The sequence below is a fragment of the Podarcis cretensis genome (genome assembly GCF_951804945.1).
Source record: "Podarcis cretensis genome assembly, chromosome: 14".
Classification (NCBI taxonomy): Eukaryota; Metazoa; Chordata; class Lepidosauria; order Squamata; family Lacertidae; genus Podarcis; species Podarcis cretensis.
Genome location: NC_137183.1, coordinates 41,313,337 through 41,515,632, shown reverse-complemented (window position 1 = coordinate 41,515,632; position 202,296 = coordinate 41,313,337). Strand labels below are relative to the sequence as shown.

At 44.9% G+C, this 202,296-nt stretch overlaps 1 protein-coding gene and 1 long non-coding RNA gene across 3 annotated transcripts; one reads left to right on the top strand and one right to left on the bottom strand.

The window, feature by feature from the left end:
• Positions 1-15,156: 15,156 nt before the first annotated feature.
• XYLT1 (xylosyltransferase 1) lies at positions 15,157-181,274 on the bottom strand. Its single transcript, XM_079952376.1, has 12 exons — positions 180,853-181,274; positions 128,728-128,766; positions 81,736-82,267; positions 62,578-62,750; positions 59,458-59,660; positions 46,090-46,170; positions 39,189-39,405; positions 33,680-33,856; positions 31,334-31,596; positions 30,238-30,433; positions 25,008-25,341; positions 15,157-20,534 (listed from the first exon to the last, which is right to left on the bottom strand). The coding sequence occupies exons 1-12, from the start codon at positions 181,168-181,170 to the stop codon at positions 20,212-20,214; spliced, it is 2,856 nt and encodes a 951-aa protein (XP_079808502.1). The 5' UTR covers positions 181,171-181,274; the 3' UTR covers positions 15,157-20,211.
• A 5,685-nt stretch (positions 181,275-186,959) lies between these two features.
• Positions 186,960-201,987, top strand: LOC307202477. Of its 2 annotated transcripts, XR_013832896.1 has the most exons (4): positions 186,960-187,063; positions 190,499-192,007; positions 199,756-199,831; positions 201,401-201,987. It is a non-coding gene; the product is annotated as an uncharacterized lncRNA (long non-coding RNA). The 2 variants fall into 2 exon arrangements; XR_013832897.1 differs by lacking the exon at positions 186,960-187,063 and having other exon boundaries at positions 190,292-192,007.
• The last annotated feature ends 309 nt before the right edge of the window (positions 201,988-202,296 follow it).

Below are 202,296 nucleotides of genomic sequence, written 5' to 3'. Positions count from 1 at the left end.
TGTTTCCCAAGTTTAAAGCGATGCCCTTGCTTTTAGGTCAGGAGTGGGGAACCTCAGGCCTGGGGTCTGAATGCGCCTCCAGCCCTTCTGTCTGGTCCCTGAAATACATCCCTGGCCACCCCACTCCCTCATCCTGTTTTGCAGTGCTGTTGCCTGAATGGGATGTGTCCTTCAGATATCCAACCATCATCCCCAGCCAGCAACATCTGGAAGGCCAGAGGCTCCTCATCCTTGGATTACAACTTGGAATAGGTCCATTTGCACTGGTAGGCCCAAGCCAGAGGTTTAGGGTCAGAAGCATTAAGGTGGTTCTCCCCCACAGGACGCCGAGCTGAAGGGGTGCAAATGGAGAAGATCCATAATTTTGGTCTCTCACGGCGCCATATTACGAAAGATTACCAATGTCCTCCCTTGATAGCGTATATATAAATGTGTGTATGACATACCCTCCAACCGCGCCGAAAATACTGAGATCGTCATGAAAATCCTTAAGCCATCACGGTATATCATTCGTAGCGGCCCATGGCACTTCAAATGTATTCACATCTCTTCCCGCCCCGCTCTAAAAACTTTGTTATTCTTTATAATTCAGTAATCCTGGCTAAAAATAATTGCTAAGGTGACTCACAAAGGCTTATGAAACACACACCAAACAGCAGAGACCATACATTGATCTATTGTAACATTTCAAAACCCACAGCTCACTTTATTAGAGCTAAATGAAGTTCCCGCAAATTGTTCAGCAAGTTGTTTTTCCTTGATTTACATACCACCCTTCCTCCAAGGAGCTCAAGATGGCATACATAGTTTCCCCTTACCTTATTTTTCTCCTCCGAGAAAATATTTGTACCGAGTGGAGATTTGAACCCTGGTCTCCCAGCTCCTAGTGCAGCACTCTAACACTGGCTCTGCAAGCCGGACAGGAAGAAAAACTGAATATATTTTTTAAAAAAACTTTTAAAAGAATCGATGCCTTTTCCTGCTCTAGACTAATTTTATTGGGTTTGTGTTTGTATTTGATACTGTCCTGATTTGCAGCCGAGGGCAGAGAAAATCTGTTAGCTATTTGTTCTGTCCAGTTTATGGATTTTCTTATTAGCTCTCAAAACATATGATTGATTTCTTGGTTAGTCTGAACGCGACGGCTATAGGATTAATAACGTAAGCGTTTACACAGCAATCCAAAGCGGAGAAATCTGCTGGTGGGGGGGAGGGCAGATAGGCTGGCAAAACTGGGAGGAGTAGGAGCTTCTAAAAGGGCAGAACTTTGGAGGAGGAAGTTGATAGGTAGAGCTGATTGTAAGGAAGGAGGCAGGCAGGTGGAAGATGACCAAGGGCAGACAGGCTAGGGTTGGGGGTCAGAACCCTATTTGTCCCAATAGACCAGCATCCACTGGAGCCCCATGCTCACCTAGATAATAATAATAATAATTTATTATTTGTACCCCACCCGACTGGCTGGGTTTCCCCAGCCACTCTGGGCAGCTTCCAACAAAGACCAAAAATACACTAAAATGTCACACATTAAAAACTTCCCTGAACAGGGCTGCCTTCAGATGTCTTCTGAGTGTCAGGTAGTTGTTTATCTCTTTGACATCTGATGCGAGGGCGTTCCACAGGGCGGGTGCCACTACCGAGAAGGCCCTCTGCCTGGTTCCCTGTAGCTTTGCTTCTTGCAAAGAGGGAACCTCCAGAAGGCCCTCGGCGCTGGTCCTAAGCGTCCGGGCAGAACGATGGGGGTGGAGATGCTCCTTCAGGTATACTGGGCCGAGACTCTGAAGATGGTAGGCCCTCCTTCATTGGAGGTTTTAAAGCAGAGGTTGGATGGCCATCTGCTAGGGATTCTTTAGCTGCAATTCCTGCATTGCAGGGGGCTGGACTGGATGTCCTCTGGAGGTCCCTTCCAACTCTACGGTTCTGTGATTCTGTTACTATTTATCACCTTGCATTCTATGAGCAGCTCGGCTCATTCCCCACTGGAATGCCGGCTTCTCTCACACAGCCAGCTTCCGTGTCCCAGGTTTCAGCTGACAAACTTCCAAGCGTCTCGTTCCCAGACTTTTTCAAGTAATCGGAATGTCTCGAACTGTGTATAACACATTTCAGCTTTCTATCTGCCGAGGCACTTAACAATCTGATAATCCCATGAGCACGTCAGAATAAAAGGAAGCCCGTTCTTCATGCGCTGCCTAATTAACTTACGGAATTCCTTGGTGTGGGCCACTAGCTTAGATGGGTTTAAAAAAGGATTAGACAAATTCGCAGAGGATAAGCCTATCAATGACTATTAGCCGTGACAGCTAAAAATGGAAGATTGATGTGCAGCAGTGGCGCGCTTCTGTTTATCATATTTTAAGGGCAAAGGAGAGGGAATCTCTCTCCTAGCAATAGCTCAGGTTGGCGATGGGAGGGCTGTAGTGAGTGGAACTTTGATGTAATCCAGGAAGACTTCTAAGCTTGAGGGCCACGTTCCATTTTGAGTGACCTTCCAGGGGCCACATGCCAATGGTGGCGGAGCCAGGTAAAAAGTGGGTGGAACAAAACACACACTTTTATTTTATACCGCCTCTCCTGGTATGCCCCACGGAGAGCCTCAAGGTCCATAAATAGCAACACCCTAGTGGTCCTGGGCCCTAAGGAAGTCAGATTAGCCTCATGAGACCAGGGCCCTGCAGGATCTGATTTCTTTCCACAGGGCCTGTAAGACAGAGTTGTTCCACCTGGCCTTTGGCTTGGAGCCAATTTGATTCCCTCCTCCTCTTTCTTTTTTCTTTTTCTTTTCTCCTCCTGTGATGAGGCTGCATTTTAATATTTTAATGTTTCAATATTTTAATTGTTGTATTTAAATCTTGTTTTTAAGTTGTATTCATTCAACTTGTTTTTATTATTGCTTGTTAGCCGCCCTGAGCCTGGCCTAGGCTGGGGAGGGCGGGGTATAAATAAAAATTATTATTCTTATTATTGTTATTATTATTTTATTTATTTACCTTTGTGTGCTCTTTCTCCCACCCACCCCACGTGATCCACATACTCCTTCCCACCCGATTGGTACACTGTTCCCCTGCTCAATCTTCGTGCCCCAGCCAACCCCTCCTGCTTTACCTGTGCCGGCACTTTCTCTGCCTCCACCCCAGCTAGTCCTCAGCCTTTCTGTAGCCTACTTAGCCTCGCTGCTGCCACCGGAAGCTCTGTGCCCACTTCCAGGAATATGGTGGCGGCAGAGGTCAGCCACGGTGGCGGTGAAACCTATGGTGGAGGCTGCTGATCTGGCCGCCCCAGAGGACATGGAGGCGACGGAATCAGGACACCAGTCTTCAAACAGAACCTGGGGCGGCTTCCATGAATTCGTGGAGCGCCACTTAATTTGTGGCATTTGAGGGGGTGTGTGAGGAGGGCTCACAGAAGGTGCCTCAGAGCAGGCTTGTTGTTTGGACGCTTCCCAGCTGAATGTGATTCATTGCTTGCTGTGCTGACTTTATCATGCGTATACAATCGCTGTGGTGCAGGCAGTTCTTTGCCACTTCTTTAAGTATAAGTGTCTTTAATGCACTTCTCTAATTGCATTAGGACTTTTCAGAAGCCATTACATGAGTTAGGGCTAAATAGGCTCCCTTCCCACCCACCCCAAGGAGAATTAGTGTCAGATGAGAACTTACTAATGGGAAAGAGGCAGCCATTGATGTGCTAATTAATTCAGTGTTAAGTGCTCCTGCAAGGGACCTGGCTGAGTGCTGAGGATGAGGGGGCTGAGGAGACACGTTCAGCAAAGGAGATTGACTCTCTGTGTAATATATGTGTGTGTGTACAAAGAATGATGCACTGGGAATCTTGGGCTGGGTTTCTAATAGCAATGTTTGGCTGATTAGGAAGTTCCAGCTTCCTTCCTTTTTTTTTTTTTTTTTTGCAAAAAAAAAGTGTGGGAAACAATTACGTTGGCTATAACTGGTGGTTGAAACTCTCAGCTGTGTTAAAGGCCTACTAGCTGGCAATGGGTGCCAGTTCATCTCCAGACTCCGTTCCTCATGTGATGCAGATAAACTATCCAGTTAAACTAAAGCAAGCATTCAAATCAGAGAATTGTAGAAATGGTACCCACCATGTACAGAAGCATAGTAAATCAATCTGCACCCCTCAGAGATTACTCAGGAGTAACACCCCGCTCCGTCCCATTGGAGTTTGAGGTACAGGAGAAATGCATGTGTGCTGTTCCTTGTGAACGGGGGGGGGGGGGGGGGGAAGAAGAGGGAAGCCTGAACCATAAAACTTGCCTTTCTTAGAAATACCTCTTGTTGCTCTCCTTTGTTGGGTTAAATGCTTCGACAAAGCTATTGTGGGAATGTTCAGGGTGGCGTGAGAGGATATTTTGTTTATTAATATCCTTCCTAACTTGAGCTAGCAAGTTCCTTTACTTAGCAGAGTTCATTCCCCTTTACACAGTAGAAACCTAGTTGCAAACTCGTGAGTTTCTTTTTCTTTTTTTTTAAAAAAAAGATATTTATTAGAATTTCCAATTTAATACAAAAACCAACAAAAAACAAAAATGCACAAAAAATAACAAAAATGCAAAAACACACAGTTAAAAAACAAAACAAATATAATTTCCATTACTTATTTCCATTACCTTGCTTCCCAGACCTCCTCTCACCTCCCCCTTTTGTATTCCAGTTCAAATTCTTAACTCAACAAATCCTTATTGTAGCTTATTCTAACTTATTTTAACTTATTGCTCAACCTTTGCATTACAGCTAGTAACCACTTAATTTCTGTCCAACATCATTCTAACATTCATTAATTTTACAATATTTCTGCAAATAATCTTTAAATTTCTTCCAATCCTCTTCCGCCGACTCTTTTCCCTGGTCTCGGATTCTGCCGGTCATTTCTGCCAGTCCCATATAGTCGATCATCTTCATCTGCCATTCTTCCAGAGTGGGTAGGTCTTGTGTCTTCCAATATTTTGCAATCAATATTCTTGCTGCTGTTGTTGCATACATAAAAAAAGTTCTATCCTTCTTTGGCACCAATTGGCCAACCATGCCCAGGAGGAAGGCCTCTGGTTTCTTCAAGAAGGTATATTTAAATACCTTTTTCATTTTGTTATATATCATTTCCCAGAAAGCCTTAATCCTTGGGCATGTCCACCAAAGGTGAAAGAATGTACCTTCAGTTTCTTTACATTTCCAACATTTATTATCGGGCAAATGATAAATTTTTGCAAGCTTGACTGGGGTCATGTACCACCTATACATCATTTTCATAATATTCTCTCTTAAGGCATTACATGCCGTAAATTTCAAACCGGTGGTCCATAACTGTTCCCAGTCAGCAAACATAATATTATGTCCAACATCCTGTGCCCATTTAATCATGACAGATTTTACCGTTTCATCCTGCGTGTTCCATTTCAGCAGCAAGTTATACATCTTTGACAAAATCTTGGTTTTGGGTTCTAACAATTCTGTTTCTAATTTCGATTTTTCCACCTGGAATCCAATTTTCTTGTCTAGTTTATAAGCCTCCATTATCTGATGATAATGAAGCCAGTCTCGCATTTTATCTTTTAATTTTTCAATGCTCTGCAGTTTCCATTTGTCTCCCTCTTGCTCCAAAATTTCCCAGCATTTTGGCCATTTGGACTCCATATTCGTGTGAGTTTCTTAAGACAATACGCAATTCCATCTGGCTTGTCCAGATTGAAATTGTTCTAATATTTTCCTGGTAAGACCCCTTGAATCCCTCCTAAATGAATAAAGACACCACCATTCATAAGCAATAAAAAGAAAGTTTACTCACGATCAGGCAGAGCATGGTGTGATCCCTGAAGGGAGGCTTTAGGCTTAAAGATACAAACAAATAAAAACAGGTTTACCCCATAAGGAAGATGACCTGAGGGACTGCTTGGCTGGCAGCCAGCAGTTCATTCCAGGAAGTTCGCAGGACGAAAATAAGATGGAAAAGGAGAAAGAGTGGCAGCCTGCCTTGGCCTTTTACCAGGTCTGGAAAGGTCACGCCTACCTACCAGTCACATGTAAGGAAGGATGCTCCAGGCCAGGAGGAACAGGAAGTTTTGACTGGCTGGACCAAACATTCCCTTCCATGTCCACTCTAGCAAAAGAAGGAATGTTGTATTTGACTGCTCCCAGTAATTACATCCCACAGCTATCTTTCAGTCTTTATTGATCCGCATTTCAAGGGGCAATTCAGAAGTGATTTCCCCGCTGCTGAGCTATTGTGAGTCTAGTGACTATCAGAAAGAAGAATATAAGCTGGATTAAGGGGGCTTTCTCAGGAGATCAGGGCTAGAGAAGTGTCTGGATTTAGCTGTTGACCTGCGATGGTGGAGATGGCATTGGACACTTCGAACCAGAACTTATGAACAACGCTACATGGCCACCAGGCATGCGAAAGGGAGCCAACATCCCTCATCATCCTTAACGAACAACAGTTCCCAGAATTCCATGGGGGAAGTCATGGCTGTGAAATATATGGTGTGGACAGGACCGTCGAGTTCTTGCATGTGGTGACAACCCTGGGCCAATTTGTGTGAACTTCTTCCCCCTCAGCCAAAACAAACTAAAACAAAGGGCTAAGTTAGAGAATCTTACAGGGCCTGTGGGACGATGCAGCCCACGGAGGAGCGGCGTGGAGAATATCACCATGGCAACCGGAATCGACAACGCTTCCATTTTAGTATTTTGAAGGAGAATAATAATTGCAGAGCTGGGCCCCCAAGAGATTCCCACCCCTCCACCCCCCTCACATTCCCTAGGTACACAGCAGCCATACCAGCCCTGGCTCCAGACACAAAGAGCAGAACTGGATTAGGAAGCCTAAGAATGTTATGTATGAAAAATGTGCCATAAAGGTGATATTCAGAAGAGAGGGAGGGAAAAACCCTCACACTGAGCCACGAATACATACGCTGGGGAGTTTGCCGGCAGGCCAAATATAGCTGCATCTTCCTTGAAGAATACTTGCTTTGAGCAATAAACCAGGGGGTGGGGAACCTCAGGCCAAAAGCTCCTTCGGACTCTCTCCTGACTGCATCCCATTCTCACCTGTCCCACATCACACCTGCAATGTGTTTGCCTGCCTGGAATTTGTCCTTGAACTCTGACCGTGAGTCTTGCTTGCCTGGGTGTGGGAGAGAAAGCTGTGCTCTCTCCTCTGTGTGTGGAGTCTACGGTACAAAAGACAAGATTTACAACTTGTCGTCCTGCCCACTTTTGCTTCCGGCCACCTCCACTGCTAGCTTGTGGCCCTCGGGAGGTTGCCCCGAAGGACATGCTGCCCTTGGTCTACAAAAGGCTCCCCTCACCTGCAGTAAAAAAGCTGGTTCAGTGCTGGCTCTCTCCATGGTTTATGGAGGCTGCTCTTTATGTAGAGGAAGACAAAGATGCTGCCCCCCCCCCCAAATGTGAAGCAGGATAATGAGCTCATCGTTTCCATTTGATGCTGAAACCTGAATATTAGAAAACTGGGACATTTTTTAGGTACTTTCCCTGTATGCTTTTGAGACAGAAAACTCTTTTTAAAAAAGGCATTGTAAATGCTAGGTTGCAGGAGGGTGGTTTTTCTTTAAAATTATAATTTTGTTGATTTTATTTATTTGTGGGGAGGGGGCAGGAAACATACTTGCAAACAGAGAAGGAGCAGAAAACAAGTGAAGATCTCATTTGCCTAAGGGTGCAGCAGTGAATTAAATTCAAATGCCTGGCATGGTCCTTCCTTCCTAGGAGTTGCATTAACTATGCCCACTAATGTATAAAATGTCAGTTCTTGCCACAAGGAAGAGAGGGAAGATGCTTTTGTGGTCATTGTGTGCAGGAAACGGTCCCTTCCCCCAACCTCTTCAAGAACAAGCACACGCAAGCGGTGGACATTTGACGTGAAGGTTGCAGCTGTTTTGAAAGGATGCGAAGCAGCTCTAGAGCTAGTGTGGCCAACGTAGCGCCCTCCGAATCTTGCAGGACTAGAAATCCCATCCTCCTTTACCATTGAAGCTGAACGATTAGCAGGTTCAGAGCAGACAAAGGAAAGTACTTTGCAGCACATAGTTAAACTATGGAACTCATTTCCACAGGAGGCAGTGAAGACCGCCCCCCCACCTTGTATGAAGCCTCACAGCACAACTGATAAAGTGGAGTGGTGTGTGGACAGTCCAGTATGAATCCACCACCAATATTATTCCATCAATGACATTCTGCAGAATATACCTGGAGAGGCACTGGGCAATACCTCAACAGTCAAATCTCAAATAGCTTTCCATGTTCTATTCAAGAGGACCAATTTATTGCAAGGCCATCATATATGCAATAAAGCTCTTTTATTTTAGATGAAACTAGTGGCGGAGAGGTAATCTGACAACGAGGTGGAATGGGAAGGATGAAGGCATGCACACAGGGTGTGCCAGAGGTGCCCAGGCACCCCTAATGATGTTGTTAAATGGGGATTGTGGCAAAGGAGAGGGGAGAGTAGCTACCTCAGCTGCCACAACCTGTGGAGAGGCAGCGGTGGGGTAGCGACAAAGCTGGAAGGGATGAAGGAGGGAAGCAGACCGAGAGTGATGCAGGCAGAAGAAAAGGCTGGGATGGAGCTGCAGCTTCTGCCTGTTGTGGTGTTGTTGATTGGCTCCCTTCCCTCTTCTTCCCTTACTGTTGCCGCTGGAACCAATCCCCGCACAACACCAGTTCCAGAGGCAGTCGCAGGCAGAAGCTGCAGATTCATCCCAGCCTTTTTCTTCTGCCTGCATCTGTCCCTGTCTCATGTCTCGTGTCTCTGCTCTGCTCACCACTTTTTATGGAGAGAGATCTGTAGGGATGAGAGGCATCTTTTGTGGCATGCAGGCAAGGAGGAGGAGAAGGGGCCCCCCTGTCCTTCAGGTCCACCTTGCCTCTGGTTAGCTTGGCACAGGTCTTTTTCTCTGTGGGAACAAAATCTCTTTGGGCTTCTTTTCTGCTCTTACGGTTGTTAACCCCTTTCTTCTTCACACTTCCCTTGCCTTTATTTGTCTGTCTTGTCATTCCCCCATCTTCCTTCTTTCTTCATTGACACGGAAAGAAATGAATCTGAGCGTGCACCCTCCTGACATGTGCTGCACAAGCCTATGACCTCCAGCATTCTCTAGCTCCTTGACGTAGTGGCTGCTTCCCTTCGTAAGTAATTGTTTACCTACCTAGTGCCATGTGGATTCCTTCAGTACCTTCCAAATACTTGGCAGGCTCGGAGTCTTTTCTTCCCCCTGGAAAGATCCTGCTGAAACCACTTGCTGGCACTCATGACTAAAACATAACCTCTACCTTGCTGTTGGAACTCTGCGCAAGTAATGCCGGCAGATGAGATGGTTCCTCTGGAGGCCACCCTGTCAGGCCCTTAATAAGTTTATTCATCAGTCAAACGGAGAAGCAGCCAGTCTGGCCTGATCTTCCCCTGGAAAGTTCCTCCTGAGTAATACAGGGAGCTCCTGTCATCCAGCTAGTCATGCCCAGCGCATTGATTTTGTGCGCTTCTCAGAGAAGCTCAGCTGTTGTCAATAGGAGGTAATTATTATCCAAACAGCAAGGCCTCACGGGCTGCATCAACCATATTGCAACTGTAAAAACCATGTTCTTCGACCTCCAGCTGCACCGACTTGGTGCCAAGGCAGGCAGTCTGACAGCTCTGGTTTGCTGTGATCAGACAACAGGAACTTGCACTGGTGGTGGAGGGAAGCTTTACTGCATATAGGAAGCATACAACTAGCTGTTTGGTAGCTGTCAACTACCTGAGTTCAGCTTAGTCTGGTCTGATTTATATTAGGAAAGACAACAATCTGCTTACACGCAAAGGGAGCAGACCTTAGAAGAGGGGTGGGGAATGTTTTCAGCCTTAAGGGCCACATTTCCTTCAGGGCAACATTCCAGGGGGCACAGGCCAGGGATGTGCTTCTCGATTCTCCATCTAAACTAGCAAGGTCTGAGGATCCCCACCCACGACTTGTGTTATATCACTTTAAGAGTCATGGCTCCCCCCCTAAAAAACAAAAAAATACTGGGAAGTGTAGTTTAAGGGTGATGAGGGTTGTTAGGAGACCCTATTTCCTCAGAGAGATACAGTGCCCAAAATTCCCTGGGAAGGGGAACTGATTATTAAAGCACACTGGAAATGGTAGTTCTATGGGGGAAGCCTAGGACTTGCTGATTAGAAGGTTGTCGGTTCAAATCCCCACGACGGGGTGAGCTTCCGTTGCTCAGTCCCTGCTCCTGCCTACCTAGCAGTTCAAAAGCACGTCAAAGTTCAAGTAGATAAATAGGTACCGCTCTGGTGGGAAGGTAAACGGCGTTTCCGTGCTTCTGGTTCGCCAGAAGCGGCTTAGTCATGCTGGCCGCATGACCTGGAAGCTGTACGCCGGCTCCCTCGGCCAATAAAGCGAGATGAGCGCTGCAACCCCAGAGTCAGTCATGACTGGACCTAATGGTCAGGGGTCCCTTTACCCTTTACCTTTAACAACTTCAGAAAGGGTGGGCTGCACAGTCAAGTTCCCCATTTTGTGGTGACCTCTCTACCTGCTGCACACCTGATGTCACATATGACACCAGCTGTGTGGCGGATGGGTGTGGTTTTGGGGAGAGTGGCCTCCTGAGTCAAATTGGGACCAGTGTTGTGCTAAATTTGGTCAATGGGCTGGAAGTTCCTCACCTCTCTTCTAAGTAGGCATGGATAGGGTTGTGTTTTTTCTTAATTCTGATGCTAAACAAACTGAGAAGTTTGGAATTTGAATGACTTCTGAACAAGAGTTTCAAAGAATTTGGTTGTGGATTTAAAAAACATATACCAACTAAGAGAGAAACCTCTTTTTACAGCCGCTGTGGGACATGAAATGACTTCTGGACCGCAAAAGCAACCCATTGATCATATCTGTTCTGCTCTGCTCTGTAGGGCCAACGTAGCATGCCATCTTTGCAGAGAAAATATTGGCATTACACAACAAGCTGTGGTTGTATGCTAACGGGCAATGGTTCATTCAGTTTCTTAGCAACAAACCACTTTAGTAAGCAGAAAACAAAAAGCTTTAAGTGTTTCATTTTCCTCTTTAAGGGTGGGTTTACAGTGTCTTTACTTTTCACAAGTCATAAATTGTGCCCATCAGTCGGTTGCTGTTTGCACCGCAGCAAATTAACAAATCCACATGGCAAGAGAAGCTTTGGTGGCATCCAAGAACAGCTACTTAGCCAAAAGTTTTAGCTATTTCTGCTTTCCATTTGTGACATTTCTCATCACAAATGGGAACTTTCATGAAAGAAGAACATGGGGATGGGTGGAGGTGTGGTTGTAGACTGAAAAAGTTCCCGTCAGTGCTGTCAGTGTGGGACTTGCCAGGGAGTAGTCCAGGGCCCCACAGAATGAGCAAAGGGGTAGACTGACTCACCATATTCTGAAGAAAGCGATGCGAAAACATATCGCTATGGCTTCCCCCAAAGAATTTCAGGTGCTGAAATTAGTTAAGGGTGCTGAGCTACAGGAGACCCCTATTCTTCTCCCAAAAATACAATTCCCAGAGTGGTTTAACAATTCATCCCTCTTCATAGGAAACTCTGGGAGTTGTTGCTCTGTGAGGGTAATAGGGGTGCAAACTGTATTAGGAGTGGGATTATACCTGCCCTGACACAACCATGAGCGCCAATTATCATGAATACACAATAAATGGAAAGCTAGAAGGGTCCATAGTGGGGGTCATGGGGGGGGGAGAGAGAGATGCCAGCTTCCACTTGGATCTAGAACATCTGACCCGAACCCCAACAGCACCAACAGAAAGCATTGTTACACTTCTTAGCAAAAGTAAAATATCACTACAGGGGAGTTTGGAGGGATCTTATGCTCCGTGTCACATGTTCCAATATTCCCACAAAGCATTCTGTGCTGGGTTGCCAGAAATATAGGAATTTCTCAGAGCTCAAGCTTTTCCACAATTGCAAGGCCACGTTTTCCCCCTTACATTTGATATTCTTTTTTTCCTGCAGTGGCTGCCATTTCAGATGAGGTACGAAGCTCCATTTCCCATGCTTTTGCCCATTTCTCCCACCCACATTCCTGGCCACTGTCTCCCCAATATACTGCGGTTTGGCAGGGACGGGAAATCCAACCCAGCTGCCTGTCATATTAGATCACAGCTGGGGAGCCCTTTTTGCAGCCTAAGGGCCACATTCCCTTCTGGGCAATCTTCCAGGGGCCATATGCCAGTGATGGGTGGGGCCAGAGGTAAAAGTGGGCAGGGCAATGAATGCATTTATTTTTTTTAAACGTATGTACAGTAGGCTAGTTTCTGCACATGTTCACCAACTGGAGACATTAGAGTTCAAGGACACATTCCAGCCTGGAAAAAATACTTGGGGATGAGATGCAGGGTCAGTGGTGGGTGTCACTTGAAGGGGTGTTTGGCCTGGGTCCTGAGGGCCACATTTGGGCCTTGCACCAGAGGTTCCTCATCGCTCTTTTGGCGGCATCCTCCTAAAAATTCACATTCCTTTAGGAAATGCCCTCCCTCTGCTTCCAGGCTTCCTGACCAGTGCTGATGCAATCTCCTTAGTAAAAAGCTAAAATCATCCTCTCTGGATTAGACAGGGATGTGGTGAGCACAGCATGGGGCAAAGCAAGGAACAGGCTCCCCTGCTGTGCCTAGAGCAGAGTTGCATTTTCTTCTGCCACTTGGAAGAGGAGGAGGAGGAGCTCAATGAAACACCTTTTGGGGGGCAGGCATTTGGGAGCATAATCCCCCCCTTCTCTGCTGGCCAAGGCTGGGTTATACACTGCTCCTTCCAGAAGAACAGCCCAAAGCAAGGCTGGGAAACCTGTAGCCCTCCTGATGATGTTAGGCTGTACTGCATGTCCACAGAACCACAGAATTGTAGAGTTGGGACATCTAGTCCAGCAATGCAGGAATCACAGCCGAAGAATCCTTAATGTCCTGTGCTCCATATGGTCTTGGGGAGGTTATATGTAATCCTGTTTTCATTCTGTTTACACCTCTAAAAGTTTTGGGGCAGACATGCTGCTTTGTTGGCCAATCAGTGCATGTCCTGAAACTACTTGGTGGAATCCTGTCACTTATACAACCAATGTCTGGGCTTTTTTTGGTTTCATTTTATTGAACTATAATGCCGGGGTGCCCCTCCAGACAGCAATAATGTGGTAATGGTGGGGAAAAATCACAGAAAAACTAACAGAACAATGTGCGGAAGGTCCAGTATAAACCCATCACTTATGCACTATTATTGCATTAATGATATGTGACAGAATGAACACCAGCAGTCTTGAGGGGTCCCAAGTCACACTATACAAGATGTTCCCACCAGGCCATTTTGTGAAAAACAGGAACCAGGTTGGGCAACTGGTTGTCTCATGGACACTGAGGCAAAGAAGTTAGAAAGCTTATATATTTTTTGTTTTAAATCAAATGAAGCGGTTGAGTGGCAAAAAATGGTGTCCCCAATCCCTGAAAATTCATTGCTTTCCCCCATTTCATTCCCCTGTTCTCCTCCACCTCCTGAAGTTCACTGGAAAAGTTTCCTGTGGAAACTTCCAACCCAGCTAGATTGCAAATGAATTGGTACATTTTAATTGCATTATATTTTTAAAGATATAACCTGCCCTGGGTGAAGGGCAGTTACCGAATACAAAATGATGATGGTGATCACAACCACAACTCCACTAACCGGGTCTGTTGCGGGCTGAACCCCAGGACTCGTGATCCTGCAAATGTTTTGTTGTCAAACGCTTCCTTGTTTGTATTGATCAGCTGCACTGGACTGAATCTTTGGTCAGTGAACCTCCCTGAATGGACTATTGTCTCTACAGTTCTATGATTCTGTTAATTTCCTTTCTGAAATTGGCCAACAAAGCAGCATGTCTGGGACTTCTGGGTTAGCGCCATCAGCAATGGCAGAATTCCTCTGATCTAGAGGAACCCGCTCTGCAAAAATCGGGTCTTGCCACTGTGGCAAAGGTGGAGACCCTTTAAAAATCCCAGGCGGAGAAAGCCTGGGAACGTGGGATTCGGCTGACACCAGGAGTGCCCCCCCCTACCCGCAGGGAAACCCCTTTTTTGGGGCTTCGAAACGACGTGGGGTGAGAGGCGTGGTGTTTTGAATCGACCGCTATTTTTGTGGAGTGAAGCCACACAGCCGTTGCCGGAGAGCGCTGACTTTTTCTTGTGGACAATTGGATTTCAAACAACAACCCGTGAGTAGAACGGGAAATTAGGTTTTTAAAACAATTTAATTTGGCAAGGAACGGGGGAAGGTCTAAACAGGAAGTCCACCTCCCCCTTCTGTAAATAGACTGAAGCAAAGAGTTTGTTAACTAAGGTCTTGGAGAGCTCTACGTAAAGGATTAAAACTTCACTGATTGAAACTATTACCTACACTCCCTTTGGAAACAGGGGAAGCCTGCTGGAGAAGGTAAAATTTAGGAACTGAAGCGTCACGTCTCCAAACCCGGGAGAGGTCCGCGAGGAGCCCATCGACGGTGAATAGAAAGGTTTGACAGCTGTCAAATTTGACAGCTAGCTGTTAAGATACAAAGAAAGACTTTGTTTCCATTGTCCATTTTTGCGCTTCCTTGTTTGTATTGATCAGCTGCACTGGACTGAATCTTTGGTCAGTGAACCTCCCTGAATAGACTATTGTCTCTACAGTTCTATGATTCTGTTACTTTCCTTTCTTGTAACTTGAATCCATTGGTTCGGGTCCTACCCTCCAGTGCAACAGAAAACAAGCTTGCTCTATCTTCATGCAACAGCCCTTCAGATATTGGCTATCATATCACCTCTCAGCCTCCTCTTATCCAGACTAAGCATACCCAACTCCCTCAACCATTCCTCACAAGGCTTGGTGTCCAGACCCTTTATCTTCTTGGTCACCTTTCTCTGCACTCTGCACTGTCTTACCATCAACATGTTGCAAAAGGAAAACTGCCGATACTTGCAAAGCCTCCTTTCTTTCTGCAAAAATGGATAATGCTGATCTTTTCTGCAAAAGGATAATGTTGCCCCGTCCCCATCCTCCCCCAGGATCTTGCAGTTATAAACATGTCCTTTCGTGGACTTGTGCGCAGTGTGTAAAAAGTGACAGTTGTACAGCAGCAGCAGGAGGGTGGGGGGGAAAAAAGGCCACAGTCATCTCAAGGTGCTTTTGTTTTTTAATACGTTGACAATAGTCAAGAGAGAAAGAATATACAACAGCTAAAATTTCCACACACACACAGTTTTAAGGCCACATTGAAAAAAAGATGAAAGAACTTAAGGCTTCTCTAAAAGGGGCAACTCATAGGATGCCATGGCATGAACACTGAGTTGGAAACAGTCCAGATAACCTGATTTACCCATAGGGAAATCTCTCAACCAACAGCCTCCCAAGCTTTTTTAAAAAAGGAGCCAGTGCCCCACACTTTTTTGCTGCTGCCATCGCTGTTTGCTAATGGCAACCAACATAAAAAAAAACCCCTACAAAGCACGCTCCATTTCTTCGTCCGGCATATTTCCCCAGCAAATCTGAAGGTGCTGTTCTTTAACAAAGCAACGCCAACCACCTCCTTCCATCAAGGGTGATTCTAATCACAAACGGAACCAAAAGACAACTCATTTTTTTATATAATATACAAATACGGCACAATGAACTGTGCCGGGTAGAAGATCGCTCTGCTATCAGAGGCACCTGTACAGTATCTTGCTGTTTATTTGGCAAGTTCTAATACTTATAAGTTTTCTTTCTTTGTCTTTTTTATTTTAAATTACTAAAATAGAGAGAGAGAGAGAGAGAGAGAGAGAGAAAGAAAGAAAAGAATTTGCATAGATTGTACATTCAGCTATTTCCCCCCACTTTCCCCAAACCCTCTTTTCTTGTTTTCATTAGGTAAACACGTTTAAAAGTATTAGTGAGGTAGTACCTTTGGTAGCAAAAGAAGGTAACCAAGGCAGAAGCAACTGGGCAGGAAAGTGAGAGAATGAAAACAGGTGGTTTTGGGGAGGAAACTGCAAGGATGGAGGGCCCCCCCTGCAGGATGATGGGAATTGTAGTCCAGCAATATCTGGAGGGCCACAGTTCTCCCCACCATGCCTGATTAACAGCATCTGAACTTGTCAAGAAAAACATGACATAAACTGCTACCGTGATACTAAGCTGGAAAATACATACATATATATTTAATGCTTCGGAATGAAGTGCAAAGGCCACCTCTTGAAGCATCAGGAATCAGGCGAGGGGGAGAAGGAGGAGAGTAAAGAATATTTTGCATTACATAAGGACTCTTACAGCTGCCTAATGAAAGGAACATAGGAAGCTGCCTTATATTGAGTTAGATCACTGGTCCATCGAGCTCAGCATTGTCTACACTGACTGGCAGTCCAGGGTTTCAAAGAGGTTTCACTCCCAGCTTTACCCGAAGATGCCAAGGACTGAACCTGGGACCCTCTGCGTGCAAAGCAGAGGATCTACAGCTGAGCTAAGCCCTCCCTACGCTGCTCAGTGGTATCTTGGGGTTTTGTGCTCCCTGGAAGCTCTTGAACAACCACAAAGATTCCTTGCACGAGTTCAAATGTGTTACATTCCGCATGGAGGTGTTGTAGCACAAGAGCTGATGGGTAGGTGGAGTGAAAGTGGAGCGCCCAGAATGGTCTAAAGAATGTGGCTCAGATCCTGCACACGGTTACGTGCCCGTTGAGCCACAGATCTCATTCTTCTGCGAATGTGCAAAGAGTTGCATCCACAGGGTGCTGATTGGCTAAGAATGAGCGGGTGTTGCAGGCAAGCCGAACCTGGTGGACTCAGCAGTTACTTTCCCATCCATTCAGCCTACAGATGAAGCTTTTGGGAATCCCGGTGTAGGGCTTCATCTGTGGGCTAGAAGCTCCAGGCGGTGGATCTGTTTCCACAGTCCACATAACCAGGGAGTCCAGCTCAAGATGCGTCACAGTCTACTGGGAGCAACTGTGGGGATTGCTGCAAGCTGAGTGATCTGCACCATAGATTTAAGAAGATGCCTTGACCTGAGACACTCAAGGAGAGGGATGGACAGAATCCCAGCTTGGGCAGATTTGCATATGCATCGTTCGGCGCTCAGTGAGCACAACCTGAAGCAATGACCCTAGCATGGGAGATGCCTGCCAAACATCAAACGCCATTGGCTCACATCAACTCAGCACAGTCGTTTTCAAGGAAGACCACTTGGGTGCAGCTCAGAGAGTGATGAACACAGATGAATGAATAAGCCCCGCAAGGCTGGATGGAAATCTGGGTTTTCCTTGTTTCAGCATGAGAATGTTGGGCTCCTGGTCTTCTGCTAGGACTTGGGACAGTTCTCCAGGAGAAAAGGTCTTCTTACAGAAGCACCTAAGCCATGGACAGGGAAATCCATGGCCCTCCAGATGTTATTGGACTCAAACTCCCATCAGCCCTTGCCAGCAGGGACAATGGCAGAGATCATGGAAGCACCATGTGGACCTATAGAACTGTGGTTTTCTAGGATTCTGATAGACATGGATGGGTACACTGATATGAGCAGCTGCTACCTCTGACTGGACGATTTCTGACGGAATGGGTTCCATCCTCTTTCCCCTCTTTTATCAGCGATTGGAACATCTAGGTTTTCTTTTTTTGTAGTCAGAATTCTTATTCGAGTGGAAATCAAGAATGCAGGAAAAGGGAAGGGGGAGAAATGAGATGTCTTTTTGTTTTGTTTTGTTTTTCTTAAAAAAGGCCTTTTCTTAATAAAGGCAGCTTTCGTTAGTAAGATAAGATAATCTCCAAGCTGCATAAGCAGCACCTACTAATTAGTCATTGACTAAAAATACAAATAAATACCTAAAACCGCCCTCCTATGTAGCCTCCTTTGCTGCCAGCTCTAAACATTTAATGCTCTGCCTTCATGCCAGCACAGCTGACACTGCAATTTCAAAGTCCAAAGCGAACGGTAGTAGCTTTAAACCAAACAGGATGGTGAGAGGAAAAACATTAGCAAGCCACTGGAAACTCAGAAGTTTCTTTTTTTTTTACGGTCACCACTGCAGTTGTTTTAAAAGGGAATTTAACTGATTCTTGCGACATGCTTCTTCTGTCGTCAGGCTCTCCTAAGAGGTGAGCTTACAGAACAGTGCAAGTCTGTGCAGGTCTACTCAGAAGGAAGCCCCGCTAAACTAATTGGGATTGAGGCTGCTTCCAGGGTATCAGTTTGCTGACCATCCAACCTGATTTGTTTGCAAGGAGATGGCTGTTTGAATGGTCATTCGTTCTGCTTTGTTTGTGAGATAGGTTAGGTGATGTGGTCTTAAAAGCCAACACTTTCCAATGCAATTTGCCATCACTTTCCTTATCTCAAGGAAGTTCAGTCTGGGGTGGGATGGGGGAAGCTGGTTTGTCACACAGGACTCTCCCGATCAATTACAATTGCACAACTTGAACTTGCTAGTATGTGACTGAATCCCACAGCAAAACAGTGGCGGTTTGGAAGTGCCCTTATGCCCAGGTACACATGCACAGGATTGCACTGGAGTAGGCCTGAAAGTTTTACACAGGCGCAAAATGGGGGGGGGGGAGGAAGAAGAGAAAGAAACCTTTTAAGAGAAAATACATAACTGGCTATTTTTACACAAACACACCCACCTGTATATGTAGATTGCACAACTTATGCCAAAGAGCTTAGCTAGAAATTAATTGGACTAAAATGCCATTTGAATGTTAATAGAATCTATACTTTTTCCTCAGTGTTAGACTGCCTGGGGACCAGATGATATGCCACCAGCTCCCAAAAGTGGAAAAACAACTATGCTCAAGACCTGCGAAAATGTTACAGGTAAAACACATAAATGCACTCCAGGGGGCGCTGCTCTCCCTCCTATGGAAGAGCAGCTTTTAACACTAGCCCCAAAGAGTCATTTGTCCCAAACTGACCCACTGGGGTGATTGCCCCACCAGTCTCAGCCTTGATTCCCATAAGCCCATGTGCCTGTTTTCTTGCTGACAACCATTCTTGGGGGACACAGTGCTGTCATCTTCCTCCTCCTCCTTGCCCTCAGTAGAAATTTATCGGGGAGGAAGATGGGGACAAGACTAGAATGAGTTGCCTCTGCCTTGCACTGGCGCCACCTACTGCTGGTATTCCTGCTTTGCGCCCTACCCAGGATTCCCTCCTGCAACCTTCTAAAATCAGAATATTGGAAACTGCCTGAAACCAAGCCCAGGGCTGACTGCTCTGACAGGCAGCAGCTCTTGAGGGTCTGAGGCAGCTTCCTGTAACTTGAGGATTAAGCAAAGGCTGTTGGGGGGGGTGTAGTTGAACTCTTTCCCTCTTATAACTATATAATAATAATAATTTATTATTTATACCCCACCCATCTGGCTGGGTTTCCACAGCCACTCGGGGAGGCTCCCAACTGAATATTAAAAACACAATACATTAAACATTAAAAACTTCCCTAAACAGCTGCTATTCCCCTGCCTGAAACCACTTCTTAAAAATGCTGGGGTAGAGGAAGGGGTTTCTTTCCGTTGGGGCTGTATGCCAGTGTTTTGTAGTCTGCTATGACAAATATTGAACTCTTGTGAGTATCAGTGAGTTGTGTGTGTGTGTGTCTCAGACTGAAATAAATAAATAAATAAATACATAGTTACATACATAACAAAAGGGGGATGGGGAGCCCCACGTCCTTGCCAGTGAAAACACGGCTTGGCATAGTGATAATGTCAACACTTTTGCTAGGCTGCTGTGGGAATGCTTTGGAAAGTGATGGCATGGGGAGCGATGGCAATTTCAGCATCTGCAACCGGCTGCCATTTTGCTACTCATTTTCCATCTATTTATCAGCTGTGTGTGTGTGTGTGTGTGTGTGTGATAAAATAGCCAACACACCTCAGACTGAGGTTTTAAATAATCTGTAGTCTTGATACTGCTCCCGCGCTAAAAACTTAAGGCATGTTTTAAAAACTGGTTTCCTTCTCTCCACACCTTCCCGGAGCTTAAAATGACAGCCATTCGATGAAATTAGCTGTCGACCATCCGTACCACTTCCAAGAACTACGTGAAAACTAAATCGTACGTTTTCTTGAAGGATGCCTGGCAGTTAATCCACTTCGAAACCAGCCCAAGTTTAGGAGGGCAGGTGGATAATCCTCCCCCCCATGTCACAAGAGCAACCATGTTAAATTCCCTTTTAAAAGCCAGTGGAGGGATGTTTACCCTGTGCTACCTCAAACGACCGTCGGGTTTAACAGGCCCCAGCTCAGATTTTGGGTCTGGGCTGAGTGAACTCCAAGACGTCTGGCTACAGGCCTGCATGACTGGGCAGGAGGTGGGGCCTGTGCTGCAGATATCCACAGCTGACCACATGCCTCCCACCAGTTTGTCCACCCAGTTCTCCAGCTTGCTGCCCGTAAGGGCTGCATTCTTCTTTGCTTGGTCCACCTGCGCAGCGTCGATGGGGATATTCAGAACCGGGTTGAGGCCTTGGAAACTCTGCTCCATGTAGGCATTCTTTGGAGGTCCGCTGTGCAACCTCGTGGCTTCTTCTGTAAAAACAACAACAAACCAAAATTCAAAGTTGAGATGCTTCACGCCAATCTGACCTTCAGATCAAAACTACCATTAGCACGCTCTGCATAGGGCTGCCATTCAAAACCATTTGGTGGTTTAGTGTGACGGCACCGACCCTTTGGAACTCCCTGCCTCTTGATATCGGGGAGGCACCTTCACTGTGCTCTTTCTAGTGGATGCTAAAAACATTTTTGTTTAGACAAAGCTACCCAGATGTTTAGAAAGTTGACGTGAGTTTTTAATCTATTGCTACCTTAATTTTTTGAACGTCTTAAATTACTGTTGTTAACTTTTCTTGGTGATAATTTTACTGCTTTACATTTTTTTTGGTAAACTGCTTTGAGTTCCCTTTGACAAATCAAGCAGCGTATAAATTTTATGAAATAAATAAATAAATAATTGCATGTAAAAGTAACCCTAGACCACGCCTCCTAATGAAATACTGGCACAGTGTGTAGCAATACAAAAATGGGAACGCCTCCTTCATTAAAAGCAGGACAGTGGTTCCTCAGGTTAAGTACTTAATTCGTTCCGGAGGTCCTTTCTTAACCCGAAACTGTTCTTAACCTGAAGCGCCACTTTAGCTAATGCGGCCTCCTGCTGCCGCCGCGCCGCCGGAGCGCGATTTCTGTTCTCATCCTGAAGCAAAAGTTCTTAACCTGAGGTACTATTTCTGGGTTAGCGGAGTCTGTAACCTGAAGCGTATGTAACCTGAAGCGTATGTAACCCGAGGTACCACTGTACAGAGCAATCACTGGAATGGACATATCAAGTGCCTGCAGAATCAGGCCTATGGCTCATTGAGTCCAGCACCCTGTTCTCATAGTGGCCTGTGGGAAACCAACATGCAGGATTCAAGCATGAGAGCTCTCTTCCATCCTGTGGTTTCCGCAGTTGGGATTCTGAAGCCATCCAATTTGGTGCCCTCCCGTGGAAGCAAGTTCCATAGTTTAACTTTGCACTCTTTGAAGAAGTGCTTTCGTTTTATCTGCCTTGAACTTTCTAACATTCAGCTTCACTGAGTGTCTTACGGTGCTACTTGAAAGGTGCTTAAAACTGCCTGTAGGAAACTAGCTGGGATTTTTGCCTCAAAATTCACATATGGAAATTGGGATAGAGGTGGCTGGGGTTAATGGATTTCCCCACAGCCTAGACTTGATGCCAGGAAGGGACTCGTCCGAACTCTGCCAAAACATACATACCACCTCCAGGGCAAAATGCCTTCATTCAAGAAGGCCCTCTCAGACTTGGAGAACTATGCTGTGTGTTCCAGTGGGTCTGTGGGCCAGGAATGACATACTAGTGTCTACAATTCCTGCCACGTCGCCTGTGTAATTTGCAACTCGTGCCAATTATCTAAGCGCTTCCTTTTGTGCAAGGAAGCAATGGTTTGATCTTCTGTTGTAAATTGGCTAAGGCTCCGTCTCCCTGGCTTGGACACTCTTCGTGGTTCTCTGAGACTTAAGTTTTATATTTTGAGGTAAACCCCCTCCCTTGCAAGCCCCCGCCGGCCAACCCCGATTATTCAGTTATATTAAATATGCTGTTTCTGTCTGGCTTATTATGGCTTTGATCATATAATTCGCTTGCCAAGGCAGTTGAATTCTACCTGATTTATTCAGATGGCATGAGCTCTCACTGTAGGCACCTGCTGGATCACACCAAGGGCTTATCTAGTCCAGCATCCTGTTCTTGGCCAACCAGATGCCTGTGGGAAGCCCACAAGCTGGACGTGAGCACAGCTGAACTGTTCCCACTTGCGAATCCCAGCAACTGTCATTCGAAGGCAGGCTGCCTCTGACATGTGCCATGCCCACCATCACACTGCCCTCACTCTGAATAGGCATTCAGCCCCATTTTGACATGATCCTTGGGCGGGGTGGGGGGTGGGGAAATCACTGTGGCTGAAGAAGTTTACAAAAAATGAGCTACCCTCTCCCCATCCTTTAGTTCTGCCCTATTATTTATCCTTCATAAAAGGCAGGTCTCACTACACTGCTCTTTGAATCTAGAGGTGCGTAGTGATTTTCTGTGTGTGTGGCAGCCTTGGCATTGTTCACAAAATATCAGAAAAATGGCTCTTAGAGATGTCCTAATTTTTTTGTCAGTTTCACAGCATTTATCTGGCATTAGAAGTAAGTTTAAGTAATGCAAGTGGTGGCAAAGCCAAAAAATGCTGAAAAAAGGAAGAAAAAAGAAAGAAAAGAAAGCTAAGAGGCTTTATAACAATTTCCCACATGCAGCATAATGTTTCTGAACTGCAAGGTCTTGGAGAGGCACACTCAAAAGCTCAGACTGCGAATGCTCTTCTAAACTTCTGCTCTAATCTCAGTGTGCCTCTTGAAATCATGTACCCTTTTCCACGATATTCCAACTGTGCAGACTTCAGGCTCCCAAATGTGGCCCTTCAGACCTCTCTGTCTGGCTCTCGGGGCTCTCTCAAGGCCACATATCCTCTTGGGCCACATCTTGAACCACCCCTGCTTTGTCCCACTCCTTTTTTCTTCTTCCCTGGCTGTGAAATGTGTCCTGGAACCCTGATAATGCCTCTTGCTTGCTTGCCTGGTGATGCTTAGAGAGGATTGGTGGTGTTACGGTGCATAGAAACTATCATAATAAAATTATTTATATGCCACCCATCTAGCCAAGCCACTCTGGGCAGCTTCCAACAAATGAAAACAGAGTAAGATGTAACAAACGCTAAAAACTTCCCTACACAGGGCTGCAGAACAAAGGCAAAATATACACACATTGCTCTGCCTCCTTGTGCTTCTGGCCTCATCCATCACTAGCATGTAGCCTTGGGAAGATGGAAATGAAAATGGGGGTGGGGAAAAGAACGGAGCGTCCTGGAAGAGGGCACGACTGTCTGCTTGAACAGGAGCACTTGAAACTGCAACAGGTCCCCCTTCTATACCTGCATTTTAGGCAACAGCACTGCATTGGTTCCTTCGTGTAATCAGTACCTAAAGCCGCCCCCCCCCCTTGCACCATGAGTTGCACCAGTACAATAAATAATAGAAGGGCAATGTTTTTTCCAGTAATGAACTCCTTCCTCAAGTCAGTAGAATACTCCATAATCTCGGTGGTCATTATCAAAGCGCTTGACTCTAACAGGCTCTTCTGCTGAAATTAAGGAAAGTTAACAGTGCTTTCACTTTGTTTGGACTGCATCCTGTGTTGTACTAAGAAGCAGTCATGATGCATCAGATCAAAGGCTCATCTAGTCCAGCATCTTTTTGTCCTACGGTGGCCAACCAGATGCCTCTGGGATGCTGTAAGGAGTTGCAGGGGCTCATTCACCAGCACTTTGCCCTTTAAAGAGGCCCTGATCCCCTACCACCAAGCAGCAAACAAGGAATGGCTTCTGAGGAATCCTTGACTGGATTCCAGCGCTGTAAGGAGCTAGGCAGTGCCCTCCCATTCACCTGCCTGATGGGAGGGGAGGTGTACAGCTGCCTCAGCCAAAACAGAAAGGACAGGAAACCTCTGCCACATTCACACCACACATTTAAAGCAGTACAATACCACTTTAGATGGTCATGGCTCCCCCCCAAAAAAATTATGGGAACTGCAGAACGACGGTTCTCAGCATGGCTTAACTGTGAGGGGGATTGGGGCCTCCTAACAGCTCTCAGCACCATTAACAAATTAGCACTCCCAGGATTCTTTGCGGAACGTCTTGATTCTTTAAAGTGGTATCATACTGCTTTAAACGTATGGTGTGAATGTGACCCAGGAGGATGCAAACAGTTTCAGAGAAGCAGGACAGTGGAAACAGGCCGGAATAGTTAGGCCTGTGAAGCCACAGACCTGAAATAAATCCATCCTTACAGCAGCTCTGACAGGAGTCAGTGCCTTCTTTGACCCCTTAGGTGTGGGCCTATGGAAGATACGGAACATGCTTTTGTTGACATCTCTTCCCCCTCAAGGATGCAGCACAGAAACCAACAGGCAGAATGTGTTCATCGTCTGCTATTACTCTCCAGCTGCATGCTTACTTAAACATTTATATATGCAAAATGAAGTGTTAATTGCTGCTTATCAATTTTTTAGTATGTTGCAGTGATATTATATGTCTTATTATGCATTATTACCATATCACTGTATTTAGACTTTGTGAACTGCTTCGAGCAGAGATTTGCTTGAGGAAAATGTGGTTATGTAAATAAACTGACAATCACAAAACAACGACAATTCAGAGGCAATCCCCCCCACCTGATCCTGAAGGTAGCATGTATCCCTCATGGCTAGCAGCCGTAGATAAACTTTATGTTCCATTGTATTTCCTTAATTCCCTTTTAATGCAAGCTAAGTTGATGACCACTATCATGTTATGAGAAAAATAAGAAGAGGCTTTCTGGATCTGACCCAAGCCCCGTCTTAGTTAAGTACCTGCGGCCAAGCTGTAATTGCAAATAACGGTTTGGTTCGCAAAAAGGACTTACCTTGCCTGATGCTTTGCCTGTTAGAAAATGTCAGAGGAGAGACCAGGAATTTGGTTTCCGCTACAGGGACCCAGTGATGCAGGATCTTAACAGTCCAGATTCCTGGGCGGAGAGGCAAATTCAACGGCGGCTTGTAGTGCGTAAACTCTGCGCTGGATTCTATTAGGATATCGTATGTGGCGGCGATAGTGTTTGTGGGGTCTACCCAGATGACAGTAACAGTGACGTTGGGGCCTTTCCCCCACTTTTGCATGCCGATTGGTTCATCCATGGGCCCAATGAGTCCCCCAAAGTTCCGGAATATTCTCTCCTTAGCATCCCAGTCGGTTCCAATCTGAAGGGTAAACAGAAGCACTGCACATCAGGTAACACTGAAAGAAACAACCAACTGCTTTAAAAATCAACATATTCTGTTCTTTTTTGTAATTGCCGCGTTGGATGGCTGCTATAAGGTCCTGGGTCCTGAGTTGCTCTGCTGCTCTCCATCCCACTGTTGTTTTTTTTGGGGGGGGGGGAATTATCTTCTAAGGGAGAGATAAATGGAGCTAAATGATTGACGGAGGCAGCCAGTAGCCACCCTTCCTGTGAATGCAATCTCTGCCTCAATGCTAGGGACCAGAGATGGGGTTCTGTGGGGTTGCAGGGAGTCAAAGAACAATTACTATTCCTGCAGCAGGGTCCTCATCTCCAGCACCCTGGGGCCACCCAATCGGCATGAAGGGGGAGCTTTTGCACAACTGAGAAAAAGTGCTTTCACTTTCTGTGCTCACTGGAGCCAGACTAAAAGGAGGCGAGTCAGTCCCTGAGGTTCTGGCTCCTAGGGTCACTCTGGAACAGGCAAGTGGCAATAACATTGAGGAGGTGGAGCTCTTCTGTTCTGTAGCTCTAAAGCTAAGCATTTAGGAATACCGGAAACACAAGGTGTGTGAGTTTCAAGAGAATGGTGTGCAAGTTCTGTGACATACAAGGGAAACACAACTTGATTTCCCCTGAAATACTCAAAATGATTTTGTTGGCATCTGTCTGTCTCAAGAGACAATGGAGTGCACCTCTGGGGATGAAGCCAAACCGCTGCGTTAACAGCGCAGAAATGACCTCTCTGAGGAGCAAGCCAAGGCAGCGTGTATGGAGGCCCTGGGCTACGCAGACAACAAGACCCCCTTCTCATTCTTGCTCATGTGGTCCAAAGGAAAGCAGAGCAATACGTTTGGCACCAACCTGGCTGCAGGAGTTGCCGGAAGAAGGCGTACAAGGCACCATCCTATTTTCTTAGGGACTTTTAGGGTTTACTCCTTAGCCTGTTCTTCTCCCAAAGATATCCCACAAGGCAGTGGAAGTTTAGGATCAGAGTTTTGCTTCTCCTAGATGGGATGGGCTACCTTCTCAGGCAGAGAATCCCCATCCGCCCCAGTTATATGTGCACAGAAAATAGTAGATCTAGTAGAAAGCCAGCGCATCATTGCAATGCATCCCTAATTATTATTAATGCAAAATCATAGGATCATTATATAAATATAGAAAGCTGTATAGTCTCAGAAAGGGGTGTGGCTATGAGGGGGTCACAGCTGTGACTTATCATGAAGGGGACCTGCACTTCTACATTTGCCACGGCATTACTTCTGAGGACCCTTCATAATTCTTGTTGGAACTAAAGCACCGATGCTTGTAATATGTTACCTGCAGGTTTCCTGCTCAGCCTGACACCACCTGGAACAGCTTGAACTGATTTTTTTTTTAACGCCCAGTAGGTGGTGGCAGGAATGAAGGGAAGAATCACAGAACAACAAGTTTCTATATAGAACTACACTGATTTACAACCAACCACAAACATTGAACAGACTTTACATTTTCTTGGCTGTTCTCTCCCCATCACCCCAATGTTTCAGCTATGCCTGAGATAGCTGTAATCGTTTGCTACTATCCAAGGGGCAACAGGGACACAAGTAACTGCAATTAAATGTGGCATGCACCGGTTGCTGAAAGTATATGTAATCAGCGAAGTATGAACTCCCCAGGTCACACACACACAAGGAGGAAGAAGGTGGGAGAAGGTACAGAAGGCACAAATCCAAAGAGACGATGCCTTCACTGGTGACGAAAGCAGATTCTTGGGCCTTCAGATCAGACTCAGGTCTCTCTGCAAGCACCACTGAGCCACTGGTGGGTGATCCTTGCAGAGAGCAGCGTGTGGAGATTTGAAGCCCCGACTATCAGCTGATTGACACCTCCTGGACGAATGCGCAGATTGAGACCCAGTTACTCACTAGCTTTTTGCCTCCCCCATGCAGTTCACGTAAGTGCAGCCCTGCTGGATCAGGCCAGTGGTCCATCTAGTCCAGCATTTTGTTCTCATAGTGGTCCACAAGATGCCTATGGGAAGTCTACAAGCAAGACTTGAGCGCAACAGCACCCTGTCTTCCAGCAGGTGGCATTCAGAAGAATTACTGCCTCCAACTTGGTCTCTCTCCTGCTGAGATGCAAGAGTTAAGCATGGCCCATTGCATTCTTCACCTCAGCTGGTCAGGACTAGGACCTGTCCTATCAAGCATGCATTTCCTGAAATAAAGGTAGATTACTTACTTTTCTAAACTCAGTCCCAGTGTGAATGCAACAGGGATTCTGCATCAAGTTCACTTCTGCTAAGCGTTTAAACTCCCAAAGTCACCACTTTCTGTACTGCAGACAGGCTGATCACCACTGTGTCTCATTCATCCCCTTGTACTTCTGTGCCATCAGAGAATCCACTCACTTGCAGTTTTCCTCTGAAGAGGTTGGGGGAGGGGGAAAGGGTCTCCTTAACTCCCTACTCAGCTTTTGCATCACTTATTCCGGTCCCTGCTTGGGTTTGCACTTAAAATTTGCCCAAGATAAATTATGCCTTGATTACTAGCTTGTGTCTCATCGCTCACCACAAACGGGGACCATTAGGTCCACACAGAAGACACTAATTGCCTGCCGCCCAGTTCACTTTGTTCTCTGTGATGAATTGCAACTGCTAACGAGGCTAGAAACAAACTTTTTTTGAGTTCCGCCGATAAGGCTTAGTGCAGAAGTCCCTGAATGCCTAAATGAAATCCAAGTCCATCTTTCTCTTTCCCTTTGGACAGATGTCATCCTTCTCAAAAACCAAAAACCCAAAACACAAACACAAATGAAGAGGTGATACCTACGTCACATGGAATTAACCTCCTACTGGGAAACTGCCACCCTTTGGAAGTGGTTGGGCTCCAACTCCCAACAGCCACAGCCAACGCCAACATGGCTGACAATGAAGGGTCATGGGAGCTGTAGTCCAGCAACATCTGGAAGACCATAGGCTCCCCATCTGTGCCCCAGTGAACAAAATAGTGTTTATCTGGCTCACTACTGTCACTACCAGGGATGGGAAACCTTTTTGGCTTGGTAGGCAGGAACCTTCTTGATCCTCACCCCCGCAGACCAATTCTGACTGGTGGGTGAGACAATCACCTGCTTGGCCAATCACCTGACATCATGATGGCATCTGATGATTGACAGATGTGTTGCCCCAACCACTAGTTAAAGTGGCTGGGTGCTTTCCAACAGCCAGCTAGTTGTCAGGCACATGGGAGCTGCTTGCTGAGCACCGAGTATAGGGCTTGCAAAGCTGATTTCTGTAGGGTGATCAAGTTCCCATCAGCTGCAAGGCAGTGACTTCAACCCTGCTTTCTGTGGGAATCGATCATATGATTGACTGTTGCCAAGGACATCTATCGGCCTGGTCCAATTTTTAAGGCTCTGATGCTAATGGATGAGCATCAATTCTGACCCCTGAAAAATGAGTCCTGAGGCTGCTGATTCTTGGAGAAGGCAGGTGAGCAGGCAGCAATTGTAAGTAGGAGTTGCAGCAGCAGTAGGGCCAAATGGGGGCCCCTGGGAAAGCTGTAGGCCTTGGCGGATACTGAACAATGTTGACCATTGGTGCCAGCCCCCAATTTGAGTTCAACCAATGGGATTTTTAATAGGTTAGATTGACGCTTGTGACAATACTGCAAGCAAAACCTAGACATACTGTTTCAGCTGTTATCTTGCATGTGCGTTTCTCATTAACTTGCGAGATGCCCTCACACCAGCAAAACAACAGAAGAATTGCCAATCCCAAGAAATACAGTTGGTGCGATCATTTGTCAGGACATGAAAACGGCAATTCAGTCCACCGATATCTCAATAAACAGAACAAGACCGGCATCCATCTCCTTAATAGGACATTAATGTCGCCGATTTGCCACACATGCCATTAAAAATACTGAAGCCTACCTAAGCCTCTCTCAATTGCCAAAGAAAATGCAGAATTTATAGGCCAGGACATAATGACTACGAACAAAAATTTGTTCAATTAGCTGTGTGGGCTTTAATTAAAATTTGTGATTTAGCAAGAAAAAATGATGAAATAAATAGCTTTAGGCAGCTGTGCCATTTGCAAAGAATGTGTGGCTCAGGATGAGAGCGGTTTAGCACTTGACAGAGTCGGACTGAAATCAGGGAGACTAAAATCCAATTCAGCCATCGAAGTCATTGGATGACCTTGGGCCAGTCACTCTCCCAGACTACCTCACAGGGTTGTTGGAAGGATAAAATGTTGGGGGTGGGAGAGAACTATGCACGCAATCCTGAACACCTTGAAGGATGGGTGGGGATTAAATGGAATCACTAAAAATTTAAAGCAATTATTACAAGGAAACATCCTCTTGGCAGGTTAAGAAATTCCTTGGCAGGCTAAGAAAATACGATCTTACCTGTTGAACTGACGCTTACAATCATTGAATTATAGAGTTGCAAGGGATCCTAAGGCTTATCAAGTCCAACCCCCTGCAATGCAGGTTTTGTTTTTGCCCAAGGTGGAATTTGAACACACAACCCTGAGGTTTAGAATCTCGTGCTCTACCGACTGAGCTATCCACAGGGCAAATGGTTAAGCAACATCTCTCTTTGAATTTTCTGCACACCTGATAAGAATTTTCTGAGCAAGATTGGATTTTCTCAAGGTACAGCCTCAGAACAGTGAGAAAAGCTCTGGGACTCAGGGGAATGAATTGGTACACAACACAGTGCAGTCAAAATGGGGGTCAAATGAAAGTGTGGAGAAGTCCATATCTGGCAGATCTGGCCTCAGTTAGGAAGTAGGAGTCATGGTAGTTTCAGAACAAAGAAAAGGAAACCTTGTTCAGTTTAAAAGAGGAAGGGAAAAACAAAAGATAACAGCAATGCTTACCTCAGAGAACTGCAGCCTTCCAAAATCACTTGGTGGACTTGCAATTTTGAACACCTTTTTGGGCATCACCCATGTCTCTAAGGTCTCCAGCTTACTCGCAGCCAGATTGGTAGCATGGTGCTTGACAAGGAAACCCTGAAAATGATCAGCAAGGAAGTAGAGTTGGACGGAGAATGGGTGGCCCATTGGGTAGTACCTGGAAAACATAAATGCCAATGGAGAAGAGTCTGATTAGCTGTGGAACAACAGAGTTAGTGGTTTGGCAGTGGGTGAGGTTCTTACAGCTACAGTGATGTTGAGTTCATTGGAATGAAGATGTGCGACACTGCTTCTTAAACCTCTGTTTTTAAGCCCGGGTGGGGTGGGGGCTTGGCAAAGGGCACGGAGATGGGACCCTGGAGAGCAAGGACTCTTAATCCTCAGCAGTTAATTGAGAGCTATTGAGAGCTGCCATTTACTTTCACCACAACCCCTTGGGGCAATTCAGCATTTGCGGGTCCTGTGGGAAATTTAAATGGCAGCTCCCAGACTCACAAACTTTTAAAAATTGCACAGGCTGCCAGCTGGCTACTGGGCTAAGTTTAAGGTGTTGGTTGTGGTGTATAAACTCCTCTACAGTACAGCTTGGGACCAGGTTACCTAAAATATCCATCTTGCCCCTTATATACCCAATCACTGTGCTCTGCAGGACAGGGCCTCTGGCAGAGTCCACGCCTCATGATATACAAATCTGGCTTTTAATGCTATGGTACCTCCCTTCTGGAATTCCCTCCCATTAAATATTAGACAGGTGCTACCCTTGTTGTCTACATAAATAAAGCTGAAACGTGCAGTCGCAATCCATGAGTGAGTGAGAGTGAAAAGGGTATTATTGGAGAGAAAGAGAAATGGAGACTGGAGATTGGCAAGAGAGAAACAGGGAGAAGGGGACTCCCTGCTCATTTTTGACTCTGTCCTGTGCCCACCAGCTTAGCTTCTTGATCCCTGTTGGCTTGCAGCTGCTGACAGATTAGCCCAGAGGGAATGTAGACCTCAGCTGTGTGGAGAAGAAGAGGTACTTGCCACCTGCTGTAGACTGAAGGAACTCTGAACTTACCGGCAGCTGTTTTCACCATCAGTGTGGAAGGAGGTTTCTGCTCTCCTCAGGCCCAAGCGAGCAAATGAGTGGTACATGGTCAGCATGACGTCACTGATGCTATGGATCCCGTCTGGTTCGTCATAGACATTCTCCCAGTATGATCTCAGGCCTGGAGTGCCCGATGGATAGTTGCCATACAGGTAGTAATCCAGCTGGCCAATTATTTCTTGATTCACCACCGCTTCAAATTTGCGCGCAAAGAAGGTCGGTCTTGTGGTTTGCTGTGTCAATAAGAACAATTTTTTTACGTGGTTTCTGTGGATTTTTTTTTTGAAGAACACAAGGTTCCCACCTTACACGTCATGCTGATGCAAGATCGGATGTCAGAAAATTCCAGCAAAAACGGGACATAAAAAGTTCAGATGTAGAGAAACCGGGGTGGGGGTAGGGGTGGGAAGAAAAAGCCACTTGCAATGTGTCAGCACAGTCCTGGCAGGTTGGAAGAATGAGTATCAAAGAGATGAGACCCAGTAATTTAATTGTGAACTTTTGTGTATGGGTGATTTGCTGTTCGAGCGCAGGGGCTGCCAACCTTTTTGCGCCAATGAGCACATTCAGAATTTTGAGAAAGTGCTGCTAGCATCAGTCACAAAATGGCTGCCTTGAGCCTGGCATAACACAAATGGCTGCCATGGGTGGGTGGGTGGGTGCCATAACTTAAAATGGCTGCCATGGGGGCATGACATAAAAGCTTCAATGTAAGAGAGGCTGAGTCAGTGCAAACAGGAAATGAGCAGGGAAAGCAAATCGTCCCTTGTGTGTTTTTGAGGGGATATTTATTCAGACCTTTTGTGAACACCACAGGACGCACTGGTGGGTACACTGGTGTCTGTGGAAGCTATGTTATGTTAACAAGTGTTTGGGAAAGTGGATGCTGGTGATAGGGGGCTCTTACATTTTTCTATAACAGGCTGAACTGGGAGGCTGCTCACGGTTTATGTGTTTCTCCAACACCGCTCTGTTAGATTGTAAAAAGTCTTCTTTGTTTTCTGCACATTTTTTTAAATAAAGAGGGATAGAAAGTGTCAAGCTTGAAAGCGCCAAGATCAAAAGGTGCAACATGCCTTCTGAAAAGTCAACACCACCCGTCAAATTTGCTTTCGGAGTGGCTCCAATTATGTTTATTCTCTCCATTTGCAGCCAGAATGCCTGGAATGCATGAAGCATTCTCACCAGGAATACAGGTTTACTTTTGGGCAGGGGGTGGGAAATCAGTGTCCTCCAGAACTTGTTGGGCAACCCAGCTACCTGAGATGCTTAAAACTGAAAATGCCAGCAACTGAACCTGGGACCTTATTTGTGCAAGTGGGAGCCCTCCACCCCGTGTTTGGAATGAATTAGTTTGGTTTAATGTAGTTTACTGAATGAGTTCAAAAATATCTGAACTATGCCTGAACATATAGCTCCCATAATTGCTGAGAACAGAATGTGAACTAAATTCATTTTGGGGTGGGACTTTGACTGATTTCCAGTTCATCATCTCTTACATGTGTGGGGTTTTTTTTAAAGCTTCAGACACTTAGGGCCTTTAAGCTTCAAGATCATAATTTCTGAGGAAAAATAGAATCATAGAATGAAAAGATGAGCCAAAAAATAAATAAAATAGAATTGTAGAGTTGGAAGGGACCATGAGGGTCGGATCCAGTCCAACCCCCTTCAATGCAGGAATTTTTTGCCCAACGTGGGACTCAAACCCATGACTCATGCTCTGCTGACCGAGCTATAAGTAAACAATTCACATTTCACTGTGTGCATGCACTTTTGGATGTTTTTAGCCTTCTTAATTATATTTTATACTTCAGCACAGCAGCCAGTAACATTCTGCATGTTGGGTTTTTTTTTGGGGGGGGGGCTGAGGGTCATTTGGTTGAATTTGAATTGAACAGTGAACTGAACTAGCTTGTTATGTAAAGGGATGAAAGCGAACTTGCATTGGTTCCTTTCTGGACATGTTGAGCTTGAACTAGATTCTTTAAAAAAACTAACATTCAAAGCTCTAGATACACCATAGACTGAAACACCAGATGGAGCTTCTGTGGGAGGGAAGGGCAGCTGGTTCTAGATTCAACCCTTGGCATCATCTTTTAAAAAAGAAAGGAAAAAGGACCAGGCGGCAGTGACCAGAACTCATGGAGAGTTGCTGTCAAGTAGAGCAGACAGTATGGGATAGAGCAGAAGCTGTCAGCATGGTGTCCTCCGATTAATGATGGACTCCAACTCTCACACATGAGAACGTAAGAAAAGACCTGCTGGATCCAGCCTTACGACGGCGTGACTAACAAACCTGATAAAATACCAACTTACCTGAAATCGGTGGAAATCGGCCGGCTTGAAATCATTAGGGGAGCAGCCGCACCAGTCCACAATATTCTTGTACTGGCATTTGCAACCCAGCTTGCGGTTCCAGTTTGTGATGTGCAGGTTGTTGTCCACCATTGTGTTGCAATGAGGGCTGTTTTCCAGGACGGTGTGGAAGAAAGACTGTTGGGAGGTGGGGGAAACACAAAACTCAGTGATGTTGGTACATCAGAGTGAGAGGACACTATGGTCACATCCATCCTGTGCTTTCACGATACGGTTTCCACCAAAGAATCCTGAGAGCCGTAGTTTGTTAAGGGTGCCGACCTCACAGGGCTACCATTCCCAACACCCTTAACAAATTATAGTTAAAGTGGAGGTAAGGTAAAGGTAAAGGGACCCCTGACCGTTAGGTCCAGTTGTGGCCGACTCTGGGGTTGCGGCGCTTATCTCGCTTTATTGGCCGAGGGAGCCGGCGTACAACTTCCAGGTCATGTGGCCAGCATGACTAAGCCACTTCTGGCGAACCAGAGCAGCACACGGAAACGTCGTTTACCTTCCCACCAGAGCGGTACCTATTTATCTACTTGCACTTTGACGTGCTTTCAAACTGCTAGGTTGGCAGGAGCTGGGACCGAGCAACGGAAGCTCACCCCATCATGGGGATTCGAACCGCTGACCTTCTGTTTGGCAAGCCCTAGGCTCTGTGGTTTAACCCACAGCGCCACCCGCATCCCTCAAAGTGGGGATAGGAATGCTTAAATGTATGGAGTCAAGCACATTAATAGAGGGTTACAAGCATATGGGCTGAAGAGATCACATAGTGCGCTGCACTTGTTCTCAAACCATTTTTCTCTGTGGACCGCTGGTGTGTGTGTGTTATTACTATTTTATTTATTTGCAGCATTTATACCTCGCTCTTTTGCCAAAAAGACTCTCAAATGGTATACGAAAAGGGTATCAAGCAGTGCTGCATTTATGTATAAGCTAAACAAGCTATAGTTTAGGGCCCCACTCTCTTGGCCCCCCCCCCAAATAAAGACAAACAACAACACTGGATGTACATTTCCAAAATATAAGATAAGTTCAACAATTACTTTGATAAGATACATATTTTGCTATGTGCAAAGATACCTATTAGGTCCATAAATTACCATATGGCATATATTCAACACAAAAAAACCAGTGACAATTTGTTGTTGACAAAGGACAGCTGGACATATAAAGGGCCCCATTCAGTAGCTTAGAGCCTCATCAAACCTAAATCCAGCCCTGGTACCAAGATTATGAAGCTCCCTCCCCAAAATAAGTTATGCCGACCCCTTTTCTCTTGAATTTTAGGAAGACAGAGGAGATTTTATTAAGCTGCTGTGTCAATGCATTTTAAAATCGAATACATTGTTTTTTTTTTCTCTCTCTCTCTGGCTGCTGTTTTAATAAATTAATTGACGTGTTTGGTATTTTTGATTATTACAAGATCTCTCATTGTGTTTTTCTTTGGGTGTGTGTGTGTTTTGCTGTAGTGGGGAGGGGATTAACCTTGAGGAAAATTTCCCTATTAATTATTTAAAAATGACAATTCTAGAAGATAGCCTGGGACAGTCATTGCATTTTAGATTTCTGGAACAGGAAAGTGGTTTTATAACACCAACACTGAAAAACGCCACAGGAAGGAGCACCTGAAGGAGGAGGAGATCATATTTAATTCTGTTGTTTTGCATTTAAAGTTGCATCTCCAGTCAGGGTCCTTTCCCCCCTGAGATAAATTTCCCAATGTGGTGGTGGTGGTTTCAAGGTCAAAATCTCCCACCAATTAACGTGAGGAAATAGTAAAAGTAATAAAAGAAAAGACAACCACCCCAAACCAAGCCAATTCCTCTCTGTCTACTACCGCTGATTTATTTGGAAGTTGCAATGTGCCCATAGGTGAAAATGACCTCGCAGTGAAAGACCCAGTTTGCCCCTAAGGCAACAGAAGGGACACTCTGTCTCTTGCAATTATTTCCGAAGCTGCTAAGTCTATTTGCCAATTCAAGGCAGTGAGAAATTCCAATGGGTTTCTTCTTCTTCTAATTATACCACTGTAATTTCAGTGTTTACTTAAATCCCATAGTAATGGAGACTGACAGGCCCAGCACCATCACAAAGCACCCTCAGGCAGTTACTGGGGCCCCAGCATCTCTGAGGAGTTTTGCCCACATTCATAACTGGGGTGGGGGGCAGAGGATCTCTTTGGTATCCAGAAGACCCCACATTCAATCTCTGGAGTCTACAGTTAGGGTTGAGAAAAACCCCTGACTGAAGCCTTGGAGAGCCACGTTCACACTATACATTTAAAGCACTATGGCACCACTTTAACAGTTATGGCTTCGCCCAAGTAATTCTGGGACCTGGTTAGTTTTGTCAAGGGTGCTGAGAGTTGTTAGGATCACTCACAGAGTTCCCTGTGAGAAGAGACTTATTGCTATCATACTCTGGGAATTGTAGCTCTGCAGGGGAGGGGGAAGGGGTCTCCTAAAAAACTCTCAGCACCTTTAGCAAACTACAGCTCCCACAATTCTTTGGGACAAGCCACGAGTGTTTAAAGCGGTATCATTGTGGTTTAAATGTATGGAGTGAATGTGGCCTCAATATAAGGGTGGCTTCCTATCTTCCCACATCCAGGAAGGCTTTGTTTTTTGGGACAATGGCGAGGATTTTTCTTCTCCCGGACCTTATGCACCCCACCCCCCATTTTGAGCTACAACTCCCAATTTCCCTGACAGACTGTATGGCTGGGGCTGATGGGAGTTATAGTTCAACACTTCTGCACATCAGGTTGGACAAGGCCGGGCTAGGTTAACATGAGAGTGGGCTCCCTAGTTATTTATTTTTATTATAATTTTGAAGGAGTCGGATAAAAAACCTAGCCGAGGAAATCTTGTGGGTAGAAAAACTGAAACAGGATAAACATTGGGTGGTTAAAAAGCAAAAGGCCTTGACAGAACAGTGAGTTCTTTTGTAAAATATCAACTATAGGGTGATCTACAGACACACGGAATGGCATTAGTATGGTTGACCGCCTATCCCCCTGGACAAGCCCCTTGCCCCCTTTTAAAAAAATGTTAAATGACAGGCCAGTGAATATGGATTTTACGCTTGAATTGTCTAGTTAAACCCATTAAGGCATACATTGTCATTCAGGCAAAAAGCCGGGACTGAGGAGGGGAGGGGAAGAGAAACCTACCCAATTACCCACTGCCCTGTCCTTTTATACTAGCAGAGAAGGCCGTTGGAAAGATAAGCAGAATAAAAGGTTAACAGAGTTGAAAGGGAAGACGATACCTTTCGTTTCCCTTTAGGAGAAGCAGGATTAAAAGGAGAACATTTAATATATGTGTAAGCGAAAAGGAGAAAGGGGATCAGTCGTCTTCTGAATGCATTAAGGTCTAGTGGATAGAAGAAAGATGGATGTCACCTACACACTTAATATAACTTTTGGTAACCATTACTAATAAGAATGACAGAGGAAGAAAAAAAATCCAGTTAATGCAACACATAATTTATGGAATCCGCCGCCACAAGATGGTAGCATTGGACATGGGCTTTGTGACAATTTTGTCCGTCTAGTCCAGCATCTTGTTCTCATGGTAGTTACCCAGATGCCTGTGGGAAACCTGCAACCAGGACCCGAGCCCAAAGGCCCTCTCCCCTCCTGTGGCTTCCAATGACTGGCATTCAGAATAATTTCGGCATCTGACAATGAAAGCAGAGCACAGTCATCATGGCTAATAGCTGTGGATAGCCTTCTCCTCCACAAATTCATCTAAACTTCTTTTAAAGGTAAAGGAAAAGGGACCCCTGACCGTTTACCTTCCCGCCGAAGCAGTACCTATTTATCTACTTGCACTTTGACGTGCTTTCGAACTGCTAGGTTGGCAGGAGCAGGGACTGAGCAACGGGAGCTCACCCCGTCGCGGGGATTCGAACCACCGACCTTCTGATCAGCAAGTCCTAGGCTCTGTGGTTTAACCCACAGCGCCACCTGCATCCCTAAACCTCTTTTAAAGCCATCCAAATTGGCAGCCATCCTGCAGGAGGGAGTTCCATAGTTTAACAAGGTGCTGCATGGAGAAGTACTTTCTTTTCTTGGACTCTCCCAAAATTCAGCTTCAACGGACCTCCACAAGTTCTAGTGTTATGAAAGAGGGAGAAATACTTTCTTCTAGCCATTTCCTTCATGCCACGCATAATTCTGCAAACTGTATCATGTTGCTTCTTATTCACCCTTTCTCGTAACTGAAAACCCCATATGCCACAAGCTTTCTTAATCTCATAGAGTTTAGGCTACCGTTCCCTATCTTGTTGCCCTCTAGATGCTGTTGGACTCAGCCAGTGTAGCCAATGATTAATCATGGTGGGAGCTGTAGCCTGCAAATATCTGGAGGGCAACAGGTTTGGCTGACTTGGGCTGTTCATTATGATAGCTAAACTGAGTCTCCCTGTTCAGTTGCTGAATGCCAGCTGCTGTGGGACAAACATTGGCTTTAGGCTTATGAAGGCTTTTTTTCTAGAAAAAGAGGTGCTGGAACTTGTTGAACTTTTTTTAGGGGGGCCTGGGGGCCTCTGGTGGAACGCTAAAGGTTGGACTAGGTCATGGGTAGGCAAACTAAGGCCAGGGGGCCGGATCCAGCCCAACTACCTTCTAAATCCAGCCCACGGACGGTCCAGGAATCAGCATGTTTTTACATGAGTAGAATATGTCCTTTTATTTAAAATGCATCTCTGGGTTATTCATGGGGCACAGGAATTCGTTCATTTCCCCCCTTCAAAATATAGTCCGCCCCCCACAAGGTCTGAGGGACAGTGGACTGGCTCCCTGCTGAAAAAGTTTGCTGACCCCTGGACTAGGTGGACATTGGGTCTGATCAAACAGGGTGATTGTAACATACTTCTTCCTCATGGAACAAAAAGAGAGCTCTGCTTGATCAGAACAAAGGCCTGTCTAGTCCAGCATCCTTCCTCCACCCTCCCCATGGTGGCCAACCAGCTGCCTGTGAGAAGTCCAAAGCAGGACAAGAGGGCAACAGCATTACCCCATCATTTCTCACTAGGGACTTGCATTCAGGGGAATATCACCTCTGACCTTGGAAGGCAATAGACATGATGAGGAGCCACACTGATAGCCTTGTCCTCCATTAACTCAGGAGGAACAGCTGTCAAGAATTCTGCTCCCTCCACAATGTAACCAATCAGGTTCCATCACCTGAGGCAGCTTCCTCACCCTGCCTAATGATAGGACTGGCCTTGATTTTTAGAAAGGTAATGTATGTTAAAGTGGAGCAGCTTCAAAGCAACCAACCAACCAACCAACCAATCAATACACCAACCAACCAACCAACCAACCAACCAACCGATAACCAAAGGAAAAAGCCTTTCATAACATTGAACAGCTATAATTCAGGCATTCAGGAATTACCCCGGTGCTGTTTTTATTTTTCTGTGGTGGGGCAGGGCTCTCCGCAAGTTTGCTCACCTCAGCTGGGAGTAATGTGTAGGAATAGAACCTTTTCATCTTCGTCACCAGGTCATCGTTAGAAAAGGTGATATATTCCACAAACTTCCTGTTCAGCAGGAACCAGTCTGACCCGCCATCCACTGTTATTCCTTCCGGAATCTTCCGGTCACCAAGGCGCCACATGTGGGTATCACATTCCAGGAAAAGCCTGTCCAGCCCTTGTTTTCTAATAAACCTGGAGAGGAGGGAAAGGAAATGTTAAAAATACATGTAACGGGTAAGAAAGATAAGAGACTCTTGGAACATATGTGATTATAGCAGGAGGTAAAAGGGGGTGGGGGAAAGAGAGAAACAACTAAAGCAGGAGTAGAACACCCTCCACTGTGAAAAATGTCATGCAAATTGTCTGAGGGAGTAAAGATTCACCAGCAGCAGGTACAAGAAAACAGAGGATAGTAAATAAGGGACAGTTAGCTCCCTTCTCTGGCTATGTACACACCATACAATTAAAGCACGTGGCTTTGCCCAAAGAATCTTGGGAACTGTAGTTTCTTAAGGGTGCTGGGTGCTGTAGCTCGGTGAGGTGTAACTACAGTTCCCAACATTCTTTGGAGTGGGAAATGTGTTTTAAGTATATGGTGTGTACACTGTCTCTCTCTTAAACATTATACTAAACACCTTTGTGTACCTTCCTGGTCCCCACGAAACTCTGGTGCTTAAGCAGTTAGCATTCTTATCCTTGATTAGAGTTTATTTCAAAAAGCAACAGAGCCCAGAGAAAGAAAATGGGCTGTTTTCCAAATCTAATTAATGAAAAACAAAGCCCAGACATACGAGCCTCTCTGTGCGTTTACGGCGCTTAGAGGACAAAAGGGAAGATAAGAAGTTGAGAATTTTTTATTTCATTTTATTTCCATAGATGAGCTCCTAATTCCACATTCTATTATAAAAGGGATAATGGAAATGTCTTGCAATTTTAATGGGGTGTTCTAGAATCTCCAAATACAATATTTATGCAATTCTCTGCGAAATTAAATATGCATGCATGTGAAAGTTCAGTCATTTATTTCTATTATTTGGTGATGGTGGTGGGGACGCCTCTGAAAAAAACCATGTTTACTTTGAATATGCAATTTACATGGATTATTTTCAGGCCCTCAGAACTCTCCTCAACCCAGGCCACACTCCTCACAGGACCTATTATTATTTATTAAATTGTTATACCGCCCTATACCTGCAGGTCTCAGGGCAGTTTCAACATAAAATCACAATATAAAGACAGAAAATACATAATGAAAACAAAGACAACACAATACATTCCCCCCCCCTCCCCAACACATTTTAAAAGGACATCGGATGCCAGTCAGCCAAAGGCCTGGTTAAAGAGGGATGTTTTCACCTAGCGCCTAAAGCTGTATAATGAAGTCACACTCTAGAAAATTTTGCCTGCCTGGAATGTGTTCTTGAATTTGGATAATAATGCCTGTTGCTTGCCTGGCTGGCAGACAAAGGGGCTGAGAATGTGTAAAAACTAGCCTATGAAATTACATTAATTGCTCCACCCACTTTTACTTCTGGCCCTGCCCACCACTGGAATGTGGCCCCTGGAAGGTTAGTCAGAAGGGATTGTGGCCCTTAGCTTGGAAAAGGCTTTGCACCCCTGATTTTTTTAAAAAAAGTGTAAGAGAGTGTGTGTGCGCGTGTGTGTTTGTTTGTCCCTGCAGAAGCTTAGAGCTAAGATACTCTTCAGGGATTGTCCGGTTCCTAGTTCAAAGTGAGTAATATCACCCACGAGGCTAATTAATTGCTGATTGCAACTTGGCAACAACTGAAATGAAAACCTTAAATCCCACCTCTGATAAGTCCTTCCAGTGAATGGTAAGGAACAAAGAAAACTAAATCAGCGCTGTCCATTGGAGATTAAATATTCCTCTTCCAGCATTAATCATTCTAATGCTCTGCAATAAAATCTAAATGACTTCTTGAATTAAAAAGGTTGGCAGAGGGTTCGGTGTCCCCCCCCCCTGCCCCCGCTTTTCTTCCTAGCAATTAACAACCAACAGATTTGTTGGGAGTATTTACTAACAAACCATTTGTCATTGTTACTTTTTAACATATGGTTCGAATAGTCACATATTTCACCCAGCGGAGAGGCTGTATCTATGCCACAAAATGTATTTGTTTCCAATACTTTAATGGAAAAGTTTGTTGCTGTGAAGTACAAGAACATCAATGGGTTTCTTTAAAAGTAGCCAACAACAGGGGCAAATGAAGATTTTTTATCATACGCTGCTTCCCAAAAAACATCTACTAGATATTTTGGAAAGTAATTTGTCATATTTGCTGTGCTTTTAAATATCCCTTAAGATATTGTACCAAATTTTGCATGATGGTTCCTGAAATCAATGAGCAGGTTTTCATCGATGTTGGGATACAGCTGGAAGCCATTTTGAATCAAGGCGGTGGACTGAACCTTTTGCAACTGCACTGAGGGGTCTGTTTTCATATAATTCTGAAGCAATTATGTGTATGGGACTCCTGGGGTGGCCCCTGATGTTTTTTAGCTGTATGCAAAATGGTCCAATGTCCCCCGGCAGATCTGGGCCACATCCTGGTCCCACTACTGCAACTGCATCCTCGTCTGCAGTGGCATTCACACTGCTCCCATGCATTTGCCCCTAACCTTGCAGCCTGAGTTATATTACCCCAGTTTTTCAGCACACCTATTTATTTTAGCACCAATTTCAAAAAAATCAAAAAAATCTGTCCCTTAAATAGCATAGGATAGAAAGCCAAGTAAGGGCGCTTTGCCAAAAATGAGCAGTAAAGTTTTGTTTTGTTTTGTTTTATGGCAACCCAGGTGATAAAGTGGAGAAACAGAGCAGTCACTGTAAAACATACACATTTCTAAATGCCCCTGCTTTGCACTTAAAAAAATAAAAATAAAACAACAACAACAACATCCTGTGTGCTAATAATATTTTATTTTGCATACAGCTCCTGCAATTATTGCATTATGTTTCCCAGGTACAGTAAGAAGGAATTTAGTAGCCAATGTGTTTCAAGGAGTCCTTTGGCTAAAATAACCAATATGGGTGGCAGTATGAAATTTCAAACATGTAACTTGCCTCCCCCACCCCCGGCAAAAAGAACAGAGCTGCACCCAAAACTAGTGAGACCATTAATGCTACTAGGAGCAAAGAGGCTAAAATACTTGGGCCGCAGGGATAATAAATTCTGCTTTATGTGCAGTACTTAGTAGTGCTGGGTATTAAATGGGTGATTCATTGTTACAGAAATACACAAGCATTTACTGGATGTGCCATTCAGACCAGCATACTGATTAATTGCTCAGAAACACTCTGCTGATAACACTGAGTGCATCCTCCCTGCTGAGGAACTGCTTTGCAGCAATTGCTTGGGAGCAGAATTGAAATGCCCTGCTGCTGGTGCCATACAGCATTTCACACAGTGCGCTATTAACTCAACTTACTAAAGCACCACGACTGCCCATAATGGGTGTACTCTACCTGCGCTGTTGGGAGGCAGTGCGCTTCTGAAAACCAGTTGCTGCTGGGAAGGTGCTGGTTATACTTGGATCCTGCTTGTGAGACATCTGTTTTGGTCCCTGTGAGGACAGGGTGGTGGACCATCTGTGGTCTTCTCCAACAGAGCTCTTCTTGGGTTCTTAACTACCAATGCTCTTCTCTATGCTATAACTCAGGCTTCCTCAAACTCTTCCCTCCAGATGTTTTTGGCCTACAACTCCCATGATCCCTAGCTAGCAGGACCAGTGGTCAGGGATGATGGGAAGTGGAGTCTCAAAACATCTGGAGGGCTGAGTTTGAGGAAGTCTGCCATAACTCCTCCTACCCCATCCAATGGAGGCTGCCACTCCACTCCACCACAACAGTGCCCCTGAAACCATGCCACACCATTCTCTTCTGCAAGTGAACAGCAGCTTTGGGGGAGGGGGCTTCAACTTGTGGGAACATTCTCCCTTTGCCCAACCACTTTCTGCCCACAGATGGTTCCAGAACAGCTCTTCTGAACCGATGAGTTCTTGAAAGCCGACTTTTCTCGATCGCAACCCCTCAAGTTTGTTACTGCTTTCTTTGTAATTAATTTGAAGCACTTTCAGTTATTTTTTTTTTAAAGAGATAATTGATTCTGAATAATACATAAACTGATATGGCAGCCCTACCTATATATCACAGCACATCCTAAGATGCAATTAACTGTTTATGTATTCCAAAGGCAGAATCCCCATTAAAGACCCAGCCTATTATTCCCCAGAAGAGAGGCCAAGTGGCACATTAGCACAATTTAATATTAAATTAATGAGAAGATGAGCAGATTTAATTCATCCAAATTGCTCTTGTCCCAGCCGAGGTGAGCATCTTATGGCTTTGCGTGGAACAGTCATAATTCATGCTCTTATTTCTTCTTTTGACAGTGTTTGAGGAGCAATGATCACAAGAGTCAGAAGTGAATGGGAGGCATATTTCCATACCCCTTTCTTATTGCCTTTCTAATTTAACTCCATCGTTTGACAGGAATGCCAGCTAATGCAAAACCTGCCAGTCAAAATGAAGCAATGCGTTCCCAGTTCATTTCTGGGCCCAATTCAAGTTGCATTCACATATGTGTTCAAAGCCCTAAACAACTTAGGCTACATCTGCACCAGACATTTAAAGCAACATTTTTCACAGTTACAACTTCTCCCAAAGCATCATGGGAACTGTAGTTTGCTAAGGGTGCTGAGAGATGTTAGGAGACCCCTATTCCCCTTGCATAACTACAATTCCCAGAGTAGTCTAAGAAACAAATCCTCTTTTCTGGGGAACTGTACGTAGCTCTGTGAAAGGAAAAGGGGTCCCTCAACAACACCCTGAACTTATTACACTTCCCAGTGTTCTTTGCAGGAAGCCAAGACTGTTGGCTCCAGTCTATGACTGGTTGCTGGCTTGTTTCCAGGCCCAGTTCAAGGTGTGCTCACACGGCCCTAAGTGAGTTGATAGCCAAATGACCACCTCTGCTCCTACAAATTTTTCTGGGTGTTAAGATAGGCAGGGAGGGTCCCTCTTGGTAGTTCCACAACCATCAGATCAAGCAATGGATCTGCCATAGACATTACACCTGGGACCATGTGGTACGCTATGGGAAAAATCTCAGGAAATCAGGCGGTGTGGGCAGACTTCAAAGCCTGCTCCAACTTCCCACAGCCCAAACATATCTACCACAGACCGCCATGTAGGAAGGGTTCTGGGAGAGAGAGAGGGGTGCAAAAGTCACTAAACAGCTTCCCTCAGCTGGACTTTCCTCTGTTCGATCTCTGCACAACAGCATCTACCTACCAACTGCTCAGTGTGGAAAGGGTTTAGGTCACACCCACATCATAAACCTAAAGCACATGGCTTCCCTCAAAGAACCACGGGAAGTATAGTTTACCCCTTACAGAGCTACAGTTCCCAACACCCATAGGAAACTACAGTTCCCAGAATAACTTGGGTGAAATAATGTACTTCCAATATATGGTGTGGATATACCCTTTGACGAATTGTTTTGTTTTCATATAGTTACTGTGATAATATAGTGATTCTACTAAGAAGTCCAAATATTACTTGAAACCCTGGAAGGATTTGTACAATATCCTGAAACACAGAATAAACAACAACAATATATTTTTGGTGGCCCAGTGTCACTTGCAAAGGGATTGGCATGAGTCCATCCAAGTTCAGCACTATTGAGAATGATAAGTAACATTCTCTCCTTTAAAAACTATGACACCGTACTGTCCTAAGATATGGTTAAACTGTATTAGCAAGAGAGATAAAATACGTAAGCTGATCTCAGGAAACTCTTTGTAAAAAAAGAGAAACCAGATTAGAGTAGATAAACATATAATAAGCTTTTCATATTTTTGAGCAGATTGATACTCTGCAAGAAAATAAAATGACAACACTGTCACTTTGGTGACAAAAAGACAGATCTCTCCCCCCCCCCAGCTCACTTGATATATATGCATGAAGTGGTAAGCCTTCTCAAATCTGCCACTGTTTAACTGGAAGGTGCGAAATGGGCTTAATTTTGTGCCTGGCTTAGCTCTGGAATCTTATTTCAACTGCTTGTCGAAAATTGTAGAATAGGCGGATAATGAATGGTGCCCCTGAGCTGGGTCAGAGTGCATTTTTAATGTCATCTCTGAGCAACCACAGCCTGTTCTCACATGGAATGGGCAGATAACGTGGGTTTTGGGAAGATGACATCACCTCCCCACTGTCAGGAGCTACTGGGATCTGTGGGTGTCTGCCCTGCGTGAATTGCAAATGCCAGCTTCTCAGTGAAGGACCTTCAGGCCCTGGATGGACTCAGGCTGCCCCCTGGGACAGGAAACAATATAAGAGGACTTCCTGTCGCAGCAGAACCTTGTTTAAACAACAATGGCTCCCCGATCTGTTCCTGTATCTTTGTTTGTCCTTTGCTTCTGACTTACTCCTTGGTCCTAAATAATGGGTTGGTCTCTTGGTTTAAGGCCTCATCTCAAACTTCTACCCATGGCCCAGGCTTGACATCTAACTTTGCTCTTTTTAGGAATTAAGGCTGGGATAGACTGAGGTTAGTGGGGTAGTGCCCCATTCACTCTCATGAACCAGCCTCCACTGTGTGCACACAAATAATTTGAATGCCATCCTCAAACTCTGATCAAAGTGTTCTGTCATGAGAATGCTTGGCCCTGCACTACCCAATACACAGATCTGTACATCTTTCTTGGGAAAATTGCAGTTGAAAGTGCCGGTTTTATTGATCACACAAAGTGATCCAACTTTTACCTCGATTGCAAAAAAAGAAAAGAAATGAAAAGTATCACCACAAATTTTTATTATTATACTGAGAGGCACAGAAAAGGCCACATTACCTTGCATTGTCTCTTCCATGGGACTTCAAGAAGTTCATGTCTCGGTATCTGGAAAGGAAGGCAACGAGCTGGTCGTTTGTCCTGTGAAATGATTGGGACAAAAAATTAAAACAGAGACTAATAGTCATACACACTAGGAACTTTACCACTGAAATGCAAGTTCAGATTTGCAAGCAGATGTTGCCTAGGCACTGATATCATGTGAGACATATTCCAGGAGAGCCTCTTTGCCTCTTTCTCTTCTTGAAACAAAAATTCAGTGTATTTGTATTTCCTGTATCAAATCTGAGGGATCCTTCCTCATAAAAGAAGATAAAATGTTACATTACTGAAAGACATCGCTGACTAAATTGTAGTTTGAAAATTCAATAGCAATTTATGCAAACAGATTTTCACTTCATATTGAAGATGCTTCTCCATTCAGATTATCTATTATTTCGTATTTAAAATGTAGTTCAGTTAACCATACATTTTTTTTTAAAAAAACTGAATTACACCTGCCCACTCATTTCACCTAGCTCTGAACGGTCCTGACTCCAAAACTACAGCCTTGTGAAAAGCACAAGTACAAAACTGGCATCAAGTGTGAAGGGAGCACACCTGTAAAATTATTCACATCCTTTCAAAGTGCTTGGAAGCAGCAGCTGGGGAAAGGAGCAGCTCTAAGAAGGTTTTAAAATGAGCAGTCACTCGGGAAGAGTGTTGTGGTGCATTAAGACTGAAGGATTTATTATGGTATCTACAAAAGCTTATGCCAATAAACTTGCTAGTCTTTAAGGAGCTACCAAACACTTTTTGGGGAAGGGTTGCACTGTCGATCTGGAATTTAAAAACAAGAGAGAAAGGAATTTTTCGTGTGAAAAAGAAAAAGAAATAATGATATCTGGATCTGAGGAATGAATATAATGTTTGTTTATAGAAAGAAGCTTTGTTGGGTGTTATGTTGGATTGGGCAAAGTGAATATTGTTTTTATATAGCAGGCAGATGAAGAACTGGAAGTTCTTTACTTTCTGAATCTTATTCCTCTCTCTTTTAACCTCTTCTATTCTATTCTATTTTACTTATTTAATTGTTCTCTCTCCCTTTCTTTCTCCCCCCTTTTTGTGCTTTTATAGTATCTTTTATTTTAGTCTTGGTTTGGATTTTTTTTTAAAGGAAAAGATATTAAACTCTATATTTTTCCCCTATAAATCTTAATAACATTTATTTAAAAGGATAGATAGAGACAGAGAGACATGCTCTGGAGAACCCTGAAGTTTGCAGAAATACAAAAAAACTCTATCCCTTTTAAAAAGGCAACTCACCTCCCAACAACTCATTGAGGTTTGAGCATGCTCAGTAGTCACAGAATGTTGATGGTTAATTGGAAAAGAAACAATGGAAAACTTGCAAAGGAAGAAACAGAATGTTTTTCTTACAGCCTTTCTCAACCTGTGGGTCCCCAGATGTTGTTGAACTACAACTCCCATCACCCCTAGCTAGCAAGGCCAGAGCTCAGGGATGATGGGAGTTGTAGTCCAACAACAACTGGGGACCCGCAGGTTGAGAAGTCTAACAAGACTACAGCATTCTGGAAGGAGGGAATGGTTAGCTAGCTTGAAACTCTTCCAGGAAGCAGGGTTCCACTACCAATTAAGAGCATAAGAAGAGCCTAATGTGTCAGGCCAGTGGCTCATTTAGTTCAGCATCCTGTTCTTGAGGTCCAACCAGATGCCTCTGGGAAACCCACAAGCAGGACCTGAGTGCAGCAGAATTTCCAGCAACTGGTATTCAAGAAGCATTATTGCCCCATAACTTGTGGGATTTTGGGTTGCAGGTTCCACTTACACCCAGCTGGACATTAAAAAGGGAAAGAGGCACATTTGCAGCGGTTTATCCGCGAAAATGTGCTTTGAGTCACTCTATGCCTGTAGTCGGGAACACGGAACTTCTTTTTCAAATGCTGCGGCAATTCCTTTTGAATACGTTGCCTGTGGAGCAAAATGACTCGTACTCCAAGTTGCACAGGGAGCAAACCCAGCCAGGGAACTCTATCAACACAGTGATCCCCCTAAGTAGCCTGCATTTACAAACTCTCCAACCATCTCAAGGAACAGTTCATTATTGCCCTGATGAATAACGAACAAGTTAACCATTGACTAAGTCCAGACCAATTGGAGTATCTGTCTATCAATCAACCTAAATGGCTAGATTGCAGAAGCCTGAGACCTTCCTTTGATGCTCACTCAAGTGAGCTTTAAAAGTCTCCCGGGGTCAGAATCTGCATTTCAATTTAGCATTTGCAGGGGAAGAAACACACATTCTCTCTCCCTCTCTATCGTAAAGCCCTGCCGATTTTCACATTTGCTGCTTCACTGATTTGCCATCTTATGGGGGATGAATAGACATTTAGGGAATTTACTTAGCGATCTTTCCACATGAAAAGGCCTCAATGGCTGACATCTTAGGGTTCGTATCTAGGCAAACACCGGCGTGCTCGGATGATCTTTTCAGAGATTATCTTTACTTTCCTACTTTAAGTTTACTCCAAGAATGAATTTAACAAGTTAACAAGTGCAATAATCATTTTTTAAAAAGAAAATGCTACGCTCTCTTGTTTCTTGCGATCTTTTCATTGAGCTGTGTTTCAATGCCACAATCCTAAAACACAGCAGCTATGCAAAATTCTCAGCCGTTGCCTCTACTGCCAGCGTTCCCTTGATGAAGATCTAATTATATTTATTTATTATTGTTATCCGTTCAATGTATTAGTCGCTTGCTACGTAAAAGAGTCTTTAACTGTGACTTTTAAAAGTTTGTACCCAAGTTCTGCTCAAAGTAGACAAGCTCATTAATTTCTCTCCCCACCCATTTCACCCCCATATATATTTTTAAATAAATTTACAAACCCTTTTCCACAACCCACAGGCATAGCCAGATGTAAACAATAATATTAAAGGTTCATACAGGAACAGAGAGAAACTGAAAGTTTCATCAATATTTAGGAGAATGTTAATGTATTATGGAATGTGGCAAGTACAGTTTGTTCTGTAGAACCTTTGTTCATGGGCTGGACAAATGACCACCAGTCTGCAATAAAAGTCTCTTCAGTTCCATGATCTATAATGAAATGAAAAAGGTGTTTAAGTACACCTTCCTGAAGAAACCAGAAGCCTTTCTCCTGGGCATGGTCGGCCAATTGGTGCCAAAGAAGGACAGAACTTTTTTTTATGTATGCCACAACAGCAGCAAGAATACTTATTGCAAAATACTGGAAGACACAAGATCTACCCACTCTGGAAGAATGGCAGATGAAGGTGATGGACTATATGGGACTGGCAGAGATGACTGGCAGAATCCGAGACCAGAGAAAAGAGTTGGCGGAAGAAGACTGGAAGAAATTTAAAGACTATTTACAGAAATATTGTAAAATTAATGAATGTTAGAATGATGTTGGACAGAAATTAAGTGGTTTCCAGCTGTAATGCTTAAGAGAATATGAAAAAAAAGGTTTAGAAATAAGTAAAAATTAATGGTGAGGATTTGCTGAACTAACAATCTGAATTGGAATACAAAAAAGGGAGGTATGAGGAGGTCCGGAAAATAAGTTAAAAGAAAATAAGTAATGGAAATTCTACGTGTTTTTAATTGTTTTTATTTTTGTATTTTTTTTCTTTTTATTTTACATTGTACTATTTTTGAAAACTTTAATAAATATTTTATTAAAAAAAAAAGTCTCTTCAGTTCCCTCCCTTTACCCACAGAAATTTATTGCATCAGTTTTTCATTAAATGCTATGTCCCAAATTATGTTATACCATTCTTGTACATCTGTTTAGATGTACTTCTTTCCAGTTTCTAGCTATCCACTGAATATACCCAACAGGCTCATTAATGTCAACTGAAGTTTGTTATGTCCATGAATCTCAATGGGTATAGTTCTGAGTAGGACTAGCATTGAATACAACTCAGTGCTAATCCTACTCAGTCCAGAGCCATTGAAATGAATGAACATGGTCCTCTGGGCCAGTAATTGCGACAGGTCTAACCTGAGCAGGACTGAGTGGAATACAACCCATAAAGCGTAATACCAAAATATAAAAAGAACACTTACAACAACAAAAATCCCAAATCTATAGAATAGCCCCAGTGAAAAAAGCAGGAGAAGCTGGCTGCTCCTGGAATTTGGAAGTCCTTCCCTAGAGAAGCTAGACTAGCTCCCTCCTTGTTGGTCTTCTTCTGACAGGTGACTTCTTGTTCCAACAGGCTTTGGGGAATTGACTCTCAGAGCCTCCAAGTGTCCCTATTTTCCAGGGCCAATCCCAGCTTTACAGAAGCCATCCCAGTTCTGATTTGATCTCGGAATATCCCACTTTTCCTTAGGATGTCCTATGGCAACCCTAGTACATCCTAACTTTCCTCTGTAGGCACACTACCAAGTCCCCTGCCCCAAACCATTAGGTAGGTTAGGTTGAGAAACATTGAGGCTACTTCCACTGTCTTAATGCCAGTTTCTGGGAATCACGTGTAGGGAGAGTGCTGTTGTGCTCAGTCCTGCTTGCCGACTTCCCACTGGGGAATCTAGTTGTTTGCTATGAGAAGTCTTCTGGCCCAATACAGCAGAGCTCTTCTTACGTTCTCAGATTATCCTCTACCAGGGCCAGGGCCTTCTCAGTGATGGCTCCAACCTGGTGGAATGCTCTGTCCCATGAGACCAGGGCCCTGTAGGATTTAACTTCATTCTGCAGTGCCTATAAGGCAGAGCAATTCTGCCTGGCTTTCAATTTCACCTTAACCTGATCTTTTATTTCCCTTCCTTCCCTCCCCCTCCCCTTTTTATGAAGATTACCTGCTCTGGGATCCCACAGCTAATTCTCCCCTGGTCTCCTTGCTGGCTGGCCCAAATAGGACTAATTTAGCCAGCTAGTCCTGGTGATCATCTAATGTTTATTGGATGGATTTCCCCCCTAAATTGATTTTTGAATTCTGAATTTATTGTTATTCACGTTTTATACTGTATTTTATGCTGCTTTTTTTGTTGCATCAATTAAGTGTTTTAAATTTGTTGTTAGCCACCCTGAGCACAGTTTTCTGAACCAGGAAGGACGGGGTATAAATAAATAAAATATTATTATTTTATTATTATGCTATAAACAGCAGGTGGTGGTTCCCCCGTATGAGCAACTTGAGCACAGCAGCACTCTCTCTGTCTCCGACTACCAGCAGCTGCTATTCTGAGACATAATACCTTTGGCAGTGGAGGCAGAACATAGCCATTGTGGTCAGCAGCCATTGATATCGGGCTGCGCTTGCTCGTAAAAAGGTGTACCAGTCTTTTACTACTCCAAGGAACCCACTTTGAAAACCTTGGAGGCTCTTTTTCTAAACGTATCATTCCGCAGGTGGCCAAGTTTAAACTGAGAAAAGTTTTTGAAGACTACATTAAAAAACAAAGCAAAAACCAAACATCAGATTAGGTTACATGACAACCCAGGGAGGACTAGGAGAGAATGTGGCAAGGGTAAGAGAAGAAGATGAGTTTAAAATTAAAACTATTTCCTGGACTTCAGCCCAAAAAATGCTGTGATATGTAAATGCTCTATTGGAAAGAAAGGAAAACAGAGGCTCAGTCACCGATGAAAATCCTCTATTGGGGGTTTCTTCATCTAACTAGGGGTATTAGTTTTATTCAAGCTGAGAGTTCATAAAGACCTTCAATGTCTCATTATCCTTAGAAAGCAGAACTTCATTTGCTTGGAATGTTTTATGATTATATCCTAAGGAACCTTGAAATGTCTTTGGTTAATGAGGTGGGGGCAATCCCGCCTCCTAGTGCCAAGTAAGTATTTCTTAATAGGCCCGGAACCTTTTCTAAACTGAATATCGCTAATAATAATGGCTTAAAACGCAAGCTCATGCACACGCTTTTTTTACTTAGATGCTGAACTACAGCTCCCATCATCCCTGGCGGACACAGTCTGTCCCATGGAGATTGCTTCCATGGCCGGTTGACAGCAGCATCTAGATATATGGTGTCACCAATGCACCACAGTCCTGCTGGATCAAATCCAAAATCTTATATAAAGGCCAAAGTCCAGTTTCCCACAGTGGCTGTTGGCTTATCTTTGTGCTATGTGAAGGATGGCTTCCTTTTACCTGTCCAGAAACTTCCACCTTGCAGCTAATTTGGAGGACCCCAGTGAACATCAAGGACATTTATGGTGGCATTTTAATAGCAGCTCCTCCTCAATTCACCTCCAACCTTTGCAGGAGCAACTTGATCACTCTGAGCTCTCCAAGGTGCTGGACCCACCATAAACTGCTGCCTGGAGGGTACCATCTATGGATTGGGAACTGTTCCAATTCCCAATAGCTTAGTTAACTAAGACCCCATTTGCGCTACACATTTAAACCACCCTTAGACCGCTTTAAACAGTCATGACTTCCCCAAAAGAATTCTGGGAGCTGTGGTTTCTTAAGGGTACCAAGGAGACCCCTATTCCCCTCTTATAACTCCAGTTTCTAGAACAGTATAACGGTAAATCTATTCTCCCCGTGAAATCTGTACAGGGAATAGGAGTCTCCAAACAACTCTTAGCACCCTTAACACACTACAGCTCTCAGGATTCCTTGGGGGAAAGTCATGACTGCTTCAAGTGCTATGATACTGCTTTAAATGTATGGTGCGGGTGTGGCCAGGAGCTGGCTTCAGTTTTAAGCCCCTGCCCCTCAATCACCTGCAGAGTGTCATTTCCCTCTTGAAATCATTGGCTTCCACACTTCACTTATTGGTGGTGGTGGGCAGCATCACTTATGGGAGGTAGTTGCAAACTGCCTGTCATTTCAGTTGCCCTCCATGCCAACATCTCTTGGGTGACTAACAGGAAATGTGAAATGCTGGGCTGCTTCTGAGACCCTGCCACTGCTGCCAGAGAAGTCAGGCCTGTGATCAGAGGACTGGGCCTCATCTGTGTGCCCTCCTGGGGTGCTTGGACCCTGGATGCTGCTCTAGTGATGCCAACCCTGGTTTTGTTTTGTTTTTTAATGGATGACACAATGCCTCATTCCCCATACCCCAGCTTTTCATGAGTTTGAAGTGCAGTAAGAGGCAGCCCATCCTAATTTTGGGAGTGAATTTTGGCTGCAAGCCAGGATTTGCAACCCCAACATCTGTAGAACAAAGATAAGGATTTGGGAAACCCTCTCTTGGTGTGGTTTTGGGTTTTTTTAACCGGCATGGCAATCATATAGCAAAATATATTTCTCCTTGCTTTCACAGCAGGAAAGAAGCATCACCCTGGTGCAAAGCTGCAACGCAGGCAGATAAAATGGCATCAGAATCGTTTCTGTGTGTTCCTGCAAGAAGGAGGGGCTGGGATCTTCTGAGCGCACTCGGTTGGGAAAGTGATCATGGGGCTGGGCGAAGCGTTGGCTGGGTGGGGAGTGCTGATAGCGACAGCCCAAGATTTTGCTCTGGCTCTTCAGTGATGGAAAGGAAAATATGCGGTGTGTATTCTGGATAAACTCGAAGTCCCAGTGGCTATTCAAAGCTTATCAGGGTTTCACCAGAGTGTTTGGCATCTTTTTAAACAGGGCAGTGAAATCTTACGATGAATGAAAACACGCTGCTTTGTGGCTGGATGTACACATCATTCTGGCACGTGGTGCTTGCTAAGGGACTGTTTGCGGAAGGGTATTGTGTGTGGAAGTTTCACCCAGCGCTACCGGGAGATGCTGGGGATAGAATCTGGAACCTTTGGTATGGAAGGAAGATGCTCTGCCACTGAGCTACAGCCCTTCCCTGTGTGGCTGGTATGGATGAGGCATCCTGAAGGTCAGAAGCGCTGAATGAATGCTCAGAAATGAACACCACCTGTTCTGTCTGGATTGCGGTATTAATAAGCCATGGCCTGGCCAGCCTTTCCCAATTCCAAAATGAAATGGAAGAGCTGTGGACACAGGTGAGGCACCACCAATGGCCTGGCCTGCCTGTGAAAGGATTTTCATTTAATTCCCTCCCTCTCTCATATCAACATGGTGGGATGTGCTTTGCAATTCTTTGGACTAGCTTCCTAACCTCGATACTTCCCCCTTTCCTTCATTGCTTCCTCTTCATTTCACTGACGGGAAGAAAATGTTTGCTTTAACAACAAAGGCTGGGTTTTGCCTGGGTTTCCACAGATTGTTCAGTTGATACTTTTTTGGGTGGCAGTGGGTGGAGGGAAAAGTTTGCTTCAATGAGATTCATTCCTGTTCTTGTGGGCCTGCAGAGAAAGTGGGCCCCCTTTTAATGCAGAGAGTCCCAGGCAGGGATGGAAGGATCTGTCCATTTTGGTTCTCTCATTTTTCATTTTTTAAAAAATTATTATTATTTATTAAATATGTATACAGTCGTACCTTGGAAGACAAACAGAATCCGTCCCGGGAGTCCATTCGACTTCCAAAAATTTCGGAAACCAAAGCGCGGCTTCTGATTGGCTGCAGGAAGCTCCTGCAGCTAATTGGAAGCTGCGGAAGTCCCGTTGGATGTTTGGGTTCCAAAGAATGTCCACAAACTGGAACACTCACTTCTGGGTTTGCGGCGTTCGGGATTCAAAACGTCCAAGTACAAGGTGTTTGGGATCCAAGGTACGACTGTACTCCCCTAATCCTACAGGTCTCAGGGCAGTTCACAACATAAAGTCACAATATAAAAACACAAAATACATAACAAAAACAACCCAATATTCCCCCCCTCCCGAATCTTAAATTCAGCTGTCCACATTTTGCAGCCATTTATACTTTCTTTTCTTTTCTAAAGAATCCTCATGGAAGTTCATCAGCATTTTAGTGCAAATAAACACATTTTCAATATGCAGTTTTGACTAATGCACACATTTCTACAAGCAAGATGCATCCTGCAAGGGGGGGGGGCGGTTCTCAAGAAAAAACATGTACATGGATGGAGAAGTTGAGATTGGTGTAAGACTGCCCCAACAACCACAGTGGAGGCATTGGAAATGAATGGTTCTGTCTGATCTGAGTTGACAAGCATAGATGCCATGGTGAACTCCTGTTTGAGGTTGAGAAAAGCACTTTGAGCTGCAGGGGCCCAGTCGAAGATGGACTGACTTCACAACAAATCTGTCAATGAAATGAATATTGTGGCAAATTTGAGGATAAAGCACCAGTAATAATCTGTGAAGCCAGGTAAATGTTGGGCACCTTCACAAATCTTGGTGTGGACAGCCTGAACTTTTCGGGGATCAATTTTAATGACTTGGGGGTGGTAACAACCCCCCAAATTCAACTTGAGTCAGGCCAAAAGCACACTTCTCCAGCTTTGTGTAAAGTCTGTTTTCTCTGGGGTGTTGATGGACAAATGTACAGGCTGAACATGGAATTCTGGGGCATCAGAATAAACTAGGATGTCATCAAGTGAGAGAGTGTTAAATTAGTGTTGTCTAACTCATGCATGCCCAGTAAGCTTCGTGGATGAGTGGGGACTGAACCCAGATTGCCTCGTCCTAGGCTGATCCACCAACAGCTACCTGATGTTCCTTCTTTAAGGTGGTAGGTGAAAATCCATATATCAGCTTGCTAGGAGGTTAGTAAGGGGAGCAGACCAGTTAGAATAGAATTGTAGAGTGAGAAGGGACTCCAAGGGTAATCTAATCCAACTTCCTGCAATGGAGCCATCACAGCTAAACACTCCCTGACCGATGGCCATTCAACCTGTTTAAAAACCTCCAATGAAGGAAGAGTCCATCACCTTCCAAAGTACTCTATTCCACTGCTGAACAGCTCTTACCATCAGAAAGATCTTCCTAACGTTTAGTCGGAATCTCATTTCTTGTCATTTGAATTCACTTGTTTGGGTCCTACCCTCTGGAGCAGCAGAAAACAAGCTTGCTCCATCATCCAGATATCATTTCAGGTATTTGATGGCCATCATTTCACCTCTCAGTCTTCTCTTCTAGAGGCTAAATGTACCAAACTCTCTCAATTGTTCCTCATAAGGCTTGGTTTCCAGACCCTTGACCATCTTGGTCACCCTCCTTTGCACATGTTCCAGCTTGTCCATATCCTTCATAAACTGTGCTGCCCAGGACAAAGGACTCCAGGTGGGGTCTGACCAAGGCAGAATAGAGCAGATTCTCATTGGCTTTGTGCCTGCAGCCTAACTCAGTAAAGCACATTCAGTCACTGAATACTGCAAACAAGGAAGCACAGCATTTGAAATGTGCATCTCTAGCCAACTGGATTCATTTCCCATTGCCATTACATTTTTTATTTTATTTTATGACAGCTAGGTTAACTAGGGAACTTTCCCCGCAAGGCATCCAATCATTTCTGCATTTTATAAAATAACTTTTCTCCCCTTCAAGGTTTTGCAAAGCTAGTGTGAAAGCTGAACAGCAGCGCTTCAATGTAAATTACAGCTTTGCTTATCACATTTAGCAAACAACTTAAGTCAACAGAGTGGTGTCAGGCAATCTGTCCACTGTGGTTTCACTGAGACAATAAACACTCATCGTTTAGTCTTGCTTTTTTCTTGTTATCAGGAGGATTAGTCAATACAGCTATTAGACACAATGGTCTTAAATTCTGGACAGAAAGTTCTGAAAAGAAAAGTTTGAATCAATGTTTTTTGAGAGGCGGGTTATCAATGCCTCATCTGCCCTTTTTTTTTGGGGGGGGGAGGGTCAACATCATGCTTTTGTGGGGACTCTCCTTTGGCAGACATTTTAATTACTCCTGGTGTTCAGAGAAGAGTGCCTTTGTAGTCAAAATATGACTTATCCCTGCACAATGGCCAAATAATGTTGACTGATTGCTGGGGTGATGCAGGACATTTAGGCTGTGCAATTTAAAACAATTGCTCCACCCAGTTTTGGATCTGGCCCCACTCACCACTGGCAAGTGGCCCTTGAAGGGTAGCCTAGAAGAGAATGTGGCCCTCAGTCTGAAAAAGGTTCCCCATCTATTTTTTGAGCAACATGGTCTTCCTGAGCTTAGGTGTGCTCCTGCATCCTTTGTTATTCTGTGGTCTTGCCTCTGTGGACCATCAATCCTGACTCACTTGTCCTTTGGCTCTGGCTGCCAGCTTGCCCTACAGCTGTCGGTTCCCAACTAGGGTGAGTGAATCTGCCCATTTTGGTTTCCCATTGTTTCTCAGTCTTAAGTTCTTCACATTAGTTTGCTTTTGTAAAAAAAAAAAAAAAAAGCACCCCCCCAACTCTTAAAAATTCATCAGCATTTTAGCACGAACCTCTCCTAATATACACATTATTGCAAAACAACTTTCTCCCATGCAATTCATTTGTGTGTGTGTGTGTGTTATTTTCATTAATAGATGCATTTTTATGCACGCTTTACTCCAGCATATGCATTCTGGTAAACATTTATTTGGCACTGCAAAATTCAGAGAAGTGCAGATTGCGAAGGCTGGCTGTGTTTCTTTTCTCCTATTTGTTCCAGAAAGTGCAAATTCAGTTGGCTCACCTTTAAATGCAAACTGAATAGGATTTTCCCTCCACCCCTATTCCCAGCTCACCCCAGACTGCTGCCCACAGCCCAACCGTGACACTGTGAAAGAAGTGGCTTTTCTCGAAGCTGCCAGATTTAACGTCACCCGCCTCCCGCCTCCCCACCCTCCTCCCTTTGAGGGTAGGCAGGAACAGAAAGGACAAACCAACCTCCTTGATTCCGACCTTAGGGCACCTCTGGGTACAGTTTAAAAACAAACAAGAAGAACATTCCTTCTTACCGGGAAATTCACTACCCAGAACAGAGAGAAGCCTGTACTCTGGATAAGAGCTAAGAAGCAAATGCATCTTCTGACAGCACAAAACAACTCCCCTGACTTGCATATTATTTGGTTTGACCTTTCCTTAAAGACCAGCCATCAGCTTGTTTGCAGTTAAAGAGTCTATCAAGCCCATCTGGAGTACATAAAGGGGTTTTCTAAACAACCTCACCTAGCATTCTATTATTATTATTATTACTATTATTATTATTATTATTATTATTATGGATCTGCAATGCAGGGAGTTTGCAATTACAGCACCCCGTCAGTATCTGTTTAAATATCTTCATCAGAGAACATCACCCAACCTGCCAAGGCAGAATTGTTCCACTTTTGATTAGCTCTTATTTTTAGGAACATAGACCAATGCTCCATAAAGCTCGGTATTTTCTACATTGACTGGTAAGGGCTCTCCAGAGTATCAGAGAGGGAATCTCTCCTAGCCCTACTGGACCTGGGGCCCTTTGCATGCAAAACGGATGCAAAGCTATGGGTCCTTTATAAGACATTTTGGCTTTGTCCCAGGTAGTGACCTCAACTGCAGGACAGAATTCTAGAGTCAGGGGACATCCGGCCACATACTACCAGGCCTGTTCCAGAACCAGGTCAAGGAAAGTTTGGTCAAAGAAAGGTCAAGTGCTAGCAAGGTAATGTCCGACAAAGCAGAGGGTAAAGGCAAGGTCAAGCAAAGCGGAGGTCAAACTCCACCTTCCCCCACTAAACACACCCAGAGTGGTTCAATAGTTAATCCTTCTTCCCAGGGAGTTCTAGGAAACGTGAAGGGGAAACAGGGGGTCTTCAAACAACTCTCACCACCCTTAATGAACTATGGCTCCAAGAATTCTCTGGGGGAAGCCATAATAGTTTAAAGTGGCATCACACTGCTTTAAATGTATAGTGCAGATTTGGCCTTAGTGAGTGGAACATTGAGAGATCGTCTGCTGCAGGCTCTGAGGAAGGGGCTGGCAATCTTTTTGGGCACTAGGGAAGGCTTCTGGAAGCATCTCTGTGCCCACGGGTGCCAGGTTGGCAGCCCTTGTATAAGCAAGCTGGATGCTATTTCATGCACTTGGTGTTTTTGATGAATTGGCTCCTGGTTATACCATTTATTAATACCTGTCTGCACTGAAAAGTTACATCTTTTCTTATTCTAGTTTTCTATATTTCAGCACAAAAATATACAAATTCATTTTCATTTTAATGATCATTGCCCATTCTATAATGAATTTTAAATGTTACAATGTTGTTATTATCCAAATGATTTTAAAAGAAAATTGGATTGTCAAGTTATGTTTTGAAATGAGTTGCTATTAGTCTGCTTATTACTGTAATGATGCATTGAGATGTATTTTATTTGCTATCGTGTTGTAAGCCACTTTGGACATACCTGGGTAGAAAAGCATCATACATATTGAAATAACAATGCTGATACTTTAAGCTGGCCATGCCTGAACTACTGCCTTGCTTCTTGGAAGGTTGTTGAAACTATTTGGTTGTTGAAACACATCACTGGGTTAGAAGAACCCTAAGTCAGATCCAGCCAAGGCAATTCTTATAACAAGGAAACCATAACTAGTTCCAAAAGGAGTGAATCACTGTACCTGATTGGGTAGTCCGCAGCACTTAGGTTAATGAAGAAATCCCACTGCCAGTCCTTCATTTCCATTAAATCCTGCATACTCTGCAAGTAGGTCGTCAAAAGGCTCGCTCCTCCCCAGATCGTTGCCATGCGCCAAGAAGTAACTTTCACATTTGGATACTGGTTCGCAAACTGGAGCACTTGCCGGTACAGGTAATTGGAGCGCTTTAAGGCAACAGGGTGGGGTGGGGGAGCAAGAAGGAGGAGAAAATTTAATGAAAAGGCTTCTGACACATTTGCACATGCATAAACCATACAGCCATTTTCCCCATCATTATCTTCCTCCAATGTTCCTTAAGTGCAGATGGAACGGGAAGAGGCACCGAGAGAGGCACGGTGGAAATATTCTCCATTTCGTGTGGCAAAGCATTTACTGACTCATTGCAAAGAAAAAAACCTATAGAATGCCAGTTGTGCTTGCTTACAAGTTAAGTCCTCTTCCAAGGCAAGTGTGTATCGGGTTGTAGCCTGAGACAGACTTCATTTTGGGAAGCTCCATCTATTTACAGTATTCAGTTTTGCTTTTGTGAATGACGGGCATCCAAAGCAATTGTCAATTCATCCTAGAATGGGGGCACAGGGAATCCGGGGCCTTCCACATATTTTTGGGAGTCCAGCTCTCCATCACCCCTGACCAATGGTCCCCATTTGTATCTGGACGTTAGAAATATTGCTTCAGAACATGAGGAGAAATAGGGGAATTAAAGGTATTGGAGTGGGATGTAGAGTCTATAAATTAAGGGCATTTGCTGATGATGTGGCGTCAACATTGGAACAACCATTAGAGAATGTCCCCAAAGTGCTAGAAGAAATTAAAAGGTTTGGAGAAGTGGCAGGTTTTAAAATAAATTCAGACACAACCAAAATGTTGGTTAAAAACATGGATGAGCAGTTGAAAAAACGTTTCAGAAAGGTTGTCTGGTTTAAAAATAGATAAAAAAGTCAAATATTTGGGAATTCGGCTGACAGCAAGGAACCTCAACTTATCTGTAAACAATTATATTAAATTGGGGAAAGAGGTTAAGAAAGACTTGGAGACCTGGGGAAGGATGAAACTTCCCCTGCTAGGTAGAATTTCAGTTGTTAAAATGAATGTACTTATTAGGATGCTGATTTTATTCCAATCAATTCTGATGGTAAATAATGCAAGTTGCTTCAAAGAATGGACCCCCCCCCCCAAATTTATCTGGCAGGGGGGAAAGCCAAGAATTAAATATAAAATTTCAGTAGATACAAAAGGAAGTGGAGGCTTTGCCCTGCCAGACTTGCAATTGTACTATGAGGCAGCTTGTTTGTGTTGTAAGGTGATGTAAGGTGTCTATGACAAAAATGTCTCTCACCAAATGAACCGTGAAAAGGACGATGAAATGAAAGTGGAGAAAACAGATGCAGCATTCCCTGTTTGTAACACAAACCCCCCCCCCAATAAAAACTATTGTTAAAAATAAAAATGAAGGCACCAGGTGAGGCTCCCTGGGGAGAGCATTCCAAAGGTGGGGAGCCACCACAGAAGAGGCCTGTTCTTGTGTGGTCACCCTCCAGACCTCTCGTGGAGGAGGCACACAAGGAAGCATCCTAACTCAGTGGTAGAGCACCTGCTTTGCACACAGTAGTCCTAGGTTCAATCCTCAGCATCTCCCAAATATGGCAGGAAGAGTACCCTGCCTGAAATTCTGAAGAGCCACAGCCAATCAGTGCAGACAATATAGAGCTGGATGGACCACTGGGCTGACTCAGTAGAAGGCAGCTTCTTCTGTTTTTGGTAAACCATGGTTTGCTTCTCCTTGTGGCTCACTGTTATGTGAAAATGAGGACCCTGAATGTTACCTACAGGAGTTTGCTGAAAGGCAACTAATTAATAATAGTAGGAATAATAATAATAATAATAATAATAATAATAATAATAATAATTTGAAGTTCACACATTTCTTGGAATAGTTTCAATTAAACTGTTTTACAGAGAGAGAGAATTCTGAGTGGGAGTTTGTACAGAAAATAATATTCTAACGAAAGCAACAATTGCTGTGCAATTCCAGGCATGTCACCTCAGTCAGAAGTAAGCCCCACTGAGTTCAACCAGACTCTCTCTCAGGTAAAGGTAAAGGTAAAGGGACCCCTGACCATTAGGTCCAGTCGTGGCCGACTCTGGGGTTGCGGCGCTCATCTCGCTTTACTGGCCGAGGGAGCCGGCGTAAAGCTTCCGGGTCATGTAGCCAGCATGACTAAGCTGCTTCTGGTGAACCAAAGCAGCACACGGAAATGCCGTTTACCTTCCCGCAGGAGCGGTACCTATTTATCTACTTGCACTTTGATGTGTTTTCGAAGTGCTAGGTTGGGTGGAGCAGGGACCGAGCAACGGGAGCTCACCCTGTCGTGGGGATTCGAACCGCCGACTTCTGATCAGCAAGTCCTAGGCTTTGTGGTTTAACCCACAGCGCCACCCTCCCTCTCATTCAACTGGGAGCAAGCCCCAATGAACTCAGTGGGGCTTACTTCTGAGTAGATGTGCAAAGGATACACCATTAATATTTATTTCACCTTCTTCTCCAAGTCTTATCACAGACCAAATCCATTTGTTCATTGTACTCTAATGTGGAAGCATCAAGAAGAACACGCCCCCTTTTAATTCTCTTCCATCTGGTCTGGGGAGAACTGAAGCTCTTTTCAATTATCTGAGCCTTTGATGGCGGGGTGGTGGTGAACCTCCAGATGTTCCTGGACTCCAACTCCCATTTACCCCATCCAGCATGGTTGATGGTGAGGGTTGATGGGAGTTGTAGTCCGAGATGTGTAGGGCCTCAAATTCCCCATGCCTGCTGGAACGGCTCATCAGTTAGCATTGTACACATACTACAGGTAGAAATGGACCTGGGATACATAAAAAGGGATGGATGGACACAGGAGGAAGGGCTGAAGATACACATACATAAACCATGATGTATGGGGGAAACACACACCATAAGTGACATTAAAGATGGAGATTAAAGATGACGAAGGAAAAGGAGGGAGATGGGCAAAAGCAATGGAGAGGGGCAGATTGACAGGTGGCGAGACAGGCAATTTATAACCAGTGATATATTACCTTGTCAACATGAATGTAATAAAAATGGTCTTTATGGTAAATAGCCTTAAACATGCGCATCAGCTGCCGGGAAGCTCTGCCATGAACAACCAAGACAAATGCGATCCTGACTGGGTTTGCTGGCATGTATTCTACGGAGTCCTCATCCCACTGTACATTGTGGTTGGCTTTGCCTGTTTGGAAACAAAACAGAGTCAGGGCATCTGCAGAGTGCTGTACCAGGGCGGGTGGGCTGAGGGGACGAGTTCGGATCACATTTCAGCAGGCGGAGCTCCCCCCTCCCTTCCGGCTAAGCAATCATCAATGAGAGACATGGCCTTGGGAGGGAAGACTCTGGTCTCACTTTCCCCAGAGTAGCAGCACTGACTATTGGCTATGTTGGCAGGAGGGCTGGTTGCAAAGGGCCTTGTCATTGAATGCAGCTTGGGTCCAGGATATGTTGAGGACCATTTGATGTCTTCTATCCCTGCCTGAGGTCTTTGGGAGTCATTGTTTGTGGCACCCATTCTTTGGCCTTTATTCACCACACACTTATCATTGCAGGGTGTGTGGAATTCCCTCAAGGCTGAGATCAGAAACTCCCTCCCTGCTGAACTTCCCCATGCTTTGAACTTATTTCAGCAGGCATTTAAAGTAAGTTTCCCCCAGTCATTGCTACTGCTTTTGTGCTGTGGTGTCCCTCCTGCATCCTCTGTTGTGTTTGGCTTAGAAACTGTGGCATTCAGCATTACAGTCATACCTCGGGTTGAATGTGATTCAGGTTGAGCACTTTCGGGTTGCGATCCGTGGCAACCCGGAAGTAACGGAGTGTGTTACTTCCGGGTTTCGCCGCTTGCGCATGTGCAGACTCTCAAAATGACATCATTTGCATGCGTGGACGCAGCAAAACGCAACGTGCAGACGCACCGTCTGGAACGGATCCCATTCGCATCCCGAGGTACCACTGTATATACATTTATTAAAATAAGGAAAAACAGGAGCTGGAATCCAACAGCAGAGGCATCTGGCTGGAACGTGTGCAGACCAAGGGTCTGGAAAACAAGCCTTATGAGGAACGGTTGAGGGAGCGGGTATGTTCAGCCTGGATTGGAGGAGACTGTGAGGAGTCACAAGAGGCACATTTAAATATCTAAAGGTGTGTCACATGGAGGACAGAGCAAGCTTGCTTTCTTCTAATCTGGAGGGTGGGACTCGAATCGATGGATTCAAGTTACAAGAAAGGAGATTCTGATTATACATCAGGAAGAATTTTGAACACTGCTAGGAAGGATCTTACGTCCCCTGCTATTCCCTCTCATGCTGCCTTTAAATGGGAAGTAAGAAAATGGGGCGGGGGGAGGACTCCCATGAAGACCTTAGCTGAGGTCATGTAACAGAAATGTCACGGAATGTTCACAAGTATTCCAATCTCTGAGAGGAAGCTGTCAGTTACTGAATGCTTAGCAGGGCGGCCGTTATGGGCGAGCAAGATCCATTAGGCTAGCTGGCAAACTCCATGCAATACCTAACGGAATGTGAAGCTTTATGTTGCTAGCTGGCTAGGGAGCTGACGAGGTGTGTGCACATGGTTGGGCGAGTCTAAAATTAGGCTTAGAAAAGCAAAGATATCACTACTTCCCTCTCACAAATTCGCCACTCTCTCAGCTGTTGCAAACGGTTGCTGCTTTTGCACCAAAATCCCTAGAGCTTTCCTGATATGCACAGAATAAGGATTTGGGTCAATTTTTCTCCTCCTGTGTACCTCATTCTGCTGTCATCCATCTCAGGGGAGGAGTGATTTAAAGTGATCTGCAAAATAGTTGTGGCTCTGTATTTTTCAAGGACCTGGTAATCTCTTTTCAAATACATATATTCATTTCCTCTCTCTCTCCCCCACCCCCATTTAGCCTTGAATTTTTCAGAGGTGATCCTCAAACCAAATTATTCCAGCATTAGGGCTACCAAAATTGAGAGTGGAATTTTCTATGCACAGATGAAAACAACAGCAAGCCACAGCATTATAATTTTATTAGAGTGCCAGAAAAAGATGAATCAGACTTAAGCAGTAGCAAACATTTTCTGAGGACACACTGGAGAGTTTGGAAATCATTAGTTGATCCCCTATTTATTTATTTTTTTGAGGTGGGGAAATGATTCATTTTTAGAAAACAGACAAACTAGACAGGCAAGTAATAAATCTCTATTTATATAGCCTCAATTTCTTCAATTTATCATCCTTAGCAATCTGTTCCCAAGGGCAACACCAATAAAAACAAGAATGACAGAACTTAGTATTTCTGAATTAAGAAGGAAAAATAGTCTTACCCCACTCTGCCTTGCAAAAGAACTCAGAAGGATCTCAAAAGAGAGGAGGAAATCTCTTCATTTGGATTGGTTTTTGCCATGAACTTTGAGCTTTCACGCCTGCCAACCTAGCAGTTCGAAAGCACCTCCGGGTGCAAGTAGATAAATAGGGACCGCTTACCAGCGGGAAGATAAACGGCGTTTCCGTGTGCGGCTCTGGCTCTGGCTCTGGCCAGAGCAGCGATGTCACGCTGGCCACGTGACCCGGAAGTGTCTCCGGACAGCGCTGGCCCCTGGCCTCTTAAGTGAGATGGGCGCACAACCCCAGAGTCTGTCAAGACTGGCCCGTACGGGCAGCGGTACCTTTACCTTTACCTTTTTTGAGCTTTCACACAATGTAAAAGCTACTTCTGGAAATACTACGGAATGCAGTGCAAGTTTAATGCTCCATTTTCTGTGCTATCTGCAAATGAATTTTTTTTCTGGAAACAAATAACACAGAAATTTGCAAAACTTGTGTTATATTCCGTTCTATTTATGGAAGTGGATTTTAGGTCATGGGAAAGTTCATATTGTAATAAGGGAAACATCAAGAAAAGGGAATAAATTTCCATGTGAATGCAGCCTTGAACTGTATCTTTGTACAAAGTAAATGTATTAAGTAGGCACAATAAATATAAAATGTGTAAATAGATACAATATGTATGTACGTACAAACACACAGAGAGATTATTAATGAAAAAACAAACTATAAATGCAGGTAGGTAGCCGTGTTGGTCTGACGCAGTAGAAATAAAAAAATAAAAAAAATGTTCAGTAGCACCTTAGAGACCAACTAAGTTTGTTCTGGGTATAAGCTGTGAGTTGGAGTCCAACCACATCTGGAGATCCTCTGGTCCTCCAGATGTGGTTGGACTCCAACTCACATCACCCCTGACACATGCTGGCTGGGGCTAATGAAGCCCAACATCTGGAGAGGTACAGGTTTCTCTTCCTTGATGGGTTGGGTGTTTGTTTTTGGGAGTAACAGTTTTGTTAATGAGAAACCAATATCTTTTAAAGCAGGACATCAGAGACCCCTGTAATTTCTGTTCTTTCATATGAGGCATTTTATCTTAGGAAACGTTAGAAAATATTCATTGAATGGAGGAGGATGAACCATTCTCAGAAAGATGGTTTCCGAAAAGGGGTTTTATCATGCTACTAAAATATAATATACAGTGGCCAGTGTTAAGACCTTGTCTGGATATGGTGCTAAATGATGGTTTATGAAGCTCTCTTGTTTTAACAAACCATCGTTTATTGCCCAGTCCCACTTGTTTAGTGCTAGATCTGAATGAGTCCTAAAAATGAGTGATTCCATGTGACATTGAGCATGCCATTTGGAATCACGCTAGCATTTTAAAAAAGAAGTTGGAGCCAGTGAGAACTCCCCTTTCTAATAGTAGCATGGGGGGGGGAGAGTTCAACCTCCCCTCCCTGTGTACAATATTCCCAATGAGAATTATCATGGATTCTGTTTGTGGGCCTGATCCTTATCTTCCCCCATTCCCTGTTGGGCAAGGCTTCCCACCTCTCCATCACCTGATGTTTGCAATGACACCAGGTGACCCATTTGAAATTACCTCCGTAGGCAAAGCAGCAGTGATCAGCTGAAGTGAGAGTATGCGGCAAGTGGGAATAGCTTGGCAGAAACAAGTAGAAAACCACCAAGCCAAACAAACCAAAACGAAACTTGACTACATTACAAGAAGTGGCTGTTTGATCATAAACTTTCAGTGACCAAAATGCCACTGGAGTGGTCAAATCTGGCACCCAGATCCTATGATTTGGCTTCTGTGTGTTTACGGGCAACAATATTGCAACAATAACTAGGGATGGAGGAGAATGTTTGTGTGTGAAAGCACATCTACAATACCAGAGTCAAAATACAGCCATCCTTCAGAAGGCACACAAACCTCTGAAGTTTGCAATGCAGTTCACCAGCCAGGAAAGGGTACAAAATGTGCTCAATAAATGCATATTTTAGTGAAAATAACACACAAATATTTTTTTAGATTAGAGGAGATTGCTTTGTACACATAAAGTCATGTGTACATCAGGAGACAGTCACACTACAAAGCTGATGAATTTTCATGAGGCTTTTTCTTCTTTTAAATCACAAACTGATGTGGAAATGTGGAGAACTTTATGGTTGGGGGAAAAATAAGAAACGGAGAGAAACCAAAATTGAGGGGTTCTCCCACCCCTAGAGGCAGCATTTGCATGTCATCATGTCTGGGTGAGATTACGCTAGGAGAGTGTTCAATAGAGCTTATTCTTAGCATTTCATCTCCCAGCGCAGTGAGTCTTGGGATCAGCCTGAAAGTTTCCTGTAGTGAAGAAAAGCATGTTCCCGAATCTCTCACCCACCAACACCACTATGGGGGCCCCAACCTCTTCAAAAGATGCCTTCTTTTCTCAAGCAGTGAATGTCAGGTTAATTTCAGCTTGATGCTATACAAGGGAAGCAAATCAATTCCTTTTAATGGAACAAGAAAAAAAGATCGATATAAAATTGCATTTTTCTTTCTAAATTGTTTAAAGAACAGGCAGATAATAATAGAGCTAAAACAATTGGTTGTTGAGAATCAGCAGGATTGCAATTACTCTTAATAGTTTTTTATTTATTAATATTTAGAAGCTGAGGTGTACGTTTGGGGATGACATTTAAATGATCAATAACCCCCTATGCAGCATTTACTTGCGCCACATACAATGATAACAGCATGTGCTTGGTTGAGTAAGAAAAGATCTGTAGTCCCTATTAGCTCAGTCAGTAGAGCGTGAGACTCTGAATCTCAGGGCTGTGGGTTCAAGCCTGATGTGGGGCAAAAGATCTACTGGTTGGACATGCCTGGACTAGATGATCCTCGTGGCCCCTTCCAAATCTACAATTCTATGATTCCTGCCTTTGCTAAAGGCCTCAGTGGCCTTCCATAAACTGCTATGTACTATACTTTGGAATGTTTTCAACCAGTGTGGAGCAGTGGTTAGAGTGTCAGACTGGGTTCAAATCCTCACTCAGCCATGAAGCTCACTGGGTGACCTTGCGCCAGTCACTGCCTCTCAGCCTAACCTACCTCACAGGGTTGTTGAGGGAATTAAATGAGGAAGGGGAGAACCATGAATGCCACCTTGAGCTCCTTTGATATCTGTGCTGAAAGTTAAGACATCAAAATAGAAGTTGGTGAGTTTTGTGTTGCAATTAGGAGGCAAGCGGCTTAGCTATGTGCTGTCCCATAAAGTACAACCTAGCTGGTTCTGTCCATCTTCTTCCCTCTGGATTAGCAGAAATGCTGCAACAGGCCTGTGGAGTTTTTTTTAAGGACCCTGCTAGGGGGTGCTATAAACCCCTGTTGACACGCATGCCAAAATACCCCATAGCTGTCAATTTTTCCCTTTACTTGCGAGGAAACCTATTCGGAATAAGGGAATTTCTCTTTAAAAAAGGGCAAAGTTGACAGCTATGCATTACCCACACCTGCATGAATTAGGCAACAGGGTGTCAGAAGTGGGACCACATTCAGCACAACATCCTATCCTTTACATTCAAAGACTCCAGAAGGGAGTGCAGAAGGTCTCGGGTTCAATGCCTGACATCTGCAGGTAGGGCTGGGAATGTCCCCAGTCTGAAACCCTAAAGAGTTTCTGCCAGCCAGTGTGGACAACACTGAGCTAGATGGACCAAGGGTCTGACTTGGTCTAAAGGCAAGCTTCTTATGCTCTAACATATAATGCATACTAGAATGTTTCTGCCTACTGACACATTACGCAGCTGCATTGTGTACATCACTTATCGAAGATAAATGGGTAGCAGGCATAGCAGAACGCCGTTCCTTTTGCAGATCCACACACTATTTATTTAGATTGTGCCAATAAATGATCATTATAGCTGCATTACTGGAACCACAGGGTAGGGCTAAATTCTGCAACCCTTTGTTATTTTTAATAGCACTTATTCACACAATTAGCATAATTGATTTCAACAGTACAACACAGGCGACAAAACAGCTACTCAGCTTGAGCAACAACTGCAGAAGCCATCTTACCATTATCACACCCTCCTACTCACTTGCTTTCAATCACTGTTTTCACCTCTTGGGCTGAATCTTTTTCCAGACTAGCCGATATTCTGCCTCTGGGGGATTTCTAGATGATCTCTTCTGCCACTGCACTACCAGTACTTATGTCTTTTTTTATAATGTTGTGGTTTTCTTTTTCTTCCAGGATCCTTGCTCCCACCACCCTCAAAGCATGATTTTAAAGCATCTTCTAGAGTCATGGATAAGAGACAAGATAGCTGCTAAACAAAGCAGAATATCTGGAAAAGACAATATTCCTTATAAATATCACCTCTGCCTTTCCTTTGAAGTTTTCACAATGCTTTATAAAATCTACGTTTGCTACAAATTGCGATTGATGGGATTGTATTCAATGCTAGGCCCACTCAAGGTTGACCCATTATACTGATTGGAAACATCTAAAAGCATTAATTTCAATGGGACTACTTTTGAGGAGGACTAGCATTGGATATGATGCATGAAATGCTTTTCAACTTCCATTGGTTACAGTGATAAAGGGTAACACCAGCACTTTGAATTGGGCCTGGAAATGCAATTGGTCCAAATGTGGCAGCATCTGTTCAGCCTGTCTGGTTATGCACTTTGTGTGATTCTCTGCAGCAAAAAAGGGGAAACGGCAGAAATCCAGTCAACTGATGTGGAGGGTGATGTGGCTAGCCCAATTTGTGAAACTCTGATTTTCTTAATCAACACGATCTGGGGGGGCATGGAGAAAGTCTAAATCATGGGTAGGCAAACTAAGGCCCGGGGTCCGGATCCAGCCCAATTGCCTTCTAAATCCGGCCCATGGATGGTCCGGGAATCAGTGTGTTTTCACATGAGTAGAATTTGTGCTTTTATTTAAAATGCATCTCTGGGTTATTTGTGGGGCATAGGAATTCGTTCATATTTTTTCCTTCAAAATATACTCCGGCCCCCCTCAAGGTCTGAGGGACAGTGGACCGGCCCCCTGCTGAAAGGTTTGCTGACCCCTGGTCTAAATCAAAGGATAGCTAATGTAGTACCTTCCAGTTGTTTTGGACCCCAGTTCCCATCACTCCAGACAGGATGGCCAATGGTTCGGGATGATGACCCTCAGGGTCCCTTCCAACTCTACAATTCCATGATTCTATGGTCTCTAAACTAACCTCTTCAACCTGCATTTCACAGGTATAGGGAGTCTGATCAGCATCCCAGTCATTTTTGTTATTTGAATATTCTCCTGGCTACTATCCAGTCGTATGCAAACTGCATTCTATATGGAACCAGAATGCACCGGCAAAGTAGCTGTTTATGCATTTTAATTTTTTTTAAAAAAACCAAAACATCAGAACAAAATATAATTCTCTTCATTTAGGATTTCATACTCATAAGCAATTGCTGAAATCATTTTTGTGTTTTACAAATCAGCGCCTAATAACCAGGACGCTGGTACGCGACATGTACAAGCGAGATACAGCGATATGGAATCTAATTTACAAGGATAGCTATCTTGCCAGACCAATAATCTTAACAGCAAACTTGCTTTTTTGACATTTCTAATTATGAAGATGCTATCATCCCTCAGAGACAAATCACAATTATTTCCTTGCTTTGTTGGAGCATATGAGCCCGCTGTGTTTCCCCCCCCCCTCCATCGACTCATATGCATAAACAAATAGCACTTAAAAGTAACAGTACATTCATTACTGTGGAATTAGAATGAATTCCCTATTAAAAATACCTATCACATCACTTAACAGCTAATTAGTTCATCATAATCAACACGATCACAGTGAATAGTAAATGGTTATACAAGGATCATCTATTTGGTGGATGCAGAGAGGTGCTTTTTCGATGTACTGCCCGCCCTGCGAGGGCTCCTTGGCTACGAAAAGCTCCAGCTCTGCTGAGAATATGTCTATAAATGACGCAATATCTTGGGAAGGGCTGGTTATGCTGACTTTCCCCCCTTTTTTTAAAGAACTGATGCCCACCACCCCTTCCAGGAAGGGGTGGCTAGCACCCACTGGTACTCTTCCCAATAGGTCTTGCCCCGATGAGGCAATTGCGAGGACTGAAGATCCCCGCCTTCCCACTGCTCCTTAAGTCTCCTCCTCCCTTGCTTCCTTCCCCAGCAGCCTCACTGTCATTTGTCTTGTCTCTCTTTGTTCCGCCCTCTTCATACTTCTTCTGGGAGGAAAGCTGGTTGCAGTAAGAGGGGGAGACTCCTAGGCTTCTTCAGCAGCTTGCCTTATCTCTGCCTCTTGACCCACCTCAGCTTCTGCCTCTGCTTCTGGACTGCTCTCTGCCACAGCCCCGTCCTGCTCACTAAACCCTGTTGCCTCTTCAGCTTCCAACACCTCCTCCTCCTCCCAGTCTGCTCCCTCTTCTCTCTCTGACCGTTCATCGTTGTTCCACCACCAATCCTCTGGCTTGGATCTGAGTTCTCTTGGAGGTTCCCCAACTGGTGCCTCCCATCTCTCCTTGCATCCAGCCAGTCCATGACACAGAGCCACCACCTGACTGGTTATATAGAGAGGTCAGCAGTGGACCAGCCTCCATTAGGGGAAGAGGGAGGTATTTTTGACCTTCCAGATGCTTTTGGACTCCAATTCCCATCAGCCCCAGTTAGCACGGCCAATGGTCTGGGATGATGGGAGCTGTAGTCCAGCAACATCTGGAGGGCCACAGGTTCTGTATCTTTGCCCTACAGCTAATTATTTGGAGGCCTTCTTATAACAACCTATCCTGAGCTAAGGCCTCAATATCCCATAATTCTGATTTATTTTGATTTCTGTATCGTCTAGGGTGTTTTGCAATAGCTTGTAACACATTGTATACATAACAGCAACAATCATTAAAATAATTTGCCCACTTTAAATGGGTGGTGGTGGGGGAAACACCTGAATAACTCTATATAAGGCATCTCTCTGCCTATATATTATAGATTTATACCAGAAGCAGTTTAAGTTTATGGCCCCAGGGGGAATGGTAGCCTGTATAAGTTGTAATCACCTTTATCATTTTACTATTTCACATCTCTGCACAGGTGTTTCAAGCTGCAAAGCAATTTTCACTTTCTGTTGGCCATTTTGCTCAAATAAACGTTTTTATACCGCATGCTTCTTGCTAATTCCCTTACACTAAGGTAATATCGGCATTTACTGGATATTTTCCCTGCAGTAATAAGCAAGGCAAGATTTCTAAGGTAACCGCAATGCTGTTCATCTTTATTCCTTTTTAAAGTGTTGGTGGTGCACAATTGTTTTCGGTAAAGATCTCTAAATGAGTACTTTTGTTAGCACATATAATGGATAAGCATTGACAGGTATGAGTTCAGAGATGTACAAGGAGATCTAGGGACACTCTGGTTCTTTCTTCTGAGGTACTGATGCAAGCACTGAGCAAGGGCCACAGCTCGGTGGGAGAGAATCCGCTTTGTGAAGAGAAGGTCCCTGGTTTGATCCCCAGTTAGGGCTGGGAGGGACTGCTTTCTGTATCCCTATAGAGACACTGCCAGTCAGTGTAGACAAAGCCTCACTCCGTATAAGGCTTCCCATGCCCCAGTTGGATCGAGCTGTCTTTCCTAAACTCTGCACGGATTTCCTCGGCCTTCCAGATAGAAGGAACAAAACTATGCCAACCCTCGCAGGAATGGATGCTCAGGCAGCCTGATTCAAATCTCTTCTCCTCTGCTTTGATCTCACATAATCCATTTTTAGGTTCTAATCCTTCAAAGCGCAGGTAACTGCGGGCAGTTAACCACGGCCTCTAAAGCGTCACAGATGAAATAAATTAACCGAAAAGGCAACAATATTGATGTAATATAACAAACGCCATGGATGTCACCAAAAAAAGAAGTGAGAGAAAGGAGGAGGGGGGAGGATTTATCAAGGCAAAAGGCTCAAATTAGACTCAGGGAAATGATCTTTATTGATTCCATCTCTCATTTTGCTCTATTTTGGGCATATTAAAAGCCTGGTTGATCAATAACGTAACTTCCCCTCCTTCTCTTTAGGACAATGAAACATGGACAGAGCAGAATCTTCACTTTCTCGCAGGGGGCAGCAGATCCAAAGGCAAATAAGGCCAAGATAGGAAGCTGTTGTTTAGCGAGTTCAGAGCATTAGCAGCTTAAGATGAACCCTGCAGGATCAGGCCAAAGGCCCATCCAGCCCTGCATCCTATTCTCACAGTGGCCAACCAAAGGCCCCAGTTGGAATCCCCAAAGCAAGAGCTGAGGGCAAGACCACTCCCACCCACTTGTGATTCCACAAAACTAGCGTTCAAAGGTATACTGACCCCAACAGGAGAGGTGGAACACAGCGATTATGGCCAGTAACCATTGATAGCCCTATGCCCCATTAGTCCACCCAGTTACCAGTATTGTCTAGGATTGGAGAACTGGATCTGGATGTTGGGCTGGATGCAGAATAGGCCCACCCTCCTTAGGTCACCTTTGCTAGGTGGGTGGGGCTTCTCACCAGTCAATCACCTGGCACCAGGAGATTTGACTTCAAAGGAAGAATCGGGAGCTCACTCGAGGAGGGTTCAGGACTCTGGCTTTCTTAGATGAGAGCCTTAGAAAAGGTGGAAGGCAGGGACCTTCAGTCCTGGCAACTGCTCCACAGGAGCAAGACCTACTGGGAAGGGTTTCTGAGACCACTAGGCTGCATTGTATATTCATTTCCTTGAATAATTTTTTCGCTTCACTGACAACAGAGATCTGCATCCTTCCTCACTGACCTGTTTAGGACTCCAGCCCTGACACTCGTGAATAAACAAGTGTCGTTTCTCTCCCTAGCAAGACTGTCAATTGGCTTGGCTTTGCTTTCCACTGCTGAAAAGAACGGTCTCAGTGCAATTTTAATCCCCCCAAAATCTACTAAATTGCACCATCCTGCTTGGACTGTTTGCACCAACCACACTCTGTTGTTGTTGTTGCTGCTGCTGCTGCTGCTGTTGTGCTTATTAACAGCATTTCAGCTATTTTAACATTGATTAGAGGGTTTTTTTGTGGGTTTCTTTTTGCAGTTCCAAAAAACAACAGCAACGCAACCCACGATACACGCCGTGGATATCAATTGAAGGATACCGCAAATAAATTTGACATCAGAGTGGAGGGAGAAGAGTGGAAACGGGACCAATTTATTTCGGGTACATTGCTTGTCAGATGGAGAAATGAAACATAATTTATGGTGTGACATTTCCAGCAGCAAATAGATTCTAGCATAAGCAATTAACACTGGTTCTGTTTGGCAGGCTTTGGGAGATTACTCATAGGGGGTGCGTGTGTGTGCTGAGTTACAATAGCACACACATAACAAAATAGAGCCTTTCTGTCTTCACCACCTTACATCAAATCCCTGTAGCTAAAAGTTTATGATAAAAATATATTCCACGTATGTTAACCCTGTACTGACTCAGGACAAATGCCTGTTGCCAAGGTGGGGGTGTAACAATAGTCTGTTGCTAAGAAGGTGGGCAGGAACCAAAAGGTTTGCCCCAACTCCATGGAAAAATCCTCTCCCCAAGACATTCCCACTAACAGGGGGAAATTTTGGAGGAGCCTTTCCTTCTTAAAGAAGACAGAAACTTGCCTCATACCATATCAGACAATCTGTCCATCTGGCCAGTTCTCCAGGGACTAGGGGCGGGGGAGAAGTTCAATTCAGATTGCATTTAAAGGTAATTCTACCTAATCTGCAGTTCCCAAAACAATACAAGAAGCAAAACACAGCCATCTCTTCAAATTCACACTTCTCTCTGAATTTTGTAATGCCCCTCTTCCGCCAAGTAAAGGGTACGAAAACACATATGCCAGGGTACAGTGTCTGTAAAAATGCATCTATTCACAAATTAATTCTATTAAGGAAAATTGCTTTGCAAAAATTGAGTACATCAGACACAATGCCATTTTTTTTTGGCATTTAAGGAGAAATTCCCACTAAAACACTGATCAATTTTCATGAGGACTTAGAAAAAATGTTGCAAACTGATGTGGAAATGTGGGGAGCTGAACTTTAAGACTGGAAACATGAAGAAATAAGGGAGAAACCAAAACTGAGATCTACCCATCCATAGGGGCATCTCATACTTTCATATGCTCTGCCTAATTTGGCCCCACTGTAACTAACTTCTTTGACCACTCCTGCCCTAACCTTGGCAAGTGTCTCTAATATCTAAACACATCCCTGAAAGCCTTAAAAAAAGAAAGAAAGAAAAATAGCCTTTCAGGGACAGAGGATTCTTGATATCTCCAGGAGCTTACTGCGTTCCTGGAAATGCTCTAATAGTTAAGAAGTGTTTCCTAAAGTTTAAATGACTGGGAAACCATCAGGGTTGACATGTGCAATCTGGAGTACTTGGTGTAGCACTAAGCGAAAGTGGGGCTTAGCTATAGTGTGGGCATCTTCTGGAAAAGCCACCATGCTTGTTTCCATTTCTGTGAAATTCCGCTGCGGTAAGGCAAGAGGCACTTGGGAACAGATGGGAGACCGAAACTTGGGTCTTGCTTGCCTGGTTGCAGTTAACTCTAAAGCAGCTCCCAATCAACAGGATTAGATGATACAAAAAATGAAAAAGAGAAAGGGGCTGAATAATCCTCTAAACATCGCATAGTCGCTATATCTTTAATATGATCCCACTAATCCAATTAAGGCCCAAAGGAAACCACATCTCAAATGCCATGCTTCAATGTGATTTGCTCTGTATCTCCTAACCATTCATTAACAAGACATATTTTTAAACCAGGCTTTCCTGCCTTTCAAGCTGGTGCTTGTTGATCTGAAGTGAAGCAGGGGCCCCTCTCCCATCCTCGCCTTTCCCTTCCTTTCAAACAACCCAGTTCTTTCTGATTCTTCCCTGCTGAATATAGCTCTCTCCCAAGTTCACTTCTTTTCCTCTCCTTTCAAATTTGAGCAGAGGTTGGATGGCCAACTGTCAGGGACTCTTCAGTTGAGATTCTTACATTGCTGGGGTTTGGACTTGACGACTCTCAGGACCCTTTCCACTCAAAAATTCTATGATTCTAAGTGTGGGATGGAGGAAGATGAAAGAAAAGTGTGGAAAGTCAGTTTTTTGTGTGTGAACATTACTCCTACCCCATCCATTTTTGTGTTTGTGCAAAAACCGAACTTCAGCAAAAATCCAGCTTCCCTTTGTGCGTCCATTGCTTTTATTCATTAGGAAAGCACAGCAAGTAATCCTGCGCTAAAAAACAACCCACCCTTCTATTTTGGAAATAGCATTGCTCCAGGTAAGGAAAGTGTTCTTTTAAAAAATAATATATATATTTTTGGTGGGGGAGAATCTACCAGAACCCTAGAAGTATTTAGCAATACCATAATTACATTCCACCAGTATGCAAACCCAAAGGAACATACGGCCCTTTTACAGTGCAACTGTGAACCCGATGTGCGCTCCTTTTTAATTACACATGTGCCTGCTGAGGACATATGATTGAGTCTAGCAAAGCTAATTCACAACCAGCATGAGAGCAGGCATTAATATTAAATATTACACCCTGGTTGGTTCTCCGGACTATCAATTATCCCCAGAGATGGGGACAAAATGGAAATTGGCAGGAATCGATTCCTGTGCCAATGGGAAGCGATGCAGACACAAGCACAGCGCATCCTGGAAATAAAAAGGAAGTGGCCAGGCTCCTGTCTGCATTTGTTGTATGCTACACCCCCCCCAGTATGGCACCCATGGGTGCTATGACACCTGCAAATATTCAGGTTGGTGCCTCACAAGACCCCCTGTCCCTCTAATTTTTTAAAAATGGATTTAGGATGGGGCAGGTGCCTTTTTTTTATAGAGTACTGTCTCCTTTTTAATACCGTATTTTTCGCTCCATAGTACGCACCTTGTTTTAGAGGGGGAGAACAAGAAAAAAAAAATCTCCCCCTCTCTGTGCAGCGCCCCTTCAGCGAAGCAGCAGGAGAAACTGAGCCCCTTCCATTTCTCCTCCCGCTTCGCTGAAGTGGTGCTGCGCAGCTCTCCCTCTCTCACATTGCCTTCGCTTTCAGTGAAGGCAACCCGAAGCCTCTGGAGCACGGCGGGAGTTCCTGCTGTGCTCTGGAGGCTTCGGGTTCCTTTCGCTGAAGCCAAGAGAGCAGGACTTTCCTGGCTCCAGAGAAAGGAGAGGCGAAAGGAAAGGCTTCAGCGAAAGGAGCAGCCTTCCCGCTGCTCCCCGAGCTTGTGGGGCTAGCGGTGGGGGGAAGCCTGGCTTTCCCCCACCGCCAGCCCCAAAGAGCAGGTCGGGGCTGGTGGGGGAAGCCCGGATTCTCCCCGCAGCCCCAGGGACCACACATTCTCTCCATAAGACGCACAGACATTTCCCCTTAGATTTTAAGTGGAAAAAAGTGAGTCTTATGGAGCGAAAAATACGGTATATATGTTTAATTCGTTTTAAGGTCTGTGCAGATGTTTTGTCTGGTTTTTTTGGAGGGGGGGCGCTTTTAAGCGCTGCGGATTTTCCTTCTGTGAAATGGGTATTTTGTAGTCCTCACAACAGATTTCAAAATGTGTTGGGGACCCCAAAGTAGCAAAATGTTCCATGGGCAATGCTTTGCAAGGGCTTGGCTTCCTTGGAGAGGAGAGATCAAAGAATAACAGAATCATAGAATTGTAGAGTTGGAAAGGACTCCAAGAGCAGGAATCACAGCTAAAGAATCCCTCGCAGATGGCCACCCGATCTTGGTTTAGAACAGCGGTTCTCAACCTGTGGGTCCCCAGATGTTGTTGGACTACAACTCCTAACATCTCTGAGCTCTGGCCTTGCTAGCTAGGGGTGATGGGAGTTGTAGTTCAACAATATCTGGGGACCCACAGGTTGAGAAAGGCTGGTTTAGATACTTCCAACCAAGGAGAGTCCACTAGCACTACCAAGGAGCTCATTGCAGACTTAGAGCGATTACTTTCAAATATGCAGGCCGGGCATAGGCCAGGGGTAGGGAACTGCATCTCTCCAGATGTTATGGGACTGCAGCTCCTGTCATCCCTTAACATTGGCTATGCTGAATGGGACTGATGGGAGCTGGAGTCTAGCAAACTGGAGGGCAATAGATTTTGCACCTCCAGCAATGACAGAGGCTAATTGCTTAAGCACTCTTATCAAATCAGCAGACCCATTGCCCCACACCAGATCCCCAGAGAGAGTTGCCCCAAGATATTTTCAGCCTTCCAGGGACGCAGCTCATTTCTCTATCCCTATGTCTGTCTTCCAAATTTTAAGTGCAGCTTCTCTCATACACAGACTTCACACATCAACCCCAAACCTTTAGCTAGGAGGGGGTGACGTGGAGGAAGGTGTTCCACTTTCCCCAAATGGCTTTCCACATTCCAGGGAAGATATGGGACGGGTTAATCACCCTCTAACAATTAGTGCCCTTAAAGTGACATCCATTACTCATCTTGGCACAATTACCTGCAATTTTTCCAAACAAAGTATGTGGCTGGCACAAATTGGTCACTGACCACTAAGGGACATCAGACAGTCATTCTGGCCCATTAACTCCCTTTCATCCAAACTAAAGACTCATTCGCGGCAATCAGGTAAAAAGCAACATTATTCCAATGATAGTGACAATTCTGTCTCCCTCGCTCTTCACAACAAGGCTGTTGTTTACTGGGCACCATGGGTGCTGAGAGTCCTTAAAAGGTAAAGGTACCCCTGCCCGTACGGGCCAGTCTTGACAGACTCTGGGGTTGTGCGCCCATCTCACTTAAGAGGCCAGGGGCCAGCACTGTCCGGAGACACTTCCGGGTCACGTGGCCAGCGTGACATCGCTGCTCTGGCGAGCCAGAGCCGCACACGGAAATGCCGTTTACCTTCCCGCTGGTAAGCGGTCCCTATTTATCTACTTGCACCCGGAGGTGCTTTCGAACTGCTAGGTTGGCAGGCGCTGGGACCGAGCAGCGGGAGCGCACCCCGCCGCAGGGATTCGAACCGCCGACCTTTCGATCGGCAAGCCCTAGGCGCTGAGGCTTTAACCCACAGCGCCACCTGCTGAGAGTCCTTAGGGGTTTCCTATTCCCCACACACAGTTACGATTCTCAGAGTGGCTTAACAATCAAGCCCTCTCCACAGGGAACTCTGGGAATTGTAGTTCTGAGAGCAGAACAGAGGGTTTCCTAACAACTCAGCACTCTTAACAAACTACAGCTCCCAGAAGTCTTGTTTAAGTGGTATCATAGTTTGGGGAAGCTTTTAATGTTATCCTAGTTTCTGGAAGCTTTTAATGTTTGGTATTATTTCTGGAAGCTTTTAATGTTTGGTATTATTAGTATTAGTACAGTATTAGTATTAGTATTAGTAGTATCTTTGCTGGAAGCTACAGTAGTACCTCGGGTTACATACGCTTCAGGTTACATACGCTTTAGGTTACAGACTCTGCTAACCCAGAAATAGTACCTCAGGTTAAGAACTTTGCTTCAGATGAGAACAGAAATCATGCTCCGGTGGCAGTGGGAGGCCCCATTAGCTAAAGTGGTGCTTCAGGTTAAGAACAATTTCAGGTTAAGAATGGACCTCCGGAACGAATAAAGTATGTAACCAGAGGTACCACTGTAATAACAATAACAATAATAATAAGTGGTATCATAGTGTTTTAAATGTATGGTGTGTATGTGGCCTAGATCAAGTAGTCTCACCCCTGATTTTGCATCTGCCTTTCCTGGTATCTGTGAGTGCAGCATAAGCAACTGCAAGTGTCTCCAGAATTTGAAACCAAGATTGATGTCCCAGTGGGTGTCAAGGGGAGAGTTTGCAAATGCCAGGGATTGGGCAGCAAAACGCAGCCCTGCCCTGCCTTACCTTGTCCCTTATTTCCATGTTGTTCAAAATGGAAGTGAAGCAAGCTCAAAATGGGCTACGCACTTTTTTTTCTTTTCTGGGCAGCAGAAACATGTTATTAACCAACAAGCAGGCCTGTTGCACAGGGACCTTTAAATGACAGTCACATCCCTTTAGAGGTTATTAAGTATCACAATTGTGCATTTTCAAGATCCCAGCAATAACTGCTTTAGGATGGGTGTTCAAAATGCTGAACTAATGGTTGCTTGAAGCCTGAACTTCCAGCTATGTTGAAAGTGTATACTGAGTAACAGAATATGTTCTCCATTTGCATTTCATTCCATTTAATTGAAAAAATACAGAGCAATCTATTTTCCCCTTCTGCGTAATTAAAAGAAAATAGGCTTAAAAAACAACACCAAGCAATTTCAGGTATGCAAAACTTGAGGGAGCGTCATTGGTTTTACACCAGAAAGTAATTTGTATGTGAACTTCCAAGTTCCAGAAGACGCTGTTCTTTAATCAATCAGCTGCTTCAACAAGGAATTTAATACTGTAGTGTAAACGTTTCATAGCTCAGAATACAGATGTTGTGCCGAAAATTATGGAACTGCTGTTTTTTTAATTTAAAAAATAGACATTGTTTGGGATTTGATTGACAGTCTCTTCAGGGACAACAGAATGCAGGTGGGCATATGCACTGATCAAAACTCGCTCCAAAACTCTGTGTCTGAGGAGAAGGAACAGAAGGAGGAAATGCCATTTCACACAGTGTGTAGTTTGACATATGCCGTTTCCTTCCTCAGGATGAGGTAATGGCCACCAACCAATGGCAAATGAGAGATATTTATGGAGGTATTATAATGTATTTCTGTGCACTGCTCTGGTTCCCCAGAAGCGGCTTAGTCCTGGTGGCCACATGACCCGGAAGCTGTCTGAGGACAAATGCCGGCTCCCTCGGCCTATAGAGCGAGATGAGCGCGCAACCCCAGGGTCGTCCGCGACTGGAACTAATGGTTGGGGTACCTTTACCTTTATTAGAATGTAAGAACAGTTCAAGAAGATGCTGCATCAGGCCAATGACCCTTCTAGTCCAGCATCTTGTTTTCAAGGTGGCCAACCAGATGCCTGTGGGATGCCCAGAAGCAGGACCCCCAGTGCAGCAGCATTCTCACCTCCTGTGTTTTCAACAACTGGTACTCAGAAGCATTACTCCCTCTGAAGATGGCGGCAGAACACAGCCATCAGGGCTAGCAGCCGCCAGTAATCTTCACCTCCACCAATTTGTCTACCTGTTTTAAAGCCAACCAACATGGCAGCCTCCGGTGACAACAAGTCCCACAGTTTAACTATGCACTGTGTGAAGAAGTACCTTCTTTTGTCTGTCCTGAGGATAAGGCTGGCTGTGGCTGTTTGCTACCCACAGAGGCCCTGTGCTTCTGAAGACCAGTTGCTTGTTAGCCAGTGTCAGAAAAGGATGCTAGGCCTGATGGGCTGATATAGCAGAACTCTCCTCAACGTTTTTCTAGTCTAACCATCTGCCTATGTGTTTGATTTCTGTGAGTAGAGAGGATTGGTTGAAATGTGACTGAATCCAGCAGTTCTGCCCCCATATTACTAGCAAGCAAGATCGACAGTGTCCATCTTGAAGCAGGCAAGTAGAGCTGATGAAGAAGGCAGCCAAGCAGTAGAGTGAGCAGTGTGTTAGCGTGCACTATCATTAGCATTCAAAGCCCTAAATCGGGGGAGCCCCAAATACCACCTCCTTCCCTACAGACCCTCTCGGGGGCTAAGATCCGTGGAGGATGCCCTCTTGAAGCTCAGGTGGTGGCGGCTGGGGAGAGGGCATTCTCTGTGGCGGTCCCTAAGTCGCAAAACTCCCTCCCCACACTTGAAACTCGAGAGCACATTTTTAGGGCTCCCTGTATTATGTTACTTGAAAATCGGGAGTGGCAGCCACATCTCTCCTTTCCTCATGGGCCAACTTACCTTCCAGAGGGCAGAAACGAGTCACTTGCTCTGGCATCAGCTTCCCCTGCTTGTGCTGACAGTACATCTCAGCAATCTCCTGCCGACACTGCTTGGATTTGGCTCGGGAGAGCGCAGAGATGGCCTCCTTGCCCGAGATTTCGCATTTGGGCGGCTGCTCGTAGGCGAGTTCAGGAGAGCTGTTCCCATTCTTCTTCAGATGGTGCTGCCTGGCCTGGGACCTGTGGATATCTTTCAACTGGCTGCCATTGATGCTGGTCTTTGGGGCCGGGTGGCCGTACTGCAGCACCTCATTGGAGCTTTTCCCCAGGAGCGAGTTCTCTTTCACCTTCTCCTCCTGCTCCAGCTTCCTCCGCAAACGCTCCTTCTGCTTGCTCAGGGGCTTTTTCACCAGCTCCACCTGGTGCTTCTGCTTCTGCGTCCTGGGAGCAAAGTTGCTATTGTCTATATTTTCCAAGTCCTTGGGGACAGAGTTTTCGTTGTTGCTGTCCGTCCGCATTTTCTCCTTCGGCCGGTGGGAAAAGTAGCCGTCCTGCAGAAGCAAAGGGGGAAAACGATTATTGCTCTGATAATTCGGGATGGTCACCGGCCTGTGTGGATCTCCAAGGTGCCTGACACTGAATCAGACCGTTGGTCCATCGTTACATCTGCACCAGACCTTGAAAGCATATTCAATGCACATTTAAAGCACAATAGCTCCTTCCAAAGAATCATGGGAACATGAGTCATTGTTTGTGAAGGGTGCTGGGAAATGTAGCAATGTATTGAGGAACATCTGGAGGGCACCATGCTAGCCACCCTTGGAATATGGAACTGAATCATTTCTCTTCTGTCTCTTCCATTCTGTTTTTTTTTTAAATCTCTTTTAAAAAATTGATTTTCTTGAGCTATATAAACTCTTTAAAGTTCCTGTTGAAATATAAAGCTGCATGGAAGTTAGAACTGTGTAGAACACAGCAGGGAAGAGGATGAGGACCAAATTAGAATTAGTTAGCTCTGACAAGGTTATGGGTTACCCACTCTTGCCTTACTGGCACTGGAAGGCTGGCCCCTACCAACTTCTGCCTTCCTTCCTTACAACCAGTCAGGTGGTGGTTCTGCCTCCCATTAGCTCTGGCTCCCCCTACTGTTGGTCTCCCTGCCTTCTGCCCAATGGGCACTAGCTCCCACTGCTGTTTGGTCTTCCATTTGGAGAGATGGCTTCGATTCCATCCATTTTATGGTTCCGTTCCACTCTGCTGTTCGCTACATTATTTTAAAATGTGTTTTTGTTGCGATGCTTTATGACTAGGATGCTTTTTTTGTGTGGGTGAGGGGGGATTTTACATTGAGAGCTGCTTTAGCTCCCTTTGGGTCAAAATGCAGCCTAGAACGATTGATATAAATAATAAGTAAAACGAATTCCGCTCCGGGGCACGGAGCCATTCAGCACAGCCGAATTCAGAGGAAGCATTCTGCATGTTTGCCGCCCTACATTCAAACTCTTTGCTCTCGGTAGTTTTGGGTCATTATCGCTTTGAAAAGAAAACATAATTCAAGCAGAGCAAGACAAATGTAAAAAATGTAAAGCTTATTAACATTATACCCAGAACTTCTCTACTGAACTGTCACTCCCACTGCTGTGACAGACTAAGCATTATTCATTTGCATGATTTGTTGTCCTGTTTTCTTTATCCTCAAGCAATTGCTACAAATTGGGGTTACTTATGCTAATTGAACATGGCGGCTTCTTTCATTTTAATGAGATTATTGGGATGTTCTTGCCTTTTGTGGGGGCTGGGATCCCCCCCCAGCCCCCCACGGACGAGAACCACAGAATCTATTTGGTAATGATACAATTAATATTAATATTAGTCGCTGTGCATGCGCAGTTGTTCATATGTTTTGGAAAGGAAAGGCAGAAACACAGTAGTGTTTTATGATGCCTTGCCAATGTCCTCAGCCTGATTTCTTTTCGGTTATGACATGGGTTTGGTACAGATAACATATACAGAAATTATACGTATGTTGCTCAAAAAAACACACCTGCATGTATGAAAACAGAAGGGCAAAACTTGAATGATTTAGTGCAGGGGTAGCCAATAAGGCATCCTCTAGTTGTTGCTGGACTTCCACACCCATCGTCCTTGACCATGGGGGAAGATGGGAGTTGGGAGTCCAGTTGTATCTGGACAGCAGCCACATTGGCCAGTCTTGGTTTAGTGGGAACATTTCTAGACAAGTGGATAAAAATAGCTTCCAAGAAAGTAGGAAGAGCCCTGCTGGATTAGGCCACAGGCCCATCTAGTCCAGCATCATAGAATCATAGAGTTGGAAGAGACCACAAGGGCCATCGAGTCCAACCCCCTGCCAAGCAGGAAACACCATCAGAGCACTCCTGACATATGGTTGTCAAGCCTCTGCTTAAAGACCTCCAAAGAAGGTCTTTAAGATCCTAAGTCTCTGATAGCTCAGTTGGTTAGAGTGTGGCACTCATAATGCCAAGGTTGCAGGTTCAATTCCCATATGGGACAGCTGCATATTCTTTTGTTGCAGAGGATTGGAGTAGATGATCCTCCGGGTCCCTTCCAACTCTTATGATTCTATGATCCTGTTCTCACAGTGGCCAACCAGATGTCTCTTGGTAAGTCCGCAAGCAGAATCTGAGCGCAAGAGCACTCTCCCCTCCACTGGTTTCCGACAACTGACATTCAGAGGCTTACTTCCTCTGACAGTGGAGGTCAAAAAATAGCCATTTCAGCTAGTGGACATTGATAGCCTTATCCTCCAAAAAAGAACATCAGGTTTTCAGAAAATGTAACGGTTGGTGCAAGGTGGCGATTTTTATCGGAACCGCAGGATGCTCCCCAAGTTGTGATCTCAATGAAAATCCTCCCTTCCACTCTTGTGATCAGCCTTTGAAAAAAACACAACACTCTTATTGGTGCCTTTGTTCCTACTGGGACCATTCATTCCCTGCCTACCATATTTCATTTATTGATTTAGAAAATTTAGAGACGTGTGCATGATTTCCAAGCAGTACAAACAAAACCATAGATCAAACGTGGCTGAAACCCACAAACCAATTAAAAACCATCACCATTAACAATGAAGATAAAAACTAATAGAACTTAGGAGACTAGTCTACACGTGCCTTGGCTGTGCCCTGTTGAGCTCCAACCTGGCTGTTTCCCAGGCCAATAAAAAGTGGACTGAGAGCACTCCATGGTTAAGCCCTGTTGAAAGACTCTTATTAATTTCCCTCTCGGCTTCCAGCTCTCAAGAATCAGCATCTGCTCATCGCCTGCTATCAGTTGCTTTCTCTAAACTGTTCCCGGTTACTCCAAAAGCAGATGTTCCTAACACACTTCACTGAGCTGAGTGAAACCGCTCGATTTAAAAAGCACGAGTGAAAAAAATGGGAAACAAGGTGAACTTAAAAAAAAAATATTAAAAACAAAAAACAAAACCTGGAGATGTTTAAAAGCCTCTGCTCCTCTAAACAGATGTTTGCCTTATGCTGAAGGCCTGTTTCCCATGCCATTTGTGGGGCGGAAACGCTGCAAGCAGGTGGCTGATGTGTTAACATGGCTAAGCTGAGCCGTGAAGGTCAAGAGCTGGCATTTGGCCCAGTTCCATTTCTCAGCTCAACATTGCCCCCCTCCCCAAATCCCCCCCATAACCCTCTGCTCTCTATAAGTGCCCCAAGCTCCTTCAAGAAGAAGAGGGACAAAATTTGACAACATAAACAGGCTGAGACTTTTTCTTATCGTTACTGTTAGGGTCAACGTGCATTAGGCCTTGCAGGAGGGATGGGAAGCCTCATGCTTGGGGGGGGGCAAATACAGTGCTCAGGACTACCACCCCCCAGGCCACCCCCATCCTCAGACACTTCCTTGTCTTCCAGGCAACACGCGTCACTGGGTCTGTGGTGCAAGCGCTTTCGGAATACTATGTTCTGGTTGCCTCACCTCAAAAAAGCATATGGTAGAGTTGGAAGAGGTTCAGGTAAGCACAACCAGAATGATCAAGGGAATCAGGGCCAGATTTAGGTTTGATGAGGCCCTAAGCTACTGAAGGTAATGGGGCCCTTTATATGTCCAGCTGTCCTTTGTCAACAACAAATTGTCGCTGTTTTTTGTGTTGAATATATGTTATATGGTCATTTATGGACCTAATAGGTATCTAAAGCCATTTGCACATGTTGCCCTGCAACCCATCCATGCAGAATGTAGGCACCCTATATATAGAAATGAGCAAACCAGTGATATTTTAGGGAGCAGGCTAGCAGGCAGGGCCAATTGCTTACATCACAGGAGCCTACACAACACTAAACAATGTTGCTGTACGTAGGTTTTATTTTATTAGTTTTTTATCTTATATTTTAGAAATATACATCAAGGGTTTTTTCCTTTATTTTTTTGCCACCCCCAAGAGTGTGGGGCCCTAAGCTATAGCTTGTTTAGCTTATACAGTCATAACTCTTGTTACGTCTGCTTCATGTTACGTTCTTTCAGGATACGTCCCGCGGCGACCCGGAAGTACCGGAAAGGGTTACTTCCGGGTTTTGCTGCTCGCGCAGATGTGCTAAATGACGTCATGTGCAGAATTGGCAAATCGCAACCCACGCACGCACAGACGCGGGTTGCGTTCTGCTCATGTTGTGAACGGGGCTCCGGAACGGATCCCGTTCACAACCAGAGGTACCACTGTACGTAAATCCGGCACTGAAGGGGATGGAGTCTCTGCCTTATAGGGAAAGGTTGCAGTGTTTGGGACTTTTTAGTTTAGAGGAAAGGCAAGTCAAGGTGACAGAAGTTTTTAAAATTATGTGTGGCATGGAGAGAGTGGACAGAGTAAAGTTTTTCTCCTCCCTCCCTCTCCCCCTCTCTCATAATACTAGAAGAGTTTGGATTTGGATTTGATATCCCGCTTTATCACTACCCGAAGGAGTCTCAAAGCGGCTAACATTCTCCTTTCCCTTCCTCCCCCACAACAAACACTCTATGAGGTGAGTGGGGCTGAGAGACTTCAAAGAAGTGTGACTAGCCCAAGGTCACCCAGCAGCTGCATGTGGAGGAGCGGGGAATCGAACCCGGTTCACCAGATTACGAGTCCACTGCTCTTAACCACTACACCACATTGGCTCTCAATACTAGAACTTGTGGGCATCCAATGAAGCTGAATGCTGGAAGATTCAGGACAGTACTTCTTCATGTAGTGCAGAGTTGAACTATGAAACTCTCTCCCACAGGAGGCAGTAATGGCCACTAATGTGGGTGGCTTTAAAAGAGGACTGGATGAATCATGGGGGGAGAAGGCTATCAATGGCTACAGGCCAGGATGGCTCTGCTCTGTCTCCACAAGCAGAGGCAAGCAATGCTTGTCAATAACAGTTGCTGTAAATGACAAAGAGGAGAGCCAGTGTGGTGTAGTGGCTAAGAGCGGGAGACTCGTAATCTGGGGAACCGGGTTCGCGTCTCCGCTCCTCCACATGCAGCTGCTGGGTGACCTTGGGCCAGTCACACTTCTCTGAAGTCTCTCAGCCTCACTCACCTCACAGAGTGTTTGTTGTGGAGGAGGAAGGGAAAGGAAATCGTTAGCTGCTTTGAGACTCCTTTGGGTAGTGATAAAACAGGATATCAAATCCAAACTCCTCCTCTTCTTACACTCGGGTTCTGCTCGAGGGTTTCCCTGTGGCCACTGGTTGGCCACTGTGAGAATGGGATGCTGGACTAGAACAGCCAATGGCCTGATCCAGTGGGGTTCTTCTTGCTTATTTTGCACCCTCTTCCAAGTGTTTTTGACCAGCTGGTATATGTCCTGGCTCTCTGATAATGTCTCTGCCTTGCCTGGGTGGTAGATGATAGAGGCCAGGGATGAGGGGAGATGTAATTCAGCAACACCTGGAGTGCACAGAGCTCCCTGACCTTGTTATAGTGGAACCTAACACACACTTTTGGCTACAGTTTCAGTTGGGCTAAGCCGGTTGGCAAAAGACATAAGGAAAGCAAATGTACATCAAACCCTTGCAGCTTAAGCATACATTGGTTTCCTCCTCTGCCCTGCCCACATCTCTCCTAGGCAGTCCCTTTCAGTGTTGAACTGGTCACATTGGGAGCAGGGCCTTTTGTGCTGTGGCCCTGATATATGAACAGATCACCAGGAGAGGTTCCCCCACAATACTTACAACAATCAGTGAAAAATGCATATAAACTTATAGGCTTGTTGCCTAGCATGACCTTCCTGGCTCCCTTTTTAAAAGAAAGAAACTGTAATAGCCAATTGGTTTTAAATATTATTCTTTGTTATGTGGCAGATACCTTGAATTTCAGAAAGGTGGCGCAAGGCTTGAAACGGGAGACAGACTCTGAGATAAACAAAAGATAACAGATCCAGGTGATCTCACAATTGTTTTGGATAGCATGACGTTTTAAAAAACAACAACCCACAACCCAGCCAGATCCATTTCATATTCCACCTGTTCTCTCAACATCCAGCTCTTTTCATTAAGGGGAAAAAACAACAACAAACCTCTCTCAAAAAGCTGTTCCGCATTTGAGAGAGACGTTTACTCCATTTCAGTCATGATGAAGAAAAAATAATGAACTTTATTGGAAGAAATAGCTCATAAGCAATGAGCCTCCTTGGAAATCTAGCCAGTTGGACAGATCTGGGCAAGAGCAAAGCCAAAGACAGCAGATGGGAGAAAGAACAGATGTTAATGCAGTTTGCTCTTTCCATATGCTTTCCTCTTTTAATTTTTTTAAAAAAATTAAATTGCACTTTAACAATTGTTGGTTTCTGGAAATTCAGAGGCTTCAGACATTAACTGAGGATTGCAATCAGACTCTTGTGTTATTTCTTCTGCAGAGAAAAACTGTATTAATTATGGGGGGGGGGACATAAGACCAAGAACTGCAGGATCAAGCCAGTGGTCCAGACATAGCCCAGCATCCTGTTCTCAAGGTGGTCAACACATGGGAAGCCCAGAAGAAGGACCTGTAGATAATAGCACCCTACCTGCTTTTGATTCGCAGAAACTGGGTCCTACTGGATCAGGCAAAAGGGCTTTCTAGTCCAGCATTCTTCTCTCCCCTTAGCCAACCAGATGCCCAAGGGAAGCCCACAAGCAGAATCCGACCACAACGGTAACTCTCCCCACCTGCAGACATGTCAGCTGACCCTCAAAAGTTGAAAAAAAAACTGATGGACAGCAGAATGCTCCACATATTAGTGTATTTTTGGATATTAGTGTATTTTTGGTCTTTGTGGAAGCTGCCCAGAGTGGCTGGGGAAACCCAGCCAGATGGGCGGGGTACAAATAAATCATCATCATCATCATCATCATCATCATCATCATCATCACCACCACCATCATCATCTCACCAGTCCTGCTCAGGTGTGGATGAGAATGTGAGGCGAGAGGGGCAGAGAGACACAGGCTAGCCCTGTCCACAGTGCCCTTGTTCCTGCCAGCTGGGAATTCAGACCACTGTGCATTTCTGAACATTTTAAGTAGTTGTTTTCACCTGCTTTTTTTTACCTGATAATTTTATTGTTTTCTTTCTTTTTGAGGTTCTATTGCAACCAAGCAGTATGTAAATCTTGATAAATAAGTAATACTTTCTAACACATTGGAGTGTTATATACATATTTTTTATTTCCCTCTTGCAGTTTATGATTTCTAAGAAACAGTTAAGATTTATGTTTTAAAGCTTTTATTTTTACGAGATACGCATCTCTCTTTTTCTCTTGTCAGCTTATCCATCAACTATAATAGGCCATTATTTTCCTCAGTGTTCCAAAATAAGCAAAGGCAGCTTATAGCCTCTAAATGTATTACTAGTTATGTATGTACAATTACTTCCCAAATGAATATATTCAGCCCATTAATCCTATCCTATAGGGTCGTTTCCCTAGTTCCAATACATTAATTAACAGTACAATCCGATGCATGTCTACTTAGAAAGTAAGTTTGAGTTGCATGGATACTGGGAATTCCCAGGAAACTGGGAAAAGGATTGCAGCATTTCAGTGCAATCCCATGCATGCTTACTCAGAAGTAAATCTGACTTTGTTCAAAGGGACTTACTCCCAGGAAAGTGTGCACAGGAATGCAACCTTAGTCTGATTCACTGCAGCTAATCAGTTCTATTTCTAGTTCCAATAAACTCACTACATTTTATTTATTGTCCAATTCTGATTCAATATAAATCCATATGGCTCTTTTAATTCATTTCATTCCGAGCTCAATTTTAATTCAGTTTTCTAATAGCAATTGCAAGACTTCCAACACTTTTTAACATCCTGGTGTACAACCAATGTTAATTTCAATAAATTCAGTAAATCTAGTTCATTAAACCCAGCCAGTTCATTACATCTAATTCAACACAGATCGATAGAGCTCTTTTCAGTACATTTCATTCCAAAGTCAAAAATTGATTCAGTGTGCTAGGGGCATCCATTAAACTGCCTCACTCTTTGCAACTCTTAAAAGTTCAGTCTTCCTTTAGTCCAGCCTTCCCCAACCTGGTGCCCTCCAGGTATTTTGGATTGCAGCTTCTGTGAGACCCAGCCACATTGGCAAAGACAGGTGCAAATTCCCTCCCTTCTTGGCATCACCCATGTCTGAGCACATCAGTGGTCCCTTAAGCCCAGGACAGTTTTCCACAGTGGCCAACCATATGAATGCTTGCCTCCAATCAACTGGTATCCTAAGCTGCTTTGCCACTAACCCAACAGCAGGGCTGGAGAACTTGTGGCTCTCCTGATGCAGATGGACTCCAATTCCCATCAGCCCCCACCGACATAGCCAATGGTCAGGGTTGATGAGGGTTGTAGTCTAGCAAGTTCTGGAAGACAACAGGTTCCCCCATTACTGCCATGAACAGTGGTCCATACCGATCATGCCACTCATCCCACAAATGACGCTTCCAACAAAGCTGTCCAGGTGGGTTGAGCTACAATGCCTGGTCTGCATGGTGAAGAAACTGCATGGTTTCATCACATGCAAAATTATGGATGGATCTACTTAAGCCCCAGAGACTGATAAAGACAAGGACCTGCTCCTCTCGTACTCCATTAGTCTGCATCCTCTTCTCACAGTGACCAGCCAAGTGTCTAGGGGGAACCTTGAAGAAGGATCAGAGCACAAGAGCACTCCCCTCTGGCATTCAGAAGCATTGCTGCCTCCTGCCAGGGATGCAGACCATAGTCATTGTGCCTGGTAGCCACTGATAGCCTTATCCCCCATGAACTTGTTTCATCCTCTTTCAAAGCCATCCAAGTTAGTGTCCATCACTTGAGGGCCACAAGTTCCCAAGGTTCATTTAAAAACAGAACTTGAGATTCTTTCGTTCTTAATATGAGGAAGGCCCTTATGGGAACCCACAATCTCTGACACCCCCCCCACCCCAGATTTAGTCAAAACATGGTCCACCAGTAATTAGCGTGGAACTGGGGAGAACAGGGTTCAAATCGCCACTCAACCATGCAGCTCACCAGGTGACCTTGCGCCAGTCACTTCACTCTCAGCCTAACCTACCTCACAGGGTTTTTGTGGGGATTATATGAGGAGAGGGAGAACCATGTATGCTCACTGGAGAAAAAGGTGAGATACAAAGGCAATCCATAAAATAAAAAGAGTAACTAAGCAGGCTGTTACAGAAGAGACAGACCCCCTCTGATGCCTCTCTAATGCAAACATCCCCCTCAACGTCTTTTACAAACGAAACCATTTCCGCCCTTAACAAGCTAATGTGAGCAGCTGCATTTGTATCCGGTAGTTTCTCCAGACACATTTCCCGACTCCGCACCTCCTCGTGCAACTGCTTTCCACGGGCCTTTCTCTTCCAATCACAACTGTCAGGCAGCAATTTAGCCTTTATCTAAACTCAGCCCTGGGCTGTTCCCTGAGTTGGGATTGCCAGAGAGATCTATATTGCTGAATTCTTTTGAGGTTTCTCCTCGTGTCTCTTTTCATTAAGAGGCCTGTCCGGAGCCAGGCGCGTCAGCTCTGGTTTTAGAAGCAGCAGGCCTAAAAATAATTGTGTGACAGGTCTCAAGGAGAGCTTAATGTGAAAGCTAAATTTGCTGCTGAACGGGCATTCTGATTTGGAGGCGCCAGCAAAGAGGTTTATTAAACTGAAGGTCGTCAAGGGATGCATGTTTGCTTTTACTGCCTTCCAACCAAGCGTAGATGAGACCATCAGAGCTACTTGCTACTGCACTGCACTGCTTTGTTTTAAATGTTTCTGCGTCCCAATTTTAAGATATTGGACGGCATCCAAAGTCAGTCCTGTTCACCCATTGAAACGGATGGACACAACTGACTTGGATATATTCATTTCAATGGATCTACTTTGAGAAGTTGGTTGGGTGTAGTCCACTGGGTAGCAGAGCAATGTGCTGCTTTGTGCTGGACTGGAGGTGCTGGTTCCCCTCTGCCGACCTCGGTGGACTTCGCATGGGCTGGTGGTGGCCAGCAAAAAGCCCCAAAATGGGGCTTTCAAGGGGTGAGGTGAAGCTGGTTCAGGATCTCTTGGATCCCGTGCTGGCAACACAATCACTGCTGTAACAACTCCAGGCTGGCACAGGAACTGCCTGCCCTCTCCTTCTGCCCCAGCCATTGCTTGCAGCAGGGCTGCAGCTTTTGCGGTGATGGTGGCTCCATTGGCCATGGTGGGTGGAGAAGTCTGCACTGCAGCTTAAGTGGAGCATAGAATTGTAGCGTTGGAAGGGAACCCAAGGGTTATGCAACTCCCTGCAATGCAAGAATCATGCTTGGGGCTGCTTGATTTTGGCAGGAATTGCCTCTCACCACCATGGATATCCCAAGGGACTTGTGCTCAGGGGACAGCACTCTTGGGCACTTACTGAGGCCCCACACCACAAGATCACTGACCCATGTTGTTTCCTCCTGCACCTGTCCTCTCCATCTGAGCAAGCAGATTCCATTTGCCTTGGCACCCATTTCTGAGCAGTGGTGTTGGCTGGGGCCAGAGGGACAAGGGCAAGCGACTGGGCAGTGGCCGCAGCAATGAGTAGGAGATGGCACTATGGAGCCAACACCGTTCACAAGCCAAGCTACACAGCAGCAAGAAAATGGTCATAATTAGGCATCCTGCAATCCAGCGTCTCTCTCCTTGGCCAAGGACACCACCACGAGTAGCTCTGCACTCCCTCTTCCACCCAGGGCAAATGCTGCCACCTCTCCTGTCCCTGTAACTTACGAAGTGCTTTGGTTCAAAGGCCCCACCCTGTCAACAGAAGGGCAGGATGCACAAGGACATCTCAGATCAAGGGATAAGGCAATAACTGCGAAGCTTTTTAGCAGATCCCATATACTCCGATTATCCTCATTTGCCAGCAAGAAGTCCCTATTTTATTTTATTTTTTAAAATTGTCCTTGAACAATCATTGCCCCTATCCTTGCCTTAGAGGACTGCTTTGCTATATATGTTAATGTGAACTACCAGTGTCAATAAGGAAGATTCCACACCTCTTCTCCAGGGGAGGGGATGCAGCTCTGCAGCAGATCATGTACTTGGCAGGCAGAATTTCCAGCCCTCGCCTTCTCCAGTTGTAAAAAAAAAAAGTCATCACATAGAAAGCACCGGGACCGGGAAAAGTTTTTGCCTGAGACCTTGGGCGTTGCCAGCCAGAATGGACGATGCTGGGGTAGATGGACCACTGGTATGACTACACACAAGACAGTTGGAGATTTAGGCTCTATGAAAAGGATAGGAAATTAGGAAGGTGCCTTATGTACCATCAGACCATTGGTCCACCTTGCTGGCTATTGTCTACGCTGACTAGGAGTGGCTCTCCAGGTAGTGATTAAATGTGGGATACAGAGCACGTACTCTACCACTGAGCTATACCTCCTTCCCTAAACAGAGGGTGCTGTCTTGCACCAAGGCAGACGGTTGGATCATCTAGCCAGCTGTTGCTTGCCCTCTGCCTAGCCAGTGTGATCCCTCCAGATCTTTCAGGAGGTAGTGATGGCCACCAACTTGGATGTCTTCAAAAGATGACTGGACAGGTTCATGGAGGGTAAAGCTATCAACTAGCCACAGTGACTATGCTTTGCTTCCACGGCTGGAGGCAGCACTGCTTCTGAATGCCAGCTGCTAGAAACTGCAGGAAGGGAGAGCGCTGTTGAGTTCAAGACCGGCTTGCGGGCTTCCCATTGGGGCATTTGGGTGGCCACTGTGAGAATAGGATGCTGGACTGCATGAGCCATTGGCCTGATCCAGCAGGCTCTTCTGTTCTCACGTTCTTTTCATAGCACAACTCCCACCATCCCTGGTTGGGACTGATGGGGGCTGTAGGCCAGCAATTTCTCAGCTTGGTTTGCAAATGCTGGGGAATAATCCTGGGAGCTTCTGCATGCAGAGCATGTGCTTTGCTCCTGAACAGCGACCCTTCCCTGCCTTGAATAAGGTGACTTCAAGACAGCTCTTACTGCAGGGGGATGGAGCAGGAGAGGAGAGAGAATTTGGTGCCTCACTTAATATACTTCTGATTATTACTCATTTCTCCTCCCTCCCGCAGTCTCCTCTCCCTCCCCGTGTCCTTGTCTGGGTGCCATAGGCGAAAGAGGCTTTGCAAAGACGGCAACGGCAGAGAAATGTTTGCTCAAGAGCACGTTGGCTGGAATACCAATGTAACTAAGCAGCGATGCTTAACAATGTGTGCAGGGTGAGAGGAAGGGAGGAGGGTGTGCATGTGTGTGTGTGTAATAATGCTGTCATGGAAGAAATAAACAGCCAGGGATCAGCTTCTTTGGCAGCCCAGCACATTGCAATTCTGAGCATGGTAATCTCTGTGATCAGCACTTGTGATAATAAAGCTCTCTCACACACAGAGGGAAAACAAGCCATAGGATGCTATCCATTGATTTTGAAAAGAAAGAAAGAGAGGGAGAGAAAGAGGTCAGCCTTGCTTATTATTGTAGGCAGGTCTGAATTGGCTGGCCTTTATTATTTTGTATTAGCATCAAATCAGAATGTTTCTCAAACAGACTGGAACAAATCTGGCCATACCAGCGGTCCCTGATATAAACAAGGGTCGGAGAGGGAGGAAGATATCACAAGGTGAATATGGAAGCTCTAACCCTTAACTACAACCACCACAAACCTCAACAATCCCCTTCCCTTGGAATGGTCAACTTCTTAATGCTGAAAACCAACATTACAGCTGCTCAGTTGCCTAGATCCACCTGCATGCTCTAGGAAAAAAAATACATTTGCTATTCCTTCTTTAATGATTTGCTATCCAATTTTTATTGTTATTTTTAGTGCATACGGGTTGTATCCAAGCCTGGTCCTCTTCAGGTTAGACCCATCAAAGTCATTTAAAAGGCCTAACTTAGATTCATTAATCTCAATGCGTCTGTTTTGAGGAGGGCTAGCAACTCTGTGCATTTTTCAGCTACGAGCATTGATGTTGGTTCTTATGTTTGATGTACATGACCCTGGTTGTTCCTGCCACACGAGGAAGGGCCATTTATAAATAAATAAAACAAGGATAGTCAATATGGTGCGCTGTGGGACTCCAGCTCCCATCACCCTGACCATTGGCCCTGCTGGCTGACGGGGATGATGGGAGTTGGAATGCAACCAGTTTTGATGGCAGAAAGTGAGGAGGAATTAAAGAACCTTTTATTGAGGGTGAAAGAGGAGAGCGCAAAATATGGTCTGAAGCTCAACATCAAAAAAACGAAGATCATGGCCACTGGTCCCATCACCTCCTGGCAAATAGAAGGAGAAGAAATGGAGGCAGTGAGAGATTTTACTTTCTTGGGCTCCATGATCACTGCAGATGGTGACAGCAGCCACGAAATTAAGAGACGCCTGCTTCTTGGGAGGAAAGCAATGACAAACCTAGACAGCATCTTAAAAAGTAGAGACATCACCTTGCAAACAAAGGTCCGTATAGTAAAAGCTATGGTTTTCCCAGTAGTGATGTATGGAAGTGAAAGCTGGACCATAAAGAAGGTTGATCGCTGAAGAATTGATGCTTTTGAATTATGGTGCTGGAGGAGACTCTTGAGAGTCCCATGGACTGCAAGAAGAACAAACCAATCCATTCTTAAGGAAATCAGCCTTGAGTGCTCACTGGAAGGACAGATCGTGAAGCTGAGGCTCCAATACTTTGGCCACCTCATGAGAAGAGAAGACTCCCTGGAAAAGACCCTGATGTTGGGAAAGATGGAGGGCACAAGGAGAAGGGGACGACAGAGGATGAGATGGTTGGATAGTGTCTTTGAAGCTACAAACATGAGTCTGACCAAACTGCGGGAGGCAGTGGAAGACAGAAGTGCCTGGCGTGCTCTGGTCCATGGGGCCACGAAGAGTCGGACACGACTAAACAACAACAACAACACTCCTGCTGTAAAACCATCATGTTGATTTTAATGGGTTTCTGGCCCATTTGTAGCAAAAGTTGATGGAAAGATCCTTTTCATGAGCCCGCAGAAGCCCAATCAGCTGGCATGGCAAATCCACAAAACAATGTGGCTGGGTGGCTGGGGGGGGGGGGACATTCAGTAGAGTTTGTTAAGGAATCTTTACTCATCTCTGTAAATTTTGGACGTTCTTACATAATGAATGTGCCAATAAGGGTGAGGAAATTAATTCATGTGTGCTTGACTTTCTGCCCTGATGCAAAGGGTCAGGAAGCAAAATGATCTCACGGTAATTGTCTGCAAGCAATTGAAAGGGGAAAGAGCTTCACAATCAAACCTAGGAGGAAATAGAATATTAAATTTTTAAAAAATACTTTGGAAAAGTGTCTTCTTCCTCCCCCTGATCCTTCATCCTTAAATTTCTAACCAGAATGGTGACTTAAATATTCATTGTTCTAGTGTGACTGGCAGACAATCACATAAAACAAGATGGCACCCACAATGAACCTGGTGGCAACACATATTTGCATATCTGAGCAGCCCTTGCTCAATGGTCTTAGGAACACAGACAGCAGACCACTGGTCCATTGAGCTCAGTATTGTCTACCCTGGCCAGCAGCAACTCTCCAAGCATTTCTCTATTGCTTTGTCATAACGTTTCACACCAGCTGACTGTAAGAAAACCTCTCAAAGCGGTTTAGCAAAAAGGGCAGGGAGTCTTTCCCAGCCCTACGTGGAGAAGTCTGGGACCTTCTGCATGCCACTGAGCTACAGTGCTTCCTATCTTGACCACCTGGTAATTGGATTTGATATCCCTGACCGGAAAACATTGCACAAACATCAACAGAGCAGTCATCAGTCACCCATGGACTATTTTAATTGTTACCACCAAGTACCGGGGCTTTTAATTACAGCCTGCAGATTATGGGCAACACAGATGAAGTAAACAAAGCAAAGCTCCTGTATGGAAGCTTCCCATTCCATTGTATTTACATTTAGAGAAGAATTATGTCACACACACACACACACACACACACACACACACACACTGGAAAGCATAATCTTAATTGCCCCCTTCAGATACTGATCCAGGGACCAATTATACAAGATTTTTACCAGTAGGTGAAACAACTGTCACTTTTCATTACAAAGGCAGCCGAAACAAAAGGTCCATTGGGACAGCAGAAGCACACTAGATTAAATACATATTAACTGGTGGCCTCTGCTGTCACAACACTGTCTCTCTTAGACAGAGCTCCCTCCTCCTCAGCAAACTGAAGGATGGGGTGGTCTGTAGCTCTGTAATACAGCATCCACTTCGTCCCTGGTTCAACCTCTGGTATCTCCAGGTTAAGGCTATGGAAAAGCCTGGCCTGAAATCCTGGATAGCTGCTGATAGTTTGTCTGATTTGTTATAAGGCCATGCAGTTTGGAAACTGCAACAGGTGAGGGCTGGAGAAAGGCATTGATCCTACAGACTGATCATTGCATGCTGATTCATTTCCATGCTTAGTCAAACATGCTGGTTGTTAATCTTTAGACATCTCAGGACAAGGTTACCTCATGGATCACCTCCATCTATATAGATTTACCTGAGGCCTAAGAATGGACCCATTACTAGCAAAGGTCTGGTCTGTGGGTAGCAGGGACAGGCCTTTTCAGTGCTGGGACCACAGCTATGAAATGTTTTCCTCTAGAGAAGTACATCAAGCCTCCCCTCTTCCCATATGTTGATAAGCTCTGGATACTTCTTCTTTAATTCCAGAAGAGCTTTTATGATCAAACCTTCCTGGTTTTATGCTGGTTAATTGGATTACAACACACCCCCTCCCACACTTTATGATTTTTTTTACTGCTTTTGATGTTTGATCTCTCCTTCTAAATAGCAATGTCAGATGGGGAGTGCCAACAGATACATAATCAAAAGGGGACAGTGAGAAACAAGAGGGAGGTGTCAGCATGCTCAGGGGACCCCCCTAAGGTTTGCAGAAGTATAAAAAAAATATATTTTAACATTCCAAGGGGTGTTGGTAGAAACCTCCCTATGTCGCCTGATTATTCTTTTTGGGGGAGGTCACTTGAAACCTTGGCAACAACCCACTGCTTGAAATCTAGGAGGAATGTATACAAGGATACATGTATTATGGTGTGGAGGGGGGGGACTAGGTCATTCCACACTCTCTGTGTGTCAACAGATATTCAACTTGTTTTTTTGGTTTTTTTAAAAATGCTACCCTCTCTGTATTCTTGAATTTTTAATTCCAAGAACCACAGAAGGCTAATGAAACAACCCCCCCGACAACTTTAATTTGTTTTACACTGTTGCTGAGATGATCTCAAAAACATGATTTCACAATAACCTTATGGGCCGTACCCAAGAGACTCGGAATAAGAACACACACCAGATGCACTCATGGTGCTTAAGAGATTCAGTTGAGAAGTTGGAACTTGGTGACTTTCAACTGGGGCCTTGTCTCCTTTTTCAATCAATTTGTTTCCTGCATGCGTTAACTTCCAATGTCACTTAAATTTGTTGTTGTTATTACTGAAAGAGAAAGAATGACCTGACATATAAGGGAAAGCTATACTAAATGTGACCTCAAAGTGGTCCTAGCAGTGTGCAAGATTCCCACCCCACATTTACTCATTCCATTTAGTTGCACTATTAAAACTTTCAATGGCTGGTTCATTTGCTTTTCATTCATCTTCACAAGTGATTCCACACTAGTTCATTCATTCTGTTATCCACATTAGAGTCCCATTGCTTTCAAAGGGAGACCCAGACAGTCGTCTGGTGCCTTTAACTCCTACATTTTCCATCCAAACGGCATGAAACTGCTAAGCTTTCTACTCTTCCTTCAATGCACCGGACCTTTCCAAAGTTCAGGCACATTGGTTGAGAGTACGTCCCTGTTTTAGAGGCAATTAAATAAGCCAAAGATCCCATTGGCTTCCCATTGCTTTCAGTGCTTTGATACGGTGTAATACTGACAGGCATTTTAACTGATGTTTGATTTTACAGTTTAAACTGATTTTTATTTTCTCAGATTGTATCTTTATATACCACTTGAGATTTGTAGTTAAGTGATCTATCTATCTATCTATCTATCAATCTATCTATCTATCATCTATCTCAAACTACATTTCCCAGGATTCTTTGGAGGAAGCTGTGGCTGCTAAAGGGGGTTCATAGTGTATTGTGCAGATGTGCCCTAAGTCCAAACCAGGCTAGGGGAAGAGGGGCGCCTTTACAGTATACTCTCCTAAGCCCTTAGTTCTCTTGAGCCTGCCCACGCATCCCTTGTGTGCATGGATGACGCCATGTTGGCTAATTAGGATTCACACTCTGAGAATGAGTTGAGCATTGTATAGGGATTAGCAGAACAAAAAAAAAAAGTGCCTAAGATGTACACGCCAAGAGTAACAGGTGAACCACAGAGGTTCAGCGTAACTGAGAACACCAGGCTGCTCTGTGTGCTTGTCAAAAAACACAGATAAGCTGCAGTCACTGCACCTAAGCCCTCCTTTCCCCATTACAAAAGAGCGCAGCCATCAGCAATGAGTTAAGGCTAAGCTAATAGCTGGCTACAGGATGCAGATCAATGTAATCTGAAGCAGAAGCCTGAGCGGTTTTAGAACGCTGGTTAAGGCACACCTGAGAGAACACAACAAGATTTGGAACAGCAGGGCGTATATTATCTAGGCTTCAAAAGACGTGCGTGGAAAACGTTATCAGGTGTGTAATTAGGGTTGCCAGGTGGCAACCTGGATATTCACTGCATCCCTTTGAAGCTACTGGTGAAGGAGGAAACATTGTCACTGCCATGTTCCCTGCAGGTAGTTTCCTTTTGTTCATGCTCCCCACCCCCCATTTGCTGTAGTAAGCAGGGCTCCAGGTACATGGGTCTAGTTGGGGAGGGCACCCCCAATCAATAAAAATCAATAAAAAATACTTAACTGAGGTTCTGGCCCCCAACATAAATCCTGGCTAGCCCATGTCCAGGTGCACTGTAAGTATGTTTTAAGGCAAGAGGGGGGCTCTGGAGCCAAATGCAGCCCCACAGGCCTCTTCAGCTGCCCCTCATGACTCTCCTCAGGCCACCCCTCTGCTCATGAGTCACACCCTTTGTCACCAGCCCTGTTTGGCATTCTCATGGAGAGCTTTTGCTTGGTTGGCATGCGACCTTGAACAAATGCCTTTTGCTTGTCTGGATGGAGGACAGAGAAGACGCCATGTGAATTTGTGCAGAGCTTAGCTTCCTATGGTACGTGGGTGGCGCTGTGGGTTAAACCATAGAGCCTAGGACTTGCCGATCAGAAGGTTGGTGGTTCGAATCTCCGCGACGGGGTGAGCTCACGTTGCTCGGTCCCTGCTCCTGCCAACCTAGCAGTTCGAAAGCACGTCAACGTGCAAGTAGATAAATGGGTACCGCTCCGGCGGGAAGGTAAACGGCGTTTCCGTGCGCTGCTCTGGTTCTCCAGAAGCGGCTTAGTCATGCCGGCCACATGACCTGGAAGCTGTACGCCGGCTCCCTCGGCCAATAAAGCGAAATGAGCATCGCAACTCCAGAGTCAGTCACGACTGGACCTAATGGTCAGGGGTCCTTTACCTTTAGCCTCCTATACAAAAGGTGAAATTTTAAATTCATTGCCCCTCCCACTTTATGCCCCTGGCCCCACCCACCCACCCAGAAAGGAATGTGGGTCTCAGCTGAAAAAGGTCCCCCAACTCTGTTTTAAATCAAATAAGTGAAAATCTGCGGTGCATGGATGTGTGAAGCTCATTGGTGCCAATGGGGAGCTTCCTGTGAAACTCAAAGCAACTATGCAGAAGCAGTTGTTGTTAGGACCGTGGCAGGGAGAGGGAAAACTGGACTCTCCTTCCCTACAGTCTCAAAGCTGCTCAGGCTCCCTTATTAAAGCTATTTATTAGGCGTGTGCAGTGGGATCAAGATTCCGTTTGGATCCTACTTCAGGAACAGCCTGTCTCATCCCAGAGTGTCTCGTGCACTGCCCAGTTTGACTCCAGCTCCAGCTCAGAATCTGCTTCATGAAAAACAATCTCTGTTACTTCCCCATCACTACTATGGGGAGTCAAAAGCAGCTCAAACTTCCAGCCTCCCGTTTTACAGAAGTGGATGAAATTTGCAGGCATTGTAACCCCTACAGAGTGGCTCAAGGCTGCCAAATTACAGGCAGGAAAGTGCCTCTAAATTTTGATTTTTATATTTAAAGAGGAAATATGCACAACTTGAAAGGACTCACAGAGATCCCACTTCAGCTTGGACAAGCCCCTAAACACTCCAGGGCACATTGAAACAGCTTGCAACTCAGGGTTTGTACAAAGACTCCTACAAGACTCAAGTTTCCCACCTTTGCCTGATGATGGTCTTAAGATAAACACCTGGAACCCATTTAGTCTCAGCATGATGTAATGATTATTGGCTAGTGGTGATGGAGAGGCAGGATTTTTCCACTGATGGCACTTGGTATTTGGCAATGTACTCACTGCTGAAAGATGAGGGGCCACATCTGTATTGGTATCCTGCCAGCTTTTGAAGATTCCCTTATTTTATACAGGCCTTCCCTTGGTTCCCTTGACCTAAGTCTATTGCTTTACTTGCTGCGCTGTTCAAATGGCCATGTTTTATTGCAAATTTTAATTGTGGCTGCTTGTACGTTTAAGACTTGGTGGGTGCTTTTATACTTGTAAACTGCTTTAGAAGCCTATTTCGGGATAAGCAGTATATAAAACTAATCTGAAACGTGCATGCAAATTGCATTCGTATACCAAGGGTTGCATAGAATGCTTCTCCTACTCAAGAGTAGACCTATTGAAATTAATAAGCACGGCCAACTTAGGGCTGTTGATTTCAGCGAGTCTACTCTTGAGTAAAACTCAGCTGGAGACCATGCATACTGTCACATGTAGTTTGGCTCATATATCTATATGAAGACGTTGAGAGCCAAACTGGAAACCTTGCCAACGCAAAGCCTGAGCAAGTCTTCCGCCTGAGCTGCTATGAGTTCACTCCAGCTCTACGAGACAGAAGCATTTGCATCTCCTGAAAAGCAGCAAGCAGAGCAGAGGAAAGCGAGAGGTGGGGTGTGTGAGAGAATGGACATTTTAACTAAATAATCCTGAAGTGAAGGCAGCGGAATGCTGACGGCTCCCATTCCCCCTGATTATGTAGGTCAACTAATAGCCATCATAATGCTCTTCATTCAAGCACATGGTCATTAAATCATACTTTAGAGAATCCAAAAGAGCTTACAATGTATCCATATGGTCCACAGCTGGTTTTATCCAGCACTAAAGCAAATGGGTAGATTGGTTGAGGGAAGGGGGAGGGGGGAGAGGAGGCCAGAGGATGTTCTCTCAGCTGACAGGATTTAATTGAGGGAAGGGAACCTGCCAACCACCGCTCTTTTGAGAGCTCCTCTGGAGGAAAGTAGAATTTGCTCACGGACGAAAGCTCTGTCAGCAGCTCATCCTCATCACTGAAAATGTTGCGATTGCCATACACCACTGATTGGCTTCATTTGGACAAGAATTTTTTTGTTTTGTTTTGTTTTGTTTTAATTGTGAGAACAGGATGCTGGACGAGATGGGCTCCTGGCCAGATTCTTCAGGGCTCTTCTCTTCTAAATTGGTAATACTGTACCACCTTCAGCAACCATGGCTTCTCCCAGAGCATCCTGGGAACTGTTAAGGGCGCTAAGACTTCTTAGGAGACTGTGATTCCTTTTGCAAAAAAACCAAAAACCCTACAATTCCCAGAGTGGTTTAACAACCAGTCCCTCTTCCCAAGGAACTCTGGGAATTGTAGCTCTGTGAGGGGAACTGTGGGGATCTCTTAACAATTCTCAGCCCCCATAACAAACTATAGGTCCCTGGATTTGTGGAGAAGCCATAACTGTTTAAAGTAGTATAATAGTGCTTTAGCTGTATATAACAAACAGGGCTTAAGACTGCTTTAGGAATGAGGGGCCGCCATCTTGTCCTTTCCCTCATGCTGCCATCTTAATCTGGCCCTGGGTTGACTGTCTCAGTGAAAACTAGGCCAGCGTCCTCCTTTTCTTAAAGAGTGGCAGAGCTTTGCTTCCTCACAATGGAGGAAAACACAACATTTATAGACTGGAGGCTGAAAGAATCCCTTGTTCCGCAGCTGCAGATTCAATGAGGTTGTGTTGTAACAGCCGGTCTCTGAATAAACCCTGTGCAGAAGGGCGACTGGACTGCCCTTGTCGGAGGTCCAAAATACAATGTGGACAAAAAACAGATTTGTGAAATACTACAGTGCAGCTTTCAGTGCCGTGTGTGTGTGTGTGTGTGTGTGTGTGTGTGTGTGTGTGTGGTTTTCCTGGAAGAAGACAGAGCTCTTCTTTATGATCAACAGGAAGTATCTTCTCTTTTTTTTATACATACACTCGCTCAAAATTAACTAACTGCCAACCTCCAGTGCACAAACACAGCACTGTTGAAAGAACGGGGAACAAAAAGAAAAGCACACTTTCCCTCCTGCCTCCAGTAAAATTTTTAAAATAAAATTAAAATGAAGCGGTTATCTCAAAACTCATTGTGGTGAAACTGCAGAAAAATGATTATAGGGTAGGGGGAGTTTCTTGGGCGTAGGAACTGAGGATCATTCACTGTACCCAACACCTAGTCCCGAAACTCATGAGTCATCGCAAAAGGGTTTTCTGTTGCTCTGATGTTTATATCCATGTGCAAATTTAGCAGGAAGAGAGGGGTGAGGGAGAGCAAGGCCCTTTCATCAGTCTGTCTTGACCCCTCAACACAGCCGACTCCAGGTTTGAGAGGTCCCTTGTAAAAATGCACTTCTTGGGGTAGGAAGAGAAAACAGTGGGCTTATTTAATCATTCATTACTGAAGATTTATACACAGATTCGTGCATAGCCCTCCCTCTGATCTGCCCCATGGCTCCAATACCGGGGGAGACTGGTTGACTTGTCCTCTCAAGAGCAAGCAAGCACCTAAAGGAGCATCACTTATCTGATCATTGTGGTAGCTTGCAGTGGCTACTAAAATTTCTTGCGATACCCTACAGCAACACTATGTTTGCTCCAGAGGGTTGGTTCTGAGCCAATGTGTTCAAATGGAGATTCAAAAAGCATCCTGGGAACTGTAGTTTGTTAGGGGTTCTGAGAGTTGAAGCTCAGTGAGGGGAATTTTGTGTGTGTGTCATAACAACCTAAGCACCCTTAACAACCTGCATTTCCCAGGATTCTTTGGGGGAAGCCATGATGGCTAAAGTGGTACAATAGTGCTTTAAATAGATGGTGTGGATATAGCTTCAGACCCCAGCAGCCGTAAACACTCATTCTCTAGCTTCACCAAGAACGGGTGAAATAATGCGAGTAAGTGTCTCTTCCATTAATTTGCTTTGACATATCTGTATGTCATGGTTTCCATGTTAAGTGCCTGGGGAGGTTTTTAAATTTTATTTTTTTTAAAATAGAGAGAGAAATATATACAATGGTGACTGCAAAATATCTCACTCCTAACCAATTCCTGGAAAAAAATAAGTCATACTGTAGCTCTAATAAACTAAAACTTTCCTCAAACTATGTGAATTTATTAACTGACGGAGCCACTGTTCTCTGGAATCCCCACGGAATGAATATTGGAGACAATTAATATCCATGACGTTAGTAATGTAACGGTACTGCAGCAAAAGAACTCGAGAGAGAGAGGAGAAAAAATAACTTTTTTTTGGTTTGCTGAATCAATCTTTCTAGTTACAAACAGCCAAGACTGCCAATTATTGCTTATTACTTGTCCCCAGACATTTGATTAGGCTGCAAGAATTACTCTTAACATGAGAAATAACCTTTTTTGAGATTACCTCATGAACAGAAGCTTTCGTTGGCTCATCCCAGCAAGTTTCTGCTTGAGGGAAGCTAAGCTAGGGTGAACAACACTAATTAAAATGCCTCGGTGTAAAATTAGGGGTTTAAAATAAATATCAGAAACCCATGATATTAAAGAGGACTAAGAGGCTGATTTCTTCTACTACTTTTTAATAATGGAAGGCTGATAGATTTATAGGCAATTAACTAGCTGGCACCGAAAGTTGCTCATTGCTTCACATAGGAGTTACTGCTGCCTCCCTGAGTTCCTTCTTGAAGAAGGGTGGGAGATAAATTATTAATAATAAATTGAAATAACAGCAATAATATTGATGACAGAGATGAGGAACCTGCAGCCCTGTAGGTGCTGCTGGACTATGACTCCCAGAATCCCCGGCCAAGCTGGGAGTTGACCGCAGGAAAGAAACAGAGAGCAAAAATTACGTACTTTGGCACACCCTCCAAGTGTCCCTATTTTTCAGGGACAGTCCCAGATTTACAGAAGCCGTCCCGGTTTCTGATTTGATCCTGGAATGTCTCTCTTTTCCTTAGGACATCCCTATTTTCTTTGGAGAAATGCTGGAGAGTATGGAATAGGACCTGCTTATTTTCATTGGAGAAATGTTGGAGGGTATGGAGTTTTGCGACCCCTGAGCAAAGGAGATGAGTAACTATGCAACCTTTAGAAGACATCTGAAGGCAGCCGTGTATAGGGAAGTTTTTAAAATGTTTATGTTTTATCTATGTTGGAGGGCGCCCAGAGTGCTCAGGCAACCCAGTCAGACCGGCAGGGTATAAATAATAAAATTCTTATTATTATCATTATTGAATAGGACACCCCTATTTTCATCAGAAAAATGTTGGAGGGTCTGCTTAAGCCCATCTAATCCAGCATCCTATTCTCACAGTGGAAATCCTGGTGCCTGAGGGAAACGTGAAAGACAGACCCAAGCCCGTGAGCACTCTCCCCATTTGCGTTTTCAAGCAACTGGTTTTCAGAAGCATGTTGCCTCTGACTGAGGAGGCCAAGCATAGTCATTGTGGCTTGGAGCCATTGATAGCCTTCTCCTCCATGAATTTGTCCAATCCCCTTTTAAAGCCATCCAGATTGGTGGCCTTCTCTGTTTCCTGTGTGAGCAAGTTCCAAAGTTTAACGATGACTGAAGAAATACCGTATTTACTCAAATCTAATGCTCACCTTTTTTGGCCAAATTATGTTGCAAAAATTAAGGTGGGCATTAGATTTGATTGCATTCACCAGCAAATACTTTTTTTGGTTGGTTTCAAGGTTCTGAAATTTGAGGCGCACATTAGATTCGATGGCGCATTAGGATTGAGTAAACGGAACTTTATTTGTCCTGCATCTTCCAACTTTCAGTTTCTCTGGATGTCCAAGAGTTCTAGGGTTAAGACAGAGGGAGAAAAACTTTTTCTTTAGCTGCTTTCTCCACACCCTACAATGTCTTAGAAACCTCTATCATGTCACTTCTTTCTTGCCTTTTCTCTAAACTAAAAAGTCCCAAATGCTATAACCTTTCCTCACAGGGGAGTCGATCTGTCCCCTTGATCGTTTTGGTTCTTGACCAGTACAAAGTCACTTCCTATATTCCTCTACTAGTACTCCTTATGTTTTATAGGCCAGTTTTAAATATATCTGAGCAGCAAGGATGGCGTAAATGGATAGGTGATCCGATAATGGAAAGCAAATGAGTTCCTCGACAGAAGAAACACAAGATATAAATGCACATAAATAAACAAGACAGCTGGGGTTATGCCACCACCATCCCTCTCCCCTTCAGTATATTAGGATAAGGCAGCAGAATACCCAGATCTAAAGTGCATCTCCTTGCTTCATCAGAGCTCTGGATAATTGGTATGCCCAACAGTTCTCTCACCGGCAGCCAGTTTTGTAACAGGTGGCCTTTTCGATCCAAGCAATCTCAGAGTGCTTAGTTTAATCTGGGGATAGGCTTAATATTTCTGTATTTTGCAAGCAATATTATCTGGAAAGGTTAAGCCTGTCAATAAATGTATATTTTAAATACAGCTTATATTTTATCCCATATGTTATAGCTACTGGAGCGAGAGGGCCATTTCAGTGCTATTTCCAAAAAAGAAACAAGCATGGGATGTTACAAATATTACAAATGTTAAAAATACACAGTTTACAGTTTTACAAAGCAACAGCAGGCATTGCTACTTGTGGGAAACACAGTGGTATCTCGGGTTACAGATGCTTCAGGTTACAGACGCTTCAGATTACAGACTCCGCTAACCCAGAAATAGTACCTCGGGTTAAGAAATTTGCTTCAGGATGAGAACAGAAATCGCGCAGCGGCAGCGGGAGGCCCCATTAGCTAAAGTGGGACCTCAGGTTAAGAACAGTTTCAGGTTAAGAACAGACCTCCAGAACGAATTAAGTTCTTAACCCGAGATACCACTGTAAAAGTTTCTACCCTATATGAAAACAGCCAGTGGCTCCGGTTATGGATGACTCATGCATATGCAAAAATGCCACATATTATTACAGTATCAGACTTTATTGGTTGTTCCTCCTTCCCGTGGTTAGCTTCCTTTGAGCGTCTGCTTAACCAGCAAGGAAAACCATGCCTCTTTGATCCCTCTGGACTCCCTGCTGTCAGCATGAGGCATAACTGAACTGGGTTTGACCAGATTGTTGGACGTGGAAACCCAATTCCGTCTCTCCCTCCCTCCTGCCAGCTTTCCCCCTTTACAAATGGAGTCAGCCAAAACTGTTATGATAACCCCCAAAGCTGTACTGAGCACTGTAGAAAGAGGTTTTTGTGTGTGTGTGGCTACACACACACACACACACAGACACAAAGCACTGCTTCTCAGGAAATACAAAACATTCAACTGGTGTGTCCATGCCAGATTACTAATGCATGCACCTCCTACACACAATGCAGGAGTCCAGGCCATGGTTGGCACAAGGGAAGCAATGATTTGGCCCCAATGTTTGCAATTATCTCGTTAAAAAAGGGGGGGGGGAGGGTGGAATACAAAATTGTTCCTTTTTTTTAAAATAATATTTATTGAACATTTTCAGATATAACAGAAAAAAGAAATGAAATAAAACATCCATTTTGTAACCTTATATTCATTGACATCTTTCCAGGACTTCCCCACCCCACCCCCTCTTGTATTCCAATTCCTTCAAATAGATTCAACAAATTCTTACCCCAAATTTTAAACTTATTATAATTAACCCAATGTTAAAAGTATTTTTCCCTCCCCTAAAATCGACCCCGCTCCCTTCCACGAATTCCCCTCTTTAATATGCAGAATAGATTAAAATAAAAGAAAATAGAAAAAAGAATAAAATATAGTTTAACACCCTTTGGATTCCAAATTTCCCTCCCCCCTTTCCCGGTTGCGTTCCCCAATGTCCATCAATGCCTGTTGTCATCCTGAAGATCCCACATCTAGGCCAAAATCCTTCACAAGTCCACTTTGCCGTCTTTTTAATAGTCTTTGCCATCTTTTTGATCATCTTTAATTTCGAACGTCCAATCTTGGAAAAACTCTGTCTCAAAAAGGTCCATTTTTTCCATCCAGATCTCTATATTTAAGAGTAAAAACTCCAATTTTGTTTCTTTAAGCCTTTCAAATCTAGATGTCCCAAATGTTCCCACTTCCAGCTTTATCCAGTTCTTGTTGATCATGTTGTTCTTATTATTCTCTCTCCTCACTTTCCTCTAGTTTCTTTCCCTGCTCCACTGCAAAAATGTTCCAATTCCAAAAGCTTCTAAATCCCCTACAGAGGCTTTGTTATTCAGGAACAAAACTTTACGTCAAGTCCCTTCCATTCTTCAATAGATAAATCTATTGTCTCCTTTAGTGTAGAGACCTCTGTAGACAAAATAGTGTTCCATTTCTGCAGTTTCCCAGGAGATAAAAGGTCCAATTCAAATTCCATGCCAGCAATACTTGTAATGTCCCACGGCCCCTCTAGAGGGATTATAGTAGCTCAGTTTCCTTCCAGATCGCACCCAACAGTCAAAATAACTTGTTATTCCTTGTTTTAAACAATTTATATCTAATTTGTAACAAATGTAACCGGCAAAGTCCTCATAACAAAGTTCTCTTTTTATTCTTCAGCTTTGACAGTTACATTTTAGCTCACATTCTACTTTTCTCCTCCAGCCCACTTATAATTTTCCATCGTGAAATTAGTAACTTTATCAAACCAAGGTAGCACTCGATCTTAGTTGTTAAATCCTTGGCTTTAGATCCTCTACGACAGGGGGGAGACGGACTTCCTTTTTGCACCTCCCCCGCTCGCTCCGAATTTAAATTCCCCCCCCCTTTTTAAGTCCAGTTTCCAATTACTCACGGGTTGTTCTTTAATCCGAATTTTCAATGGAAGAAGTCAGCGCTCTCCGCCAAATGGCATGTGGCTTCGCTCGGCAGGGGAAGCGGAGGACTCATAGCACCACCCCCCCCGGCACCCGCTCCGTAGCCTTTAAAAAGGCTCCTTCGCGGGTCGTGGGGGCGCAAACGGTGCCCGCCGAGTCACCATGCCCATGGGTTTCAGCGCCCATGGTTTTTGAGGGTCCCCGCGATGCCGGCGCGGTAGAACCCAGCCCCTGCCGAGCAGGCTCCCTCCGGAGTTCGGAGGGAGTCCGCCATTCGGCGATGGCGCCAACCCGGAAGTCCGGAATACAAAATTGTTCCTAAGCCCCACAGCTGGAAATTGCAGGGGCTCTTTTGCCCAGCTGGCTCCTGAATGCCATTTCACATTAAAGGCACAGGAGAGGCATTCTGGGAAGGCAGAGGGTCACAGCCAGAAACTGGATTAGCGGACAGTGCAAAAAATATGCATAAGGTTGAAGAAACTGAGTACGTTTAGCCTGGTTAAGAGAAGACTGAGGTGGTGGTGGAGGTGGGAATGACAGCATTCAAATACCCAAAGGGCTGTCCCACTCAAGAGAGCAAATACGGTTAAGACAAGTCTAAAAGCATACAAAATAGACACTCATGGCAGAGTCCCATTTAGTCAGCTGGGAACGCCTGTCAAAACAAAAATGTATTCAGCTGCTTCCGGAAAGCTCAGATAGTGGGTGCCTTGTTGTATTTCAGCAGGAATGCTATTCCGCACAACAGGGGCAGCCCCACTGCTCGGGGTTACTGAGGAGTGGTCGTCTGAGATCTTTGGGACTTGAAGAAAGCCCCCTATACAGTGGTACCTCGAGTTACATACGCTTCAGGTTACATACGCTTCAGGTTACACACACTGCTAACCCAGAAATAGTGCTTCAGGTTAAGAACTTTGCTTCCAGAGTTAACCCTCAAGAATATTGATTTGTTTCAGAATAACTATGAGCCAGTGTGGAAGGGAATAAAGAAAGATCTAGAGGTGTGGGGTCGAATGAAGTTATCTTTATGGGGGAGAATTTCAACGATTAAGATGAGCGTGCTGCCAAAGATGTTTTTGTTTCAGACAATTCCAATAATCAAGGGGACAGTGATTTTTAAAGAATGGCAAAGAGCAATTTCAAGATATATCTGGCAGGGTAAGAAGCCTAGAATTCAGTTTAAGTTATTAACGGATGCGAAAGAAAGAGGAGGCTTCGCCCTGCCAGACTTGAAATTATATTATGAAGCTTCATGTCTCTGTTGGTTGAAGGAATGGATAAAGTTAAAAAATACTGATTTGCTAGATTTAGAAGGTTTCGATAATAGATTTGGCTGGCACGCATGTTTATGGTGTGAGAAGAAAAAAATCCATAAAGGTTTCGAAAACCACATCTTTAGAAGATCTCTCATAGAAATATGGGAGAGGTATAAAAGTATATTAGAACCAAGAATTCCACACTGGCTATCTCCATTAGAAGTTATGAGTCTTAAGAAAGTCAATATGAGGGGGAACTGGATTACATATAAAGAACTGATAGTAAAAGAAGGAGGAAAATGGAAAATGAAACCTTATGAGGAAGTGAAGGAGCACCTATATGATTGGTTGCATTATTATCAGGTTAATGAAATGTTTAAAAAGGATTTTAAAGAAAGAGGTTTTGATGAAAAGGAATCAAAATTTCAAAAGGAAATAATAAATAATGAGTACAAAATTTTATCTAAAATGTATAAAATGTTGCTGGAATGGTACACAAAAGATGAGGAAGTTAAATCGGTTATGATACACTGGGCCAGAGATTTGGGTCATAATATACAGTTCAATGACTGGATAAAATTATGGAATGAAAATATAAAATTTACGGCATCCACTGCGTTAAAGGAAAATGTTATGAAAATGGTTTATAGATGGTATATTACACCCATAAAATTGGCAAAAATGTATAAAACATGTAATAAGTGTTGGAAATGCAAAGAAAAAGAGGGAACATTTTCCCATATGTGGTGGGATTGTAAGAAGGTGAAGGGATTCTGGGAATTGATATATAATGAGTTGAAAAAGATGTTGAAATATACATTTGTTAAGAAACCAGAGGCCTTTCTTTTAGGAATAGTAGGAAATGAGATAAATAGAAAGGACTGTAAACTTTTCCAATACGCAGTAACTGCAGCGAGAATACTACTGGCCCAAAAATGGAAACAGGAACAACGACCGACGTTAGAAGAATGGAGAATGAAACTGATGGACTATGCAGAATTAGATAAACTAACGGGGAAGATCAGATATTTACATGACCAAAAGTTCATTGAAGATTGGGGAAAATTTTCAGATTATTTGAAATGTATATGTGATGAGCAAACAACGCTAGTGGGATTTCAAGAAGCTCTGTGAATGTTTGAGGAATATTGTGTTGAAGAAAAATAAGAGGGTGAAGGTATATAAAATGCAATATAAAAATTGGGAAATGTGTAATTAAAAAATTGAATAATGGATGATTGTTAGAGAGGCTGAAGGAAGTCCAAAAGAGAAAATATGTGATAAATTTAAATTGGATATTATAAATGTATATTGGAAAATTAATAAAAAATATTTATTAAAAAAAAGAGAACTTTTTTTTTTAATAAGAACAGAAATTGGGCTCCGGTGGCGTGGCGGCAGCAGGAGGCCCCATTTGCTAAAGGGGTGCTTCAGGTTAAGAACGGACCTCCGGAACGAATTAAGTACTTAACCCGAGGTACCACTGTACTTCCTTAATGGGCATAAGAGACAGAAAGGTGGGTTTCAGTTGGAAATTAGGAGAAACATCTCAATGATCAGCTCAGCAAAGGAAGCAATTACCTAGTGGTGTGGTGGGCTCTCCCTTGCAGGAGGTTTCAAACAGAGGCTGGACAGCCATCTGGCAGGGCTGTGCTAGCTCTGGATTTCCAGCACAGAGTAGGACATTGGACTAGATCACAGCCAGGGAACCTTTGGCAGTGCTCTTGGATGCTCAGGTAGCTGCTGTGCCCAGAAATGCCCTTTACACAACCTCAGCTGCAGAAACCAGGTCTAGCCACTGTTGATGTATGCCAGGGATGGAGGACCCCTGGAAAGCTTAGGCTTACTGTTGGCACCAATGACAACAAACCCATTGGGATCAGCTGTGCTACAGACTTCCCCACTGAGAACTACACTGATTTGCTGTAAGCACAAATAACCCTTTGCACTGCCAGTTTCAATTCAAGCCTGCATTACAAAGGACACTCCTCTGCAGGTGCTTGCAAAGGAAAACCTTTACGATGGGTCACCTGGAATTGCTGTGATGTCAAAGTGATTCACAGGTGGGAGTCGCTGCTCACCTGTCAAAATGGCCCACAGGGGTTGGAGGAGATCTGGCTCCGATAAGATTACTGCAATGCACCCTATGTGGGGCTGACCCCCACATAAAATAAGGCAGCACGGGCAATTTTTGGCAGGACTCTTAAAGCAGTTGTGCAGTGGGGATTCTCTGTTTAAGCCATGGCGAAGGCTGGGTTGTACTTCAGGGGAGCATCAACTGAACTGGAGTACAGCAAATGCAGAGTTGTATTTGTGGTCTGTGTCCCTTTTTTGTGGTAACTGCCCCACCACACATCTCTACAGAACAGGATTCACTGAGAGTGACCCAAAACATAATGTCAAATCACAGTTTCCCAGAATTTCTCAACCAACAGCCTCTGACAAGCCATGCTTTGTGAGCATCTGCTCAACAAGGCTCTGAAGCCATGGTTTGAAGTTTGTTTGCAATCCATATTTGGGGAAATCAGTGCCAGCACCCTCAACTGACAAACCCTGGTTTGAGACATTGCTCAACCAGGGGATTATTAATCTTGGGAGATTATGAAGAAAGACAGGGCGAAAGGTAAAGAGCAGAAACTATGGATTGTATGTCTATGTGGAACACTCAGCATGGTATGGAATCTACTGCTACTGCAAACCATGGTTTGACAATGCATTTGAACCAGCCCTTCTAATGAGGCGTGTAGGTGTCCCCTTCAGGCTGTTTAAATTGACAGAGAATCACAGAATTCACAGAAGCTGGAAGGGACTCTGAGGATCATCTAGTCCAACCCGCTGCAATGCGGGAACATTCAGTTGTCCCACGGGGGCATCAAACTTGCAACCTTGGCATTATCAGCACCATGCTCTAACCAACTGAGTTATTTGCAAGACCTGGCTGACATGGCTAGCAGTTCTCTCCTTTGTTACCAGAATGTTGTGCAAAGCCAGATTCTGTTGCTGCATTGGATTGGTGCTGAAAGCTTCTGTTGCTCCTACATGAATTTGGATGATGGTAAGGATGATTGGATTTGGGGCATCCAGTTGACATTTTCTGAGCATTTCTGTTGAAAGGGGGGCAGAATGTGGGGAATTAATGCAACATGCCAATAACTTTTCACAGTTGTGTGCTATCCCTTTTGCTGGGAGAACTGACCCACTGCTTTTGCATTAGCTTTTGAGCTTTATGTATTGTTTGATAAACGGCTTAACGTTCTCCCCTTTCTGCCCTGCACAAATATGAGTAATCGTGTGCATTGGACGAGACATGAAGGCATATATTTGGGAAAGCAATTTACAGCCTTTTTACATCAATATCTTTTATATTGCACCGTTGTTTATGCATGTTAAGCGTTGCTGCCGTCCCTGGGAATTCCAAGGTGAGCTAGGTTTGTAAATCTAGCCGTCCCGTTTTATGAGAGGATGTGTGCTCAAATGCTTTCAAGCAATGTTAAGAGCAGCACCTTGTGCCCCCCCCCACAAGCATGTAAATATTGGACATGCAACATTAATAATATCTATTTTAAACTCTGATCCCCCAAAATGCAGTACTGTATTGCGCTTGAAAGAATCATAGGATTGGAGGAAGTCTTACAGACCACCACACATTCAGATGTGGGGAATATTATATTAGTTTTCCCAATTATAATGCTAGTGCTTCTGACTCATTTTCTTATGTTCCATCCTCACTGCAGTAGCTGTCTATGGAACTGTGGCTTTTTGACCGATATACTGGAATGTCATACATGTCCTATAAACCAATGGACAGGGTGTGACACAACAGTCGGTGTCACTGGACAACAGCACTACTCCCCCATTTTTTCTGCTTCTGTTCCCCCCTGATTCTCCCAGGAAAACAGCAGGGAAGAATCGTATGCCAGTATAACACCCCAAATTCTGTCCCTCTGTTCCAGCAATTTTCTGGGTTAAGCAGCTGCAAATATTTTTTTTTTTTTTTTTTTTGGAGGAATCAAGTAACATGGAAATAAACTCCAACCATGCGCTATATTCCATTAGTTCTCCAGAAGTGGCTTTGATGTCATGTGGAAGTTCACATGCCATGCACAAATGGAGAAACTGAATAAACTGCCTTGTGAAGCAGTCCAAATCCAGCCTTCTGCTTACTTCATGAAATCCAGAACTAAAAATGCCCTTGTCCCCAGCCTCTACTTGAAGAACTCCTGCAAGTCATTGGTTCCATCACCTAACTGAAGGGGTGCCAACCTTTATGGACCAGTGGGAAGATTTCAAATTTTGAAGGAGTCCTGTGGATGCTAATCAGAAAGCAGCTGTGATGGGAGTGCGGCCTAACACAACATGGCTGCCATGGAGGGCATGTCTTCACTCAAAATTAGAGAGCAGCTTTCCCCATAATTGCATTTCCATATTAGAAAATGCTTAACCTGTGGAATTTGCCTGCCATGCAGCTGTTAAAGGCACAATAATTTTTAAGCCGGAACTCGATGGAACTCAGTCCCGGCACCTCTCAGGTGGGTGCCATTGCCATAATAAGAGAACAAGGGAGGTGTTCGTGGTGAATTCTGGCATCTCTTTCTCTAGAAAAATAGCACTGACAAGAACATGGTTTTTCTTCCAACACCAACCCATTGCCATCCTGTATCCACTAACCTGGGAGAAAGCCCCATTAAACACAGAGACTCATTTATGAGCAGACATGTACACCATTGTACTATAAATTAACTGTACAGTACGGTGAATTCTTAATGAGTGTCTGGCTTTCAACTGCTGTCTAAGCCTCTCTGCAAAGTTTTCAAATTTGCCTTTTGGGGGGGAATAGTATTCTCCATCCACCCTCACTTATCGCAAAGCAGCATTTGCAGGAAACAACTTCTAGGAACCACCTGATCTCAGTCGAAGCCAGCACAGGAAAGCTGCATCCTAAGTGCGAGGGGAAAAGGAAGGGCAACCAGAAAGAGGAAAAGTGCACAAAAGAAGAGGGGGAAAGAGCAGATCTTTGGGACACCAGGGATTCCTATTGTCTGGCATCCACTTTTTGGGGGGGGGGCTGGGAGGAGGAGAGGAACTACACACGCAGCTCATAAGAGGACTGAATAAACTTAATACCATCCACATGTAAAATTGGCACAGCCTGAATTGAGCCTGATCCATCCATCCCTAGCGGCACGTGCAGCCAAAAGGCTCATTCCCCTCTTGGCTTATTAAGCTGATTGTCCAGACACGGTCAGTAGCAGCGCCAACGATTTTGAGTGCTCCACGAGGCTCTATTGCTCGCAATACTAAGCGTTTGGCATTTAAAAGGGTGAGGGAGAGTCACAATCCATCTTCATAGCTTAGTCACCTAATTGGCTGCTGAGAGTTGGCTGTCTCCCTGCCTTTTCTTCTCCCTTTCTACTTTCCTGCTTATGAATTGTCCAAAAGGCCCTTTAAGTGAAATTGGATAGGCTGCAAAGTGTTGGTTTCATCTGTTTTTGCGTGTGCGTTTGTTTTGTTTGCAGTTTAATCAGTATGATCCAGATGCCCGTGCGAGGAAACTGGAGCTCGATTTTTAATTATCTCTACTTTGCCTGAGTTAGGAATTCCCGGTAGTGCTGTCTGCAAAAAAGATGCCAAAACCCGCATTGTTCTTTAATTAGTTGTTGTAATTGTTTCAGCCTAATCTCCGTGATTAGCAGCAGCATTAAATACAGCAGTAAGAATAGACCTGCTCTCTTTGTGCTGCCCTGGTAAGCACACGCCTTCTCCCTTCTGGTAAGGGACATAATATAAAATCAATTAGGATGCCAACCGGCCTTTGATTGGAAAAATGATTAAGACCAGCTACCATGAAGTGCAGATGGCTTTGTGGAGTTGCTTTATGGGCACCCCTCCATCACCGGGGTGGCTTTATAGCCTTGGGATTTGTGGGCTGGAACAAGAAGGAAGCATGCAGAGGTCTCTTATGATATTTCCTTCCTCCATACAGGTTGGAGCAAAAGGCAAAGGAAGCCCACCATTGTCGAAGGCAGTCCACTTGTGAATGTGAGTAGCTAGAAACCACAGGAGGGGAGAGGGCTGTTGCATTCAGGTCCTGCTTGTGGGCTTCCCAAAGGCATCTGGTTGGCCACCGTGAGAATGGGATGCTAGACTAGATGGGATACTGACCTGACACAAGAGACTCTTCTTAAGGTTGATGGGGAAGGGAGAGCTGGGTCACATCAATGGCCCAGCCCTTTGACTTCAGCACCACTGGAATAGGCAACTCCATGTGATCTGCAGCCCTGATTGCACAGAGGAGGCTGCACAAATACAATTCAGACCTTCACCAAAGGATGGACCTCCAGCCAGGCATGGAGCTGGTGGATCGGATGGAGTGGTGGATACAGTCATTTGTAAAAGACGACACTAACCGATGGCTAAATATTGCACTGTACGTATGTAAAAATCTATCAAACACCCCCATCTTCTTCTTAGTCCAATATCTGCAAGTGATGAAGCAGAAGCTTGCTTACAAGAGCTTCCATTATAATAAGCCAATTAGCTAAAGCCCTTGTTGACCTGAAGCATGTGTGTTGACCCCAGAACGCCCACACTGGTGCCATCTCGTTGGAAGCTGCCAATATCCCCTTCTGAAGCTTAGGGCAGAGGTGGGTAGGCATTAGGCTTGCAGGATCCACCTTGCTACTTACTAGAAACTGCAGATTAGGGATGGGTGGATCTGTCTATTTTCGTTTCTCATTTCCCCAAACTTAATTTCAGTTCTGCACACTTCCACATCAGCTTGTGATTTTTTTTAAAAAAGTTCTCATGTAAATTCATCAATATTGTCATAAGAATTTCTTCCAGAATATACAGTTGTATGCAATTTTGTCTAAAATACACATTTTAAAAATTTTTACACAGCGATTTCCCCAAATGTAACGTATTTCCAAGCTCAGGCGCCCTATATCTGCACTTTCTGGAAACAAGTGAAGATTGTTCACATTGTCTCCATATGCAGACAAAAATATATGGACAGCGGCATTAATGGAAAAGTTCACTAAACACCTGAAAGCCCTGAGGGGTAAACAAAATGCAGATGACTTTATAAAAACTTGGTATCCCTTCACTATTTTTCAACGGACAATTCTGCAGTGCGGCATCTTCAGCACACACACCTGCAGCTCTGGAAAAACATCTTCCATTAAAAACATCGCTCCGTTCCCGCGTCAGGGAGAGAGAGGGAGGGATTACAAGGAAATGCTATTGTAACTTGTTACGTGTATCTTCTTAGCTGTATAATTTCAAAAAAACGAAATAAAAATATTTATTAAAAAAGGACATTTTGTTCAAACAGGTTTTTATCAAGCTAGATAAATGGGACTTAGTCGAAAGGGTCTGCTTTGTATGGATTTAATATTATGTTAGATGTTTTTGTTGTTTAATCTCAAGACTTCATGATGAAGTTTAAACAGCCCTACAGTAATAAAATGAAAAGAAAAAGAAAAAGTATAAAACAACAACAGAAACAGAGTTCACAGCCCAAACTGCATCTTCTGCCGTTTTCTGACGAGTGAAATACAGACTTCATATGCAAACCTCTTGTCATTTTTCTATCAGTAGCTGCCCCTTTGACCATATCACAGGGACTCCTAGGGTTTGTCTTTAAATATCTGGTTCCACAAAGTAATGTTTATTCTAATTTCTGGGGGAAAAACCTGACTTATAAATTAAGAGTATCTCTGGATGCAGCTGAACCTATGGAGTTTGCCTCCATTTGTCAGCCATTTGTTACCTTTATGATAGGTCTATTACAGAGATGGAAAGTCCCAATGAAATACAGCTTTATTTTTGTATTCATAGCATTTATTTTGTTCTTTTTCTATATCGGGTCAGTTTTTGTTGTTAACATTCAATTCAGCATGTAGTCTCTTGAGAATGTACTTTATTTTATGAGGTAATGGCTGTTTTTGTGTTTTTTTAACCGCTTCTAATAATCTAAAGTGTAAATTGCCTCATGACTGTTGCTTGGAAGGCAATTAAGGAAACGACAATAATCGTCGTAACAAGAGCTTAACCCCACAGCTCCTTGGGTGGAAACGGCGACTTCCACCCTCTCCAGAGAAGATGCCAGTTCTGAGGCTTTGCCTCCAACACAACAACTCCAAGGCACATGTCCTTGTGAGGCTGCGACACAAGCAACTTGCCAAAGGTCACATTAAAAAGTCGCCATTCGAAGCAGGATTTAGACGGCACCCTGGCTCGCAAGTCGAAATAAGATGATAATGCTCCCAGTTTAATATCATTCTGACAGTTTTAAAAGGTCAAACTGTGAAGAATGCTGTATGTGCTCAAACTCTTTGATTGGGATAAATGATTTTTTTTTTATTTAAAAAAAATGTGGTGGGCGGCTGGGGGGTGGAGAGACTTCTGCCAGTCATCAGTTTGATGCCAAAAATAAAAGGTGGCGACCTCCATTTCTTCCAGCTCTCAAATGACATGTTTCTGGGTTTTCAAAGTCAGAAGAAAAAGGCAGCTTTGAAAGGTTACCATGAAGCCGATCTGGAGCTTACTGATAAAACTTAATTGATTTGTTGCTGCTTTATTATCAAGATTTGAGGTATCAGCTTTCTATAAAGTTATTTTCAGGTTGTACAGAAGTAGGGGCTATGTAACTTTGAAAGTTTACACGACCCACAGCTGTCCTATTAGGCTGCGTACAAACTATTCATTTGAAAAGCATGACTTCTGCCAAAGAATCCTGGGAACTGTGGTTAATCCCCCACAGAGCTATAACTCACAGTACCCTGAACAAACTACAATTCCCATGGTACTTTGGGGCAAGTCCTGCATGCAGCCTTCTTGAGCTTTGGCCATGGTTCAGATGTTTCCTTGGCTATAAAGATTTTGCGTGGACAGGAGGAGTCTCCCCAACCCCAGGCAACCCCCGAGTGGAATAATGACTCAAGACAACATGCTATGGGATTAAAATTGGCCACAACTTTATTAAGGCTCAGATTTAGGGAGAACTTGGCTCAGGCATTGGGTGTTTATCTTTCCCAGTCCCCAGCCAGGACTCTGGGAGACATCAGGGTTATCCAGAATGTGTGGGGATTGGGCTGGCTCTGGAGAACATATGTTCAAGCAGAGAGCCCGCCCCCCGTTTTGCCACCATCACAGGGGAGAGCAATGACAACCTCTTGGCGTATGGCCAATGCCTCCCCTCAAGACCCCTTTAACAGGGAACCCTGGGATCACTGCCACAAGGGGGGGGGTCACCGCTTTATGCCCCCCCTTTAGGAAGATAGTCTAAAGGATTCCGCCCAAGGCCTGAAACTGCCAAAGTTGTGACGTTTTGCTACGGGAAAGGCAAAACCTGCCAATGCAGGAAAATTCCTTTCCGACCCTTCAACAGCGACCATGATGTAGCAGCGCCCGCGTACCTGTGGAGAAGAGGCTAACCTAAACCATGGATGGGGAACTGTGGCCCTCCAGATGTTATAACTTTTGTCATCCCTGATCCACACAGCCCACCTGTGAGTCAACTGTTGTTGGGGTCTGCCTATGGCGCAAACTGATTCTGGTAGACTCCACCACCTGACTACTGGCAGAGGGTGCTGTGGCCCATCAGCCCCTGAACTGGATTTCTGACCCAAGATCCCTTAAGAGATTGGGAAGGGCATTCCTTCTCACTAATGTTGCATCCTAATGCCTCTTCTGCCAATAGAACGTTGTGAAGATTGCTATAACATACCCAGCGTGCACACTGATTGGCTCTTAAGTTCCCGCACAAATTCTCAGTCTCACATGCAAATGCAAAGCATTTCCTGCCATATGGGAGACTGAGACGCTGGCTGCTCTCTCCCTCCACTGCTGGGTGGCAAAGGCCAATCCCTGGGAACATGGAATTATAAACTGATTGATGTGGTTGACTTTACTGATTATTATACTGAATAATATTTCAAAAAATAATTTCTTTTACCGGATATCAGTGTCTTGATATTTATGTCTACTGTCTTATTATTATGAACAGTTTCAGTTTATTCCATTGTTCTGTGTATATTGTGGTGTAATTGTTTCACAGGCTGATGTGTTCATTGCTGTTACACGTTTGTCAGTTTTGATGAAAATTGCCTTGAGCATAATAATAAAAATGGAAAGGGAGAATATTTATGAAACTGACGTTAATAAGACTTCTGGAAGCATCAACAAGTTGGGAGTTAATACTATATCATTGTAAGATTTTCCAGTAAATCCAATTTATTAGTCTAATAGTACAAACTGCATGGTTAACTGCTGCCTTTCACTCATCCACCCACACCCCTTGCTGGCAACATATTCTAGATCAGCAATGGCCTGATAATCACTAACTCATCTGGAGAGTAGATAATGGAAGACCTAAAGGAAAGCCATCAACTGATTTGATTTTTTCTTGCATTTACTTTGAAGAACATGGGAAGCTGCCATATACATACAAAGCCAGACTACTGGTCTATCTACCTCCGTACAATCTATACCTGTGTTTCCCAAACTTGGGTCTCCAGGTTTTTTTGGATTACAACTCCCATCATCCCTAGCTAGCAGGACCAGTGGTCAGGGATGATGGGAACTATAGTCCAAAATCGGCTGGATACCCAAGTTTGGGAAATCCTGGTCTACACTGATTGACAGTGGCTCTGCAGGGTTACAGACAGAGATTTTCCCAGCCCTACCAGGAGATGCTGGGACTGAACCAGGGACCTTCTGCATGCAAGGCAGATGCACCACCACTGTGCAACAGCCCTTTGCCCCAAACATGGCCAACAGCAAACTAAAGCTGGTGGGCAACTAGCAATGTCCCATGATGCTCTTATCCTGAAATTGCTGCTCACAAGTATTGGACATATGGATTATAAGAGGAGTTATGAAATCAGATTTCTTTTTATCCACCCTTCCTTTCCAGTCCTTTAACACAGGGGCAGCCAGTGCCCTTCAAGTGCTGTTGGACTGTGACACCCATCATGGCATCACAGAATTGTAGAGTTGGAAGGGACCCAAACGGTCATCTTTGTGCAATGCCCTGCAATGCAGCCAAAACAGCTAAACAATCCCTGTCAGGTAGCCATCCAACCTCTGCTTAAAAACCTCCAAGGAAGGAGAGCCCACCACCTTCCAAGATAGTCCATTCCACTGTCAACAGCTCTTACCATCAGAAAGCTCTTCCTGATGTTTAGTCAGAATCACCTTTCTTGTGATTTGAATCCAGTGGTTTGGGTTCTACCCTCTGGAACAGCAGAAAACAAGCTTGCTCCATCTCCATGTGACAGCCCTTTAGGTATTTGAAGATGGCTTTCATATCACCTCTTGGTCTTCTCTTATCCAGGCTAAACATACCCAGCTCCCTCAACTGTTCCTGATAAGGTTTGGTTTCCAGACCCTTGATCATCTTGGTTGCCCTCATCTACACACATTCCAGCTTGTCAATATCCTTCTTAAAACTCTGGTGCCCAGAACTGGACTCAGGACTCCAAGTGATACTATTACTTCCCTTGATCTGGTACACAAAACCATTAGCTTTTTTTCACTGTTGCATCACTGTTGACTCATGTCAAACACTAAGACCCCTAGGTCCTTTTCACCTGAACTCCTGCCACACCAGGTGTCCCCCATCCTATATTTATGCATCGCAGCCGACCACTGCTGATGCTGCCTGGGGATGATGGGAGTTGGAGTCCAACAATATCTAGAAGGCATCATGTTTACTATTCCTGGCTTAGTACCACCATTATTCCTCAAACTTCTGCAGCCAGAGGTAATAGGGGTTTACAACCTTTCAAGAATCAGTTGCATTCAGAGCATGGACAATAGCCCTGGCTGAAAAGCTGACGTGCCAGATTCGTGAGACCAAAGGGAATTCTAACCCCCATCTTTGCTATAATGTGTGGCAAACATTTTTGGATTATATGCATCAAGAACATTGTGTTTATAACCTCCTGAGATCTCATGGCAATATACGGGGGGGGGGGACTGGAGTGAACTGTAAGAATTTGATACAATATTTTAAAGCAAAGTGGTTGATGTGTTGTGCAATATGGTGTTTTGTGTGTGATGTGGAAAATTAATAGATTTACATTAGATATTGCTACACGCACACAAACACACAAAAAATCAGCTGCATCGAACATTTCAAACCTGCTATGTGCTCTTCTTTTCAAAACATACACACATGGGAGTAAGTGCAATAGTTTAAGTCAGAACCTAATGCAGAGTTTGCTTGACAGCCATGGGATATTTCCTCCTCCGTACTTTCTGCTGCCAGCTTTGAACATGAGAAATATGGCTTCAGAAAAGAAGAAGAAAATGCAGCAAAAACCAAATATTTTTGCCTCCTATGATCAACTCTCTTGATGCTCAAACTCTGGCCCTTTCACAACATGCAAAACACGATCATTTGAGTTTTGTCTCCCCGGTAAGCCCTCCTTGATCTCAGTTCCTGCTTTTGAACTGCTTTGACTCGGTCTCAGCACCGCAAGGTACAAAGACGGCACACATGAAAAGCTGTTTCCCGGCCCCCGTAATAGATCTCAAATAAAAGAGACTAGCAAAACAGTTGGCTGAGAAGTCCCGGCTCTGAAACACACCCAGCAATTCCCCCATTTGCTCTTATCCATATGTAGAACCACACACTTAATCTCTATCTTAATTATTTAAGAACAGGTGTGCATGTGTGAGTGTATAAGCACAGTTTCTTCTGCCTGCTGGAAATATTTATGTCCTCCTGGAAAAAAAGTGTGTGTGTGGGGGGGGGACCACAGAGTCTTTGAAAGCCAGCTGGCATTCGCCTTGGCACTCACTTAGCAAGGAATTAATACGCATGAAGGCTGAACTACATTCGGGTTGGGGAAGGCAAATTAGAAGGGCAGATGCCAAAGACATTTTATACACGCTCTGTGGCTAAATGGAAAACCACAGGCCTCAGGCTTGGCAATTCCTGACTTTTAAAATGCTTGATGTCTACTGTAGTCAACTGTATGCATGCTCACATACATGCGCACACTACCTAGCTGTGTTCAGGGAGGAACTGAGGCAGGAAAGATTAACCAATCTCGGCGAGATTGGGTGCCATTTTGGCTCCCTTTCCCCAAACCACCACCATTAGCAATCATGTGACCAATTGGATAACTAGCATTTTTTACAGTTGCCACATGACTTTTGTTCCATGCTTCCAAGGAATCCAAGCTACAGTGTGGCAGCAGGACCTACTCTCTGGAATTCCCTGCCCATTGATCTCACTACACACATTTTTGCACACATTTATTGGGCTGGAGAACAGCATTGGAAAATGCAAATAAGATCCTGTTTTGAAGGATGCTTGCATTGTACTGTTCCAGAAAGTGTGAATTATTAGGCAGGTTCACTTTTACATTCAAATTAAATTAAATTTGTCCCCCATTCCTAAGAGGCATGCTGCTTTTAACCCCCCTTTTTTGTTTGTTTCTAAAGTAGGTTTACACTGCCTTGAATCATGTTCTCAGGGTGGTTTTAAAAAATGAATAAAATGATTAAAATACAACAATGCACACACTGCACCCACTGCTGACAAAATAAACTGAGGTCACAAAATCACAAAAGCAGCATCGGCAGAATCACTCAGCAGAACTGAAATCACATCTAAAAAGCTTTGGATAGGTCTTTGCCCGGTAGTAGTAGTAGTAGTAGTAGTAGTAGTAGTAGTAGTAATAATAATAATAATAATAATAATTATTATTTATTATTTATACCCCGCCCATCTGGCTGGGCCTCCCCAGCCACTCTGGGCGGCTTCCATAGAAACCAAAAATACAGTAAAATCACACGTTAAAAACTTCCCTGAACAGGGCTGCCTTAAGATGTCTTCTGAATGTCAGGTAGTTGTTTATCGCTTTGACATCTGATGGGAGGGCGTTCCACAGGGCGGGCGCCACTACCGAGAAGGCCCTCTGCCTGGTTCCCTGTAGCTTTGCTTCTCGCAATGAGGAAACCGCCAGAAGGCCCTCGGCGCTGGACCTCAGCGTCCGGGCAGAATGATGGGGGTGGAGACGCTCCTTCAGGTATACTGGACTGAGGTCGTTTAGGGCTTTAAAGGTCAGCACCAACACTTTGAACTGTGCTCGGAAATGTACTGGGAGCCAATGTAGGTCTTTCAAGACCGGTGTTATATGGTCTCGGCGGCCGCCCCCAGTCACCAGTCTAGCTGCCGCATTCTGGATTAGTTGTAGTTTCCGAGTCACCTTCAAAGGTAGCCCCACGTAGAGTGCATTGCAGTAGTCCAAGCGGGAGATAACCAGAGCATGCACCACTCTGGCGAGACAGTCCACAGGCAGATAGGGTCACAGCCTACGTACCAGATGGAGCTGGTAAACAGCTGCCCTGGACACAGATTTGACCTGTGTCTCCATGGACAGCTGTGAGTCCAAAATGACTCCCAGGCTGCGCACCTGGTCCTTCAGGGGCACAGTTACCCCATTCAGGACCAGGGAATCCTCCACACCTGCCCGCCTCCTGTCCCCCAAAAACAGTACTTCTGTCTTGTCAGGATTCAACCTCAATCTGTTAGCCGCCATCCATCCTCCAACCGCCTCCAGACACTCACACAGAACCTTCACCGCCTTCACTGGTTCTGATTTAAAAGAGAGGTAGAGCTGGGTATCATCCGCATACTGATGAACACCCAGCCCAAACCTCCTGATGATCTCTCCCAGCGGCTGCATGTAAATGTTGAAAAGCATGGGGGAGAGGACAGAACCCTGAGGCACCCCACAAGTGAGAGCCCAGGGGTCTGAACACTCATCCCCCCCCCACTTTCTGAACACGGCCCAGGAGGAAGGAGCAGAACCACTGTATGACAGTGCCCCCAGCTCCCAGCCCCTCAAGACAGTCCAGAAGGATGTTATGGTCGATGGTATCAAACGCCGCTGCGAGATCCAGCAGAACTAGGAAACAGCTCTCACCTTTGTCCCTAGCCCGCCGGAGATCATCAACCAGTGCGACCAAGGCAGTTTCAGTCCCATGATGAGGCCTGAATGCCGACTGGAAGGGATCCAAATGGTCCACTTCTTCCAGGCGTGCCTGGGTTGTTCGGCAACCGCTCGCTCAATCACCTTGCCCAAGAATGGAAGATTTGAGACTGGCGATAGTTGGCCATCGTGGCCGCATCTAAAGATGGTTTTTTAAGAAGCGGTTTAATAACCGCCTCTTTCAGTGGGTCTGGGAAGGCAACCTCATGGAGGGAAGCATTCACCACCCCACGAAGCCCATCGCCCAGTCCTTCCCGGCTAGCTTTTATAAGCCAGGATGGGCAAGGATCCAGGAGACAGGTGGTTGGTTTCACTCGTCCAAGCAGCCTGTCCACACCCTCGGAGGTAATAGATTGGAATTGATCCCACTCAACTTGACTAGACAGAACTCTAGCACTCTCCCGCCCTGGCCCTGCTCCCACGGTGGAGTCTACTTCTTCCCGAATCTGAGCGATTTTATCTGCAAAAAACTTTGCAAAATCATTGCAGGAGAACATGTGGCCCGTACTGGGCCCTGATGTCGCAGGTGGTTCCGCTAAATTGTGAACCACCTGAAAAAGTCTCCTGCTGCTGTTTTCTGCAGATGCAATAGAGGCGGTGAAGAAATTCTTCTTCGCCATCACTATCGCCACTTGGTAGGCTCGACGTTGAGCTCTAACCTGTGTCCGGTCAGATTCAGAATGAGTTGTCCGCCATCGGCGCTCTAGCCGTCTCAACGATTGTTTCATTGCCCTCAGATCCGTGGAAAACCACGGGGCTGTCCGGGCTCCATGCAATCGGAGAGGGTGCTTTGGAGCCAAACAGTCAATAGCCCTGGTTAGCTCCACATTCCAGCGGGCCACCAGGGAATCAGCTGAAAGGCCATCAACATGGGATAAAACATCCCCTACCACTCTCTGGAAACCATTTGGATCCATTAAGTGGCGGGGGCGGACCATCCGAATTGGTCCCACCTCCCTGCAGAGGGGATGGGTCGCAGAGAAGTCCAGTTGCACCAGGAAGTGATCTGACCATGGCACTTCTTTCGTTTCGCTTTTACTTAGTGTCAGATCACCAACATCCATAGAGGTAAACACCAGGTCCAAGGCATGTCCGCGGCTATGGGTTGGGCCAGACTTATTCAGGGAGAGCCCCATGGAGGCCATGCTTTCCACGAAGTCCCGAGCGGCCCCTTGTAAGGCCGTGTCGGCATGGATGTTAAAATCCCCTAGGACAACCAAGCTAGGTGTCTCCAGGAGAACATCCGCCACGACCTGAAGCAGCTCGGGCAAGGAATCCTTGGTGCAGCGGGGAGGTCGGTACACCAAAAGGAATCCTGTGCTGCCCCTATTGCCCAACTTCCAGAACATGCACTCAGAGAACTGGGTCTTCCCAATAGGACGCCTGGTGCAAACTAATGACTTCCTAAAAATCACTGCAACCCCCCCTCCCCGCCCACATGACCTGGGTTGCTGTGCGTAAGAGAAACCTGGTGGACAAGCAGCGGCAAGGACAGGCCCATCTGCTTCATCCAACCAAGTCTCTGTTACACATGCCAGGTCAAGTCCTCCATCCATGATCAAGTCATGGATGGCAGTGGTCTTATGAATCATTGACCTGGCATTGCACAGCAGCACCTTCAGGTCATGTGGGTATCCCTTGCTGATTCTAGTATCCATCCGGTCAGGACCAGACCCGGAGGCAGGAATAGTCCTCAGACAACGACCAAACTTGCCCCCTCTGTAATGACATGGTCTAGTCTTAGCGTAACTCCTCCTCCTACCCGTGATCACTGAGATTGGTTGTCCCAGTGCATCCCCCCCTGTGGAACATGCCCCAGCCATTTTGTGGGCTGGGGCCCACTCCCCGGCAGCTGGTTGTGTTCACTCAGTGATGAGGTAAAGTTGTGGTAGACACCACTCCCACCAGTACACTTTTTAAAAGCCATTCTATGCACAAGCTGCAAACATCCTCTTCCTTCTTCAACAGGTGGCTATGAAATAGCCACAGAAAACCACACAAGCCAAGTTCCTTTTAACAACCTCTAAAACCTACTGCCCATGGGCAAAAGGTGAAGCAGTTTAACAGCAGCTTCCTTGTGGATTGTGGAAATGCTAGAACTTAGCTAGCACTCAGCTTCCATGAACTACTGCTGTGACATCACAGCAGCTAAGCCAATGGCATAAGATCTGTCAATAAGAGTTAAAAGTTGTAGCCAACTCAGAGGAGATCTGCTGAAATTAAGTTTGTGAAGGCCACTAATTTCAATGGGTCTACTCTCAGTAGGACTAGCTTTGGATACCACCCTAAGAGATCAGGAGGCAAGGGCAGAAATACTTATTCTAGCTGCCAACGATATCAGACACACTTGAGGCAAACGGATTAAATCTGTGCCATCTCGCTGCATCCCTGTCACCAAGATAATTGTCCCCCCCCCACAATCAAAGAAATGAAGAAGGGAATTTAATGACACCATCACACAAAGGGCTGCAAATATATGACTCGGTCATTTATGGAAGCCTGATGAAATTGTTTTGTTGTTTATAGAGTTTGTATGGATGGTTTTATTGTTTCAGAGTTTGCTGAACTGATTTTATTATGCCTAGAGCTTGTGTGTCTGTCTTGTACTCTGTTCTCCCCACTCTTACCCACTTCAATGGCTTTATGGTGCAGAGTGGTCCAAAATTTTGTTTAATAAATAATAAATAAACTGAACTTGTCTCTCACTGAATATGTGAAACACTTCCCATCGTGGTGACCTTAAAAGCAATGTCTGACACACGATGCATTTTTTTACACTGAAGGTGAAAATCTGAAAAGAGACGCCATTGTCTTCCTTCCCAACGTGCCATCTGTCTGGGAGGATGAGCAAAGAAATAAAGAGACGATACAGAAAGTGCGGTACAAATAGGTTGCTTCACCTTCAAGGTGGGAATGACATCCTTAGAACTGACAAAATGTACACTTTTCAACAAGGCACAGTCGAGATGTAATGACAGGCGACATCCTGGCTTTGCTGGCTTTCAAAGGAAGGGCATGCCAGAACATCCCAGAATTTGAATAAAGACTTTAAGAAGAGGACATGATAATAAAGAACTAACCTGGGTTTCCAAGCCTTTGTAAGGATTGAGAGGCTGATCCTGCAAGAAGAACACAGAAGAATAAATGGATTATTTCAAAGAGGCCAATTGCAAGTAGACATACTTATTATTATTATTATTATTATTATTTATTAATATTCATAGTATGGGGGGGGGTTTAGTCCACAAACATTACATAAGCCAATACATTATTTTTCTGCTTTGTTTTTGACATTTCCCTTTCATTGAAATTCACTAAAATTAATTATCTAATTAACTGTGTAAGTTTCGGTTGCAGCAAATAGCAAGGGAAAAAAAAAAAAGATTTCATTGGAAGCCGAACTGTAGCAGAATAGAAACAGTGCTGATTGCCATGAATCCAGAACAGGATGGAAATCGCTGCCTCCTGACATTCCTGAGGATAAGCTGGAGCTCCTTCGGTCCCAGAACTGGGATCAAGAGTAGCTCTAAATCCCTGTCCTCTGGCTCAAGAGGAGGCTGAAAATGTTCTGGTGGTCGCCTCACTGCATAGCGTAAGGCAGTTTCCATTCAATGGTGTGATGCAGAAGGGGAGCAAATGCCTGCCCCACCCCTTAATGTCCTCAGACATAATTTCCAGCAGGACTGAAATGTTCAGCTCCAAGTTTTTATCTCAGTCAATGTATGTCAGAAATAATCCAAGAACAAAGGGTTGTATCCAATGCTAGTACAGTGGTACCTTGGGTTAAGTACTTAATTTGTTCCGGAGGTCTGTTCTTAACCTGAAACTGTTTTCTTAAACTGAAGCACCACTTTAGCTAATGGGGCCTCCTGCTGCCACCGTGCCACCGGAACACGATTTCTGTTCTCATCCTGAAGCAAAGTTCTTAACCCGAGGTACTATTTCTGGGTTAGCGGAGTCTGTAACCTGAAGCGTATGTAACCTGAAGTGTATGTAACCCGAGGTACCACTGTACTACTCTGCGTACTAGCCACTATGACCATGTGTTCCAGAACTCAAATTCTGGGAAGAAGATGGGAATTTAAGAACCCTGCCCCCTCCCCAAGCTCAATGAGATTTTTCTTTTTTTAAGGAAAATAGTTGTGTGGTTTGTTTGTTAAGTACACAAAAGAAACATGCACACTTCTGCAAAACATCTGTGCTTGATGGCTGCAGATATTCCTGCAGACTCGTTTTCTATCGCACCCCTGCTTAATTGGAAAGCTTAACGAAGTGAAACCAGGTCAATGATGCTCTCTCTTTCATCCATCACGCCTGTCGGAATTAGAAGGCTTCTGTTTACAGTTGGTTCCTGCTTGTCACTTCATGGGGGGTGGGGGCTCACCCCCACTCCCTCCGAGATGAAGAATTCTAACCATCTTGGTTATTGCAGCTACCTGCAAATCTACTCCTGAAGAGCCGCCGGCAAAATAGCAACAGGTAACTGTCATGCTCCTCTTCCTCTTTACGAACCTGATGAGGCATGGCTTTATAGCTGCACGATTCCATGCTAAAAGAAACATTAATAATTCTGGGAAGCAACTTTCGTATTCATCTAGTGAGGACAGGAAGCTGATCTATCTGGGTCCTCGGTATTGTCTATGCCTATTGGCAGAAATTTTCAGACAGGAGTCGTCCCCCCCAGCTATACAGTGGTACCTCGGGTTAAGTACTTAATTCGTTCCGGAGGTCCGTTCTTAACCTGAAACTGTTATTAACCTGAAGCACCACTTTAGCTAATGGGGCCTCCTGCTGCCGCTGCGCCGCCGGAGCACGATTTCTGTTCTCATCCTGAAGCAAAGTTCTTAACCTGAAGCACTATTTATCGGTTAACGGAGTCTGTAACCTGAAGCGTATGTAACCTGAAGCGTATGTAACTTGAGGTACCACTGTACTTCTTGGAGGTTGAACATGGGACATTCTGCATACAAAATCTGCATTCTACCACTGAGCTGTGTCCTGTCCTCCAATGACCAGTGGCTGCATTCGGTACTCGGGAAGTTGCATCATATCAAGTGAGACCACTGGGCCATCTAGCTGGGAGCTGCCTAAACTGACTGTCAGCTCTGCCATGACAAGGGTTGGACTACACGCCCCCAGCAGCCCATACCAGCTCTTTATGATTCTTTGATTGATGCGTCTTGCTTAGCAAAGCTACAGGGATGCAGTGACAAAGCTGAACAGGGGCATCTGCACTGCCAGGTAAGACCCAGAAGGTTAGCAGCTCAATGGCAGAACATCTGCTTTGCATGTAGAAGGTCCCAGGTTGAGTCTCTGGCATCTCCAGGTAGGGCTGGAAGACAACCTTGTCTGAATTCCTATTAAGTCCTTGCCAGTCAAGCTACATGGAACTGAGATAAACAGGTCTGACTCAGTCTGAGGCAGCTTCTGATGCCCTCTTCTAAGGTCACTTTCCTGGGCATTGAAAGAGTTTTAGGAAGAAGCCATATCAGTAGAGAGAAGGGTGGTCCTCTAGATAAGCTGGGTGGATGGAGAAGGGGAGCACTGAGCATCTTCCAAGCACTTCCATGCAGTGCTCTGGGAAGGCAAGAGGGTCCCCATCTCCAAGGCTGCTGGTTGAACGCCAGTTGAAGTCCCAACATAAATACGGCACTGGCCCTTACATGTTACAAGAAAAGCTACTTCAAAGAAATCACTCACATTTTGGTTACTGCCATTACCAGGACTAGTGTCGAAGCTGGCACTATTTGGTACCTGCAGAGGGCCCATTATTGTCCCTGGATGTCTTGCCACTCAACTCCTCCATCATCTCTTAGCATGTTCCTCTCTCCAGACAAATGTGAAGAGCAGGAGTGGGGAACCTCAGGCTCTCAAAACTCCCCTCAGGCCACACCTCCTCTCCCCAAACCACTTCCCTCACGAGTCCTCTCACACCCTCCTTGAGAGTTTTTACCTGGCGGGAATATGAATGTTGCTCTCTCTGGCGGGTGGTATGGACTGGGACCAGAGGGAAGGGGGGCAATAAAATGGGTAGTGAGGAGGAAATGGGCCCACTCAGGTAGGAGCTTCCAGTTTGGGCATCGTGCCCAAGGGTCCCCAAAACCTGGGTCCTGGCAATGGGCATTGTGACTACTGGCCAACCATTCCATTGTCTGGCAGATGGGTGGTTAAGCTGTCCAGAATGACTTTGTTCAGGCCCTGTTAACAGCTAAGGAAGGCAACATGAAAGGAAGAGCGGGGCAAGCTCCAGGTGCACCCAAACTGTATTCCAAAGAGACAGAAAACAATTATATACTTGGTTCCTGGCACCAAACTCACCTGTCAAAAGGAGGAATAATTAAACTATTCACTGCACTGGGTATCACCGTTACATTATTATGATAAAGTTGTCAGAAACTATTCATCGCTAATTTGATTTTGAACTCGGAGCCAAGGAAGACTTACGCTATAAGCTACACGGAACTCTGCATGGCCTCCAAAAGCAATCAAAAGCTCAACTCATGAAACAGAATTGCTGCTACTTTCTCAACACAGCCTGTCAATTAGAAAATTCTGGGCCCCTGTGAATGCTTTACGTTTCTTACCCAGCTTGTGGGCCTATTTATGGACCTGTCAATGGATTTTGACTAGGTTACCTGAAGAGCTGCCTGCATACATGGACAGCAGCTTGGGCCCCAATGCCCTCGAAGGGCCCGTGGGTGACACCTGCCCTGGACCCTTAAAAAAGGATAATGGGAGTTGTACTTCAACAACAGCTGGAGGGACAAAGGTTCCTCACACCTGATGCAGAGGTTTTTCCAGTAACATTTCCGGTTAGAAACAGATAACCTTCGCATCAAACACCAGCCCTGGACCACAGAGCTTAAGAGAATAGACCACAACGGCTTCTATTCTACAATTAAGGGTGCTATCCAATTAACAAAAGTGAAGATTTATACACACACACACACACAAAACAAAACAAAACAAAACAAACAAACAAACAAACAAACAAACAAACAGAATTTAAGCTGCTAAGAAGGAGGGAGAAAGAAAAGTCAAACATCATGGTGCTTGTAGACCATATTGTGTGGTCTCGCTCCCCAGGGTTCCACCATTACGACCTTGGCATGCAATAATGTTTCTTAAGTGTTAGCTTAACATGCTGTGAGATAATGGAATTCTAGGAGAGAGCAATGAAAATAGGTGGAAGCAAAGCTTGGGTTTGCTGCCAGAAAGTTTTGATGTCCCGGGGAGCCTTGGAGCCTGTCCAAAGCAGAACAGAGATGCAGAACTGCTGACTGAACAGAAGATATATGTGTGTGTGTGTGTGTGCATGCACAAATACCCTCGTGCATGTGCAAATACACAGAATAACTGAAAAGATTAAACTGAAACAAAAGCAAAAAACACACACCTCATATTTGAGACTCAGGTTCAAATCTCCATTCAGCCATGAAGTTCTTGGGCTGACCTTGGACCAGTTACCCTACCACACTTGGCAAAAGCAGTCAGCGGTGGGTCGGGATGAGATCTTGAAGACTGAAAAAAGAGCCCATGTGAAGTTGTCACCTGATATCATGGTGATGTCAGGTGGGCAACCCTGCCCACCTAAGAAAAATGGCTGGTGGAGGGTGGGACAGATCTTCACCAGGTTCAATCATGTTCCCCACCCCTGTTATACCTGCCTGGGGGCTCAGGCAGAGGTCTTTCCTTCCCAGAACCTGCCACTTAATTCTTTCAACTGGAGATACCATGGATTGAACCTGGAAATTTCTGCATCTGCTCTACTACTGAGCTTTGGGGGACTTTTTGATCACATAAAAGGTGAGTAAGAGAGGACACAATAAGAGTGTATGAAGATGGTAAGCGTGTGGATAAATGATAAAGAGCGTGGATAAAGTGGGCTGAGAAATATTATTCTCTCACACACACAGAACTAGAACTTGAGGCCATCCAACAAAGATGAAGAACAAACAACCAGAATAACCACACAGCCCACAGTTAAACTGAATGGAACCCAACTCCAACAAGATGGAGTGACAGCCACCAATTTGGATGGCTTTAAAGGGGGACCAGGCAAATTCATGGGGGGACAAGGCTATGTTCTCCTTCCACTGTTGCTGAGAATCACAAGTGGGTAGAGTGATGCTATGCTCAGGTGCTGTTTGTGGACTTTCCCTAGGCATCTAGTTCACCATGGTGAGAACAAGATGCTGGACTAGATGGGCCTTTGGCCTGATCCAGCAGAAGGGCTCTTCTTGTGTTATAAGCACAAGATTTGCAACAAGTCCCTGGGAAGACCGCCTCACCGCAACCACAAGATGTGTAGAGTATAGACTGCAGTTATTCAGAGGTTGAGAAACTACACACTGCACATTTCTTTAGATCAGACATTCCCAAACTTGGGTCTCCAGCAGTTGGACTACAACTCCCATCATCTCAAGCTAGTAGGACCAGCGGTCAGGGATGATGGGAATTGTAGTCCAAAACAGCTGGAGACCCAAGTTTGCCTCCTTCCTCCCAAATGAGACACCGGGTAAGGAAAAATACCCTTTTTCTCAGTAACCAAGGAATCTGAATAGAACCCTGCTCCCTCGCCTATTTGCTTCCTGCAGGAGGGCCAGGATGGGGGTTGGGAATGAAGCAGGATTTGCCAAATCCTCTGCAAAGAGGGTCTTACACAGAGACCCTCCTTTCATCCTCTCCTACCTCCCGGCACCCTCCCTCATGAATGGCAGCTGGGATATTGTTAGCAGGAGATGCAAGAGAGGGAGAAGAAGAATGAAAGAGCTCATTTACGTAAGCAGCCCCTTCCGCTCTCTGCTTCGGGGGTTAAACCCTGGGCAATGCCCGACTCACGTGAAGCCTTCCTATTTGCCAATCTGGCAACAGATGCCATGCCTGAATATCATATATATATGTGCACAAACTCTCTTTTTAAGCACACACACACACAAGCAAACAAACTCGCACAAACACACACACACTTCTCCAATACACAACACCCTGACAAGAATAGCTTCTTTCTCTCCTCAGCTGGACCTGCTCCTACACAATTGAGAGCTATTTTGTGGCTGGAGAACCTGCAAATAGCCTTGGCACCCAGCGCCACACTTCCTGTCTAATGGGCAAAGAGACACCGTGTGCCGTAAGCTGACGCGTCGCCGTTTGTGCGGCTGTCAAAGCGGAAGTTATCGCATCTCGTGGGCCAAATGAGAGAGGCTGGGGTTCGGCGTGACACCCTCTTGCTTCAACTGCCGCTAAGAAACGTCCTGTTTAATCAAAGCATGGGGTTTGGAGGGGGGAAGTGGGGGCTTATTCTCACAGGCAGGAAGGCCAAACTCAAAACGTTTCAAAGTACTGGGGCATCTTCCAGCACTATTGCAAAAGGAACAGCTGGTGGAAACGCACATTTGACAGGCACAATGGATGCCTTTCAAGAATGGGAAGCAATGGTGTGGGCTCTCTCTCCATCCCTTCTTCTTTTCCTTCCCTCAAAAACTTCCACTTCAACAGCTTTGTTTCCAGCAGCTTTGTTTCCAAGAGGTACTCTGTGTCAAAGACAGCCAAGCTCAGAAAAAAACAAACCTGTAGCCCAGGGCCTGTGAGACAGTCTGGGAGCAGCTGTCATAACTGCAACAGCAGGACATGTGAGAAAGCAAAGCCAAAGCTCCGGGGTGTGTCATGACACAAGGGGGCAATTCCTGGTTGAAGCCTAAGGACCCCTTCAGACAACCTGTTGATTGAACTTTCATCCAGATCTGCTTGCAAGAAGCTTTATGCAGAGGTTAGGCCACAGCCCCTTCTGTCCCTATTTTCCAGCGACAGTCCCGGATTTACAGAAGCCATCTCGGTTTCCCGTTTGATCCCGGAATCTCCCACTTTTCCTTAGGACGTCTCTGTTTTCATCAGAGAAATGTTGTAGGGTATGGAGTTATGCGAACCCTGAGCCAAGGTTGTTAACTATACAACTTTTAGAAGATATCTGAAGGCAGCCCTGTAGAGGACTTTTTTAAAAAATGTTTAATGTTTTGTTTTTATATATGTTGGAAGCTGCCCTGACTGGCTGGGACAACCCAGTTAGTAGTAGTAGTAGTAGTAGTAATAATAATAATAATAATAATAATAATAATAATAATAATAATAATATAATAATAATAATAATAATAATAATAATAATAATAATAATAATAATAATTTATTTATACCCCACCCATCTGGCTGAGTTTCCCCAGCCACTTTGGCGGCTCCCAATCGAGTGTTAAAACAATACAGCATTAAATATTAAAAACCTCACTAAACAGGGCTGCCTTCAGATGTCTTTTAAAAATAGGATAGCTGCCTATTTCCTTCACATCTGATGGGAGGGTGTTCCACAGGGTGGGCGCCACTACTGAGAAGGCCCTCTGTCTGGTTCCCTGTAACCTCACTTCTCGCAATAAGGGAACCACCAAAAGGTCCTCAGCGCTGGATCTCAGTGTCCAGGCTGAACAATGGAGGTGGAGACACTCCTTCAGGTATACTGGGCCAAGGCCGTTTAGGGCTTTAAAGGTCAGCACCAACACTTGGAATTGTGCTCGGAAACGTAATGGGAGCCAATGCAGATCTCTCAGGACCAGTGTTATATGGTCCTGGCGGCCACTCCCGTTAGATGAATGGGATGTATGTGATTGAATCCCTCCTGCAAAATGCTGGTAGTTTGGAGGCAACTCAGGACAATGTTTTACAGGGAGACATCAGGTGACAACCTCCTACATAGAAATATTAAAGAAAGGGAACTCTCAAAAGCAAGCCCCCCTCAGCCCCGATTTGAAATCTTATGAGTAGCTCTGAGGCACATAGGGCCCTGCTCACAGCTAGATGCTGACTGAAACCTGTGTTTCCACTTTAAGAGGCTGCCTTACACTGAGTAGGACTAATCTACGCCAGATCTTAAACTTTGCAATTGGGTTTCCACATCTGTATTTTTGAGAAGCCACATTAAGTGCGCCCTGTATATGCATTCTCTCCCTCCCCACCTCCGATCTCCTCATGATTTTAAAACTGCATTACAATTCATCCCATTTAAATATCTGGAGGGCAGAGAAATTACCAATCAGATCCTGAAATAATCATCTCATCAAATAAAATAAAGGTCAAACGTCCCATTGCCCAGATGATGTAAATCATTAATCTCTAGCAGCAGTTGGGGACTGCTTTATTTCCTTCAAAGAAAGGAAGATAATGAGCACTGAAGTCAATTGGAATTTCAGTGATAAAACATTAGCCCAACAATGTGGTTTCACTGAATGTGGTTTGTTGCATACATGCAAACAAAAGACGTGCTCATGTTTCCGTTGCTTGATTCCTGCTGGAGAGTCCTACGTTATATGGCTTACCCACCAAACGGCCACTCAGTGCAGCAGAAGGAAGGCAAATCTAGTCCTAGAAAAGGTTAGCTGATGTTTGGCAACAGCCAGGTTATCCCAATGATCAGCAGGACCTTCCGAAAACTCAAAAGACACACCAAGATGAGTCACAGAGCAGATTTTATGAGCAGTTAACATGGAATGTTGTTGTGCATAGATGTCCTTAAACTGGAGGTTATGCGGGAAAGGGCTATGGCTCAGTGAGGCAGCATCTGTTTTGTATGCAGAAGGTCCCAGGTTCGATCCCCAGCATCTCCAGTCAGGGCTGGGAACGTCCTCTGCCTGAAACTCTGGTGAGAGGCTGCCAGTCAGTGTAGACAATATGCAGCTAAGTGGACTGATAGTTTAACTTGGTACAAGGCAGCCTTGTATGTCCTCTAAATTTTGCCTGGCAACACCCTTGCACATCAATAAAGTTTATGGAAAGACCTAACTGATGTGGCTTATTACGAAAAGATTTGGACCATCAGCTAACGTAAACATCCTTTTGAAGAAGGTACAAATATCATGAGAATGTGTTAGCACAGGGCGGCCCTCGCATGCAGCCCTCGCAGCCTTTTTGGGTGGCCCTCAGCAACATTACACCCACCCACCCACCCACAGCCCCCATGCCTCTTTCCCATTTCCTGGCTTTGGGAAGGCAGCATGAGGGGTGTGTGTGTGAAATTTTGGCCTCGCTCCCCACTTCCGCGTCACAAGGCAGTGGGCAGCCTTCAGGTTCCATGTTGAAGTACTATTGCAGTCCACGTCACATGAGAAGTTGGGCAACCCCATCCATAAACAGTTTTCAACTAAAATCTGAAGGCTCGAGATCAAGCCCAACATTCAGAGGAAGACAAGCCAGCTTCCAGCCAAAAAACTGCTGCTGATAAACACCTCGGCATTTTAAAAGGGAATGCAAGAAATCTGAGGCATTCCATGTAATAATTAAAACATTATCCCGGGCCACCCACCACACTTGCTGGGGCTGATGGGAGTTGTAGTTCAGCAACTTCCAGAGGGCCAAAGGTTCCCCACTGCGGCATCTGGAACAAGTAAACTGGAGTCTATAGACACACACACACAAATGGGAAAACCTAGATGTTGTAGGAAAGAAAGAGCAAAAATGCCATTTTTATATTTCACAAGATGCTTCCTAGGGGCTCCAAGAGTACTCAAATCCATCAACAAATCCACGGAAAGCTATACTAACACTGTTCTATGAGACAATTCTCCCAGGTCCTCTTTGCTCCCTGCTTGCCCGAGATGGCGGCATCACACAGCTGTCCACTGGAGATATTTGAACCTGTCAGTTACACAACCCAGCTATGTTGTATAACATGTTACAGGGAGAGCGATCACCAGTGTTTTAATTTATTAACGAGCAGGTTTATCTTTCCTTTCAGGAGCTGACACACAATAGGGCTGCGGCGATACTCAGCTTGGCATTTGCAAAGCCATCTTTCCCCCGACAATGACACAAATGATACCGTTTAATAAAGAGAACTTGGAGAAGCCTGCAGAGAGGGAGAGGGAGCTGGGGTGATTTTCAGCTTGGGCAAATGGGGACGTGCCATCACTCACACGAAAGACACCAGAACCAGAGCCCGCCCCCCCACCCCATATAACAATCAATAAGATCACTCTCTAAGGTCTCCTTCAGGCATCCTTTCTAATGGGCATTCGTGGCTTAGGATGGTACTGGGGCAGTTATATGTGATCGTGCTTTTGATACTGTTTGCGCTGACAAAACTTTCAGGGCAGACATGCTGTTTTGTTTCCCATCAATCCATGTCCCCTAACTTCCTGCCGAAATGTTCCAGTTTGGGGTTTTCTTTTATACCTCTTGTTTTTGTTGCACCACAGTGCTAGAGTGGCCCCTCCAGACGACAATAATGCTGTAATGTTGAGGAATCACCCTAGAACTAACAAAGTGGAATGATGGATGGATGGTCCACCACTATGAATCCACCACTAATGCAATATTATCACATCAAAGACCACCAAGACAAGAACGCTAGACAGCAACCCATACCAGTATCTTTAGAGGGAATTTCTGGATGTACATTGGAGGTCATCTTTTTGTTCTCCAACAAATACATTTCACAGAAAATTAGTGGAGAATTCCATAGCTCTGACTGAACATCAGCTTGTCCACTCAGAAACAAAAGCTTGTTGCAAAATTACAGCCAGGGCTGGGAGAATCTGCCAATTTCAATTTCTCTGTTTCTCATTTCCCCAACCTTTAGTTCAGTTCTCCACATTTCCAAGTGTGCTTATTATTCCTTTTAAAAAAGGTTCGAATGAAAACACACAAGCATTTTAGTGCAAATTTCTCAAATTGTACACATTTTCATACACAATATCCCAACTATAATGCATTTTATGTGTTATTTCCCTTATATATGCATTTCAATGCACATTTGACCCTAGTAAATGCTCTTTTTCTACACGTTGCTTGGCTGGAGAACTGCATTGTGAAATACAGAGAACTTCAAAGAATGGCTGTACAGTGGTAGCTTGGTTTACGAATTTAATCCATTCCAGAAGACTGTTCTTAAACCAAGCGTTCTTAAACCAAGACGTGCTTTCCCATAGCAGCGGGGGACTCAGATTACAAATGGAACACACTCAACAGGAAGCGAAACATATTCTGCTTCCAAGGCAAAGTTCACAAATCAAAACACCTACTTCCGGGTTTGCAGCGTTCTTAATCCAAGTTGTTCATAAACTAAACTGTTCTTAAACCAAGGTACCACTGTATTTTGGTTTGCATATTGCTCTGGAAAGGGCAAAAAATGTGATTTCACCTTTAAATGTGAACTGAATCAAATTTCTGCCCCATCATTTTCAGTGGCTGAGTCACAGTTCATGTCAGAGGCTAAAGGGAACAAGAAAACAAAATGCCGTAGTGGTATAAAGGCTTCCCTTCCTGCAATACTTCCTCCAGAAAGAGAACTAACTCGAAGCCTGGTTGTTTCATTATCCTTTCCCCCAAGGGACTATTACAGAAGTACTACTTCTTGTTTTAAGCCTCCCACAGAGAAGGAGAGAGAGGGAGCTAACTCACAGCTGGGTTCTGCTCTCCGTTCACACTGGCCTAAATCCAAACCCTAACATGAGGCATGCTGGTTTGTAACACAGTGCAATCAGTTCAAACATTCAAGAGTGGGATTGTGTGTGTGTGTGTGTGTGTGCGCGCGCGCGTGAGAGAAAGAATTATTATATTTACAGGACAAGAAAAACAAAACACAAACTCACAAGTGTTGGTGCTGACTTTTAAAACCCTAAACGGCCCTGTATACTTCAAGGAGCGTCTCCAGCCCCATTGTTTAGCCTGGACTTGGAAGTCCAGCTCCGAGGACCTTCTGGCAGTCCCATCACTGTGAGAAGTGGAGTCACCCAGGCAGAGGGCTTTCTCGGTAGCGGCACCCACCCGGTGGAATGCCCTCCCATCAGATGTCAAGGACATAAGTAACTAAGCAACTTTTAGAATACATCTGAAGGCAGCCTTGTATAGGGAAGTTTTTTTAATGTTTCATGTTGTATTGTTGGAAGCCGCTCAGAATGGCTGGGGCAACCCAGTCAGATGGGCAGCATGCAGATTGTTGTTGTTGTTGTTGTTGTTGTTGTTGCAAGAATATGCAGCTACCCTTACAGGGATCAAACTTGCAACCTTAGCATTATCAGCACCACACTCTAACCAACTGACCTAATAATCCTCCTGCCTCTGACTGTGTAGACAGAGCATCTTATTTACAGTATGTTACCTCCACCAATCCATGCTAAAGGCTTCCTAAAATGTGCAATTGTTCTTCACCTACTTTGTTTTTGGGGGGTGGGGAAGTGGGGAGTCAACTAACAGCTGTGGTGTGTCTGTGTGGACTTGGTATTGGGACTGGCTTCTCTCCCACTTCCCAAGCTGATGTTCTCAGCAGAAGAGAAGCTGCTCTTTAGCCCTCAGGGCCAGAAAAGCCATTCTGGGGAAGGCTGTTTGTGTTGGGACTACGAAGCAAAAGGAAAGGGTTAAACACCAACACCACCGCAAGCAAATGTGTTTCGTTTTGGGTCTACTCTGAGTTGCTGGATACAACCCAAGAACCTTTCCCTTCATTAGTATAAACTTAGGTTGTTTGTGGAAAGACCAAACAAGGGCAACCCGTGTTGTTTACATCATTTGTAAGAGCACAATTCAGGAACATAGTGGATTCAACAACACTAAGCACTAAAAAAAAACTGGATACATGGCAATTCAAACACATCCTTTCCACAATATACAAAAAAGTCTGTTAATCTGCTGCAGCTTGGCTGGATGGTACATTATCTTCCCATTCTGCTTTAAAATTCCTGCCTGCAGGATGAAAACGCTGCCTCATGGAGATATGAATCTGCAATGTTATAGAAGGTCATCTTCAGATTCAGCTTCCCATAAAAGAGCGACACCGGGGGGTGGTATCCAGTTCAGGGTAGACCCACTGAAACGAATGGCTCTAACTTACTCATTTCCATTGAAAACATGTTCAATATATGCACATTACCTGTGATGTGTTACGGAGCAGAGAACAGGACCATGACCCAGAGAAACATCAACAGCTTATGAACAATACAACATGCAATGGAACGTGAAATGGAACGTGTTGATGTTAGGAACAGCATTAAAAGACAGAAAAACTAGTAACTGGATACCACCATGATCAAGTTACAGATGTAGTGGAAATGCCGCAAAGTTAAAATCAACATATGCAGGACATGTGGCAAGAGATGATTTTTATTGATTATAGTTTAGAAATTGTTAAGAGTGAATTTCTGTTTAATTATTATTTGCTGATATTTGATTTTATCATGTGCTGTTATATTCAAATGTATTATTGAATATTACTTTATTTAATATAAGTTGTTTAAAGTTATGTTTCTATTAGGATATTTTTGTATTGGATCAGTTTGTTACAAAGTGTGCGATCTTTGTTGTTGCTTGTTTCTTCAGCTTGTAAACTGCCTTAAGTATAGCAATATAGAGAGGCAGTACAGTATACAAATTAAAAGTGAAATGAAATGACTTAGGCTGGTGGAATAAAGCAGTGTTAGTATGAAGACCCTACAATTTTTAAAGACCAAGGGGATGACCACCTATGTGATGAGTGGACAATCTAAAACTAACCACAGGGTTAATGCGCATGCAGGAAACAAACAATAAGAGAACGATGGAGAGAACTTGAAGCGGCACCTATCCAGATATGAATGTGAGATTCTGTAGACGTAGTTTGTCAATTTCATTAATTGAATGGGTCCACTGACTAGGTGGACCCTTAGATCAACCTTAGATCCCACTTTTTGAACTTGGACTTTATATTCTGCCCTGACGTAACCTAAAACTGAGATGGTGAACAAGGTGGGGGACTCCAACTCCCACCTGCCCCAGTAAGTACAGCCAATGGTCAGGGATGATGAGTGTTGGGGTCCAAGGACATCCAGAGGGCCCCCCATCCCGCATCTAAAAGCTTTGACAGAAACCTACTGTCTCATATCTTAGCCACAGCAACTTCTAGCTGTGCTGTATGCCATAAGGTAATGAAGAGGAGCAGGTATGTCAGCAGAAAACATGCCAATTAATCATTAACTGGACACATTACAAGCTTCCTAATTACATAAAATAGACACGTGGACATTTATAATGTATTTTTCCTTTTCCTTTTTTTTTTGCAAGCCTTAACCTATTAATTGCAACGATTTTGGCTGAATCCATCACTGAGTACACTCCTTATCTCTTGCAGTCCTTAGGAAGGTCTAAAGGCCAAATAACGAGTTGATGTTAGATACGGCATCATGCCTTATAAGTGCAGGGCTGTTTTTGGTTTTTTAAAACACACACAACAGAAGTTGCCCATGTAGGGGGCTCTAATCCAGATCAGGACTGTATGTATATCCAGAAAGATCTCATCAGTGTGCCACCTCTGTGCTCTACTGTTTAACAATTCACAGGCAAGACCGGCTGCTCAGCAAGAAGCATTTTGTTACACCGGGACAAGACAGGTGGGCTGCTGCTGATTCAACGGCAGTCCTGATGGAGAACCTGCTTTGTTTGCAGAATATCCCTTGCATCTCCAAGTAGGTCTGGGCAAGATCCTTGCCTGAAACCTTGGAGAGACACTGCCTATCAGTGCAGGCCAGCCCTTGCCAACCCAAAGCCTTGCATAGGTTTTGGACTCTCAACTCCCATCAGCCCAGGCTAGGATGGCCAATAGGGATGATGGCTGTTGAGGTCCAAAACATACACCGGGTACTCAAGGACTCCAATGCCCATCAGCCTCAGTTGGTATACATGATGGGAGTTGTAGTCCAAAACATATGCAGGGGCACCTGCTCCTCATCCCTGATCTAGTTCATTAGACTGTCAGCATTGGGGGAGGAGGACAGTGAAGCTAATCTATTAATTGTAGCATTTCCATGTAACATAGGTAGGCATGGGACTTTGGCCAGAAATGTGTTAACAGTGCAAAAGCATCTTTGTAAGTGACATTACATTGTACATTGGATGTACAAAACCTTCTTAAGTAAAAACTCCTCTTGCAAAAACTCCAAACATCAAGAGAATATATATAGGCTTTTCTCACCAAATACTCTGCAACTGAAGGAATAACTTGTTTATAGATACGTCAAATCAGCTTTTCTTTCTGGTGAACTACTTGAGAATATAAAATATCATTCTCAGAGCAAATCAACACTGCTCAATCCTTCCTCAAGGGGGAAAAATTATTTTTAAGCCTATTAGCATAGCAAGTTCTCTTACTAGGGGTTTCTCAAGCTCATTTTTTTTTTAACTGCTTTGTATTAGACGGTGGGAGTCAACTCATAGTGGACTTGGGAGCAAATCCACATTAATTTTTTCATACCAGATATATCTAAACCCTTTTGGGCCAGTGGGCATGTTTGGAATTTTGAGAAAGCGCTGCAGGTGCCAGTCACAAAATGGCTGCTTTGGTTTTAGCGTAAAACAAAATGGCTGCTACATCTAAAAGAGGAGGAAATAGTAACAGGATACATTCTGGCCAGGCAAAAATGCTCGGGATGCGAAGCAGGGTCTCAGAGGGGTGCGGCCTAGAGAGAGTCTAAAGGGCCAGACAAAGAAGCCTGGAGGGCCACACTGGCCCTTGAGTCTGAGACTCCTGCCCTATGGACTCTTTACTTAAAAGGCAACTTTCTTATAAATTGCAAAAGCAACAGAAATATGACGCAATATATTGCTTCCTGCACATCTGTCCAGTTTCGTTTCTTGCACACTTCTGTTTGTATGTACCAAGTTGTAAAAAAAGCGCACACTCTTATGTAATTGGGGAATGGGAAAAGGGAAACTTCCAAGAACTCCCAAGATTTGAAAGAAAAGATCTGATCCAATTATGGGGGGTTCTGAAGCAGAAGAACAGGCCTTCCCTCAAAAGACTGCATTCCAAAATTTTCGTAACACAAACCAGCGGTGCTGCTGTAGAAATGAAGGAGAGTCGCACGATCAGATTGAGTATCCAATCAAAAGCCCACTTACCAGGCTTTTCAAGCACTATCATCCAATGTCCTCCAGAGCCTTACTTTTAAACATTCAATTTTCTTATTTACCACTTGAAAAAACATAAACTGCAGGGAGGTGTAGGCAAAGAGAACAATTCACGCAGGCCTCTGGAATGGTGGGGTGGTGATGACTGCTTCCGGACATGCATAATTTTAGTTGTGGGCCTTCCCTGGGAAGAGGCAGTGGCGGATTTATGTATAAGTTAAACAAGCTACATACAGCTTAGGGCCCCACTCTCTTGCCCTCCCCCAAAAGGAAAAAAAACCTGGATGTACATTTCCAAAACATAAGATAAAAAACAAATAAAATAAAACCTACATACAACAGCAGCGGCAAATGGCTTTAGATACCTATTAGGTCCATAAATTACCATATAGCACATATTCAGGGGACGCAGGTGGCGCTGTGGGTTAAAGCCTCAGCGCCTAGGACTTGCCAATTGAAAGGTCGGCGATTCGAATCCCTGCGGCGGGGTGCGCTCCCACTGCTCGGTCCCAGCGCCTGCCAACCTAGCAGTTCGAAAGCACCTCCGGGTGCAAGTAGTTAAATAGGGACCGCTTACCAGCGGGAAGGTAAACGGCGTTTCCGTGTGCGGCTCTGGCTCGCCAGAGCAGCAATGTCACGCTGGCCACGTGACCCGGAAGTGTCTCCGGACAGCGCTGGCCCCTGGCCTCTTAAGTGAGCTGGGCGCACAACCCCAGAGTCTGTCAAGACTGGCCCGTACGGGCAGGGGTACCTTTACCTTTACCTAGCACATATTCAACACAAAAAACAGAGACAATTTGTTGTTGACAAAGGACGGCTGGACATATAAAGGGCCCCATTACCTTCAGTAGCTTAGGGCCTCATCAAACCTAAATCCGGCCCTGGGAAGAGGGGTTGACTGTCAAACCACTGCAACTCAGTGAGAGAACTAGAGGTCGCAGCACCATTAACAAACTACAGCTCTCAGAATTCTTTGGGTGAAACCATGAGTGTTTCACGTGGCATCACAGTGCTTTTAACATATGAAGTGACTGTAGCTGCTGACTGCTTTTTGGTTCTTGCATGGATACAATAGGGGTAGAGACTTATGGAACCTCCTTTCTTCCTCCTTTCCCCGCTTCCTGTGGGCACATTACGTAGCTGAGGTTGCCACCGATTTTTTCCCATGAAAACCCCCAGCAGTATAGTCAAAACCCTTCCCGAGAAAGGAAATGACTTTATAAGCAGTCTACTACTGAACTGCTTCCTTCCATGCTGAGGGAACGCAGCATATTAAGACAGTTGCTTCTGAGGAAGTGCGGAGCAACTGTGATTCAGTCGCAGATGACCTTGGCTGACGTAGGAGGCTCCCTGCCACACAATCGGCTCCTTGTCAGGGGCAGACCACTCTGAAATGGCTGCTTTTCTCAAAAGACGGAAAGCGCATTGCATCTGGCTCCGTGGCTCTGTGAAGAACCACCGTTCTGTGTGCAATGGCAGGGCAGAGTGCCTGTCCAAACTTGACATGAAGCCAGTCTTTACACTTCTTATGAAAGAAGCCATTAATACACCAGCCAGACTTAGCAAACCTCTCTCAGGTGGCCTTCAAGGGAGGCCCAACGCAGACGGATTCTTCTAAGCCCTAAAGTTAACTCGTGGTGTCCAGGATGACATGGGAGTGCCGAGACCAAGGAAAAACAAATTAGGTGGCCAACCAAATGAAAGAGACCTAAAATACCCCTCCCTCCCTCTCTCTCTCTCTCTGTGTGTGTGCGCGCACACACACTGAACTAAGGTCCTTTCCTCATTGCCTGTTCCTTTGGAGGTGGTGATGCTCCCCAACTTGTATGGGTTTGAAAGAGGGTTAGACAAATTCACAGAGGATAAGGCTTCTTCCACAGTCAAAGGCAGTAATGCTTCTGAATACAGTTGACAGAAACCACTGAAGGGGAGAGTTTACTTAGAGTTATTAAAGGTAAAGGTACCCCTGACCATTAGGTTCAGTCGCGGACGACTCTGGAGTTGCGGCGCTCATCTCACTTTATTGGCCGAGGGAGCCGGCGTACAGCTTCCGGGTCATGTGGCCAGCATGACTAAGCCGCTTCTGGCGAACCAGAGCAGCGCACGGAAACGCCGTTTACCTTCCCGCCAGAGCTGTACCTAATTTATCTACTTGCACTTGACATGCTTTCGAACTGGTAAACGGCGTTTCCGTGCACTGCTCTGGTTTGCCAGAAGCGGCTTAGTCATGCTGGCCACATGACCCGGAAGCTGTACGCCGGCTCCCTCGGCCAATAAAGCGAGACGAGCGCTGCAACCCCAGAGTCAGTCACGACTGGACCTAATGGTCAGGGGTCCCTTTACCTTTTAACCTTAGCAAACTATAGTCCCCAAGATTCTTGGGCGAAAGCCATGATTATTTAAAGGCTTTAATGATATACTGTAGCTTTAAAGGTAGCCCCCCCAGGAGCCAACTCCTAGGGCCAAGGTCCCTTCAGCCTCCCCCCAATAATATATTCAAGGGGGCTGCCCCTCCCCAAAGTTAACGGTGTGTTCAAATGGTGTGTGTGTATTGTCTTGTGATTGATTATGTAGGGCGGGGCTTACCTGCCTCCCCCCAATATTTCAATATTTGGCACCCCTGAGCCCCCCTACTTACTGCTGAAAGGCAGTGAGTCAACACCCCCTTGCCATCACCCAAGATTATGGGGAAAGGGTGTGAATTCTAGACAACCTTTCCATCTAGGCAGCCTTTTTGAGGTTTTTTTAATACAAAAATTATTCACAACAGACCATCAAGGCAACAGACAGAGAAAGAAACGCCGCCCAATTTTGCTGAACGAATGTGCTGTTTACACCCAAGTGTAACTACAAAATGAAGAATGGTTTCTTTAACTCCCTTCCACCGCTGCCATTTCTTTCAGTCCTTGAATATGCACTCAGCACAGCGAAGACTAATGGAATCAGGCAGACTAGAGCTATGTTTATATTGGTTTTTAAACTGTATTCCTTGAGGGCAGAGCCGTGTGTCGTGTGTTTAGAAAAGGATGATAAATGCCCGCTTCCAAGATCATTACTGCATAAATAACTTGCATCAGCTCGGTTGTCTTTAAGTACAACTGTACAGCTCGCACTGGGCTGGTGGGGGAGAAGATGGAACTGACCAGAGATGTACAAAGGGCTCCACTTAAGGCTGGCTGCAGCAGCACTCCTAACCTGTGAATTAGCCAACGGAGAATCTGGCAAGCAAAGATTACATTAGTAAATCTTGCAGCGTAGAAGCCGTCTTAGCCTGTTGCAGCAGATACACCAAAAGAGAGAGACAGGGTTACAAGAAGCTTCGAGGATTAACAGATTCACTTCAGCATAAGCTTTCTTGGACCAGAATCCACTTCAACAGATTCTATCACCTCCCTTTGGAACATTTCAACAAAATAGATAGGCTTGCATCCAATGTAACACTAGGTAATCATCCTGTCTGCACAGGGATACGTGCTTGCAAAATGGGACTTTCCCCCTGTTCCTCCCTCTACCCAAAATCTGTTTTGTAGAGTAACCCCCAGATTTAGGGGGCATGTAGGGGGAAGAGAGGGGGAGAAAGACCCACTGCACAAGTATATACCTTGATGGGGTTCATTTCTAATTGTGGTTTGTAATTCAATCATTTATAATCATCATCATCATCATCATCATTCAGAAAATCATTATAATCTTGTAATTCCGCCAAATGTGTCTAAATACCTCTTGATCTTGGCTGCAACTCTAAGCTAAAAATGATAGGTAATTCGTGTGTGTGTTGCATGTGATTTGTGTGAATTCAAGTACCACACATCTTCTAGAAGTTTTCCTTTACCACAACATCAGTAAAGTCTTGTGACCATCACGATATGTAACGAACCAGTCTCTGTCAGTACTGAAACATGGGAACAGTATTTGAAACCTTTTTATCCCAACTACTGAAGTTTTAACTTCAGGGCTGCCATTTTGTATACCTGATATCATGTTCCATGCTTCTGATAATAGTTCCTTTGGAGACACTAAACTAGATAATAGCATTTGAAATTTTGTAAGTTGTCTAAGAGCATCCACTAATATTTGTAAAGGACCACCTTCTTAATTTCTCTTTTGTGTTGCCTTACATGTTACTCTGGGAGCTTTATGCATTGTTGTATGAAATACGTATTCACATTCTGTAATCCTTTTAATCATAATGGTTGGGACTGGTAGAGCAGGGCGATATGTATGCACTGACCACCATCAGAAGGATTTCTGGGAGCCTAATTAGTACAGCAATTGCCAAAGGTTTGCAAAAAATCATAAGCCTTAACTAAAATAAATAATAAAATAAAATAAAATAAAATAAAATAAAATAAAATAAAATAAAATAAAATAAAATAAAATAAAATAATGCATGCCAACCATCCCTTCCTTCTCAGACTGAATAGCTGCCAGGTAGTGGCACCTATTAAGAATTATGAATTCAGCTTGCCAGTCCTCTTGTAAAAGTACAATGTCAAAATGATTCAGAAAATCCAGAATTTGTTTAGAGGACCAACCTGCTATATTCCAGGAGCTGCACTGTCACACTGAAATTTCTGGTTAATATCCGGTGTGCAGTTTGATATATCATGTCCTTGGGGGGGGGGGGAATCCAACAGAAGGAATATGGATTGATGTGACTCTGTCCTGCATCTTTATTTTTAGGAACTAGAATCTGCCTTCTGAATCCATTTTTTATTAACAATTATCTATGCCTGCAGTCTTGAGCTCTAACATAACTCACCCCCTTTTTATTATGCGGCAGCATGGTAAATAATTCCCGCAAAAATTATTTCAGGAATTGTTTATCTTTCTTTGAAATGTGTCTTTTGAACAAACAGAATATCTGGGTTGTCATGAAATATAATTTTCTTTAAGCCTCATCTTTGAATTGGCCTATTCAGGCCATTCCATTCCCATTTATAGTTATAAATTAACTTTATATCTGTAATTCCTCCCTCAATTTTTAAAGGAACAGATCAGTGCAATACAATCGCAGAACAGTGCTTTATCATAAAAACTGCTTAAAAGTTCATTTTTTCCTTTTCTTGAATGTTATTGGGCAGAGATCAGTCAATGTAAACACCTCCCCGTTTTCTTCAACTTTAGGTTGCTCCTGGTTGTTTAGGTTGTTCTAACCCTTTTTCTTCTTCTCATAAACAGAATTAGTATGTCTCTAGGGCACTTGCCTTTCTGGGTACATATGTTGTTATTCCTAAATGCTGTATCACTAATGATGATGGTGGTAATAATAATAATAATAATAATAATAATAATAATTTATTATTTGTACCCTGCCCACCTGACAGGGTTGCCCCAGCCACTTTGAGCAGCTAGGCTTTCTACCTAGCATCTCCTATCTTACATTCAGCAAAGAGAAAGAGAGAATCTTTTATATAATGCCCCCGGAGGTTCTTGTTAAAGCCCCTGTGTCTAATATTCTGCTATCTGACTTTATTTTCTACTGCTTCAGTTGTGGCATATGCAAAGTCTAGTTCTCACTGGCTAAAGTCTTGCTCCAATAGTTTGAATGCCTTAGCTATGTCTGTTTCTTATTATTTTCATGCTCCATCAACCTTTGTTTTTAACAAGGTCAATCTATTTGCTAATCCACTTTCTGCATCATTCATAGTATTTATTATATTGGTTCTGAATGTTTTAATTTCTGTTTCAAAACTTTGGAACTAGCCAGAAGCAAATCTCTCAAAACTATTATCAGATTTGGTTTATCTGCATCTGCATTTTCCCGTTGTTGTTGTTGTTGTTGTTGTTGTTGTTGTTGTTGTTGTTGTTGTTTTTCTTGTTCTTGTTGTTGTCTGCCTTGTGGTCATTTTATTTTGGAGGGAAACATTTACTAAGTTCATGTTTTCCTTTCCACTCCTTCCTTCCTTCCATCCCATTGAAGCCCACCATTTCTCTCTTCTGAGACATCTCCTTTTAAAACCCTACTGGTTAGTTCTCAAATTGTCCAAACATGAGTAACCTCCTCCACAGAAAAAAGAGAAAATAGAAAAGAATCAATCAATCAATAGGTAGTTGATTAGTTTCCTAAAAGTAATCAAGTCGGTTAACCAATTGTCTGCAGGTATTCAAATCAAATCAACTGGACAACCCATTTCTGTACAATCCACTTCTGTGGCTCCCGTGGTACATACTGGTGGTGTGGCTTAAGGCTGCTGCTTTTTCTTCATAGGAGAGGCCCAGAAGGGTCCATGCTGGAGCAGTCCAGGCAGCAACGAAGGGTGATGGGCAAGTGGAGGGACGACAGGGCTGTTTTGTGGCCAACTAATAAAGGCATGAAATGCAGAAGAACAGCGCCATGGGACCTTCTGTCTGCAAGCCAGATGCTCTACCACTCACCTATGGCCCTTCTGCAAGGGCCCTCTAGATGTTATTGGACTTCAGCACCCATCAGCTGCACGGCCAAATGGTAAGGAATTATGGCATTGTAGTCCAGCAACATCTAAGAGGGTCAAACAAGGTCCCCATCCCTGGGCTATCTATTTATCGACCCACCTTACTGTGTTGTACTCTATATGAAGTTTCAGATTCAGTCTGGTAATTTAGAACAGGCATTTTATTAAGAAGCAAACGCGTATATAAGCACAACCACAATCAACTGAACTCGACCTTTGATAACTGGCAACAGTAACTGTACTGATTTGCTCTTAAGATTGCATTTATCTTAGAGATTTTATTTTGCGTTTCTCTTAGAGCATTTATCTTAGAGATAAGAGATAAAAGTGGCATATATCATCACACTACCCAGCCCCTCACCCAAAATACCCCTGACCTATAGATTTCAAAATATTGTAGGAAGTCTGGCCAAGGCTAATGCAAACAAACAAGGAGATCATATGTGTGCACAAATTGTGAAAACAATCATTCAAATGAAAACAGATCAGGAAAATCTAGAAGACAAGTGCGGTAATATTGGCTTACTGCCTTTCCCTACCACCTAGTTAATGTTAATGATCTCGTAAGCCCACTTTTGATCTTCGGAGCTTCATTTCTGTACATCTTATGCTGGAAATCCCAGGTCACTCAGAATCCCTGAATAGTCCTCCATTGATATATGAGACCTTGCTTCCCTCCAGGGTTATTTATGTCAAATCTCAAGCAACCCAATGCCCAGTTTTGGGGGAAGATTGCAACTCAGGAAAAGGAATGTCACAGCTGATAAATTTTTGATGCAATGGGCCAAAGCTCACTGCTTCCTTAATATGAATAGCAAAATGTAGCTTCTAAAGCAAAGAAGGACCATCCCCAGTGCCATGGGGCAGGTGCCTGGGGTAACAATCCAAATAATGAGCCGTGAGTTTCTCAAATGCAACAGTGCTGGATCATCACCTTTTGAAACAATACATATTAACATCCAAAGAGCCTCCCATCGTGGTGAGAACATTAAGTCCAACATCTGAATTGCACCACACAAGCCTGCAAAGGAGTGCAGAGAGGACTGTTGAAATACCAATATAATTTTTAGCTGTGACTGCATTCAGATGACCCTCCCAGCCATGGTTTGGAGAACTGGCTATGAACCCAATGCTTGTGTGCTCCCTCCTTCACCTCCCTTTGCCTTGTATGTGATGCTTCTTGGTTTAATCAAACCACGGGGTTTGCTCAGAAAACAGGCTTTTGACCCTAGTTCACAAGCGAACTGCAAGTCGACGGAAACAGAGAGCAGATCTGCACCACACACTTAACGTTAAATCCGGTGCACTTTTAAAGCACGAAGAATCCTGGAGGCATCACACAGGTTCTGGGAAATGGTTCCAAGCATATGGGATAGGCAGTGCGGAAGAGCAGAGGCATTAGAGGGAGATAGAGAGCTTCTGGGGGGAGGGCTAGCAGTGCCCAAGGAATGAAGATCTCAGCTAATGCTCAAAACCAGCTATTTAACGTTCCAGCATGTAGAGTCAGAACTGACACACACACACACACACACTTTTGGTCCCTTTTTTTTGTCCCTAGCTGCAGCTCCAAGCCCAGCACTGCAGACAGACACCATTTAATCGCCCTCTTCCCCCCATTGCGTGTTTCCTGGGAATGCCGCCCCAGCCTCAGCAGGCCCCCTCTGTGTTGCGGCTCTTGATTGATGTCATGCTAAGCTGCCTCCTGACCCTGATCTAGCACAGCATTTGGCAGGCACTGCCATAACTCAGGGATTGCAGCCTTTCGGCATCCAACAATGGCTGGCGGTTGGGGCTCATTCAGAGCCCATTAAGATGGTTTTCTTTGCTGCCGGCCCCCGGCCCATTCCCAAAGTCAATCGATGTGGCAGTGCTAAGCAGGGTGCCAACACAATGACGATCTCTGTCTGTCGCCTTCCTAGCCACTGGGGCAATGACCATGCTGGAGAAAGGGTGTGTATGTATGCGCGCGCCAATGGGAAAGAGTAAAGATTTATCCCATATAATAATGCTGCTCTCATTTTCCCCAAGCGCAGATCCTTCCTCCGGTCCAGCCACAATACCATTGTTGCTGTAGTAGCAGCAGCAGCATAACAACAAGCCCTCCTGCATTGCAGGGGCTGGACTAGATGACCCGTGAGTTCCCTTTCACTGTCTCTCAAGAGACAATGAGTTGTGTCTCCGGGGGTTGAAGTCAATCTGCTGCGTTAGCAGCACCTAAGTAACCTTCCACAGTGTACAAGATGGTGTATGGAGTTCCTGGGTTGCCCAGATGACAGGACTCTCCTCTCGGACTTCTCTGATGTGGTCCAAAGGAAAGCAGAAAAATATATTCAGCACCAGCTTGGCTGCAGAAGCTGCCGAAAGGAGGCGTACGTGGCGCCCTCCAACCATCTTAGGGACTCCAGATTTGTGTAGGGTTTACACCTGAGCCTTATCTTCTCCCGAAGATATCTCGCAAGACAGCGGAGGATTAGGATCAGAGTTTTCCTTCTCCTAGATGGGTTACCTTCCTTGGTTGTCCAGCCCCTTCTTCTACAGCATGTGCAGAATCTGCCTTCTTGATGGCTGGATCCACTATTGGTCTCATCCACTCAATTCACCGAAGCCTGTTTTCATTTGCTGGGGAAGTCCCAAATTCACTGAGGATTTGAGACCCACCAGTTACCCTCACCTGGTTTAGCCAGCCAGTTTAAGCTGTTTCCCGGGGTGTGGCTGCTGTCACATGCTGACAGCTTCTAGGAGCCACAGGAGCTCAGTGCAGGATGGGGGGAAAAGGTGGGCAAAATGCCCCAGAAGGAGAAGGACACGTCCCCCACCAGAGGTATTAAAAAGGTAAAGGTACCCCTGCCCATACGGGCCAGTCTTGACAGACTCTGGGGTTGTGCGCCCATCTCAGCGCCACCTGCGTCCCCCACCAGAGGTATTACCTCTTCCCTAACACGCCATACATATACCTAGCGATAATATTTATCACACGCCCTTCACTAGCAAGTCCCAGGGCAGGTTGCAACAATTTAAAATTCAGAATTGCACTTAAAACAAATTACACTCACAGGGTCAGGGTGGGTCCTGAAAACACACATCCCAGGTGTAAAGGTTAAGAGGTGCATGTTCATTATTCACCAAAAGAAGTATATTGAAGGTGGCAGATGTACCTCTGTGGAGAGGTAGTTCCACAACACAGGGCTTATCACAAAGAATGTACTCTATTTGTGTCATCAGGCCTGGGAACTTCCTATGTTCCACTCATACTTGGGAAGGGAGCTTAGCTTGATGGTAGGATGTATGCTTTGTCATACAGACAGTCCCAGGTTCACATGCCTGGCATCATCATCATTATTATTATTATTTCAATTTATATAATGCACTTTATCAGTGTGCAACATTAAAAACATATTTTACAGAGCATAAAAATAAAGACATAAAGCAAAGCATAGTAATAAAAATAATTATAATAACAGTCCCTCCTCCACACCTTTAACAGGCGAAAGATTACTTAATTGCCAAAGGCCTGGGTACAGAGGAATGTTTTTGCCTGGCGCTTAAAGACATGTAATGATAGTGCCAAGCGAGCCTCTCTGGGAAGAGCATTCCCCATAGGGAGCCACCACTGAAAAGGCCTCTCCTTGTGTTGCCACCCTGCGAACTTCTCAGGGAGTGGGGACAAAGAAAAGAGCCTTGGAGGACAAGCACAGGGTCCGGGTCAGTTCATATGGGGAGAGGCAGTCCTTCTGGTAGAAGAAGAAGAAGAAGAAGAAGAGTTTGGATTTGATTTCCCGCCTTTCACTCCCTTTTAAGGAGTCTCAAAGCGGCTAACATTCTCCTTTCCCTTCCTCCCCCACAACAAACACTCTGTGAGGTGAGTGAGGCTGAGAGACTTCAAAGAAGTGTGACTGGCCCAAGGTCACCCAGCAGCTGCATGTGGAGGAGCGGAGACACAAACCCAGTTCCCCAGATTACGAGACTACCGCTCTTAACCACTGCACCACACTGGCTCTTCATGACTTCTGGTATTGAAGTCCTGAGCCACACAAGTCTTCATAGGTAAACACCAGCCTATGAAGATATTTGGGCGCGGAAGCTATTTGGCATCCAGTTTTCCCAGTAGTGATGTATGGAAGTGAAAGCTGGACCATAAAGAAGGCTGATCACCGAAGAATTGATGCTTTTGAATTATGGTGCTGGAGGAGACTCTTGAGAGTCCCATGGACTGCAAGAAGATCAAACGTCTCCATTCTTAAGGAAATCAGCCCTGAGTGATCACTGGAAGGACAGATCGTGAAGCTGAGGCTCCAATACTTTGGCCACCTCATGAGAAGAGAAGACTCCCTGGACAAGACCCTGATGTTGGGAAAGATGGAGGGCACAAGGAGAAGGGGACGACAGAGGACGAGATGGTTGGACAGTGTTCTTGAAGCTACCAGCATGAGTTTGACCAAACTGCGGGAGGCAGTGGAAGACAGGAGTGCCTGGCGTGCTCTGGTCTATGGGGTCACGAAGAGTCGGACACGACTAAACAACTAAACAACAACAACAACAAGCAGTAGGGCCAGAATCGGTCTAAGCCAGGGGTGGAGAAACTTTTTCAGCCCAAGCGTTGCATTCCCTTCTGAACAACCCTATGAGTGTAATCTTGAGGACAGCCCACTGCCTGAAAGCAAAATTTACTTTTGCTGCTCTACCCACCAATGGCATGCAGTCCTCAGAAGGGGGGCCCCAAGGAAATGTGGCCCTTGGTCAAAAAGTGTTTCCCCGCCCCCCTCCTAATTTGCCATCAATCCTAACTGCTTTTTGTTGCCTGGGCGGATTTGTTTTAAGCAACAAAACACTTGCTGCGTGAGCTTTTTCAGCTTCCTCAGTTTCTGGGGGAAAAATGGAGTCATAAATATCTCAAAACTGCCGAAAGGTTAAGGAGTGGTAATAATCCGGCTTTGGCATCTGCCCATAAAGGAGATATTTAAGACAATGATTAAATGTTGGGCAATCCAAAATTCCAGGATGACCTCTTTGGCACCCGGACGGCAAGGCATTTAGAGAGAAGAGGCGGCTATCTAAATCTTCCAGTTTTACCCCAAAGGCTGCTCAGCTTGTCATGTTGGATTCCTTTTACTTTATCTCCATTCTTCCTTTCAAGGGGGTACTTTGAGCCAACAGGATTGGCAATATTTGCTCAAGTTATCCAAAAATAGTTTTAAGAAAAGCTTTTGAGGACACCACTGATTAACCTAAGAAGGGTTGAAAACTCAATTTTGGTGGTGACTGGGGGGGTGGAGGAGTCAACAGCGATAAGGAATCTATATTCCAATGTCTCAGAGGACTCTGGCTGGAGAGAGGATGCTGGAGCAAATTGCCCCCCTTGCCCTAATCCAGCAGGTCTGCTCCTACACCGAGTGTTAGATTTTGTTGTTTGTTCAATTCCATTTTTGCATTATGCTGGTTGTGACTAGGTGGAAGAGTGCATGCTTTGCATAGAATCACAGAACTGGAAGGGACCATGAGGGTCATCTAGTCCAATCCTGGAGAGATGCTATCCAGAGAGCCTGTATGGTGTAGTGGGTAGAGTTTTGCCCCTTCGCTATACCCACCCCCTGACCTAACTCTGAACTTTCAAAAGCTGCAGGGCACATAGAAGTTCAGCAACATCAAACCACAGTTTCGAATTCTGGTTTGCCAGCTGATTGCAAACCACAGTGAAGTTTCCCTTAGCAATGGCTCGAATCAGACGTCTGAGCTGAGATAGAGCATAGCAAACAGCAAAAAGGTTGATTCAGTGCTGTGAAGAAAAGAAGGCACCACTTTTCCCTTTTCTTAAGATAATAGAAGGAACAGCAGTTTGGCCACAATTTAAAGCAGCACCAGAGAATCTGGAACAGACAGTCAAAGATGATAGAAGCTGTAAAAACGTGCAGTAAAAGAAAGGATAAAAGAACAGAGTTTTCTCAGCCTTTAATACTGAGGAGTTTTTGGTGACCTTCCACCTTTTGAAAAACAGCCTCAAACAAGGAGAAGGACATCTGTAATCTCAACAGCAAAGGTAATCTAACACCACAAAGGATGACAAAGGGTGCTAAGTTCAAACTGCAACCTCTGATTAGCCGACCAGTTGCAGAATGGAACAAATTGCTTGTAGAATCAGCTTGAGAGATTCTAAAGAAAAGGATGGATATGGGCATACCTTCCATTAAAAATAATGTAAGGTATGGGAAATTAGTAAATTCTGACCTGGTTCTGCATAATGGCTTACAAGGAAGAAGCAGATAAAAATAACTCAAAAGTAGTGAAATAGCATTGGCACTGTTTAGATGTCACATCAAACCATATAAGAATGAGCTACTGCGAGCGGCTTGTCATGCCACACAAAACCCTTAATCTTAACTATGGTTTGTATGATTCATCTCAACTATGGTTTGTTTGGAGGGAAGGGAAGGCAACTTCAGACCATGGGCCAAGAAGCTGCCTGGTATCAACAAGCCACAGTGAAGGTTGGCAAGCATGGTCTGCAATCCAACATTTCGAGGGCTGACGGTTCCCCACCCCTTGTCTGAAGCAGTGAGCCTGTGTTATATTGCATAATGTTGTTTTCGCTTTTAAAAATGACAGCAGCAACACACACCCTTATGGAATGGCCAAGCAGTGAGTTGCTATCAAAATAGAAACTCAGCTGCTTGTAGCAATTCCAAAAGAGAGAAAAAAAATCACACAGCTAAGCATAAATATATGTATAGAGAGCTCAACGCACCTACAAGCCGCAATTAAGCTTCACCACAATCCATCACACTGCAAAATTCAATGCTAATTACCTTCCGCATGAGCATCTTTAGCAAGGCAATGTGTTGAGCCCCATAAAAACAATGTAATTTAGAAGGAGCTTAACGAAGTCAGCGGGGGGGGGGGGATACATAAAGGATGCTCAGGTGCATACAGATAAATAGAACAGTCCATCTTACAAAGTAAGCAATTTTCAGAAAAACAGCAATATCCGTTTAGAAAGTCACTGCGCTCCAGAAATCCCACCACCTGCTAGAGTGATATAAGTAGACTTAAGGGGGAGACTAAATATTAATAGAGGATGAGATGGCTGGACAATGTTCTCGAAGCTACCAACATGAGTTTGACCAAACTGCGGGAGGCAGTGGAAGACAGGAGCCTGGCGTGCTCTGGTCCATGGGGTCACGAAGAGTCGGACATGATTAAACGACTAAACAACAAAATATTAACATGGAGAAAGGCATCAGGGTTGTGCATACATCCAACATGTAGAGGGGACACTGCACAAACTCGCTTGTCTTGCTCTTAAAGTCTGTGCATTCAGAAGTGTTTGAGGGTGAGGGTCTTGTTGTTATTGGCAACAAGTGGGAGGGGGAGTTGTTTACATGCATATAATTGGTCACAGAGCAAGGTCATAGGGCTTCTATTACACCCTTCATGTGTTGGATGGGTATGAACTCCTAGCCGAAACACTATAGCTCTCATTACCAAGCCAGGGTTTGTTTCACTACAGTGTGGTTTGTTCAGAACCAGCCCCAGCCCAGCGGACTAACCATGGTTTGATTTCTGGCAGCAAACCACAACAGCCTCATTCACACATAGCACTGAGTCAAACCATGGTTTAGCAGCATTACACAAACACAATGGCTCCCAAGGAAGAGACTGCAACCACTTTGCTCCACTTCAACCAAGGTTCGGGCTTAGCACACTGATCTTCAGCTGGTGGTTTGGGAACCATTACTGTGTCATGGCTGGATCCAAGGTGGGTTGCAACCACCCATACAAATATATGGTAAAATATCAATAAATTGGTCTCCAAATGCATGTTTGGGTAAGGTGGATCCTGGGTGTGAAAAAGATGAACACTATTGGTTTAAGCACATTGTCCAAACCCTGGATCATGATGTCTCCTCTTCTTGAACCATGCTCTGCAACAAAAAAAAATCCTAAATAATCCAGGAGCAAAACATTCCTACATTCTTGGGAGCCAGCATGTTCACACTAAGTCATGGCCAGAGTGAAGCCACGTTTGTTGGTGGCTTACAAACATGGCTCATTTTTGACCACCTATGGGTTTAAGACATAAAATTTGGAACCAGTTTTAGCTGTAGCTTTGACTGGACTTTACAAAGCAGCCATACCAGACTCTACGAAGTGAACATGACTGTGTATAGGATTACAGCCTAAATGTGACCCACCAATATGGAAGGAGATCGCACTGAACTCAATGAGCTTCAATTCCAAGCAGACTCGTCTACGATCACCCTATTCACTGGGAGAGAAAGACCCAGCTGCATGTTGGAAATGGAATACACAGAAACATTTCAAGATCTGAATGAAACAAATTGTTTCCTTTTTCAGAGAGGGCAGCCCACAGAACAAAGCTTGTGTGATATCAGTGCGAGAAGGGGAGAAAATGCATCCCTTGAGCTGGGAACTGTCTCCACAACAATTTGGTGGAGTCTTTGCTTTTGCCACAAAATTATTAAGCGTCTCCCTCATTTTTCTTCCCAATTCTGCACGCTCCAGAAATAGATCAAACGGAACATATCTATGGGATGTTATCTGGCTGATGATACTCATTATGGAATTGTACTGACACTTCAAAAGCAGCCATGGCATTCCATCAGTGGTGAATCTCACAGCTCCTCTTTGCTTGTGGGTGTGCATATCGCTTGCCCTTCAACAGGCGTTTTTGCTGTTAAGATTCCTGAGCTCCCCTCACCAGAGCACATTCTCAGCAATCTTCAGCCCAGAGGTGAGGACCCTGTGGGCCTCCTGGCGCTGCTGGGCACCCAACTTCCTCAGCCTTAAACAACAGGGCCAATGGTCAGGGATGGTCTTCTGCAACATACCCAACCCCAAACCCAGCAGAATAACACTGTGGATTAGATGGTGGACATTCCTGTATCTGACCAAGTGGTGGAGATCTCAGGCCTATTACTGGACTCTATCAGTCACAGCCAACAGGCCCATCCATCAGATAGGATGGGGCTTGTTGCCCTGGCTGGGCTACATAATTATGGTTCACATGTTCTCAGCATTAGAAACTCAGATATGTAAGTTAATTGCCAAATGGTGCCTTAAACCTAGGTTACAGTCGCCACAACGGAATGTCTAGGCACTTTTTTTTTTTTTTTTTGCAATGAGGCTTATTTTTTTAATTTCATTTCTATATCACTTTAGACCAGGCATAGGCAAACTCAGCCCTCTAGATGTTTTTGAAACTACAATTCCCATCATCCCTGACCACTGGTCCTGTTAGCTAGGGATGATGGGAGTTGCAGTCCCAAAACATCTGGAGGGCTGAGTTTGCCTATGCCTGCTTTAGACTTTAAAGAAAAAAATCTCAAAGCGGTTGACAATACATTAAAACTGCAAATAAAACAAGCCTGAATAAAACAAATGCAAGCTTCAAGGAAAATATCGCAGATCCTTCTCTAAATGACATTTTGTTTCCCCCCATATTTATTTACCTGCTTAATTTATATAGCTGCCCCGTAGCAGAAGTGCTCTAGGAAGCCAAGGTCATGGTTAGAGTGTTGGACCAGCACCTGGGAGATCAGGGTTCAAATCCCTACTCATTAAGCTCACTGGGTAACCTTGGGCCATTAACAGTCTCTTAATTTACCTAAAACGGTCATGGTAAGCATTAACTGTGAAGAGGAGGGTTAACTATGTACTCCTTGGAGGAAAAGGTGGAATATACATGCAATACGCAAGCTCTTCTGCTTACCTGCTTAAGAAAACTGGAGGGGCCAGCCAGGTGGAGATGTTAGTCGCCAACCTGGTATCCAGAGATCTCACATGGTCTCAATTGGACTCGTGCCAGTCACAAAATGCACAGGGCACCTGGCTAATTTTGAACGCTGCATGTTCTGATTTATTTTTTTACAGATATGTGTGTTTGTGTGTTTACTCTTTTAATCAAAAATGTTAAAAGTGGCTGGCTAACTCTTGCTCTTCAATAAATAAGAGCACAGCAGGCTTGTGGCCAACACCAGACTTCTCAAAGGGGGCAGCTCCACAGCTGAAGCCTTTGCCCCCTTTTCCTGAAACCATCTCTTAAGGTGTGTGCACAAACAACAGGCAGGCATACAAGAGCAATGAAAAGCTCAGACAAAATCAAGTACTGTACAGTGGTACCTCAGGTTAAGTATTTAATTCGTTTCGGAGGTCCGTTCTTAACCTGAAACTGTTCTTAACCTGAAGCACCACTTTAGCTAATGGGGCCTCCTGCTGCTGCTGCCGTGCCACCAGAGCCCGATTTCTGTTCTTATCCTGAAGCAAAGTTCTTAACCTGAAGCACTATTTCTGGGTTAGCGGAGTGTGTAACCTGAAGCATATGTAACCTGAAACGTATGTAACCCGAGGTACCACTGTAGTGTACAAAACATAAAAAAGAAAACCAAAAGCAACAGTAACAGCTGAGAACATTTTCAAGCAAAAGGAAAGTTTCAAAACAAAACAGAAAGATAATTTGATCATAAGACTGAGGTCCGCTTCATGGCATGCACGAAGGCTTTACTTTGCCCTGGGTATGTGACTCCAAACCACAAAAACTGATGCAATAAACCGATCTGTTAGCCTTTCAATACCATACAACCACCATTTCTTTCTGCTGAAAGAGGTCAAAAGCATGATCCTATGCCTGCTTCCTCAGAAGTATATCCCACTGTGCAGGTCTTCAATCAGTGGTTTGGGACCAGTGTTTGAAATTTGCCAGGCGCCAGGCACATTTTGCACCTGGCTATCGGCCACTTGTGACCAAGTGAAGATGCCCGGGCACCAGGATGGCAACTAACTTCTCCACCAACTGGAGCTGCATGCCTGGGGATCCTTGGATCTTGACTGCTTCCACACACTAGCGACACATCCTATAGAATTCTATCCATAATTTTTTATCTGCACAATCAGAACGAATTTCAGGAACCAAAAAGTTGTATTGAAAAATACAACTTTTGAGCTGTCTGGCCCCAAAATGGCAACTAGGCATTCCGTTTTGACGACCGTAACCCTGGTTTAAGGGGCCATTTGGCGCCTAGCTTATATGTCTGAGTTTCTAACACTGGTCAGGACCCACAGGTAGATCATGAGGCCATACCAGATGAGCTGCAGGAAAGCTGGGGCCACCATGCTGGATTCCAGCTTAGGCGGACCAGACCAGAGCAGAACTATACATGTGTATAGTTTTATCAATTTTATCAATTATCATTTTATCAATTTCCACGAGTGCTGAATAGGATGAACCACTTTTAAGTAAGTTACATATTTCTGGTTAACCACAGGCTCACAGCTTTCTCTTGCCACTTTGCAGGACTAGTTTTCATTTAGTAGTAACCCTGAGGTAACACACTGCCTATTGTCTGCCCTTTTAGGATCAAATAATGAGTATTATTAACCCTATTAAGCAGAATTCAAATGCAGAAATGTGAAAGTGGGTCCCATGTCGCAGCTTGGGAGTCAGAGGTGAGTCTTGGATCTGAACCGGTTGAAAGCCACTGCCCCACTGAAACCTGTGGGGCTTACTCCCAAGAAAAGGGTGTGTAGAAGTAAGTTGTTAACACCTCGCCCCCGCAAAAAACTGACAAAACAAAAGTGCTTTTGAGTCTTCCTGGTTGAGGTAAAGAGGATTTCCCTCCCCTACCACATCCATATAATTTTTATTATTATTATTCTGGTCACAGAAAAGAGAAGTAAAATCAGCCTTGCTTCTTGCCTGCCAGCAACAGATTGCATCAGAAACCACATCCACCAACACCTATGTGATCACTTGCACCATACTGGTGGGGGTGGGCGTTTCAACTTTTGTTTCAACAGAAACATGTCAGCTGGGTTAAGAGGATCTATAGCATTCCTCTGTAGCACAGAAATGGGGAAGCTGTTACCCTCCAGATGATGATGATGATGATATTTTTACCCCACCCATCCAACTGGGTTGCCCCAGCCACTCTGGGTGGCTCCAGATGTTGGTGGAACCTCCCAACTCCTATCAGGCTCAGCCAACGTGCCCCATGGGATGATGGGAGATGCTGTCCAGCAGTACCTAGAGGACCACATTCCTCCTCCTCCATGCTAGCAGTTGCCAGAATCTGTGGCTTACTAGCAGTACAAGGGGAAAGGATCTAAGGGCTTAGTGGGCCACAAGCTTAAGATGAGTCAACAGTGTGATGCAGCAGCAGCAAAAAAAGCTAATGCTATTCTAGGCTGCATCAACAGAAGTACAGGCTGGCGAAAGGCACCATAGCTCCCTAGCCCTCAAATCGAGGGAGGAACAAGACGCGAGCCACCAGAGCCAATGCAGCTTTTCCTCCTTCAGGGTGCTGGGCCCTGGCGGTGGCCTGGCCCCGCGTGATGTCAGGGTGAAACCCCCCCTCACTACCTCATGTCCTCGGAGACAGCTGAGTGGAGAGGCACAGAGGCCTTGTGGGTGCCAGGGGAAGGCCTCAAGAGTACCACTGTGCTCACAGCCACCACTTTGCCTTGATGGATAGGCCCTCGCACCAGAGTTATATATGGGTTGTGTTCACTCTTGAAGGTTCTATTTGATCTGTGACCATCTCTGCCTGTCCAATCCATTTGCTAAGCTGATCCCACATCCCAGAAATAATGGAGTCTCAGCTTTTGGCTTGGTTGCACCAATCTCAAAGTTGACCTGTGGGAGAGGCCGAGTGGTGGAGTATGTGCTGTGCACACCAAAGGTCCCATCAAGTGATGAGAACAACATCTGCAAGACATCGGCTGGAGACCACAGGTTAGCTACTGCCAGTCAGAGTAGCGAGTCGGGTCAGCCAATAAATCTAACATGATCAAAGGCAGCTCATAAGCTTCTATGACCTGGGCAACCCTTAGCCATGCAACCACATGCTAAAGGGAGCCTGAGGAGATATGAGAACCAGGATACCAAAACATCTGTTAAAAATCACACTTTAGCTGAAGAACTGACTGGCTTCTTTGATCCTTCACACAAACAGCTTGAGGTCAAGCGGCTCCAGACAGACATATTCTGGTATGACACAACAGAGCCTTGCCTTGTCAGCACCTTGAAGACTTAGTAGATCTATTGTGGCTGTGTTCAGCACAATATGCAGCAGTATAGTTTGATTTTGGGCTATTGTTCTAAAATAGCTTCAACACTTCAAAGGCCACACCCACATGGCACAATAGGCCATAAACCACAGTTTATCAGGCATGAGCTCATTGCCCCTGCTTCCCTCAACCCTGCTACCCTGGGGAGGAAACAAACCACCATCTCTGAACTCAAACAAACCATGGTTGATGAGCCAAGGACAAGTCCTAGCTTATCACCATGGTTTGTTCCATTACAAAAACCTGATTCCTTGTTCAGCCACAATGCTAAGGTGGTGGTGGTGGTTAGGTTCTTCCCAGCGCTAGCAGGAATGAGTGAAGTGAAAGCAATTAAGAAGAACTCAGCAAAGCTCTGTTGGATCAATCCCAAAGGCCCATCAAGTCCAGCACAGTACATTTCCCAGAATTCCTGAGATGTAGGTAAAGGTAAAGGTAAAGGGACCCCTGACCATTAGGTCCAGTCGTGACCGACTCTGGGGTTGCGGTGCTCATCTCGCTTTATTGGCCGAGGGAGCCAGCATATAGCTTCTGGGTCATGTGGCCAGCATGACTAAGCCGCTTCTGGCGAACCAGAGCAGCGCACGGAAACGCCGTTTACCTTCCCGCTGTAGTGGTACCTATTTATCTACTTGCACTTTGACGTGCTTTCAAACTGCTAGGTTGGCAGGAGCAGGGACCGAACAATGGGAGCTCACCCCATCGTGAGGATTCGAACCGCCAACCTTCTGATCGGCAAGTCCTTGGCTCTGTGGTTTAACCCACAGCGCCACCCGCGTCCCTAGGCCTGAGATGCAGAATGGGCTTTAAATCAGTGGTGCGATATTTCCCAACACCCTATAGTTCCTGGGATTCCTTCAGAGGGAAACCTTGGGCCAGACACACACAGAGTCAACCTAACCTACCTCTACTGAGTTGCTGAGCAGTTAAAGAGGGTGAGTGGAGAACCAGATCCTCTGCTTTGAACTATTCCAAGGAAAGGCAGTGTATAAAGTAAAATTAATTTTTAAAATTGAGCACCGGAATTATATTTATTTATTAAAAATATTGCAAAAATGTATCAAAGTTGTTTATAACAGTAAAAAGAAGACAAACCACACAATAAGAACATGAAAAATTAAAAACAACACAGTTCTTAGAAGTGGAGTAGAGGCTGATAACATCATTGTTGGTTGCGTAGTAGAGGGAGAGAACAGCTCCAGAATGGGGTTTGGAGGGGGGGGCAGGAGTGATGGCATTGTCTGCCATTCTTAGCCTGGCAAGCAAAGGTGTTGACAAGACTTTCTGATTTTGCTATTGCTTGTGGCAGACTACCACAGAGGAAGTCAGAGAATGGGGGCAGGGAATCAAATAGAGGCTGGGTACTTCTTTCTTTCCCCCCGATGGTGTTCCTACACTTCCCTGCAAGGTTGTTTGCACCTCTTATTAAATATTAAAAGTTGTGTTTCAGCTGGCTGAATATCTTTTGTTAAACCTCAGTGTTACAAGCTGAACCTATGCAGTCAGAATTAAGCACCACTGAGCTCAAGAGAGTTTACTCCAGGGCAACTTTGCATAGGACTGGAGTCATAGCATTGGAGTAAACTATGCATAGGGTTTGGGCATTGCGCTACGGACTGTTGCTGCTACATACTGCTCTGTGTGTGTGTGTTGTGTGTGTGATACATATATGTGAATGAGTTCAGGAAAACTGCCTGCATTTTTCGACTCTCTTTGGAAGTGTGGCTCTAAGGGCTGTCACAATGAGCTCCTGCACTTCAACATTGCCCACCACACGCCTGGAGAACCTTGTTGGTCCTATCAAAATTTACAGCCTGCCTCCCCCTTTCCCCCCTGTTGCTCCTTCCAAGTTGTTGGTTGCCAACTGTCTGGACGTGGTACACACCTTGCTAATGGGACTCTCGTGCTGAAGTGGGTCTCAGCTACTGTTGTAATAACAGACCCTCAACCATGTTGCTTTTCTGCTTCAAGGAGCTGCCTCCTGATAGCAGCTGGATGCTTGTTCGGGAAGTTCTTGTGTAAATGAAGCCAGCAAAGCTGTTAGTGTGGGCACCAGGAGAATAATACCTTGTAGCCATGCAGTACTTCAGATTGCAAACATCTTGGCATTTTGCCTCAATTGAGCTTAGCACCAGGGCTGCAGGACATGGAAGTTTTGCGATATGCCAATGTGTGGACAGCAAAAGCTATTGTACATCAGTGAGCAGCCAAGGGCCCTGGAGACTGAATGCGGCCCTCCATGTCTCTCTGAGTGGCTCTCGGAACTCTCCCCAGGCCACACCCCTCACTGGCCCTCCTTCGCACTCTGTGTTTGCGTGGTTGGAATGTGCCCCTGAATTCTGAAGGAGGACACAAGTGGGTCTGAGCTTGTAGAAAATGCACAGATGAGAATGTGCACCCTCTGTTCCATCCACTTTTTCAACTGGCCCCACCCACCACTGCCATGCAGCCCCCGAAGGGAAGGTAGCCCTGGGGCTGTAAAAGCTTTCCCATCCTTGCTGTGGTACCTTTATGCCAAAGGTAGCCAACGAAAGGCCCTCTGTATGTCGTTGAACTGCAACTCCCATCAGCCCCAGACAGCACAACCATGGTAAGGGATTATGGGAATTATAGTCTTGCAATATCTGGAGGGCAACATGTTGGCTGCCTCTGCATTACACTGAAGTATCTTTTGCTGCTACACCTAGCAGTCTTGGCAAGGTGGAAATTCTAGTGTGGTTTTTTTTCCAGGCTCAGCTCATTAAGATTGAAAAATATAGTGACTAATAATTGTAATGGCATTTTTGAGATTATACTAAGTGCCCGGAGCACAGGTGAGATATCCTTCTGTGTGTTTGCTGAAAGAACTTATAGTGTCATAGAATTGTTGGAAGGGATCCCAAGAGTCATCTAGTCCAGCTACAATTCCCAGCACCCTTAACAAACTACAGTTCTCATGATTCTTGGGGTGAGGGGAGGGCATGCTTCAAAGGTGTGCTGTGTATGCAGCCTAAATGGGATATGAACCCATGTTTTCCCAGTCTAACCACCATGCCACAATAGCTCTTACTATGCCATTGAGGGCCCTGGCATTGTTGCATTAGAGTTGTTTGAAAGTCAGCTCCGAATACCACAAAAGAAAAAGAAAAGAGCCATGGAAATCCAAGTGGTCAAGGATATTTTAAATGAACATTAGCGAGAAACCTCTTGATGGTAAGAACAATTCAACAACGGAGTCAATTACCTACAGAAGTGGTTGGGCTTGCCCTTGCCAAGGGATGAACATGAGAAGAGCCTTTCTGAATCAGAGAAAATGTCTTGTCCAGACCAGCAACCTGTTCTCTGCAGTGGCCAGTGATGTCTCTGGGAAGCACTCATGCCCTGCTCATGGTGTGGTGTGGTGCTTAGGGCGTCAGACCAGGACCTGGAGAGCCAGAGTTCCAATCCTCACTCGACTGCAAAGCTCCACTGGTTGACTTGGGGCCAGTTGCAATCTCTCAGCCTAACCTACCTCACAGGGTTGTTGTGATGATAAAATGAAAGGGAGAGAACTGTGTATGTCACCTTGAGCTCCTTGGAGAAAAGGTGGGGTGTAAATGGAAGAATGAATAAACAAATGAAGACCCCTCTCCAATTGTCTCCCCCCATGTCATGTATTCAGAGGTAAGGATGGAGGAGAAATTATCTATTCCCATGGTAGCTGAACCTACCTAGTGCAAACTGAAATGCAACCACCCTCTGAAATTCAGCTGAATTTTGCAGCTCAGTTCTCCAGCCAGGTAAAGGGCACATTAAGTGCATATATTAGTGTAAAGTGTGCATTAAAACACATACATCAGTATAAAAAATAATGATACAAAAAACCCCACATACATCAGTGAAAATAACACTCCAACATGTGTTCCATTGGGGGAAATCCCTTTGCAAAAATGTGTATATTAGGAGAAAACGGCAGTAAAATGCAGGTGAGTTTTCATTTTTAAAAATATTCACAAATTGATGCAGAAATGAACTGGAGAATTTAAGTTAAAGAGTGAGGAAATGAGAAAGAGAAAGAAACTGAAATTGGCAGATTTCACTCATCGAGAGGCAGGGGGGACCCAGATAATGGAAGCAGCATATGGGCATCATATGACCCACAACTACGCTGTCTTCAAAACAGAGGCTTGCTGGAGATCTTCTAACCCTGGATTTCCTGCACTGATCAGCGGATTGGATTATATCAAGGATAGGGCACCTTTAGCTCTCCAGATGTTACTGAACTACAGCTCCCATCTACCCCAGCCATTGGCCATGCTTGCTGGGGCTGATGGGAGTTGCCCTCCCAATCCTGGCAAACAACAGCCTCCTCTTTGATGAGTGTGGTAGGGAAAATGTTGGGAGATGCTTGGACTTGGTGTCTGGTTCCCAAAGAGAAAAGGCAGCCCACTCCTCCAGAGACCGGGAGTAGCTAAACCTTTGCCTCTACTCCAAGCTAAGTTTTTGAGAACCCATTCTGCGTGAAAAATACCAGTGAGTCCCTTGGTGGACAGTTCTTAGCTCAGTCATAGAGCATCTGTTTTGCATGCAGAAGGTCCCAGGTTCAATCCCCAGGATCTCCAGGTAGGACTGGGAGAGACTACCTGTCTGAAACCCTAGAGAACCAGTGCCCATCACATCAGTTAGTGAGCTAGATAAATCAATAGCCTGATCCTTGGTATAAGGCAGTTTCCTCTACCAAGGATGATCTCAAAATGCTCTGGAGACCTCAACCTTTTGGGACAAGGTCAAGGATGCTCACTGAACCCTACTCAAAATTAAATTCTGGCATCAGAGGTAATGTCCACCCTGCCACATACAGACACACTTAAATGATTATTTATACCAAGTGTATAATTAGCTTTTATCAAAAGAATAATAGTAGTAGGAAGACGCAGCTGAAATGAACTGTATCTTATGAGAAAAGAGTAGATGCAATTTGACATTTAACAACTATTCACAACCCAGGGATCACAGGACTCTGCAGTGTCATCCCTCGACTCCTTTCAGCCAATTTATTTAATAAAGGCCCCATTCACCAGAACACAACCCGAACATAATAGACCACAGATACAACAATAATGTGAAAACAGCTAAACCTGCCCCACCCCAAAACCTGAAGGAGAAAACCTCAGCCAGGCTGTTGTAAATATTCTATGAAGCCTTCTGCTCTTTGCCAAGTCATTTTATTAAAGTCCCCCCAAATAACTGACTATAGCATTTCAACCCATTATTACTCCCACCAAAAAAATAAAAAAATAAAAAACAGGGAAAGAAAGAAAAAGAGGCCAATTGTATGTATGGTATAATCAGTTCAGACCTCTGAAGAATTCCCAAATCGCCTCTCAAAATAAGAGGGCAGATGACAAGTGTCCCACAGTAACCTTCCAGTTTTGCTCAGCACGAGAAACAACAGCTATGCGGTGCCGAAATCGGGAACACGACTCCTCGAGCCTCACCATTTATGGTGGTAAGCGAAGAGAGTACTCTCCTAGTTATGGATTGAATATAAACATGCAGCACTCATGAGTTATGGCTACAGTCCGTGAGGAAACTTTAAGCCGAATCTCTCTTCGGTAAACAGTGCATGACCAGAAAGCTATGCCGGTATAAACACTTGTTAAGTTTAGAGCAGGGGTAGAGAATCTATTTCATTCCAAGGGTTGGATTAGAACTTGGGTCAACCTTCCAAGGGCTGCGTGTCTCTAGGCATCAGTGGGATTCTGGACCTTCCAGACCGTTTGAGTTGGAGGCCCTTTTGGTTTAGGAGGCAACTGACATGCTTAAATCCAGATGCACGTGATGTACCTGGAATGGTAGGCCTCAAACTAGCAATGAGAATATTCTTCCAGTTCCATCTTGTTATTACTCTGCCATTTTGTTACCCCAGGTGTTGCCAATGAGTTCCCTCCAGTGTGGCCTATGGCACCCACAAAAGATCTCATGAAATATCCATTCTGTGTTTTTGCCATGCCCCGCCATGTTCCACCAATCCAGTTTGTGAAGCACCATGCACCATGGCAGCCATTTTGTGAATGGCACCCACAAAACTCTCTCAGAATTCTGAATGTTCCCACCGGCCTCGAGTTTTGCTTGCCTCCCAGTGAGAAAAGAGAATTTTGGAACATATAAAGTGATATTATATGGGGAAATCCAAGGGCTAGGCCAAGAGTTTGGGACATTGGCTACACCTGTCCTATCTATGGTCATGTATCAGTGGTGGGCGGAACCATCATTCGTCTTCTCTGTCAGTCATTTCCCACCCAGTTGGCTGCTGCAGGAAAAGCGAATCACTCTTCCCAGAGTTCCATATTCATCATAGGAAGCTGCCTTGTACCAAGATAGAGCATTGGTCCATTTGGTGCAGTTTTTGAATGGCAGGGAAACAAATAGAAGGTGGCATCAGAGCTCATGACCAGTGTTCGAAACTAGGCGTGTTTTGCGACAGGGAATTTAATTAGTGAGAGCAGTTTCTGAGCTCTGGGCACAGTTCTGCACCTAAGATTTCAGATTAAAACTGCAGAGTGGAAGGAAAGGAGGACCTTTTTCTGCCTTCCCACTTCCAGCTACTCTCTGGAGTAGACTAGAGAAGAGACCCTCTTAAGAATATCAGGGAGGTGGGTAGGGGAAGGACTAAAAAAGGTAAAGGTCCCCTGACAGTTAAGTCCAGTCGCGAACAACTCTGGGGTTGCGGCGCTCATCTTGCTTTACAGGCCGAGGGAGCCAGCGTTTGTCCGCTGACAGTTATTCTGGGTCATGTGGCCAGCATGACTAAGCTGCTTCTGGTGAAACCAGAGCAGTGCATGGAAACACTGTTTACCTTCCCACCGGAGCGGTACCTATTTATCTACTTGCACTTTTTGGGGTGCATTCGAACTGCTAGGTTGGCAGGAGCTGGGACCGAGCAACGGGAGCTCATCCCATCGTGGGGATTCGAACCGCCGACCTCCTGATCAGCAAGCCCGAGAGGCTCAGTGGTTTAGACCACAGTGCCGCCCACGTCCCAGGGGAAGGACTAGACCATGTGAAAAATGAACATAATATTTTAGCTGCATTCATTCATTTTCAGCTTTGAATTCTTGTTATAAGAAAAGCACGCCTAGACATTCCGTTGTTGCGCCCATAACCTAGGTTTAAGGTGCCATTTAGCTCCTAGCTTTCAAACCTCAGTTTCCAACACTATTCATGGCTGTCTGAGCCAGCCGGCCCCAGTTTTCTCCCCATCCTTCTCCATGCTGGGGAAAAGGGGATATCCTTCCATTTCTACGTGCAAGTCTTTTGAGTATCATTGACACTGGATAGGCTTTTCCCAATTTGGCGTGGCAACTCCTTGTGGGTAGCAACCCGTTATTCTAACACCAAGAAATGGCACAGCCAGATGATAAATGTGAATACATTTTCTGTGTTGTTATTGACCTATTGTGGAGCACAACGTATAAAAATGTTTGCACTGATCCAAGGAGGAAATTGTGCTCTGCAATGCAAAATTTAAAACACACACAAAAAAATAATTGCTTGTTTGATGCCATTATTACAGCAACAGTAATTATGCTTTTTAAAGCCAGAATCCTCAGCTGGTGTTAACAACAACAACAACCCACCAAACAAAACAGCCCCACAGTCTATAACAGAGACATGCACACTTACAGCCACTAAAAGATCTGGTTTACATCATGGGCAGTCTTCCCCAAACCTGGTGCCCTCCAGATGGTCTGGACTACAATTCCCATCATCCCTGACCATTGTCTATGGGGAACGGTACTCCAAAACTTCTGAATGGTACCAGGTTGTTTGGGGGGGGGGCAGAGAACTACTTTTGTTTTTCTCTGCCTTCTGCCCTGTCTCAATGGACACCAGGCGCTACTGTGTTTAATGCAAGCAGCATCAGTTGTTTCGGGAGGGGAGTTAATTACTGGGATTGCAGCAAGCCTGGAGGAGGAACTTCTCTGATGCTTTCCTCCCTTGCTACAGTCCAGCAGAAAGTCCCTCTTCAGAAAAATTTTATTTGCTTTGGGGGAAATCCCGTGTAAGTAGCAACAGGGGATTTCTCCCTGATGCCAATGGACGCATCAGAAAAGCACCAAAAGGGGAAAGGGATAAGTTCCTTCTCCCTGTCTGCAGCGATTCTAATAATTGTCACCCACCACATACACAGTTGGTGCTACCTGCGTTTTTTGTTTGCTTGTTTTGTAAAGGACAAGTTAAATGAGAAGGTGCAGTTCATGTCACCTCAAACCTGGCTGCAAGCTAACGAAACATGGGACAATTGAATTAAAGAGCAGAAGGTAAACCCCAAGGAAAACCTGAGCTGTGCAGTTGCAGCTGGGCCAAAAGCGGGAGGCCTGTAGCTCAGAGGTAGGGTATCTGATTTGCATGCAGGAGGTCTGGGTTCAACCCCTGACATCTCCAGGTACTGCCAGAAATGTCCCTGGTGTAGACAAGATAGAACTAGGTGGACCAATGGTTTGACTCAGTGCAAGGCAGCTTCCTATGTTCTGGATAGCAACAGGCCCTACTTTCTCTGCCAGGAGCAAAATTTACTCCAGCTTTGCAGAGAAGAATCAGGAGAATTGCAAGCCGCACATTCTGAACAACATTTGCGAATTATACCCCAGCTCATGCTCCTCTCCCCTCGAGTCATCCAGCATCAACATGAGGTTTTGGAAATATCTACATGCAACGTTGCATTTTCGGAACGCACACAGAATTAAGGACGAGAAAAGTATTTACAGGAAAAAGATGCAAACCAGGTAACCGTATGGGTTATTTCATACTGTTAATTTCAACACTTGGTGGGATATGCACACCAGGCGTAGATTTCTTGTGTACAACAGCTGGTCCTCTTGTTACAGCAGAAAAATGAATAGGCTTTAATTTCAAATAAGAACAACTGCAGAGAGATATGGGAAATTTTTTTTGGGGGGGGGGAATGGACCAATTTTTTGGGGGGGTGGACCAATGAAACCTTAATATTAAAAAGGGAGGGGAGTGAGAACAAAGCACCTACCATGATCCAAAGCCTCTGGTTGTTCCACAGTGCAGTTTCAGGGTGCTGAGTGAACAAGTGTGGTGTGTAGTGGTTAGTGTGTTGGACTAGGACCTGGGAGTAAAGGGACCCCTGACCATTAGGTCCAGTTGTGGTCGACTCTGGGGTTGCGGCGCTCATCTCGCTTTATTGGCCAAGGGAGCCGGCATACAGCTTCCGGGTCATGTGGCCAGCATGACTAAGCTGCTTCTGGCGAACCAGAGCAGCGCACAGAAACACCATTTACCTTCCCAGCGGAGCGGTACCTATTTATCTACTTGCACTTTGACGTGCTTTCGAACTGCTAGGTTGGCAGGAGCAGAGACTGAGCAACAGGAGCTCACCCCGTCGCGGGGATTCGAACCGCCGACCTTCTGATTGGCAAGTCCTAGGCTGTGTGGTTTAACCCACAGGGCCACCCGCGTCCCCAGGACTTGGGAGACTAGGGTTCAAATCCCCACTTGGTCATAAAGGCCCGTCATTGCCTCTCAGCCTAGCCTACCTCACAGGGTTGTTGTGGGGATTAAACAAGGAGGAGAACTATGTGTACCATCTTGAGCTCCTTGGAGAAAATAAATAGAAAGATCCCGGGTTCAGTCCTCATCATCTCCCGGTGGGGCTGGGAATGTCCCCTGCCAGAAACCCCAGAGAGCTGCTGCCAGCCAGTGTAGACAATACTGAGGTAGATGGCCCAATGGTTTGACTCAGGACCAGGCAGTTTCCTATGTTCCTTTGCATTCCGTTAACTTGCCAAAGCTCGCAGCAGTGTGCTTCTGAAAGATCCGGCATTCGGGAATAGTGCACGACTTGCCCACCAATCAGAGATGCTGTGAATATGAACCAAGTGGTTTATAATCTGTCTCAAATCTTAGGTGGGCCGTAAAAAGCCAAATTAAAAAAGAGAGAGCCTAAGAGAGAGAGACTTAATGAGACAACTGACACAGTAGCCCATCCATTTAGGCTGCCGCCTTTTAACAGTGTTCTTAAATAATGCATACATTAGCTCAGAGGCTGAAGAGATTTGTTTGTTTTATTAAGCAGAGCCTGGTTAATGGAAAGCTTTGTAATAAGATTTCTCTCAGTGCTAACGGGGGGGGGGGCAGGGAGAAAACTTTCCTTTTCTTTCGACCCCCAGGTCCAAAATATCCCATCGGAAAATGATTTCGTTGCCTCCACTGCCTTTCGTCATTCTTATTACAACCACTTGTGTGCTAACAGTGATGTCATGAATGGCAAAGTCCAGTTTCCTGTTTCGTGCCAGTCCTTCAGTCTCAAAAAGCCAGGAAGGTGCAATAGCAAAGTCACATCAGGCCAGACGTCCTGGCTTCAAATTACTTCTCAGCCATAAATAACTCACTGGGTTTTCAAGGGTCAGTCTCTCTCTCTCTCTCTCTCTCTCTCTCTCTCTCTCTCTCTCTCTCTCTCTCTGTGTGTGTGTGTGTGTGTGTACAATCTACCTTATAGGGCTGAAAGTCAGGAAAATTGGGAAAGGGGAAGATCAACATGTGGTGTCTTGAACAGGGTTTGCCAGTTTGGCACCCTCCAGACGCTGCTGGACTACAACTCCAGTCAATCCTAGCCATTGGTTGTGCTAGTTGAGGTTGATGGGAGTTGCAAGTCCACCTGCATCTGGAGGGCACCTTGTTGGCTACCCTTGCCTTGGAGGGAAAAGGCTGAACATAAAGCAGCAGGTCTAATTCAGCCTGCCAGGGCTCCCCATTTGGCCTGCAAGGTTGCTGTGGCCAAGTCATACCCACCAGGCCTACGCCTGTTGACAGAGGGCATTAGGTGCAGGGAAAGAAGTGGCTGGGCCAATGGGACTTTGCAGGCACCCAACGATCAGCTGGTTGGCCGTCCTATGCCCATCACTTCGCAAGTCCTGGCAACCAGCTGATCATAGCAGAAGGCCCAGTGATCAGCTGACTGTGCCTTCCATTTACAGCCCTATGCAAAAAATGGGTTGATGACATCTCAGTGGCATCAGGTGACTGACAGGGCTGTGGCCCCAACCAACTGTCAAACTAGGCCTGTGAGGGGTGGGGGAAGATAAGGACCTAGCCCACCATCCCCCAAATAAAGAACCACCTGTGTGTGGCACCACAGCCTGTTCTGACCCACCTGGCACCAACCAGGAGTAGGGTGTTTCTCTGTAGGGATGCCTGTTTTGTGGAACAATCTCCCCCCAGAAATCCAGCGGGCACCTTCACTGGTGGTTTCTTGTTGGCAACTGGACTGCAAACGCTTGAGTGAATTAAAGACCATTGATCACCAGCTCACTCGTTCGTGCCTACCGTATGAGGACTGTATGCTTATTTTTATTTATTTATTTTATGAATCACTTCCCATAAAAGCATCTCAGAGCAATTAAGGATAAAAACCATCAACAATAAAAGCAATTTCAAATCCGATACAAGAGACTGACAAGGATAAAAACCTCCGCTTGAAAAGGCTTCCTGAAAAAGGAATGTCGTCAAGAGACATGCCCCTTGTTTGATATATCATTTGATGTAGTTTTAATTATATTTCATTGTTTAAATCATGCTGTACACAACTTTGATACCCTGAATGAAAAGTGGCATATGAATCCTTTTAGTAAACAGGTAATATCAACCCAGGGGTGTATGGGAGGGGGAGTACCGCTGGTGAGGGGGGACACATTGTGCTCCTTTGAGGGTGAGTTAGGGACTCCCCCTGCATGTGAAGACAGGCTATAGCAGATTGAGAGAATGAGACTGATACTGGGTCCAATGGTCAAGAAGGTGTTTTCTGCATGTTCTGTAGAGGGACGTGAAGGGCAGGTGGGGCTTGTCAACAACCTGGGAAGGTAGCCCATTTAGAAAAAGGAAACCTCTGATCTAATCCCTGGCTGCCTTGCAGGATATCTTCAGGAGAAGATAAAGCTAAGGTTTACTTACCTTAAGAGGTATGTAAAACAAACATATCCCGGCCTGTTCTAGCAAGCAAGATATAACGTTGTTTTCCATGCTAGTCCTGCTCAAGTGTACACCCACTGGAATTAATGGGCAGGACTAACTTGCGTCTATTCATTTTAGTGTGTGTGCTCTGGAAAGAACTCGCCTGAAATCAACCCGTAATATTCATTTTTAAAAATATGTGTGAGGGGGCAATATTTTCAACACCACGTGCATTCCTTGCAACATTGCTGCCCATTTCATCAGCATCGCAAGTCCTTCCTGATCTACCTGTTCAGGGACCGCTCAGCACCATGCTTTGCTTTGCAATATTATACACAGAGAGAAGATTATATATATATATATATATATATATATAAAATCCCCAATGCAAATATCCCAGCAGCGAAGGAAAATGCCCCTCAACTTTGGGGGGAGATTTCGATGACTCAGCAAGTGATGCATTTCAAAATAATTGAGTCCCCTAAGAGGGCTTCTAATAATAGAGAACCCAGTTAAAGCACTTTCCCCTCTGCTGTTTCATAACTAGGTCCCCTGCGGATAGTTTGGTTGCTTCAGGGAACGAAATTCCTCAGGTGGGTATAGCACAGCAAACCCTCCAAAAGGAAAACAAAGGTCACTTAGGGCTTCTGTTCTCCTCTTCCCCCTGGGCTCAAAAGAGTGGGGAAAAGTTGAGCTCCAAGGCTAAAGGGCTCCAGTGAGATGAGGCAGGGCGGGGTCGCAAACGCAAGAAGGGAGATGGAAGAGAAATGCAGTGGATATCCGGGAGGCGCCTGTGCCTTTAAGGTAGTTGGGGAAACTGCTGATGTGCCAAAGGCCTCTGGGACATTTCTCGTCTTGCTCCCCTTCCCCTTATCAGTTGATAGCCAAAGGGAAGAATTGTGGGTGATAGCCAGGGGCTCCCACACCCGAAACAGCTGAGCAAACCGCCAAAGGGCACAAGGAAAAGAGTATGTTTTAAAAAGCGAGATTAATGCTCAGTAGGGAAGTTAACTCGGCACTGGTGTGACACGGCTCACAGCAGCTTTGAAAGTTAAAAAACGACCATCTGAGAGATCCGAAACTAGGATGCTTTTGCTACAGCTCAGCTGTTAAACCCCAAAGCCAGGACAGAGGGCAACTTCAAATGATTTAAGACAGCTACCCTTAAAATAAAAGATGCACCGAAATTTTTATCCGGCTACAAAAATATTTGCGTTCCAAAATATGGCTGTTCTGTCCTTCCTTGGAGAACCATTGGGGTAATTTTAAGGAGAGGAGCAATGTGCTGTTGTTGATCTAAACCCGGCACGCCAGGTAGAGTTAATTCATTGGATCTACAGGATTTCCTTCAGGGAAATATTGTGATCCCAAGACACAGTGGGGGATTTTTAATGGGGTTTTTGGGGGGTACTGTAGATCTTTCTGGACCTATTTAACAACGTCCCATGGAACACGTGAAAAAGGATGCCTCTGAGAATGTGCTGAATGCCTTTCTTAACCCAATGAACACCTCAGCACTGCCCCCCTCCAAGAAAAGGTTGACTTGGAGGGAGTTTCCCCAGTTAGAGAATCCAAACAGACTGAGCTAGAATTAAGGTGGGTTGCTTAGAATTTAAGTCATAAAAGTGCCACCACAGTGAGGCAGATGGGATCTTCTAGAAGCTGGAATGGGAAGGGTCTTTAGTGGTCACCTCCTAGCTCAACTCACTGACTAAACGCAGGATGAAACGGCAGCATCCTCGTGAGGCAGACATGCAATCTCTGCCAACAAAGGAGTTATGCTGGCTACCTTTCTTGAATATGAAGGTAGACACTTTTTAAAATTACAGCTGTGTTAAGCATTGGCGGAGGAGGTTCAAACCTCAGGACTGAGGAGTTCTTTACAAAGCAGCGCTGTGGAAACGTCGACTCAGGTAGACTAGTCGAAAGCAAGGCCAGCCTGGCGAAGGAAAATGCCGCTGAAGCACTGGGTCACTTTCAAGAGGGGCAAAGACCAACCCTATGGTTTCGAAAGATTCTGTCTCAAAATTTTATTGGTTTGCTCGACAAGCTCTTGCCCTAGCTGCACAAGAGGTGGCAGTGTTACTCGTGGAGGTAAGACAATGGCTCTCTCTCAGCACAGGGTCAGAGGCATCCATTTTAGGATTTCAGCGTGCTCCAAGACTCAGCCCAAGCATTCAAAGGGAGGTTTTGGACCCAAGCCTTGGCTCAACACTTCCGAAAATCCAGACAGCATATTTTTAAAACATAAGGGGAACTGAACCACTCTTTGGATTAAAAGGTTGCTTGCACTTGCCACCCAAGGCCTGGGGTATTGAAGAAAATATTGGGGAAGGAGCCAAGTAAGCCTTGCCCCACATAATCGATCATATGACATGGCACATGCACACCACAAGAATGGCAATGCCCTTCAACTTGGGGGGGGGGGGTCCAGGACCTCAAATATTGGGGCGGGGGGGCAAAGGGACCTTGGCCTCTAGGAGCTGACTCCTACGCCAGGGATGGTGAGCCTGGGCAAGGCACATAGCAGGGGACTCAAAGAGGAGTCGTGCCCATCAAACATTGTTGCATATGCACACATGCACAGAGCTGCCTCCTTCGGTCAGCCCTCCCTGCTCATCAAATGATTGATCCGATGTCTGGGGTGGCAGGCAGTGATCCATATCTGGGCTCTGCAGAGAGGTTTAAATCTCTCCACTGACCCCAACTCTGCCAAAATCAGTGGGGTCCCAGAAAAGTTTGCTCTATGGCCAGGGTGAGCCACCCCGGCTCAAGAAAATGCCACAGGGAGTAGGAGTACATGCGCCACACCAGCACATCGCAAGCTGGAAGAGACTTCCAAATTGTGTGCTTTGAGTCCTTTCTTCTTTTTCTTCCCTTTAGCACCCAGATCCAACTATCAGAAACTCCTCCGTGTCTAGAAGAAAACCCTGGCTACCTACCCCTGGATAAGGACTGGAGAGCAATTCAATTCAGTTCACACACAAAGGCGAACTTACTGATCCTTCACTTTCTGAAGCAATAAGCAAAATCAAGACACTGCCGAACTTCGAAATTTGCACTTCTCTGAATTTGGCAGTGCAGCTCTCCAGCCAACCTATATGTACAAAGATCCATATACTAGTCTGCATATAAACACACATAGCAGGTGAAAGTAACGTAAAGGAATGCATTATAGTTAGGGGGAACCGCTTTGCAAAAATGTATACATTAGGTAAAATTGCATACAACCATGTGTATATTGGAGAAATTCAAACTAAAATGCTGATGAACTCTGTCACAAGTTGTGGGAATGTGGAGAATCAAGCTTAAGACAGGGAAAAACGATAAACTGAAATTGACTGGTTCACGCATCCTCACCTATGATGCAGATTTAAAACCAGGATATACTCAAGTTAATAAAAGAGAGACACATATTTCTACAGGTTCCCAGGGCACTTTCCCTAAGCCCAAATGACATGGTTCTCATAAATAGATCCTTCCAGCCCATATTTAATCCAGAGTTATAATTTCAACAGAAAATCCAGAAAGCTTTTTTTCTTAAAAAAAACACCCCAAAACCCAGAAAAGCAAATCTGGATATAATAGGGGGGAGATTATATGTGATGGCATTTTCCTGAGAACAATGTAATCCTGTGGATGATGTGGTACACCTGCATGTGTGAGCTGTACCAAGTGCAAAGCAAGCTGGCATGTGGAAGCCTCCTGGGTTGCCATCCACCCTTTGCCTGATGCTCAACCCTAAGATACCTCTACAACCACGGCACACACTGCAAGAAGGATGTGTGGATCCAGAATTGGCCTCCGCAGTCACTTATGGACACATTGTTCAGACTGTGTTGATGGAAGGCAGTCTTACTTGGCAAAAATGAAGAAGACGACACTGCGAGACAACCCGCTCCATCTAAGAACTGTCGAGTGCAAAGAGGACTCCCAGGACTTCTCCTGACTATTCTTTGAGCAAGACACCAAACATTATGATTGAGAATGGAAAGGGGGAAAATACCACACATACCTTGTCATGAATCATTTTACCACTTTTTCTCTGTACTGGCCACCTTAAAGTCTTTTTTTAAAAAAAGGACTCCTTCTCCCCTCTTCATCAGTACCCCATCCTTCTTCCACCTAAAGGTAAACCCCAAAAGGCACCCGAGGTCTCAGAATGACAGCCCCAAATCCTAAGAGTGTTTCCTCCCAAGTCCCACCAAGCGCATAGAGGCAAGCCCTGCCACGGTGGAAATCCCTATTTACTCTTGAGCAAGCCCATATATTGCATGGTGCGGCTCTGCCCTCAGCGGGACTCACTTCGGAACCAAAACGCATTAGATCAGGCTTGGGCTGTATGTCGCGCGTGCTTGTTTGTTTTTAAAGTCCACTCTGTGCAAAATTCCCAAGGAGCCCAATTCAACAACACTGTTTCCCCCCAAGGGACATCCATCATAGAAACCCAACGCAGTCCGATAGACGAGATCGCCACGCGGGGAGTACGAGAGAGAAGGCGGGGAGAGGGAGATAAGAGAAGGAAAGACGCAGCTGGCAGGCGGAAAGGGGTTAACCCCCCACCGTGCGCCCCCTAACCCCGCAATAAGTCCCTTCGAAGCGGAGGCTGCCTTCCGAAGAAGTGCGCCGCCAGACGGGTAAGACGCGCGCCAAGGCGTCTTGGGCGCACAGGCGCGCCAAGGGGGCCACGGCGTCTTCTCCAGGGCCCCCGGCGGCGCCCTCCAGGGCTTGCCCTTCAGAGCATCTTTGGAGGGAAGGGGGGTGGGGGAAGCCGCTGCGTTTCCTAGCCTCACTCTCCCCGCTCCTCACCTCCTCTCCCGCGAGCTGCGGGAAGGCGCCCCTTACCATCGCCGCCTTGGCGCGGAAGGCGCCGGGTCCCTTGCGGTGCTGGTGCGCGCGGTGCCCGTCGTGGCCAGGGTTGCTGCTCTCCAGGTCGCGCTTCTCTCGGCGGCGGCTGGCGCTGCGGCTGCTGCTGCCCTGCGGCGGGCGCTGCTGCTCCTCCTCGCCGGAGTCCAGGCTGCTGAAATTCCACACGACCAGCGTCTGCACGAGCAGCACGGTGAGCGCCAAGACCAGCGCCGAGCGCGAGCGGCGGGCCAGGCGGCGGGCGCACGAAGCGGCCGCGGACGAAGGCGGCGAAGGCGACGCGGCCACCACCACCATCTTCGCGGCGGCGGCGGCTGCTGTTGCTGCTGCTGCTCGGGATTGCTGCTGCTGCTGCTCACTGAGCCACTCAGAAGCGCCGCATCCGCCGCCGCCGCCGCCTGGAGTTTTTCAGACGGACGAGACGTCAGCAGCAGGAGGAGGAGGCGGAGGCGGCCGAGGAGGCGGAGAGCGGGCAGGCAGGCAGGCAGGCGAGAGGAGCCGAGGAGGCCCGGCCCTCCGGCAGGCAGGCGAGGCAGCCCCGCGCTCGCTCGCTCGCTCCAGACGAGCCGAGGGGAGGAGAGGGGCTTGGCCGGCGAGGGGCGTGCGCGCAAAGGAGACGGTGGGGAGGAGCCGGCGGCGGCGCAGCCGAGCGAGCGAGCGAGCGAGCGGCGCCTTGTTTCAGGAGGAGGAGAAACTGGTCTGGGGGCTTTGGACAGGCAGGGGGTGGGGGCGTCTCTCTCCGGATGCGCCTTGGCACGGCTGGCAACCGAGAGGGGCGCCCGGCTTAGCTGCCGTGCGCCCGCGTCCCCGGCCACCCCTTTCCAGCTGTGCCTTTAAGGGTGGCTCGATCAGCGACTATTATAGCAGGTGTGATTCCCGGTTTTGGGAGCCTCTGGGCCGAGCGAGAGCTGCTTCGCGTGCCGAGCTATTGCCTGAGAGCACGCCGCGCTCTTAAAGGCACGCGAGTCGGCGTGTGAAGGGGGGAGCGCGCCCGCGCGTTGTTCTGGCCTCGCAGCAATTGCTGCGTGCACAGACGTCGCTCAGCCCAAGCGCATCCCCGCCCTCCCGCGGAATCCGGGGGGTTGCAGTTCGTTCAGGGTGCTGGGAATTGTTGCTCCGTGGAGAGGGAACTACAGTTCCCAGGATTTTTGCAGGGATAGATGGTGTGTGTACGCAAACAGTTTGGAGTAACACTGCGCCTAAGATTGCGGGCTTCAGCGGGTCTGTAAGGCTGCATTCCTATGCATGCACCTGCACTGGCGAAGGAAGAGGGGGTGGGGGGAGCGCACTGCCCCCGGCAGCGCGATCCCGGTGGGGTTCCGTCGCGGCTGCCCCCCCCGCCCCCACCTGCTCTCCGCCCCCGGTGCCGGAGCATGAAGCTCCGCCACTGTGCACCTGCTGGCGAGTAAGTCTTGCTGAAAACAAGTCGATTGCATTAAAGCGGAGCTTTGAAAAAAAAAGCCCTTTTGACAAGGATGTTGCAACTCTCACACACATACGTGTATATAACAAGGAGGTGTACAACATGACAATATAATACTACAATAACATCAATAAAAACAAATCACATTCCAAAGGCCTATTTGAACAGCAGCCATTTAAAAAGACCTAACAGAAAGCATAAAGCACACCATCTGAACTTCTGTTGATGGAGTTCGGCAGTGCAAGGGCTGCCATAATAAAAGCTGGCCAAGGCAGGCATAGGCAAACTCGGCCCTCCAGATGTTTTGGGACTACAACTCCCATCATCCCTGACCACTGGTCCTGTTAGCTAGGGGTGGTGGGAGTTGTAGTCCCAAAACATCTGGAGGACCAAGTTTGCCTATGCCTGCTCAAGGGCAATCAAAGGTGTTCCATCAGAAGATCTCAGTGACTGATGTGGAGCATCAGGAAGCGGACAGTCCTTAAGGTGCTGTGGGCCTAAGTTGTTTAGGGCTAATCCTCACTGAAGTTAGCTGAATCTGTGAGTGAGCGCTAGCACTTATTTTACTATAAATAGCAGGCTCAGGTTGCGCAATTAGAGTTGATTCAGAGCTCTTGTGCAATGAAACCCGCTTCCTTCCAAAAATTAAGACTTTTGTGATAAAGAAAGTGGGAGTGAAATGCACTGGAAAGTGTGGGATAATGCCTGGTGCATCACCATCATCTAACTTCCCTGCAAACAAATCAGAATGAATGCTCAATATATAGCCTCCACCAACTAAGCTCCAAGCAGCTTTGTTCAGAAACATCATGGGGAATGCTCAAGAGAGGGGACACCCAGAAGCCACCACAGAATTCATCGGCTAAGTATGACTAAGTATTTCAAATGTCAGTGTACCTGCCACCCCCTACCTGTCATTAGGTGTGATTCCTGCATTGCAGGGGACTGGACTAGATGACCATTGGGGGTCCCTTCCAACTCTACAGCTCTGTGATCCTAAGATTCTATAACTGGAGCAAAATATTATTACTGCTACTAATCATACTTAAATTATTCAGCAAAACCTGAGCAACTTTTCCTTGTTAGTTTCCTGCAAATGCTCAGCCTTTTGTCTGTTAGAGCTTGTGCTGATAAAAGCTGTCAGGTGGGTTATTACTAACAAATGGATATAAAGATTTCAGTTTTTAAAATAATAATAATAACATGCCGCTTGGAATGCCACGCAGAGAGGTTTGTGATAGGTAAAAATAATTCCCTGCTTAAAAGCAGCCTTACAATTGCAGCCGCAGCTCTAGAAACCTGCAAAAATCTACTCAAGACAATTAGCTTTTTTGTCCTTTATTATTTCCTCAAGCGCTGAGGTTTTGTGACACATCTTTTCAGCTGAACCAAATAAATATTATCTTCCATGTTTTTCATTGCACAGTCAAAGTGCCCCCCTTATCTGCTCTCCTTTCTTGTGATGTGGCACCCGCATAGCAACAGCCTCACAATTAATTGGTACTTTGCTTCTTAATTAAGAAGTTAGTGGGCCAGATTCTCAACTGCATTTTTGGAGTAAAGGTCTGGGAGAGATAAACTGTGCTGAGCTGATACCATCCTGTTCTCTGGTAGTACAAAGTGTGCCTTCTCAGCCACTTGCTGCATTTAAGAACCTAGAACACTCCCTAATACTGAGGGAGGTGATTGGTCCATCTACTATTGTCTATGCTTGTTGGCATCAACTCTCCAGGGTTTCATCTCTCTATTGGCCCTGAGGTTCTCCACCCCCTTTTAAGAGCAGATTCTGGCTCATCATTATTGTGATGAAATAGAATGGATGACTTGTGCAAACAGAGGAAGCTTCCTTAAACAGAGTTTGGCCATTGAACCATTTGGCTTAGTACTGGCCACATTCACACCACACCCTGAAAGCCCTATGATACCACTTCCAAGTGCTCATGGCTTCCCCCAAATAATTCTGGGAGCTGTAGTTTGTAAAGGGTGCTAAGGGTCTCCTAAGAAGACCCCTATTCCCCTCAGGGAGCGAAGATTCTCAGAGTTCCCTGTGAAAAGAGATTGACTATGAAACTATTCTAAGAATTGTAACTCTGTGAGGGGAATGAAAACTCTCTGCACCCTTGACAAACTACAGTTCCCGGGATTCTTTCAGGGGAAGCCCAGACTGCTTAAAGTAGTATCATAGAGTTGTAGCCCTTCACTTTACTGAATCAGACTATGGCCGATCTAGCTTTGTACTGTCTGCCCTGATGGTTCTCTGGGAGTGGCTATCTCCCGGCCCTACCTAGAGATACCTGGGACCACCTCTACACAAAAAAGATGCTCTCCCACTGAGCCATGGGCCTTCCCTACTGTGGTGTTTTTCTCCAGCAGCTCTAGCGAAGGTTGAAGCCCCTGAGCAGGGAAGCTGTGAAGCAACAGTGCAGGCACGCCTATGGAAGGAGGTTATTTTTAGGAGACGCCACTCATATCACGGGCTGTCTTGGGGCTGCTTCTGAGAAATGTGCCAATGGGTCCTCAAATATTGAGCTTTCTGTCGAAGTTTGCTCTCCCTGAAGGAAATGCTGAGACCTACGTGGGCCGAGGGGGGACGAGTTGCTGCCTGCATTAGAAATCAAGGTCATTTGTCAGAAAAGTAGATGAGGGAAAGAAAAAAGGAGCGGGGGGGGGGGGGGAGGAGGGGGAGAGACCACAGCCAACAAGGGGGGGGGGAAGCATTTGAAAAGGCAGCACTGTGTGCAGTGAATGATAATATATTTATACTGCACACTTTTATCGACCTAACAAAAAAGTCACAACCAAAAGGGTAGATTGCACAGGCCCGCTGGTGAAGGCCAAGGATGCTCCCAGACAACAAAAACAAGCAAGTGCTTGCTAGCATTCAACTATCTTATTTTTAAAAGTAATTTATAGCCAGACCTCCTTTGTGCCCTTTGGGGGAAAGGGCTATAGAGCACTGGCAGAGCATCTGTTTTGCACACAGAAGGTCCCAGGTTCAGTCCTCGGCGTCTCCAGGTACGGCTACGAGAGGCCCCTGCCTGAAACGCTGCCGTCATGGACTGGCTGAGTGCTGAGGAGTGGTGAGAAGCATCAGCTAGATCTAATAGCCCTGAGCATGTCTCAATACCAGGAAAAATACAAGGTAGCTACACCACTCTCATTTCACAGAAATTGCTCACAAGGTAAAGGTAAAGGGACCCCTGACCATTACGTCCAGTCGTGGCCAACTCTGGGCTTGCGGTGCTCATCTCACTTTATTGGCCGAGGGAGCTTCTGGGTCATGTGGCCAGCATGACTAAGCCGCTTCTGGCGAACCAGAGCAGCGCACGGAAACGCCGTTTACCTTCCCACTGGAGCGGTACCTATTTATCTACTTGCACTTTGACGTGCTTTTGAACTGCTAGGTGGATAGGAGCAGGGACCGAGCAACGGGAGCTCAGCCCACAGCGCCACCCAATACCAGGAAAAATACAAGGTAGCTACACCACTCTCATTTCACAGAAATTGCTCACAAGGTACGGTAGTACATTTTGCCCCGTGAGGCTCTATCTAGGAGGGCTAGAAACAAAAGAAAGCTCAGAGTCATAGGTGCCACTAGAAGTCTTCAGGGGTGCTATAGCACCTGTGTATGTTAGCTTGGTTGCCACTGGTTTAGTCAGTGCTGAGCTAGATGTACCAATGGTCTAATCCAGTACAAGGCAACTTGCTCTGTTCCCACAAGCCAGGCCATTCTTATGCTTCAATCTTGATTTTGTCTGCACAGAACTGAGCAAAATAACCCGTTTTGGGAGGCGGGTAATAGCTGTGCTTCTGTAACTTTTGTTTTATACATAAAACAAGCCGCCTTATGTGTAAAACACCGATTTCAGGTTGAAAAGTGTTGTTAATTGCTTGGGGCACAAAGCTTAACATGTTAGATTGTAGTACCTCTTGGTTTCAGCTGGCTACTTCTTAGAAGAACAGAACAAGCATATTACACATCTGTTGTGCTTGGAAGATTTGCTTGTCATAGAAACTCTCTTTCAAAAACTAAGGGTCTATCTGTGGGATTGAGTGTAGGTATGTTGTAGGTATGTTGTATGTATGTAGGTATGTTGTATGAAATGTATGTTTGTATGTGTATTAATGTTGAATTATTTTAACAATAAAATAATAAAAAAAGAAACAAGTGCTAGATGTTGTTTCTCCAGACTTGATTTATTTGCTGTAATTTTTTTTTACCCTGCCTTTCCTCCTATGAGCAAAAGGCAGCACGCCTCTCTCCCAATCCCAATTTTATCCTGACAACAACTCTGCAAGGTAGCTTGAACCAAGCTAGAATCCTAGAATCATGGAGTTGGAAGGGACCCCAAGGGTCATCTAGTCCCACCCCCTGTAATGCACTGACCACAGCTAAAGAATCCCTGATAAATGGCCATGCAACTTCTGTTTTGAAACCTTCAATAAAGGAGATTCCACCACCTTCCAAGGCAGCCCACCCTGCTGTCAAAAAGCTCTTACTACCAGAAAGTTCTTCCTAATGTTTTGTTGGAATCTGTTGTCTTACTCATGGTTTCAGGTTCTACCTTGTGTTTTCATTTTGTATTTTTATGTTGTGATCAGCGGATGAAGGGCGGTATACAAATTTTAATAACAACAACAACAACAACAACAACAACACCCTCTGGAGCAACAGAAAACAAGCTTGCTCCACCTGCCATGTGACAGCCCTTCAGATATTCAAAGATGGACTCTGATCATGCTTATCTGGACGGAGGATAGAGAGAGGTGCGTGTAAAAATTAGACTATGTAGAAAGGCAAAATTCGTATTCCTTGCTCTGCCAACTTCTGCCTGTGGCCCCAGCCATCCATGGCATGTGGACCCCAGAAGATTAACCAGAAGGGAATGTGGCCCCCAGATGGAACAAGTTCTCTAGCCCAAGTGCCAGATAAGGAGGTCAGGATAGCCCAAGGCTCCCTTCCCCCTGCTGCGAGCCATTGTAAGAAAACTGTCTCTGGATTCTTTAATCCTGCCTCTCTCTCAACAGTTTTTGAAACCTTCAATGCCAAGTAGGAACATTTGAGAGCTCTATGGGGCTTCTTACTCCTCCTCAAGATATTTTGGATCGCACCATCTTGGAGTAGTTATGTGGCGTCATAAATCACAAGTAGGGCATGCATTTTCTATATGAATTCAGCCTTGTGAAGCCGGCTCACTTTGGAGGTTAGAAATAAAGAACCCAAAGCCAGATGTGCATATAAATCCACATATGTGCTCCTTTCATTTTTCACATTTGTTGTTTAAAGGCAAGGGTGTTTAGCTTAGGGATCTACAGCAGAGCTTAACAGTTCTGTTGTTGTTTTTTAAAACACACACACACACACAATTTTTTCTTTGACCTTAAAGGGAGCATTATGATGTTCAGTAAATAGCTTGTTTGCTTTGTACAGGAATGATTTGTAACATCCATGGTTTTCTCCAAACAATTTGTTTTTACACCATGAGATTTAGTGTCAGGGACTTAGAAAATGGAATTGTTTTATGAGCACAGAGCAATCACTCTAGGGCATGCTTATTTCACAAAATAATACCCCCTCCCTGCTCTTTTCTTCGAAATCTTACCTTCCTGGAGAAATTATGTTGGCACAATACTGGAAAGTGGAAACCATCCCCAGCATAAATGACTGGCAGATTAAAATGGTAAATTATGCTGAGCTTGATAAATTAACAGGTAAAATAAGAGATCAAGATGAACAGAAATTTCTGAAAAATTGGAGTAAATACTGGAACTATATTGGAATAAATGTCTAATGTGAACTGGCGGGGTTAGAACAATACTACCAGCGAGTGAATTTAGGATTATAGATTAAAAATCAAATACGTAATGGAAGTTGATATTCGATATTTACCAAAAGGGTGGAAGGGAGTCTAGGGTGTTTTTCTTTTCTTTTCTTTTCTTTTCTTTTCTTTTCTTTTCTTTTCGTTTCGTTTCTTTTTTTTTTTTGCATGATGTAGCTAAATTATTTTCTTTGTATAGTTGGAAAAAGGAAAAAGTTGGCTTGTATATCTCTGTTGTAGTGACCCCTTTTTGTATTCTGTATATATATGTGTATATATATATATATATATATATATATATATATATATATATATATATTTCTTTTTTATATGTCTGTTTTGTGTATAACTTTAATAAAAATGTATTCGAAAAAAAAAAAGAAATGATAGGAGTTGTAGTCCAACAACATTTAGGGATCCAAAGTTGAGAAAGGGTGCTCTAACCACTGCACCACATTCGAACAAGGTGCCACAGACCTGCATTGCCTCCAGGTACTAGGAGACTCAAGAAAGTGACCTTATATACTCTGGCCTATTGGAACACTCTCTAAATTCAGCGATGGGCTCTTCACACACACTTTTTGCCACAGGGGTGGTCTCTCCCAGCCCTACTTGCTGGAGAGTGAACCTGGAAACTTCTTCATGCAAGGCACATGTTCCAATCTCAGGGTTGTGGGGTCGAGCCCCATGTTGGGTGAAAGATGGCTTGAACATATTTCACCAATCCTGGCCAGAGCACACTGACTGCCAATTAGTTTCCGGGCCTAATTCAAAGTGCTAGTTTTGACCTCTAAAGCCTTAAATGTCTCAGGACAGTACTTCAACGACTGCCTCTCTCCATACGAACCTACCCAGACCCTGAGATCATCCTCTGAGGCCCTTCTTCATGTGCCTCCACGAGAGGTCCAGAGGGTGGCAGCATGAGAACAGGCCTTTTCTGTGGTGGGCCCCCATTTGTGGAATGCTTTCCCCAAGGAAGTTCTGCTGGTACATTCATTATACACCTTTAGGCACTAGGCAAAAACATTCCTTTTTAACCAGGCCTTTGACTGGTTGACATCTGGTGCCCTTTTAAAATGTATTGTGGAAAGGGGGATAATTGGGTTGCCTTTGTTTTTATTTGATTATGTATTTTGTGATTTTTATATTGTAGTTTTATGTTGTGAACCACCCTGAGATAAGGGAGGCATACAAACAAACAAACAAATATTGCAAGGGGTTGGACTAGATGATCCTCACAGTCCTTTCCAACTCTACAAATCTGTGTTTCTCAAATCTTTGCTGTGAGATTGAGAAATACAGTGCCTGATTGGTGTAAGAACCATGGCCTACCTTAGCTCCAGGCAATAGAACTGCTGGGCTATGGAACATGCAAGCAACATTCTGCTTGCGGCTCTGTATTTCTACGTTGTTACCCAGGATCACAACCACTTCCCAGCAATAAAAACTGGGTGGCCTGATTTTTATACCGTCCTGCAGCACAGCAATTGGATTTAAATTAATCTATATTAAGAAGCAGAATGTGAGCTGGCTTCCCCACCCCACCCCCTTCAGATGAGAAATGCGTTGAGAAGGTGAAATCCTCTTTGGGGGTTTTTTAAAAGAAATTCTGTTCCTTACTGCTAGGGTCCATTCTCAAGGGATTTCTTGTAGAGGGAAGGCAGAGTGAGTTATCTGCAATGAGGTTTGAAAATCAGATATAATAATAGTTCTGCTGATGGGTGAACACACATTAGATGCCATGAGTCCCCTAATGCTCTCAGGATCGGGTTTGGGTTGGCAGGATCCGATGGAAGAGGAGGCAGAAAAGTGGGGATGGGGAACCTGGGTTGGAGGAGGAGGGAACACCCCTTCTTGCCCTGTGGAAGAAAGAGGGAGCAAGGATGTTCGCTTCTCCACCTCTGCTGTAGAGAGAGAGAAGCCAGTGTGGTGTAGTGGTTAAGAGCGGTAGTCTCGTAATCTGGGGAACCGGGTTCGCGTCTCCACTCCTCCACATGCAGCTGCTGGGTGACCTTGGGCCAGTCACACTTCTTTGAAGTCTCTCAGCCTCACTCACCTCACAGAGTGTTTGTTGTGGGAGAGGAAGGGAAAGGAGAATGTTAGCTGCTTTGAGACTCCTGAAGGGGAGTGAAAGGCGGGATATCAAATCCAAACTCTTCTTCTTCTTCTTCTTTGATCAGCCAAGATGTGGGCCTGAACAGGAAGTGGCCTGAGCAGGAGAGTGCAGCCTTGTCACCTAGAACCAGACAATGCCTTTGCAGATGGGAGCAGACCCACCAATGGATTGCCCACCTGCAGCCAACAGCTATGAATACCAGCTGCTGGGAATTGCAGGTGGGCAGACAGCTGTGGTACTCTGGTCGTGCTTGCTTGTTTCCCACAGGTGTCTGCTTGGCCACTGTGAGAACAGGATGCTGAACTTTGGAAAACGAGCAAGGTCCCAGCTAAAGAATGGCAACTGAAGCTGATGGAATATGTTCAGCTTGCGGACTTAACATATAGAATAAGAGAACAAGAAGAACATACGTTTAGAGAAGATTGGAAAATGTTTATTGAATATATGGGGGGTAATTGTGTACACTTGAAAACGCTGGCAGCATTAAGATAAATTCAACAGTTTTGATGGGTGTAATAATGGAATACTGAATGGTTTAGTTTATGTAAAATATGCAGGGATTTACGACTGGCAAAATGAACCATGGAAAGAGAAGAAGGGAAGTCACTGATATTTTAAGGATGTTTACATGAGTATTCTAAATTGTAAAATACAAAATTTAATTAAAATTATATACTGTATTTTTTGCTCTATAAGACTCACTTTTTCCCTCCTAAAATGTAAGGGGAAATGTGCGTGCATCTTATGGAGCGAATGCAGGCTGCACAGCTATCCCAGAAGCCAGAACAGCAAGAGGGATCGCTGCTTTCACTGCGCAGCAATCCCTCTTGTTGTTCTGGCTTCTGAGATTCAGAATATTTTTTTTCTTGTTTTCCTCCTCCAAAAACTAGGTGCATCTTATGGTCTGGTGCGTCTTATAGAGCGAAAAATACGGCATATAAAATGAACAGGATGCTGAACTAGATGAGCCATTGGCCTGATTCAGCAGGCTCTTCTTAGGTTCTGGTATTCCCACAGCACAAGAAACGTGCCACAAGTGAGCATGCCATGCCTCATCTTCAAAAGCATGCCAGGAGGGGAAACCTGTGAGAGCCTCTCTGCTCCTTCTGTCCAGTTCTGAGCTGCTCGCTTTGCTCCTGAGTCGTGACTCCTGAGCATGGCACCTGCTGTCGATGCTCTACAGTTACTTGTGCAAATAAAGATCCTTTTTCTGCTTCCAAGTATCAGAGTCTAGCTCTGCATGTGCTAGGTAGGAGTCCGGACATGAGAGCTCAGAGGCAAGATGTGAAGAAGCATTTAAAATCTTGTTATTGTGCTGCAAGCTTAAGGATCTTACTCGGTTTGCCTTGGTGGCTGTCGAAAGGTGCGGTCCTGAGAACAAATCCCAGGCAGCTGTTTAAGAACCTCCAGGCGTGTGAGGGCCGTGTTCCGATTTAGAGAGATGTCAAAGGACAGCCTTCCAAGGAGTTAGGCCAGATTAAACATGAGTAGCAAACAGCATCAGAATCCATCCTGTGGTCTGCGGCAATGCCAGTAATCGTGTCTGACTCAGCGAGCGCCCATCCTTTCAGAAACTGACATACTGCTTCTGCCACAGATCCCCAAGTACACACTGTCTCTTCTTCCTACTTATTAGCACATGTTTCTCAAGAGCTGCTCCAACAAAATTCCAGGTGCTCTGTCTCATTCATGTCTGTTTTTCCTTCTAGACCAAACCCAGTGTTCCAGCCACACATTCTGCAGGAGGTGCTGAGTGATGGATGAATTTATTTCCAGGTTGTTGTTGTTGTTTTTAGTTTTGCCTTTTTCCAGTGCTAAGTTCAGTTTTCCACACTTCCACATCAGTTTGCAATTTTAAAAAATTATCGTGGAAACTCACCAACATTTCCGCATGACAGAACTGACGCAGGGACACTGACCTGATGGGCTTGTGGCTGTCTTCATTTAGATTTGGTTCTGTGATGTCATCACACAGCCAAATCTGATTGATGATGCTATGGCAATGCTATGACATCACTTCCACAATGGCGACCATGTAATTAGCAAGAAGAGAATATGAAACTTGTCTGAACTGAGGACTGCCATGCCATCACTCCAATTTGATTTTGTTGGGTCTCCAGAAACCACTTTTTTCATATACGCGTAAGTGGTTCTACTTTCAACTCATTTGCACAGGAGAGTTCCTTGTTTCTCTTTTTCCTACAGTGATGTCTAACTGGTTGCAGTCTGGTAAAAGAGCATGTAGCACATCTCACTTTAAAGGGGGGATTTTAAACAGCCAACTTTTAAAGCTGCTAACTTAAAAATTATGACACCTGAGAACATGTTTACTGTATAGACAGAGTAGTATTTTATCTCAGTCAAAAAATAAAATAAAAAACAACAACAAGTGGACTACAAATCTGGCACTGAAATAAATTCAATTTAGCCTCATGTATATTCAATTCTCAGATATGACATGCTGTTAGACCACAAATTGACATTCTGTTGCTTCTGTTTCAATAAGCTTAACTTGAACAAGTTGCCCTCTAGGTACATCCTGAATGGAAAGCTACTTGATCTTCATCCCAAGAAAATTAGTGTGTTAAATTTTGTTTGAAAAATTGTTATCCAAAGCATGACACTTTCTCAGCCAGTGGTGAGATTGCACAATTAATATATGTGTATTTTAAATACAATATTTCTTTTAAAGCCAGCACAAAGACCGTAGAGGAGATTTATACATTATATCAGCTTCTTCATTGGATAATGATGATGATGATGATGATGATGATGATGATGATGAATCTCAGTGCTTTTTTTCTGGGGGTATTCAAGGGTAAGCAGTACCTCCCCCCTCCATTAAAAGTGTGGTACTTACTCTAACAACTTCAGGGTGAGTACTAGCACCTTTTTCTGTATATAAAAAAGCACTGATGATGATGCTGATGATGATCATTGTACCCCGCCCATCTACTTTTGCCTCTGGCCCCACCTAATACTGGCCAGTGGCCCCCAGAAGGTTGTTCAGAAGGGAATGTGGCCCTCTGTCTGCAAAAAGGTCTCCCACCCCAGTTTTAGAGGATCCTCTAGATACATTCTCAAAAGTCACAGTGTCTTCTCTAATCCTCAAGCTCTTCCACTGAAATGGATTTGAAGGTTGCTATGAAAGGACCCTGTGATTATCCAAAACAATTTCAAGCCTATGGTCTCATCCAACTCAGAATAGGCTTAGTCATAACATGGGCTATTAAATGCACGGTCCATTTCCTCGTGAAAGCATCACTGTAATACATAGCTAGCTTTCATTCCCACTCTCTCATTTTGGCCGTTCCGTTAAGTCACCAAATTGCCCTCACCTTCTATCGCCAGAACTCTTTAACAAGGATGCATTGCCTCATCATAAGTGACTAGAGCTTCCACAGTGCCCAGAATCATTGATTGAGAACCACCATCTCTAAACACAGAGCCCTGAAGGCACTTTTGCTCTATGTGGTCAACTTTGAAATGTCCTTGGCCCAGTCACAGCCAAAGGGCATTATTTAGGTAAGTTGAAGTTTTGGGTTTTAAGCTGATTAGTGACCCAATCCTACAACTTGGTACCTCTTAATAGTAGTGTCTTGGAAAGTGGCATTATACCAGCACTATAACAGCTTCCAGACCCAGTTCAATGTTCTCGTTTTGATCTTTGGAAGGAGACTTTTGTAGACACAGGACCACATTCCCAAAGGGGTCCTCCATGACTGGCATGCCTCTCTTTTAGTCAGAAGGAGAGATTTACCATGGCTTTACAATCACAGTGGGGTGGGGCTGGCAAATCTATCCAAGGCTGTATCAACAGAAGTATATATAGTGTCCAGATCAAGGGAAGTAATCGTACTACTCTATTCTGCCTTGGTCAGACCCCACTTGGAGTCCTGAGTCCAGTTCTGGTCACCACAGTTTAAGAAGGATGTTGACAAGCTGGAATGTGTACAGAGGAGGGCAAGCAAGATGATCAAGGGTCTGTCAACCAAGCCTTATGAGGAATGGTTGAAGGACCTGACTTTGTTTATTACCCTGGAAAAGAGGAGAGTAAGAGGAGATATGATAGCCATCTTCAAATATCTCAAGGGCTGTCAGATGGAAGATGGAGCAAGCCTGTTTTCTCTTGCTCCGGAGTTTAGGACTTGAACCAATGGATTCAAGTTACAAGAAAGGAGATTCTGACTAAACATCAGGAAGAACTTTCTGACCGTAAAAGCTGTTTGGCAGTGGAATGGTCTCCCTCAGGAGGTTCTGGGCTCTCCGTCACTTGAGGTTTTTAAGCAGAGATTGGGTGGTCATCTGTCATGGATCCCTTAGTTGAGATTACTGCGTTGCAGGGGGTTGGACTAGATGACCCTTGGGTTCCCTTCCAACTCTAAGATTCTATGATCTAGGGATAAATAAATATAAGCACAACCTTAGAGAGGAAAATGAATGCTTTTTAATTCCCTGCCACCTTTGATAGTGCTAGAAAAATGCAACCTGTGCTGCTGATAGAAGTAGTACGACTCATGCAACACGTTGGCGACTAATATACACACAATAATTACCAAAATAATAAATAAGATAAAGAAAACAAAAGACTGAGTTAAGCATTTGAAAAATCCATTGAAACCTAAGTTCATCTTAGGTTTGGTAGTTCGTAAGTCTCTGTGGCTTTGCACAAGGTTTTGTATTTTTCTCAGAAGATCTATCACCTTTGATAGTGGCACAAAAGCCCCTGGGCTCCTTTGACTGCAATTTGACAGGGTTTCTTACACAGGGATGCCTCTCTCACACCTGGGATTTCCAGGCACACTGCCTACAAGAGACCCTGCTTGCCCCTCAAGGCCTCCTTGACCTGTGGAATGTTTGGTTCATCCCCTGCTGTCTCAGTATTTGGCATCAGGTCAGGGTTAGGTATGACTCTGCCTGATGGTTGGGCAGGCTTTGGGTATGCTCGTTTGGGCTGATGAGAGTTGGAGATCAAGAACATCTGGATGTCTACCATTCCCCTTTCCTTTCCTAGGAAGTCAATCAGCCTGTGGGCTCATAGGCCAGAATGCTCCTCCATACAAAAAGTCCCCCGTTCACAGGGAGAAGGTTTTAGCTATGCAATGCAAAATTGGCTTGAGAAATGTTATTTGTAATCCCTAAAGCAAGTGATGTACTGACTTGAAAAGCGTTATCAAGGAGTCCCTAAAGCAAGCAATGAACTTTTATCTTAACACTTTCAGATTCCCCGTAACAACTGAGAAATGACTGCAATTTATTTTGTGTGGGTGTGTTGAAAATAATCATGTAGATTATTTTGTCTTTGCAAATCCTATAATGACCTGGCCTAATCCACACCTCACATCTCTAAATGTGCAAATCAGAACTTAGCTGCCCACTGAATGTGTCACTTTCTCTGAATTTAGCAAAGTAGTGCTCAGACGCGTAACTTGTCAGAGTAGTTTCAAACTGCTCTGGCATTTGGAAAGGTGCATTTTGTAGGGGAAATATGCTTTAAAATACACATTTCAGTCCAGACTTTATTATTTCTTAAATGGAAGTTAATGTGAAAATCAGATGGAACAGACTTATAGGCGAACATGTGTGAAAATGACATCGATGAGAAATAGACAGATTTTGTCATCCTAAATGTGAATAGAGAGCTGCAGGCAGAACTAGAGGTAAGTGACTGCTGCAGCTGGCTTCTGTAGGCTGACAAAGGAGAGAAAGAGTCTGAGAAGGGTCTCAGCAGCCATCAATGTGTCATCCTTGCAGGCCACCCAACTGTAATGATGGGTGGCCCAGAATGAGACCACTGTGGCATCAGTGGGTCTTGGAGGATGCTCAGGAGCACAAGGATAATTTTTGGCAGATTGATGCTGCAGGAGAAGGGGCTAGTTTGGAGTGTGAATGCAAATTGGATGGAACTAAAGGAATAGCATGAGACTGGAAGAGACTGAGATGGAAGGAAAGGAAAAGTGAGTGAGAAAATGCAAGAAGGGGAGAAGAAGATAGAGCAACATAACTGCAAACAAAAGTTATTGTAAATTGGGAACCGAGGGACCAGACACAGCAGCCCAGACAGAACATGCATGCATTGCAGGAGAGTCAGTGAGCTTGCCCTGCCTCACATCTAAAAGCTTGGTGGGAGCAGCACGACAAATTGTTGGGACATCTTCATTGCATCCTTTCAGTTCTGCATCTTTCACTTTACTTGTGTACCTAGACATCATGACTTTTAGATCCTGTGCTTGCTGCTGAGCCCATACTTTTATTAGCCTGAATAAAGATCTCTTCCTTAAGTTAGAACTACTGTTCTTATGTTTTGGGATAGGAGAGTGACAGACAATCTGCTGGGTCACTGCTCACTGGGTTCTCTGCTTTCTCATTCGTCCTGATTAGACCTTCCATCCCGGGAGAGCCTTGGCACGAAAGATTCCTGGTAGCTAAAAGAATGTTCCTACACAAACTGAGCTTCTCGCTAGGTTCTCTACTGCTTTTGCTCTTGAGGTCCAGGGGGTAACGGGGGAGAATTAGGGGCCAACACAGAGCATTGCAAGTGAAATTCATGAAGACTAGCTACTTTGAACAGCCTTAAAACTACAGCAAGTTACTCCAGGTGTCCAGCTGAACTGGGGTTCTCTCGTGGCTCCCCCACCACTTCAGAAAAAGTCTTCTCATGAGATCTTGCCATACATTGGAGCTGATGTCAGTCACCCCTGGATTAAGGAGTAGGAAGTTGAGGTAGTGCTCATTCTTGGACCCTAGTTGGAAGTAAGAAGGCACGCAGGTTGTGGGGTGGCTGAGGTTGATGGGGCAGTGCCCAATTTCCCCATATGGATTGGCCTCTGGTAGAAGAGAAGGTGCATTGTCAAGCAGCAAAGTCTTGGAATGTGTCTGTATAAATGGCCTTCTGTCAAGCTTCCCATATTGAGGTTGGGGAGGGGGGAGAGTTAATGACAATAAAGCAGTTTATTGTGTCTAGCCAATTTTTGCAACCAGTGGTCTCCTCTCTGACTGCAAAGCGGCATCAGTTAGACATATCAGAAACTGAAAGAAGAGGGTATAAACAAAGTCTTCTAGCCGTTGGCTTGGAAACCTGTGTTACTAAAGTTCAATTTTCAGTCCTGATGCACATTCACCCTGCTGGGTCTGAAGTCAAATACACATCAGTCCATCATCAGCTGGTTTGCTGGGTGTGGGCACTGCTGAATTTCCAGCGCACAGTATCAAGGCCAGAGCTAGCAAGCTTGAGCATCAGGGCATGTCAGAAAATGATATGTGACATTAAATGCACGGAAGCATTTAGTGCTCAGGTATTATATTCTTCAAATAGCCACTGTAGGGGGAGGGAGTGGTGAATAGGGTTGTGATGGGGCATCCTTTCCCTATGCATCATTATCTTGCTGAAAATCACTCCCTCCATGAAGCTGCTATTGGTCTGATGGGAGGCTTCCACTGGTGCCAATGGGAACTTAAAGGGCACTCCTGGTGATTCCTTGGCAAGGGAGACTTGCTATCACTGCTCATCAGCTGATCAGCGGTGGCAGCAAGTCTACTGGGATCGGCCATGCTTTGGCGTTCCCAATGGGAAACTCTGTAGTGCAGCTGACCCCTGCCCAGGGCTTGCAGTCGGTGCTGATGGGCAGTGACCTCAAGCCTGCTGGGATCAGTTACACTAAAGAGGGACTGCTGAGTGCAAGCAGGGCTTGCAGTCTGCGCGAATCAGCTGATGGACAGTGACTTCAAGCCCTGCTCAGATTGCCTTGGATCTTCCTTTGAGCTCACCTGCTGCCATGGTTGTGTAAGGCAATGGACAAGTGGGCACCCCAACCCACTGGCCAGAGTGGCCTGGTGGAGGTGGGGAAAACCAACATCTGGCATGCCAGCTGGGAAAAGCTCCCCATCCTGTGTTATGCGATGCAACACATTCCCAGGCCTTCTTCCAGCCCAGCCCCCAGAAAACATTGGGAAGGGTGTTGCGCACCAGGTTCAGCTGCATGTTGCAAGTCACAGATCTGATGGATGAGCCTTTGCCACTGCTCCCTTTGGGAAATTCCTCCCCCCCCCCACCTCCAAATGCCAGAACGGAGCTGTGTCGGGAAGTTTTTAATGGTTGACATTTTATTATGTTTTTATATGTGCTGGAAGCCACCCAGAGTTGTTGGGGAAACCCAGCCAGATGGGTGGGGTATAAATAAAACAACAACAGCAGGTTTAGCAAAAACCTAGAAGGCAGCCCTTGGTGGATATAGGAGCTCAGGATCCAGCCTGCCAGATCTCTTCCCCACCCCTGTTGTAGGTTGGGGGGGGGGTCCTCCTATTGGTTGCTGCTATGAATAGAAAAGTGGGTTGTAAATATATCAAAAAAGGGACGTGGGGGGCGCTGTGGGTTAAACCACAGAGCATAGGATTTCCCGATCAGAAGGTCGGCGGTTTGAATCCCCGCGACAGGGTGTGCTCCCGTTGCTCGGTCCCAGCTCCTGCCAACCTAGCAGTTTGAAAGCATGTCAAAGTGCAAGTAGATAAATAGGTACCACTCCGGCGGCAGCAGCAGGGGGGAGAATGGAGATAAATCTATAGTCAGCTCTGGTGGTCAACAGCTCTGGCTCCATCTAATAATAATAATAAAAAATTTTATTTATATCCCGCCCTCCCCAGCCGAAGCCAGGCTCAGGGCGGCTAACAATAATCAAACAATCAAATAATCACACATTCTAAAAATCTACTGTTTGGGCTCCCTGCCTTCTCCCTCTGCAGGTCGAATGGGCACCAGCCATTATTGAGTATTGAATGCTTTAAGTTTATTACAGAGCCTAGTGATTCACATGGAGGTTGATTTGAGCAGCATAATGCACATACGGTCCCTAAACCTGGAAATCTGAAGAACAGGATGGCTCCCAAGAATATAGTAACTGCTCGTAGCTGCATTGAAAGCTGCTATTTACTTTCCTATGATGGCCTAGTAGAAGAACCCTCTGATTGACAGTGTAGTCTTATAGATGTGCACACAGAGGTAAGCCCATTGAATGCAATGGAATATTCCCAGGCAAGTGCATACAGCAGCTGTTACCACCTGGTGGATTGCGGACCCCAAAGGGCCCATGGCACATACCCATCAACTGTCCAGACCATCCCATTTTTCGGGTCATGTGAATCAAGTGAGACTGTGGCCCAGAAAATGCACGTCCTGATTTTGTGCTGGGACGTGTTGGAGGGTATATGGTGGCACCATTCACACAACATAAACTACTACAGAGATATCATCATTTTCAAAAGAAGGGGGTCCATGGCTTGGCTTTTGAAAAACAGGGGATCCACAGAACTTAGCTAATTGGGAACCACTGGTGTACAGGACTGCAGCCTCGGGGGATGAGTCTTTGGCAGCTATGATTAAAAGCTTTTAAAAAGATGGAGCTTGAGTTTTGGAAAATCACATCTGAGACTTTTCTGAATTCAAAGCCTGGCAAGGAGGAAATTGCATGTGGAGATATAGAGGAAAGGAGGGTGCAGCATTTTGAAACAATTTCTTTTTTTATCTCTAGGACATGTTTACGAAGATCAGGAATCTTCGCCTTATTGCCCAGGGTTGCCTTGCAGAACAAACAGGCAAGAAATGAGGTAACTTAATGGAAGTTCTTGAAAACTCAGATGCCTCAAAGTAATTTGGGTTAGCCATCCATCACGAGTATTGAGGAGACATCTCTATCTGGCGCAGTGCATATTTTGAAGGGGGGGGGGACAACTGCACAGATGATGGGAAATAAACACACAAAAAGTATTCTGCTCTCCGAAGTATTATCTAGCCAGCAACTAAACCTTAATGGAAGCGAGGGCTCAACCCTGGGAGTTCAGTTCAGAAGTCCAGGGTTCAGTTGGGAGGTACACAAAGTTTTTTAAAAAGCAAACAGTGGCCCATAGCATGTTCTTTATTAACTGCTTTGAGGTCTCTTTACAACCAAGCAGTATACAAATTTGGTTAAATACATACATGAAATGTTTTCAGTACCATTCCCTCAGCACAGGGATCCCCACATATATGGGCTTTTATTTTTGAGAGTTGGGGATTTGTTCTTCATGAATTTCCGCACCTCTCAGACTAATGTGTGGGTTTCATAACATCCGTCCTTCAGATTTTGCACTTGTCTGAATCTTGCGGTGCAGCTCTCAGTTAAAAAAAAAAAAAAAAAGGATACAAAAATTACATTTAAAAATGTAAGACTGGGAGCTGTTCTCCTGGAAACAGTTTCCCCCAGGGAACCTGCTCTCTTGAACGTCAGTTCCATTAATCATATTATAGATATCAGGGGAGAATATATAGATTTCTGTTGGGAACAATTTTTGAAGTACCCTTAAGACAAAAGCAAAAACCTTTGGCATATATTCCTGCTACCACAAGTCACTATCGGGGATTGATTTGAGCCACAGTTTGCTAATGAGCTACATTTTTAGGATCAAGGTTCAGCCTTGGAATGTTGTATTGATATAACACAAGTGCCTCTGAGGATATGCAGAGTGATTTCCCATCAATACCAAGGCATTCAATATTTCCAATAAAGCAGGGGCTGGGGGTATATACAGATCTCTAGGTCAGAAGGCATGGCTTTGGGGGCACGGGGAATGAATCCCAGCACTTTGCATTTTGTAAATGAGAAACAGGTTCCTGTCAAAAAGAAGAAGCCCCAGCTCCCATTGCAGGTCTCTGCCTTCTCCAAACTAGAGATGGGGGAGAAGTTTAGCTCACTTCACATTTAAGGTAAACCTACCTAATTCACACCACCTGGAACTTTATGAGGACCAAAACACATTCATTCTTTGAAATTTGCACTTCTGAAATTTTGCCAACAATGCATTTGCTACAGTAAAATGTAAATTAAATGTAAATGTGCATTAAAATGCATATACTGGTGAAAAGAGCACACACACAATGCATTATATTAGGAGAAATTGCTTACAAAAATGTGTATGCTGGGCAAATTGTATTAAAAATGTGGATATTAGGAAAAAAATCACACTGAAATTGCTGAAGAACTTCCACAAGGATTTTTTAAAAAAAGTTTTTGTGAACTCAAGTGGAAACGGGGAGAACTAAGCTTAAAAATGGAAAAACAAGAATATGAAAGAATCAGAAATTGACAGATTCACCCATCCCTCTCTCAAATGTTATTATTTTTTCCCTTCTGTTGTCAGCTTTTGAAAACTGCGGGAGCCAGTTCTGCAAAACACATTTCAACTTATCACTGCTGGAGCTGGCTGCTCTTTTCCATGCTACACTTTTAAGTTGAGTTTTATGCCATCATCACATGCCATTCAAAACTGTTATGAACAGCTGAAATCAGTTAGGCAAGAAGAGTACAGTAAAAGCCTGGTATTCTGTCAAGGATTTCCAAACTGCATGTCATAATCAAGGATACAGATTTACATTGCAAGGCTTATGTCCAAAGGCAACCTCTTTTCTGAGCCCTGACTTTGCATGGTGGAAGATGGTCATGGTGATCTAATCTGCCAAAGTCCAGACAAATGCACTTGAAATTCCCTGAACTCTTTCCCACACTAATCAAAGGCTGCCCCACCACCAAGACCTCTAATATAATTGTTGGCTATATCTACAATAGTGATCCGATAGCACCAGTGTGACATCATACATGCCCTTCATATCATACAGCAGGAGTGAGGAACCTGTGGCTGCTGAGATCATAGAATTATAGAATTCAAAGGGACCCCAAGGGTCATCTAGTCCAACCCCCTGCAAGGCAGGTTATCACAGCTAAAGGCTCCCTGACCGATGTCCCATGACATATCCAGTTCCCCTGTCAAACAGCTGTCAAAAAAGTTATTTCTAATGTTTAGTCAGAATCTCCTTTCTTGTAATTTGAATCCATTGTTTCAAGTCCTACCCTTCGGAGCAGGAGAAAACAAGCTTGTTCCATGTGACAGACTGTTATGTAGTGAAGTTTCACCCTGGGCCAGCAGGGGGATACTGTAGATAGTTTTCACTCAGGTCTGTAGATAGTTTTCACTCAGGTCCACGTCAGTTATTTTAGGCGGGAAACTCTGGGTGTTGTTGCTACAATGTTGACAGCCGG

Excerpts from the sequence above, each read along its gene's own strand:
- XYLT1 (XM_079952376.1), bottom strand. The coding sequence starts at position 181,170 with ATGGTGGTGGTGGCCGCGTCGCCTTCGCCGCCTTCGTCCGCGGCCGCT. Across the intron at positions 33,857-39,188 it reads ACACATTACTCCCAGCTGAG|TCTTTCTTCCACACCGTCCT; the intron begins GTGAGCAAACTT and ends ACCTCCCAACAG. Across the intron at positions 31,597-33,679 it reads CCGATTTCCACCGATTTCAG|CAAACCACAAGACCGACCTT; the intron begins GTAAGTTGGTAT and ends TTATTGACACAG.